Source organism: Hyperoodon ampullatus, assembly GCF_949752795.1.
Source record: "Hyperoodon ampullatus genome assembly, chromosome: 6".
Lineage (NCBI taxonomy): Eukaryota > Metazoa > Chordata > Mammalia > Artiodactyla > Ziphiidae > Hyperoodon > Hyperoodon ampullatus.
The window spans coordinates 76,065,495-76,353,852 of NC_136919.1; the positions used below are offsets into that span (position 1 = coordinate 76,065,495).

The 288,358-nt window shown below is 41.1% G+C and overlaps 2 protein-coding genes and 1 pseudogene across 3 annotated transcripts in view; all 3 read left to right on the plus strand.

Moving 5' to 3' along the window:
• Nucleotides 1-20,539: 20,539 nt before the first annotated feature.
• PIP5K1B (phosphatidylinositol-4-phosphate 5-kinase type 1 beta) lies at nucleotides 20,540-211,090 on the plus strand (the record flags this gene model as incomplete). The annotated part of the gene is made up of 14 exons (XM_079706716.1): nucleotides 20,540-20,608; nucleotides 65,176-65,217; nucleotides 66,678-66,808; nucleotides 79,005-79,122; nucleotides 88,481-88,633; nucleotides 103,377-103,676; nucleotides 126,908-127,119; nucleotides 128,748-128,831; nucleotides 128,953-129,001; nucleotides 131,787-131,871; nucleotides 143,663-143,818; nucleotides 157,170-157,314; nucleotides 210,272-210,389; nucleotides 210,980-211,090. 14 exons carry the CDS (start codon nucleotides 20,540-20,542, stop codon nucleotides 211,088-211,090), a joined length of 1,773 nt encoding a protein of 590 aa, XP_079562842.1.
• LOC307054943 (M-phase inducer phosphatase 3-like) lies at nucleotides 94,506-95,884 on the plus strand (annotated as a pseudogene). The gene has a single exon. The product of its transcript is annotated as an M-phase inducer phosphatase 3-like (transcript).
• A 58,333-nt stretch (nucleotides 211,091-269,423) lies between the features above and the next one.
• FXN (frataxin) overlaps nucleotides 269,424-288,358 on the plus strand; it is a gene marked incomplete at its 5' end in the record, with an annotated part of 21,632 nt that continues 2,697 nt past the window's right edge. The window contains 4 exons of the mRNA XM_079706431.1: nucleotides 269,424-269,591; nucleotides 276,604-276,701; nucleotides 280,232-280,352; nucleotides 286,201-286,298. Coding sequence (XP_079562557.1) covers nucleotides 269,424-269,591; nucleotides 276,604-276,701; nucleotides 280,232-280,352; nucleotides 286,201-286,298 — 485 coding nt within the window. The remainder of the gene's footprint in view (nucleotides 269,592-276,603; nucleotides 276,702-280,231; nucleotides 280,353-286,200; nucleotides 286,299-288,358) is intronic.

Consider the following 288,358-nt stretch of genomic DNA (forward strand, 5'->3'; position numbering starts at 1 on the left):
TGTCCAATATTTCTATAAGATACAAGTTGCATTTATAGTCATATTTTTTTTAAATGTTCAGAAGGAGATCCATTTGAAGAAAATGAGATGGGAGGAGGGATAAATTAGGAGTTAAGGATTAACAGATACACACGACTATATATAAAACAGATAAACAACAAGGACCTGCTGTATAACACAGGGAACTATATTCAACTTATTGTAATAACCTATAATGGAAAAGAATCTGAAAAGTAATTCAGTATATATATATATATATATATATATATATACATATATATACACACACACATACACTGAATCACTTTGCTGTACACCCAAAACTAGTACAGCATTGTAAATCAACTATACTTCAGTTGTGTGAAATAAACCTAAAACAGGGATGGAAAGAAGGAAAGAAGGAAGGGAGAGAGGGAGGGAGAAAGAGACCTCTTGTAGAAGTATTTGGGATGCAAAATCACCGTCCTAGTTTTTCATCTTGTTTCTCACTCTGAAAACTAAACATTCATTTATTATCCAATGCTAAAAAGAAGGAAGAAGAAAACATTTATGAAGCATTGACTTAACTGAAAATAAGTAAGGACTGAAAATAAGACCTCCTTTCTGTACTCAAGATAGCTTATCTAAGAAGTGTGGCAGACATTCTTATATGTACATTCATTACACTTTCAGCTTTTAAGTCCGTGTGCCAAGCACTGTGCTAGGTTCTGTGATTTACAGAGAAATACACAGAGGTTATTGCCCTGAAAGGGCTGATAGTGTAGTGGAAAGAAAAGAAATTGAAACTCATAATTACAGTATAATCAGTAAGTGTCACAATAGGGGCAGGACCAGGGCACCATGGAAGCACAGAGAGGCACTGAGCCCTGACTTGGGAGGAGGGAGCGTGGATTCATAGAAGGAAGTGATTGCCTTAGGTGCATCTTGAAGAATAAGAAACACCCAGCCGGGGAGCGGGTGGAGGAACAGTGGCATGTCAGGCTCTGGAGAGAGTGCATTGGAAGGAGGCAAGAGAGCACTATGGCTTCTGAGAACTGCAAATCATCCCACATGGCAGCAACCATGCCAGGGTGGGCAGCAAGGAGAGATGAATTGAAGAAGCCAGGTCATGAGAGGTCATGTGCTGTGCTAAAGACTTTGAGTTCCACCCTGAAGCAGTGGGAAGCTACCACAGGATTTTGAAGAAGGAGAGTGGCATAGAAAGATTTGCATTATAGAAAGATTCTTCCAGCAATAGTGTGCCCCAGCAAGGCAGACTAATTAGGAGGCTGAGGCAGGAATCTGTGCAAGAAATAAAGAAGTCTCAATTAAGATAGTAACAGGGGAAATGCCGAGAAAGAATCAAAGAACATTGAGATGGATTTAAAAGATTTTGATTGATGGGCTGTGGGATGAGGTTAAGAGAGGAGTCGGGATGACCCCTTGGTTTCTGGCTTGGACAACTAGATGGATGATGGCAGCATTCTCTGAGTGGGGAGGCGTGTGATGAACTGTAGAATTGATAGTGCCCCTAAGATGCTCTATAAGAACCCTGAAAGCAACCGAAAATATAGATCTGGAGCTCAAGAAAGAGATGTAGGCTCCAGAGTTATGGGGGACTATCCCAAGTAGGTGGCAGTTGAACCCCTGGGTAATGGAAGAGATGGTGCAGAGGGAGTGAGAGGAAGAGAATGCAGAAGACCACGAGGAACATGAATTTTAAGAGGCAGCCCAAGAAGAGGGAGCCTGCCAAGGAGACCAAGGTGTGTTCCGAGAGGTAGGGGGAAAGCCGGCTATATCAGTAAGGGAAGACCAGGTATATGTGGAATCCTGATTCAGGCCCACTCTCAAGCCTGCCATCCATGGAAGAAAGGGCAAAGAGCAAGTGACAAGTGGCAGAAGTGCCCACACCAACTGAGTTTGCCTCTAACAAGTCTCCCTGGACATAAACGTCTGCCAACATCTCATTTGTAAAACGTCTGGGAATATAAGTTTTCTGTTTGTTTAACTGGGCGTATTGCCTCCCCCAAACAAAATCAGGCTTCCGTTAGTAAAGACCACGAGGAAAGGGATTTGGGGTAGGCAAACGACAGTGTTGGCCATGCGGGGTAGCCAAGGGCGGAGGCGCTGTCAATGGAGAAAGACTGGTCCTTCATCAGTTCAACACAGATTTCAGAGCCCACCGTGTGCAGGCTACTCCAAGGTCAATGCCGTGAAGAAGTCCAGAAAGGTGACGAATGAAGCTTTGTGGGTGAAGCAACCAGTAGCCCGCTTGTGAAGTTGGGGTGCTTATGGGGGGGTGGCTGGATTGCTGCTGCATCCAGAAGTGAAGGGGGAGGGGGAGGAAGTCAAGGCAGGGAGCGTATACTAGTCTTTGGAGGATTTGGTCTTGAGCGTAAGGGGAGTGACACAAGGTTGCAACCAGAAGAGGGCGTCAGGGTGAAGAAGAGGTGTCAGGGAGGAAGGGTCTCCGGAAAGGTATCAACATGCTCATATTCCCAAGGTAAAGAGCCAGATGAGAGAAAGCGGTTGAAGATCCAGGTCGAAGGATAACTGATGGAGAGAGGGCTCCGGACTGGTGTGTGCAGGAGGGAACACAGAACATTCCTTAGGTGTGCATTAGAGAGGAGGAGAGAGCCCCAGACTAGAGAGAAGGTTGGGAATCGGTGTGTGAGAGTTCACAGGTGGGGAAGGCAGCAAATGAAGGGACCATTCATCCCTCTGTGAAGCAGGAGGCAAGGTGCAGAGATTGTCAGGCAGGGGACTTAAGGAAATAAGTGAAGTCTTAAAATAGGCAGTATTCATAGAGTGGTTAGGAGCCCTTCTTTGGAACTGGACAGTCTGTATGCTCACATCCTCGTTCTGCCACTTAACTGTGTGAATTTGGATAAGCTATTTAACCACTCTGTGCCTTAGTTTTCTCATCTGTAAAATGAGGGTAATAACAGAAGCCTGTTACTTGGAGTCGTTGAGAGAATTAAGTGGCTTGATTAACGTACTTTTTTTTTTTTTGCGGTACGCGGGCCTCTCACTGTTGTGGCCTCTCCCGTTGCGGAGCACAGGCTCCGGACGCGCAGGCTCAGCGGTCATGGCTCACGGGCCCAGCCGCTCCGCGGCACGCGGGATCTTCCCGGACCGGGGCACGAACCCGTGTCCCCTGCATCAGCAGGCGGACTCTCAACCACTGCGCCACCGGGGAAGCCCTTGATTAATGTACTTTTAACTGTGCCTGGCACAGAAAAAGTGCTCCACATGTATTATCTGTACTAATTACTATTAGCAGGACTGAGAGCAAATGCAGTCCGGGGTCACACAAACACCAAAATGCAAGCGGTTGATGGGGATTCTGCGAGCACAGCCAAGGAAGTGCTGTGTTCTTCTAGAATAGAAGGAATCAAGGAAGTCCTCAGAGACGAAGGACACTGGACTGATGCACAGGTCATGGAGAACAAACACTGGGCTTAGGCAAGAGGCTGTGGAAGAGCATATGCTCTCCTGAGACTTGAGAGGGGGCAGGTGAGGCGCAGGGCGCGGTGTGTATGTGTAAAGGCTCCTTCCACCTCCAGTGAGGCAGGCGGAGCAGAGCCGTGAGCCCGAGACTCAGCAGGGCCTTGAGTGCTGGGAGTCTGCCCTGTGGCCACGTGAAGTTTGGAAGCACAGCAGTGACAGGATCCGCTGTGGCTCACGGTGCCCCTGCTGGTGCGAGTAGCTGAGGAGGAGGAGGAGGATAATAATGCTGAATTTATGGAGTGTGTGCTCTGTGCCCGGGACACCGTGAATGCTTTACATATTGGTCACTCCTCACAGCTGCCCTGTGACAGAGATACTGTCATTTCGCCCATTTCTCAGATGAAGAGGCTATACAGCTGGTGAAGCCGGGCAGTCTGACTCCATCGCGTTTCCGTGACCACTTCGTTGTCACCACCTTGCCCATTAGGGTGTGACTCAGAGGAAAGGGTGGCAGGCGGAGGATGGGGTGAAGACCTCAGTTAAGCCTGTGGTAGCTTATTGATAGTGGATTTTCTGTCTTAGTTAAGGAGAGTTTGGCCATAAGGATTAGAACCTCCTGCAAAGAGCTCAGGGGAGGGCTTCCCTGGTGGCGCAGTGGTTGAGAGTCCGCCTGCCGATGCAGGGGACACAGGTTCGTGCCCCGGTCTGGGAGGATCTCACATGCCGCGGAGCGGCTGGGCCCGTGAGCCATGGCCGAAGAGCTCAGGGGAATGGTGGATGTGTTATGAAGATACAGAGCTCTCCCAGAAGCCAGCTCCTAGCTAGGAAGTGTGACTAGATTCCAGGGCTGGGTGTCGGCAGGCAGTAGTAATATCTCTGTCTGGAAACGCAGAGCCTTGTCTGTGCATCCTTCTATATTCTGATTAAATTGCCAGGTCCTCAGTTTCACTCTCCTGGGCTGGCTTCTGGCTCTTCCTGACCTGAGAAGTCCAAGACCAACCCCACTTGACCACTTAGTCCCTGCGTTGTGGGAAAGTTCTCGATATGGATAACGCAGTGGATCAGCCTGGGCCTAGTGTGGCCCCTCGGTTCATCCTGAGGCTGGGATGGAGGTGGGGAGGGTACCACAGGCAGGGAGACAGCAGCTCTTAGAGCTCCCATGATGGTCCACAATTAGCAAGGCTTGAAATATTAGTCACCCTGACTGGCCCCCAAATTCCCACAGGCCCTGGCAGTGCCTGGGTTCTGACCGTGTTTTCATTGTCAGCACCACTCAGGGCTCTGTCCTTTTAGTCTTGAGCTCAACCTGGCCTTCTAGGTTCTCACCACCGTGACCACTGCAGCAACTGCTGCGTTCACTCTTTCAATCCAGTCTTCTGTTCCCATTTCATCCTGTCTCCTTTTAAGCAATATTATTATTTTTAATATTACTGGCCTCCTACTCAAAAGCCTTCAGCAGGTGTTCTCTAGTTTTTCATATCTGTGGTTGGCTCCCAAGGCCATCTAGCCCGGGCCTAATCACTGTCTCCAACTTCATCCCCCACTATTAGGTCAGGGCGATCTTCCTCTCTCACCAGGAGTGGTTTTCCCAGATGCACCCACTGCTGTCACCTGACAGCTGCTCCATCCATTAGGGCTGCACTCCAGACCCTGTTGCCTCCTCTTCTCTGAACAACTCCTTTAGTCTTGATTCTCCAGTTAAATTGTTGGTTTGTTGAAAACAACTCTCTGTCAGGATGTCTCAAACCTGAACCCAGAACTTGGGAAATTTAATATTCAGGGACTAATAACTGATTTATGATCTCATGGCCTTGGGTTTTTGGGGTCAAGGTTTTTTTTTTTGTTGCTGTTGTTTTTAATTTTTAATTGCATTTTTTAGAACATTCCATGTAAGCCTTCTGACTGTGATAATTGAATACCTGTTAGAAGCAAAGCCAAGTAAAAGGTATTAGCTCCTAACCCTGTTAAAGACTTGCCCATTATTTCTGTGCTTTTGTTTTGGCTTCTCTTTTAAGCACCTTGACAACAGGGACCATGTTACTCATTGTCATTTCCCCCCCAAAGTACCTACCATAGAAGTGCTGGAATCAATGTTTGGGTAAATGAATACTCTTCTGGGTGAAAGTGTGTCATAAGTGGTCATCTCACCACTGTTTTCCCTCTATCTAGACTTTTATATTTGTGCCTCGTTTGAAACTTCTCTTATTACTTGTTGACTATTAAGGTTATTAGCCTAGAACTCTAGAAAATTTTTCTCCTGCTCAGCCTCTTCTACTCTTCAGAGCGTTTGCCATTCCCTTGAGCAGTGCGTTTCTTTTAGGGTCCTATCTACCCCCATCTCTGTCCTTTCAGATTTCCCCTCAGACACACAGCCCACAAACACTGGCAAAAAGAAAGTGCTTTGGGGTAAACTACTATCTGTCCCTTGTTTGGGGGGCATATAGGAGATCTGTGTTGCTCTGGCTTTCTTTGAAGAAGATGAAATAAGCCCAGAAATACCCTGAACACTGCTGCAGGAGCAAAACCAAATCGATTTTGGTTATTTTGTTTGGACTACTTCTTTTTACCAGTCATGACAGCATTCATTCCGATATGGTTTACACAATTATTATTAGTGGAATAATTGAATAATTTCTGAGGCATATACTCTTGGGGGGAAAAAAGGAAAATAGCTTAGAAATAAAATGTGGACAGGAAGCATAATCTGGTAAATAAAAAATGAAAAAGTTCACAGTGTAGTAAGAATATAATGTTGTGAAGTCTACCCAATGTCAAATGTCTAGTAAAACTGGGGAAAGAAAAAATGTAAGCATTATATAGAGGTAGAAAGTCCAACTATGTGCAATTCTTAGTGACTGTCCCAGATGTCTCTGGGAAGAGACAAAAAAGTGACAATGTTTGTGAAGTCTTCCTAGAGGCTTTTCCTTGTGCCAAATGGAAGCCCAGGTGTCATGACCACGTATGAATTTGCTCTCCTGACTTTCAGCCCTTTCCCCAACCCTCTTACACTACCCCAAACACACACAAACACACAGTAGGTCTTTGTGTATTTAACATGAAAACCAGGGCAGGAGAAGATTGTACAATAATGGTGTTTTCCTGAAAGGCTGTGAGTTGCACTGGTCTGGAACCAACACACCCGTCACAGTTGTTTCCATGGGCTACTTTCTTCTGTCTAATGTTTGCAGTGAAGGCTTGGTTTGAAAAGACGTATGAATTCTTTTAGCACAACCTTTGTTGGGAAAATGAGTTACGAGTGGTTCATTTTATGCTGAGCCTTTTGTCATCGCCATTTATAGCTATTCTGTTTATTCACTTGGTGAGAGCCATTCTGAGAGTTGATGAGTGTGTTTCGTGAGAGACTACAAGAGCCCTGCAATTTGTTTTGATTGGTCTCCATTTGGATTCATAGCAAGCAGGTGCCATCGTTTGGAATTGGTTTTGGCAGCAGCTTGGTTATATAAACATTAGATACATGAAACGAAACCTCATTTAAATTATTTTCATCAGTAGGAATAGGGGAGCATTACACTGAATATAAGAGCACCACGGTTCTATTTGTACAGCTTCTGAGCTTACAAATGTGTAACATACCATATGTCTGAACATATGTGTGTATAGGTGGCCTCCTTTGTGCAGATACTCAACATGCAGATCTTCTGCATTTCTTTGAGTTTATGCAAATATTCTAAAGAAAGAAATATGAGCCTATGATTTCTTAATAGAACAGAAATTTTTTCCCATTTGAAAAATATAGGTATTTCTACCTTGGAAAATCCGTCAAGGATTGTTTTCAGTTTGGTGTATTTTTGTTGCTTATATTTAAGCCTTGGAAAATAACCTATCACATTTTTAAGCCTTTGGTTTTTCCTGTCTGTTCTGTTATTGTTGTTGTTTGTTGCCAAAACCACATTAAAAGAGTATCACACCCCTTCCAAGTGCACGGGAAGGACTACAATACTTCTTACCTCCCCAGCAAAACTATTTACAAGGCTGACATTTTCCTAAGAATGACTTTCTAGGTTTTCATGAAAACCATATACATTTTGTACAAATTTAGTTTTATTTAGGCAAGGGACTGAACAGGGGTTTGTGATCATAGGTGGAATGAGCAATCTGGATGTCTGTCTGTAACCCTTTAAGTAACATCCTAAGCCTGCTTCTGGGTATATTCTTAAAATGCAAGATTCAAGATCTCAGAGAACACGCCGGAAAATGTGTTAAATATGCTTCATCGGGCTTCCCTGGTGGCGCAGTGGTTGAGAGTCCGCCTGCTAATGCAGGGGACACGGGTTCGTGCCCCGGTCTGGGAAGATCCCACATGCTGCGGAGCGGCTGGGCCCGTGAGCCATGGCCGCTGAGCCTGCGCGTCCGGAGCCTGTGCTCTGCAAAGGGAGAGGCCACAGCAGTGAGAGGCCCGCGTACCAAAAAAAAAAAAATATGCTTCATCCTGCTGGGGCTTTCTTTAAGCTGCCATGGCACCTGGCATCTTCCTCACCCTCTACCTCTCAACCTTGTGTCCCCCAGAAACTGCTCAGTTTCAATGTTCCTCATAAATGAAGCTTTCCATGGTCCCTACAGGCTGACTTGGGCAGCTCTTTCTCCAAGAACCCTAGTAAAGCACGTGGCATGTTGTATTGTACCTGTCCCCATGTCTGTCTCTCCTGCTGATGTGACTTCTTTGAGGATGAGAATCTGTTTCTGTCTTGATGGCTCCAGGGCCAAGCTCATAGCCTGACATGTACTGTTCAATGATGTTGATGAATGCATGAAAAAGTGAATTAGTTTGCTGGCAGATAAGATGAACTCAGAAGAGCATAATTTAAACAGAAATGATTAACATTAACAGGCAGACATGACCAAGGCCCAAACTGTCTTTTAATTGCTTTCTCTATTGGGAAATGATCTAGGAAATGTTACCATAGATAGCCTGAATGGCGTGAAAACATTTGAATATGGCTAACTTGTGGAAGATCAATTCCCATAGGGCAGGTTGTACTCAGGATGATCAAATGATTGTGAGTCTCCTCCTCATTCCAAAGAGGATCTGAGGGGAGGCTGTACCCAAGAAACTTGGCGATGGCACCAAACCAGAAGCGCCACGTAACAGAGTCAGCAGGATTCGTGATAGAAAAGAAGTGGATATGACCCAAGGTCATAGAGAATCAGTAGAAGAGATGGACCAAAAAGCAAGGCCTTCAGAGGTCTCTTGCACTGTTCTTCCCATTAGTCCTTGTTGCGTTGCTTCATCGGTGTTTAATGAAGAGGTTGTTTTTATGAGAAGATCAGTAAGGATTCATGGCTAGTGCCCCTCGCCTCTTGTATCTATAGGTTGGCCTACTTAGTTGGGTAATTTGGTAATTAGTCATTTCCCCCCTCATTTGGCCTTGCATGAGGAGCAGACTCATCTGTGGCAAATTAAAATACTGACTTCGATGGCCCTAGCTGGGAAATTAGAGGTTGAAAGGGTTGCATCTGACTAACTCGAATATGGCCCCCAAGTATAATATATCTAAAACCTTCGGTAACTGTAGAGTTTTTGTTTTTGTTTTTTTTTTAACACCTTTATTGGAGTATAATTGCTTTACAATGGTGTGTTAGTTTCTGCTTTATAACAAAGGGCATGAGCTATACATATACATACATCCCCATATCTCCTCCCTCTTGCATCTCCCTCCCACCCTCCCTATCCCACCCCTCTAGGTGGTCACAAAGCACCGAGCTGATCTCCCTGTGCTATGTGGCTGCTTCCCACTAGCTATCTATTTTACATTTGGTAGTGTATATATGTCCATGCCACTCCCTCGCTTTGTCCCAGCTTACCCTTCCCCCTCCCCGTGTCCTCAAGTCCATTCTTTAACTGTAGAATTTTAAAAAGCTCCCCTACCACCTTGTAAACTCAGAAATGCCCTCCAGGTTGAGACTCACTGATGTCGAACAAGTTTTACAGGAAATAATTATGTAAATTAATATTGTCAGCTAACCTCCTGATTGCATTTACAAATTGAAAAATGCAATGTAACATTTAGTAGACAGTCTTCCAACATTTTGTCAGATAACTAGGAGGGAGAGTGTGCTATGGTAGAATGAGCAGTAGATTTGAAGTCAGACAGCTCTGGATCGAGTCTCAGCCCCACCACCTCTTGACTTGACCCCAGGCAAATTGTCCCAAGTCACAGCCTCACTCCTATGCTTAATGAAGAGGCTGCAGTAGATCCTGGCTACTTTGTAGTGATCTATTTAAGCTCTTTGGAAATCCCCAGAGTCATAAAAATAGAAATGTTTGTACCAGCTCCTAGCCTGCCTCCCAATCCACATTTTCTTTGGGAACCATGTATCTTGTGCATATCATTAGCTCATATCTGCTTTCCCACATTCATATTTTTATCTCATTTTTGTGTCTCATTCTGTAGCCCATCACTGGCCTGTTTGTCCTCAAAGCCATTCCTCACTCTTCTCCTGTTCTGTGTCACAGGGCAGGCATTCCTAGAGGATACATTTCTCAGGCTCCCTGTGTCACATGGTTTTCAGTAGGCTGGCCCATGGGAGCCATAGACAGGGATTGCTGGGTAGAGGGGCTGAGGGAGAATCTAGAGTGTATCCCCCTCTCTCTGTCCTGGGTAGTGTCCGCAACAGTGACTGTCTTCACCATGTCTCCAAATATACCCCCTCCTCCTGTAGTTCCAGCCTCTTCCAGTTCACCCTCGCCATGATGTTCTGCAGAGCCCTCCAACTTTTGAGGTCTGGTAACACCCCTTCCCTTGGTGTGCCTCTAGCCCTTGGGGTGCCGATGTTAGTCTCTGCATTTCATCACCATCTTTTGCTTAGCTTTTTAACTCACCCGTCACTTTTGTAACTAATTCCATGTCTTAAATTCTCTTTCTTTAACATACCCAGAATAGGTTCTGTGTTCCCTCCTGGACCCTAACATCTCTCTTGAAGTGATAAAACATATTTATTGCCCCTACTGCTTAGAGTAGCTTAGATGAGCCCAAGCCCTTGAAGCATACTGAAAAAACAGATTCCCCAGACCCACCATGCAGAGGCAGTGATTTAGTTGTTTTGGTGCATGGCCTGAGAACCTGAATTTTCATAAAGCTCCCCAGGGGTTCTGATGCTCAGCATTGGTAAAGAGAACAGCAAACCAGGCTGAGATGGAGGGGTTTGGGAGTTGCTGTATTTATTCACCACTAAGGGCTTCACTTCTACAAACCAGCCTAACAGCGAGAGCCTCAGCAAAATTAAAAATGACTGCATCCCATGGATGTCATAGGACAGTCAGTTACGAGTGTCAGAATCACACAAGCTAAATTGAAGAATGCCAAAGGATTCGTTGCAGGATTAAATGAAATCTTTTTTGTGACAGCATCTCACACATAGTTGTTGCTCAATAAATGATAGTCTTTCCTTCCCTCAAATTGAATGAAATTTGTAGCAGGCTCTGAAATAGTATAAATTATTTATTCCTTATGCTAACAGAATCCAGATACCAAATACCAGAAAGGATACATAAGCCATCATCAACAAGTCAAAAAAAATTTCAGTGCTTGGCATGTATTATTGTTAGCTGAGCTGGTGTTTCAACAATCTAATCATATGACACTATAAATTGGCTCTGTTTAATGTCAGCAATAATTTAAGAAAATAAGTTCTAACAGGGAGTCTCGTGTCAGATTACATATTAACACATCTCCTAAGGAGACCTGAGTCTTATGATTATGTCCTTACTTGGCCATTAGAATTTCTGCATTCCAGGCTCTTGCCAGAGACTATAATTTTGAGTGCTCCCCTGTCCAGTTCTTATCAAAAGGTTGGTCATGAGAAATAATTTTCAGAGAGCACTGCCTGAAGGATATGAAGTCTGTTTATTCCTCAGCTAGAGAGCCTACATATTATTCATGGTTTAAGTCATCAGATCTCCGTGTAACAGCTTCTTGTCAGTTTCCCTTTGCTGGGCAGGATTGATGAAAAAAAACACATCTGTCCTTATGGAATTTTTGAACTATGTGTTAAAAGGGAAAACTCTCATAGGTTTCTAGACAGAGAAAACCAATAAGTTACCAAGACAGAAGCATCAGACTAGCATGAAACTACTCATCTGTAAGCCAGGAAGCAAGAAGACAGCAGTGACATATCAACAGGGAGATGAAACAAAGGGCTGGGAGCCAAGAATCCAAGAGATCTAGTTATACATGGGGACAAAGGAAAGACATTTCTGGTCATGGAATGACACAGAGCAGACCATCCATATGCCACTTCTGGGGAACTACTTGAGAAGTTGTTCCAACTGAATGAAAATTGAATCAGAACAAAGGTGTTTGGATAGGAGGAGATGAAGAGCCAAAGAAACAATTATGAGCAATGAACCTTGTAAAACTTATGGTCAAGTCTAAATAAATGATAATAATATGACTGTGAACTATAAATTGTTCATTAAGAATAGCTGTGTCGGGGCTTCCTTGGTGGCGCAGTGGTTGAGAGTCTGCCTGCTGATGCGGGGGATGCGGGTTCGTGCCCCGGTCTGGGAAGATCCCACATGGCGCGGAGCGGCTGGGCCTGTGAGCCATGGCCGTTGAGCCTGCGCATCCAGAGCCTGTGCTCCGCAACAGGAGAGGCCACAACAGTGAGAGGCCCGCGTACTGCAAAAAACAAAAACAAACAAACAAAAAAAACACATATTGAAGTCCTAACCCCCAGTACCTGTGAAACATGACTTCATTTGGAAAAAGAGTCTTTGCAGATGTAATGAAGTTAAGATGAGGTCATTGGGTAGGTCCTAATCCAATAGGACTGGTGTCCGTATAAGCAGAGGAAAATGCCATGTGAAGGCAGACAACAGAGGCAGAGACTAGAGTGATGCAGCTGCATGCACAGGAACGCTCAGGGTCAACGGCCACCACCATGCAGCTAGGAAGAGGAAAGGAAGGATGCAGTCCAGAGCCTGGGGGGAGCAGGGCCCTGCTGACACCTTGATTTTGGACTTTCAGCCTCCATAACTGTGAGAGGATGAATTTCCGTCGTTTTAAGCCACACCGTTTGGAGACTGATACAGCCTGTGAAAGGAGGAGGGGGGAAGCACGGTCAGGCAAGCAGAGGGAGAAGTCAGACTTCCATGTAGGACCCACAAAGCCGGGGCCAACTCAGTGGGGAGCTGCCCCACCATTCAGTCACAGGCTGTGTGCAGCCCCGGGGAGGCCAGGGCCTGCGAGAGGAGGCTCCCTGCAGAGGCAGACCCTGAAAGAGCTGGCAGCTGGAGGTGTCTGCTGACCACCCTCTTAGTGGTGAGCAACCTGCCCTCCTTGAGGGGAGATCTGGGTGGCACAGGTCTGCGTCTAGCACAGTAGACCAAAGGAAAAATGCCTGGGTAGTGGGATGGCATAAAGTCATTTTATTATTATTATTTTTTACTAGAAATATATAGACTCTTAATGGTTTAAAAATAGAAAGATAATTATGAGCAAAATATATGTGGAATAAAAAATTTCAATTAATGGGAAAAAAAAGAATTGTAAATTTTATTAACCCAACAAGAAAGGAATGGATAAAAATAAATGCAGGAAGCATAACTATAATTAATAGTAAACAAATATGATGGAAGTAAACCAAATATAATCTAATCACAATAGATGTAAATTTGTTAAGTCCCCTTTCAAATGACAAAGACTCTTAGATTGGTTAAAAAAAAAATCCAGTTTTAAGCTATTTGTCAGGCACACGGCTGAAACCAAATGACAATAACTAAAAAAGCTGAAGATAAAAAAATGGACAAGAAGATGCCAAGCATGTGCAAATAAAAGGAAGGAAGTGAGGATATTAGCATCAAGATGGAATCCAAGACCAAAATTATTAAATAAGAAAAAAAGATACTTTTGCAGATAAAGAGTACAATTCACAAGGACACTATTATACATATATCCTTTGTACACGGCCAGCGTAGTTATGGAAGTTTTAAGGCAAAAAATAAAAAGTAGAAATACAGGAGAATATGCTTAACCTATAACCATATCGGAGAATTTTACTGTATTTTTTCATAATTTGACAAAGTAGACAATGTTATAAGGTGGTAATAATATAGTGTTTTTCTACCCTAGAAACAGGGCACAGGCATGTTTTTCTCTTGTGTCTATGGAACATTTACAAAAAATTGTTTCTACGGCCATAGGAAAAAACTTGAATTTGAGTGGGAGGGGAAATTTTACTTATCCCATATTTTGATCCCAGTGCAATAAGCAAGACTATGACAATGAATGAAAAGATTAATAATTAAAATATAAATGCTTAACATTAAGAAACTCTCTTATAGATGATTCCTGGATCAAATTGAAAATCAAGTCCAAAATTACAAATTATTTGGAAATTAACTAAACAGAATACTTCACATCAAAATTTATGAGGAAATCATTAATATATTCAGGAATACTTTGTAGCCTAAGTGATTTTAATACTATCTTTTTAAAAGAGTGAAAATAAACTAAGTAGTGCGTATCTAAGAAATTCTTTAAATCTCAAAGAAAGAAAATATTAAAAGCTAAAATTAATGGAAATGGCCACAAAAACAAATAATAGAAAAGGGAAGTCTAACAAAAATACATATTTATAACATATATATGCAACATATAATACATATACATTTTATGTCTATACACACACACACACATATGCATACATGCACACACACACACCCCATCAGGAATAAGGAAAAAGACATTACCTGGATCCCAAAAGAATCGAAAGAATTCAGTAACAAAATATTATGTGGTAACTTTATGGTAATAAATTTAAAAATCTAAAGGAAATCGATGGCTTTCTAACAGAATATAAATTATGAAAATTTGATTCAAAGCAAGGTTATAAATTCCAAGAAATGAATAATCCCCAAAAACTAAGTGCATATAAAGAGCCATCCAATTTTATGAAAAGTATTAATTTTTTAATACCAAAGCCTGATAAAGATGGGAGAAAATATTTCAATTATGAAAATATCCTTTTAAAAAAGGTAGCAAATCAAATCCAAGTTAGGGTTTTTCTAGAAATATGTAATTTTTCATTGTGAAATTTCTCAATGTTATATTTGACACAGTAGAATAAAGGAGAACAATTATGATTATATCAACTGATGCTGAAAATGCATTTGATATAATTCAGTAGACATTCCTAATAAAAAATAAAGTAGAATATAGCAGAAAGAAGCTACTATGCTACCAAACGAACAAGAACATTATAGAGGATGGTGACTACTGTAGGATTATAATATAAATATCAAGCACTACTACTATTACTCAACTGCTATTATTCAACATTTATTTGGAAGTTCAGTGAATGTAATAGGAAAAGAAATAGAAGTAAGATGTATAAATATTGCAGGTAGTGTGATTGAGGCTCTGCCTAAAATCTTTTAAAATTCTGTAAGAGGATTTGATTAAATGACTGGGTGAAAGATAATAGATGAAACCCAATCATTTTCTTTCTATGAGTTAATAACCAGTTAGAAATGCAAATAGAAAAATCCCTATTTAAAAGCATGACAAACTAAAGTATCTGGGAATGAATTTAGGAAGACATAAGACAAAAACCAAAAATATGGTTGTAGTAAAAGTTATAAAATAACATTTGAAGAAATAGAGAACTATACCATTATTTGAATAAGAAAACTTAAAATTCCAAAGATATTAATGCTTCCCAAAGTAGTATATAAATTTAATATAATTCTAGTCAGAATTCCAACTTGGCAGGGGGCTGGTGGGGTGGGCGTGTTTTCAGGTTAAGCAATGTGATTTTCAAGTCCATATAAAAATATAAACTTGGAAGAAACATAGTGTGGGGAACTTGTAGCAGCAGCATGTTACTGCATTTAAGACAACATATTAGCTTAGAAATCAACAAGTAAGTCTTTGGAACAGAAAGCCTAGAAATATATTGAGATATATAGGAAAACTTAATATTTGCTAAAGGAGGCATGAAGGCATGCCCTTCCAGTAAGAAGAAGATAGATTATAAAGTAAATGATGTTGGGGCAGTTAGCTACCCATCTGGGAGACGATGAGGTTAGATTCCATTTGAAGCAAAGATCTAATGTTAAAAATGAACTATAAAGGTATTTGAAGAAAATACAGGAGAATACATGGAGTGTAACATCAGGCTTGGGAGAACTCTCCCAAGTAAGGCAGTAAATCCACAGTCCATCTAGGAAAAATTAGTAGATTTGACTATGTAAATATTTTCAATGTCTACCTGACAAGACACCATAAACAGAGCCAAAAGATGAACAATAGCTTGCAGCTCATATGACCGAGTTAATGTTTAATATACCAGGACATCTTACAGATTGATTATAAAAGAAAAAAGATAAACAGCACAGTATAAAAATAAGCAAAAGGAAATGAACTGAAAATGTAAATCACCAGTAAACCTGTGAAGAGGATAGGCCCCGTTAGTCGTAAGAGACCGTGAATTAAAATGACTGAGGTGTCATTCTCTGCCCATTAGATTGGCAAACATTTTAAAGATGGCGAACATCCAGTGCTGATTAGTATGTCATTAAGCAGGTACTCAGTATGCACTGTGGGACTCATTGCTTCACCCTTTTTACAGAAAAGAATGTAACAAAGGTCCTTCAAATATTTAATGCACTTATCAACTTTGGATTAATTTCCAGGATTCTTTCCCACAGAAATAAAAGTACTAGAACATTAGAGATGTTTATGTAAGTCTGTTTATTCCTTCTCTGGTTACAGTAGCCAAACCTGGAAACAGTCTGCATGTTCGTCCGGGAGGGAGTGGTTGCTTAAATGATGGTGTGTCCATTTTGTGAAATATGGTACAATTATTTTTTTTAAAGGTTACACCATAGGATTCCATTTGTAACTTTTTTTTTTTTTTTTTTGGTTGTGCCGGGTCTTAGTTGCGGCAGGCAGACTCCTGTTAGTTGTGGCTCGTGGGCTTCTTAGTTGCAGCTCGCTGACTCCTTAGTTGTGGCATGCGAACTCTTAGGTGCGGGATGCAAGCGGGATCTAGTTCCCTGATCAGGGATTGAACCCATGCCCTCTGCATTGGGAGTGCGGAGTCTTAACCACTGCGCCACCAGGGAAGTCCTGATACAGTTATTTTTAAGTGAGAGAGATATATAATATAGATTTGAAAAATATCTTTAAAGTGCTGATAGAAGTGGCTGAAATAAGTGTGTGCATGTGTGTGTGTAAGCATAGGGAAGATTTGAGAAGGATAGTCAACAAACTGTTACCACTGGTTATCTCCTTGGGGAGATACTGATGGGACCTTATTCATTTTTACTTTAAACTGTATTTTTTAAATCGGTTACCATAAGCAAGTACCTCTTTTGTATGAAAACATAATTATAGGGCAAAAAGGTTTGTTGAACTGTCTTTGAAGTTGTGTTATTGAAACAACCTTCATGAAAATCACAGTTGATTTATCACAGGAATAATATTGCAAAATTATCCACATACCACGTGGGGTCTCTTTTATGAAGACCCACAGGAGAAATTTCCACTGCAGCCTCAATCCCCAGTGTGGTTCATTTGAGCAACTGACTTGTTTTTATCTTATGAACATTGGGCATTTATGTAACTGATTATTTCTTCCTCTGCTGTGACCAATAGGAATCTCAGAGTCAAACTGGAGAGTGACCAGGGTATTCACAACTATACGGGATTACATGGCTCACATTCTGTGCACAGCCCATACTGCTGGCACCATCTTGTTCCTCACCTTTATCTTCCCTTTTTTTATACACACATTTCTTTATTTTAGTTTTAACTGATTGCATTGTGTGTATCCCTATAGCCACCTCTGATCTCTTCTGGGAGACGAAGTAGAGGTATGAATAAATGATGAATAGTGATTTCTATTTTAACAGGAACCTGAGAAGGAAAACAGTCTCAACAATGAATAGGCCACTCATCACGACCAATAACAGATGACTTGCCATTTCATTGACAAAGGTAAGGAAGTACAGTCTATATTTTTAATTAATTCCAACGGACTCATTATAAGCCCTTACTCTTTTATTTTATATTTACAAATACTCTAAATCATGTATCTAGTTCATGGCCTTTAACTTTGACATTATCAAATTGAAAACAAACAGCAAGCAAATAGAAACAGGAAATTTTGTGGACGTTGGCATGCCAAAAGGGGCAGAACCCAGGAGATGTGGTCTCTGCTATTAATTACTGTGTCTGGTTAAATATTTGACTAGCATTAGTGTTTTCCTTATTTTTAAATGTAGCAGTGCTCACTTCAGAATACTTGGAGAATATAGCAAAATATTAACATGATAAGCCAAAGCATTCACAATCCCATCATCTGTAGATAATTACCAGTACTTCTGCGAATTTCTTTCCTCCTTCCTTTATGCATATGTAGAAATATATATGATTATAATGTTTTTAAAAGCAGTGTCTTTAATCCATACTTACCTTGGCTTCCATAGTTATAAATGATGTACCTTAACGAGTGCAGAACATAGCAAGTCTAGGAAGAGACAGTAATTGTCACTGTGACCATCTTAATAGCCATTTGCAGTCGACCAGAGCATCCCCAAAGCATCTCATTTGCCTCTCCTACATGGATGTCCTGGTGAATAAGTCCGTGTGACCTTTGTTAAACATCATCCTACAGAGACAAACAAACAAAAACCTTTGAATCCAGGTAATATCTCATGGTCTGCTTTTAACATTATTATCTGCTTTGTGCTGCTTGAAGGGAATTTTTTTTTTTTTTTAATATATTAAGTTTACCCACTTTTCTACCGTCTAGTCAGGAATGATTTACAAAGTAATAAAAAAAGACTCATCATCCGTCCTTCATTCATGCCAATTTGTCAACCCCTCATTAAGACTGTATTTTCAAGCCCTTTCAGCATTGCTCTTGAAGTTTTTTGGGTTTAAAAGCTGCAAAGGCTTAGAAGTGAAATTACTGAAATGGCATTCTTTAGGGAAGTCTTCATTCTGTGGGCTCTATCAAACAGCTGAAGATTAAGGAAAATCCTACTCTTATTAGTGGTAGTACATACTAAATTGCACAAACATACTCTAATACAGAAATAGGGATCAAATATCAGATAACTCCTTATATATTCTTATAGTGATTATGTAATTTGAGCTTTCCAGGGGAATGATACAGGGTTGGGTTTGGTTTTTACCCTGAGCCTGATATTGCAAAACCTTTCCAATATTCCAATTCCACTCATATATTATTCAAAACTCATATTATGAAGTAACTAGAAAAATCAATTATTCTTTAAATAAATTAAGCAGATACAGTGTGGGAAGCAGTAGTGTATGAAACATCTGTCCTTGAAAACTTCACATTCAGATACGGACAGATTGAATGGAGACAAATGGAACTGAAAGTTTATCTAAGAGAATGCTTGGATTGGTGGGCCATCATAGGTCTGGTGAGGTTGGCTTGCCATGGTCCATTCTTTCATTTTCTTGGGTGGTTTTTAGTCACATCCAGCTCATGGCAGTCATTTAGCTCCAGTACAGAGAAATGGCTGGCAGATCCTTAGGTTTAGTGCATACTATGTTTATTGAAAGCCCAAGATTTAAAATGTGCTTCAAAGGCTTATGAGAAAGTCAGAAGTTTTCTCCTCCATGATGTATAGAATGCTCTTCATTGCAATTTAAGATAAGACCCTTAACTATCATGGCACCTTGAGTTATGTAGTTATCCTTGTTTACCACATAGGTAACTGGTTTTAAGAAATCAGATGAATTAGAAAATGTAAAAGCCTTATTATTAAAAGATGAGAGGAGCACATGTTTAAACATCTGATACCTGCCAATGAAAAATAAAGTTTTATCTAAAAGCATTGGAAGAAATCACAAAAATAGTCAATAGTTTTAAGTATGAAAAATGTAAAACTTCTCCATGTCATAATTATAAAACACACTAAAAGACAGCAGCATGGAAGATACTCATAATGTGCTTGTGAACAGATTAATAACCTTAATACATAAAAATCAATAAGGAAACCACTAATATTACTAGCCATAATAGGTCAAAAATCAATACCTAAGACCCCAATAGATCAGTGGACAAAATAATAGAAAAGTTGAAAGAAGAAATACAAAGAGCCAAAAAAAGATATGCAAACAACGTTAACCTTCGCTAATAATTTTCAAGGATGCAAATTAAAATCAGGAGGTGCTTCCTTTCGCCTGTCAAGTTAGCAAAGATCGTTAAAATGATAATAGTCATTGCTAAGCGTGTCATGAAACCAGCCCCCACTCATTGCTGATAGTGTGAATGGGTGTATTCTTCTCGGAAAGAAATTTAGCAATACGTGGTAAGAGCTTTCGATTTTTTAGTGACCTAATAATTCTAGGAAACGAGTCAAAGAAAACATGGAAGGTGGACAAAGGTAGAAGCACACAATCATTACTGTTGCATTATTTGTAGAAACAAAACCCCCGATCCACCTCAGCTGTCCTTCAGTGTTGGCATTGTTAACTAAGTATTAACGCACAGTTGTGTTCACCCAGTGGTGTCTCTTGCAACTAGAAAAAATTATTCTTACATTGAGATTTTTATAATCAAATGGGAAAATGCTTATTACATAAGTGTTCAGCGAAAAATGCTGTGTTAAGATAGTATCATAATATTTTTAGTATGAAAGTGCATGGAACAAAAGGTGGAAACAAACATACCAAAATGTGAATAGTGGAGTTGCCCAAGGGCAGTAGAGCTGGGTAATGTTTTTGTTCTGATTCATGTTTTTGGTACTTTCCAGATATTTTTACAGGAAGCATATATAACCAGAAGAATAGGGGAAAGAAATTAATTTTTTAAGGCTTTGTAGAAAGAAACTTATACACACATGATCTGGGCTTGGACTTCCACGGCCTCTTTCTTAGAGCCTACGGAGTAAAATATGCTGCCAAAATGATTTATATGTGAAGCTTTATTTTGGAAAGAATGGGGAACACAGAATTTTTTTTTAGTATTCTGAGAAATCTCTTCCTTTCTTGGAGACAACAGCATAACAACAAAAATGTAATTAACCAAAACAGGTAACAGTATTATTAGCATATTGTATTTCAGAGTAGAATATCTAAATTCAAATAGGTACATTTTTCTCTTGTAGATGTCGTCTGCTGCTGAGAATGGAGATGCAGCACCTGGGAAACAAAATGAAGAAAAAACCTATAAAAAGGTGAGTGAGTGTGTTATCTTCTTTTTTCAGCTCAAAAAGAGGAACATTTTTATTGCTTAGAATGCTAGCATTGCCATAAGCCTTTTCTTCCTCCAAAGCATTTGTATGTAAGTTACCACCTTAGTTTCCTATTTCTGTAACAAATTACCACAAAGTTAGTGGCTTAAACAACATAAATGTGTTTTCTTACGGTTCTGTAGGTCACAAGTCTGGCATGGGTCTCACTAGGTCAAGATCCAGGTGTCTACGGGGCTGCATTCTTTTCTGGAGGCTCCAGGGAAGAGTTCATTTCCTTGTCTTTTCCAGCTTCTTGAGGCTGCCTGCATTGTCTATATCATGATTTCTTTCCAACTTCAAAGCCAGCAAAGGCCAGTTGAGTCTTTATCAGGCCCTATCACTCTGACACTTTAAAGGATGCTTGTGATTACATCAAGCCCTCCTGGATAATCCAGAATAATCCCTTTATTTTAAAGTCATCTGATTAGCAACCTTAATTTCTTCTCCACCCTTACTCCTCATTGTCACATAATGTAGCATATTCACAGATTCCGAGGATTTGAACACGGACATCTTTGGGGGGCCATTTTTCTGCCCACCACAGTTACCGTGATATGGAACATTGACAGAAGGTAGTTACTTGAAAACCCTTTTTATTCCTAAGAAGAAGGCCCTTATGTGTGTGCAGTGTTCTTTGTTCACTATGTGAATCTTTTAATTGACTTGCTACTTGCCACCATAATTTTAAACATTTTCTACCTTTAAAGAAGATTTTTAGCCTGGAATTTCATCTCACCCCTTTCTAAGCCTCTCAGATTCCATGTCTTCAGCCCATTTCACAAAAATCTCTTTCTAGACTTCCCAGAGTATCTTGCCTGACCACTCTTTGACTTCGATAAATTCTTGGTCCCTAGCAACCAAGCTAATGTTCAGAAGCATTACTGGGTAATATATGTTCCCAAGCACTGCTGTTCCTGATTTTAAATGGACTGTACATTTTAGCTTTTTAGCTTTTAAAAGACCTTGCTGTCCTTCTCTCTGGGGAGTAGAAGGTTTGTGTATTGAAGCTTTAATATACCTTAACATTTCCTTTTGCCTTTTACTCTGTAATGGATAGCTAGCAAGAAGTTTTGTCATAAAGTCACATGAGCCATGTGATCTGCCCACAGATTTAGGTCATGGAACTAACATGATGTGTTTCCTGTTCCATTTCCATGTGGAATAACATGCCCTTTTTCCTGGTATATCTTTTCTCCTGACTTTTCTACTCAGCCAAACCTAGACGTATAAACAGAGAGCTTGCCATCCAAAGTGGTGATGTGTTTGGGGAAGAGTAGGTTAAAGATTCACGAGCTCACAAGTGTCATGTTACAGCTTATAAAATGTGTTAATCTGAACAGAGGCAGCAATACATTATTATTTATTTTCAGACACAGGTGGAACACGAAATCCTATCTCATTTACCCAAGACTCTTTGTAAATTCAGTCATACATGGGACCAACACAGAGATGGTCAAACTGCCAGTCTGGCATTACTTCAGAGCAGTTTCAGGCAGTTTTCTCAGTCAGCATCAAGATGCATTGTGGTTCTTGATTGTGTTCTGATGTACAGGAGCTCTTTAGTAATGCAAAAGTAATAGAAGGCATGTGACCATGCGATCTTGGAGTTTACTAAGTGTGTCTTGCTCAAGAATTAGTAAAAAAAGGTTTTCAGTAATATTATAGGTATGATTCTATGATGAATGTCCCTAACAGGGTATCTGACTCAGCAATGTTGGGAAGGTTATAAAAACTAAAAATCATATTGTATGATAGCAAATAATTCTGAAAAATAAAGAGAAGACGCAGGAAACTTAAGAGGACCAAAAAAATCAATGATTTTTTTTTTAATGTGTGATGGCATAGGGACCTTTTTGATGACCTCTGATTTTATTTATTTATTTATTTTTTTTATTTATTTTTTTTTTGTGGTACGCGGGCCTCTCACTGTTGTGGCCTCTCCCGTTGCGGAGCACAGGCCCCGGATGCGCAGGCTCAGCAGCCATGGCTCACGGGCCCAGCCGCTCCGCGGCATATGGGATCCTCCCAGACCGGGGCACGAACCCGTATCCCCTGCATCGGCAGGCGGACTCTCAACCACTGCGCCACCAGGGAGGCCCTGACCTCTGATTTTAAAAGGAAAGTTAGCAAGGGAGGAGGAGGAGGACCCTCTCTGTAAGAAAAGCACCAAGACACAGCAGAGTGCCTAGAACTTTAGCCCTCAGTTAATATGGTGTTATTATGCAAAGCAGGAAGATGGGATCACTTAGAGAAAGTGTTGCTTCGCCAACAGGTTAACAGCTCAGCTCAACTATTCCACTGAATTCTTCTCCATTAAGCAAAAGGTCTTTAAACTGGAGGTGTTAATGGTGGTGTTAGGAGTGGTGATAGTAAGAGTTACGTTAGCTACTGCAAATGTGTTTGTCTCTAGGCCCAGCTGAACCATGTCCCAGATGAAAGAACTTGAAGCTAGAATAGGGAAACCACTGAGTGTGAGCTTTGAAAAATTGGGAGAACGGAAGGCTTATTTTATCAAAAGGCAGGAGATGAGCAAATATCATCCCTATTTTCAAAAATGAGGAAAAGGTACATTCTGGAAACCAGATGTGAGACTGTTCCTCGGCATAATTTGAGCATGGGTTAGTAAACATACAGCTGTGTACATTTAGAGAAGAAACACATGTCTTTTACAAACCTGCAGAGGTTCATAAAGATAGAGTTTATGTCAAATTAACTGCATTTCCTATTATGAAAGAATCATTAAATTGGTCGCAGATACGGGAGAATTCTCAAGTTTAGTGGATCTTGATTTAAAGGTACCTGGAACATTCTTGTCTCTACTGACATGATGCGAGTTGACCCTGTGTAGCTTCATAATTTTTACCCATGATCTTCATGAAGACATCAAATTTATACTTTGCAAATGTGCAGATGACAGAAAACTGGGAATGATAACAGATTAGGTTGGTGTCATCAAGGCTTATCATTAACTATTTCATTTCATTAACTATGTATAAATATTGTCCCCTGCATTTCATTAACTATTGTCCCTTTTACAAATACTTTAAAATTAACTTTCTTTCCCAGCCCTGAAGCCCTGACCATGGGGTGTGCTCCTTTTTAATGAGGAGTTTGATGAGCAATTGGATTTTACCTGCGACTGAAGCCAATTCGGGTTAAGAACACTCTGATCTTGGGTACTGGGCGTGAGAAGGATGTCAAGGGAGTTTATAAGGAACTTACGGTTGAGTGGGAGAGCCAAGACATGAAAACAGTTTTAGAACACAGTAGTCTATAACAAAGGTTCAAAAGAGGAGAAATCAATATGGGTTAGAGTTAATGAGCGGGTTTAGGCTTTCTGTGTCAAGATTCATTGGGCAGCTGCCAGCAACACTCAGCATCATGAGTGCTGTGATGTCCACGTGTTTTTAGGGAACACTCAGAGTTCATGGAACACTGTTATGCTCTCTGAGTTTCAATTATTTGCATGTGATTATTTAGGCTGGCTGCTTTTTGTTCTTCCAGTTGACCATTTCTCGAATCCATTATCAGTTCCTGACAAGCCCAGGAAGAGTAGCTAAAATCAGTTGGGAAGGTTAATGTCTTCAGCTAATGGCTGAGATAAGAATTCTGATTTTAGCTGCTTAGAACAAACATGATGCCCATGAAGACAGGCATTAAGGGCTGCCTGGCTTCGTTACAGAGCGTAGTATTTCTGTTCTCAGTTCATTTATTGGGTGTCTTCCACAAGAATTGTAAATGCAGAGGCTTTAAGGGGCCAGGCAGGTAACAAGGGAGTAAACAAGCAGGGGGAAGGTGGTAAACAGGAGAATACACTCCTTTTATAAAGGGGACAGGTGGCCTTAAACGCTAGCTAATAGAGCTTTGCATGAGTCCTCACCCAGGGTTGCCAGATAAGTGATTTTTCAAGAAACCCAAAATGTAGATTCTGATGTAAAATCTCCTAATTGTTAAAGATTGGCAACTGATTCAAAATTGTTCAGAAATACACTCTGGAAGAAAGACTGTACATAGTGGAAAATAACAAAGACTCTGGCCCCTTCCTCAAATGATTCTCCGTTTAAAAACTTTCATGGTCTAGCAGAATGTTGCGGTTAGTTTTTGGACAGGAGTCCACCATGTCCCCAGGTGCTGGCCTCCTGAATAAAGCAACCTTTCCTGTTCTTACCAAAAAAAAAAAAAAAAAAACCACTCTGGAAAAAGCAACAAACTGTATCAATCATATCTGGTCCTCACATGGTGGCCAGTTTGCAATCTCTGCACTCTTTAGGTAGAGAAGTGAGATAGGAGAGGAAGATGCAAAAGATATGTGTGTAAGGCCTGGTCTCTGCTTCCTATATCCATACAATTTATTTAAGAGAAAAAAATAGATAGGAGGCCCATGTGAAAAAAAAAACAACGCAGAGTGGTATGAAATGCCAAGACAAGTGACATTTCACTTAATCCTCTAGCAAGTCCTGACAAGCCCAAAGTTCCTTACAGTCTTCTGGGGAAAAGTCCTTTTCTTGGACTTGTTTGTTAGCAGAACATTTTGCCTGGATAAAAAGTTCTTACATGCCTCATTGCTTTTTGTCATGGCAGAAAATGCCACTTATTCGACGACTGTGCACTGACTAACCAAGTCATCTGTCTCAATGATGGGGAATCCGATGGGCACAGGCACAGGCACAGAATCAGGGATGAATTTGTTGGAGGGACAGTAGAGTCTGACCTAGACAAAGCTACGTGTCATTGTTTGGGGGAAGCAGAGGCAATTTCAGAAGTATGGGCTGGCTCTAAGTGACAGCTAGCTTTGAGTGCTGGTTCGAGGAGTTTGGATTTCATGCTCTGAGCCAGCACTGTCCATTAGAACTCTTGACAGTGATGGAAATGTTCTATAATCTGTACTAATACAGTAGCTACAAGCTGTGTGTGGCTATTGGGCCCTTGAAATGGGACCCATGTGTCTGAGGAAGGAATTTTTAATTTTAATTTCAGTTAAATAAGCACATGTGGCTAACACCTACCATGTTGGACAGCGCAGCTCTAGGCAGTGAGGTACCATGACACTGGTTCGGAGATCAGTGACATGATGAAATGACAGTCTAAACCACAATGAAGGGTGACCTGAAAGTTTCCAATCAGAGTAACTACTAGAAATTTTCTGCCATTGATGGAACTAGAGAAGTTTGAAGAAGAGATGTTTTTTAACAAGGTGATAAGGAAGGAAGGAAGCAGAAAGCAGGACCTCAGTTCACTTTAAGAATGGTTTAAACTCGAGTTAAAATACCAATGCCAGAGGTCTGAGTTGTTTCTCTTTTGTATGTGAGGAAATTGCCCACCCCACTTCCCCCACCCTTCCAAAACAGACATGTCAGCGTAGTTCAATGGCTTATCCCAGGTCCCTTAGCAATTCTTTGTCAGGAAGATGATGAAAAGCTCCAGCCATATGGTGTCCTAATTGGTGACTTGTCCATCGGAATCGATCAGTGTTTCCCAGTCGGCTGCCCGTGGATAGGCGTGGGAAATTTTTAGGGCTGCCCTTTGCTTTCCTCCCTGTCTCACCTCTCCATCCCAAAGGGGTCATTCCAGGCTTGTCATCCTCCCTCCTCTACCCCCCCTTCCATCCTGGGCCTACCCACAACAGGTCCCCACTAGGAGATTCTGGTTTTGATGACTACCACAGGCTACTTGAGGTCTGGAGGGCCCACATTTGGCACCATCAAACACCCTGACTTCAGATGTGGTCTGAATCTTGTTAACCAATTTCCGCCAGGACGGGCACACGTGATGAGAGCACTCAGAGTGACCTAGTAGGAAACTGACCACTCTGGATACAAACAGGGTCCTTGACCCAAGTTCCCCAGGTTTTTTTTCATTTTGTTTTGTTTTTTAAGACCTAGGTTGTCATGTAAATCCACTGTCTCAGCCAGTGTTCCTCTCAGTGGAGGCAGGCAGGGACCAGGTGGGAGGACGATGCCTGCCTCTTACCACATGGCAAGGGAAGATGTCCCTTATGACTTTTTAAACATGAGTGAAGTCATGACTCAGCAATACTTTGAACTAAGAGGAAGCATTTATTTAAATACAAGCTCTTTTGTAAAACATCTCTGACAGATATGCAGGCAGCTATCAACATTGACTGCCTCTGGGGAAAAATGGGTGGTGGGAATCTTGAGTCAAGGGAAACTTTTCTGTATATACATTTGATGGCTATTTAATTTTGAACCGTATGAATGTTTTGCCTATTCAAAAATTGAATAAATAACATTTTAAGATGGGAAGAAGGGGTGGGGGAAAGGGTTAGCATGTGTCCCAAGCCCTGACTGCTCTTCCTTCCCTTCAGACTCTAGAAAGCCATGACTTCCAGAAATAAGACCCTTGCTTTCCGCCTTGGTGGAGCTACACTCTGTAGCTTAACAGAGACAGCTTTGTCTTTGCATTACGCGGCCCTTGTCATCAATAGCAACTACATTGGTCTATAGGAAGAGTGATCCTTTGGCATTCCAAGTGTTATTCCTAATTCACCTTAATCCAAAACACCCTAACCTAGTGGTTCTCAACCAGTGCCCAGGGAACATTTGGCAATGTCTGGATACATTTTGGTTGTCAAAACTGGGGGCGTGGTGCTGTTGGCATCTAGGAAGTAGAGGCCAGCAATGCTGCATCCTACAATGCCCAGGGCAGAGCCCACAACAAAGAATTATCAGAATTTTAGCAGTGACAAGGTTTTTCAGCCAAACTCAACTACCCTTTTAAGTGGAGGGTAGATGTGAGTCCAGCTCCTTTATTTTATTTATTTATTTATTTATTTATTTATTTATTTATTTAATTTTTGGCTGCGTTGGGTCTTCTTTGCTGAACGCAGGCTTTTCTCTGGTTGTAGCGAGCGGGGGCTACTCTTTGTTGTGGTACACGGGCTTCTCATTGTGGTGGCTTCTCTTGCTGCAGAGCACGGGCTCTAGGCACGCAGTCTTCAGTAGTTGTGACGCGTGAGCTCAGTAGTTGCGGTACACGGGCTTAGTTGCTCCGCGGCATGTGGGATATTCCCGGACCAGGGCTCGAACCTGTGTCTCCTGCATTGGCAGGCGGATTCTTAACCACTGCACCACCAGGGAAGCCCCAGCTCTTTTAGATACTAGTTGTATCATCGTAGGCATTTTCCTTAATTGATCTGAATCTTAATTTTTCTCATTGATGAAATGTGATTAATACTTGCTCACAGCTCTGTGAGAATCAAACAATTTAACAGATGTGAACACATCCTGGGAAAAGTGGAATGCCAAGGAGTGAAGTGACTGTCGTATTAGCAAAAGCAGAATCCCTCAGCCTCTGATTTCCAATCAGATTTTAGTTCTGTTAGAACTGAGCACGGCAGCCAGTGTGACTTCCTCCCCCAGCACTGGGCTTACGGGGAGAAGTGTCACTTAGCATCCTGAAGCTGGCTCTGGTCTGGCCTGGGCATCATAGAGTAGGCGGAGCTGGAAGAAGACAGTCTTTCCTTCCCAGCAGCAGTGGCTTCGGAAATAAGAGAGAAAGATGTGCTTCTAATGGTGGGCTGCCTCTGTGCTTTGAAAATTAGGCAGCAAGTAGGTCTGTGTCTTTATAAAGCAGAAACTAACACACCATTGTAAAGCAATTACACTCCAATAAAGATGTAAAAAAAAAAATTAGGCAGCAAGGAGATGAGCTGCACCATTCAGAGAGGGGGAATTTTTAAATAATCTCGTTCAGTTTAGAAGCACGTATAAGCATTTACCATTGCCATCCACCCCTTCGTACAGATCTTCCCTCCAAATCCCTCAGCTTCCATAGAAGATCACCCGTGCTTGTCTTCTTCCTTGAAAAGTCCTACAGCAAATGATTTCAAATTTGCCTTGATGACTTTTAAGAAAGAAGTGGCAGGTAATTAAGCAAAAACTATCAGGAGCTTCTGAATAGGAATAGAAGCTAACCCACCCCCGCCCCCAGGGTGGTTCCCTGAGCCGTTCAGTTCTCAGTGACCTCTTTTAGCATTCACTTCCAAGGGAGCATCTGTATGTTAAGCCACCCAGGTTTGCCACGCTTCTGCATCCTGGTTAACCATGGAAAGTCCCCCAAACACTGACTCCAGGGGATAACATGCCACACCCGAAACTTGCTGCACAGTTTCCTTTGGGGGCAATAAGAACCACTGCATTGTTGCATTTGGTGTTCATGACGGGCTGGGAAGCTGGGGTTTCCAGTGTTTCTGTAGCGTCTGAGCTGGAGCACCTGCTCTCAGGGCACAAGGGTGCTTTTGTTTTCACGTTAAAAGGGTTAATATCCGCGGGTGATCTGCATGCCTCCCTGCACAACTTGGCCAGCAGGTTCTGATCTGGTCAGCAGGCTCCTGTCCCAATGCTCAGGGCTTGACCATTTTTATCACTACCACCCCTCTTCCCTCGCCTGGATACTTAACAAGGATTATTAAAGGTGGCTCTTAAGATGTTGCATAAGATCATAGATATTTAAAATTCTGGAATTCTTCATTCTGGATTCCAAAAAAGATGACAGGCAATGTATATTAGATTCTCGGCTTATATCTACTTAATAGACACTAATAGGACATATGCCATGTGCTTATTCAGGACTTTTGATGTTTTATGAAGTTAGAATCATTGGTTGCTGGAAGCATCTTATTTTTCAGACTCCAGTGGGTTTATTCTAGCCAGAAATCTATTAATTCAGCAAATTAAAGTATAATTATTACCAGTTGGAAGCATTTTAAAAGCTATGCTAGTAATAAGAACTAACATTTATTAAGTGCTTAGCATGTTCTAGGTACCGTTCTAAGCACTTAGAATTATTAACTCATTTACTCTTATAAGTACCCTATGAAGTAGTACTATTATTCCCATCTTACAGATGAGAAAACTGAGGTACAGAGAGGTTAAGTTAACCTGCTTCGGGCCACACAACCAGTCAGTGGCAGAATAAAGCTGGGATTTTCACCCTGATTGTCTCTCCCTAGGGTCTGTCAGACCCTAACCAGTACACTCCCCTCAGAATACTGTGGTGCCTATGACGTTAAAATGGAAAATTCTCAATTATCCAGTAGAATAATGGGGGCCAGTGGCACAGATAAACCCAGCCATCTTTGGAAAGGGAAAAATGAATGGAAATCAACAATTTTAGAGCATGATTTCCCTAATTTAGTGGTTCGGAAGCCAACTTGTCTCCTCCAAAGTGTCTCACCTCTGAATATAGAATCTGAACTATAGCCTCAAGAATACTTTTTTCTAGAAAGTGCATAGTAATTTTGAAATGAAAAACAAATCGATCCCTTGGGCACTGAGCAGAACACTGGAAATAAAATGATGAATAAAGTCATAACTTCAAAAATTATTCTTGACCACAGAACTCAAAATTGTCAGGAAGGGATGAGATCTACTTGGAGGGGGTGACATATTCTGAACTGTCAAATCAGGAGAACATGTTTTAGAAGCTAACTATTTGGTAGACTGTCACAGAGGGGTAATAACTCACTAATAACCTATTCAGTAGCTAAAAAGACCTGATAAAGGAAGCATTGGGTCAAAGGGTGACCCAAGTTAGAAGTTATTTTCCCCTATGGGAATCACATTCCCCCAGATGGCACACCTGTCTTTTCCAGTGAGTTCAGTTCACTGCATCTGAGACTTTTGTTATGAAAGGAAGATGAGATGGCTCGCCCTCTGCATGGAAGCCATCACCCCTGAGGTGGCTGACATAGCACTAGGCAGAGAAGAAAAAGAGGTTGGTGTGGTCTCTGGGGACTGTAATATTAAGGTCCTTTGTCCTCCTGAATTGATTTTGCTCAATTCCTGAGACATATATATATATAGACACCCAGAGATATAAATCGGGTCCAATTATAAGGAATATAAGGAATTATAAGGAATTGGGTTCAATCATAGGGTCTAACTGTACTTATTTCCCAGTGGAGAGAAGATGGGACTACTGTTACTTTTATGCAAGTGCTTTCTCTTCATCCAAGATGTGCTGCCATCTGCTTTGCATTATGGATCAGGGTGCATTTGGTTATTGAGCACAGAGCTGAAATATAGGCTGTCTAGGTGACGTTCTAGTTCTCCTGAGCTAATTTTTCATATTGTGGCTTTGTCAATTTTAAGGGTGTGGTCAGTGCCTGGGCTCTAAGACATACGTCTGACTGTACATCCGTGCGTTCACTCAGTTATTTAGTTGGTGAATATTTGTTTAGCTTGGCACTGAGCTAGACCTTGGAGGTAAGACAGCGGCCAAGACAGACATAATCCTATCCCTGCTTTCATTGTTGTGGTAGAGACAGACCTGAAAAAGTAAGCATAATAAAATTATTACTACCTTTAAAAGTGTTATGAAGGGCTTCCCTGGTGGCACAGTGGTTGAGAGTCTGCCTGCCAAGGCAGGGGACGCGGGTTCGTGTCCCGGTCCGGGAAGATCCCACATGCCGCGGAGCGGCTGGGCCCGTGAGCCATGGCCGCTGAGCCTGCACGTCTGGAGCCTGTGCTCTGCAACGGGAGAGGCCACAACAGTGAGAGGCCCGCGTACCGCAAAAAAAAAAGTGTTATGAAGAAAATAAACACAGGCAGTACTGCTACCTTTTAGACGAGGTATTCAAGGCAGCCTAAGGAGGTGACACAGGTCTGGGATCACAAGCTTGAGAAAGAGCCGGCTGACAGAAGAGTGTAATTGAGAGCGTTCTTGATAGAACAGCATCTGCTGAGCCTTGGAGGCAGGAAGGAGCAAGTGGATTCAAGGACCTGAAGGAGAGCCCAGTGCGATGGAACGTCCCAAGCATGGAAGAGAGAGGCAGCCTGAGCTGAGAGCAGTGGCTTTCAACTGGGGCTGGTTTTGTCCCCCAGGGTCATTAGACAATGTTCTCACAACTGTGGGCAGGGACTGCTCCTGGTGTCTAGCAGCTAGAGCCCAGGGATGCTGCTACACGTCCTGCAATGCACAGGACAATCTCACAAAACAACTGTCTTGCCCCAAACATCAGTAGTGCTAATTGGAGAAGCCCTGGGTTAGAGAAATAGGCGGTGGCCTAAGCTAAGCTTGTAGGCTAGGAAGAGGAAGAAGGAAAGGAAACAAGTTCAAGGTATATTTCAGAGTTAGGATGGACTGGGCTGGCTCATGGTTGCATGTGGGGGTGAGGTGACAGGAATGACTGGTGAGCCCAGCATTCTAACTTGAGCACTTGGGTGGATTTTGTGGCCATTTATCAAGATGGAAAGGAATGGTGTGGGGAAAGGTTTGTGAGGGAAAATCAAGATCTCCAATTTGGACATGTCACTTTGGGGGTGCCAGTGAGCTATCGAAGGGGAGAATCAAGTAGGTAGTTGGAAGTGTGGATTTGGGACACTGGGGAGAAGTCCAGGGTTATGCTTCAGTTTGTCAAGCTGTTGATTCACAGGAATTGGTGAGACAGATGGAAAAGAGAGGCCCCCAGACTAAGGAACACCCACATTTTGATATTACCTCCTAATACCCTCTCCTCCAGAGTGTCAGATTCCTGAAATAAACAAAGCTGGCCAAGTCATTCCCTTATGATCTTCCACTGGCCTTCTGTTACCTACAGAGAAAACCCACACTCCATAGCACAGCATACGAACTCGTTTGCAGTCCTCCGCCCACTGGGTGTGTCTTAACCCATCTTCTGCCATTACCTTCAACACACACCTGACTCCAGGCACACTGAATGAGTCCATCCCTGTTCCTCTCTGCCCATGCTGATCACTGTAGAATGGCCTCATTCCGGAAACAGCTCTCTCATGGCCCTTGCCCATGCTCCCAGGTAGTGACTCTTTGTCACTGCTTCCCAGGCCTCCTGCACTTACCACTGTTACATCGTGGATGACTTTGTTTTGTAATAACCGTTGGAAATTATGTCCTGCCAACTGCTCTGGGAGCAGCTGGAGAGCAGGGGCCTTGCCCAATCCTCTTAACATCCGTAGGGCCCACACAGTGCCTGACACATAGCGTTGAAGAAATGTATCACTTTTTTCTTCTTAATTCTAAAATTGTTGTAGACTTTCCAGAGAGATATGTTCTTGAGCCTACAGTTCCAGATCTGCAGTTAGAGGTGAGATATTTTGGGGGGAGGGAGGCGGGGAAGAAGTGGGCAGAATTTGGGCTTTGAATATGCAGATCATGGGAAGAAGACTTTGAAAGAGCTCAGTTCACTTCTGGCTTTTTCTGTTCAAAGGTGATAGTGATTGTCTGTGTCATGGGTCACCATAGGGATGTTTGAAAATTGGCTGTTCATGACATGGCATCCTCAAGTCCCTTAGTCTGTGGTCCACAGACTGTTTATGATCAGGCACATAGGGAAGAGCTTCAGCAATGAATTTTAAAAGGCATTCTTCTCCCATCCCTGTCATATAAAGCTTCTTTTCTTTCTGGATGTTGGCCCCATTAAAGGCTGCCCTAGATGGAGGCCAGTAATTGTCAGGGAGATCAGGATTTGGTTGGCAGTCTGTTTCTTTAGCACAGCAGCCTAGTAAACACCCCTTTTGTGTGTGTGTGTAACTTTATGTTACAAACATAAAGTTTGTAACATAAAGCTACAAAAGTTTGGAAAGAAACAGGATCCATGATTTTTTCGGGTTTGCTATTGCAGAGGGAGGGAGAGGGAATAACAACTTAGCAGTTTTAAAAGCAGCTACATCCCTCACACAATCGTGGAGGAGTGCAGACTTTCAAGCTGCACTCAGGAACCAAAAACAGGCAGTGATGAGAGTGCCGGCCCTTGGGTCTTCCTGCCTGCTTTCCTCACCAGCCACGGATGAGAGGGGGTGTGGCCGGGCAGTCAGGCTGGCTCTGCTGTTTATGAACTCAGCCTTGTGCAAGACAATGAATGTCTGGGCCCAGGAGCACCACAGTGTGGTTTGAGCATTAGATCTGAGGATGTATGAGAAGGCACTTGGAAGATGGTAGTTGGCTGTACAAATGTTAAATCTCTACTCCTGTTGCTGGATCCCCACTCACCCACAGTGGAACTTAAGCCTCTTGAGAGCAAGGACCTGGCAGACCCGGTAGAGCTCAACTCTTAGTGAAGCAACAGCTATTAGTGCCCCCTTCTCCATACTGGGACCCTGCTCAAATTGGGAATCCCAAGTAGCTTAAGATGCTGTCCTCTCTTGATGGCAGTTCTACTGTTGACAGGTTGTTTTCGAAAAGCAGTGGGATTCAGTGGCAAAAGGAAATCTAACTTTTGTCCATTAAAGAAACCTGAAAAAAAATAAATAAAAGACTGTCTCCAGAAAGGGGAAATGTTTTCTTTGCTTTCCAGCATATTAAATAAAAATCTGAGGTCTTCTGTTGTAGCTTTACCATCACCCAGGGTCTGAAATAGTCTGAAGTAACTGTATAGTGTTTCAAGAGCCCTTTCTCCTCATCTGTCTCTGCCTTTAAGTGTTCTAGCTGCTCGTCCTGGGCCAGTGGAATTCTCCTGAGGAAATGAAAAGTCATTCTTTCCAAGGACACAGAGTGCAGTAGAATGGGGTGAAGGTGTGTCATGGAAAACAGCAGGAGGGGAGAAGTGGGGATGGGCAGGGAAGTCCAGCTTTGTGTTCCATGCATTTTCAAGAAAATCATGGAAAAACTAAGCAGCATGATCAGCACAGTCCTCCCCCAAGATCATTTCCTTATTTTTAACTTAATTATTTGAAACTTGAAAACAAATCTGTTCCACCATTCCCTCCCCTCCTCTGTTCTATGGAACATTTAATTTGGATATAACTGTAATATAAATTAGGGGTGTCTTAAAGTTGTAAATACAAAAGAGATTTTGAAGCAGTGAAGTTGCATTTGTGAACAAAATCAAAGGATGAAGTCTTCTGAAATTATGCTTGGTAAGATGAAATCCTGTTTTTCAAGGGAGTTTTACATATAAAAATGTCCTAAGTTTCCATTTCCTTTCGAAATCTGGAATATGCCTACCTAAGCCACCTTGATGTTTATCACCACACTTGTTATTCATTCATTTAATTTTTAAGCAGGCTTTTAAAAGCATATTGAATACTTCCATTGGCATATGTATTGCTATCTATCTATCTATCTATCTATCTATCTATTTATTTATTTATTTATTTGGATTACGGAGGTTCTGGAATGTTTCAGGCAAGTTTACAAATGGGTGGGAAGAAACTACACAGTATGATAAAGCTCCTGGGTGCTCTAGCCAAGGGAAAGGTATCCTGCCAGAAGACAAGCTGCACAGAGCAGCAGCAGGTGGAGCATATGCCAGTGGAGCATCCCTTGGACCTCAGAATCCTTTCAGGGACACACACAGTGCTTGGTGCCCAAGGCAGAGTCTGGCCAAATGTGAGGCACCAGGCCATAACCTTTTACCCTCAGGCTTCCAGCCCCATGAAGGAGGAATTTAGCAATCTACTCTTGAATAGCAAACATTACAACCATCCACACTCTTCCTACTTATTGACCCAGACTCATCCTCAGCAAAATCACCTTGAGTGATTTTGATTTCTAATACCCTGTGGATTAGAAACTCAAATGACCAGAGAGCACTCAGCACCCAATGGCCCAGGCAGGATAGCATCTTTGTTCTCAGCTTCCAAGGCCTTAGGATACCTATTTCCTCATGTGTTCTTACTCAGTAGATAAATCTGGGCACCTACTGGTGTTAGGCAGCAGGAATACAGCAGCGAATACAAGGGACTTGGCCCCTGACCTCATGAACCAAGTTAAACTGTCTGGACATCTTAGCACTATTACTGAATTACCTTTCAAAAAGTTATCCCACTTTAGACTACCTGTAGCTGGTCAGGCGAGGGCATATTTTCCCAGGTCCTCACCAACACTGAGCACGATTTTCAAAAATCTTTGCCAACAGGATAGGTGAAAAATGCCCTAATTTTCATTTTAATTTGCATTTATTTTTATCACTAGTAAGTTTGACCATTTTTTTCAGATGATTTTTATTCATTTGCATGTCTTCTTTTGAGGATTATCTGTTTTAAGAGCTACTTATATATGAAAGGCTTGCATTTTTGTTGCCAGTGTTTTTCTGGTTTTAGATTAGGCTTTTAATTTTCTTTAACTCAAGATTTATAAAGTCATATTTCTTGATAGTTCCCTTAAAGCTTTTGTCTTTGCTTTCATTTCTTAATTTTGTGCTAGTAATGCCTTGTTTTAATTATAATATTCATAATGTAAGACCTCCTCCCATGGTATTTTTAATTTTCAAAAATTTCCTGATTGATGTTTTTATATTTATCCCTTTAATTGAACTTTTGACTTCTAAGGTCATTTCCTCTAAAAAGATTTCTGTTGTGATATTTGTGAAACTTATTAATGAATTTAGGGAGAAGTAGCATCTTTATTCTTCCAAGAATGAAATGTCTATATATTTATTGTCTTTTCTGCTCCTCAGTAAATTTTTATTCAAAGATTTTGTACCTCTTTTTGGTTAAATATACTTCTGAGTAATTTATATGGGATTTTTTTGTTACTGTTTTGGGATTTTTTTATTCCTACTGTGAATAGGATTCTTTTTTTTTTTCCCATTGAATTTTCTAACTAGAAATGTATAAGATCTTGATTCGTGTGCATATATTTTATAAAGTGCCAACTCGATCTTTTAAAACTATTCCACTAGGTCCATGATTGATTCTTGAATATTACAGGTAATAATCATATCATCTGTGAATTATAAGTTTTCTCCTTGTAACCAGCATTTTGTATTTGGTTTTCTTGTCTTATTTTACTAGCTTGATCTTCCAGAATAGTATCAAAGAATCTTCATGATAAAAGGACAGCCTTGTCTTGTTCATGATTTTAAAGAGCAAATGGCTCTTGCACTGTTTCTCAGAGTGCATTCTTTGGCACACACACATTATTAATAGATACGTGAATGCAAATCCCTTGGTCAAATGCATTTGGGAAGTGTCACTCTAGTGCTTCCAATAGTATAATGTTGTCACGTAGCTCAATAATTGTTTTTCATATTAAGAAAGTTTCTTCCTGACTCTAGTTTTATTAAAAGTTTTTCTGTAAACTTTAATTGGATATTGACTTTTTTGTAAAATTGATTTAAGCAGACAATGAAAAGGCAGTCACTGGAAACACAATTCTCTTTTTGAGATACTCTAAGTACTTGAAAATAATAAAACCATGTTTTTCATAAAATATTGTTTAATTTAGATTTGGTATCAGTTCAGATGGACAGGATAATTGTATTATTTCCTTATAGTTTGGGACAATTTTTAGAATTTCTTCCTATAGGCCTGCTGATCTTTCCCCCATACTAGAGTAATCTGTGTGGAAATTATCCTAAGGTTTAATGCCTTCCGCGAGCTATTCTGGGGTAGGCAAGTTGTTGAAATCATTCTCAGAAATTGTGTTTTGGGGGAAAAAGGAGGGGGAACATATTTTTTCCACCTGAAATTCTTTGTTTATTGATCTCAGTTTTACTTTTGAATGTAATTTTATATTATATTTGGTCTTCTCTTTCTTCATTTGTAAAATTGAGGATGTGGATGACAACCAAATGCCCTTTAAGTTGCTCAGGTTTTTAATGTTGTTTTGTTTGTTGTTTGGTTTTGATTCTGTGATCATCCCCCGGAACAATTGCTTTATTAAGTGCATGCAGGATGCTATAGAAAAGTGAAAATGAAGAAGGTGAAAGGTGGGCAGGAGGTTACATTTTACTTCTCAACTGTTTTAAGAAAGTCTGTGCTAGTTTTCCTTTGGTGCAAAGGCGATAATATCTTGCATACTTTCCCACCCTTTCTTAAATACCCTGTGGATTAGAGACTCAAATGACTCTATGGGTTTAAAAAGATTAATCCTCTCTGGGAAAAAGTGGAGATTTCCCCCTTTTTCTATGGTCCAGGGAAAATGAGTACACCAGAAAATGATCAAAAGCCTGTCACGAGACTTACAAGACAATCTTGTAAGAAAATAAAATAAACTGAAGTGTGTGTAAGCTTAAAATAAGTGTGTATAAAGCATGGCACTGTGACCCTACCCCACTTGCTCTTCAAGCCTAGGAGAATCATGACATAACCAGAGACTAAGATATAGAAGTGGTCTCGTGGAAAGAAAAGGAGAAAGACCAGAGTGCTGTGTTCCTATTGGGTCCATCCTTGGTCATCTGTAGTCCACAGAGGTCCTGTAGAGACCGTCTCCCATCCAGAAGGCCAGATGTATACTCTTCCATGTCAAACCCGTCACCCATCTATTCATTCATTCATTCAACAAATGGTCATTTAGAGCCTGTTTTCTGCCATTCACTGGTACTGTAGAGATATAAACCCATCTCCTTAATTTTAGCCCAGTGCAAATTAGCTTTGAAGAATGCCTTGGAAATAATTTTGTAAGTATTGAGTTTAAAGAAAGAGATAGTCAGCCAACAATCAGTCCCCTTGGTCTGACTTCAGTGTGTTTAAACTTACTGTGAGCTGCCAGCATGTGACTTTTGCCTTAAAAAAAAAAAAAGATAAACCATTCCAGACAGGTCTCAGTAGAACATTTTGTTTATAAATAGATCCATCTTTTTGGGGCTGGTGGATGAAAAGGTGGGGTGCCTCAGGTAGACAGGACCTAAAAGTATTGAGAGTGTTTTAAAATTAATACATGCATTAGTTTCCCTGCTGCAATAAATTTCCACAATCTTAGTGGCTTAAAACAGCACAAATTTATTATCTTACAGTTCTGTATGGTAGATATCCAGTACCATCTCACTGAGCTCAAATCAAGGTGTCCCAAAGGGCTGCATTCCTTTCTGGAAGCTTTAGAGGAGAATCCATTTCCTTGCCTTTTCCACCTCCTAGAGGCCACTTATATTTTTTGATTTGTGGCCCCTTCCTCCATCTTCAAAGCCAGCCATGGCAGCTGAGTCCTTTTTACATCTCACTCACTCTCTCTTTTGCCTCTTCTTTTTTCACTTTTGAGGACCCATGTTTACTACATCGAGCCCATCTGCATAATTCAGGGCAATCTCCCCATCTCAAGTTCAACTGATTAGCATCCTTAATTGCATCTGCAACCTTGTAGGGTAAAATTTTGCCTTCTAAGGTAACATTCTCTTAGGTTTCATAGGTTCTAGGGGTTAGGACATGGACATATTTAGGAGTCGATCTTAATATAATTTAACAGCGTCTTTCTCTGTGTACCTAGAGCACTTTTCCATCCCTTTATCATGTCTGTCTGAGACTGTCAGTAGACCTTGGTGTAGGGGTCCTGAGGTGTAGACTATCTCCTGTCTATTTCTTTTTCCTCCTCTCTTTCCCCTCTCGCTTTTATTTAACTCCCTCCCTCCAATCAACAAGAGTAATAAACATATGTCTAGGACCTAAATCTTTCTGTAATAAATTTACATAGATAAGAGATCATTTTACAAGGTGTGAGCATGAAACTGGGCTTCTGATATTATTCCATGTGATTAAAAAGCAAATATGGCTCATGTGCTCAAAGATTTACTGTTTCATGTTACAGTAGTAACATGAGCCATATTACTTTTCAGTCTTTGAACACAGTTTTGAAAATCAAATGCTGATCTCGCTGCTGGAGATAGTACAGATGGTGTCCTTCATTTCCTGTATTATTATGCATCTCCCACAGTACCATTTGCCATGTGATTTCTTCGGTGTTTACAGAAGCAGGTCACGTTTATGAAGCATGTCTGGAAGAAGGAAATGATATATGGAAAATCTCTCCATGGGGTATAGAGTCAAGTGATCCCTAGGTTGGAATCAAGGGCTATAAATACTCTGGTGACTTCATATGCACCATGGGACTGGTATTTTCCATCTTTCAGCACACAGTTTGGGTTAACTAGAATGGACCTTTTTAGTAGTTCTTTGAAAATGGAACACTAGCTATCCACAGAGATTTAATCTTGGGCAAAAACATAGGAACAAGGTCATCACCTCCGATGACAGGATTAGTCCTTTTTCTTGAAAGTAATCGGATATCTTGTGCATTTTTGCAGTTTCTGTTGAATTGAGAATACTCATCATCACTCGAGGTGGAAATAACAGGAATGATTAATTTAGAAAGGAGAAGGATTGTGGGGTGGGTGGGAGTGACATTTGTCTGCATTATATTCTTAGAAACTTAAACTGTTAAGAGTTGGAAATGCCTCTGATAAAACTGTTCATTAACATGTAAGGAAGTAAAAGCCCAAATACTTATCTCTAGCCAAGAATGTGCTGAGTCAAGAAGCAGAGCTGGAGCTTAAGTTGCAAGTTTCTGGGTCCTCAGCCTTTCTCAGCACACTGCACTTGTTGCCAGCGCCTTTGGTGGCCACACTGGGATGAGCAGACCAAGCCATCTACCCCAGAGACACCCTTCATGTCGATTTCCACGTGGGCATTTCTCCTGAGCAGATGGCCAAAATACTTCCTGTGCCATTTACCCTGGGGACCTGGAGAGTCATCTGCTCTGGGCCACAGTAGCCCCTGTTTGTGTGTACGTGTGCAAGTAGACATGGAAGGTAGGGAGGGTGGGCAGGCTCGTCTGCACACACACACTACGCCAGCAGCATTTTTAAGGACCAGGATCATGAAAAGGTGAACAGAGTGCACTTTCCTGTCCTGCTCTATCATTGGTTTTTTGTTTATAAATCACTTCAGTAATTAGGTTTTGCACTTGGCTTGGTGCAACACAACATGAATTAAAACAACTGTGGGGCTTCCCTGGTGGCACAGTGGTTGAGAGTCCGCCTGCCGATGCAGGGGACACGGGTTCGTGCCCCGGTCCGGGAGGATCCCACGTGCCGCGGAGCAGCTGGGCCCGTGAGCCATGGCCGCTGGGCCTGCGCGTCCAGAGCCTGCGCTCCGCAGCGGGAGAGGCCACAACGTGAGAGGCCCACATAATGCAAAAAAAACCCCAAAACAAACAAACAAAAAAAACTGTGAAACTTCAAGACATTGTTCTTGATAAACCTAACATGCAAGGCATTCTTTTGACATGGACACCATATACACAGACAACAAATTAAGCATCAACACGGTACTTTCACCAGCAGATAGGAGGTGATTTATCTTCGTGTATATTATGAGAGTTTTGCACTTAGATGAAGTTGTGGTTTTCACCCAGGGCTAAGTTTGTCCCCCTCCCCTCAGGGAACTTTTGCCAATGTTTGGAGACATTTTTGATTGTCCCATTTGGAGGAAGTAGTGCTACTGGCATCTAGTGGGAAGAGGCCAGGGATGCTGCTAAACATCGTACGATGCACAGGACAGACCCCACATATGCAACAAAGAACTATCCAGTCTGAAATGTCAGCGGTGCCAAGGTTGAGAAACCCTGGCCTAAGGGAATCTATGACTTAACTGATACTTGGCTTTAGAAGGCTATGTGAAGAGTTGATTAATTTAGAAACAGCTTCGATTGTGGAATAAACATGCCAGTATAATGCATGGCTTGAGGAAGTTTCCCTAGTCCGGTTAGGTAAAGGAATAAGTTTGCCCCACAGTCCCAGAACTGCCCCTGTGCACTCTCTTTCAGGCCTCTATTCTCAGCGACTAGAATTGAAAATCAGCTTCCCTCTGCTCTTCACATCTGTGGATTCTGTGGTTGAGGATTTAGATGTATTGTTTTTGTTTGTGGGTCATGGTATAATTTAGATAACCAAACATAGTATTAAAGAAGATAATTACGATTATAAAGACTAAGGAATGCCTTACCCTTATCCATTCTTTACAAAAACAGCCCAATCAGGGAACCCTATGGCAGGTGAGGAATCAGGCCTCAGTATGGTCAAGTCTTGGCGAAGTCTACTATGACAGCAGTAGTTGAAAAGGGAGAAGGGTCCAGGGAGGGAAGAAGTGGTCAGGAGGCTGCTGGAGCCCTGGCCGTATGCTGTATGCTACTCAGGCACTGAGTGTAATAAGAATGATTTGTATTTCCTTGCTCCTTTTTGAATCTTTGAAAAAAAAAATTTCCATATTGTTTGGGTTTTTCCCCATTACCAGGTGGTTAAATTCCAACCACATTAAATCATGGGATAGAGATGCAGGTATTTCCAATCACGCTCATTTTGCAGGGCTGATGGCAGGTGGTTCCACTCCCATGAAATTAATGCTCCTTGACGATGCAAACCCATCAGTACGAGTGGCTGTGGTGCTTCGCATCAGGACCATCTGCACTTTTGTCTAGCAGCCCTGGTTGGTGGTGGTCGATCGAAGAGACTGGGACTGCTTTCCTTCCCTTCAGTTCACAGTGAGACACTGCTCCTCTTGGGAAAAGCTATTTTCTTACCCAGCCAGACTGCAGAAATTGCCCCGGAGCCACATACTCTATTTCACAAGCCAAGCCGTTTCTAAGCAACCATCCACGGAGCCGCCTAAAGCCGAGTGTCGGATACTGGTGCTGGAAGAAGGGTGCAAGGATTGTGCACAGGTCCAGGTCATATCAAAGCAGACCTGGAAGAGCAGAAGTTGGAGGTGTGGGTCAGAACACAGGTGGAGGCCATCGGAAGTCAAGACAGGGTCGGGAATCAGCCAGGCCTTTTCTACAGCAGATTGAAGGAACACGTAAGAGAACATAACACAGAAATTTCTAGACAGAAAACTGCTTCCTTATATGCATCCTGAGAGTTAGCTACTGCAGGGCCTAAAGAGGTGCTGTGGTAGATGGCAGACAGGTTAGCACAGTTGGAGAGAGAATGAGTGTAGGGTCGGAGGTCTGGGCTGCGGAAACCCACCACAGTTTCCTCTGTTACCAAGAAAGATGGAAGGAAGCAGCCCTCTACTGAGCAGTGGACTGTGGGTCAGGCACTTTCACTTTAATAGCAGGTCATCCACCAGCTGGGGCCATCAGTGATCCATCTGAGCTGGGCCACTGCAAGGCTGGTTTGTTGGGATCAAGTCAAGAGGTTCTAAGAAACTTGCTAAGAACAGTCACATCACCTGAAGGTCCAGAAAGTTACCTGAATCTGGTGGCGAGCTCCCATAGGAAGAATCCCAAACTAGGTGTTTATCTGTTGGTAACTCTGACACCAACTTTTATGACCTTAGGCAATGTCAAAATCAATTTAATAATGCTCTGAGTTCAAGAGAAAAAGACCAAACACATAAGTAGCACCTTCAGCTTTATCCAGCTGGCACTTCTGGGAATTGCTCATGGGTGAAGCAAGGTTGCTTCCTCCTGCTTCTCTTGTGAGAAAAGACTACCCTGTTCTCCTTTCTCAGTATCAGTCTTACTTACTTTAAGGATTGTAATCTAAAGTAGGCAAAATGCATTTACTTATGTTGTATTTTTTTTTTTTTTTTTTTTTAAATCTGTGCTCTGCCTGTTCATTTATTTATTTATTTATTTATTTATTTATTTATTTTGTGGTACGCGGGTCTCTCACTGTTGTGGCCTCTCCCGTTGCGGAGCACAGGCTCCGGACGCGCAGGCTCAGCGGCCATGGCTCACGGGCCCAGCCGCTCCGCGGCATGTGGGATCTTCCCGGACCGGGGCACGAACCCGTGTCCCCTGCATCGGCAGGCGGACTCTCAACCACTGCGCCACCAGGGAGCCCTATGTTGTATTTTTTAAGGAGCAACTGTAATGGGAAAAAAAAAAAGCAGAGGGAAAATGTTGGAATGCAATACGTTAAACCTTGCAAAACAAGTGGCTTCTGGTTGGTGACTGCATAGACTGAAAAATAAGTGAAATTAGAAAGTAGACTTATAGAAAGTTTAGATGGGGAAGAAATTTTGGCAATCATCTAGTCAAATGCCTTCATTTTACAGAGCAGGAAATTGAGGCCCAGTGATATCATTAACTTTCTCAGTCTCACAACCCCCACCCCCCATAGCAGAAGGGGTCCCAAACTCAGATTTTTCTGCCTATTGCTGATCGCAAATGTCTGTTCATGTTTGTTCATTAATATGGTGGGCCTTATGAAATATGAGCAGTAGTCATTGTCTGTGAATGCTTTTTCTTCTCTTTTTCTACCTTTGGTGAAAAAGCTGGTTTGGCAGAGCTAGGAACCTCCAATCAAGTGTCTTTTCACTTGTGTCTGGGCCTCGTCCTGCACCCCCAGCATCCAGCTGTAGGTGAGAGGAGACAGAGGGCCTGGGACAATAGATGGTGGCATGGTGCCATGGAAAGGATCTGGGAGAAGCTTCTCCAACGACCCGGAGCTGTGGTGAATGCAGAAACATCTTAGGCAGGCAGGACCCCACAGTAGAGCTTCTCAGGGATTCAGGGGGAGGTACTGGCCCCTGTCAGTCCATCACATTCGCCTCAGTGACCAGCAGCCCGCTGGCCAGGGACTCTTCCCTTCCATCCTAATTGCAGCCCAGGTGTCCAGCTGGGTTTTGATAGTGCTTCTATTACAGAGACCTAGGGAGCTTTTCTGGCAGAAGGGGCTGATCCTAGCTTTTGGGACCAGGAAAACCACAGTAATTTGAAAGGGCCATGATAGGAGGGATCCAGAGGCAAGGGAGAAAAAGCCATCAGACATGGATCGAAGGAGCTGCAAGCAGACGGGAAAGTCCTGAGCTCCTACAATGGCTGGGGTTTTGTTGTTGTTCAAATGTACAGGGTTCTAAGACAGAAGATTTTGGAAATGGTTCCATGATTCTAAAAGAGAAAATGTGTAGGGAGAAAATCACATCTTAAATGCAATGTAATCCTAGTTCTTGAAACATACAGGTTACATCGGCAAAGAATGCTTAATCCCTACTTGAAACTGTGCACAATGTCTCAGATTATCCCCTAACTTTAACCTGGTTATTGAGATTCTTGAAAGATTCATAAAGAACCTCTACTTCTGTCTATACATTTTAATTGCATAGTCTTTTGTGCAAAATGACCTAGAATTTATCTTTCAGATGTGCAGTGTTTCTGAATTTCAGTATTCATCCATAAGAGGAAGATCATAGGGTTATGGTGAGAAATCAATAATGCAAGTAACTTGACCTGGCCCATACATAATAAGCACTTAAAACAATTACAGCAGAATCTAAGGCAGTATTATAGAAGTATATGTGCATATTTATCTCACAAAAGCAATTATTATATTAGGGCCTTTAAATCCTTAGAACCAATCTTTTTGTATTAAGGAAACACCTAAATTCCAAATTTTAAAGCCCCATCAGATAAATACTAGCATTAACATTTCAGACCTTTTTGTTAAAAACTCTCTTGGCATTGTTTTTCTGTGGTTTATCAGAAATATGGGCAGAACTACCAAGCAAGCAGTAATAACACTGTTAACAATTACTGTTATGATCATTTAAACTAACTTAATTGTGAAAGGAGGGATAGCTTCACTCCCCATCCTTTCAGAAAAGACAGCTTGATCCTAGGAATTTAAAGAGAAGCCATTTTTTTCCATCCTTTGTCAGCATCCATCATTCCTTGGTCTGACAGCTGCCGGTTCTGTTCTATAAGGAGTGTTAGGACCTACCTATAGAAGAAGGGTCGAAGATTGGCAGGCAGCACATCTCTAGCAAATGATGCTTTTCATTGTCAATCTACAGAAATCACTGTATTTTCAGTTTGTAAAATTATTTTTGTTTTATGTATGATTCTGTCTCATTTAGCAATTATAAGCCTTCCCCTTTCTTCCCTCTAAGTCTTGGATCCTTTTTTTTTTTTTTTTAATTTATTTTTGGCTGCATTGGGTCTTCATTGCTGTGCACAGGCTTCCTCTAGTTGCGGCGAATGGGGGCTACTCTTTGTTGCGGTGCATGGGCTTCTCATTGTGGTGACTTCTCTTGTTGTGGAGCACAGGGCTAGCAACAAGCCTGTGGAGCAGGCTTCAGTAGTTGAGGCATGCTGACTCAGTAGTTGTGGCTTGTGGGCTCTAGAGCGCAGGCTCAGTAGTTGTGGCACACGGGCTTTGTTGCTCTGCAGCATGTGGGATCTTCCCAGACCAGGACTCGAACCCGTGTCCCCTGCATTGGCAGGTGGATTCTTAACCAATGCGCCACCAGGGAAGTCCCGGAAATCTTGGATCCTTGAGCTTTGCCTTTCTATTCCATAAATATTATTTATTCCTGTAAAAAAATATATATATATACATATGTATATATATTTTTCCATAAATGTTATTTATTCCTATAACATACATATGGATATGTATATATTATGGTATCATAGAGAAAAACAAATACCGTACACTAAAGCATATATATGGAATCTAAAAAATTAAAACTGGTACTGATGAACCTAGTGGCAGGGCAGGAATAAAGACATAGACATAGAGAATGGACTTGAGGACACGAGGTGGGAGGGGGAAGCTGGGGCAAAGTGAGAGTAACATGGACATATACACACTACCGAATGTAAAATAGATAGCTAGTGGGAAGCAGCCGCCTAGCACAGGGAGATCAGCTCGGTGCTTTGTGACCACCTAGAGGGGTGGGATAGGGAGGGTGGGAGGGAGAAGCAAGAGGGAGGGGATATGGGGATATATGTATGCATATGACTGGACACTTTGTTGGACAACAGAAACTAGCAGCATAGTGAAGCAATTATACTCCAATAAATTATAAAATATATACTTTATATACTTTATACTTTATTAATATATATTATAATATATTATATATATTCATAAAATATATTTAAAATATATATTTTAATATATTAAAATATTTTAATATATTATACATGAAATATTTATTATATATAATATATAATATATATTATATATAATATATATTTAAATATATATTGATAAAAGTCCCCTCTGGCCTACTTAAAGAGTTTGTCATGAAAATTAAACTAAGGGGAAAAAATTAAACTGGGACAGAAAAGAACTGGAAAGAAGAAGCAAAGCTATTTTATACTATGGTATATGTCTGCTTCTATACCATTTATTATTTTTCTCATCTATTTTTTATAGATCAAGAAACTTAGTTATTAAAAACATTGTGACTAATACAAATCGAAGCATAAATGGAAAAAAAAAAAATCCAGTGATCCCTGCCCCAGGAAGAAGTTTCATTTCTGTTTTTGTTCTCTTTATTTGAGTAAATGTATAGCAATTAAACCCACCTGTTTTATGAAGTCAGAGACCTTACCTCCTGAATAGTGACCAATGGCCCTGCCAGCAGTACTGGAGCACTGAGAGGTGCTGGGTTATTTCTCCTCCTTAACTAAAGACATTCTTTTAAAAACTGAAGAAGTCAGTGGAATGAAAAGAAAAGGTTTGCAGTCTCTTCAAGTAGGTGATAAAAGATAGAACAACAAGATCTTATATTACCACCAGTAGTTCCAGATGTATATTCAATGTCCCTGTAGGTCTTAGCCTCCCTTAAGGAGTTGTAATTATCCCCTCCCATTCCCTAAAACAGCAACAACAGCAGTGCGTGTGTGTGTGTGTGTGTGTGTGTGTGTGTGTGTGTGTCTGTCTGTCTGTCTGTCTGTCTGTCTTCATATGCAGCAAGAGCATAAGAGGTAGGGGTGTAGGTGGGCAGCGGTTAGTAACCTCTCAAAGTAAGCGGGGCTAATACAAGGCTGGGAAGGATGGATAAGAGAGTGGAGGTTCCTCGAGGGTTTCTTTTGGCGGAGAGGGGTTGGTTGTCTGTCCTACACCTGCCCTATGGAAAGCTGGTAGACAAGCCTAGGTTCTAATTCCTTTTCTAAAGATTACAAAATGCCAATATTGTAGTGAAACCTTTCTACTTTGGCCCCGTCTAGGAAGCCTTTCAATCGAGTGCCCACGTCTCCGTGTACCTAACTGGCAGAGTTCTGTGAAACTGTCTCGTGCGAACTCTAGAGGAGTGAGGCTTGGCTTGGCCCTGACCCACTTCCACACCTCTGGGCAAAGAGAGTTAACCATGAACTTGCTGGTCCATGGAGAGCACAGATAAAAAGAATAGAAGCTTGCTTGATATTGCTTGGAAATAGGCCCACACAGCCAAGAAACAAGTAGACAGACTAACCATAGAATTTAGCTGGGTGTGTACTAAGTTGAGAAGCACAGTTGGCAAAGCTGATATCTCTGTATTCCTGTGTCCAGTTATGATGTCAGATGTGTTGATTATGAGCATGGACTCAGGGTTAACAGATCTGGGGTTAAGGGCCAGCTTTGTCACTTCCTCATTGCATGGCTCTGAATAAGCTTCTTTATCTTTCTGAACTAGTTTCATCTTGGGTAAATCAGGAGTAATAGTTTTACATTCCTTATCAAGTTGTGTTGACGATAAATGCACCTAAAGGAGAAAATACCTCTAACACACTTAGGACAATGCCTAGATGACAATAAACCCTCAGAAAATGCCAGCTATATATACGTCCATGCCACTCTCTCACTTTGTCCCAGCTTACCCTTCCCCCTCCCCGTATCCTCAAGTCCATTCTCTAGTAGGTCTGCAAACGTAAAATAGATAGCTAGTGGGAAGCAGCTGCATAGCACAGGGAGATCAGCTCAGTGCTTTGTGACCACCTGGATGGGTGGGATAGGGAGGGTGGGAGGGAGGGAGATGCAAGAGGGAAGAGATATGGGGATATATGTATATGTATAGCCGATTCACTTTGTTATAAAGCAGAAACTAACACACCATTGTAAAGCAATTATACTCCAATAAAGATGTTAAAAAAATAAAAAAATAAAGATGGCTTCAGTCACGTGGGAAAAAAAGAAAATGCCAGCTAGATAGGAGAATGGCAAAATGCTCTCAATGTGCTTCATTCATTCCCCCCCTAAAAGGAATGAAGCAGAAGTATGGCAAGAAAGATACTACCAGGGCTTCCCTGGTGGCACAGTGGTTGGGAGTCCACCTGCTGATGCAGGGGACATGGGTTCGTGCCCCGGTCCGGGAGGATCCCACATGTCGCGGAGTGGCTGGGCCCATGAGCCATGGCCGCTGAGCCTGCGTGTCCGGAGCCTGTGCTCCGCAACGGGAGAGGCCACAACAGTGAGAGGCCCGAGTACCAAAAAAAAAAAAAAAAAAAAAAAAAAAGATACTACCATAATGTAAAACAATTCCAGCTAAAGAGACCTGATTGCTTCTCACCACAGGGAAGCTAATCCTAAAGGTCCTTTTCAACCCTATAGTGTAAGATTCTAAAGGGATAGGTAAACACGCACTTTTACAGTTTCACTGTATGTCTCTCTGCCCAGGTGTGTTTCTCAACCCTCCAAACACCCAGCAGGCTGTTGGTGTACATCCCTCCAAAAGAATCCCCTGTCCCTATCAGCCGATTATGGAGTGCATCTCTTATTTGTTATTGCAAAAAAAAAAAAAAAATTGTGAATATGGGTATAAATTCTTCTAAACTACTTTCAAATTTCAAAAGCTATCTAGAGAAGTGCAAATTTTTATTATAGTAAAAAGGAATAAAGAAGAACTATTTGGTAGATGATGAAGAATACCTACAGTTTCTGCCCTGTGAGAGCTTATAAGTTTAACAATAAAAACTCCTAACAGCAGGCATGGAATCTTATTCATTTTAGAGTTTCCAGGATGATTATTTTGTAAATGCAGTTTAATTGGTATAAAATATTTGAGCATGTTATTAGTGTATAAACATAAAACAGGAAAAAATTATGAAGTTAAAGGCAAATAATACAATGAACACACAAAGAGAGTCTGCTTCGCTAGTGGTCAGGAAAATGGGAACTAAAACAGCAAGATTTGCAAAAATTAACAATATCAATGGTACCAGTGTTGGTGAAGGGTTGATGACAGGTGCATTATTCTGTTCTGTTGGTGAGTGTACAAATTGATTAAATCTCTTTTGGAGAGCATTTTGGCAGTACCGGCAAAAATATAAATGTGCATATCCTTTAACTCAGCAGTTCTTTTTCTAGGAATCGATGCTGCAGAAATTTGCAGGAAAGAAGTGTGCAAAGTTATATGAGCAAGAACATTCATTACAGCATTTTTTGCTATTAAAAAGAGAGAATAAAAGGGTTTCCCTGGTGGCGCAGTGGTTAAGAATCCACCTGCCAATGAAGGGGACATGGGTTTGACCCCTGGTCCATCCAGGAAGATCCCACATGCCGCGGAGCAACTGAGCCTGTGTGCCACAACTACTGAGCCTGTGCTCTGGAGGCCGCAAACCACAGCTACTGAAGCCCACGTGCCACAGCTACTGAAGCCCGCGTGCCACAGCTACTGAAGCCCGCGCACCTAGAGCCCATGCTCCATAACAGGAGAAGCCACCGCAATGAGAAGCCCGCGCACTGCAACGAAGAGTAGCCCCCACTCAATGCAACTAGAGCGATGAAGACCCAACACAGCCAAAAATAAATAAATAATTTTTAAAAATTTAAATTAAAAAAAGAGAATAAGAACCTCAATGTCTATCAATAGGAGAGTAGTTAAAACAGTTGTTTTTACATACAAACTGTGAAAACCTGTATAACTATTAAAAATAATGAGAATCTGTACAGATAGACATGGAAGGATATTGTGTGAAAAAAACAAAGTGCAGTAGAGCATGAATAGCAGGATCCCATTTTTATATTTTTTAATGTATATACATGTGCATGTCTTTTCAGTGTGTAAAGATAACATGGAAGGATACACACTAAAGAAGGGATAGTAGTTAACCCTGAAGAGGAAGATTGAGAAAGGCACATTTGTGTTTTACTTTCTATAGCTGAGTTGTTTGACTTTTTCTCAGTGAGTGTGGGCTACAATTTAATTTTTTAAATTAAGCAATGCTATCTGTGTAGACATTTCTCTTTGAGTTTGAGATATTTTTGAGTCTGCATCACTTTTCAGGTAAAGAGCACTTGGTCATAATATCATAGGTTTATAAGGAGTTGGAATATAGGTTCAGTTACATGTAAAAGCAAGAACCTGAATAACTGAGTTAAGCCAAGTTGAAATTTGTTTCTCTCTGGCATAAGAGTCAGAGGTAATTTACTTCCTCTTCGAGTCATCAAGGGCCCAGGTTTCTATCTTGTTTTTCTGTCATCCTCAATGTACAGCTTCCAGATGAGGAGGGCTGCTGCAGCTCCGGCCATCACAGATGCAGAAGACATTCCCCTCCCTGTGAACAGTGTGACCTGGGAGTTGGACACATTTTCTCTCACATCTTGATGGTCAGAAATTAAACATGTGACTACACCTAGCTGCAAGAGAACCAAGCAAACTACCCAATTCGAGCTTCTGTTAGCGTCTAACAGGGGTTCTCAGCCTCGGCACTGTTGACATTTGGAGCTGGATAACTCTCTGCTGTGGGGGCCATCCTGTGCATTGTAGGAGCAGCATCCCTGGCCTCTGTCCAATAGATGTCAGTAGCACTACTCAGTTGTGACCACCAAAATTGTCTCCAGACACTGTTCCATGTCTCCTGGTGGACAAAATCAACCCTTATTGAGAACAACTACTAAACAAGAAGGGTGAATGGATACTGGGGACAACTAGCAACATCTGCCATAAGCATTGTGTTGTTTCCCCCAAAACAGTGCTTAGCACCAATGTAACAGTTTATCTTTAAAATTGACACCCACTTACCAGGAAATATAATACTCAAGACTGTGGTAAGGTAGGTTTTTTTGATTCTAGAAGGATGAAAATTCAATCCTTTCTTATTTTTATTTATTGAATCTACATTTGTATTTGTATCAAATAGATACTATTTTTATTCGAATATACAAACAAATGAAACTTTCTTCCCTAGTCTGTAGGGTAGCATTAAGGATATTACACTGTGCCACATTTGTGATGAATGTCTCAGTCTACACTGTAATATTTATAAAAGACTAATATAGCAGCATTCATAATACTGTTCTATCCTAAATCAAAAATTTAATCTGCGGTTGATGGCATATCTCTTTCTTTTTTTTTTTTTCTTGTATGATCATTTTAAAACTCTCATTTTGTTTTTTGTTTTTTTGTTTTTTTGTTGTTTTTTTTTAAAACATCTTTATTGGAGTATAATTGCTTTACAATGGTGTGTTAGTTTCTGCTTTATAACAAAGTGAATCAGTTATACATGTACATATGTTCCCATATCTCTTCCCTCTTGCGTCTCCCTCCCTCCCACCCTCCATATCCCACCCCTCTAGGTGGTCACAAAGCACCGAGCTGATCTCCCTGTGCTATGCAGCTGCTTCCCACTAGCTAGCTATTTTGTGTTTGGTAGTGTATATATGTCCAAACCACTCTCTCACTTTGTCACAGCTTACCCTTCCCCCTCCCCATATCCTCAAGTCCATTCTCTAGTAGGTCTGTGTCTTTATTCCCATCTTCTCTGTAGGTTCTTCATGACCTTTTTTTTCTTAGATTCCATATATATGTGTTAGCATATGGTATTTGTTTTTCTCTTTCTGACTTACTTCACTCTGTATGACAGACTCTAGGTCCATCCACCTCACTACAAATAACTCAATTTTGTTTCTTTTTATGGCCGAGTAATATTCCATTGTATATATGTGCCACATCTTCTTTATCCAGTCATCTCTTGATGGACACTTAGGTTGCTTCCATGTCCTGGCTATTGTAAATAGAGCTGCAATGAACATTTTGGTACATGACTCTTTTTGAATTATGGTTTTCTCAGGGTATATGCCCAGTAGTGGGATTGCTGGGTCATAAGGTAGTTCTATTTTTAGTTTTTTAAGGAACCTCCATACTGTTCTCCATAGTGGCTGTATCAATTTACATTCCCACCAACAGTGCAAGAGTGTCCCTTTTCTCCACACCCTATCCAGCATTTATTGTTTCTAGATTTTTTGATGATGGCCATTCTGACTGGTGTGAGATGATATCTCACTGTAGTTTTGATTTGCATTTCTCTAATGATTAATGATGTTGAGCATCCTTTCATGTGTTTGTTGGCAATCTGTATATCTTCTTTGGAGAAATGTCTGTTTAGGTCTTCTGCCCAGTTTTGGATTGGGTTGTTTGTTTTTTTGATATAGAGCTGCATGAGCTGCTTGTAAATTTTGGAGATCAATCCTTTGTCATTTGCTTCATTGGCAAATATTTTCTCCCATTCTGAGGGTTGTCTTTTGATCTTGTTTATGGTTTCCTTTGCTGTGCAAAAGCTTTTCAGTTTCATTAGGTCCCATTTGTTTATTTTTGTTTTTATTTCCATTTCTCTAGGAGATGGGTCAAAAAGGATATTGCTGTGATTTATGTCATAGAGTGTTCTGCCTATGTTTTCCTCTACTAGTTTGACAGTGTCTGGCCTTACATTTAGGTCTTGAATCCATTTTGAGTTTATTTTTGTGTATGGTGTTAGGGAGTGTTCTAATTTCATTCTTTTACATGTAGCTGTCCAGTTTTCCCAGCACCACTTATTGAAGAGGCTGTCTTTTCTCCACTGTATATTCTTGCCTCCTTTATCCAAGATAAGGTGACCATATGTGCGTGGGTTTATCTCTGGGCTTTCTGTCCTGTTCCATTGATCTGTATTTCTGTTTTTATGACAGTAACATATGTCTTGATTACTGTAGCTTTGTAGTAGAGTCTGAAGTCAGGGAGCCTGATTCCTCCAGCTCTGTTTTTCGTTCTCAAGATTGCTTTGGCTGTTCGGGGTCTTTTGTATTTCCATACAAATTGTAAAAATTTTTTGTTCTACTTCTGTGAAAAATGCCAGTGGTAGTTTGTTAGGGATTGCATTGAATCTCTAGATTGCTTTGGGTAGTATAGTGATTTTCACAGTGTTGGTTCTTCCAATCCAAGAACATGGTATATCTCTCCATCTGTTTGTATCATCTTTAATTTCTTTCATCAGTGTCTTATAATTTTCTGAATACAGGTCTTTTGTCTCCTTAGGTAGGTTTATTCCTAGATATTTTATTATTTTTGTTGCAGTGGTAAATGGGAGTGTTCATTTCACTTTCAGATTTTTCATCATTAGTGTATAGGAATACAAGAGATTTCTGTGCGTTAATTATGTATACTGCTACTTTACCAAATTCATTGATTAGCTCTAGTAGTTTTCTGGTAGCATCTTTAGGATTCTGTATGTATAGTATCATGTCATCTGCAAACAGTGACAGCTTTACTTCTTTTCTGATTTGGATTCCTTTTATTTCTTTTTCTTCTCTGATTGCTTGGCTAAAACTTCCAAAACTATGTTGAATAAGAGTGGTGAGAGTGGGCAACCTTGTCTTGTTCCTGATCTTAGAGGAAATGGTTTCAGTTTTTCACCATTGAGGATGATGTTGGCTGTGGGTTTGTCATATATGGCCTTTATTATGTTGAGGAAAGTTCCCTCTATGCCTACTTTCTGCAGGGTTTTTATCATAAATGGGTGGTGAATTTTGTCAAAAGCTTTCTGTGCATCGATTGAGATGATCATATGGTTTTTCTCCTTCAGTTTGTTAATATGGTGTATCACATTGATTGATTTGTGTATATTGAAGAATCCTTGCATTCCTGGAATAAACCCGGCATATCTCTTCTAAGGGCAATTAAGTGGGCATAATTTACCACTGCTGAATATCTTAAGAGTATAGTATTTTTATGTTAATGAGAAATGTTTGCTGAATATGTTTTTCCATTCCAATGAGAGTACGTGTTTCACTGCCAGTCATGTACATAAGGGAAAATCATTTAAAAGAGAGCACAAAACACCTTTTCTTTTTTCTGCCTTTTCCAACACATTTAGAGAATCAAATCTTCCTTCCAACAAGTGGATACACTGGGATCTTGTTATAAAGGCTGCTTAGTAGTAAGGGAAAATTAAACAGAAAGTGAACCCATCTTGGGCTTCTTCCAAGGTGGCTGAGTGCCTAATGTGTCAGAATGACCTTGTTATGAGGCAGTTTCACCACATAGAAGGTCTTTGCAGGTGCAGGGGAGGATATCATTATAGTGGTGCTCCAGTATTCTTGTTTTCAAAAATGTCAGCTGCAGAAATTGTATCAGAAAAGTAGTTTCCAGCTGTGAAAATAACAATACCCCAAAAGTATGAAACCACTCATACTGGGAGAGGGGAGTAGCCATGTCTCACTGCTGGGTGAGCAAACACTGTGTGCAGAGACTAATGGTAGAACTGGACCTGGAAGAGTCAGTGGGGAGCAAAGGAGAATGGAGACAACATTGAAGGCAGGGGGATCAGCGTGGGCAGAGACCAGGAATCACATGGCAAGTTTAAGCAGGAGAGTTTGGCGGAAGGTGTAGAATTGTGCGAAGGCAGTAGGGTCTGTTGTGTGGCCTAGACAGCAAACTGTCCACCAGAATTTGTGTTCCCTCTTCCATAGCAAAGCTGGGATTGGAAAGCAGCTGCAAAGCAAGCCCTCCTTGTGTCTTGGTGAGGCCATGTGGTTCGTCCTTGCTAATGGACCGTGAGTGGTCCACTGTCTTTAGCCTAGAGGATCTGGATGGCAAATGGATGGCAGACTCAAATTAGATCACTTGAAGAGAGTTTAAGAAAGGCACTGTTCGCAAAGATGCAGGAGTGGATAAGGAAACTACAATGGATAGTATAGTATCATGAAGCCCAACCCTACCCCGTTAGCTCTTTTAGACCTGAGAGAGAAGAGAATGGTACAGTTTCTAGGAGTTAGAATAGGAGTTATCTGGAGAGGCCCACAAGAAAGGAAAGGAGCTGTAACCCTCAGAATGACACAGCAGTCTGAGTCAAACCCGAGGTAAGGGAAGGAGGGGAGTGGACACCCTGATGTCGCTCTCCAGCCTCTCTTCAGTCTTCTGTGGAGGCGTCCTATTGGCCAAATCCAACTGGAAGCCAGAAGGATAGGAAGTACTTTAATGTAGTTGTACAGGGAATGTTCCAGGACACAGAGTAGGATGGAGAATGTCTGAGTAGCAGACCTGGGGTAAATATCCTGCACGGTGACTTCTGGCAAAGGTAGTCAAAAGTGGAAGGTGGGTGTTCCTTCCCCATTCCTGCTTCTTCTATCAGCCAGCTGGATTTGGAGGACTTCGAGACCCTAGGGGATGTCAGAGCCACAAGGATACAGGATGCCAACCAATAGAGGGAAGCGGAGCACCAATCAGGGACCACCATGGAAGACTATTCCTGATTGAGAAATCAGCGTGTATAGAATTAAGACACCAGATTTCAGGGCTGTGCTTTTTACAGAAGTTAGAATTTGGAAATTTATGTATTACTGCAGTTAGCATTAGCAGGAAGTAGATTGTAGAAAAATTTTGAAGACCAAGCAAGGAATTGAGGTTCACTTCTACAGATAGTGAAAAAACAGTGAAGGTTTTTATGCTGGGAGGTGGTGTTAAAAACAAAAAAACCAAAAACCTGAGAATGATGAGTCTGGCAGTCATGTGACAGGTGGAAAGGAACACAGAAACCAGTTGATGCCACTGACCACAGCCCCACGTTTTATCGGCAGGACCTGTGAATTAGTGAAGGACAGTGCAAGCTGAAAGGGTGCCAGTCCTCCACACGGAACTTGGGAAAGGAGGTGGTCTCAGACCAGTGCAGTGATCATCCTGGTCTGTGAAAGAGCTTGGCTGGCCCATGTGAAATGTGGAGACTGGAAAAAGAATTTTGGAGAGAGTTGTTGATGTCATGAGTTACCCCCATGAGGGGGGGCGGGGGTTAGGAGAGGGTTTGCCCGTCATCTTAAGCCTAAGGAAACGGGGCTTCAGTGAGACCACTGTGAATGTGATATGACCCCTGCAGCCTGGGGGATGCAGTGAACTGTGTAGTATTTTCTGGGAAACTGAAAGAACGAGAGAATTGTTGGTCAGCTGCTCTGATGGTGGCAAATCTAAGAGAGGGCTCTTAGGGAGGGTGGGGGATAAATGAAATGTGACCAGTTGAGGACACTAAGCTAGAGATAAAGCTGCTGTGTGGTCATCACTGAGCCTGTCCAGGTAAGGACCTGGAGGAACAACATGGACCTACCAGCCAGAAGGAGATGTGTTCTTCCCCTAAAGGGGAGATGCAACCACCATGTGGAGGGGTAACTGCCGATCCTGTGAAAGCAGCATGCAAGAGAAAGAGGTGTACATATACACCTGGTGAGCCTTGAGTGCCTGGGGCATCTTACAACTGTACCCCTGTCCTCAAGTCAGACCTTTCCTGCTCCCTCCGGCAAGCAGTCAGAAAAGAGAAAGAAGCCTCCCCAACCCTTCCCCTTCCCATAATAAAGTTCACTATGATTACACTTCATAAGAGTATAATAGTTACGTGTGTTTCTAGCGTAGAGGCCTTGACTTAAAAGAAAACGAGATTTTAAAAAATGAGCAAATCCTAAGCATGCCTTTGTCATCCTTCAAAATGTATTTATAAACATAGTAAAAGCGCTTTCATTGAAGGACGTTTCCACTCCTGCCTGGAACACAAAATTTAGAAACTCTGAGAAGTACAAGACTTGACAGTAAAAAAATCACCCAATATCCCACAACCCAGAGATAATCATACAGTTTGATGTATTTCCTTCCTGTCTTGTTTTCCTCTGTGGATGTGTATAAAACATTTGGAGTTTCTCTTTTTCAAATTTTATTATATGTATTTTGTATCCTGCTTTTTTAATGTAATTTTTGTTTTGTTTTGTTTTTTTGTTTTTTGTGGTACGCGGGCCTCTCACCACCGTGGCCTCTCCCGCCGCGGAGCCCAGGCTCTGGACGCACAGGCCCAGCGGCCATGGCCCACGGGCCCAGCTGCTCCGTGGCACGTGGGATCCTCCCGGACCGGGGCACGAACCCGCGTCCCCTGCATCGGCAGGCGGACTCCCAACCACTGCGCCACCAGGGAAGCCCTTTAATGTAATATTTTAAAAGTTATAGCACATTTTTAAAATATGGTTTAAATGAAGGCATAAGTTGACTGGAGTTTATCAAATAATTCTGTCAAATATTTTAGATCTGTACTTGGACTATGAATCAATGATATGAATGAGAAAAGAATAGAGAATTTAATGCATAGCTTTAGATATTCCAAATTGTGACATTCATATTATCAAATGAAGGAGCCACTTGTTGAGACTGTTGTCACTTCAAATTCTTCATCTGGTTTTCTCAGTTTCTCTGAAGCCATGTTTTCCTGATTTTCTTCCCACTCCTGTAATCACTCCTAAATCGCCCCCAAAGGTTCTCCTTTCTCTGTCTCCACCCTGACTCTTGACTATGCTCAAGGCCGTTCTAGAGCACTCCCCTTTCTCCCTAGGTTACTCGTCCAGCCCTTTGGTTTTCAATACCATTTATATGCTCAGAACACTCAAATTCAAATTTTCAGCCCAAACCTCTGTTCTAAGCTCCAGACTTGTATCTTGACACCTCCTTTTGGATGTCTCACTGGCATCTCAAATGGAACTCTTAATCTTCCCCCCAGAATATGTTCCTCCTTCAGTCACCCCAACTCAGTAAAGCAACCTCAGTCCTCTCAACTGCTCAAGGAAAACACCAGGAGGTGTTTCAGTACTTTTCTCTCCCTCATTTCTAGTTCATAGCAAGTTCTATTTATTTCCCTCCAAAATGTATTTCAAATTCAACTCTTCTGTCCATCGTCTTGTTCATCACCCTACTCTAAGCCATCCACATCTCAATATGAACCATGACCATTGCCTCCTGATCACTTTTCCTCATATGTTCTCTCCAATCTGTTCTCCACACAGCAGCCAGAGTGAACTTTTTCAAACTAGACAATAACCGTTCCCTTATTGAAACACATCAAACCCTTAACAGGATCTATAAGGCTCAGACCTAGATTCATCCCATCTTTGCAGCCTCCAATTCCAGTGTTCTCCCTGATGCCCACCTTAATTTACCCACAGTGATTTGCTTTCAGGTCCCTAAACTGCTACTTTTCTATGCCTGGAAATCGATTCCCCTGACCTCCTAATGTGACTCTCAATTCCTTGAGGGCAAGGACTCTGGCCAGGTCACTTCTGTATCCCCAATTTGTAGACGAGTGCCTGGCACATGGTGGGCATACAGCCAGACTCCGTTCACGTGACCTGTCAACTCACCTTTCACATCTCAGCCTGCATGTCATTCCTTCTAGAACTCTGCTAACTCCCCCATTCTAAACTGGATCCCCCAATCCCGCTTTCGGCCTCAGTCACATCACACTGTTGTTTGTATCACTGCCTATTATGAATGTGTATCTTTATTTTTTATTTTATTATTATTATTTTTAACATCTTTATTGGAGCATAATTGCTTTACAATGGTGTGTTAGTTTCTGCTTTATAACAAAGTGAATCAGCTATACATATACATATGTCCCCATACCCCCTCCCTCTTGCGTCTCCCTCCCTCCCACCCTCCCTATCCCACCTCTCTAGGTGGTCACAAAGCACCAAGCTGATCTCCCTGTGCTATGCGGCTGCTTCCCACTAGCTATCTATTTTACATTCGGTAGTGTATATATGTCCATGCCACTCTCTCACTTTGTCCCAGCTTACCCTTCCCCCTCCCCGTATCCTGAAGTCCATTCTCTAGTAGGTCTGCATCTTTATTCCCGTCTTGCCCATAGGAAAAAATGCTGGAGTCAAACCTGAAATAGAGTGTGGTGTGCAGAATCATGGGGACGCCAAAGATGGCCACAGCCTAGTCTCTAGAGCCTGTGAATATGTTACTTTACATGGCAAAAGGAACTTTGCGGAGGTGATTAAGTTGAAGATCTTGCGATGGGGAAGTGATCTTGGATTATCCAGATGGGCCCAATGTACTTACAGAGGTACTTGTAAGAGGGAGGCTAGAGAGTCAGAATCAGAGGAGGTGTGATGACAAAAGCAGAGGGGAGACAGAGAGATTAAGAGAGATTTGAAGATGCTGCTGGCTTTGAAAATGGAGGACGGGGCCACGAGGCAAGGAATATAATTGGCTTCTAGAAGCTTGAAGGGGCAAGGAACTGGATTCTCATCTACAGCCTATAGCACACAGCCCTTCCAACACCTTGATTTTAGGACCTCTGACCTCCAGAACTGTACGGTAATACGTTTGTGTTGTTTGAAGACACAGAGTTTGTGGTCATTTGTTACAGCAGCAATAGAAAACCAACACAACAAGGAGGGACTGGGGAAATGGGTTGGGGAAGCTGCAGGTGAGAGGCAGTCCCACCTCCTTTCAGAAGGCTTTAGGCTTGCCTGCTCACGAAGTATCCCATGTCCACGGTCCTACAGCCAGTTTTGTGCAAGCTATCTCTTTCTTTTTCCTTAATTCTCTCATGGGGATGAGCAAGAAATCTCTGCCCTCTTTGCTGATTTCAGGTTCAGAGACAGGAGGGAGAACCTAGAACTGGACTTGAGCTGTCAGATGAGAAAGAGGGGCCAGGGTCTCCCTGGCTGAACAAGGATTGTCTCCTCTTGCTCTTAAGAGGTGTTACGGAACCATTTTGTTTAATGGCCTTGTTTAAGGTGCTTCTCAGTAAACATCTCTGACTTAGAATTAGTCTCTCTACATCTGTGGTTTTGAGAAAATGGATGTTCTGAGATAAAGAGAAAGCATTAGACCCCCTCCTTGGAAAAAAACACACATACCAGAAAATTTCACACATAGTAGTTAGGGGTTCATGGACCTGTAAGGTCCCCTTGCTCAAAGGATAGTGTGTGTGTGTTTAGGATCTTTTTTTATGTTGGCATGCAGGAGTCAGTGGGAGGTCCGGAGGGTCTAATATCATAGATGGTTTCCGTGTCAAGCTAAGGTATTTGGAGTTAATCCTGTGGTGAGGATACTACAGACCCATTAGAAGGCTTCGAGCAAGATGGTGACAAGATTAGATCTGTGTTTTTTAAAAAAATCACTCTGGTAATGTATATATTGGCTATAATCCTGTAATTAGGTTATCAGATCACCTTAGGGAGGAAAATGCTGTTGACTTGAAATGTTTTCATACTTCCTTTTAAAGCTGGTGATATCAGATTGCATATTAAGTGATCTAATTTCATAGACAGTGTGCTGTAGAAAGCAGTTTCCTGTAACCAATGTAAGAGCATTAAAATCTTACTGTTGTCAGCATCACTGCTCCCCTAATAGTGGGTTTACATAGATGCTTAGTCTCATTGATAGTATCATCATTTAATTATCTGATGGTTCAAGTGTGTCTCGGCTTCAGTCAGATCCGTCTCCTGCAGAGAAAATTCAGGCAGGTAAAGCAGTGCACACTGGTAGAGCACTGAACTGGTACCTTCCAGACCAGAATATCACTCCTGGCTCTACCACATACTAGCCAGGGGACTTAGGTCAAGTTAATCATCCAGAGCCACAGTTTCTTTATAAAATGGGTGTTAAAACCCTACCTACCCACATAACAACTGTGACAATCAAATGCAATCATTAAAAGGTAACATTGTGGAAACCGTAACAGATTATCCAAATGCAAGCTGACATTAATTTTCTTCTTAGTATTGCCATCATTGCTGAACAAATTTGGGTTAGTAAAGAGAAGCTATGAAATTAAGTGTGTGTGGTTTGCCTTTGTGGTGTGGTCTGGTTCTTTCTCCAAGTCTCAAAGGCTTTAGAGGTGTTCCTAGTATCCACACAATATGTTGCCTCCACTTAGCCCTTGAAAAAAACCCCGAATTAAAAATAGACCCTGGGGCTTCCCTGGTGGCGCAGCGGTTGAGAGTCCGCCTGCCGATGCAGGGGACACGGGTTTGTGCCCCGGTCCGGGAAGATCCCACATGCCACGGAGCAGCTGGGCCCGTGAGCCATGGCCGCTGAGCCTGCGCGTCCGGAACCTGTGCTCCACAACGGGAGAGGCCACAGTAGTGAGAGGCCCGCGTACCGCAAAAAAAAAAAAAAAAAAAAAAAAAAAAGACTGTTTGGCTGTGTTCTGAAATCTAAACCTATATGTTTTCACAGAGGTCAAAGGGGAAATGGTCACGTCTCAGCATATTTAGAGCATATGCAAAGCCACACAGAGCAAATTGGAGGGGCTGAGTGTGTGTGTGCGAAGCTGCCAACTCATTACAGACTCACTGCTCTGTTGGTGGCATCCCCGAGGAAGGAGGAGAGGAGTTTTCCCTCAGAATGTTCAGGGAAAGAACTGCTGGTTCTAGAAGAGCACTACACACAGCAGGTTCTTTGTCATCATGATTTACTAGTCTGCTAATCAGAGACGCTCCAGCTAGCATTTCAAAGTGTTTTCGTAATTTTAAAGCACATCTTGCTCAAGAGTGATTGTGTCAGAAAATACTATGGTTTCTTCCATTCTGGCCTCCGCGCCTAATGTCCAATGGGAAAATGTCAGGTAATGGGGCCTTTACTGCTGGTGGCTCTAAAAACCACGTGCCACAGTGAATACAATCAGACGTTTCCATGAAATAGACAAGATGCTTTTTAATTATACCCAAATACACCAATGCTAAAGCATTTAATTTTACACAAAGATGGGGAGGAGGAAACCTTGAGGTAACGATCCTCCCGTGGCAGCAAAATATCTCCTTTTGTTTATACCTCCCAATGTTAGTAGTAGTGACCTTAACAATGGAGTTCATACTGGTTTACCAAGTGGTTTACAGGTTTTTCTTACACTTACCCATGGTTGAGTATGATTAGAAGCAAATAAAATATTTTATCCCTATTTTCATCAAAAGGAATGGCTCCCACAGAGCTGCTTCCTTGGCTGAGGTCAAACAGCCAGACTTAATAGAGAGCTTCCAGCTCTGATTCCAGGCTCATTTTGGAAAAAAAAAAAAAAAGAAAGAAACACTGAAGTAGCACGGGTTTTGCAGCCAGACTACCACGCGCTAACAGTGTGAGTGGGGCAAGTCAGTTAACTTTGCTGAGCCTTAGATCCCCAACGGTAAAATGGGTGTGATTGGCGCTACCCTTCAGTGTCCTTGGAAGGCTTCAGCGAGGTCAGAGATTCTAACGTGTACTTTATAAGCTGGACTCAGGAGCCATACTCCCCAGGTACGAGTCCCAGCTCCACCTCTTCACTAGCTGTGTGACCTAGTGTAAGTTACTAAACCTTCCTGAGTCAGTAAGATGGAGATAATAATAGTACCTACCTCACAGGGTCGTTGTGAAGATACAAGAGTTAATGTAACCAAAAGCACTTAGAATAGTGCCTGCCTTTTTGTAATCACTCTATTATAAGTGTGTGCTATGATTATGGTAGATTGTGATTATAATTGTTGTTATCTATATATTAAGTGCCTGGCACAAATAGTTGATCAAAAAAGATTAACTTTATTATGATTTCTTTTATATCTCTCTTCAAAGCCCTTGAATTTTAAGGAGCCTGAAAGGAAAGTAATAGTATTACAAGTCTGGTTTTTGGTTTAACTAAACAGATGTCAGCGGGGTCCTTTCCAAAATCTTATTCCTTCGGGGATTCAAAATTTAATCTTATACCACAGGACAGAGATTTTTTTAATGCTCCTTAGAGCAAGAGCAAATGCTTGAGCCTCACCGCAGACCTTCAGAATCAAAAGTTCTGGAGATGCAACCCGTAAGTCGCTTTTCTTTTTTTCAGTGCCTAATGACTTTTTCTTAAGACTTGCTTCTTAGAGTAGTTGTAGGTTAACAGCAAAATTGAGAGGAAGGTACAGAGGTTTCCCATACACCCCCCTGTACCCACACATGCACAGCCTCCCCATTATCAGCATACCCCGCCAGAGGGTTACAACCGATGAAACCACATGGACACATCGTAATCACCCAAAGTCCATAGTTTACGTTACGGTTCACTCTTGGTGTTGTACATTCTGTGGGTTTAGACAGATGCATAATTATGTGCATCCATCACAAAAGTATCATACAGAGTATTTTCCTTGCCCTGAAAATCCTCTGTGCTCCATCTCTCCTCCCCCAGCCCCTGGCAACCACTGATCTTTTCACTGTCTCTGTAGTTGTGCTTTCAGTCTGTTTTAACAAGTGTCCCAGTGAATCCCCAACTTTCTAAGGTTTGAAAATACCAGGTATATCCTCCTGCACCTTTGACCACCCTCTGTTCCTGGGAGTGTGGGAGGGGGGACGTGGTGGGTGGTTGACGAAGAATTGGGTACTCCATGTTTGATAGGTGTTCCAGTCCAAGAAGCCCTAAGCGACTGAATTAAGCAGAAATCCAGGTAGTTCTGGAAGCAAAGTCGGGGTGGGGTGTGGTGAAGGAAAAGCAGTTTGAGAGCATGTGAGTCTGTTGATAGGTCTGGAACAGAACGTTTTGGGATGTTGGGTCCTCTGGAAAATGCTGATGTCGTGTCTTGCGCCGTACTGCCCTGAATGCTGGATAGGAGAAGAGAAATTTGAATTTTTATGTGAGGTTAAAATGAGAAAAATTCATTTCAGCCTTCAGAAGTCAGAGCTATTGGTACAAAAGGTCACTGATGCCAATTGGCATTGCTGAGCTCAGAGCGGGAGTATTAAAATAGCAACTTTTTGTTTTTTAAGCACTGGTTGCGCTATTTGGGCTTGACTCTCAGTCTTTTGCCATCTTGCTGCTCTGGGATCATAAGTAAAAAGGCATGTGTAAAAAAGAAAAACACCAAGATGTTTCTCTTACCTCCTGCAGGGACAGGGATAGGTAGTTGTCCTCACACTAAGGTGATGTAATATTTGCAGTGAAGTAAGCAGAGCGATTAAATGATGACTCCATGGGAAAGTGATTGTTACTGCTTGTATAGTGGAGGTGACTGAGCGGTATGAATGATCGTGGTCATTTCAAGGGAAGTTAGCAAGTATTTATTGGGGACCTAGCCCTGTGCAAGGTGTGGTTTTTGGGGGGTTCAACCTTGGTTGACAGGATTACTGAACCTTGAGAGAGGAAACCAGTCTTGGGGGAGGTGGGGTGGAATGGTTGTAAGATAAAATTTAGTTTGGTGCCGTATATACTGTGTTTGTGATGATAGAGTAGCATCCAGGTAGGTTTCAAACGTCTGAGAGTCATATGCATAGAGCCAGTATTTGAAGCCATTAGGAATGGATTGATTGCCTGCATAATTAAAGAAATCTAAGGATCAAGGATCAATCTTTTAGGGACACTGCAATTATAACAAATAAAATATGAGAAGTTAGTGAAGACATTAGAGACTATCAGAAAAGGTGGAGGTGGGCCCAGGCCCATGTTCTATCATAGAAATCAAAAGGATACATTTTTTCAAGGAGATACGTTTTTGAATGTTAAAAGCAAGAAGAAGTAAAAAAAAAAAAAAAAAAAGCATGTGGGAAAGTGGAGATGGGTCTTGGATTTGCTAAGTGAAAATGATAACTCAAAAGGAATATATTTTTTTATAAAACAGATGATCTTTATTACATTCATTTAAGACATGGTTTCTCAACCTCAGCACTAATGATAGTTGGGGCTCGATAATTCTTTGTTATGAGCTGTCCTGTGCACTGCAGGATGTTTAGCAGCATCCCTGGCCTCTACCCACTAGATGCCAGTAGTAACACCACCACCATCACCAGTTATGACAACCGAAAAATGTCTCCAGATAATGTCAGATGTCCCTGGTTGAGAACCACTGATTTAACTATTTATTTAGCTCCTGCTGTGTACATGGTACTACATTAAACACTGCAAGGCATAAAAATATGCCACACTTTCACCCTTAAGAGGAATGCATTCTGATTTTCCTAAATTAAGTTATTCTGCTATTTCTCCTATTATGTTGGTTAAAAGTATTTATGTACACATGCACACACACACGCACACACACACACATACATGTTATTCCCCCAAGATAACATTGTCAATTTAATTATGGATTAATATTAGAAAAGTAGTAAATTGGAAATACTGGTGTTCCAATGCTATGTGTTTTATCATAGATCAGTGAAGGAAATTTTGATTATGGACCCATGGCAAAACGAGTAAGCAATTTTCAAATTAAACTTTATATATTCCATTTCATTTCTCTAATGATTAATGATGTTGAGCATTCTTTCATGTGTTTGTTGGCAATCTGTATATCTTCTTTGGAGAAATGTCTATTTAGGTCTTCTATATCACCTCACACCAGTCAGAATGACCATCATCAAAAAAATCTACAAACAATAAATGCTGGAGAGGGTGTGGAGAAAAGGGAACCCTCTTGCCCTGTTGGTGGGAATGTAAATTGATACAACCACTCTGGAGAACAGTATGGAGGTTCCTTAAAAAACTAAAAACAGAACTACCATATGACCCAGCAACCCCACTATTGGGCATATACCCTGAGAAAACCATAATTCAAAAAGAGTCATGTACCACAATGTTCATTGCAGCTCTATTTACAATAGCCAGGTCATGGAAGCAACCTAAGTGTCCTTCGACAGATGAATGGATAAAGAAGATGTGGCACATATATACAATGGAATATTACTCAGCCATAAAAAGAAAGGAAATTGAGTTATTTGTAGTGAGGTGGATGGACCTAGAGTGTGTCATACAGAGTGAAATAAGTCAGAGAGAGAAAAACAAATACCGTATGCTAACACGTATATATGGAATCTAAAAAAAAAAAAAAAAAAGGTCATGAAGAACCTAGGGGCAGGACGGGAATAAAAATGCAGACCTAGAGAATGGACTTGAGGACGCGGGGAGGGGGAAGGGTAAGCTGCGACAAAGTAAGAGAGTGGCATGGACATATATACACTACCAAACGTAAAATAGATAGCTAGTGGGAAGCAGCCGCATAGCACAGGGAGATCAGCTCGGTGCTTTGTGACCACCTAGAGGGGTGGATTAGGGAGGGTGGGAGGGAGACGCAAGAGGGAAGAGATATGGGAACATATGTATATGTATAGCTGATTCACTTTGTTATAAAGCAGAAACTAACACACCATTGTAAAGCAATTATACTCCAATAAAGATGTTTAAACATTTTTTTAATATATTTCAAAGGCTCAAATTATTTTTTGCTCTCTCATTTCTTATGAAGACAAACACTCTTCCTGATCCATAGGTATGTTACAGAACTTCTGATTTTTTAAAAACTGCAATGGTATCAATTATCCTTTGGTAGAAATTATAATTCTGTATGTTGCAAGTGTTCTACCAAGTTTCTAAGTTCTTAATAAAAGAAAGCTGGAGATTTTGGACTGTAATTTGACCTTAGGAACATTTATAGGAAAGATTACCACCAAAATAATTTCATGGCCAGAAGTGTCCTTGATGTTTGGAAAGTACTCTCCATTAAAAGAAGCAGCCTGTCATCTTTCCAAACCTAGCTTCCTCTTTGCTTAGGAACAAGAAAGGAAATCTAACCTCACTCTCCTGTTTTTGCTGCTTGTGACATTGAACAAGGCCCCAACTACTGAGGCTAACGCTGAAATCCTTGTTGTCCCTGCAGACTGCATCATCTGCCATCAGAGGTGCTATTCAGCTGGGAATAGGATACACAGTGGGTAATCTCACCTCCAAGCCAGATCGAGATGTTCTCATGCAAGACTTTTATGTGGTGGAAAGTGTGTTCCTACCCAGGTAAGAACGTTGTTACTTGTGATGATTTCCATGCTAAGGAACCTTCGTTGTGACATCCCCATATTGAAGACTTTCTACCAGTACAAGACTTTATTATCCATGCATGTGTACATCATGTACTGATGTTCATGTTAGACCTTTGGCTTGCCCAAAAGCAATCCAGTTGCATCAGGCGTCTTGCATTTGTATATGGTGATGGTAAATAGGGTTCATCCTTTGGACCAGTTGTAATTAATTAGTTGTGATAATGCCTAGAAGACCCTATGGAGAAAGACTCTGAGATTCAGTGGGAAAGAGTACAGTAATCACAGAGTAATGCCTGCATAGGTTTAGAAAAAGAGGACACCCAAGACGCAGCAGCTGGTGCCAAGTTTTTGCTAGCCCTAATTTAAAAGGTGAGTTGGGGGATGCGCATTTGGGCCTCCTATCTGAGTACACTCATGTATCTCCTCTTTTAACTTAACTTTCCTCCAGAAAACTTACGAGGATCCCCCTATTTGGATGCCGTATTTGCAAAAGCACCCAAGTTACCCATACATATCACCTCTGACTTTATTATACTGGGCAGGGGGAAATCAAACTAATAAGTCTGAGATGGATGGCAGGGATGGTTGCACAACAATACGAATGGACATAATGCCACATAACTATGCATTTTTAAATGGTTAAGATGGTAAGCTTTATATTATACATGCTTTACCAAAATAAATAAATAAATAAATAATTTAAAAGGCTGATGCTAGCTTAACATTGGAAGAGAGCTACTCGTTATTAAATTGGAAATGTCGCTACCACAAACAGGACTTTTCAAAAAAATAAAAATAAAGATATTTGATTTGGGGGCTTGGGGGCAATTATATTTTCTTCGGGGCTGTGAGGATTGACTTGTCATTTATTTTAAAATAACTGTTTCTCTCCAAAATAAGCCAATTTTATTATCAATTATTATTTGGCTTGTGTGAGAATGGTTGGACTGACACTTTGCCTCTCAGTGTTCTCATTGCCTTATTTTTTTAAAAAAAACCTTCAGGGAAATGGTACTTACATTTATTTTTATGTCCAGGTGTCAACTGCCTAGAAATAAAACCTTTAGGTGAGGGTGTCCATGTAGTCACAACAGAGCCCATAGATAAAAGAAAGTCGGCTATGAGCCCAGACAGCTTCATTTTGCTTTAAATGCTCTGGGCTGAAGAACAAAGTTGGTCTATGCAAGTTTTAAAGTTTGTTTCTCTAGGTTTCCCTAGCAGCCACAAGAACTAGTTTCCATGTAGAAAATGGACAACCCCAAGGCCTAAGATATAATCCTGTCTGCTCATGACACTGCTCTTCTTTCTATAGCTGGAAAATGTCCGTTGTGTTTGTTTTTAACAATCTATCATTCCAAAAAAGTATGTAGTAACCATTTTTTCTCTTTAAAGTCAGGAGGTTATAAGTTTATCTTAATCTTTTGGTATGTTCTGTTAGGCTCAATTTCCTGTAAATTAGGCTCAAATTCCTGTAAATGTGTTTCCAGAATATTCTAATTCTCATGGTCTTCTAGGGCCTCTACCCAAATATTCCAACCTTATTTTTTTCTTCCACTGCAAAGAACAAGAGGAGCAGAGACCTTTTGTAAGAGGCTGGTGGCAGTGAGTTCAGGATGCTGGAGCAGCTACAGCTCAAGATGGGTGTACAAAGAAGGGCAGGGTGCTCCATCCTGGCTCATCTTTTCTGCTCATAGTGTCCAATCAACAGAGCCAACCATTGATGGGAACCACAGGAAGGCATGGCCCAAGCATACGGTCCCCAGGCCAGCAGCATCAGCATCATCTGGAACTTGTTAGACATGCAGATTCTTGGGCTCCCCCCAGATCAACAAAATCAGAAACTCTGGGTCTGGGACCCAGGAATCTGTTTTAACAGTTGCTCCAGGTGATTCTAAGCACATAAAAGTTTGAGAACCACCGAGCTAGCACATTGCTTCCCATTTTAGAGTGACAGTTGTTCTAGTTGATACCAAGTTTTGTTCTTGGAGCTCATAAAACCCTAAATGAGGGGCTTCCCTGGTGGCGCAGTGGTTGAGAGTCCGCCTGCCGATGCAGGGGACACGGGTTCGTGCCCCGGTCTGGGAAGATCCCACATGCCGCAGAGCGGCTAGGCCCGTGAGCCATGGCCACTGAGCCTGTGCTCCGGAGCCTGTGCTCCGCAAGGGGAGAGGCCACAACAGTGAGAGGCCCGCCTACCGCAAAAAAAAAAAAAAAAAAAACCCTAAATGATTTTTTTTTTTTTTTTTTGCGGTACGCGGGCTTCTCACTGTTGTGGCCTCTCCCGTTGCGGAGCACAGGCTCCGGACGCGCAGGCTCAGCGGCCATGGCTCATGGGCCCAGCCGCTCTGCGGCATGTGGGATCCTCCTGGACCGGGGCACAAACCCGCATCCCCTGCATCGGCAGGCGGACTCTCAACCACTGCGCCACCGGGAAGCCCCCTAAATGATTTTTTAATATCTTAAATATCAAAATTACATCTGTTTAGCAACTGAATTATACACGACACTGTATGAGATACGTACAACAAGGAGCACATAACTGAGGTCTTCGTAGGCACTTTTTAGGCCCTTTGAGTGCCTTGATTTCTTTTGTTCACTGACAATTTATCGTAAGCATACTGCATCATTATGATTAAGACAAGAATGAGATTTTTTTTTCACCTTTTTATTCAGGAGTAAGAAACCAAAGTTGGACCTGGCTGGATTCTGTATCTTTGACCTTAACTCTATATTCCAGGATAGCAGCAGCAGCCGCTGAATGGCACACATGTCACTGGTGAGGGGAGCACCCAGCTAACTGACCCTATTTAGAGGAGTCCATTGTCACATTTAAAATAGATCATTTAAAGCATATATAGCTTTTAAATGTCAATATGACATTAAATGTTTGATTCAGGCAAAAATTTCAGCAGATACTATATTGTTTGTTTAGAGAACATCTGTGCTCCAGATGCATTTATATGAAGCAGAAGAAACTTACATTGGGTCTTGTCTCAGTTTCCTCATCTGGGATCAGTTTCTTCATTGGTTTAGCAAAGGGATTGGACCCAGTATTTCTCAATGGAGGTGCTATTGGCTTTTTTTGGATGAGATAATTCTTTGTGCAAGACTGCACATTTGTCAACCCCAGGCCATGCCAGTAACTGTAGCAATCAAAATGCCCCCCAAAGTGATGGATAAATTCAGTATCTTGATCATGGTGGTGGTTTCACTGGTATATGCATAAGTGAAGATTAATAAACTTTATACTCTATTGTATGTCATTTATAACTCAGTAAAGGGGCCAAATAATGCTCCTTCCCTACCTGCCCATATGCCTGTGGATGAGTAGAGAAAGGTGGGCAGGACTGGCCCTTGTTGAAGCAGCTGAAACATTCTGAAGTCTCTGGTGGCTTTAAAATTCAATGCATTTATCTGGGTCATAGAACTAATTGATTAGGGTACCTTGAGATGTTTTAATTTACCACTGCTAGGAAGCTGCTGGTTCTGTTTCCCTTAGCAACAAATTCATTGTTATTTTTTATTTCTTTATTTTAAAGTGGCTCAAAGTTATTTTCAGATATTATGTATTTGCACTACAGATTATTTCATTTTGTAGATGGAGAAAGCTCTGGACCTTTCTTTGAAGGTCCTTTCTGGACCATCCTTTGAAGGATGATATAATACCCTTTTCAACTATCTGGTTCCATTATCTTCAAAGATCACAAAGTAGATGAGTAAGAGAACCATGATCATATCTTAATCTTTTGACCCCCAATTCTGTGCCATGATCAGAAACTCAGGGTTGCAGATAAATGTTCCCATGTAAGTGGAGTTAGGAAGAAAGAGGACGTTTTATAATGTTTCTACCATGTAAACCTGAACCTGAACTGGCAACAGGAGGCGAAGTTTATGTGCCAACTATGGACCAAGCATAGTTTTATTAATAATATTTATATAATATACATTATTCAATTATTGTTATTACTTTCATCTTTACCATAAAAAAGCCATTTTATATATGAAGTAACTAAGGCCCTGGAATGTTAAGTGGCTTAACCCAAAGTGATAAACCAATAAATGGTAAAGCCGGGATTTGAACTCCGGGGTGGCTGGCTCCAAAGTTTTGTTTCTCCCAACGCTATGGTGATAAAGCACAGGAACAGTATTTCTGCATTTTTGAATCAAAAAAAAATCTAGAATTATGAAACTAAATCTACCTGTCTGGCCCCTTGACAACCAGCTTGAATCCATCCCTCTGCTCCCCTGCAGGAGACACCATCACTGCCTTCTCTGGAAAGCTGGCAATAAAAGTTTATATATCTTTCCATATTCAAGAATAATTATCTAACCAAAGAATTTGTAAAACTCTCCTGAATTTTCATCTCCTCACTTACGAAATGGAGTTTAGCTTGATGTGAGGACCATTGCAAAGCACAGACTGCCCTTAGATTGATGGATGCTCTTTGGGATTTATTTGAATCTCCAGGGAATACCCTCAAAGAGAGGAGAGAATTCCACAGAACTACTGTAAGGGTGAAACATTATTCTAAATGACAAGCAAACATATATGTCAAAGGTGCATATAAGTGTTGCCAGATATCAGTGCTAGACGTTATGGTTTTGACAGACTAGCCAACCACCTGCATTTCAAGTTTCACTGACATAAACTCATCCAAGAATCTATCTGTATCAGGGGTCAGCACACTACAGCTCAAGAGAAAAAGCTGGCCCCCTGCCTCTTTTTTTAAACAAAGTTTTACTTGTAACACAGCCTCATCCAGTGGTAACACAGCCTCGCCCATTCACTTACATATTGTCTATGGCTCCTTTTGCACTACGACAGCACAGCTGAGTAGTTGCAACAAGACTCTAAAAAGGTTGCCAACCCCTGATCTATACAGACATTCCATACCAGGTTTTATATAGATGTGGATAGAACACAAAGCTGCCAGAATATTTTTCTCTGGATTAAATGAGAGGTGTGACTGTCACTGGACAAGCCAATAACACAAGGTCCCTTCAATTCAAAACTTTTAAAATATTTGTTCAACATTTATGTAGCGGGGATGGGGAAAAATGATTTTCTGTCAATAAAAATTATATACCTTTTCCTTTAACTCAAAAATGAAAGATTTATTGCATGCACTGAATATTATATAACATTTTAACTTATTTGAAATTGCCTTGAAAACATAATTTCCCAGTGTGGTAATAACTACTTGAGAAGTTTAACATTTACATGATGAACAACGATATCACATGTTCCCCAGATGCATTCTTCTGGGTTCCCCAAATGACACCCCAGAATACATTCTTTGGTTTTGGAATTTAAGCTGTCTTCAGCTACTGACTTTTAAAGACTGGCTGTCAGCTGATTCACCTCAAAAGATGGTGCAGCCTCGTGTTTCACAAGGCAGCTCAGGGGTAGCCATCACAGACGTGCTCAGTAGAAGGAGGTTGGCACCAGCAGGGGGGTTGTGTCTGTTATTTTCTTATGTTTGTTTTGTTTTTCCATTCAAGAGCACTGTCTAATTTGGCAAGAGAGAGGACCAATTTCTGTTTCACAGGTTAATTAGTCATATGTGAAAACTGAGTGATCTCTACCTTGCCTGAGTTGGCAGAGGCAATTAATAATGCTTAAAGCTGCTTCTTCATACCCTGACTTACAAAGGTCCACTTTGAAGACTGGCTGCCACCACTAGTTTGTTACTGGACTGTAGTGTCACTTGTCCAATTGTATTGCACTGAAATTTTCTTTGTCTCAGCATCACCATCTGTACATTAGGACAAAGGACCCTTCACTTATCCTGCCTCATGGGAGGTGTGGTCATGTTTGCTGTGATGGTTAAATTTATGTGTCAACTTGACTGGCTAAGAGATGCCCAGATAGCTGATAAGACATTATTTCTGGGTGTGTCTGTGAGGATGTTTCTAGAAGAAATTAGCATTTGAATCAATAGACTGAGTAAAGAACATCACCTCACCAATTTGGGTGGGCATCATCCAATTCGTTGAGGGCCTGAATAGAACAAAGAGGTGGGAAAAGGGCTAATTCACTCCCTGCTTGAGCTGGGACATCCATCTTCTCTTGCCCTGGGACGTCAGCATTCCTGGTTCTTGGGCCTTCAGACTTGGATCAGGCCTTATACCATTGGCTTTCCTGGTTCTCAGACATTCGGGTTTGGACTGGAATTACACCACCAGCTCTCCTGGGCCCCCAGCTTGCATATGGCAGATCACGGGACTTTTCAGCCTCCATAATCGCATGAGCCGATCCCTCATGAAAAATCTGTCACCTAGGAGGTTGCTGACCCACTTGTTTTGCCAGGAGGCCACAAACCCACTAACTGTCGGTTACAGTTTGAAATCAAGGAAGCTCACCATATATAAAATGCTGCCTCTAAAACCTCAAAGCTCTGGGCCTCAGCTCCAAAACTGGACCCCTTAAGGGTTCTGGAGATGCTTAATCAGTTTCACCCCATTGCTTAGCACCAAATCTCTCCACCCAGTGCTGCCAAAAATAACGCTTGGCTATCAGGCTCTAAAATCACATACACAAAGCTGGGTGTTCACGGTACATACAGATGAGAACCCCAGCATGGCTAATCAGACTCAGCCTACCTGAGGCCCTCCTGGGGAAGTAATTGGGGTATTTGGGCAGGTTGTACCTGAAGCCTCTAACTGGATCCTGAAAAGGAAGACTAACCAAGGAACATTAAATTGAAGTTAAGGCAAAGCTGACTGCTTGTGACTTTTCCACTGCCCTGATGTGGATCTAATCTCCCCTCTTGTTTGTTCCTGACTAGCTTCGGTCAGTACTTTCCCTCCCTGGACTTTGATTTCCTTATCTGCTAAAGGGGAAATTCCAGATGGTGGCTAATGCTTCCTCAAGCTTCAGCGTTGTATAATCCGAAACATTTATTGCCATTAAGAAATAACGTACTTTTGGACTTAAGACGAACACTAACTTTAAATGAAATTTAGTTAAATTAAAAATTGAACACTCCTCCGAAGAGTGAATATTAGAATGCTAGAGCTGATCCATAATCAAACTTTGCTTCTTGGTGAAATAAGGGAGAAAAGGACAAGATAGAGAAAAGTACAGTTTTTTAGTCGAAGTTTCTTCCTCCTTTGGTGGAGTTAACAAACCCTTTCTTTAATAAATTGATAAGACAGTACTGTGTGTTGGCTTACTTGTTTGGGTTCTTACTTGGCCAGAGAAAGTTGGAAATCCCATGTCGGCCTCCAGATTTTTATTGGTGAAATTTTACCAGCTCTTGGGATCCAAACATGTCAAACCCCTGGTGAAAACCTCACAGCTGAAATTTCCAAAGGCTCCATTTTAGGCCAAGACAGGAAAGTGGAGTTTTTTTCCCCAATCACTACATAAATGGATTGAAGAAACATAAGTCTTAAATTGTGAAGAAGTCTGCTCTTCAGCAGAGTCCGTTTTTGCTGAGGAAGTCTAGGTGCTGGACAGTCTCCTGATGGCTACCACCCAGGCTCCGGCAAGGAAAGCCTGCAGGAGTCTTTGGTGGACCTCTTCCACTGGCCAGCAGACTAATGCTGATTGCGGTTGTGTTACTGCCTTGGCTTAGCCTTTCGTGCATGTGCAGAGCAGCCTCTGTGCTGGGCAGCAGTGGACCAGCACCCACACTGGTCCCCAGTAGGTCTGCCCGTGCTCAGCCTCAGAAAATCAGGTTAGTGTCTGCTGGCTGGTCCTCACTGCACCCGCTGTTTGGTGTTGCTCTTGTGCCCTCTACCTCCTGACAAACTCTAGCTGGAGCCCACAGCCCGTTAATTTGCATTTCCTTCAGTAGAACTTCATTCAGGCCGAGTTGGTATTTGTTACTCACTGGAGCAGCTTAATAAGCAGAAGCAAACCCAGTGTGCAGAGCTTTGTTTTGGGGTTATGGCTTTTACCCCTAACTTAAAAAGAATTTTTTTAATGTTGTAAATGGTCATACGTAGAAGGGTCAATCCTCATGATACTTTTAGAAGAAATACTGTGAAAAGTGTCCCTTTCATTCCTGTGCCTTTATTACCTGTCTAACTCTAGTGATCACTGTTACTTGGGGTCTGTTTATCCTTCAAGGATTTTTTGTGCAGATACATGCCAAAGATATATTTTTTTGCTTTTGTATGCAAATGGTGGCATGCCATACACAGTATTCTGCATCAAGCTTCTTTCACTTAATCTGTCTCAGATCTCACCACGTCAGTACATAAACTTCCTCGTTCTTTTTTAATAGCTGCATGGTATTCCAGTGTGTGGCTGAACCATAATTACGTTGACTGGTTCCCTTCTGAGAGACATCTAAGTTGCTTCCAATCCTTTGTCCTTACAAACAGTGCTATAATGAATAACCAGGTACAAACATGTCATTTTGTACAAACAGTAGTTTATCTGTACTGTAAATTATAGCCATGCATTTGCCGAATCAAGAGTTATGTACATTTGTCATTTTGACAGGAGTTGTGAAAATGTCCTCCAAAGGAATAGTATCAATTTACTTTCCCACTAATAGTGTCTCAGGGTACCAGTCTCCCTTGAGCTCTATCAAAGTTTAAAATTTTTACCCATCTGAGAGAGAAAATGATATCTCGCTGACCGTTCATTTGCATTTATTCTATTATAAATTAGGTTGAACATCTTTTTATATGCATAAGTCATTTATACTTCCATTTCTGTGAAGTGCCTGATTATACCCTTGGCTATGTTTTTTACATATATAACTTTTCAGTCTTTTTCTTTGCTGTATTTTCGAGCTCTTTGTATTGGGAGGTTAGCACTTTGTGATACGAGTTGCAAACATTTTTTCATTTTGTCACTTTCATTTTTCCTTTTTTTTTTTTTTTTAAGCCAGTTAGTCACTTCATTCTTCACGTGACGTGTCCAACCCTGGGCTGTCTCCCATCACCACACAGCCTTAATCATCCAGACGCACTGAGGGCTCCCCACTTGCCAGGTGCATGGCCTTTCACGTTTCCATCCACTTTGCCATGTTATTTCTAGAGGCTCAGTACCAGGCCTCAGAGAGCACAGCTTGTAAATGGCAGAGGTGGAACTGGAACGCAGGTCTCCCTGGACCACAGGGAGTTAGGAGCATGTTAACTCCCATACAGGGTATCCAGTATGATTTAACAGAATGCAAAGTCTTAATGTTTGTCAAAGGAAAGCAGAATTCATAAGCTAAAATCTACTAAGAGAAAAAAAATGGTGATGTTTTATTATCCACTATTAGGGAATGTTCCTCTCCATTCAGGCAAATGGAGAGGTTCAAGATTGTGTAACCTCAGCAGTTAATTATTAATATATTGTTAATTATGCTGTGAAGAAATTGCCACTTTCTATAATGCCTGTGTTAAGTATTATCCCTGCCCCCTTTTCATCATCTCCATTTATACAAATACAATTTATTGATGACCCCATACAGGCAAGCCTGCCTCACAGTTGACCCATACCATTCTCTGTATCTTAATGTGGCCCAAAGCTAGCTAGGTTCGGTGGGGTTTTTTTCTCATTTTTAGTGATGCGGTGGCTTTTAATACGAGCTGTGTCAGGGTGGATACCTAAAGAAACGAATGTTCCCTTTCTCTAACCAGAGATGTTCTCTGTGTGTGTGTGTGTGTGTGCATGCGCGCATGTGTCTACTGTCTCATTGCCAAGGAAACCTAGCACTATCCTTTTTACACCATTGCTGAATAAACCACAGTACTTAGGGCGATGTGAATCCAAGGAAAACTATTGTAATTAATACTTGCTTCAGGGAAAGGTGAACAACTCAAGAAGCTCAGAGTAACCAAAAATGAAAATGCTAATAAAAAATACTGTATCCTCAGGGGCTTCCCTGGTGGCGCAGTGGTTGAGAATCTTCCTGCTAATGCAGGGGACACGGGTTCGAGCCCTGGTCTGGGAAGATCCCACATGCTGCGGAGCACCTAGGCCCGTGAGCCACAACTACTGAGCCTGCGCGTCTGGAGCCTGTGCTCCACAACAAGAGAGGCCGCGATAGTGAGAGGCCCGTGCACCGTGATAGAGTGGCCCCCACTTGCCACAACTAGAGAAAGCCCTCGCACAGAAACGAAGACGCAACACAGCAAAAATAAGTAAATTAATTAATAAACTCCAACCCCCAACATCTCCTTAAAAAAAAAAAAGAAATACTGTATCCTCTCTAATAAAATCTTGGCCCCCCGACTGCATGGAAATAAACCCTTTAAAGAATAATTCCATGTAAGTGGAATGGGTATTTTATTTTACTCTTGAATGTTGAAGGTGATCTGCTGTAATGGAATGAATTGCTTTGCATGAGATTGAAAGGAGAAAACAGAGTGGAACAAATTAAAAAATTGGCAACACTCTTAACCCACTGAAAATAGCCTGCTTCAGAACCCAAGGCCTTGTGATTATTTTTACTTGCTTGCAACAGTGAAGAAGGATGTCAGAGGTCATTTTGAACCTCTGCTTTTACCTCCTATGTCTACATAGCGCATGTTTTCAAGTTATATTCATATAAGTTCCAAAATCATTCCTTTTGGCAATCCCATAAGAGCTGTAACGGAGTGCATGTCTCTTCATAAATCCCAAAATATGGAATGAGGAAATGTTTGAATACCATACCTGGGTGTCATACAAGCATTATGAATATTCAGCTGTACTTACTTAGGGCAACAATAGCCATTTAAGTGAGCAGGTGATATGGGGGCTGTTCCATACATGAGCTCTTCTCCCAGGCAGCCTTCGTTCCTGTGTCACTCCCCTCCTGTGTGTGCCTTGCTGCTGCCTGAGTGCAGTCCTGGCCTTTCCAGATAAGATTTATTATAAGAGGATGGCCCCTAACAACACTAGCCAACTACTTCCTCTGGAACTCACCAAAAGGAACAGTCATCTGTAACCATGCAGGGGAAAACCTGGCCGCACTGGATACATTGAACAGATCAAGGATGATCTTTGACTATGGTGATTTTGACTTTATACGTTGACTTTTGAACCTAAGCTTCACCTAAGAATCAACTTTACTGAATTAGCATTATCTTGAAAACTCATTTTTTCACTCAAAAAATACTTATAGTCTACCATGTGTTAGGTGCTGATACAAAATTCTGACTGACCTCAGCAAACTTAAATTATAATAGATTCCAAGTGCTTGTTGTATGCTAAAAGCCTTTTTATTTGCACAGTTGATTTGTTTAACATCCATGAGAATCAGCCTTCAGTGTCCCACCTAGAATATGGTAAAAAGAGATCCTGAATCTCTACATAAAAGTATATTATTCTACTACATTGTTCTAATTTCTTACAATGAAGGATTAGGTGACTTTTCTGATGTCATGTGAAATATATGTAGTCAAAGAATAAAATGAATGATAAACATCATAAACATCAAAATTCAGGGTAGTGGATGCCTCTGAGGAGAAGGAAGGGTATATGATCAGTAAAAAGTACAGAAGACAATTCAACTATATGAATAACATTCTTAAGCAGCATTTTAGGTTCATGAGTATTCACTGATTTCTTTATACCTTTTATATATCATAACTTTTGCACAAAAATTTTCAAAGGTGAACCCAGAAGAGGGAAAAAAAGATAATGATATATATGGGAATGGAAATAAGGTTTTAAAATCCCTAAAATATCTAAGGTCTTTTCCCTGTAACTACGGATGTAAGAAAGAGTTCAGATTCAGGACCCATCTATTTCCACTGTGATGGTTCTCTCTGTTGGTGAGATATTTTCTAAATTATTTTACTTATTCCTAGTTTAAAATGTTTATCCAACATTCAAAATTCATGGCCAAAAAAATGCATTTTTGACATTGCTCCAAACACTAAGCCCTGGATCTTATACCTAAAGCATTACAACAGTGGTTTCATTGGGGAAAATGGAGAGATTTTCCCAGGAAGGAGGCAGAGGGGGATGATGAATTTTCAGGTTAAAGACACACTGTGATTGAAAAGGGATGCCTGCGTGGAGTGGCCCTTGCTGCGTTAGCATCTGTTTTTACCTGATGTCCACTGGCCTTTGTGACATGAGCTTAGAGAGACCCAGTATCAAGCGATGTTTTCCTAGAAGGGAAATTGGCACAGGACTAATAGAGCTAGAATTTGAAGTCAAAATTGTCTTTGCTGATGTTCCTTCTCTCTCTCTCTTTCTTTTTTTTTTCTTTTTAACATTTTAACTGCAGTGAAGGGAGCAATCTGACCCCAGCACATCACTACCCAGACTTCAGATTTAAGACATATGCTCCACTAGCATTCCGATATTTCAGAGAACTTTTTGGTATCAAGCCTGATGATTACTTGGTAAGAACCTATCATTTTCCTTCCTTCTCCAGAAATGTGTGACGTCAACATTTTTCTCATAGCAACAGTGACAAGTGGCTTGTGTCTCTTATTTTACAAAGCTCTGGAGCATAGTAAAAGTTTCAAGTTTCATAAGGATTATAAATTTAGCTTCAGGAAATGTAGTTTGACTCTGCAGCTTTTACCTGATAGCTACAAAATGTGCTATGGTAATTGATATTTAAATAAGCAGGGTATCGGTTGCTACTTCAAATAATTATTCTAACAGATATATTATAATTAGTTATAAAGACTCCTGTGAATTTTGCTGATTGGATTCTGTATGAAAGCCTTCCTATCTTAATTGACTTATTTATACCATTCGTCTCAAACCTGCCTTGGCCCACAGCCATTTTCACCTTGACTTACAATTTGAATATGATTTTAAAGCAGCTGGATAGTTTTGTTCTCAACAGCTCTTCATGCCAGCTCTTTCTAGAGGTGTTTTTGTTTGGTACCAGAACATGTATTATCCTTAGGCCTGTCTCTTCTCCCTGTCTGCCTCCTTGCACACAGTGGGTACAAACACAGCCGCCTTATTGTGAGAATGTCTGATGTGACCTCAGAGTTTTACCTTATTCCTGTTCAAGAAGCCAGGAGCGTTCTTTCTGTTTCAAGAGAAAAAATGGTTTATCTCATAATTTGATCACTGTTAACACCCTGGGGCTCTTGAAAATTGGTTTTCAAGAAGCTTTAGGAAGGATACCATCAAATAGTTATTGTTCATCCCATTCTGAACGATCTTAATAAGACTTGAGCCAGATCCTAGAATAATCCTTTGCAGAGGAAGTACAGCAACATGTGTTACTTGTTAACAGAGAGTATTTAAACTGTATCTTGTAATTTGGGTAAGGTATAAATGATTAAATTCAGAGCTGATTCTGTTCTGGGCTGATGAAAACCCACGAATTTAGCTGGGCCCTAAGAAAATAACATGACTTCTGCCTGATGAATGAGAGAATACTGGTTCCTCAAGGCACATTCATAAGTCTTCACAGAGCCTGAGAACTGAGTAGAAAGTCCTTGGGTACCCTGCTGCCCTTAAATGTGCACTCATACAACTCAACATCAAAAATGAATAAATAAACAACCCAATTAAAAAACGGGCAGAGGATCTGAATAGACATTTTTCCAAAAAAGACATACGGATGGCCAACAGGCACATGAAAAGATGCTCAGTATCACTAATCATCAGAGAGATGCAAATCAAAACCACCATGAGCTATCACCTCACACCTGTCAGAATGGCTATGTTGACCTCTGCCTCACCACACCCCTTTGATGGAGAGACTAGGTGTCTCTACCCAGCATTACCAACCCTGCCCTCGCAACCACTCAAGTACAACACAAACACACACATTTGCAGGATTGGGGGGTGGGGTGTACCTTAGAGAAGATCCTTTAGTTTCTGGCCATTCTGTAATTACTGAGGGTCACTGTCATTCACGAAACATGTTTGGAGAACCCAGTGGGGTCTTGATATTGTGTTATTGAAAACAAGATTGATAGCTCATCTTCTGCCATATGTTACCACTTAATGGATTCTCTTCTGACTTACCTTGAGCTTCTGCCAGCCAAGGAGATGCCACTAGACTTGCATTTCCTAACACAGATTCAATCAGTGTGATGAGATGGCTGCCTACCTTGAGTAGGTCTTCCTTTAGTGTTCCTATGGCCACTGACCTGCAGGCTGGGAAGCCCATTCTTTTACTCAGTCTTTCTCACAAGATTTCTCTCCTTGGGGAAGGCCTTTTTCTGAGCAACAACTCACACAGCTTATACAGTTTCTAATGAGCCTTTAAGCTGGAAAAGTTACCTTCATAATGAGGTCAGAGTATTTACAAAGGAGCAGGGGAGACCAAGCTGATGGCCACTCAAAGCAAAAGTCCTCCTTTGTGTACCTGGCAAGAGGTGGTTAATTGATCACTGGGTACTTTGAATGCCAACTGTAACTAATATACTTTGCTAATAATTATGGAGAGATTCAAAAAATTATAAGTCATGACACTCAGAGAACTTAGAATCCAATTGGAATGATGATTTATGTGGGAAAACAACTAATTCTACCAGGCAGTAAATAAAAAGACGGAAGCAAAACAATAAATACTCCAGGATTTCAAAGGAGGGAGAGGTCTCTCTCTGTTGGATTGATGATTAGGGGGGCTTCTTATGGGCATGGCGTAGTTTAACTGTGACTTAAAAATTGCAAGGGAGTAGGTGGGAAAAAGGGAAAGATGTTGGGACAGGGTATAAGGGTGGGGAGCAGTGTTAGTACTGTCAGCCAGAGATGCAAGTGCATTAAATATTTAGAAGGACTTTGAGTGGTCCAGTATAGCAGGAGGGGAAGGTTTTGATCAGGAAGATTAAAAAGACAGGGCTAGTTAATTCAAATAACCAGTTGTATGTTTTGTGATTTTTTTTGTTTTTGTTTTTTTAATTATAGGAAATTGGTGAAATGTCAAGACTGACTAGATATTTGATTATGTTGAAGTTTTTGGGGTTTTTTGGTGGGATGATGGTATTGCGGTTGTGGTTTGTTTTTTTTTTTGCGGTACGCGGGCCTCTCCCTGTTGTGGCCTCTCCCGTTGCGGAGCACAGGCTCCGGACGCGCAGGCTCAGCGGCCATGGCTCACGGGCCCAGCCGCTCCATGGCATGTGGGATCCTCCCGGACCAGGGCACGAACCCGTGTCCCCTGCATCGGCAGGCAGACTCTCAACCACTGCGCCACCAGGGAAGCCCATGGTCGTGTTTTAAAAGAGGAATCCTTGTCTTTTAGAGACATGTACTGAAATATCTGTGGAAGAAATGATATGATGTCTGTGATTTGCTTCAAAAGAATCTGAGAGCAACAGCCAGGGCAATGGTTGAGGGTTTAAAGGAAATAAGGTGGGCCCTGAGTTGATAGCTGTTGAAGTCAGAAGATAGACACGTGTATCAATTCACACATAATGTTAATTAGTTCTCTTTACTTTTGTGTATGTTTGAAATTTTCCATAATGAAAAGTTAGGGGGGAAAAAAAGATGGGATGGGACAGATAAGTGTGCTTTTGTTTGATTGCATTTTTCACCTCCCTTATTAATTGTACACACAATTTAGTAACCGGACCCATCTCCGGGACCTGCAAGAAACAGAACAAGGGCAGTGGATCTGTAGCTAAACATGGCCGCCTGGTCCCCAATGGCTGGGGCCACCCACAGCCCAGGACCAAGGCAGCTCACCTTACTGGTCTTGGAGCTTCTGGAAGCTCACTCTAAACTACTACATCTGAGGAGCCCACCCAGTCATCTGGAGTGTGGTAGATGAGGAAGGGGTCTTTTGCCGACACAACATGCTTCAGAGAGTCAGGTGGAAACTCAAGAGACTTTTTTTTTTTAATAAATTTATTTATTTATTTTTGGCTGCATTGGGTCTTTGCTGCTGTGCATGGGCCCTCTCCAGTTGCAGCGAGCGGGGGCCACTCTTCGTTGTGGTGCGCGGGCTTCTCACAACAGTGGCCTCTCCACTGCAGAGCATGGGCTCCAGACTCCTAGGCTTCAGTAGTTATGGCTCGCGGGCCCCAGAGCGCAGGCTCAGTAGTTGTGGCACAGGGGCCCAGCTGCTCTGTGGCATGTGGGATCCCCCCGGACCAGGACTCGAACCCATGTCCCCTGCATTGGCAGGCAGATTTCCAACCACTGCGCCACCAGGGAAGCCCTCAGAGACTTTTTAACCCAACTCTTCATTGTAGATGAGGAATCTGGATCTGGTGAAGGGAGGTGCCCAAGGTTACCCACGTTGGGGAGTGGAGGCAGAGCCCAGGCCAGAACAGTGGTCTCACCTCCTTCCCTGGTGCTCTTGCCCTCCACCAGTTGGCCTCATGCTTCCCAACCACTAAGTCGCAGACCTCTTATTAGATGTGGTCTCAAGGTGACCACTCCCTAGCCATCAAACTATGAACTGTGGTTATCCATTCTGAAGAATACAGCCAAAGAGGTAAAAGACCCCTAACAAAGCACATTTTCAAAGAGTTAAGCCCAAAAATCACAGAAAAATGAAATAAAACGTCCCCTGAAAAACTGTGTGAAGAAAAAAAAAGGATACGGTGCAGATCACAAATGCATTCTGGCATCTATGAAACTGGGGTTATCTAAACCCAAGTTTGTGAAGATATACTGATCTAAATGGGAGAGGAAAGGAGAGGGTAACTTTATGTAGGGATTGGTAACCATTGGTAGATTTGATATTGGATCTCTGTGATATGTTTGTATTTCTACTTAGTCTTATGCTGTTGCATCTGGATTTCAGCCTGAATAACTCTGATTACATTCTCAGTACCATTAAAACTCACCATGTGCATGCTAATTACAAATTCATGTTGAAACGTGCATAATTTGGATATAAGACAGTGCGGTGAAGGTATGTCCACGTGCACCGCACAGCAATGCAAATGCTCCTTAGTCCTTATTTGTTCCTAAATAAATGCCTCCCAGGGGAAAGCCAAGGGACCCCAGAGCATTTTCTTCCCATTTCTGCTTGGGCAACAGGCCTTTGGTTCATTTCCTTCTTTACCAGGTGCCTGGGTATTCCCAAATCCAGGGTGATTCATATGATATTTTTCAGGCTCACCAACACCCATAAGAAAGAGAGCGGGGTGAATAGTTGACACCGTCGAGGGTAAGAAATGGCAGGAAAAATGATCTCCACCTCACTGTGCAAGTTTACAACGTTAATTTGCCTTGGCAGGGCCCAGCCGGGTTGTACTTTGCATTCTTTCCAGTGGGTGCTTAGGGAGGCCCTGCAGGAAATACAAGGCAGGGAAGGAACACATTGGAACAGCTTGCGCAGATGAGAGGGCTGGGAAGGTGCATCAACCCAGGCGTGCACACGGGCTTGTTGATCATGGCTAATTAAAATGTTCCTATAGCTCCTCTATATTTGCTCTGAAAAGGCAACATTTCAGAGAAGATTGCTTAGCAGAGAACATGGTAACCAAGTTGCAGGGTGGAAAACTATAGAATTAGAGGTGATAATGGTAAAAGTCCCAGGTATTCAGCATCATAATGCTAGTTTTTTGCAGACTGATGCTGTGCTAGGAGTGACCCCAAAATGGTTATTAAAATAGGCCAAAACAACTGATTTCCTCATTCATATTCATTTATAAATTACATAATGAAGGAGTTTTTGGCAATTAAGTAACCAATGAAATAGCCTCCAGATTGTGTTACTGCTTGTAGAAGAATTTGAGTCTTTAATTGGAAGCAGATGTTCACGTCTGAATCCGGTTTTCCCTAGACAGCTCTTCCTGGATCACCCCCTAATTTCTCTATTTGCAGCCCCTAATTTCTGCATCCTTTGCTGTTTTTGTACTTTCACAACATTTGCTCCTATCCATAAGAAGGTTCTGTGCCAGAAATTCAAACCCCATGGAACAAAAAATCAGAATCCTAAAGAGAGTCTGGGGTCTGCCTTCACTTTTTATGAGAATGGGATCCACACCTTTATTTTCCAGGGTCTCAAATTCATGATTATACAGAAGACCCAGCTTTTTTCTTTCTTTTTTTAAATTAATTTATTTTCTAGTTGAATTATAGTTAATTCACAATGTCATGTTAGTTTCAAGTATACAGCAAAGTGATTCAGTTATATGTGTGCGTGTGTGTGTGTGTGTTATAGGCATTGCAAGATATTGAGTAGAGTTCCCTGTGCTATACAGTAGGTTCTTCTTGTTTATCTGTTTTACGTATAGTAGTGTGTATATATTAATCCCAAACCCCTAACTTATCTTGTCACCCCTGGCCCATCTCTTTTCTTGCTTCACCAAGAATATCTTAGTGTACCTTTGGGTAGCCCTCTTGTCGTGGGACTTAGGCTGAAACCCTCAGTACATCCTAGGGCACTGCTGGCTCTCCAGCTGTGTGTATGATCATGTAATGAAAAATGACAACAGCAATGACTAAGTGGTCACTCTGCCAGGGGTTTCAAAAGCATTCGTTTTTAAAACTTTGAGCTGCTGTTAGGTAGATATTACCATCTTTATTTTAGAGATGAGGTTCCTAAGACTCCAAGATGCTAAGTTCCTCACTCAAGGTCACAGAACTGGCTACAGACAGAGTCATGATTTTAGAAACATCAGTCGATTCCAAGTCCCAGGCCTTTCCTTCCACGTGGACTCTGCACACAGCAGGGAAGGTGCCCTCTGCTTCTTCTTGGCTTTTATGGCATCCTGTGTGCAGTATGATGACTATTTTTGTTTTCCTCTCTTATCCTCAAGTGGTTCATAAGGGCTTAGGCTGCATTGCTGCTTAGCAATAGAGCTTCAGGAAGCAAGGCTAGAGGAAAAAGAAGGAGGTAGCAGATGGAAGTTGCCAGTGACGCTTAGGAAGGCAGCAAACACTTGCTTCATTCTTTTCCTGGTGAATTTTGTTTCCCTTACCCACAGTGCTGCCAAAGCAGGTTAATTTAAAAGGTAACATCTAGAAACTTCCTTTTAATCATTCTTCTCCCAGTTTCTCTGTTTCTTCTCCTCCCTCCTTCCTTTTGTTCCTCACTTCCTCTCAGATTTTTCTGTGATGAGGACTTAAATATTCACAAACCCAGATAAAATGCTTTGGAGGATGTTCAGTCCTGGTGTTTTCAGATGCCTCCATCCTCAAAGTACAGTTCCTTAAACCCCTGCTTTTGCCTCGCACCAGGGCTCGTCTGATCTCACACCATAGCTTCCTTACCTTTTTCTCTGCCCCTAATGTTTCTCTAGTCAATAATGGGGATTTATTAGCTAATAAACACTAAGCTCATTAACCCAAAATTGACCGTTCTGCTGGTTTGGGACACTTCTTGGTGAGACAGCCCTTCAGTTGTTGGTAAATTTCAGTCATTTATTTGACAAAAATTTATTGAGTTCCTTCTGTGTACAAGGCACAGGTCCTGAACTGTATCAGAGTATAAGATAGTCAGAGTTTCTGCCCTCATAGAGTTTTACAATCTCATGGGAACTTGGAATAACTAAATAGGCAATTAATGTATTTTGTGGTAACTTGTGTGATGAGAACATTCAGTGCCAGGAAGCAGTTGATCTGGACTCACAGAACCAGGGAGAGTTTTCCAGGGCAAGCGCTGTCCAGCAGACACTGAAGGCCAAAGTCACTGTAACAACCTCCTCACTTTGTCTTCCTTTTGTCCACCTACTGTGGGCTCTCAGCACAGCAGATGGAACGGTCCTCTGCTCCAGGTGCTGCAGTGGCTTTCAGCTCCCCTAGAGAAAGGGCCAAAGTCCATACCATGGCCTATGGCTCCCTATGTGTTGGGTCTGCCCAACCCTTCTGGCTTCTTCCCTTTCAGCTCTCCTCCCTGCTCCCTCTGCTTCAGCCATGGCCTCCTTGCTGTGCCTTGAACTCTTCAGGTCTCAAGACCTTAGCATTTGCCCTTCCCTCTGCCTGGAGTACCCTTTCCCCAAATATCCCCAGGCCTCTCCTCAAATGCCACCTTCCCAGTAATGCTTTTAGTGACCACCCAGTCCTCATCATTGCTGGTACTCCCTGCCCCCCTTTCCATGCTTCCTTTTTCTCAACAGCACTTGGCACATTCTGATGTATAAGTTATTTACTTGTTTGTTGACTGTTTCCTCCTCCTAGAATATAAGCTTCCTGAGTGCCTGGGACAGTACAGACAGATGCTCAGTAGATACTTTTTAAATGTTGAATGAACACGTGAATGATGCATTTCTGGCATACAACTAGAATCATATATGAAATTAACCAAATCATCCTGAGGGTTTTCATGAAGAATCAGCAAGCCGAGTATATGTTAAAACTGGTATGTGAAGCATATAAGGGCATACTCATTCTACCAAAAATACTCTGTTATAATATAATGCTAGTCTAGTTTCTATTCTCAAGAAAATAAGGGGGTTTTTTAGAATAAGTTTTATTCAGTGGTAGTCAACCAGGTAAAGGTAGCATGGAGGTTGTTTCCGATAGAGGAAAATGCAAAAGCCAAGAGTATGTGGCACACTTAAGAAAACGAGAAATAGTTCTCTGTGTTTACAGGTAGAGTTTGAGGAGAGAAGTGATGAGAGAGAAGGCTGGAGACAGGACTCCATCATTTATGGATTCAAATGCTCTCTTAAGAAACTTGGGTATTCTCTTGGTATTGGGTATTCTCTTCTTTGTAACCAGTGGAACCCATGTTTACATGTTGAAAGGTGTGAAGGCGTGGAAGGCTATGCAATTCAGAAAGATCTCTAGTCTCCTGGTGGAGAATGCACAGGGGGGTCAAGAATGGATAGTTGAGAACAGGTGGAGCTTGCCTTAGTAATCAAGGCATGAAACGATGAAACCACTGAACTTCGGGTATTGGAAAAAGAGATGCCATGAAGGGGGCAGATATTATCAATAGTCTGGATATGGAATGTGAAGAAATGTGAGGCATCAAAGAGGATGCCCAAGTTTCTGGTTTGGGGAGCAAAATAAAGATAATGATGCATCAAGATAATGATGCTTCCATTATCTAAGATAGAGGAAAAGGGGAGAAGATGGAGGATGGGAGAGGAGGCAGATGATCTAGAGTCACCATGTATAGTTGTACAGGGTGTGCACTGCCCAAGAACACCTGGCTAAGGTGAAGGAATGAAGACCAGAATCCATTCCTTCATCTATTCACCAACCTGTATCTGGTCCAGAGCTGCATCTGCCAGGAAAAAGAGTTCCCTCTTTCTAATTACTACAGAGTCACCACAAGGGCTAACCACAGGCCTGAGATGAACTTGCTTTTGAACTTGTTACATGTGCAGTGTTTCTGGTATAACGAAATAGAAATGTCTATTGAAAAGTTAGGCATACAGGTCTGGATCCCTAGAGAGAGATCTGAGCTGGAGATTCAGAGGTTAGAGTCATTTCCTTGTTGAAACCATGAGTGGATGACCTCCCTTGGGAGAGTAAATAATGAGAAGAGAATAGGTGTTGGTGTCAAGTGACAAATACACAGTGTGGATCACACCTTCTGTTGTTATTCTATGGGTACTTGTTGGAAACAAAGCACCTTGGTCAATACCACTGTTGGAGTTGTCTCATTGGACAAATATGGTGATTGTGATTCTGTCATACTGGGAGTGGAGGAGGGCATGTTGTTTCCCATTGTAGAATTATTAAGGTAAATGGATCAAGTAAATGTTTAGAAATCTCAAAAGAGCCTTCTTAGCATACGTGGAGTCTCCTTTTAAAGCTCTTGGAGAGGGCTTCCTATTTTAACATGGCCAAGATATGTAACACTGTGATATTTCTTCCTTGTATGCATCATACACATTAAATGTATTTTTACTATTTATTTATTTGCTCTTGTAGTATTCCATATGCAGTGAACCTCTAATAGAGCTGTCTAACCCTGGAGCCAGTGGATCCTTGTTTTTTGTGACCAGTGATGATGAATTTATCATCAAAACAGTTCAGCATAAAGAAGCAGAGTTCCTTCAGAAGCTCCTGCCAGGCTATTACATGGTAAGTAACTGCACATACTTAAAGCTTCGACTTAAGGTTTAATTACTTTCCTCCACAGTTTTCTTTTATACGTTTTTTTCAGTGGCTCTTTGGCATGTTTCCTTCTCTTTGGTGAGCTTTATTTTGCATTTAGAGTATACTATGACATTCATTGAATAGATTTTTAAAAGTAAGTAGAACTGAGTAGTAGAGCATAGCTGTTGACTGACTCAGTCCCGGGCTTACATCCCACTCAGCCATCAGCTAACTACGTGAATAAGGTAAGCTCTGAGCCTCAGTCTCCTCAGTCTTTGAAGGCTGGGAAACACCTATCTTCCATGGTTGTCGTAATAAAGAAAGGATCTAGGATGTAAGATAAAGGAACCAATGCATTGCAGAGCTCTTTGCCGCAGTACATAGCACTTATATGAGTAGTTAACATTCATTGAGGGCTAAACCCTGTGTTAAAACACAGCTGTAAGTGCTTTGCATACAGTAACTCATTTAATTCTCACAGCATCTTAGATACTTCAGTCATTGCCATTTTATAGATGAAGTAGTTGAGACAAAGATAAATGGAATCACTTGCCAAGGGTTATTTAGCTAGTGGGCTGTAGAAGTGGAGCTTGAATACAAGCAGTAGGGTTCCAGAGGCTGCATCTTTAACCCCTGCACCATGTACTGGCATACATTCCATATTAGCTATTCTTAGCCATTACACTTCAGAATTGAGGATTTCATCGGTTAAATATAACGTGGTAATCGCCTTCCATGTAATGTTTTAGAGACAAAGAAACAATAACCTAGCCCAGGTGGATTTGCTAGACATTTAGACCAGATTTTTAAGAAATAAACACTTTTCCTCAGTAGTTTTGTCATTTTCATACCGCTGGTTTCTTTGTACTTTCATAGCAGTTATTAATTTTTTGTGATTAGAATGGCTACAGGAAGAAGTTTGGATTTCAGAAGCCCCAGTTCTGCCATTCATTTGCTATGAGAGGTGATAACTGTCATCTTTGTTTCAAAACAAAATTGATGAGATATGCCACTTAGTATGTAAAAATATTATTTAGTTCCAACATCAGATAAGACAACAATTAAATGCTATAAATTAGTCCCACATATAAATATAGGAATCAAAAATCTAAACAAAAATATTAGTGGGCAGCATATACAGATTTTAAAAGGTTTTGATCCTGAACAACACTGGGAAATATTTTTTAGCACAAATTATCTACTTATGTCAGAGAAAATAGAAAATACAGAAAAGAAAAAAAAAATGCAACCAACTATATTTATTTTCTCAGAAATACATATTACTAATATTTGGTATATCTCTTTTCAAATGTATTCTAGTCATATACAGATTTTTAAATAATTTAAAATGGCAGTCAAACTGACAGCACTCTTTACTAATCTGCTAAGTGAGTAAATCTTAAACTTCTATACTTCTAAGCTTAGGTAGAGTAGTCTCTTATTATAAAACTACATTGTCCAATATCGTAGCCATTAGCCATATATGGCTATTAAATTTAAATTAATTAAAATTAAATAAAAATTTAAAATTTAGCTGAACAAGTAATTTTATCCCAATCATGTAAGCTAGTATAACAAACAATAGAATTCATCCCACTAAGAAGAAGAAATGTGAACATTATGTGGTTGTCCATATAGAGATTGAGGAGAAATTAAGGCACTCAAAGTTCAGTATCTTCTCTCAATTCTTAAAATTGGCATGGAAGTTTTTAACATAATAAGTAAATAAATGAACATATACATATTATACATTTATCAGTCTCCAAGAGTTCACATAATGTCTAATGGAGAAGAACAAAAGCTCTTTCACTGGAAGTAATAGAAAAAGTAAGGATGCCCTCCATCAATTGTCCTTTCTGACATATTTGCTAAAATTTCTATCAATAACTTTGAGTACAAAAAAAAAAGAAAAGTATAAATACTGTTCTCTGCAAATTATACAATTGAAAATGAGCAAAATTTCAAGAAAATAAGCCAGTAGTTTCTAGAGGTAATGAGAATCCAGTAGATTTTGGGGATATATGATAAATCTACAAAATCTATCATATTCCATTATGTAGATCATATAAAGTTGGAGGGTATAAGGGGGAAAAAAGAATCCCATTCATGATGGCAATAATTTATAATGATTATTATTAGAGAAAAAAATACATAAATGAAGACATACTATAATTCTGATTGGGAAAGCAGATATAACATATGAACAACAATCCAAAAAGAATTCTTGTAATAAGAACTCAAATACTTACGTCTATAAAAACAAATGAACAAGACCAATATGAAGGAAACTACAAAATGTTATTCAAGGACATAAACAAACTTCTGAAATAATGAAGAAATGTGCATCATTCTTGAGCTCAGAATTGTAAACATTTTAATTCCCCCCATACCAACTTATAAATCCAGTCAAATTCCAATCAAAAATTCCAACAGGATTTTTTTCCCTGAACTTGACAAAGCTGGCTCATTTGAAAGTGAAAAGAAATATTATTTTAAGAGCATTTTAAAAAACAAACAGTGGAAGGCAAAAGTTGACAAACTTTTGGACAAGGAATGGCAAAACATTTTCAGGAAAAAAGAAAAATGGTGGGCCTGCCGTAACATACACCAAAAATATGTAAATCTATAGTAATATTAAAGATGTAGCATTAGTACAGTTCTAGACAGAAAGATTAATGGATTCAAATAAAGAGTCCAGAAATATTTGACATTTTATTGTATGATATAGGAGGGACTTAAACACAATTGAGAGAGGACAGACTGTTCAACAAATGGTTACCCATTTCGGAAAAAAATTAAATCCCCTATTTCAGATCTTTCCCACACACAAAATTGCTTCCAGGCAAGGGAAACAAAAGCAGAAATAAACAAACAGGACTACATCAAACAAAAACACTTTTGCACAATGAAAGAAACTATCAATAAAATGAAAAATGAATGAGAAGAGATATTCAGAAGTGGTATACATGATAAGGTGTTAATATCAAAGATATACAAAGAAGGGACGGTCCAGGATCCTGACAAGTTGCGGCGGGGATAAGGGAGGAGGGGGGCGTTGGCTGCCTCTTCTAGGTGCTAAGGCATGCAGGTGGACCTGGATCCAAAGGAGCCTCTCCATATCGACCAGGCCCAGAGAACATTGCCCAGCTGGAGGACCGAGCAGAGCACAGAAGGCCGGCCACCCTGTGCCTTTAGATTGGAGAATTTAACCCATCTATATGTAAGGATCTTGGTGCTTAGGCGAGGTGTCAAGACTGAGGCTCTGAGGTGGGAGAGCCGAGTTCAGGACATTGGACCACCAGAGACCCCAAGCCCCGTGTAATCTCAATCGGCAAGAGCTCTCCCAGAGATCTCTGTCTCAAAGCTAAGACCCAGCTCCACTCAATGACCAGCAATCTCCGGTGCTGGACACCCCATGCCAAACAACTAGCAAGACAGGAACACAACCCCAACCATTAGCAGAAAGGCTGCCTAAAATCATAATAAGGTCACAGCCCCCCAAAACACACCACTGGATGCAGTCCTGCCCACCAGAAAGACAAGATCCAGCCTCATCTGCCAGAACACAGGCATCAGTCCCCTCCACCAGGAAGCCTACACAACCCACTGAACCAACCTTAGCCACCGGGGGCAGACACCAAAAACAACGGGAACTACGAACCTGCAGCCTGCAAAAAGGAGACACCAAACACAGTAAGTTAAGCAAAATGAGAAGACAGAGAAATAGGCAGCATATGAAGGAGGAAAGTAAAAACCCAGCAGACCAAACCAATGAAGAGGAAATAGGTAGTCTACCTGAAAAAGAATTCAGAGTAATGTTAGTAAAGATGATCCAAAATCTTGGATTTAGAATGGAGAAAATACAAGAAATGTTTAACAAGGGCCTAGAAGAACTAAAGAGCAAACAAACACTGATGAACAACACAATAAATGAAATCAAAAATTCTCTAAAAAGAGTCAATAGCAGCATAACTGAGGCAGAAGAACAGATAAGTGACCTGGAAGATAAAAGAGTGGAAATAACTAATGCAGAGCAGAGTAAAGAAAAAAGAATGAAAAGAATTGAGGAGAGTCTCAGAGACCTCTAGGACAACAGTAAACCCACCAACATTCAAATTATAGGGGTCCCAGAAAAAGAAGACAGAAAGGGTCTGAGAAAATATTTGAAGAGATTATACTTGAAAACTTCCCTAATATGGGAAAGGAAATAGTCAATCAAGTCCCGGAAGCACAGAGAGTCCCATACATGATAAATCCAAGGAGAAACATGCCAAGGCATATATTAATCAAACTATTAAAAATTAAATACAAAGAAAAAATATTAAAAGCAGCAAGGGAAGAGCAACAAATAACATACAAGGGAATCCCCATAAGGTTAACAGCTGAAATTTCAGCAGTAATTCTGCAAGCCAGAAGGGAGTGGCAGGACATATTTAAAATGGTGAAAGGGAAAAACCTACAACAAGATTACTCTACCCAGCACGGATCTCATTCAGATTCGATGGAAAAATTAAAACCTTTACAGACAAGAAAAAGCTAAGAGATTTCAGCACCACCAACCCAGCTTTACAACAAATGCTAAAGGAACTTCCCTAGGCAGGAAACACAGAGAAGGAAAAGACCTACAATAACAAACCCAAAACAATTAAGAAAATGGTAATAGGAACATACATATCGAGAATTACCTTAAATGTAAATGGATTAAATGCTCCAACCAAAAGACAAAGACTGGCTGAATGGATACAAAAACAAGACCCATATATATGCTGTCTACAAGAGACCCACTTCAGACCTAGGGACACATACAGACTGAAAGTGAGGGGATGGAAAAAGATATTCCATGCAAACGGAAATCAAAAGAAAGCTGGAGTAACAATTCTCATATCAGACAAAATGGACTTTAAAATAAAGACTATTACAAGAGACGAAGAAGGACACTACATAATGATCAAAGAATCAATCCAAGAAGAAGATATAACAGTTGTAAATATGTACGCATCCAATGTAGGAGCACCTCAATACACAAGGCAAATCCTCACAGCCATTAAAGGGGAAATCGACAGTAACGCAATCATAGTAGGGGACTTTGACACCTCACTTTCACCAGTGGACAGATCAACCAAAATGAAAATAAATAAGGAAACACAAGCTTTAAATGACACATTAAACAAGATGGACTTAATTGATATCTATAGGACATTCCATCCAAAAACAACAGAATACACTTTCTTCTCAAGTGCTCATGGAACATTCTCCAGGGTAGATCATTCCTTGGTTCCAAATCAAGCCTTGGTAAATTTAAGAAAATTGAAATCATATCAGGTATCTTTACTGACCACAGTGCTATGAGAGTAGATATCAATTACAGGAAAAAAACTGTAAAAAATACAAACACATGGAGCCTAAACAATGCACTACTAAATAACCAAGAGATCACTGAAGAAATCAAAGAAGAAATAAAAAATACCTAGAAACAAATGACAATAAAAACACGACGACCCAAAACCTATGGGATGCAGAAAAATCAGTTCTAAGGGAGAAGTTTATAGCAATACAATCCTACCTCAGGAAACAAGAATAATCTCAAACAACCTAACCTTACACCTAAAGCAATTAGAGAAAGAAGAACGAAAAAAAAAAAAAATTAGCAGAAGGAAAGAAATCATAAAGAACAGATCAGGACAGTCCGCTGAGAGAAGCAGAGAAGCCAGACTCCAGCCTAACTGGTCGAGAGGCATAGCTGTCGTCTGGTCGAATCGCCTCCTTTCCCCAGATTTCCTTGAATTCTGCTAGAGTCTTCACTTGTGTGTGATTCCCTGCCTATTTCTCTTCCTCCTGAAGTGAGAACTCAGAGACCATGTCTGCAGAATTCTTTTCATCTACAAGAGAGGAAGGAAGCCCTGGCTCAGGACCTAGTTTTAGGTCCAATCAGAGGAAGATATTAAACCTGCTCCTGGAGAGAGATACTTCCTTTTCCATCAGTTCAGATCTCCCTAGAACCCCAGTGGAGAAGAAACTTTTTGGTGATTCTGCAAACCTAAGCATTTTGTCTGGAGAAACCCCCAAACGTTGCCTTAATCTTTCGAATCTTAGCAGCAGGGAGATGTCTGCCACTCAGTTTACCACTTCTTCAGATCTTGATGAAACTGGTCACTTGGATTCTACAGGACCTGAGGAAATACAGTTAGCTGGGATGAATTATCACCAACACCTTGTAAAATGCAGCCCAACACAGCTGCTTTTTAGCACTCCGAATGCTTTGGACCATGGCCACAGGAAGAAAGATGCAATATGTAGCTCATCCGCAAATAAAGAGAATGAAAACAGCACTTCAAAGCCCTTGGAGTGGTGGGTACCCAGGAACCTGAGGTCTCCTCTTTTTCTACTGGACAATGGAAACTTGGTGGAAAGTGAAATGAAACATCTGGACAGTCCTATTACTACAGTTTCAAATTAGATAAAAATCCAGAGCTAGGAGAAAACCAGACAGAGGAGATTTCAGATGAATTGATGGTTTTCTCTGGAAGATCAAGAGGCCAAGGCATCTGTGAACAGGAGCTGCCTGTATCGCTCCTCTTCATTGCCACTCCTCTTCATTGCCAGACAGTTTGAACAGTCCAAGACTGAAGCAGATGGTAAAATTCAAGGACAACACAATACCAGATAAAGTAAAAAAGAAGTATTGTTCTAGCCACAAAGAGCTCAGGAAGGGCTTAGGTATAAAGAAAATGGTCTCCCTCTGTGACATTAATATGACTCAGATGCTGGAGGAAGATTCTAACCAGGGGCCTCTGATTGGTGATTTCTCCAAGGTATGTGCACTGCCGACCGTGTCAGGGAGACACCAAGATCTGAAGTACGTCAACCCAGAAACAGTGGCTGCCTTGCTTTTGGGGAAGTTCCAGGGTCTGTTAGAGAAATTTTATATCATCGATTGCCGCTATCCATATGAGTACCTGGGAGGACACATCCAGGTACCGCTCTCTGAGACAAGAGGACAGGGCTGTGAACCAGTATCCTGCACTGTACTACCCAGAGCTGTATATCCTCAGAGGGGGCTACAGAGACTTCTTTCCAGAATATATGGAGCTGTGCGAACCACAGAGCTACTGCCCTATGCATCACCAGGACCATAAGGCTGAGCTGCTGAGGTGTCGAAACCAGAGCAAAGCATGGGGAGGGGAGTGGCAGCTGCAGGAACAGATTGCCTTGCTGGTGAAGGATGTGAGCCCATGATACCAGATCACCCACTGGCTGCCTAGGACTCACCAAAAGACACTGTAGAAACCCTAAGCAGAAAGAGGCCATCTTCTATGCAGCTAAATCCAAGATGTTAAAAGATGTCAGCAAACCAACAGGCTGCCAAACTACTGAAATCCCAGGCCTGGGGACTGGTTAGGTGTCAGTAGAGCTGCTGGCTGGTGGGAAGTCCTGGAGCTGGCTCTATAACGCTGGAGCCTTGGGTTGCAGAGAGATTTGTGTTGCTTCAGGGAGCTGTTGCATTCCTCTTCCTAATAGCTCGAGTCTCCTCAGAGGTCAGCCACATCTTTTTCCCCGTGGGCTTCTGGCTATTCAAGAGAGAGTTGCCCATCTTCTTTCTCTATATTTTCCTTCTTTGTTTCCCTCTCTCACCTTTTTTTAAAATGGGAAAATAAACATTGAAGAATGAGAAAAAAAAGAAAGAAAGAACAGATCAGAAATAAATGAAAAAGGAATGAAGGAAACGAGAGCACAGATCAATAAAACCAAAAGCTGGTTCTTTGAGAAGATAAACAAAATTGATAAACCATTAGCCAGACTCATCAAGAAAAAAAGGGAAAAGACTCAAATCAACAGAATTAGAAATGAAGAAGGAGAAGTAACAACTGACACTGCAGAAATACAAAGGATCATGAGAGATTACTACAAGCAAATATATGCCAATAAAATGGACAAATTCTTAGAAAAGCACAACCTTCCGAGACTGAACCCGGAAGAAATAGAAAATATAAACAGACCAATCACAAGCACTGAAATTGAAACTGTGATTAAAAATCTTCCAACAAACAAAAACCCAGGACCAGATGGCTTCATAGGTGAATTCTATGAAACATTTAGAGAAGAGCTAACATGTACCCTTCTCAAACTCTTCCAAAATATAGCAGAGAGAGGAACACTCCCAAACTCATTCTACGAGGCCACCATCAAAACCAGACAAAGATGGCCACCTGATACCAAAACCAGACAAAGATGTCACAAAAAAAGAAAACTACAGGCCAATATCACTGATGCACATAGATGCAAAAATCCTCAACAAAATACTAGCAAACAGAATCCAACAGCACATTAGAAGGATCATACACCATGATGAAGTGGGATTTATCCCAGGGGTACAAGGATTCTTCAATATATGCAAATCAATCAATGTGATACACCATATTAACAAACTGAAGGAGAAAAACCATGATACTCTCAATGGATGCTGAAAAAGCTTTTGACAAAATTCAACACCCATTTATGATAAAAACCCCCCAGAAAGTAGGCATAGAGGGAACTTACCTCAACATAATAAAGGCCATATATGACACACCCACAGCCAACATCGTTCTCAATGGTGAAAAACTGAAACTGTTTCCACTAAGATCAGGAACATGACAAGGTTGCCCACACTCACCACTATTTTTCAACATAGTTTTGGAAGTTTTAGCTACAACAATCAGAGAAGAAACGAAATAAAAGGAATCCAAATCAGAAAAGAAGAAGTAAAACTGTCACTGTTTGCAGATGACATGATACTATACATAGAGAATCCTAAAGATGCCACCAGAAAACTATTAGGCTAATCAATGAATTTGGTAAAGAAGCAGGATACAAAATTAATGCACAGAAATCTCTTGCATTCCTATACACTAATGATGAAAATTCTGAAGGAGAAATTAAGGAAACACTCCCATTTACCATTGCAACAAAAAGAATAAAATACTGAGGAATAAACCTACCTAAGGATACAAAAGACCTGTATGCAGAAAACTATAAGACACTGAGGAAAGAAATTAAAGAGGTTACAAACAGATGGAGAGATATACCATGTTCTTGGATTGGAAGAATCAACATTATGAAAATGACTGTACTACCCAGAGCAATCCACAGATTCAATGCAATGCCTATCAAACTACCTATGGCATTTTTCACAGAACTAGAACAAAAAATTTCACAATTTGTATGGAAACACAAAAGACCCCGAATAGCCAAAGCAATCTTGAGAAATAGAAACAGAGCTGGAGGAATCAGGCTCCTAGACTTCGGACTATACTACAAAGCTACAGTAATCAAGACAGTATGGTACTAGCACAAAAACAGAAATATCGATCAAAGGAACAGGATAGAAAGTCCAGAACTAAACCCATGCACATATGGTCACCTTATCTTTGATAAAGGGGGCAAGAATATACAGTGGAGAAAAGATCACCTCTTCAATAAGTGGTGCTGGGAAAACTGGACAGCTACATGTAAAAGAAAGAAATTAGAACACGCCCCAACACCATACACAAAAATAAACAAAAAATGGATTAAAGACCTAAGTGTAAAGCCAGGCACTATAAAACTCTTAGAGGAAAACATAGGCCGAACACTCTATGACATAAATCACAGCAAGATCCTTTTTGACCTACTTCCTAGAGAAATAGAAATAAAAACAAAAGTAAACAAATGGGACCTAATGAAACTTAAAAGCTTTTGCACAGCAAAGGAAACCATAAACAAGACAAAGACAACCCTCAGAATGGGAGAAAATATTTGCAAACAGAGCAACTAACAAAGATCAATCTCTAAAATATACAAGCAGCTCATGCAGCTCAATATCAAAAAAACAAACAACCCAATCCAAAGATGGACAGAAGACCTAAATAGACATTTCTCCAAAGAAGGTATGTAGATTGGCAACAAACACATGAAAGGATGCTCAACATCACTAATCATTAGAGAAATGCAAATCAAAACTACAATGGCGTATCACCTCACACTGGTCAGAATGGCCATCATCAAAAATTCTGCAAACAGTAAATGCTGGAGAGGGTGTGGAGAAAAGGGAACCCTCTTGCACTGTTGATTGGAATGTAAATTGATATAGCCACTATGTAGAACAGTATGGACATTCCTTAAAAAACTACAAATAGAACTACCATATGACCCAGCAATCCCACTACTGGGCATATACCCTGAGAAAACCATAAATCAAAAAGAGTCATGTACCACAGTGTTCACTGTAGCACCATTTACAGTAGCCAGGACATGGAAGCAACCTAAGTGTCCATCAACAGATGAATGGATAAAGAAGATGTGGCACATATACACAGTGGAATATTACTCAGCCATAAAAAGAAACTAAATTGAGTTATTTGTAGTGAGGTGGGTGGACCTAGAGACTGTCATACAGAATGAAGTAAGTCAGAAAGAGAAAGCAAATACCGTATGCTAACATATATATGGAATCTAAAAAGAAAAGTTGGTTCTGATGAACCTAGGGGCAGGACAGGAATAAAGACACAGATGTAGTAAATGGACTTGAGGATGCGGAGAGGGGGAAGGGTAAGCTCGGATGATTTGAGAGAGTGGCATGGACATATATACGCTACCAAATGTAAAATAGTTAGCTAGTGGGAAGCAGCCGCATAGCACAGGGAGATCAGCTCTGTGCTTTGTGACCATCTGGGAGGGGATAGGGAGGGTGGGAGGGAGACGCAAGAGGGAGGGCATATGGGGATATATGTATATGTATAGCTGATTTACTTTGTTATAAAACAGAAACTAACACAACATTGTAAAGCAATTATACTCCAATAAAGATGTTAAAAAAATATATACAAAGAACTCATACAACTCAACATGAAAAATTAATAATAAACAACCCAATTTAAAAATGTTAGAAAATGGTCAGAAACGGGCACATGAAAAGGTGCTCTATATTGTTAATTATTAGAGAAATGCAAATCAAAACTATTACAATGAGGTATCACCTCAAACCAGTCAGATGGCCATCATTAAAAAGCCTATAAATAATAAATGCTGGAGAGGGTGTGCAGAAAAAGGAACCCTCCTACACCGTTGATGGGAATGTGAATTGGTGCAGCCACTACAGAGAACAGTATGACGATTCCTTAAGAAATTAAAAATAGAACTACCGTATGATTCTGCAATCCCACTCTTGGGCATATATTTGGAGAAAACTCTAATTTGAAAAGATGCAACCCAGCATTCATGTTAGCACTTTTTACAATAGCCAAAACATGGAGGCAGCCATGTGTCCCTCGACAGATGAATGGATAAAGAAGATGTGGCACATACATACATAATGGAATATTATTTAGCCATAAAAAAGTGAAAAATAATGCCATTTGCAGCAACATGGATAGACCTAGAGATTATCATACTAAGTGAAGTAAGTCAGAGAAAAAAATATCATATGGTATCACTTATATGTGGAATCTTAAAAAAGGATACAAGTGAACATTTTTACAAAACAGAAACAGACTCACATACATAGAAAACAAACTTATGGTTACCAAAGGGGGAAGGGGGTGGAGGGATAAATTAGGAGCTTGGGATTAACAGACACACACTACTTCATATAGAATAGATAAAGAACAAGGTCCTACTGTATAGCCCACGGAACTATACTCAGTACCTTCTAAGAACCTACAATGAAAAAGAATCTGAAAAAGTACATATATATATACACACACACACACACACACACACACACACACACATGCATATAAAATTGAACCACTTTGCTATACAACAGAAACTAACACAACATTGTAAATCAGTTATATTTCAATAAAAAATAAAAATCGGGGCTTCCCTGGTGGCGCAGTAGTCGAGAGTCTGCCTGCCGATGCAGGGGACACGGGTTCGTGCCCCAGTCCAGGAGGATCCCACATGCCACGGAGCGGCTGGGCCCGTGAGCCATGGCCGCTGAGCCTGCACGTCCAGAGCCTGTGCTCCGCAACGGGAGAGGCCACAACAGTGAGAGGCCCCAACAGTGAGAGGCCCGCGTACCGCAAACAAACAAACAAACAAACAAATAAATAAAAATCGGCAGAGGATCTGAATAGGCATTTTTCGAAAGAAGATATACAGATGGCACAGAAAAAGACGGTTAATATCACTAATCACCAGAGAGATGCAAATCAAAACCACAGTGAGCTATCACATCACATCCATCAGAGTGGGTATTATCAAAAAGACAATAAATAATAAGCGTTGGCAAGGATGTAGAGAAAAGGGAACTCTCATGCCCATTGGTGGGAATGTAAATTAGTGTAGCCACTATGGAAGACAGTATGGAGATTCCTCAGAAAATTAAAACTAGAACTACTGTTTGATCCAGCAATTCCACTCCTGGGATTTATCCAAGGGAAACAAAAACACTAATTTGAAAAGATATATACACCCCTGTGTTCATTGCACCATTGTTTTACGATAGCCAAGATATGGAAGCAGCTCAAGTGCCCATCAATAAATGAATGGAAAAACAAAATGTGGTATGCATATGCAATGAAATATTACTTAACCTTAAAAAGGATGAAATCTTGCCATTTGTGACAACATGGATGGACCTAGAGGGTATTATGTTAAGTGAAATGTCATACAGAGAAAGACAAATACTGTTTGATTTCACTTATATGTGGAATCTGAAAAACAAAACAAGTGACCAAACATAACAAAACAGAAACAGAGACATAGACACAGAGAACAAAGAGGTGGTTACCAGAGGGGAGAGGGGTGTGGGGGGAAAAGAAATAGGTGAGGGAGATTAAGAGGTACAAACTTCAGTTGCAAAATAAATGAGTCATGAGTATGAAATGTACAGTGTGAGGAATATAGTCAAAGATTATGTAGTATCTTTGTATGGAGACTGATCTTAACTAGACTTATTGTGGTAATCAGTTTGAAATGTACAGAGGTAGCAAATCACTATGTTGTGTAACAGGAACTAGCATAGTGATGTAGGTCAATTATACTTCAAAAACAAACTCATAGAAAAGGAGATCAGATTTGTGGTTACCAGAGGCGGGAGGTGGGGGAAGGGGGCATTAGAGGAAGGTGGTCAAAAGGTACAAACTTCCAGTTACAAGATAAATAAGCATTAGGGATGTGATGTACACCATGGTGAATATAATGACCACTGCTGCATGTTGTATAGGAAAGTTGTTAAGAGAGTAAATCCTAAGAGTTCTCATCACAAGGAAAAAATTTTTTTTCTATTTCTTTAATTTTGTATCTATATGAGATGATGGCTGTTCACTAAACTTATTGTGATACTCATTTCTTGATGTATGTAAGTCAAATCAATGCTCTATGCAAACTTTCTGGAAGAAGCAAATTAATTCCATGTAAAGTAAAAAAACCAAATGTAATCACCAAAATTATTAAAAATTTGTAAGACCGTAGAAGAAATTTATAAATTTCTTGGGGTATAAAAAGCTTTGCTAAATAAGAAGCCAAAAAAGCACAAGAAACAAGTACATAAATGTGACTACATGAAAAAGCAAAACATCTGTATAACCAAACAAAAAAAAACCCAGGTATAAAATTAACATAAGCACATAGGATATTTCTAAAATGAAAGAAAGTGGGAACAAGAGTTTCCACAAAAGTTGGGAATTGGGGGAAGGATTAGGGATAGTAGACTTTTCATTATATAAATGCCTTTTAGTAAACTATTTTTTACTTTTTGCCTACTTTTAAAGTGAAACAAAAATAGGTGTGTATTCCCTACTTTTATAGCAAAAAAGACAACATAGTGGAAGAAAATATTTACCCTGAATAGAATAGGAAACTAATAAATATCCAGAATATATCAAGAACTCCAACAATGACAAAAACGTAAAGAAAAATGAGCAAAGGATAGTAACACAAAATTATCTTTGAGGTGGCTAAAAATATGTAAAAATATTAAATTTCTCTAGTTATTAGTGGTATTCACATTTAAATTAAATTAAATTAAATTAAAATCAGGTTGTCATTTTTCACCAGCCATGCTTACAAAGATTATAAAGTTGGATAATATTCAGCACTGGTAAGAGTGGTGGGAAATATGTAATCTTACAAAGTGTGGTAAAGTGGTCTGGCCATTTTGGAAGACAGGTTCTCAGGAGCTACTAAAATTTTAAATGTTCGGGCTTCCCTGGTGGCGCAGTGGTTCAGAGTCCGCCTGCCAATGCAGGGGACGCGGGTTCGTGCCCCGGTCCGGGAGGATCCCACGTGCCGCGGAGCGGCTGGGCCCGTGAGCCATGGCCGCTGAGCCTGCGTGTCCGGAGCCTGTGCTCCGCAAGAGGAGAGGCCACAGCAGTGAGAGGCCTGTGTACCACAAAAAAAAAAAAAAAAAAATTAAAAATATTCATCCCTCATACCCCAGCAATTAATTTTCTCTTGAGCTACCTTAGAGAATAATTACACATGGCACTAATCACGTCTTTGCCTGATTTTAGTTGGAGCTAATTTGGGACATTCTGTCCATTTTCAATTCAGCCACTTTTAATGCCCTGAGATCAGAATGATAAAGTTGCTGTTCCCATAAGCCGACTTAAAAACTAGGTTAGGAACAGCAAAATTTTAACAATGGCCGTTAACAAAAATAATCACATTCCATTTTTAATTATCATTTTAGATGAAAACACGTCATAGTGGAGCATTATTTTGTAAAAGCAGAGTTGAAACATTTTTTTCCTTTTTCTTTTTTTAGAATTTAAACCAGAATCCAAGGACTCTTTTGCCCAAATTTTATGGACTGTATTGCATGCAATCAGGGGGCATTAACATCAGGATTGTGGTGATGAACAATGTCTTACCACGCTCCATGAGAATGCACTTTACATATGACTTGAAAGGCTCAACCTATAAGCGAAGAGCATCCCGAAAAGAGAGAGAGAAATCCAACCCCACGTTTAAGGACCTAGATTTCCTGCAAGACATGCACGAAGGGTTGTATTTTGATACAGAAACATACAATGCGCTCATGAAGACGCTTCAGAGAGACTGCCGGGTAAGGAAATGTCATTGCTGTGAATGCCTTTGAAAAGTCATCTGTGGTAAGGTACCTTTGTAAGAATGTCCAAAAACTCACATGGAATCCCGTCATTACCAATCCTGGTGCTGATCCATGCTTCCCTGTTGTTGAAGGAACTGGTGGATGATAAGGGAATTGTCTGGAGTCTGTTGGTTTTATTAATAAGCTAAGTCAGCTTTCTTTGATCAAATGAAGCAAGAATTTTTTTTTCTTTTCATCCTCCCCTGGGGGAAGGGTGGTTAAAGTGGAGGGAAAAGAAGTTTAGGCTTAACACAGTGATTAGCGAGAAAAGCCACATACAAGACTTGAATGAAGTAAGATTCCAACAGGGGAGAGAAGCTTAGAGAAAATGCACTTGGTGGGATTGATAAGTGGATCCCTGGAAATCCACTGTATATGCAGAACCATGAGGTGGGCCCATTTGCTGAAATTGCTTTATGTGATCTGAATAAGAGGTGATCAGGAATGAGGCTTGACAGAGCAAAGACCATTCCATGCAAAGTAGCCAGAGCGATTGTCAAAAGGAGGAGGAGTTCCCCCCAGCCAGCAATGCGTGAGAAAAAAAGAAAAAAAAAAGTAAAACCGAAGTCCAGGATAAATTTTTCTGACATGGTAAATTTACAGAAAGTATGTAAAAGCCCTTTTGGAGAAATAGATGAAAATGCAACTCTGCTAGGTTCTGAAGGATGATGATCATTTGATTAACAGATTCTCAGGAATGTTATTTCCTGGCCCAGATGAACTTAGGAGAACCATGCAGGTTCTCAGCTGAGTTGGGCATGTTGGAGATGGGCTGAAGGCGTGCTGGTGCGGGGTTGGGTCCAGGCCTGACCAGGGCTTTCTGGGGAAGAGAATAGGACTCATGGGGCCTGATCACTGGGAAATATGGGGTGTGCCTTGGCTTCCTGGGCCTTCTGTGGACTTGGTCAGATGACGCACCTTGTTACAGGAGAGGGAGGGTCCCTTCTCTGCCAGACTCGAGCTCACCTGAAGGTGAAGGAGGCAGTCTAACCACCGCATGTAATGTATAAAATGGGGAATCCTCAATGAGAAACACAGCCCCACTGTTGCTGGGTTTTTTCTTTCTGTGTGTTAAAACATCTATGGTAATGCATAAAGATGTGTCCTTGGAATTGTTTGTTTCATCGGTAGAGGATTTACTCCACAGCTCCTGTCCTTTAGATGCCATTCATTGATGCTTCAAGTTTACCAAGCTAGCCTAAGATATTTTCCTTTTGTTTTTAAATTGAAGTATAGTTAACTTACAATGTTGTGTTAGTTTCAAATGTATGGCAAAGTGATTCAGTTATACATATATGTATATATATGTATTCTTTTTCAGATTCTTTTCCATTATAGGTTATTAGAAGTTATTGAGTATAGTTCCCTGTTCTATATAGTAGGTCCTTGTTGTTTACCTGTTTTATATATAATAGTGTGTATATGTTAATCCCAAACTCCTAATTTATCCCTCCCTCCCTTTCCCCTTTGGTGACCATAAGTTTGTTTTCTGTCTGTCAGTCTATTTCTGTTTTGTAAATAAGTTCATTTGTATCATGTTTTTAGATTCCACATATAAGTGATACCCTATGATATTTGTCTTTCTCTGTTTGCCTGACTAAACTTAATAGCCTAAGATTTCTTAATGCATTATTTCTTTTAATTATCTCAGCCACCCTTTGACATCAGTACCATTCATACTCCCATTTTAATTGGTGAATAATTAGGTTCTTAAAACGGTTAACAAACCTGTCCAGCATCACCTAGCAAGTCAGTGGCAGAGCCCACTGTTTGGGGACAAAGCATGTGCTCTTAACAATTGAAATTTAAAGATTCAACGTGAGGATTTTTTTTAAACTATCTTTTCAGAAGTCATGGGAAGAACAGTGGGAACCAAGCAAACAAAAAAATATCCAGCTGATCTATTCAGATCTCTGGGTGCATATGAGTGACTCTTGTTTTTCTTTAAAAAAGAAAAAATAAAATATACACACATTTTAGGAGAAACCTTTTCCTGTGCTTTTCAACCCTGACAGGATGTGGGTGAAAAGTGACTCTCAGTTCCCCAGGGTTTCAAACAGTTTTAGATTTGCTTTCTCTTTGTGTGTGTGTGCATTTCTTGCCTCTTGAATATGGAAAGCCTTTTTTCTGCTGTTTTCTAAAGCCACAGGCTCCTATGCCAGAAAAAAAAGGAAAGGTCAAATGTAAAAAGCCATTGCACAGGATTTGTCTGTTTATTAGCATTTCCTAAGCCCAATCCTGATAGAACAAGGTCAAACATGACTCTGCGTCAGGAATGAGACCCTGGGGTTTTGCCTTTTTATGTTTTATTTTTTGAGGATTTCTTGTGCTAAGGCACATAAAGGTCAATGTGGAGGTATCCTAAGCCTAACTCCCTCTCTTTCATTGCATTTGAACTTGTCAAGGACACAGATCATGAAACTTCCTTAAATTGCACACATCGGCCTTCAGAAAGGCTTTTCTTGGGGTGGAGTTGGAGCATGGGAATGGCATGCTGCGGGGGACCCTGAGTCCCTTCTGTGATCTGCCTTGACTATATGACCAAGGCCTCTGTGATCTGGAGTCAGCAGCTGATTCTCAGATCAGAGCTACCTGGAGGAAGGCACTTTTCTGGAATGGTAGGTCTTAATATTTAATAGTCATGGGCCTCTTTGTAAAACTGATGAAAGCTGTGAACTGTCTCCCCAGAAAAATGCCCACTCACACTCCAGTTCATGAATCCCTTGCAGCCCATCGTCTCTCTACCTGCTCCCTACCCCGGGCTAACGACCCCCATCCTAGGGCCAAGCAGACTCATCTCTCTTTCTTCAGGTCATCCTCTGAAGGGCTGGAATAGGCTGTGTGGTTGGCATTGCCCACAGCATCTCTTACCCTGACATTTCCCTCACTTTGCAGAACTGAGCTTTAGCACCAGATGAGGTGCTGGGGAGACGCAGGGAGGATGTAAGTTCACCCTGGGGCTGGCACCGGCCCCAAACCATCGGAAGTCTCTGCTGTTAACAATCCTCTGAGTGAGGCAGTGCTGCTAAGGCTCTAGAAACAAGTCAGGCAGGGGACTGGATTACTGTGTCACCAGCCCAGCCAAAGAAAGGTGAGTTACACCCATATTAGGATGCATCCTTTTACTCACTCATCAGACATGTATCGCAGGCCTCCTGTGTGCCAACATGAGGTGAATGACCTCTGTTTTTATTTTTATTTTTTTGAAAATTTTTTTGAAACATCAACCAATGTGATTTATTAATATGTGATAAACATTTTCTCAGCAAGAAATTTCAATCAATTCTGATGTCAATTCATCATCTCAGCGGTAGCAAGATCTTTAAGACAGAAATAAGGTTAGGGTGGAGGGAGGGAGGGAGAAATGAAGGAAGGTCAGGTGTCTGGATGCCTGGATATTAGATCTTCCACTGATAAGCTGTATAATATTTGACAGGTCATAACCTCTCTAAACCACAATTTTTCCTTAATATATAAGCTCATCTTATGTCCCAGGAGCATTGTGATGATTAAATTAGATGGTGTAGGTGACATTATTTTATAAATGATAAAGCCAATATAATATAAATTTTTATATTTATAAATACTTACATTTATTATTATAAATTATAATTATTTATTATTTATCTTTATAAATAATATGAATTTTTGAATTTTATTTTATTTATTTTTTATACAGCAGGTTCTATTTTTAATCAATTGCCATTCAGAATATTAAGTGCAATGATAATATTCTAAAGCATTTTAGGAATCAGAGTAGGTAACATCATAGCTTGGTTCTGAAGAAGGAGAAGAGTTCTCCAGGTAGGCAAAGAAGTAGAAGCATATTTCTAGGAAGAGAAAATAATATAAGCTAAGCATGAAATGGCATAACATGTTCCAAGAACTAGAGTTGTCTGGTGTTGCAACAGTTAATAGTAAAGGAACATGTGAGGTAGGAGAGAAATGCAGTCAGGAACCAAAGAATGTCCAAAGACCCTTTCTGCTGGTGCCAGATCCTCTTAAGGGCTTAGAGGTGGTAAAGCCAGGAATCCCAGACCTTTGGACCTCAGCTTTTCTGCTGTTCCCAGATAGAAACGATAAGCCTCCTCACCTCTTGCTGCCGACTTCTTGCTTCCTGCCCCCACCTCTTTCATATTTTGGCGTGACGTCTCAGACCCCAGGACTCCATTTCCCTTGCGTGACTGCTGACCGGAAGATACCTGCCTGACTCATTGACCCAGCCTGACCTGCATGCATTGTGCCCTGCTCCCCACAGCCTACTTCCCTGACTCCCCATCAGAGCTGCTGCTTCTGGACTCTGCATCCAAAGCAGCCTGGGCCGCCTCAACCCACAGTGAGCCCTCTTGACAAATGCTATCTTCCCCTGCGCCCTTTGAGCAGCCCCCGAATCCTTTTCCCCAGCTTCCCCAGCCCAGCCTCGGGCCCTTGCCTGTAAGCCTGTCCCCCTGTGCTGGTCCATCCCTACCAACTCCTCCACATGGCACGCTGTCCACTTAGAACTCTTCTAGGGAACGGAGTGCACTTTATCCTTCAACCCTGCCGAGGCCACTTGCCCACAGGATTCAGACAAAGGGCTCTTTCCAAAAGCAGGGATCCAGATCTTGGGTTCTCCCTGGGTCCCACATTGCTGTTCCCTGTAGGCTATGTCTGGGGAAAATGGACATGGGAATAACTGGGTTCCCTTTCTGGAAGCATTTCCTCTCTTTGGCCTCACCCTCTGCCTGCTGTGACAGCCATCTACACCCATAAGAGAACTTGGCCCAGGGTAAGAGTTATGTCAGCAGAAAGTACCGCCAGGACGTCACAGGTCACTTGCCATCAAAAACAGGAAGTAGGATTTATTCAAACCATCCCCTGTGGTCCCATGTGACAAGCTGAGAGACACATCCTATGTGAAAACTGGTCTTCCCAGGTACTCCATTATCTTCCCACAGCCTGTTCCTCTGCCTGTCTTCCCTGGCCTGGGGAATATGATCAGCATGAAGCCAGTTGCCCACATCAGTACCCTGAAGCTACTCTTTCCAACCTTCGTTCTTGTTCTCTTTTCCCACACTCAGTAAATCACCGTGTCCTCTCCAGTCTGTCTCCTCAATAACTCTTGGATCTGCCCCCTCCTCTCCAGATGCACAGCCACGGCCCTTATTGAGACCCTTCCTCACCTGGAGTTTTGCAGTAGCCTCTTTACTAGTTTTCACTCTCACTGCCTTTCAGCATAGCCCTAATGCTGCTGCCAAAGTGCTCCTCAGATCAGAAGACCACCAGTTCCTGAAGATCCTCTAGTGGAGGTCCACTACTGCCTTTGGGCCAGAGCCATACTTACTTCCCAGCTTGCAACATTCAGATCCTTCCCGATCTGTTCCTTGCCACTTCTCCGGATGCTCCTTCAGCTTCCTTCTTCAGCCTTCTCTCTCCCCTCTCCCCAGAGCATCTGTACTCTCCAGCCATTCTGATCTACTGGACATGTTCTCTAAAGGTGTTGGTCTTTTAATACATGTCTCAGTCCCCTGGACCATTCTTCCCTTCTCTCCTTTACCTGTCCCCCTCCTACTCATCTCTTCCGTGAAGACCACCATGCTGCGATTCCCCAAGCCTCTGGGGCTGACCTCTTTTGTGGGATTTAACATACTATTTTATTTATTCACATGTAGATCCTTGAGCATGAGGATCAAACCTTAAAGTCTTTGTTATCTTCATTGCCTGGTGCTTAGTCAGTACTTAGTAACTGTTCATTGAAACACATATTCGAGGGACTTCTCTGGTGGTGCAGTGGTTAAGAATCCACCTGTCAATGCAGGAGACACAGGTTCAATCCCTGCTCCGGGAAGATCCCACATGCCGCAGAGCAGCTAAGCCCATGAGCCACAACTACTGAGCCTGTGCCCGTGAGCCACAACTACTGAGCCCGTGTGCCACAACTGCTGAAGCCCGCATGCCTAGAGCCCATGCTCCACAACAAGAGAAACCACTGTGATGAGAAGCCTGCACACCGCAATGAAAAGTAGCCCCCGCTCACAACTAGAGAAAGCCTGCACGCAGCAATGAAGACCAAATGCAGCCAAAAATAAATACATAAAATAAATATATTTTAAAAAGAAAAGTAAAACAGAAATACATATTCGAGCAAGGGAATAAACTATCTGATGATAGAGGGCGACAGGTTTAGTCACACTTCCAAAAAAAATCTATCTTTGGTGACTTTTGTACATCTAGCTGTTTTTTAAGTTCTGCGTATTTTGGAAGAAGTATCCAGTTTCACTGCAATGCCTGCCACATATAGCATTGAGAATTTAATAAAGCAGATGATCTCCCTTTTGAATCACTTGGGATTTTTTTTAGAAACTGTATTGATTGTCCCCATGTTAAAAGTCATTTGTGTAAAAAAAGTATTTTTATCTTTCAATTATTTTCCCATAGAAACAGTATTGTAAATAGTCATTAGACTTTATTTTATTTAATACTGATCCTTGTCTCCTTTGGGTGTATATCCAGTCTCCCTAGCTAGACTGTAAATGTCTCAAAGGCCAAAGCTCATTCCTTATACCTCTCTGCAGCTGCGTACCTGGCTTATTGTATACACTCAGTACATATTATAAGATTATGAAATTAAAGTTGACTTGAAATTTATGTATTAATTTTGGAAGAACAATTGGGAACTATTTTGTGTGCATTTTAAATTTACTATAATTATTTCTTCTCTGGCATAACTTATTTATGAGAAATCTAAAATGTCTCATATCATTTAATTAATTTGATAAATTATTACATCCTACAATATTTGTTGATAATTCTGGGGACATGACATTGATAAAGTATATTAGTGAGAACTTGTGTTTGCAATTCAAATAGTTCTTATTCCTTCATGTGGGAGTCATATCAGACAGTCTTGATAATTAATGACCTAAATGACTTATTTAACATTATTTTTTTTGTTGAGCAGCAAGTTTATTAATTTTTATGTGGTGTGGAACCAATTTTCCTTTTTCACACAAATGTCTGTCATCATAAATATTAATATTAATGAAATATTAATGAAACCGGTCTTAAGAATACTGAGACTTTTTGATGTGCAAACTGGGATTTCATCCTAACTATGTATGGCAAGCTCTAAATTTGTAGATTTGTAGATCAGATTCTTCTCAGCTATATGTTTGTATGGGTTACAATGTAGGTTATTTTCTATAATACTTAATTTAGCATAATGTTAGTGCTTACCCCATAGCTATAAATTTCTTTAGCATTAATTTTTTTGCATTTAGTTTAGACAGGTTCTTTTCTTTTTTCATATGTATTGGTTGCCTTCCAGTTATCTTTAAGGAGGAAAAAATGTTTCAGACCTAATAGAAAAAAGATGTACATCTCTTACTGATGACAGCACTTATATTTAAGCTATTTCCTTTATCAGTAAGGAATTGGAGTTTGTTTTTAGACTTCAGCTAAAACGTGGGAAGGGGACAAGGATATCATTGACTCCACATCTCTGTTCCAGACATTGAAAGATTACTTCCCAAAATAGATATAGATAAATGCACTGTTTTGCAAATTATATCTTTAAAACACTATAATCCCATGATATATTTTATTTGCTCCATTGTTTTAAGTTATGAGTTTTGCTATCTCTTATTAGTTATTTTGATAACATTGTAATACCAACATAAAGCAAAGATAAAGTTGGTGGAAAAAAATAAGTAAATAAAACCAACTTACAGAGTCCAAGATTGTTTGAGCTAGGAAGAATTATAGGACTTCCCTGGTAGCGCAGTTGTTAAGAATCTGCCTGCCAATGCAGGGGACACGGGTTTGAGCCCTGGTCGGGGAAGATCCCACAAGCTGTGGAGCAACTAAGCCCGTGCGCCACAACTACTGAGCCTGTGCTCTAGAGCCCGTGAGCCACAGCTACTGAGCCCGCGTGCCACAACTACTGAAGCCCGCACACCTAGAGCTCGTGCTCCGCAACAAGGGAAGCCACTGCAATGAGAAGCCTGCGCGCTACAACTAAGAGAAGCCCCTGCTCCCCTCAACTAGAGAAAGCCCACGCGCAGCAACAAAGACACAACGCAGCCAAAACTAAAATATAAATAAATTAATTAATTAAAAAAGAATTTTTAAAGGGCAATGAGTTTAAAAAAACAAAAAGAAAATCATGAAGTTTCTGAGAAACAGTGGAACAATGCCTTCTGTGCTCTGGTCTGAGAGGAAATGATCTTGGACATAGATGTCTGTGTCTAGCCAAGCCAGATTTCCCTGTGAGACTGGAAATGAAGGCATCACATATGCAAGGACTTTAAAAAACTTCCTACCTCTAAATCTTCTTTTATAAAAAAAAATTTATTTTGAAATAATTGTAGATTCACATGCAGTTGGAAGAAAAAAATACAGAGAGATCTCATATACTCTTCACCTAGTTTTCCCAGCAGTAATATCTTATAGGACCTTAGTACAATATTACAACTAGGAAATTGACATGGGTACAATTCAGGGATCTTTTTCAGATTTCACCAGTTTTACATGCACTCATTTGTATGTGTGCATGGGTATGTATATATATCGTTTATGCACATGTGTATTTATGTAACCACCACAGTCAAATATAGAACAGTTCTTCCACAAAGATCCCTCCTGCTCCCCTTTTATATGTGGCCACAGACACCTCCCTCCCATCCCACCCCTCCCCAGTCCCTTGCAACCACCAATCTGTTTTCCGTCTCTATAATTTTGTCGTTTCAGGAATCATATGGCGTGTAACCTCTGAGATTGGCTTTTTTCACTCAGCATAATACCCTTGTGATCCATCCAAGTTATTTTGTGTATTGGTAGCTTACCCTTTTTATTGCTGAGTTATGTTTCATGGTATGGATATACCACGGTTTAAGCATCCACCCATTGAATGACATGTGGGTTTTCTGTAGTTTTTGACTATTATAAATGAAGCTGCTATGAATATTTTCATAAGGGTTTCTGCATAAGCACAAGTTTTCATTTCTCTGGTATGAATGCCCAAGTGCAGCTTCTGTGTTGTATGGTAAGCACATGTTTAGTTTTGGAAGAAACTGCTAAACTCTTTTCCAGAGCGGCTGTGCCATTTTGCTTCCCATCAGCAATGTATGAGTGATCTAGTTGCTTTTCATCCCCACCAGTATTTGCTGTCATCACTATGTATCTATACACACACACACACACACACACACACACACACATTTTTTGGGGGGGGGCTGCATCGGGTCTTTGTTGCTGCATGCAGGCTTTCTCTAGTTGCGGTGGGCCGGGGCTACTCTTCGTTGTGGTGCGCGGGCTCAGTAGTTGTGGTTTGCGGGCTCAAGAGTGCAGGCTTCGTAGTTGTGGCACACGGGCTTAGTTGCTCTGCGGCATGTGGGATCTTCCCAGACCAGGGATCGAACCCGCGTCCCCTGCATTGGCAGGCAGATTCTTAACCACTGCACCACCAGGGAAGTCCCATGTCATCACTATACTTTTTATGTTAGCCATTCTGATAGGTGTATATTTAAGTCTGTTGTTAAAAAAATAGCTTAAGTATATACTTCACCAAAGTAAAAGATAAATCCAAAAAAGTAGTAGTTTGGGGATAAAGAGTGGTGAAAATGAAACAAAAGAGCTTACAATTAAGTCTAATGGCTGATCGTATGTCTGTGGGTCTTAATGCGATTGGTAGGGATTCCTGAGAAAGAGACACCTGAGGTATAAGACGTTAGCACTAATAATAATCATTTCTATGAGACTTTAGAAGCTCATAGCACTTGATCTAACTCTATTCTATAGCCATTGGTATTTCTATATTGTATTGTAATTACGTTGGTACACGTTTTATGTTTGCCTACTAAAATCTGCTCTCTAGGAGAACAGGAATTGTGTGATTTCATTTTCCTACCCTTCAAATCACTTAACAGAATAGCAGTTGTCTCAGTGTTAGTCTTTTGATGAAGCCTAAGAGATAACAACAACATTTTTTTTTTAATGTTTATTTATTTGGCTACGTCGGGTCTTAGTTGCAGCACGAGGGATCTTTTGTTGCGGCGTGCAGGCTTCTCTCTAGTTGTGGCGCACGGGCTTAGCTGCCCCGTGGTATGTGGGATCTTAGTTCCACGACCAGGGATCGAACCCGCATCTCCTGCATTGGAAGGAGGACTCATAACCACTGGACCACCAGGGAAGTCCCAACAACAACATTTTTGAAATTATAAATCTTACCTAATCAATAAACATAATAAGAGCAAGGTTTGTTAATAGTGTACCCATGGTTTGATACAAAATAGTACCAGAGTTAATCATCATATCAGTGTTGTGAATTGGAGGATAATGGTTTGAAGTACATTTGTATTGCTCACCTGGCCAGCATCTGTTAATGACCACTAAATTAGTCAATCGCAACTGTGCTGACCACTCAGTCCACTCAGTTATTTATTTAGGTGGTGACTGGTGTCCCCATTTAAGACTATCTGAATGACACAGCTGTTCATCAGTCCTGGAACGGGGCTGATGTTTGTCCAGCTTTGGCACTCACTGCTCTTCATCTCTCATGCAGGTGGGTGATGGGCAGGAGCTGCCACCGCAGTAACAGAAGGGACAAGTTGGTCAGTACCAGAGAATTTCAGGGTAGCTGCCAAAATCCAAATACTCTTCTATGTTGTTGTTCACGCCTGACTTTCTACTCAGCAAGAGATACCTCAATTTGAGCCAGACAAGTAATTCTCAATATATCAAAACAGCTATTCCAGTTTTGGGTAGAGGGAGCATTCTATCTTAGATATAACCTGTAGATACCAAAGTAACAGCATTTAAAACACATCATACATGGTATATAGTCATGAAATACCTATGCACAATATAGTACCCAATACATGATTTTATGGATGGTAAGGACTCATTTCCAAGGCTCAGTCCATCCATAGGTTGTTTCCTTTAACATTTGCTCTGAGCCAGGCGCACGGGCTTTAACATTTGCTCTGAGCCAGGCAGTGCTTGACATTTCAGATAGATTGTCTCACTAATCCTCACAACAGCCCTGCAGAGTGAGTGCCATGATTCCATTTTGACAGATGAAGCGGGGACCCAGGAGAGGTTCAGCTTCCCCAGGCCTGCAGAGCTTATAGTGCTGGAGCCAGGATTTCCACCCAGGTCTCTTTGGTTCTAAAACCCAGGTTCTTTCATCTGTGCACTCTCCTTAAGGGGCTTGTAGGTATAATGGAGGAAAGTCTGTGGAAATGAAAGTGTTAAGTAATAACTTGGATGGACGCAGACAGGGTGGGCTGGAAGTGCCCGATGACTGGTTTTCTAGCTGTGACACAGAGCTGGGGAGAAGGTGCTGTAGGGGTTAAGAAAGGGCTCCGTCAAAGTAGAGAACTTGGTTTGGACAAGGCAAAGAGTTAATGAAGTCTCACAACCTACTTCAAGGAAGGAGGGAGAGAGGAAAGTCGTGCCAAGTGACTGAGGAACACAAAGTAAAATTAGTAATCCAAACATTTAGTTTTGAAAGTTTAATGAAAAGCATAATCAAGCCCATTGACACTTGCCAACTGTTACCAACATGTGTGCACATGAAATCCTTTTAACTTAAAAGCAAAACTTCTTTCTGAGAAATGTGATGGTTACAGTGGAGTTGATTGTTTTTCCAATCCGGTGGAGAGGGAGATTGGGGACGCGATGTGGGCTGTTGAATCCTGTGTGAGCAGCTTTTGAGAATTCTCATTAACTCCAGAAATTGAAGGATTATCGAGCCAGTAGTTGTTTTTTTAACGCTCACTTCAAGCCAAATGGAACAATATAAAAATTTCTACCGAAAAGAATGGAAATGGGAGACTGGAAATATCTTCCTCGACTCCTTTAAAACTCCTTTATCTTTTTTCTCATAAGAAATAATGCCTAAAGATGAGAGAACTCACATATTTCCTAAGGTGTGGTGGTGGTAATGTGTCTAGTTAACTTTCATTTTAAGTAATTTGTCACATATAAATATAAATATACAATAATTCCAGTCAAAGGAAACTAAAGTCTTTGGCCTTTATGAAATAAAAATAGTATGTGAGGGTTTCCTGCTTTTGTGTGAATAGAACCTACCTGTCTTTGATTTTGTAGATGACCTTAGGTCTAGAGGTGAGGTCACTGTAGGTCCCAAATAGGAGGACTCACAGAGTATCTGAGGGCAGGGAGCAAAGGGAAGGAAATGTCCCCATGGCCATATCCTCCTCCCCTGCGGGAATCCTGGGAAACCAGAGCAAAGAGGTAGAGCAGGAAGGGGAAGTGGCCGCGGGGGACATGACAGTAGCAGCAACCCTGGCTTTGAAGATGTGTCTGGAAAGGCTGTGAGGTTGGCCGGTGTGGATCCGGTTGTGGGTGCCAGTGTAAGTCTGTCACACAGATGACCATGTGAATTAGAGCAGGGTTGTAAATACCCAAGCCCATGGGAGACAGAGGGGTGGCAGACCCCAGCAACTTACAAAACAGAGCTGAACCTCCATAGCTTAGGAGAAACTTCTGGAATCTAGTAAGAGACTGAGTTCCAGAGACTTAAGAAGTATTTGAGAGTTTCCAGGGTCTGGGAAAATGTTACAAAGTTTAGAAAATGGTTCAGAAATATGCCCTGTGGAAACACTTTTAAAGGGGGAAATCTGTTTGATCTTTATAGGGCTTTATTTTATTCATTCAACAGTGCCCATTTACTGAGTACCCACGTTATGGAGGAGTAGGGCCTACATGACTGCCTTGTGAAAGGCAAGGTACTTCTTGGGCCACGCACTGGTTCTAGTTCTTTCCAAAAAGCTCAGCACATTCTGGCTTCTGAGAGGCTTGGGCTCACGTACACAGCTCTTCATCCCTGGCCCTATCAGCAGTTTTATATGCCTCCTCTCTCCTGCAAGTGACTGTCCCTTTGATGTCACCATTGTTCTTCCTTCAGAGACATACCTTAATTTAGTTATTTCAATCCAGAAAGGATAACTACTCTCTCCTCACTTCTGTTCCTCGAAATTCTGCACTTCTATACTGTGAGGTAGAAAATCTCCACAGGAGAATTTCTACCTTCCCTCAAAAGAGTGAAATGGCCAAGGACAATCTGTTATTAGTGAATGTATATATTATATTTCAACTTTTAAAAATTTATTTATTTTTACTTTTATTTTTGGCTGCGTTGGGTCTTCGTTGCTGTGTGCGGGCTTTCTCTAGTTGCAGCGAGCTGAGGCTTCTCTTCGTTGTGGTGCGTGGGCTTCTCACCACGGTGGCTTCTCTTGTTGTGGAGCACGGGCTCTAGGTGTGCGGGCTTCAGTAGTTGTGGCACACGGCTTTCAGTAGTTGTGGCTTGCGGGCTCTAGAGCGTAGGCTCAGTAGTTGTGGCTCGCGGGCTCTAGAGCGCAGGCTCAGTAGTTGTGGCGCACGGGCTTATTTGCTCCACAGCATGTGGGATCTTCCCGGGCCAGGGCTTGAACCCACGTCCCCTGCATTGGCAGGCAGATTCTTAACCACTGCACCACCAGGGAAGCCCTAAATTTCAACTTTTTATAAACAAAAGGATACATCTGTGCACTTCTCTACATGTATACTTAAAAAAACTATTTTAAAAGGGATACACAGTCCATTGGATATATTAGTTGTCCGTAGCTATTAGAGATGCAGGGAAGTTAAAACCTAATGTTTATTTAAAATATCCTCATCCAGCCTGAGAGTGAGCCTGGCTAGAGTCCGATATTGTTGACTTCCTCTCTTCATTCCTCCACATGAAGACCTCATTTGTAAACTTTGCCCATGTTCAGTCAACTTCAGCTGTTCCAAAAACAAACCATTCTAGATACCAACTCATTGTTTACTGTGTTTTCACAAGAACCTGGTAATCTGGCTTCAGATGATAATGGACATTCTCTGGAGATAGAAATCTGCCAGACTCTGATATTCCTCTTTATGAAAGAGCTGTAGAACTTTTTCTAGATTATTAGCAATTTCAGAAAATATGTCAACAACCTATTCTCAAGGAGCAGAGAAAGCAGTGATTCTGGGTTGCAAGTTTATTCTCTCCACTCAGATGTGTAGGGAAAATTGAGTCTCTTAATTTTCCATGACTACTCTTGCTCACTAAAATCCACAGTCTTGAACTTACCAATTAATAATATTTCAGTCTTTTCGGGTTTAAATAGTCACGTCTCAATTTCAATAGTCTTCTTATTCAAAGTTGAACTCCCTCTGAGGACTGGTGTAGATTGACCCTCTTTTATCACTCCATCTTTTTAGATACACACCATTGAAAATGTAGGGTATTGATCACATCTTGACATACAGAGACTAGAACATTGCTACAGGGCCCTCCACTTACTATATTCTATTTCCACCTCAAACCATCACTCTCATGCTATGTGGGATGTGGCATTGAGCTACCATCCTATGCTTTCTTTAATTTTGACCATAATTGTTTCTTAAATAAATCAAAATACCTCAGGACCCCAAAGAATTCATTTCTAATGAAGGCTCCCACAACCTGGGTTTTCTGTCACTTCTTAAAACTTACCCCATGGGTAGGTACTTGTTCTTCGTAAATTGTAAGTTTTTCCGTACAAATGATGACTTTCCCAGACTTCAGATTGTTCCTGCCCCGTGGAACTTTTTATGATCTCAGAGCATGGTTTGGCTTGATTTTTCTGGCTTCAAACCACCACAGGAATCTTGGTTGACAAATTGTACCTTCCCTTCCTACCAAATTAATTACATGTCATTCAACAAATAGTTTAAATTCTTGCTCTGCAAAAGGCTCTGTGCTAAGTCTGTGGGAGGGATAAAAATGAATAGGATATGGCCCTCGCCTCAAAGAAGCCTAGTGTTTAAACCATAAAGCCAAACCACTGAGGTCTTATTTATTGTGGACAGATTACCCCATTCTTCTTTGCTTTCTTTGTCTATTAGAGTAAAGTGAAGAGGGGAGGGAAAGTGAAGAGGGGAGGGAAGAGGACTTTTTTCCTCTTTACCCAGAGAGGCAGTTCACCACAGCAGGTGGACTGTAGTAGACAGTGTGGAAGATTCAGGAACTGCACCTCATACATTGAAGTGGATGTGGAAACTTGTGCCACGTGTGGCCTCTGAGTCTCACTGGACAGCTGGACAGCCCCAGGCTCTCAACTGTCCCACCAGTCAAGCCACAGTGAAGCAAATTACTTATGGCAAAGCAAACCAAAAGATAAAATGGGAAGTACTTGACAATTTTAATGTGTTACTTTTAAATGTGTTTACAAATAATTTATTAAGACATATTTATGTGTAGAAATGAAGTGTCTATAAAGAAAAAGATCCATAACCCATCTAATGTAGAAGATGATGAATATATATATTATTCATTCATATATTTTTTCATAGATAGATAGATAGATAGATAGAGGTTTTAAAATAATAAATGACTATTTCTAGTGCCTCTAAGGTATACTTCTATTACTTTAAGCTTTTTAAGTGAGCAAAAAAAGCCTGTGTACAAGGTAATCAAGCACAGCTCAGAATTCTAAATCACCACGTTAGACACAGTGAAAAACACATTATTGCCATCACTAGGCTAAGGATTGAATATTTATTTCAGTCTGCTTTACCAGCCAAAATTGTATGGCTCGTCACAGCCTGTTTTTTCTCTTTATTATATTAGCAAAGAACACTCTGAGCTGTGTTGAGGAAATTAAATTAAATTATAAAACAACGTTTAGCTTTAACTGGGCTTGCACATGCGAGTAATTCTGGAGCTGTACTCCAAGGAGCCTACTTTGGGGGGAAATGGCAGACCCTTGGGTTCATTTTACCCTAAACCAATGGGTCCAAGAATGTCTATTTGTATAAAATCTTCAGGATACTGTTTTGAATTGTGTCGTATCATTGAATTAACACAAATGTTTTAGCCAGTCATTTACTCTTTTTTTTTTAATTTTTTTATTTTTGGCTGCACTGGGTCTTCGTTGAGGTGTGTGGGCTTCTCACTGAGGTGGTTTCTCTTGTTGCAGAGCACGGGCTCTAGGCGCGTGGGCTTCAGTAGTTGTGGCTCGCGGGCTCTAGAGTTCAGGCTCAGTAGTTGTGGCGCATGGGCTTAGTTGCTCTGCGGCATGTGGGATCTTCCTGGACCAGGGATCGAACCCATGTCCCCTGCATTGGCAGGCAGATTCTTATCCACTGTGCCACCAGGGAAGCCCAATCATTTACTCTTTATTCAAGGACTAGACAAAGCCAGTTGGAAAATTACTCAGGGCCCTTGATACATCTTCCTGTCAGCTCCACATCTTGTTAATTTGGTTGTTCTTTAGATCTTTCATCAAAGAATGATCAGGTGAGATGAGTGTAGAACATAGCAACTTTTCTGCTTTAATTATTTTAGTTAAGATCCCAAATAATTTTTTATTTTTATCTGTGCCATCTCTTGCCTGTCATTAGCAGAGGTAGTGGTAAGTTAACTCTAAACAGGTATATGAATACATTTCATCTAAGGATTTCAAAGCAGTATATTAAACTTTACGTTTTGAAAAATTCAAACATATGCAAAAGTGGACAGAATATTATAATGAACACCCATGTACTCTGTACCCAGCTTCAACAGTTTTCAACTTGTAGCCAATCTTGTTTCAGCCCACTTCCAACCCCCCCATAGAATTTGAAGCACATTCCAAACATCACATCATTTTGCTCAAATATATTTTAGTAAGAGTCCCTAAAAACTAAGGACTCATTTTTTTAAAGTAACTAGAACCTCTTTATCATACCTTTACAAAATTAACAATTCTTACTAGTCAGTGTCCAAATTTCTAGTTGTGTCAGAAATAAAACCTTGTTTTATAGTTTGGATCAGGATTTAAATAGGATCCATCCCCCACCCCTCGCCCTGGTCACTTATTTTTTCATTGTGGATATTCGTTGAAGAAATTGGTTTCTTTATTCCATTGTCCAGATTTTGTTGATTACATCCCTATAATTTCTTTTAATATGTGCCTCTCTCCCCCCCCACCTTTTTTTTTTCCTGTAGATTGGTTGTTGGATCTAGAGGTTTGGTCAGATTTAGGTTTGACTTTATTGTTAGTGCTCTCTCCTCCCATCTGGAGGCACATAGTGTCAGAATGCCTTTCTTTCTGTGATGTTAGAGGCATTGCTGACCACTGACTAGATCCATTAATTCATTAGGGGTTGTAAAATGGCAATGTTCTTGTTTTATCACACATTAGCTAGAATGCTCAAAGGATTTCTAAACAAGAGAGTGCTGAGCACATAACAGGTGCTCAGTAAAATATTTAATGAAAGGATTAATTTTCATAAAAGCCCCCGTGACAGGGGAAGTCATTAGAAACCTTGCCTAAGATCTGATTAAAGAGCATCTTTTTCCTCCTAGAATCACCATCCTTCTTTCTCCACTTTGCATAAAGCATTGCTTACAGATGACTTCAATTATTTTTGCCACTCTTAATATCTTCTGGTGCTGTTCTTCAACAGTCTTTTGGACTTCTCTGGTGATTTTCCTTTCTCAGTCTTATGCCAACTTAACTTCACATTCCTTACAGATTGGAAAAGCAGAGAAACGGAGGACAGGAATGCTAAGGAAACCCTAAGATGTGTTTCAGAACAGAGCCTCCATCTTAAACTCAGCACCAAGCACTCTTGGATAGTTAAAGGGTCTTTGAAGTTGACCCAGCCTGTGACATGCTCTTTTTGCAAAGCCTTCCTAAAAAGAAATGTGATGATCTTACCAGCTTCCAAGCTCAGACTAGTTTATAGCCAACAAGCTTGCCTTTTATCTGCCATTTAGTTGCGTGCCTACTGAACAGTGAATTCAGAGTCTCTAAATAACAGCTTGATTTTTGTCCCTGACACAGTGCGTATAAATACCTCTGGTGTGGGAACGTTTGAAAATACTGTAGGCTATTAGCTGTATTTTTTTCTGACAACAGACCACAGAATCACAGTAAATGCTTTCAGTGCTGAAGATTTTTCACACGCATTGTAATTGTGAAGCGGAGAATCTAAGTTCTTATATTTGATATATAAGATGTATTGCTATACATTTTTTGCTGCTGAATATTTTCTTTTTCACTTGCTTGCTCACAGGGAAAGCAGTATAACAAATGCACATTTCTGCTGTGATCAGAGTGTACAGCAGGGAGCACAAAGTAAAACAAGTCTTTGGTGAGCAGAGCAGCCTATGCGCATGATAGGAAAAGTATAGATAAACCGAGGGTCAAATTTTATTCCGTAGAGGGGCACTGATAATGTGCTTGGGTTTTCAGAGAGGAGGTGTTTTCCTAATATTTTGTGCAGATCATGAGTATAGTCTTCATGGAGCTAAGAATTGAGATAGACTTTGAAAAACCAGTGTGATTTGAATAAGGACCTTCTAGAAGAGACAACCTGAGCTGTTCATCTTACCTCTTCAGGGCACATTTTGGGGTAATTAAGGGATTTCTGTTTGACTAGCCTGGGAGGTATCTCTAGACAGGTATGAAATAACAGAGAGATGTTGGCTGGGGCCACGGTAGCAAGGACCTTCAGTGTCACTTGAACAATGGTGAGAGAATACAGCCTTTGAGGAGAGGTGTGATATCACCTGGTCAAGTAAAGGTGTCAGGAATGAATCAGAAAGGGAAAAAAGGGAAGTTGAAATCAAAGCTTTAGCAAGGAGGATCATTTTGATTATAGAAGCTGCTGGATTGGGCAACTTAATGAAAGGAAAAAGAGTCATGGAGTCTGAAATCCACATTAGAATGATTTCAGGTAAGAGAGAAAAAGTGAGAAAGAACTCCTTTTGGGGGAAAGTATACAGAAGTTTAGAAACGTGCAGAAGGCTATGGGAAATGTACAGGACTGGAGGTTAGGAGTGAGTTTGGACTAAAGGTAACATTTTAGGAATTGTCTGTAGAGCAATAATAGTTGGAATCTACCCCTAAAAGAGTCTTAAATCTATCCACGTCTCCCTTGAGCTCCCCTGCTACCACTTCATTCAAGTACCATCAACCCTCACCTACACTACTGATACCCTTCAGTCAAAAGTATGTCCCCCTTTTGTGGGGTATCTCCACAGCACCCTGATTTTTCCTTCCAGGCCTTATTCCAACCTGTGGTTCAAGCTTGTGTAATTTTGAGGATGGTGTCATTGTCTGTTTTACTTACTCCTGAAGGTCTGGCAGCTTCCAGGGTGCCTGGCACAGACTAGACACTCAACTTGTTTTTTCCAAAGAAAAAGAGTAAATGAACATCACTACCAAAAAGCAGAAAAAGAGAAGAGTTGAAGAGAGAACTCTGGTGAATATTTTTAGGGCATAGAAGAAAAAAGTGGGAAAAACAAATAGGAAGGCAAAGAACCAAGAGAAGGTGGGCCCCAGTAGCTGAGGATGAGTGGAGGTTCCAGTGGGGGGTGGCCAGCAGTGATGGATTCTACAGGTGGAAGAGAACAAGGATGACAAGTAAAAGTAGTATTTATTGGGTGCTTTCTGTATGCCATGACTATCCTAAGACTTGATGTGGATGAACTAATCTTCATACTAACTCTGTGAGGTAGGTGTCCCTGTTATTTCTGTTTTACAGATGAGGATGCCAGGCCCAGGAAGGTTACATACTCTGCTCAAGGACAAACCAATGGGGGACCCATGAGTCCAACGAGGCCACCTGGCCCCAGAGCAGTGTCTTTACTACCATGCAGCCATTCTGGCTCCTTCTAGCAGAGGGCTAAGGGCTATGGCACAGAGATGGAAAAGGAAAAAGACTGGCCACTCTTTATGATCTTTGGCTGCGAAAAGAGGATAGCAGTGCCTGTCATTCTAAGTTAGGACATCTCCCACGTTAGGTCACCAAGTCTACAGAAATCATATGTGAATGAGAGCATACCTGATGCGTTGCCAGCCATGAGAGCCTAGAGGATATGCTTTATTTCAGAAAAAGATAGTTTTTTTAACTTTTTATTTTGTATTGGAGTATAGTTGATTAACAATGTTGTATTAGTTTCAGGTATACAGCAAAGTGATTCAGTTATACATATACATGTATCTATTCTTTTTCAAATTGTTTTCCTGTTTAGGTTGTTACATAATATTGAGCAGAGTTCCCTCTGCTACACAGTAGGTCCTTGTTGGTTATCCTTTTTAAATATAGCAGTGTGTACATGTCAATCCCAAACTCCCTAACTATCCCTCCCCCCTACCCTTCCGCCCTGGTAACCTTAAGCTTGTTTTCTAAGTCTGTGAGTCTGTTTCTGTCAGAAAAAGATAGTTTTGATCACATCTTCAGGATTTTGTAGCAGCTGCTTTAACATTGACTTTTATACCACATTCCAATATTATTACTGACTTAAAAATAGTCCTTGAGAAAGAAGAGAAAAAATAATCTGGCTCTGACGATAAAAAGCATTATGGTATTTCAGCTTGCTTTCAGTTTTACATGTATCTGTGGATCTTTCCTGGAGTAAGGTCTTGCCCAAGCTAGATGGGAAAGCACCTGTATTTGCCTTGCAACTGTGTTTTGCATAGCAAATGCATAGGTACAGGATCCACCAGCAACAGTGAGGTCAGACCAACATTCTGGGAGAAAACGTGCGCCTGAGTGACTGATTAGACTGGTGTCTGTTATGTTGCACGATGTTGCACCCTCTCAATGCTCGCGCGTTAAGATTTGGCAGATGTATCGATTCCTTTCATTAAAGATCTGAGAGGATATGAATAACAGAGCTATTTTGTTCATAATTGATGCAAATCTGCAGTGCACGTAACTAAAATCTGTTCCCGGAATTTTTCATTACACAAGTTTGGGAATTTGATTTAAAATATATGTCTATATATTTATCGTTTTCTTCCTTACCATTTTTTATGGATGGTGACTTTCCCTAACCCCAAATCCAAATATCATGCTCAACTTTCCACACAATAGGAATAAAATTTATCCTTTTTTTTAAGGCTTTCACTCAGAAAGTAGAAGCCTGGCCCTCTGAGGACAATGAAGCCCCTTCAGGGTTGCTGGCAATCCAGTTTAAAAGTACAGAGGAAACTAATCTCTGTTGAAAATTTATTTGTAACTTTTTCTTAGTTCTCTAAGTTTTGGTTTGTATGTTTTTTAAATAAACCCAGACTAATATTTGACCACTTAAAACAATGAAATCATTTCTTGCCTTGTCTACTAGTTGAAGTTGGACCACAGCCTGACTTCATATTCCTTATAAAATGCACATGTTCTCTTTGGATTGTCCTTGGGCAAGAAAGGAGACTCTAAGTACAAATGGAACAGTTCATGTTGAATCATGCATTAAAAAAGTATTGTAAGAAATTATAAGAAAAAGTATTGTATAAAGAAAGCTTATTAACAAGACTATTATATGGATAGTAGATAGTGGGAAGCAGCCGCGGAGCACAGGGAGATCAGCTCGGTGCTTTGTGACCGCCTGGAGGGGTGGGATGGGGAGGGTGGGAGGGAGGGAGATGCATGAGGGAGGGGATGTGGGAACAGATGTATATGTATGACTGATTCACTTTGTTATAAAGCAGAAACTAATAAAAAAAAAAATAATATATGGATAGTTTACAGAGAAAAATGAAACAAATATGGTGTCCGCGAGTGCCTTTCAGTTTTCACTACTCTAGATGCCTGTTAGGAACATTTACAATATTGTCACAGGGACTGATTAGAATTTGCTTTTGAAACCAGTCCACTGCTTTGTGGGGGAACATTTACCATTGGGCACTTTGGGCTGTGCAGGGCACAAGGCTGTGACTTTCACCCATTGAACACAGGACTGTTCCCTCTGGCAGATCGTGAAGCCATTATTTTATAGCCCATTGACCAGAATTTCTGTGTCAGCCAACCTTTTCCTGCTGAACATCCAAGCTGTGCTCCTGGGTACCCCCAACCCAGAACTTTTAAAGGAATCGGGACACACCAAAAGGGCACTAGTAAGCAGGCTAGAAGTACAGTGATATTTTTGTTAGCTTTTTATGATTTCTGTTTTCAGAAGTATAACCCGATCAAAAGCACTTGGGCTGAGGGAGAATGAGAAGTGTAAGATATTCTGGGTACGTATTCAATCCCTGGTTAAACAATTATCTATAGACTCTGATCTTCAAAGGCGTTTCCTAGCTAGGGTACAGTGATAGATTATCTCGTTGGTTCAGAGACAGCTATTCTGCTGCGCAAACTGGTCTTTCTGGGCTGTTTTGATTTCCTGAGTAACTTTGTGTGAAAAATGCCAAGGTGTTAAAAAAACAAAACAAAACAAAACAAAAAACCTGTTGTAGGAAGAGAATCATAGACAAACTATTAGGAAAAGAGCTTTATCATAGAGGAAGACACCCCATTTTCCTGAACACTCTTCCTCACTTGAAGAGTCCTGAGTGTCAACGACTTACCCACACTCGGAAGCCATGTTGACTGCCTGTCTTGCATCTCGACCGTGTCTCCGTCATTTTCCTGTCAGAGCATTGCTATCTCCTTTGTCTGGCTGCATCCAGCTACTTTTAATTCCTTCTCTTTCCCACTGTTTGCTGAGTGGATAATTAAACAGTGAGTCCTGTTCTTTGTTGAGGCCATACATTTAAAAAAGACTCGCTGCAGGGAACCGAATGATAACTTTGAAAGACAAGCTTTGAAAAGGAGACCACTAAACTCTAGGAAGATGAAAGTTTATGAGAACAGATTTCAGACAAAAGCCCATTCCAGCTGAGTCTTCATGCTGAGGAGGGTATACAGGCTTGTAGAGACCATTGGTTGTTGGTGTCTCTCCTCTAGTACCTAAGATGCTGGAGTTGAGTGCCTGGGTTCAAATCCCAGCAGTGTGAGTTTTGAGCTGTGTGATATTGAGCAAATTATATCTCTCTCTGTGTCTCATTTTTTTCATCTGTAATACAGAGATAATAATAGCACCTAGCTCAAAGAGTTGTGAGGATTGAATCCAAATGAACCATTTAGCACCTGACACATGGAAAGTGTTCAATAAACGCTATTGGTGAAACATTAATGGAGTGCTGAGGCAAGATGTGCTTATTCTATATTTACATAAAAATATCACCTTAGAGCCATGGTGATAATCCTTACTGCACATGACCTAATCGTAACCTCAAATGTTTTTATTTTGATTTTTCCTCTATCAGCCACCCTCTGGGAGGCAAGCAAGAGCTGCATGTCTGCATATCTCTCTGATTGTGCGCAGATGAGATTTACAAGCCATTTGAGTGATGGGCCTCCTTGTTCTTTTCCTTACTCAGGTGCTGGAAAGCTTCAAGATCATGGACTATAGCCTTTTGCTGGGAATCCACATCTTGGACCATTCCCTCAAAGAGAAAGAAGAGGAAATTTCACAAAATGTGCCTGATGCTAAGCGGTCTGGGATGCAAAAGGTCCTCTACTCAACAGCAATGGAATCCATTCAGGGTCCAGGGAAATCAGGAGACGGGATCATCACAGAGAACCCGGACACGTAAGTGCAACGCCTGCCCACACATTTCCTTGATCGTGGCAGCCAGCGTCATTGGGTAATTAAATGCAAGCATGTTCCCTTCATGGTGGCTCTTTAGGAATAGATTCCTACCTGGTGCTAAAGTGGATTAAGCCAGGCTTATTTCCTTTCATCCACGGATAACTAGATGAGTGGCAGTTTTTCGAGTTACTATCATTCTTTCACCCACATGGTTTCTTTTTTCAAATGGCTCCATTTTTTAACAATGGCTAAAAATGTTTTTATCCTTATTTACTACATATTCAAAACATCCACCACAAACAGGGTGAATATTCTTTGAATTTGAATAAACATGTATTTAGGCAAATACATGCTAGAAATTATGTCCACAATTCAGAGCTTTTTATGTGCGTAAGAGGATTCTATTGTCCTAGTCCTATACCCTGGCAGATGTGATCTCTTGCTTCAACAAGATGTGATAGTAACTGCAGGATTAGTTTGCATGTGTAAAAAGTGCATATTGACTAACAGAAACAATTACAGTCAACCATTTCAGTAATTTTCTTTGGTTGTGTCACGTGTGTGTACTTAGCTGAGCAAGGAGACTGAAAGAAAGAAATCATTTTCCTTGACTGTAAGTGCCTGCCTTGTAAGATTCTTCAACAATGACTAAATCACAGGCACATTTCACTTTTATGAAGGAAATTCATACATATTAAAGATTTTTTTAATCCTTCCTATAAATTCAAATAGCTCTTCAAATAGAGCTCTTCTAAATGTCCAATAACTGATTAAACAAATTATTCTGTGTCAGTATAGTGAAGTACTATACAGCCATTAAAAGCACATTAGCACTGAATATGAAGAAATGTTCATCATTTAGCAAGTGAAAAATTCAGGTTATAAAACATGATAAATTAAATAATAGCTTTTGTGTATTAATAAATATACACACACACAGGAAAGGTGTACCAAATGTTGATAGTGTTTATCTTTGCATCCTAGGAATGGATTCTTTACATATTTTTTCTTTGTGCTGTTCTATATTTTATTTAAAAATCTCACGGTAAATATATAAAAGTGTTGCATTTTTGATGAGCAGTATTTTGAAATACTTCAAAATTCTTGCTCTTGGTTTTAAAGTAGGAATGATTTTTTGGGTTTTTTGTTTTTTTGTTTTTTTGGGTTTTTTTGTGATACGCGGGCCTCTTACCGTTGTGGCCTCTCCCGTTGCGGAGCACAGGCTCCGGACGCGCAGGCTCAGCAGCCATGGCTCACGGGCCCAGCCGCTCCGCGGCATGTGGGATCTGCCTGGACCGGGGCACGAACCCGCGTCCCCTGCATCAGCAGGCGGACTCTCAACCACTGCGCCACCAGGGAAGCCCAGGAATGATTTTTTAATTGAATTCTTCCCATCCAGCTCTTCAGAATTGACAGCTATGGTGTTATTCTCCTTCAGGGGAGGTACGTCATTCTGGATTCCCAGGAAGACTTTAGCTGAAGCAAAAAAAAAAAAAAAAAAAAAAAGATGAAGGGAGAGAGAGTCCAGGATTCTTAGAGACTGCCCATTTTCATTTACAGTCTATTTATTAGAAATGATTTTTAACTTCCTATTCATATAAATTTTTTCTCTTTTGCTCTATTCACAGAATGGGAGGCATTCCAGCTAAAAGCCATAAGGGAGAAAAGCTACTTCTATTTATGGGCATTATTGATATTCTGCAATCATATAGGTAAGAAATTTGGGGAAGTAGTCTTATTATTTCAAAATAAATCAACAAAAGGTTCTGAAAATTCAGCAAATGGGAGTGATTTTACATTCTTATTTTTATTTTTCTGTCCATTTATGTTTAGGTTAATGAAAAAGTTGGAACATTCCTGGAAAGCTCTTGTTTATGATGGGGTAAGTGATTTATCATGCTCCTTATTAAACTGTATATTTTTCTGATTTCTCAGAGACTTCAAAGTATGTCTAGGAAGCCGTGTCACTTGAAGAGGAAAGGAAACAAAGATCTTTATAAACTCAGAGTCTCAGGCTAGCAGATTGGTTCAAATCTAAGAACAAAGACAACATAAATGTGAATAGCTCTTCAAATAGAGGCCATCCAACCGATGACTAGGTAGAGGCCAGGAAAACAAAATGAGGTCTCGTTTTTATGTGCAATCTGCAGGGACCATTACGAGATGGTGAGAAAAAGGAGGAGACTTTTCATAGACACTGGGAACACCAGTAGGGCACTTGAACTCACGTTGTCCCAAGACCAAGCTTCAGAGGGATTTGAACCCTACTTTGATGGTAAACGGCCCTGGGCTTGAACTCTGCATTCAAACCACTTTACTAGCCATGTGTCCCAGACACATTGCTTGCTTGTCATCTCTTAGCCTGGTTTCCCATTTGTAGCAGAAGCCTAGTAATAGTACCTCGCTGATGTGAGGGTTAAATTAAATAATGCCCCGTAGTGTTCAACATGATGCCTAACATAATAAGGACATAGGAAGGGAAAACTTTTTCAGTTGTGTTGGACAAAGGCTGACTGACATGAGGATGTCTTTTGGACCCAGAAGTGGCATGACTGAAGAAAACCATCGGTTTTCAAAGAGCAGCCTCTGTCTCTCTATATATATACATGCACATGCGCACGCGCACGTGCGCACACACACGAGACTTCCTATCTAGATGTTAAATTTGAACTTCCTGCTGTTGACAAAACATTTATGGCCTCAGCCTCCCTCAGTTAATAACTCAAAGTGACACTTCCAGAGAATATATTGGGCAAAGATTTGCTCACACATTTTTTTAAGATGTTATCAGATGCTTTCCTTTGAAGCAAAGATAAATTATAGATGCTATTCTTCTCTTTTTTTGGAAAAGAACACCGACTTTCTCAGTTCTGTGGAAGACTGGTAATAACCTTTCAGCGTGAAAGATCTGCATTTTGTCCACAGGCTAAGGAAGGACCTTCATCAGAATGCACTTTTAAACAACAGGTTCACAAGTTTGTTTCTGAGAATCAAACTTAGGCTTATTATTCAAATCAAAGATTCTTTTTATGAAAAGGCCAAGATGGTAGGTTAATTTTTTTTCCTTCTAGCTGAGAAACGTAGCAACTACATTAATGCCTCGAACATGGAAGGGAAAGAGAGTAAACACCCTCTGTTTCATTCTCCTTCTGTTTATTGACACAATTTCAATTCTGTGTTACCAAATGAGATTTGTGCTCTGTATGGCCTAGTCCTCTATTGGTCAGATGCTTCTAAGGAGCCCTACATTTGTCTAAATAAGATATATCTTCTGTTTATATATAATCATCATCTCTGTGCTGATTATATATTTGTGTAATTATAGGCAATAATTAAGACTTATTTTTGTCTTTTTACAAAAGTGCCTTTTCTTTAAACACTGCTTCTTCATACCGAGGAGAACCACAATCTAACTTCTCTTGGAAAGCAAGAATTTTAATCATCTTGCAGCCTACATATTTTTAAATGATGGTACTTGTGAATTTGTGTCCACTTCCAACAGGAGCTGACTGAATACTGGGGAGAGTGCATGTCAAACCAGTGGGAAATTTTCCACCACATCTGCAGCATCACTGATAGTCTGGGGGACCATTTTAACTTGGCAAAGAGGGTTTCTCCATACTGTGTCCTTCGTAAATCAATCATTAGAGAATTACCTTATGCCTCATGTAACACCCAGTTTCACAGATGAAAAGACTGAGGCACTGAGATAGTGTCTTTACCCAGAACCACACAGCTTTTTAAAATTAGACGAAACACCAGAACCGAGTCTCTGGATTCTGGTCCGTGTGTGTTTTTTCTTCCAAACCCATCACAGACACTTTATAGTATCTAAACGTAAACTTTTAGAAGTTTCCCTGTTGGACGCCATGAACCTGAAATCAAAATGGAGCACTAAATAAGCAAATTTACTATTTTTAGGAATGTGTATCTTGGATAGTAAATAAATGACTACTGAATAAACATACAGAATTAGCTCCTTCATCCATCTTCTTTCCTAGACTTGTAATAAAATGCCCCCTCAGTCCTAAAGACTCCTACCAAGCATGAGAGAATTAACAATTTAATTCAATTCAACTCTATCTAATTAGTAGATAATTGAACATAACAGGGGTCATCAGTCAGCCTTGTCTCCTAGGAGTCTTCCCGGTGTCTACATACCTTATTATTGGGAAGTGAAACCAGCAAACTTTTTTTTTTTTTTTGCCCTGTATCTCACTCTTACTTTAGGGTTGTTTTGCTTCTTTATGTCCCCCGTTTTTGTTCCTGACTGAAAGTGATATGTCTTTTTTCCAGATGACACTTGAGACACTGGCTGCCTGTATGTTAAAAAATGGAATTTAAGAACCCCTCATGGCACACAGTGGAACAAGGGTCAGCTGTTTGGGTTTATGAAGCAGAGTCTTTGCTATCTCACCCCTGCCCCTCTTAATGCTCTGTTTCACCATGAGTATCTGGAATCTTTGCTCAGATTGAGCCTTGTGCTTCCTGCCCCAACCCAGCTCCTGGGCACACAGCACGTGGGCATCACTCTTTTGTGGCTCCCAACATCCACACCTTCTGGTTAAGGACATTGGCTAACAGAGAGCCAACTGCATAGAGCTTTCCTCTAACTTGAAACAAACTGTCTGAGAGGTAAACCTCTGGTACCTCATTTGTCTTTTCAGGACACTGTTTCGGTTCATAGACCAAGCTTTTATGCAGACAGATTTCTAAAGTTTATGAATTCCAGAGTTTTCAAGAAAATTCAAGGTAAGATTTTTATGAGTTTCTTTTTTTTTTACCTTTAGCACTTACTGGCTGACTTCACGTTGTAAGATTTTTATTGGAAGAGTTGGAACTATTTATCTCCCAAAAGTGGTAATCACTTAGTAATTATGGTTAAGTATCCTAGCCAGGTATTTATTGATGCTGTAATCATTAAAGTCTAATTTTGTGCTGGAAAAAATTATAAGCTGCCTAAATATCCGACCCTATAATATATTGGTTAAATATGTTATGATACAGTTAAATAATGGAATAATATGCAACAAATAAAAAATGATGTATTAAAAGTACATTTAGTCCTTATAGCTAGCTTCATTCACATATATATAGTTATTGGTCTGCATACCTAAATGCACAACAAAATTCTCATGGGATATATAAAAATGTTAACAATAGTTATTCTCATGGAGTGTTCTCCAGAATAGACCATATGTTAGTACTCAAAACACATTTCAATAGATTTTAAAATAGATTTTGAAATCATGCAAAGTGTCTTTTCCAATCACAATGGAATGAATCAGTAAAGAGTGAAAACTGGAAAATTCACAAATATGTGAAAATTAAACAACACACTCTCAAACTACCAATGGGTAAAAGAAGAAAACACAGTGAAATTAGGAAAAACTTAGAGATGAATGGAAATGAAAATACACATTCCAAAAACTTACAGGATGCAGCAAATTCAGTGCTCAGAGGGAAATTTATAACTGTAAATGCCTACATTAAAAAAGAAGAAAGATCTCAAATCAATACCCTAACTTTAAACCATAAGGACATAAAAAAAGAAGAGCAAACTAAAACCAAAGTTAACAATGGTTATTCCGAACCATGAGATCATGTGGCATTTTCTTTTTCTTTACATCAATATTTATTAAGTTTTCCACAATGGATGTGTATTATTTATGTAGAAAATTTTTTAACTATGTGAAAAGGAAAAAATAACCCTGTTGTTACTTATGTTATTTTATCATTTAGGTATTTTGTGGTCCAATTTCATAACAATTTAGCCACACGCAAAAAACTGAAAGAATGTTCATATTTTGTATTTATATAAGACAGATTTTTTTCTTATAATATTTGTTGGAGTTTTTTGTTAATGAAAGTAAAACACTTTCGTTTTTAAGGCTTTTTTTCCCCAGCTTTATTGAGATATAATTGACATATAACATTATGTACATTTAAGGTGTACAATGTGATGATTTGATGCACATATATATTGCAAAATGATTATCACAATTAGGTTACTTAACACATTCATTTTCTCGCATAATTACAAATTGTGTGTGTGTGTGTGTGTATGTGTTTGTGTGGTGAGAACATTTAAGATCTACCCTCTTAGCAACTTTCCAGTGTGTAAGACAGAATTATTAACTATAGTCTCCATGCTGTATATTAGATTTCAAGAACTTATTCATCTTATAACTGGAAGTTGGTACCCTTCGACCAATGTCTCCCCATTTCACCCACCCATCAGCCCCAAGTAACAATTCTTCTACTCTCTATGTCTATGAGTTCAATTTTTTAGCACATGTAAGTGAGATCATACAGTATTTGTCTTTCTCTTTCTGGTTTATTTCACTTAGCATAATGCTGTCACGGTCCATCTATATTGTCACAAGTGTCGGGATTTCCTTATTTTTTTCTATCCATTCATCTGTCAGTGGACACTTAGGTTGTTTCCATGTCCTGGCTGTCGTGAATAATGCCTCAGTGAACATGGAAATGCAGATATCTCTTCAAGATAGTGACTTCATTTCCTTCAGATACATACCCAGAACTGGGATTGCTAGTCATATGGTAGTTCTATTTTTAATTTTTTGAGGAAACTCCATACTGTTTTCCATAGTGGCTGCACTAATTTACATTTCCACCAAGAGTGTACTAGGACTACCTTTTCTTCACATCCTCACCAACATTTGTTATTTTTTGTCTTTTTGATAATAGCCATTCTGACAGGTATGAGGTGATATCTCATTGTGGTTTTGATTTGCATTTCCCTAATGATTAGTTATGTTAAGCATCTTTTCATGTATCTGTTGGCCATCTGTATGTCTTCTTTGAAAAATGTCCTTTGCCAATGTCAGGTCCTTTGCCCAATTTTTAATCAGATTATTTGCTTTTGTTACTATTGAGTTTTATGAGTTCTTTGTATATTGTGAATATTAACCCCTTATCTGATATATGGTTTGCAAATGTTTTCTCCCATTCTGTAGGCTGCCTCTTTATTTTATTGATTGTTTCTTTTGATATGCAGATGTTTTTTAGTTTGATGTAGTCCCACTTGTTTATTTTGCTTTTGTTGCTTGTGCTTTTGGTGTAATATCCAAAAGTTCTTTGCTAAGATCATTGTTGAGGAAATTTTCCCTATGTTTTCTTTCAGGAGTTTTACAGTTTCAGGTCTTATGTTTAAGTCTTTAATCCATGTTGAGTTAATTTTTGTGAGAGTAAAACCGTTTCGATGTAAAAATATTGGAAAATACAAAGAAAACCATAAAAATTATTTGATATCTCACAACCCAGAAATATCCACTATAAATATTTTTTTTCCAGTTTTATTGAGATATAATTGCCATACAGCACTGTATAAGTTTAAGGTGTGCAGCATAATGGTTTGACTTACATACATCATGAAATGATGAGCACAATAAGTTTAATGACAGCCATCATCTCACATAGATACAAAATTAAAGAAATAGAAAAAAGTTTTTCCTTGTGATGAGAACTCTTAGGATTTACTCTCCCAGCAGCTTTCCTTTATAACATGCAGAAGTGTTCGTTATATTCACCATGTTGTACATCACATCCCTAGTGCTTATTTATCTTATAACTGGAAGTTTGTACCTTTTGACCACCTTCGTCCAATTCCCCCTCCACCGCCCACCCCCAGCCTCTGGTAGCCACAAATCTGATCTCTTTTTCTATGAGTGTGTTTAGTTTTGAAGTATAATTGATCTACAACACTGTGTTAGTTCCTGTTATACAACAGAGTGATTTGATATTTTTATACATTTCAAACTGATCACCACGATAAGTCTACTTATGATGTGTCACCATACAAAGATATCACATAATTATTGGCTACTCCCTACACTGTACATTTCATACTCATGACTCATTTATTTTGCAACTGGAATTTTGTACCTCTTAATCTCCCTCACCTATTTCTCCCACCACCACCTGCCCAGCAGCTACCTATTTGTTCTCTGTATCTATAATTCTGTTTCTGTTTTCTTAAGTTTGTTCATTTGTTTTGTTTTTTAGATTTCACATATAAGTGAAATCATATAGTATTTATCTTTCTTTGTCTGACTTATTTCATTTAGTATAATACCCTCTAGTTCCATCCATGAGGTCACAAATGGCAAGATTTCATTCTTTTTTATGGCTGAGTAATACTCCAGTGTGTGTGTGTGTGTGTGTGTGTGTGTGTGTGAGTGTGTGAGAGAGAGATCTTCTTTATCTATTCATCTATTGATGGGTGAGCACATAGGTTGCTCACATATCTTGGCTGTTGTAAATAATGCTACAATGAACATAGGGGTGCGTGTATCTTTTCTAATTAATGTTTTGTTTCCTTTGGATAAGTATCCAGCAGTGGAATTGCTGGATCATATGGTAGCTCTATTTTTAGCTTTTTGAGGAATCTCCATACCATTTTCCATAGTGGCTGATCAATTTACCTTCCCACCAACAGTGCCTAAGGGTTCCCTTTTCTCAACATCTTCACCAACAGTTATTATTTGTCATCTTTCTGATAACAGCCATTTCTGTTGGCACCTCTATGTCATCACTGGAAAAATGTCTATTCAGATCCTCCACTACTAATATTTTCACATACTTCCTACCATCTTTATTTCTGTGCTTTGTGTATTTATATAAAAATGGTAACATAGTGGTGTACAATTTTATGTATATGTCCTCTATTTTTCACATATTATAATATGAATAGTTTCCCATATCACTGTATATTGTACAAAGAAACCATTTAAAATTACAATACAACATTAAAATTATATGGGTATGCCATAATCTATTTAAGATTCTATCATTTGGACATTTACATTATTTCTCCTTTTTCTAATGAGTATTTTTATGAACATGATTTTAGATAAATATGGTGTCCAAGCTTATGATTATTTCTTTAGGATAGATTCCAAGAAGAAGTACTAAGGGTTTAAAATGCAGATAATTGCACAGAATGATTATGCCACTCTCGACTTCCACAAGAGTCTGTATTCTTCTAGCCTTTAGCCAGAATTATTCTTTTTAAATTATGCTACTTGGATAAGTAAAAGATGTTATCTGGTTGTTTTATTTTGTATTTCTTAAATATTGGTGGAGTTCAACCATTATTCATGTTTATTGCCCATTTGTAGTTCCTTTGAGAATTGAGCTTTGTAATATTTGCTCGTTTACATTAGTATTTATTATTTTTCCAAATGATTTATATGAACTCTACACGTTAAAGATATTAATCTCTTTTTTTAACCTTATTTCATTCTAAGAAAAACTTTTGTTTCACATTTGACTATCTCAGTGGTATCTTGAAATTGGTCTCAAATTGAGACCACTACCAATTAAATTTTCTGTTTAAGGTCTTTTTTGCCTAAGATGGACCATAACATAGTATTTATTCAGCCTGCAATCCTGTGTGAATACCAACTTGGTTCAAATTTTGAAGGAAGATTTTCTGCCTCTCTTTACCCTTTGCCGTGGTTGAAAATCATGAGTTTCCTTTTGGCCCCTGGTAGGTTTATGGAGGATGTAACCCATGGGATCCCAGGTTTAGTGAGGCTCCTCCACGAGATACCCCATGTTGGAAGTTTTTGCTTTCTTAGTAGTGTATAAATTAATGGTGCAGTCAGTGGCATCCTCAATTCCATGAGATATGGTGTGAGTTGTGAACCTTTCCAGTTTGTATAGTTTATCATGTTTTTAATGTAACAAGTCTTTTACTTCTCAAGTAGTCAAATCTATTTTTTTCCCATTTTGATTTCTTAGTCTACTTTTTATAGCATCTTTATTCAGGTGTAATTCACATACCAGGAAATTCACCCTTCTAAAATGTGCAATTTGGTGATTCTTAGTATATTCACAAAGTTGTACAAACATTACCACTATCTAATTTTAGAACATATTTATTACCCTGAAAAGAAACCCCATATCCATTAGCAGTTACTCTTCATTCCTTCCTCTTCCCAGCCCCTGGCAACTACTCATTTATTTTCTGTCTCTATGGATTTGTCTATTCTGAATATGTCACATAAATGGAATTATACAGTATGTGGCCTTCTGTGTTCGGCTTTTTTCACCTAACATGATGTTTTCAAGGTTTAGCCATCTTGTAGTGCTTTATTCTTTTTATTGCTGAATAATATTCCATTGTATGGATTTAACACATTTTGTTTATCCTCTCACTGGTTGATGGATATTTGGGTTGTTTACATTTCTGGCTATTAAGAATAATGCTGCTATGAAAATTCATGCACAGGTTTCTGTGGACATAAGTTTTCATTTCTCTTGGGTACATACCCAGGTGTGGAAACACTAGGTCAGATGGTAACTCTATTTAACATTTTGAGGAACTGCCAGACTCCTTTCCAAAGCAGCTACCCAATTTTGCAATCCCAACAGCAATGTATGAGGGATCCAATTTCTCCACATCCTCACCAACGTATGTTACTATGTGTCTTTTTCATTTTAGACATCTAGTGAGTATAAAGTAGTATCTCAATGTGGTTTTGATTTATGTTTTTCTAATGATTAACGATGTTGAACATCTTTTTATGTGCTTGTTGACCATTTATGTCTTCCTTGGAGAACTGTCTATTCAAATACTTTGCGCATTTTTATTTGGATTGTCTTTCTATTGTTTAGTTGTAAGAGTTCTTTATATATTCTCAACACGTGTTTCTGTTATCAGGTGTATGATTTACAAATATTGATTTAACTTATAGTATATAGTGTGAGGTAGGGTCCAAATTCATTCTTTTGCATGTGGATATCCAGTTGTCCCAGCACCATTTCTTGAATGGTCTCTTCTTTCCCCCATTGAATTATCTGGGTTCCTTGTTGAAAATCAGTTGTCCACAAATATTAGGACTAATTTCTGGATTCCCCCAGGTTGGTCAAGAACCTGCCTCACATCCTGAGTCCGTGCCTCCCTGAAGGTCACCACAATTTACTCAGTTACCCAGACCAGACATGCAGGCATCAAGCTTTGTCTAAGCTTAACCACCCACATGCAGTCACTCACCAATATCTAGTCTCACCTGGAAATATCAAGAGTTCATCCCCTTCTTTCACAGCACCTCTCCTAATTCAGCTATTGTGATTTTTATGGTTTTGGTTTGGGCTTTTTTTTTTTTCTTTTTTTTTTTTACATAAAGTTGTGGCCGTCATGTTCCTCTCTTACCTCCAGTCATATCCCCTTCCAACCCAATCTCCCCCAACCCCAGCCAGAGGCATCAGTTTAAATTTCCTCTTGCTAATTTCCTATTTAAAACCCTTCCATGCTTAAAAAAACTTTTTTTCTTAATAAAAACCTCAGTGTATTTCCCAGTACGCAAAATCCTAACTTCGCTTCTGAGTCCCTGTGTGATGTGGCCTCTCTTTCCCTCGCCATGACTTTTCTCACACCCATTCCATGCTCTACCCTACTCTCAAGCCTCCAGCAGCTCTGAGCGCCCTGCAGTTACCCCTAACATTCCAGGCTGCCTCCACATCTGTACATGTTCTTATCCCTTTGCCTGTAGTGATCGCCATCCTTCCCCTGGTCTTCCTTCACATCTCAGCTCAGATGATGCTTCCTTCACAGCAGTTAGCATACTCTGCTATAGTAAGCTGTTGTTGTATCTCCCCCACTTGACTTTGAGTTCCTGAAAAGTAGGGGCTGTGTGTGGTTCTCATATATATATTCCCAGAAGCTAGCACATTTCCTGGCACATTGTAGGCCCTCGATCATTATTTGATGAATAATTGAATGAATGAATGGACTTTTCATCTACTACCAGCTTTTCAAAGGGTAGCCATTTAATTAGTAAAGTTGACACTTTAAAATACAACTTCCAGATCCTTTATCAACTATGATTAAGTTAAAGCCCTTGATTCCTACAGTCATACTTTCCTTTTTTTTTTTTTTTTTCTGATTGTGAAAGTAATACATGTTTATTGTAGAAAGTTCAGGGGAAAAAATACAGATTGAATTACAATAATGAAAATGCATTACCCAGAGAAAGTCACAGTTTAAACTTGGGAATATAAATTTCCAACTGTTTCACTAAGCACATACACACACATTCACACACCCCTTCTGTTGTGATTTTATTTTAAAAAATAGTTTATTACTCATGTTAGCTAAGTTTTACTGCAGCAATAAATTAACTCTGGATTCTCAGTGGCTTAATAAAACAAAGATTATTCCTTGTTCAGATTTTCCCAGCACAGGTTGGCAAGGGGCTCTGTTCTACTCAGCCATTCAACGACAGGCATACTTTCTTTGTATGTGAAAATTTCCCCTCCCCACCCCTACCCCCAAGAAAACAGTACTTGGTCTTCAAGTATCTTTTTTTTAATCAATTTTTTTAGCCTTCTTAAATCTGTTATCCCACCCCAGAATTGAGTCATGCTGTCAATGTAATAATGTTTGCAAAATCCTATAATTCTTTCTGCAAATATTAGTCACCGTAATGTTGGAACCTCACTGAAATTCTCTACCCAGATAATGTGTCTAGAGTACTAAAACTTAGTTTCCTGAAAGGAATAGAATAGTACTGATACATTAATTAGTTAAAAATCAACTGTCCTAAAATTTCAGAACAATAGTTAATTCTTTCAACCAACATTTGAGCACCTATTATGTACTTAACACTATGCTAAGCATTAATAATATAGAAAGCTTTTTTAAAAAAAAAAATTAAATTCCCTAGGTAATTTCATGGTCCATTTTGGGTCAGGGATTGGAACATGTAAAAGATTTATAATGTAATAAAGCAGCTGTTAATAGAGTTTTTGCATAGGCTACTGTAGGTACACAAAGAGAAATAAAACCAATCTTCCCAAAGAGAGCTTCACAGAGAAAAGAATATTTAAATTAAGTCCTGAAACTATAAGCCAGCATTTATTAGGAAGAGAGGCAAGAAGGGCATCTCAAGTAGAAGGAGCAGCATGTACAAAGGCCCTGGGGTAGGAATGAACATGGAGGTTCAGGGGATGGCAGATAGGTGAGCTGAAAAGCAGTCAAGGGTAGGAGCAGTGAGTAGCAGAATGTAGAGCTGGAAATGGACACACGATACCTGTCGCCATTATTTAGCCAAAGACAAATCCAAGAGTTTCTGTGGACAGAAGAAAGTAACCAGCGACCCAAACCATCCTTTGAGATTTTCCAGTCAAAACAATTCCCTGATTAGGTGCTCACCTCCTGGTGGCAGTAACTTTCCAAAGTCTCCACAGCCTAGCCAAGTCCAAACACAACAGCTCTAGGCTCTGGAGAAGAATGAGCTTGGCTCTTTGCTTGATGTTTTATATGTTCTCCAAAGACCACGCCCATTTCCTCCAAGTGATAGAGTTATCAAACCTTAGGAAAGGTATAGGTGCACATGATTAGATTTTTACAGAGTTGAAAACACACCCTGATGCCAATGATTGACGTCAAACCTTTTGAAACCTACTTAATCCAATTGCCACAACCCAATCTCTGGTATAAAAAATAAAAAGTCACAACTTGAGTTCACATTTGTAATCCATGAAATCGTTGTTTGGAAAATAAATGATCTCCCCAAATATTGAAAACAAACAAAAAAAAACAAGTCCCTGAGGTATTCAGTTTCTGCAAGATTCAAGTCCTTATCCACTGAATGAGGCTCAGATAATTCCTTTAAGGAAGATTGACCATTTAAGACAAAAGTAAAGGCTTTCTTTAGGTGCCATCTGGTCCTGGCAGGGGTTTGTTTTGGGGTCTTCTCTGCTCCTCTTTGTATGTGATGCTGAGCAAAGAGCTGTTTCTTTGGGGGGCTCTTGGCCTTGGGTCCATGATAAGCCACAACAAGTACAGACAGTCCTCTGAGCATCTTCCCCTCATTCACTCTTCCATGATGCTGCCAACATTCTTCTGATCCTAGTTGTTCCTCAGTTTAGAGAATTAGCACTGACCTAAGAGCTATGGAATTCTCAAACCTTTTGGTCTCAGCGCCACCTTACACTCTTAAAAATGACTGAGGACCCCAAAGAGCTTTTATTTATGTGGATTATAGCTGTCTATACTTAACCTATTAGAATTTTAAACTGAGGAAAATTTTAAATATTCATTCTTACAAGGTAACAATAAAAAAATTGCATGTTAACATACGTCAATATTAACAAAAAAGTAAAAAAATTCTAACAAAGTAATTATGAAAAATAATTACGTTTTCCAAAACAAATAATTGCATGGGGAAAGTGGCATTATTTTATATTTTTTCAAATCCCTAATTCTGGCTTTTGTTTGTTTGTTTGTTTTTTGTGGCACGCGGGCCTCTCACTGTTGTGGCCTCTCCCGTTGCGGAGCACAGGCTCCGGACGCGCAGGCCCAGCGGCCATGGCTCACGGGCCCAGCCGCTCCGCGGCATGTGGGATCTTCCCGGACCGGGGCACGAACCCGTGTCCCCTGCATCAGCAGGCGGACTCTCAACCACTGCGCCACCAGGGAAGCCCCCTAATTCTGGCTTAATAGAAGACATCCAGACTCTCTTGTATGCTTCTGAATTCAGTCTCTGTGGTGATACCACAGGTCATGTAGCATCTAGAAAACTCAGGAAAGAATGGGAGTGAGGAAGATAAATAATTTCTTAATATTGTTAAGAAAATAATTTTAACATCACAGACGTTCGAGGAGAATTTCAGGGATTCCTAGCAGTCCCTGAACCACATTTGAGATCCTCTGACTTAGAAATTTTAAAACACAGTTGACCCTTGAACATCATAGGGGCATTAGGAGTGCCAAAGCACGACACAATGGAAAATTCACATGTAACTTAGAGTCGGCCCTCCACATGTGTGCTTCCTCAGCATCCGAGGATTCAACCAACCCCAGATCATGTGGGACTATAGCATTTGGTATTGAAAAAAATCCATATATGAGTGGGCCCACACAGTTCAAACCTGTGTTGTTCAAGTCAACTGTACTAGATTGAAAGGTGAGAGCTGAGAGTTTATGAAAGCTAGCAGATGGAATATTAAAGCCAAAGCCAGCGTATGGATAATTACTTCACACCTGTAAAGCAAATGTGACCACTGTTTTGATGGGATGAGGAGTTTAAAAAATGACACATTGGTCCACTTATTTGCCACTAAAATCCATCTGATCAGTTTTTAAACATTCGAAGTCTCCTCCCCTCAAAGAAAAACAAACTCTAGTTTTATCTTATTCCTGCCTCACTCTAACCAGAAAATAGAATGCCAAAGAGCTAGGAAATGAACCACCAGTTAGACAACTTCAAACAAAGACACCTGGGATTTCATGGTTTCTAGCTTTGTGACCTTGAGCAGGTCACAGTTTTTCTGCTCTGTTTCTGGACCTATAAAAGGGCCTACCTCCCTCAGAAGACCATCTGGATAGTTTGAGATAAGGAATGTGGATGCTGGCTTCCAAATTCTCAAGGCTTCTAAAATGTTATTGATTACGATTATGTTATTATGGTTATAAGACTGCTCACGGGACACATAAACCTTCCCTTCTCTTTAAGTGAAAGATTGCCCTCTATTCTTTCCTCATTTGTGTGTCCCAAAGTCCTTCTCCAATTAAGTTTTTGCAAGCTGCTGATGGGATGCCCCGATGAGCAGTGTAATCTAAGCTCTGAGATTCCCAAGGCTGAACACAATCACTGTAATGCATCTGCTGTCAGGTTAGCCCTGTATGCAAACCTCCAAAGGAAGAGAGACACTGCTAACACCAAGTTCAGGGGAAAGCGTAAAGAGGTCTCAACCTCCCTCTCCCTCTACCCTCCAAGAAAATTCTCTAACAGTGTTAAGCAAGAAGAACGATTGCAGCATGGAGAAAATATACATGGGGATGGTCTGGCTGCAGCTGAAGCAGCTCCCACTGACATATCAGAAGTCAAGTTCCAGCCTTCAGTGAGCGTGATTGATGGTGAAGTACACTTGCCTTTGTTCAGGTTCCCAACACATTTCAGAAGTTATACAATGCTGTCTGGACAAAAATCAGGAGTGAATTGTACATCTGAAGTAACCGTGACCTAGAAAAGACCCAAAGGCAGGAAATTTCAGTGGAAAGTCACTGAAAGAAAAAAGCAACCAGAAGTAACTTGGCTAAATTGGGTAACATGAGTATAAGATTAAACATTGGCATGTTTAGAAATTCCCAGTCCCAAGTTAATAAAACTGGGGTCATGAGAATTCTCCTTACTTTACCATCTGCACTTATCGACGCACTCAACCTCTTCCCAGCCCTAGAAAAACATTGCTTGGAGGAGGAAATATAATTCTTCAGCAGCATTTGAATTTCACCTCAAATAAGACTATATTTCAACATCTGGAGAGATATCTCAATCCAAATTTATTCTAAGCTATTCTAATTTAAGTCAAATCATTTTGGACAAATAAAATTGCCAGAACATAATATCATCTCCCTTTCCTCATGTATATAAAACAAAGCATCTTGCATCCTACTGAAATAATGACTAAAATCTTAATAAATCATGAGTAAAATTTTAATTTAATAAATAATATATTCATGTGGTTTTACAATAACTATAATTGTCTCTCCTTTTCCTTTTTCTAGCTTTGAAGGCCTCACCTTCTAAAAAACGGTGCAACTCCATTGCCGCCCTGAAGGCAACCTCACAGGAGATTGTGTCCTCAATTAGCCAGGAATGGAAGGATGAGAAGCGTGATTTGCTGACCGAAGGGCAAAGTTTTAGCAGCCTTGATGAAGAAGGTAAAGACATGGAACTTAGAAAAAGAAAAGATAAAAGTTCTTGTGATTTCACTTGTATAAGTAATGTAAACTCACAGTAGAAAAATGAGAAAGTACTTTCTCTAGGAAACAAAGTCTCTTAACTAATTTTTAAAATGATGTTTACAGTATGACACACTTAATGTAAAATTTTTATAACACATAAACAATACTGTATATAGTTTATGGTAAAAAAAATTTAAAACAGACTAAAATATTCAGAAACAAAGATCTATAATCCCACTACCTGAAGGTAACACATCTTAAGGTTTTGGTGTTTTTACTAGTAGACCTTGGTCTGGGCTTGTATATATATATTTTTCAAACATATACATACATTATATACATAGACATACATACATACACAATGTAACAGTGAATTACCAATTTATTTAGGTCCTCTTTAATGAGTTTAATAAAAGTTTTATAATTTTCTCCTGGCATGTCATATATTCCTACCTTTTGTTAGATTTATTTCTCAAATGGTTATAGAGATAAAGACATAGATACGTATTTTCTGTCTTTTCAGGTAATGTATATATATATATATATTTTTTTTAATGACAAAAATGATTTAATGGAGTGTCTGGGTTTCTGACAAATACCAACCTAAAAGGCCAAACAAAGAGCCATTCCCAAGAGCATCAACTTTGCAGGTTACCCTCGATTAATTTCATCAACTGCCCATCAGAAATCTGTTGCAAAGGCTCTGATGGCAGATCACCATTTGGGCAGACCTTTGGAAAGAAAGCCTCCCGTTTGCTCTGGCTCAATTTCTGCCTGCATCAGGGAACTACAGAAGTTAAATCTGCACTCAGTAAGAAAGGGCGTGTCTGAATCTCAGTGATACTTGAGTGTCTGAGAGAAACTCTGTTCTCTATTTCTATTTCACAAAGGACCCATAGTGCATGAAGCTGACAAAGCAATGATTAAGGCTGAGCTTCCTATAGCCTCAAACAGTATTGCTTAAATTGGGGATTTGGGGAGGCCACCAAAATCCCACCCAAGTGTTGACCTTTGGCAGAGTTTCTCTTCAGCACCACCCTCTTCTCTTTTTCTCTGGTGCTGGGGAAGGAGTCTTGGGCTTAGAATGATCTGACATACGTTTATTGAGTGCCTACTATGTGCCAGGCACAGTTTTAGGATCTTGAAATTTGGCTTCAAATCCAAGATCCACCAGTCCTAGCTATGGACCTAGCTGTGGACCCTTAATATCTGAGCATTGCTTTCCTCATCAGTAACTGGGGCTAATTGTGCTACCTTCTTCATGGGGATATTTTGATAATTCACGTGGTTAATATACAGCATAGAACCTGTCACAAAGTAGGTGGTCGATAAGTGTTGCATTTAATAGGATCTGTTTCCAATACCCCTGGAAAACTCCTCTCACGTTGGCACCTTTCGAGACTATTCAAAGCTGCCCCATCCAGGTGCTCCATATTCTGAGACAATCCAACCACTATCAAACTTCTGCATTAAAGAACATTCTGGAAAACGAATACAATACAGCGTTAGTATTACTTAAAGAATGGCTTAATAGGGTACCTTCCCAGAAATGTTTAGGTTTAAACTCCACTCATCTTTTTTTTTTTTTAACATCTTTATTGGAGTATAATTGCTTTACAATGGTGTGTTAGTTTCTGCTTTATTACAAAGTGAATCAGCCATACATATACATATATCACCGTATGTCCTCCCTCTTGCGTATTCCTCCAACCCTCCCTATTCCACCCCTCTAGGTGGTCGCAAAGCACCAAGCTGATCTCCCTGTGCTATGTGGCTGCTTCCACTAGCTATCTATTTTACATTTGGTAGTGTATATATGTCCATGCCACTCTCTCACTTTGTCCCAGCTTACCCTTCCCCCTCCCCATGTCCTCAAGTCCATTCTCTATGTCTGCGTCTTTATTCCTGTCCTGCCCCTAGGTTCTTCTGAACCTTTTTTTTTTTTCTAGATTCCATATATATGTGCTAGCATACAGTATTTGTTTTTCTCTTTCTGACTTACTTCACTCTGTATGACAGACTCTAGGTCCATCCACCTCACTACAAATAACTAAATTTCATTTCTTTTTATGGCTGAGTAATATTCCATTGTATATATGTGCCACATCTTCTTTATCCGTTCATCTGTCGATGGACACTTAGGTTGCTTCCATGTCCTGGCTACTGTGAATGGTGCTGCAGTGAACACTGTGGTACATGACTCTTTTTGAATTATGGTTTTCTCAGGGTATATGCTCAGTAGTGGGATTGCTGGGTCATATGGTAGTTCTATTTTTAGATTTTTAAGGAATGTCCATACTGTTCTCCATAGTGGCTGTATCAAATTTACATTCCCACCAACAGTGCAAGAGGGTTCCCTTTTCTCCACGTCCTCTCCAGCATTAATTGTTTGCAGACTTTTGATGATGGCCATTCTGACTGGTGTGAGGTGATACCTCATTGTAGTTTTGATTTGCATTTCTTTAATGATTAGTGATGTTTAGCATTCTTTCATGTGTTTGTTGGCAATCAGTATATCTTCTTTGGAGAAATGTCTATTTAGGTCTTCTGCCCATTTTTGGATTGGGTTTTTTGTTTTTTTTTTTTTGATATGGAGCTACATGAGCTGCTTGTAAATTTTGGAGATTAATCCTTTGTCAGTTGCTTCATTGGCAAATTTTTTCTCCCATTCTGAGGGTTGTCTTTTTGTCTTGTTTATGGTTTCCTTTGCTGTGCAAGAGCTTTTAAGTTTCATTAGGTCCCATTTGTTTATCTTTGTTTTTATTTCCATTTCTCTAGGAGGTGGGTCAAAAAGGATCTTGCTGTGATTTATGTCATAGAGTGTTCTGCCTATGTTTTCCTTTAAGAGTTTTATAGTGTCTGGCCTTACACTTAGGTCTTTACTCCATTTTGAGTTTATTTTAGTGTATGGTGTTAGGGCGTGTTCTAATTTCATTCTTTTACATGTAGCTGTCCAGTTTTCCCAGCATCACTTATTAAAGAAGCTATCTTTTCTCCATTGTATATTCTTGCTTCCTTTATCAAAAATAAGGTGACCATATGTGCGTGGGTTTATCTCTGGGCTTTCTATCCTGTTCCATTGACCTATATTTCTGTTTTTGTGCCAGTACTGTACTGTCTTGATTACTGTAGCTTTGTAGTATAGTTGGAAGTCCAGGAGCCTGATTCCTCCAGCTCCATTTTTCTTTCTCAAGATTGCTTTGGCTATTTGGGGTCTTTTGTGTTTCCATACAAATTGTGAACTTTTTTGTTCTAGTTCTATGAAAAATGCCATTGATAGTTTGATAGGGATCACTTTGAATGTGTAGATTGCTTTGGGTAGTATAGTCATTTTCACAATGTTGATTCTTCCAATCCAAGAACATGGTGACCTCTCCATCTATTTGTATCATCTTTAATTTCTTTCATCAGTGTCTTATAATTTTCTGCATACAGGTCTTTTGTCTCCTTAGGTAGGTTTATTCCTAGGTATTTTATTCTTTTCGTTGCTATGGTAAATGGGAGTGTTTCCTTAATTTCTCCTTCAGATTTTTCATCATTAGTGTATAGGAATGCACGAGATTTCTGTGCATTAATTTTGTATCCTGCTACTTTACCAAATCCATTGATTAGCCTTAGTAGTTTTCTGGTGGCATATTTAGGATTCTCTATGTATAGTATCATGTCATCTGTAAACAGTGACAGCTTTACTTCTTCTTTTCTGATTTGGATTCCTTTTATTTCTTTCTCATCTCTGATTGCTGTGGCTAAAACTTCCAAAACTATGTTGAATAGTAGTGGTGAGAGTGGACAACCTTGTCTTGTTCCTGATCTTAGTGTAAATGCTTTCAGTTTTTCACCATTGAGTTTTTCACCATTGAGAACAATGTTAGCTGTGCATTTGTCAAATATGGCCTTTATTATGTTCAGGTAACTTCCTTCTATGCCTACTTTCTAGAGGGTTTTTATCATAAATGGGTGTTGAATTTTGTCGAAAGCTTTCTCTGCATCTATTGAGTTGATCATATGGTTTTTCTCCTTCAATTTGTTAATATGGTTTAATCACATTGATTGATTTGCATATATTGCAGAATCTTTGCATCCCTGAGATAAACCCCACTTGATCATGGTGTATGATCCTTTTAATCTGCTGTTAGATTCTGTTTGCTGGTATTTTGTTGAGGATTTTTGCATCTATGTTCATCAGGGATATTGACCTGTAGTTTTCTTTCTCTGTGACATCTTTGCCTGATTTAGCTATCAGGGTGATGGTGGCTTCGTGGAATGAGTTTGGGAGTGTTCCTCCCTCTGCTATATTTTGGAAGAGTTTGAGAAGGATAGGTGTTAGCTCTTCTCTAAATGTTTGATAGAATTCACCTATAAAGCCATCTGGTCCTGGGCTTTTGTTTGTTGGAAGATTTTTAATCACAGTCTCAATTTCAGTACTTGGTACTTGGTCTGTTTATATTTTCTATTTTTTCCTGGTTCAGTCTCAGAAGGTTGTGCCTGTCTAAGAATTTGTCCATTTCTTCCAGGTTGTCCATTTTATTGGCCTATAGTTGCTTGTAGTAATCTCTCATGATCCTTTGTATTTCTGCAGTGGCAGTTGTTACTTCTCCTTTTTCATTTCTAATTCTGTTGATTTGAGTCTTCTCCCTTTTTTTCTTGATTAGTCTGGCTAATGGTTTATCAATTTTGTTTATCTTCTCAAAGAACCAGCTTTTAGTTTTATTGATCTTTGCTATTGTTTCCTTCTTTTCTTTTCATTTATTTCTGATCTGATCATTATGATTTCTTTCCTTCTGCTAACTTTGGGGGTTTTTTATTCTTCTTTCTCTAATTGTTTAAGATCTAAGGTTAGGTTATTTATTTGAGATGTTTCTTGTTTCCTGAGGTAGGATTGTATTGCTATAAACTTCCCTCTTAGAACTGCTTTTGCTGCATCCAATAGGTTTTGGGTCATCGTGTTTTCATTCTCATTTGTTTCTAGGTATTTTTTGATTTCCTCTTTGATTTCTTCAGTGATTTCTTGGTTATTTAGTAGTATACTGTTTAGCCTCCATGTGTTTGTATTTTTTACAGATTTTTTTCCCTGTAATTGCTATCTAGTCTCATAGCGTTGTGGTCAGAAAATATTCTTGATACGATTTCAATTTTCTTAAATTTATCAATGCTTGATTTGTGACCCAAGATATGATCTATCCTGGAGAATGTTCCATGAGCACTTGAGAAGAAAGTGTATTCTGTGTAGAGAATGGACTTCGGGACACGGGGAGGAGGAAGGGTAAGCTGGGATGGAGAGAGTGGCATGGACCTATATATACTAACAAATGTAAAATAGATAGCTAGGGGGAAGCAGCTGCATAACACAAGGAGATCAGCTCGGTGCTTTGTGAGCACAGGGGTGGGATAGGGAGGGAGACTCAAGGGGGAGGAGATATGAGGATATATGTATATGTAAAGCTGATTCACTTTGTTATAAAGCAGAAACTAACACACCATTGTAAAGCAGTTATACTCCAATAAAGATGTTAAAAAGAAAAAAGTAAAAGAGTGCATTCTGTTGTTTTTGGATGGAATGTCCCATTAATATCAGTTAAGTCCATCTTGTTTAATGTGTCATTTAAAGCTTGTGTTTCCTTATTTATTTTCCTTTGGGATGATCTGTCCATTGGTGAAAATGGAGTGTTAACGTCCCCTACTATGATTGTGTTACTGTCGATTTATGCTTTTATGGCTGTTAGCATTTGCCTTGTGTATTGAGGTGCTCCTATGTTGGCTGCATAGATATTTACAATTGTTATATCTTCTTCTTGGATTGATCCCTTGATCATTATGTAGTGTCCTTTTTCGTCTCTTGTAATAGTCTTTATTTTAAAGTCTATATTGTCTGATATGAGACTTGCTACTCCAGCTTCTTTTGATTTCCATTTGCATGGAATATCTTTTTCTGTCCCCTCACTTTCAGTCTGAATGTGTCCCTACGTCTGAAGTGGGTCTCTTGCATATATACGGGTCTTGATTTTTTATCCATTCAGCCAGTCTGTGTCTTGGTTGGAGCATTTAATCCATTTACATTTAAGGTAATTATTGATATGTATGTTCCTATTACCATTTTCTGAATTGTTTTGCATTTGTTATTGTAGGTCTTTTCCTTCTCTTTCTTACCTGCCTAGAGAAGTTCCTGTAGCATTTGTGGTAAAGCTGGTTTGGTAGTGCTGAATTCTCTTAGCTTTTGCTTGTCTGTAAAGATTTTAATTTCTCCATCGAATCTGAATGAGATCCTTGCTGGGTAGAGTAATCTTGGTTGTTGGTTTTTCCCTTTCATGACTTTAAATATGCCCTTTCACTCCCTTCTGTCTTGCAGAGTTTCTGCTGAAAGATCACCTGTTACCTTATGGGGATTCCTTTGTATGTTATTTGTTGTTTTTCCCTCGCTGCTTTTTAATATTTTTTCTTTGTATTTAATTTTTGAGAGTTTGATTAATATGTGTCTTGGCATGTTTCTCCTTGGATTTATCCTGTATGGGACTCTCTGTGCTACCTGGACTTGTTTAAGTATTTCCTTTCCCATATTAGGGAAGTTTTCAACTATAATCTCTTCGAATATTTTCTCAGTCCCTTTCTTTTTCTCTTCTTCTTCTGGGACCCCTATAATTCGAATGTTGGTGTGTTTAATGTTGTCCCAGAGGTCTCTGAGACTGTCCTCAATTCTTTTTTCTTTATTCTGCTCTTCAGTAGTTATTTCCACTATTTTATCTTCCAGGTCACTTATCCATTCTTCTGCCTCAGTTATTCTGCTATTGATCCCTTCCAGAGAATTTTTAATTTCATTTATTGTGTTGTTCATCATTGTTTGTTTGCTCTTTAGCTCTTTTAGGCCCTTGTTAAACGTTTCTTATATTTTCTTTATTCTATTTCCAAGATTTTGGATCATCTTTACTATCATTATTCTGAATTGTTTTGCAGGTAGACTGCCTATTTCCTCTTCATTTGTTTGGTCTGGTGGGTTTTTACCTTGCTCCTTCATCTGCTGTGTGTTTCTCTGTCTTCTCATTTTGCTTCACTTACTTCGTTTGGGGTCTCCTTTTCACAGGCTTCAGGTTCATAGTTCCTGTTGTTTTCATGTCTGTACCCATTGACTAAGGTTGGTTCAGTGGGTTGTGTAGGCTTCCTGGTGGAGGGGACTAGTCCCTGTGTTGTGGTGGATGAGGCTGGATCTTGTCTTTCTGGTGGGTAGGACCACGTCCAGTGGTGTGTTTTGGGGTGTCTGTGACCTTATTATGATTTTAGGCAGCCTCTCTGCTAATGGGTGGGGTTGTGTTCCTGTCTTGCTAGGTTGGAATAGGGTGTCCAGCACTTTAGCTTGCTGGTCGTTGAGTGGAGCTGGGTCTTAGCGTTGAGATGGAGATCTCTGGGAGAGCTTTCGCAGCTTGATATTACGTACAGCAGGGAGGTCTCTGGTGGACCAGTGTACTGAACTTGGCTCTCCCACCTCAGAGGCACAGGCCTGACACCCGGCCAGAACACCAAGACCCTGTCAGCCACATGGCTCAGAAGAAAAGGGAGAAGAAAAGAAAGAAAGAAAAAAATAATAAAATAAAGTTATTAACATAAAAAATTTAAAAATTATTAAAAATTAAAAAATTAAACAGTAATAAAAAAAAGAAAATAAATAGAGGAGCAACCAAACCGAAAAACAAATCCACCAATGATAACAAGTGCTAAAAAGTATACTAAAAAAAAAAAAAAAAAGACAGAATCATAGGACAAGTGGTAAAAGCAAAGCTATACAGACAAAATCACAGAAAGATGCATACACATACACACTCACAAAAAGAGAAAAAGGAAAAATATATGTATATCTATATTAAGAAAAAAAAGGAAGAGAGCAGCCAAATCAATAAAAAAAATCTGCCAATGATAATAAACTCTAAATACTAAACTAAGATAAACATAAAACCAGAAACAAAGTAGTTGCAGAAAGCAAACCCCAAGTCTACAGTTGCTCCCAAAATCCACTGCCTTGATTTTGGGATGATTCGTTGTCTATTCAGGTATTCCAGTGATGCAGGGTACATCAAGTTGATTTTGGAGATTTAATCCATTGCTCCTGACACTGCTGGGGAAATTTATCTTTCTCTTCCTTCTTCGCACAGCTCCTGGGGTTCAGCTTTGGATATGGGCCCGCCTCTGCATGTAGGTTGCCTGAGGGCGTCTGTTCTTCACTCAGACAGGGCGGGGTTAAAGGAGCAGCTGTTTTGGGGGCTCTGGCTCACTCAGGCCTGGGGGGAGGGAGGGGTACAGATGCAGGGCGAGCCTGCGGCAGAAGAGGCCGGCGTGACGTTGCACCAGCCTGAGGCTCACCATGTGTTCTCCCGGGGAAGTTGTCCTTGGATCACGGGACCCTGACAGTGACGGGCTGCACAGGCTCCCAGGAGGGGAGGTGTGGATAGTGACCTGTGCTTGCACACAGGCTTCTTGGTGGCTCCAGCAGCAGCCTTAGCATGTCATGCCCGTCTCTGGGGTCCACATTGATAGCTGCAGCTCATGCCCATCTCTGGAGCTCGTTTAGGCTGTGCTCTGAATCCCCTCTCCTCGCGCACCCCGAAACAATGGTCTCTTGCCTCTTAGGCAGGTCCAGACTTTTTCCCGGACTCCCTCCCGGCTAGCCGTGGTGCACTAGCCCCCTTCAGGCTGTGTTCACGCAGCCAACTCCAGTCCTCTCCCTGCGCTCCGACCGAAGCCCGAGCCTCAGCTCCCAGCCCCGCCCGCCCCAGCGGCTGAGTAGACAAGCCTCTCGGGCTGGTGAGTGCTGGTTGGCACCGATCCTCTGTGCGGGAATCTCTCCGCTTTGCCCTCCGCACCCCTGTGGCTGTGCTCTCATCCGCGGCTCCGAAGCTTCCCCCGCCCACCCCTCATCTCCGCCAGTGAAGGGGCTTCCTAGTGTGTGGAAACCTTTCCTCCTTCACAGCTCCCTCCCACTGGTGCAAGTCCCATCCCTATTCTTTTGTCTCTGTTTTTCCTTTTTTCTTTAGCCCTATCCAGGTACGTGGGGAGTTTCTTGCCTTTGGGGAAGTCTGAGGTCTTCTGCCAGCATTCAGTAGGTGTTGTGTAGGAGTTGTTCCACATGTAGACGTATTTCTGATGTATTTGTGGGGAGGAAAGTGATCTCCATGTTTTACTCCTCCACCATCTTAAAGGTCTCTCCCCAGGTAGTATATTTTTAAGGTTTGGTTTTTCTGGCTGTTTGTTGCTACTGCATAGACCTCACATCTTTTTTTCTTTCTTACTTACTTGCTAAGTAGGACTTCTGGTAGAATGATTAACAGAAGTAGTGATTGTGGGCGGCCTTGCCTCATCCTGATTTTAAAGGGAATGCTTCTAATGTTTCACTGCTGAGAAAGAATTTTGCTGTATCTGATGCCCATAATCAAGTCAAGGAAGTTTCTTTTTATTCCTAGTTTCTAAAGTTTTTATCAGGAATGAGTGTTGCATTTTATCAAATATTTTTCTCTATCGAGTTGATCATTTGGATTTTCTCTTCTAATCCTATAAGAGGAAGTGACATTTTAGATTTTATTATCAGTATATTCTTTTGGGAATGCCAACATTTTCCAAAATTTTCTTTTATTTCCTGTAGAAGATTAGATCTCTTCTGGGATTTTCTTTTCCTCAATCTTTAGAATAGTGTGTTCATCCTTTTCCCTTCTGCAGCACTTATCCATATCTGCCATGTTGGGTTTCTTTCTCATCTTATAAACCGATTTTTATGCAGATTTAGTGATTTCAGCTAGAGTTACTGAATTGCCCTTGCTCCTCTCTCTGAGTTGATGGCTCCAGTTTCTGACAGGCATCCACCTCTTTCCCTAAACGTCCCTGCATTGGCATCTCCCTACCACACTGCCTAATTTTCTAGGATAAACTTATTTTTAAACTGTGATAGTTAAACTTTCAAATAGTGTGCTCAATATGACTTCTATCGGCTATACCTCAATAAAAATGTATGTATTGCTTCTAAAGTTTAAGCCATGAGTCCGGTTGTTAATCTTAGGGATAAGTATAATAAATACACTACACAGCATCTAGAAAATCTGGAAACATAGGAAGCAGTGCACAAATTATGCTTTTTTCAACTGAACTATTGGACCCATTGCTTTAGATCTAAAGGTACTTCACCAGAAAAAGTCTCTTAAGTTTGAAGAAAAACCTATTGAGCATATTCTTTGAAACTGTTAACGTACTATTTTTAAATGAGTTTATCTTGACAGTTCTCTGCATCTACAAAGTTTGCTGCAAGGTTCGGCCTTTCTATAATGCTCTATACTTGGGGACTTCCCCTTTCGTAATGCACCAAGTCATTACCAAATTTCCCTCCAGTTTTTAATCATTTGTTTTCTATCATTCTCAGTATGTCTGGGTTGTATTAGTTTTCTTTTGCCATGTGACAAATTACCAGAAAGTTGGTTAGCAGCTTATTATAACTTCCATTTATTAGCTCACAGTTCTATAAGTCAGAGACTAGCAAGGCTTACCTGGGTTCTCCGACACAGCTTTTCAGGGTCTCAAAAACTGGGATCAAGGTGTCAGCTGGCTGAGTTCTCATCTGGAGTTTCTGGAGAAGAATCCTCCTCCAAGCTCATCCTGTTGTTGGCAGAATTCACTTCCTTGCAGTTGTAGAGCTGAAGTCCCATGTCATTGCTGTCTAACAGCTGTGGGCCAGGCTCAGCCCCTAGAGAGCATCCTCATTCCTTGCCATGCAGTCCCCCTCCATCTTCAGATGGAGAATTTCTTGCAGGTCAATCCCCCCTTACACTTGGAATCTCTGCCAATACCATCTCTGACCTCTAGACACAAATTTAAAGGGCTCACATGACTAGTCCAGGCTCACCTGAATAATCTTCCCTTTGACTAACTCAGAGTTAACTGATTAGTAGCCTTAATTACATCTGCAAGATTCCTTTTGCCACATAAGATAAAATAATCACAGAAGTAATATCTCATCATTCTCACAGCTTCCACCCACACTCAAAGGGAGATTATACAAGGGTACAGGTCATTGAAAGTCATCCTAGGATTCTGCCCACCACACTAGTTATTTTAAAAAACTGAAGAGTATGGGCACATAAGGAAACAGTTCTCTACTTCAAAGAACTGCTCCTAAGGGTCAGCTACCCAGTGTTTGGGTGCTGTCTGACCTGGGCCCGAGTCACTGGACAGGTAGTGTTTTTCTGTATTCTGTCACTCAGCGAGCCTCTGGTTTATTAAATCAGGCTGAGGATGCCCAAGACCTGAGTCTGCATTAGTTGTTCTCAGTCTAGCTCTATCCGCCTTATATTTAGTAGTGATTCATTGGAATCTGATGTGAGGTTGTTTTTCAGATTCAGTTTTCTATGTTACTGAGAGTTTTCATATTTTTCTCTGTATTTAATGAGAAGGTGGGATCAAGTATATTGAAGATTGCTAGCCAACTGTCGTATGGAAGCCTTTCTGATTTTTGCATGTTGAGCATGTTGTCACTTGTGTTTTTATATGATTATCATCTGGTATTCATCATGGCAGTTCTTTATTTTGATCTGAATCAGATGCAGAGCTGCACCATCTCATACATTTTAGTGTGTGTCTGGATTCCTAGTCCAGAGTCCAGACCTTTTGTGCTTGCCCCCTTCTCCCTCCACGCCTCGCCCTACCTCTCCATCTATTTCCCTCCAAGTCGAAAATCCAAACCTCACACTCACATGATAGTGCCTATTAGGATCAATCTCCATTCGTTCACTTCCTGACAGTACACAATTTTGAGCCTATTGTGCCTATAAAGGAATACCAGAAACACCGTAAGGTTATATTGTATTTATTATCATCTGTTTTAGTTTAGTTTGGGGAAGTGATTGAAAAGAATCCACAGTACATGGGCTTCCCTGGTGGCGCAGTGGTTGAGAGTCCGCCTGCCGATTCAGGGGACACGGGTTCGTGCCCCATTCCGGGAAGATCCCACATGCCGCAGAGCGGCTGGGCCCGTGAGCCCTGGCCACTGAGCCTATGCGTCCGGAGCCTGTGCTCTGCAACAGGAGAGGCCACAACAGTGAGAGGCCTGCGTACTGCAAAAAAAAAAAAAAAAAAAAAAAAAAGAATCCACAGTACAGCATGGTGACACGAGCTAATAATACTGTATTGCATGTTTGAAAGTTACTAAGAGAGGAGATCTTAAAAATGCTCATCACCAGAAAAAAATGCTGTAACTGTGGTGATAGGATGTTAACTCAACTTACTGTGATGATCAGTTCACAATATATACATAAATCTAATCACTACGTTGTATACCTTAAAACTAATACATTGTTATAGGTCAGCTATAGTTCCATAAAATTATAAAATATCTCCACTGGTGAAAAATAAATCAGCTTGAGCCCAACTATAGAACTTTAAAGACAGGATTCATCCACAATGTTCCATCTCTGGGAACATGCATGTCTCTTTTTAAAGGAGCTCTGTTCTGTGTGGCTGGACCTTTCAACAAAATACTGTCTCTGACAAGCTGACCAATAATGAATGTGAATTTGTCCAAAGCTTAGGATAGGATGAGTAAAAATGATCCAGAAAAAAAAAAAAAAAGATCCAGATTCAACTCTCAAAAAAAAAAAAAATCCACATAGAGAGAGTAGGCTGGGTCACTGCTCAGCCTTGACTGTTCCACTTTCCTGATGAGGGAGGGCTCCTGCATAAGTATTTTCATAGGTACGTACATTTTAAAGAAAAATAAGAGTTTTCTCATTTTTAAAAAGGCAGCCTTGCTGTTAGAATATAATGTCAAGAAGAGCTGTGGATAATATTCAAAGATGTGTATGGGCTCAAACAGGGTTAAGGTATAGCTGGCTGTTAGTCTGTGAAGCATTTGTTTCTTGGCTCTTAACAAGTCTGAGTTCTTAGATCTGCACTGAGAATCACAGATATGGGCATAGCCTCGGGAGAGGAAAGCAAGTTCACTGTCTGTTTATACATTTGCCAGTCATCCTTTTAATCTCTGTCGAATTATCTCCTTAAGCTCCTAGGAGTTTTTATGTCATCTTTCAAAACAGTAAACCACTTTATTAGGTTTTTAAAAGAACATTCATAATGGCATTTCCATAAGCCATTTTGTAAATTAATGCAATTTCCTTTCTGTTTTACCTGTTTGCAAGAAGCTATTTTACATTTCTGCTGTAGTTCAGAAGAGCACAGTTATTTCATAATTTAATTTGCAGCCTGATATGTAGAATGAATGCCTTTGACTCATTTAAATTATTATATACACTAAAGCAGCATTTCTTACCGAGATTCATGAGTGTTTGTTTTGCTTTTTCTCACCCAGCACTGGGATCCCGACACAGGCCAGACCTGGTGCCTAGCACTCCATCGCTGTTTGAAGCTGCTTCCTTGGCGACCACAATTTCATCTTCTTCCTTGTACGTCAATGAACATTATCCACACGACAGGACTACGCTTTATTCAAGCAGGTAATACTTAGTGCAATCAAACTACCAGTGGGCTATTACCACACTAACATCACAGCTAGCCAGTATCTCTGAATGAGAACAAGTCATCCCTAACAACCAGGTTGGGACCGTCGCCTGCCCTGTAACAGAAAGAGAGAAAATGCTGGATATTTACTGTGACAGGAGGGAAAACCCTCCTGATTTTTCTTTACAGTTAATCATTATGTCCTGTAGAAACTATGTACTTCACTCTGTGGAAGAAGATGAATCTTTCATCATTTTTATTTTAATAATCGTATGAGTGGATTTTTTAAGCAAGCACTCCTGGTTAATATTTACACAAATAGTTACAAAGTATCTGAATATTTTCTTTCCGTATGAGTGACCTTAGTAACTACCGATAGATAGAATAACAGCCCCCGCAAATTGTCCACATCCTAATCCCTGGTATCTGTGACGCTGTTACCTTACATAGCAAAAGGGCCTTTTTTTTTTTTTAACATCTTTATTGAAGTATAATTGCTTTGCAATGTTGTGTTACTTTCTGCTGCATATCAAAGTGAATCAGCTGTACGTATACATATATCCCCATATCCCCTCCCTCTCGCAACTCCCTCCCTCCCACCCTCCCTATCCCACCCCTCTAGGTGGTCACAAAGCACCGAGCTGATCTCCCTGTGCTATGCAGCTGCTTCCCACTAGCTATCTATTATACGTTTGGTAGTGTATATATGTCCATGCCACTCTCTCACTTTGTCCCAGTTTACCCTTCCCCCTCCCCGTGTCCTCAAGTCCATTCTCTATGTCTGCATCTTTATTCCTGTCCTTCCCCTAGGTTCTTCAGAACCATATATATATATATATATATTTTTTTTTTTTTTAGATTCCATATATATGTGTTAACATACAGTATTTGTTTTTCTCTTTCTGACTTACTTCACTCTGTATGACAGACTCTAGGTCCATCCACCTCACTACAAATAACTCAGTTGCATTTCTTTTTATGGCTGAGTAATATTCCACTGTGTATATGTGCCACATCTTCTTTATCCATTCATCTGTTGATGGACCCTTAGGTTGTTTCCATGTCCTGGCTATTGTAAATAGAGCTGCAGTGAACATTGTGGTACATGACTCTTTTTGAATTATGGTTTTCTCAGGGTATATGCCCAGTAGTGGGATTGCTGGGTCATATGGTAGTTCTGTTTTTAGTTTTTTAAGGCACCTCCATAGTGGCTGTATCAATTTACATTCTCACCAACCATGCAATATGGTTCCCTTTTCTCCAAACCCTCTCCAGCATTTACTGTTTATAAATTTTCTGATGATGGCCATTCTGACTGGTGTGAGATGATATCTCATTGTAGTTTTGATTTGCATTTCTCTAATGATTAGTGATGTTGAGCATGCTTTCATGTGTTTTTTGGCAATCTGTATATCTTCTTGGAAGAAATGTCTATTTAGGTCTTCTGCCCATTTTTGGATTGGGTTGTTTGTTTTTTTGATATGGAGCTACATGAACTGCTTGTAAATTTTGGAGATTAATCCTTTGTCAGTTGCTTCATTGGCAAATTTTTTCTCCCATTCTGAGGGTTGTCTTTTTGTCTTGTTTATGGTTTCCTTTGCTGTGCAAAAGCTTTGAAGTTTCATTAGGTCCCATTTGTTTATTTTTGTTTTTATTTCCATTTCTCTAGGAGGTGGGTCAAAAAGGATCTTGCTGTGATTTATGTCATAGAGTGTTCTGCCTATGTTTTCCTCTGAGTTTTATAGTTTCTGGCCTTACATTTAGGTGTTTAATCCATTTTGCGTTTATTTTTGTGTATGGTGTTAGGGAGTGTTCTAATTTCATTCTTTTACATGTAGCTATCCAGTTTTCCAAGCACCACTTATTGAAGAGGCTGTCGCAAAAGGGCTTTGCCAGTATGACTGAGTTAAAGGTCTGGAGATGGGAGGAGTATCCTGAATTATGCAGATAGGCCCAATGTAATCACAGGGTCCTTGTCAGAGGAAGTCAGGAAGATTAGAGTCAGAGAAGGAGATGTGATGGCAGAAGCAGAGGTCAGAGAGAGAGAGATTTGAAGATGCTACACTGTTGGCTTTGAAGGTGGAGGATGGGGCATGAGTCAAGGAATGCAGGCAGAGTCTAAATGCCAAAACAGGCAAGGAAACAGATTCTCCCTTAGATCATCCACAAAGGAACACAGTTCTTCCAACCCCTTGAATTTTAGGACTTCTAACTGCCAGAGCTATAAAATAATAAATTGGTCTTATTTTAAGACATTAAGTTTATGACAATTTGTCACAGCAGCAACAGGAAACTAATATAGGGACTCTCAAACATTTAAAGTGAATTTGAATATTGGGGAGGGGTACTGAAGTTTCTTAGATAGCAAGTTAATTTGTTATTATTATTTTTTTTAACAAAATATTCTGAAACATTGGTTCTAGTAATAGAAAGTACCTCTACAAAGAGGTCACAACATTGTGGGATTAGCTATTTTTTCTATGTTTATATATGCACTTTTGTAACTAGCTTCAATTACAGGTCAGGGATAATTGTGTATACACATTCTCAAAAATTATCTGTTAAATGTTGAACTGGTTCTTGTCATAAGTCAGCTCTCAAGAATCAAGATCAAATTTGTGCAGGTGAAATGTTTTTTATACTGTAAGTCATTTCCCCCTCCACCCTAGCAACTTGGTTCACTTCCAGAAAGAGGACTCAATATGGTAGATTCATTTTTAATGTGTGCATGTTTATAAATTCTAGCTTGGTCTTTTGGCAAGTTAAGTTTTGGTAGTTGGAGGTTCTAGAAATTCTCTTTTTGTTGCTGTTCCCTTCTCTCTTGGCTAGATACAGGTTAGGTGGTAGCAGGTGAGACAGCCCATCTAGGTCTAGAGAAGAGGAGCAAATGACAAGGTGAATCACAAATCTTGGCTGGGCTTCCGTTTGGATAGCTCTGCTGTAGGACCAACAAATAAGGCTCCATTGTAAATTATTCAACTCACCTGAACTGTAAAAGTAATTTGGTTAGCTTCCTCAAATTAGAAGAATTTAAAGTGACTTATACCTAAAATGAATGTGTACCTTGAATGTTCAAATTTGTTATGTAAATTTGTCAAGCAACAGTTTTTCCTATCTGTACGGTACAGCTGAAGGCTGTTGTTTTGCTCTCAAATATAAATAGCAGCTCGAAAGATGGCTGGAAAGTTGCAGGAAATGCTTTGCAAGGTCAAAACCAATTCTCATGTGAAGCTGCGGTGGTTTCTTACCATTTGCTACTGTTCTCATTATCAGGGCAGATAGTTGGATATGTATAAAATTATTTACTAGAATTTTCAGCACAAAAATAAAAGGGTTTTGTTTGTTTGTTTTTGGTGGCAGTGGTTTTGATTAAGTATTCAGTCTCTTGGCCAGAGGTATTCACCTCTTGGGTATTCATAAGGTTCCTTCAGGATCTGAATCAGAGTTCCTTCTGACTCCCAATCCTTTCTGGCCGGCTTGGGAGCAAGCTACCTCTGCATGCTCCAGGGCTATGGTATAACTCTTGGTACTTTTATTTATGCTGACAGTGGTTAACATGTATATTTAGCTGAGAAAACCATCAGTGTTATCTATGATATTTCCACACACCCCCCCTTTTTTTTTGAAGAGAATTATTTGAAATAAATCTTCTGTGGCATTGTATCTCTAAATTGTGATTTGATATCTTATATTTTGCTATCCATCCCAGTTCAATTGCAAAAACAAGAAACCACTGTATCTTAAGCAGAAAGGGATTTGATACAGGGAATTCACAAAGTCTTTAAAAAGGCTCGGGGAGTGGGCTCTAGGCTGAACATCAGAAAACCATACCAGCTACACACCACTGGGCTGGCCCACCAGCAGCCTTTGTCACAATCAAGTGGGTGTCCTGCCAAAGGAATGCAAGCCAGAGAAAAGCATGTTGTGAACCTAGAATTTTTTTTTTTGGTAGAGTGCTATACAATTTATTTACTTACTTACTTATTTATTATGGTTATCTAGTTTATACATATTAGTGTATGTATATGTGAATCCCAATCTCCCAGTTCATCCACCACCACCCCCTGCCCTCTTTCCCCACTTGGTATCCATACATTTGTTCTCTACATCTGTGTCTCTGTTTCTGCCTTGCAAACCAGTTCATCTATACCATTTTTCTAGATTCCACATATATGCGTTAATATACAATATTTGTTTTTCTCTTTCTGACTTAATTCACTCTGTATGACGGTCTCTAGGTCCATCTACGTCTCTACAAATGACCCAGTTTCGTTCCTTTTTATGGATGAGTAATATTCCATTGTATATATGTACCACATCTTCTTTACCCATTTGTCTGTCGATGGCCATTTAGGTTGCTTCCATGACCTGGCTATTGTAAATAGTGCTGCAGTGAACATTGGGGTGCATGTGTCTCTTTGAATTATGGTTTTCTCTGGGTATATGCCCAGTAGTGGGATTGCTGGGTCATATGGTAATTCTATTTTTAGTTTTTTAAGGAACCCCCATACTGTTTTCCATAGTGGCTGTATGAATTTACATTCCCAACACCAACAGTGCAAGAGGGTTCCCTTTTCTCCACACCCTCTCCAGCATTTGTTGTTTGTAGATTTTGTGATGATGCCCATTCTAACTGCTGTGAGGTAATACCTCATTGTAGTTTTGATTTGCATTTCTCTAATAATTAGTGATGTTGAGCATCTTTTCATGTGCCTCTTGGCCATCTGTATGTCTTCTTTGGACAAATGTCTATTTAGGTCTTCTGCCCATTTTTTAATTTGGTTGTTTGTTTTTTTAATATTGAGCTGCCTGAGCTGTTTATATATTTTGGAGAGTAATTCTTTGTCCATTGATTCATTTGCAAATATTTTTGCCCATTCTGAGGGTTGTCTATTCGTCTTCTTTATAGTTTCCTTTGCTGTGCAAAAGCTTTTAAGTTTCATTAGGTCCCATTTATTTATTTTTATTTTTATTTCCATTACTGTAGGAAGTGGGTAGAAAAGATCTTGCTGTGATTTATGTCAAAGAGTGTTCTTCCTCTGTTTTCCTCTAAGAGTTTTATAGTGCCCTGTCTTACATTTAGATCTTTAATCCATATTGAGTTTATTTTTGTGTATGGTGTTAAGGAATGTTGTGATTTCATTCTTTTACATGTAGCTCTCCAGTTTTCCCAGGACCACTTATTGAAGAGACTGTCGTTTTCCATTTTGTATCCTTGCCTCCTTTGTCATAGATTAGTTGACCATAGGTGTGTGGGTTTATCTCTGGGCTTTCCATCCTGTTCCATTGATCTATATTTCTGTTTTTGTGCCAGTACCATATTGTCTTGATTACTGTAGCTTTGTAGTATAGTCTGAAGTCAGGGAGTCTGATTCCTCCAGTTCCATTTTTTTTCTCTCAAGATTGCTTTGGTTATTCGGGGTCTTTTGTGTCTCCATACAAATTTTAAGATTTTTTGTTCTACTTCTATAAAAAATGCCATTGGTAATTTGGTAGGGATTGCATTGAATCTGTAGATTGCTTTGGGTGGTATAGTCATTTTCACAATATTGATTCTTCCAATCCAAGAACATGGTGTATCTCTCCATCTATTTGTGTCATGTTTGATTTCTTTCATCATCAGACAAGTCTTTTGTCTCCTTAGGTATGTTTATTTCTAGATATTTTATTCTTTTTGTTGCCATGGTGAATGGGATTGTTTCCTTAATCTCTTATTCTGATCTTTCATTGTTAGTGTATAGGAATGCAAGAGATTTCTGAGCATTAATTTTGTACCTTGAAACTTTATTAAATTCATTGATTAGCTCTAGTAGTTTTCTTGTGGCATCTTTAGGATTATCTATGCATAGTAACATGTCGTCTGTGAACAGTGACAGTTTTACTTCTTCTTTTCCAATTTGCATTCCTTTTATTTCTTTTTATTCTCTGATTGCCATGGCTAGGACTTCCAAAACTATGTTGAATAATAGTGGCGAGAGTGGACATCCTTGTCTTGTTCTTGATCTAAGAGGAAATGCTTTCAGTTTTTCACCATTGAGAATGTTAGCTGTGGGTTTGTCATATATGGCCTTTAGTATGTTGAGGTAGGTTCCCTCTATGCCTACTTTCTGGAGACTGTTTATCATAAATCAGTGTTGAATTTTGTCAAAAGCTTTTTCTGTATCTATTTAAATGATCATATGATATTCATTCTTCAATTTGTTAATATGGTGTATCACATTGATTGATTTGCATATACTGAAGAATCTTTGCATCCCTGGGATAAATCCCACTTGATCATGGTGTATGATCCTTTTCATGTGTTGTTGAATTCTGTTTGCTAGTATTTTGTTGAGGATTTTTGCATGTATATTCATCAGTGATATTGGTCTATAATTTTCTTTTTTTGTAGTATCTTTGTCTGGTTTTGGTGTCAGGGTGATGCTGGCCTCATAGAATGAGGTTGGTGGTGTTCCTTCCTCTGCAATTTTTTGGAAGATTTTGAGAAGGATGGGTGTTAGCTCTTCCCTAAATGTTTGATAGACTTCACTTGTAAAGCCATCTGGTCCTGGACTTTTGTGTGTTGGAAGATTTTTGATCACAGTTTCAGTTTCATTACTTGTGATTGGTCTGTTCATATTTTCTGTTTCTTCCTGGTTCAGTCTTGGAAGCTTATACCTTTCTAAGGATTTGTCCATTTCTTCCAGGTTGTCCATTTTATTGGTATAGAGTTGCTTGTAGTAGTCTCTTAGGATGCTTTGTATTTCTGCGGTGTCCATTGTAACTTGTCATTTTTCATTTCTAATTTTATTGATTTGAGTCCTCTCCCTCTTTTTCTTGATGAGTCTGGCTAAAGGTTTGTTTGTTTGTTTGTTTGTTTGTTTGTTCTTTAATTCTTCTAGGTCTTTGTTAAACATTTCTTGCATCTTCTCGATCTTTGCCTTCATTCTTTTTCTGAGGTCCTGGATCATCTTCACTATCGTTATTCTGAATTGTTTTTCTGGAAGTTTGCCTATCTCCACTTCATTTAGTTGTTTTTCTGGTGTTTTATCTTGTTCCTTCATCTGGTACGTAGTCTTGTGCCTTTTCATTTTGTCTGTCTTTCGGTGAATGTGGTTTTCACTCCACAAGCTGCAGGATTGTAGTTCTTTTTGCTTCTGCTGTCTGCCCTCTGGAGTGAACCTAGAATGTTTTAAAAGAAACTAACATTTTAAAATCATATCGTTTCACTAAAATGGCCAGATCCTTTTGAAAAATCACTAGCTTTGGCACCACTTGGCTCCATTGCTTCCTGGCATTTATCTGCTGGAGGGGAGAAGCATGGACCCTCCAGGTCAGCAACCTCTGCTTTGTTCACCTCTGCTCTTGCCTGCCTGCTCCTGTGGGCATTTCTGCTTTTAGCCTTGATGTATAAGAGAAGCCAAAGACATGCCTTGGATCTTAATGACTGCCTTATGGAAATCATAAGGAAAAGGTGTGAAAAAGGCACAGACGTGCTAAAGAACCCTGAAGAGAAGTTATGGCAGGCAAACCCCTGGGAATCCATATCCCTACTTCCCTCCCCACCATACCCACCCCTAATTATTCAACAGGGAAACCTTACCAGCAAACTGAAAAGAAGTTGTCATATTTTGTTCCTATCATTTTTTCCTTTAGAGCCCTCCTAGTCCTACGTGGTGTCTCTTGAGGTAATACATAGACAATATTCTAAGTCTCATGTGGCCCACTAAGGTTTAAGACCTAATCCAGATAGCCTGGAAAGAAAAGTGATGTTATAATTCACATGTTAGGCTTTTCTCTTTCTTTATCTATGAATCATTTTTCTGTTAAGGCAGAGTGGTCTGTTTTCCCACTTCACATTATACTAAACATATCTGCACTTAAATACGCTGTAAATACTTCAGCTAGTGGTTGTCATTCTGTCAGTCTTTTCAGAATCCTTAAGTTTGAAAAGTGTCAGTTAGTGCCTGGATGTCTCCACACCTAAATTATATACTGCAATAGGAAGCTGCTGTCTCTTAGAATTATTCCTTTTTTTAAAGGATTATTGTTTGTGACTTCAAAAACCCCAATCGCAATTTATTCTTTTTTTTTTTTAAGCGTACTCCAAAAATTGACTAGGAAGCAAAGAAAAAATAGTATCATTTTTTAAAGTATATATTTGACCTGCTTAGTGGGGGTACATATTTTCAAGTTCTGCTCAACAGTCTTACGTTAGAGCATGCAATTCATAGGAATAAAAAGAAACTATTGTGGATTCTTGCTTCCCAGTCAAATAGCGGGATTTATATTCTGAAGTTTTTATTCTTTTTTTTTTTTTTTTTTTTTTTTTTTTTTTTTGAAGTTTTTATTCTTAAATTTTTCTTTCCTAATAATACTTCTGTCCTTTGAAAGGAGGTATAAATTGAGCACTAAGAAATGCAGAGGCAAATGTGTTTTATCTCAAAGTTAAGAACAATTTAGTTTAATGTTGTGGATATTGGTTACACACATGAATATTAATTCTTTTTTGTGATTTCCTGCACAGTTGGTAGCAAAGCTGAAGCTTTGATTATGCATAAGGATAGAAAACCCTACTGCATTCCAGTATATTTATCCTTTCCCCATCAAAGATGCCTTTTCCAACGTCACCACTCTGTCTAGTCTCATGTTTTGCTAGTGGCTATTTCTAATAGTTGACTCATCCTGAAGACATTTGGTGTATTGTGAGAAGGGCAGATAGGTCAGAGGAAAACCACTGGTCATTTGCCCATAGAGGGACGGCTGACAAAGGCTCCCTAAATGATGGGTCCAACATTCTAGACCTCAGAGGCTGACTCAGTGGTTCCAAGCAAAGTTCTGTGCCACTTTCTTCCTGCCTGTAGAGTATGGCAAACCTAGGAGAGGGTGGAACCATTGCCTCCAGCTAAAAGTACCTCCCCACAAATTGCTTACCACTCAAATTTAAAGACATACAAATAGAGCCATCCCAGAGAATATTAGAGACCCATTATCTTACAGATGTGTCTAAAAGATAAGGAAAGAGAAATGCAGAGACATGCATTATGTGACATATCCAAGGTCACATAGCCTGCTAATAGGATTTAAACTGTCACACAGTTCTCTGGGGTCCAAGCCTCATGTTCTTTCCACTGTACCGCCCCTTTCATCATGGTCTCCAAAGACTTCTGGTCTTATCCTTGATGTGTGTGTTATGCACAGATGGTCAGTGGTTGATTTTTTTCCTAACGTGAATTCTGGCCCTGTGTTTGAGCCGTTTTTTGCTGCTTAATAACTACAGTATTTCCAGTAGGCAAAGTGCTGTGCTTATGTTAGCATCTACCTATGATGTTTATTCTAGAAGTCATTGGGCTAAGTTTGCATACTAAAAACGTGGTACCTATGGGAACTTCTCTGTCATAGTACTAGTCATACTTCAAATCGCCAATAATAATCCAATAACAACTACAAAAACAGCTAATTATTGGACCTTATTAAGGGTTTGTGTTAAGTTCTTAACATGGGATCAAGTCACTCAATTCTCACAGCAACCCTATAAGGTCATCATCTTCGTTATCTCCAGTTTACAGATGGGAGTTGCTTAGCAATATTAGCTAACTTTCCTGAGGTCAAATGACTAAAAAGTAGAGCCATGATTTCCATGCACAGCATTGACAGAGACTATAAGGCACGAGCCTCGGCCATTCAACAGCTGCCCTCGTCCATATCCTCACATCTCAGACAAGATGGCTTTTAGATGATGCTTTTAATGGAAATTCAGTAACATCCACACAAGTTCTCTTCTTTCTTACCCGTTTTGCCTTTTCTTTTTCCATGTGATTTTGAGTAAAGATTTTCATTTCAAAGATGTTAGATTCTTAGTGTTCAAACACTAAAAAATGACATATTAAGTTAAATTCATAAGAAACCTAAAATAACTATTTCCTTACGTTTCTATTTTCCAACTCTACAGGTTGACTCCAAATTGTTACATGATCATTGAGAAGAGACTTATTTTTAAATTGAAATATAGTTGATTTGAAATTCTATATTAGTTTCAGGTGTACTGCATAGTGATTCAGTATTTTTATAGATTATACTCCATTCAAAGTTATTATAAAATATTAGCCAGATTGCCTGTGCTGTACAATATAACCTTGTTGCTTATTTATTTTCTACATGGTAGTTTGTATCTCTTAATCTCCTACCCCTATCTTGCCCCTTCCCCTTCCCTCTCCCCACTGGTAATCACTAGTTGGTTCTCTGTATCTGTGAATCTGTTTCTGTTTTTATTATATTCATTCATTTGTTTTATTTTTTGGATTTCACATGTAAGTGATAATATACAGTATTTGTCTTTCTCTGACTTATTTCGCTAGGCATAATACCCTCTACATAATACCCATTACATTGTTGTAAATGGCAGAACTTCATCGAGAAGAGACTTTTTTTTTTTTTGTTTTTTTGTTTTTTTGTTTTTTTTTTTTTTGCGGTACGCGGGCCTCTCACTGTTGTGGCCACTCCCGTTGCAGAGCACAGGCTCCGGACGCGCAGGCCCAGCGGCCATGGCTCACGGGCCCAGCCGCTCCGCGGCATGCGGGATCCTCCCAGACCGGGGCACGAACCCGTATCCCCTGCATCGGCAGGCGGACTCTCAACCACTGCGCCACCAGGGAAGCCCCGAGAAGAGACTTTTGTTAGGTATGTTTCTGCTTGATTTAGGAAATCCCATATCCTCTGTTGACATAGTAAGGTTAAAAGAACGCTTCATTACTTACAAAATGAAGGGAGAAGAAAGTTGGGTGCAAGAACTTGCTAGTAATTCCAGTTCTCTAACCATAACCTCCAGGGAGGGCCAGCACGTGCCTGCAGTATCTGCTGTGGCCACGGCAGCTCCCTGCCATACCCAGATGCCAGCTGGGGGCTCTGCCAGCCCCTTGGAAGGTGTCTGCAACCCTCCTGTTGATGCTGAATTTTGAATCTGACCTCTCCAAACTCTGTGCTTTTATGCTTCCTCTTCTGAATACTCCTACCTGCAGACAGACCTCCTTGACCCCTCCAGCCCCGGCCAGGTTTTTCTCTTTCACTTTCACTATTATATATCATCAGTTAGGGCATTAGTCCTCAAACTGCCACTTCTAGCTATCGAACATTGGGCAAGTCACTTTACCTTTGTGTGCCTCGGTTCTTCATTTATAAAATATGGATTATGATGCTACTGCCCCAGAGCGTTGTTACAAAGATTAAATGAAATAATAATTGGAAAGTACTTATCATGCCTCTTGGCACATAGTAGGCAGCCTCAAAATACTTGTTAAAATAATCAAGTGATTCCAGACCCTAACACCTTTCAGCTTCCCCATAAGTCCCACTGTAAGGGGCAAGATATAGTTGTTTTTGGCAAAAAGCCCTCATGGAGTACTTTATTAGTCAGAGTTCTGTCAAGGACACAGAAAACACATTTGGAACTTCAAAGAGAATTTAGGCAATGGAATTGGTTACAGAGCTGGGAGGCTGGAAGAGTGAAAGGAGGGAGTTGCAGAAACCCAGGTAAATAACTAACTGCAGGAAGCAGCTCTTAGCAGGAGCCCTACCATGTCACCAGAACCTAGACTCATGAAGGAGGGCCCCACGTGGGGACCAGATGCCCCCTTAGGAGCAGGGACAATGGAGGAGGACGTCACCTAAAGAGCTGGGATAGTGGCAGGGACACAACCGGCTCCAAAGACATCGTCCAAAGAAGGAAGGAAAAAAAATAAGAGAAGAGACCCTTCTCTCTTCCGCCCACCCCGCTTCCTGCCAGTGTCCTCAACTGTCAGAACCTGTCCAAGGAGCCTGAGGAATGTGGTTTGCCCAGCATTGCAAAGGAGACTGGAGACAGCATATAAATAACAGCCAGAGCACACAGAGCAAAAACTTAGATAGAAGTAAGTTCTTTCACAAAAAAGAATTACAGGGCTTCCCTGGTGGCGCAGTGGTTGAGAGTCCGCCTGCTGATGCAGGGGACACGGGTTCATGCCCCGGTCCGGGAAGATCCCACATGCCGTGGCATGGCTAGGCCTGTGAGCCATGGACACTGAGCCTGCGCGTCTGGAGCCTGTGCTCTGCAACGGGAGAGGCCACAACAGTGAGAGGCCCGCGTACCGCAAAAAAAAAAAAAAAAAAAAAAGAATTACAAAAATCAAAGCTTCACAAAGATGGTGTGTGCGTGCAAGAGCAAGAATTGATCTAGACTCTTACAAAAGGAATCGTAGAGTCAATTTAGTACTATGCCAAGGTAATAATGGAATGTAAGGTAGCCATAATTTTTTTCAATACTGTGTGCAATTAGAGACTCCGATATTTACCAACAAGTCTGTCTGACAGCCAATAACACTTTCCCTGGTACTGCGCTAGAGTAGATGCTGGTTATAAATACTCACAGAAATGTCATAGCTAATTCCAGGCACATGGGATAGATAAAAAGGTTCTTCAGCTCAAGAATTCCACAAAGAGGTTTGTAAGCCTGGGGAATCCAGGAGATAGAGCAGCTGATAGAATTTGGAGGCAAGATAGCCATCACTCATGCCCTATCAAAGCACTTTATTGCCAAGACCCCAGCCTACCCCATCTCATCAACTGAATAAAACTCAGTTTAGAGCAAACACACTTTTGGCTGGTGGAGAGGTGTGGTGTCACTTCCATTCTCCTTAGAGTGAAGAGAGGGATTTAGTCAACTTTTCTCTTGTGTCAGGAAACTAGGTCACCAAGAAAATGATGATACGTGTTCGGGGGAGAATAACACTCCTCAGAATCCTGAAGCAGAAGCCTGCTTTGTTACCCAGCCTCCCAAGAGAAGAATATCTCATTTTAGAAATTAGGACCTTTTTAGGCATGCTGGGATTACAGGAGAACCTAAGAGCCATGTCATATCTTTCTCCAGTTGTGACTGGGGCACCTGCAGAGAAAATTGTAGCCTGATAGCAGCTTCATTATATGCCTGTTAGTTTAGCTTCCCCTCCTCAAACCCAGGCCTTTTTTTGGGAAAAAAAAAAACAACCCAGATTTACATCATATAGTCTACACCTGGATCCTGAGTTTGATTCTCCAATACACCTAATATACACAAAGTAACAAACCTCATTTTTTCCAAGGCTAGAAGGAAGTTGATCCCCAGCACCCTGTGTTAAATCCTTCTGTTATCTGTGGAATTATCTCCACAGTAACCAGCTTTATCTCCCTGTAACTTAGATGACTTGTGCTTTGGGGTAAAGATTTCACCGTGGAAGTCCACAAATATAAACCTGCTGCTGAGGACTCATTAATTTTGGAGAAACTAACGGACCTCCTCGCCCCCCCCACTGGCTGACTAAACACGTCTACACAACCACCTTTTGCTTGAAGCTCATGATAGCCTGGGTGACAGGAGAATTAGGTAAGAGTAATGAGGGAATTAGGAGACAATGATAAAATCTCAAATCAAAATAATATTAATCCAAAATGTAATTATTTAATAACCTGCTTTCAAGGATAAAGTAATAAAGATGAAATATATAATGATGTGAAGGAGCTCATTACTTTTCTGGCCAGCCATATTAAAAATTAGTGTTTGGAAGGTCACAGAAGACCTTAAAAACTACCAGACTTGTTTTCTCAACAAAGGATTTGGATAAAATGAAAATTCATCCTGATGGCTACTGGAGAAAATATGTGTTAGTTTCTCTGTCTTTTCTTTTGTTTGTTTCTCATCACATTGGAAGAATACTTTTGAGTATTTAATCACTAATGTCTGGGAAAAGGTGTTTTATCCTTTATTTATATGTAAGTGCATCTGGGTTCATGTCCTGATAATTCTATCTGCCATTACTGGCCATTTTCTTTGTCCTCACTGAGTTGTGACAGAAGAGAAGGCAGGCAAGCCAAGGCCAAGTTCATTAGTGAATTTCCCTGCCCATCCTCCTGATACTTTTCCAATCCCAGTAGCAAAACTTGCCCTAAAAGAATCATGGAGCTTTGGCAATGGAAGGGTCCTTTTGACATCATGTCATCCAGCCCTTTTATTTTTTTATATCAAAATTCTGTGTACTGAATTTGACAGTCAAATAGTTGTATAAAGTTTATTAGGAAATAGAGAAGGTCCTTGTTCACCTCCCCATACACTTTACTGTCCCCAGCTGTGACCACCTTCAATTCTTTTAGCTGATTTGTTTGGCAGTTAATTCTGTATCTCTAAATAGCATGCTTATATTGCTGTTTCTCAATCTTTCAGGTTTAGACATTAGCTAATAACTTCCCACTATAGAAGATGAAGATTTAGCTGTCTTTTCCCCATTCCACACCCACCACATACATGTGTCCTTCCCACCCACTCTTCTAGTCTTCCAGTATAGTTATATCATGATTGTGCTTAGATCTATATCGAGTGTTTTATTATAATCATGTGAATATTATGTTTGGGTTTCCTTTTCTGTATGACTTTTTATTTTCTCTGTAATAATCATCTTGTTCTTTCGTTTGCTTAGCTTTCTATGTATTTGTATTTAATGGAAGCCTAAACTCTCCACCAGTTGTCTTAATTGCTTCCCAAACTATTTAGATGCATCATGTTCTGTTAATTTCACTGTCTTACAGAAGTTTCCCCCAAAGCCTTCTGACTTGCTCCCATCTGGATTGGATTGCCCTCTAGGGCCTGAAGTTCATATGCTATCTTGGAGTCTCCCTTCTCCACCATCCTGGGATCCTTATCAACTCTTGTCTGTGTTGGTTCCCCTGTTTAGCATATCCTGTATCTGCCTCTCTTTTGGTTTGCTCCCTCATTTTGGTGGAGCGCATCCTCCAGTATCTTCCTGAGGATTCATGGGTGGCAAAATATTCAAGGCCTTGCATGTCCAAACAAGTCTTTATTCTCACCCTAACACTTGATTGATAGATTAGCTGATATAAAACTCTACACTGTAAATCTTTTTTTTTGTTGTTTTTAACTGTGAAGGCTTTGCTCTGTTATCTTCTAGTTTCCAGTTACCATTGAGAAATGCAGTGCTGTTCTGATTCCTGATCTTCTGTATATGACCTGTGTTTTTTTCTAGAAGCTTATTATCTCTTCAGTTTCCCCCTAGTGTCTCAGTGGGTCATGATAATAGGCTTTGCTGCAGGTCTATTTTCCACCAATCTCAGAAGGCCTTTTTGATCTACAAACGCATGCTTTGGAGTTTGGGAAAATTTTTGTAACTTTTTTTATTTCCTCCCTCTACTTCCTTTCTTCTTCCTACAACTCCTTTTATGCATATAGAATCTCCTGGATTTGTCCTCCAGTTTACTTTTCTTTCTTTCTTTCCATCTGTTTGTCTTCCTATTTTACTCTCTCAGAGAATTCCTCCACTTTATCTCCTAATCCTTCCACTGAGGTTTTCATTTTTGTTGCCATATATTATGAGAATTCTTTTTTGTTTACTGAAAAAAGATTCAGTAAAAAAAAAACATCTTTTTTGTTTACTGGTCTCCTTTCTAGCAATCTTTCCTTATTTCACAGTTGAAATTTCTTCTCTTTTCTCCTGAAGAGATCAGGATTTTGTTTTTTGTTTTGCTCTGATTTTTGTCTCTTATCTTTTGGTCTCAATTTTCATGTGGGTTGCCTTTTTCTGTTCGTTTTGGTCTGCCTCTTTCATATTCAAAGTTTTCCTCAAATTTCTGGAAATCTTTGCCTGTTGCTCAACCATATGTTTGAATGGGAAATTAAAAGTCTGACTGGAAGCTTAAGCATTTGAGTTGACCAAGCTTCACTAAAGGGCATCCAGTTGGACTCTTTGATGTGGAACCAGTGTTGGTGTCCACCAGTCTTTGCTGTGACCTGATCTGATTCCCTATAGAAGATGCTTCCAGTTTCTTGCTTGGAGGGGAAAGGCCTGGCTGTCAGCCTTCTGGGACCTTTGGCAGGGAGGAGGGCTGGGTGTCTCAGCATCTAATAGGCACATGTTCAACCTCATCACTCTCTTTTCCCTCAGCTGCCTCTGGTGTCCCTGGGTCCAGATGTCCTCTGTTCTATGTCCTCATCAGAGGGGAAAAAAAGCCTTCCAGTGTGCTGCTGGAATGGGCCCGAGTATTTGCCTGGCTATGTGTCTCTCCGCTTTCCCCACTGGTGGCTTAGGATTCAGCTCTCTTGGGTTTGCAATCAGTTACTACCTGTCTACGTGGCTTCTAGGCTCCAAACTGTTGTGTCTGTTACCCTCTCCCCATCTTCTGCCCTTTTTTTAAGTTTATGTCTTTTTTTTAACCCTTTATTGTCATTTTAGAGGGGTTGGAGGTGACAGAACAATTAGATGTGTTGTATTCCATCTGCTTCTACTTCTTTGTCTATAAATTAAGAGAGGCCCAGAGAGTTGCCGACTGAGTATTCTGAAGTTGCAGCATAACTTAATAGCAGAAATGGTACTGGGACCTATACTTCCTGTCCTTGTTCAGGGCACCCTCTTTCAAAATAGACATCATCAATAATGGATTCCTCCATAACGAGTATGTGCCTGGTTCGGTGTGAATGAGTTTAAAAGTCTATTTTGCCATGAGTCCTTTGTATTTTTGCTTTGACTGGTAGCTTATCACGAGGCTGTAAATCAGGAAGCATCCCCCACTCTGTGACTTTCTCTGTGTCTCTAGCCCTAGGAATAAAGCATGAGTCCTTGGGGTTAGCCTACCACTGAACTAAACATATCATCTGATAATTAAGACGTGACTCAGTTCATCTGCTTTCTTAGATCTCCCTCAACCCTCAGCAAATAGACGTGCACTGGGCCTGCCCCACCAGCCTATCAGACAGATCTAAATCCTAAAAAAGGACATTGCCTCATCTCAGTGCCCCAGGCTGGGATCCTTACCACATCTGTTCACATCGATAATACACATTCTCACGTACTTTAATTCGATATCCCCAAACATTTGGGGAGGACCTTCTAGTCACAGGACATTATATAAGATGCTAGAGAGGATGGAAAAGATGGAAAATCTTTGCTCTTAAAAAACTCTCATATTTGAATAAATAGAATGGAAGGTGAGTGGTATTCAGTTCAATGAAAGATCTGTGCAAAGTGAGTTAGGAGAACAGAGTTAGGAAAGATGACTTGCCCGGAGCTGTCTGTGATGCCCGCAGCACCGGAAGGCACTAAATAGCAAAAACTCTATGTCCCTAATGGTAGTGTCCCTTTCTCTGGCGCAGAAAATGTTTCTTCATTATCCAAATGCAACATTTGAGGTGTATATTCTTAGTTGAACTAAGAAGGGATCCCCAAAAGGGAAATGCTGTTTTATTAAAAACTTAATTCCAGGAAGATGTATACTGATCATTTGCTTCTAGCCATATTCGTAACAATAATTAATACGTCTACCTTTTCAAGTGCAGACAGATGCCTTGAGCTTATCACTCCAGACACTGAGAGAGCAGAGTTCCCCAGTTTGCCCTTGATTGTCATTCGGTCCCATGTGTCATTCTGTGGCTGAGGCAGATTTAAAATTAATTTCTGTGCCTTAGTGACGTAAAAACAGTTCTTAACAAACAAGGGGCTCCCACATAAAATCCTCTCAGTATGTTCTCTGGAGAACTAGGGAACTGGATATTTTTGTTGAAGAACACACAGTTCTCAGACATAACCGGAGCATGGCACCTCTTTGCTAAGACAGGAAGGCAGGTCACTTGGGAGCTGGCCTGAGATTGAAATAATTACATGAATTCTGGGGGATGGTGAGTGCTTCATATTTTTATAGCACTTATCTAATAATATTTATAAAGTCTTTTACTAAATATGGAAGATTTTTGAAAATTGATGAGTTATATGGCTACCATTAATTAATGCATAATTTTTACATTTCTTGTTATGATAATAATATTAAGAACATGTATTGGATTCCTACTCTATACCATGTAGTCTACCAGGCACTCTACGGGTGTTATTTTATTTAATGCACCTGTCAACCCTGTAGGGTAAGCACTAGTGGAGGTGGTTAAAGGGACTTACTCAGAAACATACATGACAAGAATGTAGAAAAGTCAGTTATTATCAAGGCCACTGTGTACCCAAACCTAAGAATGTATTAAAAAAATGTAATAGCTTGACCCATAAAATGAATTTCTAGATACTAATGAATTTTTTTCCTCAGAAATCTATAGTTCTTCAATCATAATGACTATATTCTCAATTGCATCGTTTGAAAGCTTTCCTATTTTAAGATCTCATGAAATGTGACCTTAGTCAATTAGGAAGTGCCCCATAACTGACAAAAAAGAACACAAGTTAAATAACAAATAGTCCAGTCAGTGGAATCATGTGATGTGATTTAGGCTTAGCTCAGTGTTTCTTATATATTTATATGTTGTTAGAGAATGTATAAGATATCTTATGAAATCTTGTCACTTTGCATTAAGAAGTAGAAGTGAGCCCAGTAATAGTTAGAAATGCTTTCAGCCCAAGTAACAGAATACTGATTGGCAGGCACAGCTTAAACTAGAACTTTCCAACCTGTATGGTGAGACCCACTGGTGAGCCACAGAAAGAGGAGCAGAGATATTTATTCCCCCCTCAATCTTCAGGGTGGTGAGGGAGACCTAGGAGAGCCAAAGTCCCAAGGGCTATTCATCTCAGCAGCCAGCAGTCTCCTCCATGTTCCCTGTAGGACAGTACAAATACTATCCTGTCCTATGAATGTCATGACACTAAAAAAACATTGGGCAGTACTGGCTTAAAATATAATAAAGAAGATTTGTCATTTATTTGACATAAAGTCTGGAAGTGTGCAGTCCAGGATGGGTGCAGCTGCCCAGTGACATTCTCATGGATCCATGCTCTTTCCATATTGTTGCCCCATGGTCACAAAGTAGCTGCCACAGCCTTAGACATCTTGTCCTCACTCCAGGAAATGCATTCAAGAAGGAAACAGAAAGAACAAAGCAAAAAAAAAGGGAGGGTGTTTCATATGGTGATGGTCTGTTCTTTTATCCAATGGGTAGGGGAGCTGGGGGGAGCTTTCCCAGTCATGGCCCCAAAAGACCTCCTTAATAACTCATGGTCAGAAGTAGATTGCATGACCACTTCTTGTTGCATAGGAGTCTGGAAAGAGGCCTACCTACTCTGAGACTACTGATCTCCACCCACTACCTAAACTCAAAATTTGGGGGTTCTGTTAGCAAAGACAGGGAGCTATGCCAGTTGTATAGGCACCCGTGGTAGTACCAAACATAGCCTGTAAGGAAAAAGTCAGTATTTTTTTTTAATGAGACAGATTTTCTGCTTCTTAATTGTTCAGACTGTTTCAACTAAAATACCACCCACAGGATCACTTACTCCTGAAACTAAAAGCCTCCTCTGTGGAAGTGGGTTTCAAACAGAGCATCCTACAGATAAGAGAAAAGTTTGTGCAAATATTAGTCAAAGAACTTTAAGTTTTTTCAGTATTCATTTTCATTCAGAGACATCCAAGCAGCGTTTATGATTTTGTAGCTTTGAGTTGTAGAACTAGGTATGGTTTTTTACCTTATTTTCTCCTGTTTGATAGTTTACTAAATTTCATCGTGTATCACATTCGCAATGAAAAGGCATTAATATTTTTAATTTTTAAATCTGATGGAATCTTTGGAATGTTGTGTGAGATGTCTCCAGAGTTAGACCACAGAGCTGGTTTTATTTCATTTCTTGAACATTAAAATTAAAAGTCATTGTAATGCATATGTCTCACACCACAAATTTTTAAAGATTAACTTTATTTGAGCAGTATTAACTTTGGATATTTGGAGATATTTTTTCTCATTTCCTCAAAATTGACAGAACAATTATTTTTATCTCATTGCAAAGACTATATCTGAGACTCATGGTACTGAGTGGAGAAACTAAACATAAACACTACCTTTGATTAATTGATCATTTTTAGAAGGTTGGTTCATAATATTCCCAATACTGACTTGGAAGTAAAAAAGAGTAAGAAAAAGAGAAAACACCAGCCACCCAGAATCCTTCCTTGATAACTTGATCTTGGATTTGGAAAATAGAACTAATTCTTGACCAATTTTCGGTCCATGATAAGGAATACTCTTTTTCAGCTTTGTGAGTTCATTTTCTGATTATAACAGTTATATAAGAACTTTATAGTGTAGGGAATTTGGAAAAGAAAGCAGTTATTCTTAATCCTACCACCATAATACAATTTTTAATGCCTTTGTAAACCCCAGTCAAGCTCTTTTCAGATTTGTTATATGATTATAATCATAGCATAAATGCTACTTCATATCATGCATATTTTATGGCACTGTTCTCATGCTTTTTTCATATTTTTTTAAGCTTTTATCAAAGATATACTTTAGAGTCAAATAGTTCTTCAGTTACTACTAATGAAAACCATCAACCCATCCACTCCTCACCCCCATTTCCTCCTTCCCAAAGGCAATCACCTTCACCTTTTAATCTGATTTTTTGGCTGTTTCTCTCCATCTCTCTAAACAGACTGCTTGTGTTTCTACTTCTTGTTCTCATTTTGGAAAAGGATAATATAGCTCCCTTTTATTACCCCTACCTCCACACTAACCCTTCTCTACCCCTCTATCCCCCTAGTAGCGTTGCATCATAATTTTGGTTAGATTGTTATTTACCTTATTATGTCATAATCACTATTTACAACTGTGCCTTATAAAATCTCATTACTTTTCCTTGTATTTTTCCCAAAAATAAATGATGTTCTGTTCTTTTTTGTTTACTTAGTTGTCTAATACTTGTTACTAATTGAATCTCAAGCTATTCACCATGCATAATTGGTTCAGATGCATCAGACATTGCATCACTGTCATCACCTGAAGCATCTCTCCCTGGGACCTTCTGACCTGATTCAGTCTGCCCTCTGTGCCTGATGTACAACTGTCATCCTGAGAACTTCCTTTACCTTTGTCTCCGGTATTGGCTCCCCTGCTTCATAGTTCTCAAATCTTCCTCTTTTGGGGATTGTTCCCTTGTTTTTGTGGAGTACATCGTCCAGTATCTTTTTGAGAAAAGGACTCGTGGGGAGCAAATTTTTTGAGTTCGTGCATGTCTGAAAATGTCTTTATGCTTAGCTCACTCACATAACAGTTTGGCAGGCTGTAGGGTTTTATTTTGGAAATAGTTTTCCTTTAGGTTTTTAAAGGCATTATTCCATTGCCTCAGGCTCCCCAGGTTTTTACTGAGAAGTTCAAAGTCATTCTGCTTCCTGATCCTTTATATGTGACCTATTGTTTTCCCTATATGAAAGTTTAAAGATCTTCACTTTGTCCTAATAAAGTATGTTGGAGTGGGTCTTATTTTTATTCATTGTAAAGTATATCCAATGGACCTTTTCACTCTGCACACTCATGTCTTTCAGGTCTAGGAAATTTTCTTTGTTTCTTTTACATTTTTTGTTTTGGTTTGGTTTTTTCCTTTTTTGTTTTGTTTTGTTTTTAGATCTAGGACATTTTCTTTTTTTTAATTGAAGTATAGTTGATTTACAACATTGAGTTAGTTTCAGGTGTACAGCACAGCGATTCAGCCATATATATATATACACACACACACACACACATACACACACACATATATACATGCACACTTTCAGATTCTTTTTCAGATTCTTTTCTCAGATTCTTATATTCAATATCTTATAATAATAGGTTATAAGATATTGAATATAGTTCCCTGTGCTATACAGTAAATCCTTGAGGTATTTTATATATAGTGGTGTGAATCTATTAATACCATATTCCTAATTTATCCCTCCTGACCCCTTTCCCCTTTGGTAAACATAAGTTTGTTTTCTGTCTGTGAGTCTATTTCTATTTTGCAAATAAGTTCGTTTGTATTATTTTTTTATATTTCATGTATAACTGATATCATATGGTATTTGTCTTTCTCTGTCTGACTTACTTCTCTTAGTATGATAATCTCTAGGTCCAAACGTGTTGCCGCAAATGGCATTATTTCCTTTTTTATGGCTGAGTAATATTCCATTGTATATATGTTCTACATCTTCTTTATCCATTCATCTGTCGATGGACACTTAGGTTGCTTCCATGTCTTGGCTATTGTAAATAGTGCTGCTGTGAACACTGGGGTGCACATATCTTTTGAATTAAAGTTTTCATCTTTTCCAGATAATATGCCCAGGAGTGGGATTGCTGGATCATGTGGTAACTCTAGTTTTAGTTTTTTAAGGAACCTCCATACTGTTTGCCATCGCGGCTGCACCAATTTACATTCCCACCAACAGCGTAGGAGGATTTCGTTTCTAGGACATTTTCTTGATGATTTCCTTGCCTCTGTTTTCTCTCTTCTCTCTGTATTTCCTCATTTGAAAATCAGAACTGCTGGACTGGCCTTCTCTGTTTCTCTTGTTTTTCCCTGTCTCCCATCTCTTTGTTTCTTTGCTCTGTTTTTGTGTGTGTGAGATTTCCTCAAATTTTCATCCAGCCCTATTACTGAGTCATTTCTTTTTTTTTTTTTTTTTTTTTTTTTTTTTTTTTTTTTTGCATTACGTGGGCTTCTCACTGCTGTGGCCTCTCCCGTTGCGGAGCACAGGCTCTGGACGCGCAGGCCCAGCAGCCATGGCTCACGGGCCTAGCCGCTCCGCAGCATGTGGGATCTTCCCAGACCGGGGCACGAACCCGTGTCCCCTGCATCGGCAGGCGGACTCTCAACCACTGCGCCACCAGGGAAGCCCTTACTGAGTCATTTCTACTATTGTATTTTTATTCCCCAAGACCTCTGTCTTGTCTTTATTGTTTTTTAAGTATCATATTCTTTTGTTTCATAGTTACAGTTACTTATCTGAGGATATGAAAGATAGTTGGGATGTGGATATTTCGGCATTTTTTTCTCCATGCATAATCTCAGTTTCCCTCCAATTAGGTTTTTTTTCTGTATTTTCCATCTCTATCTTTTAAAATAGTGACTTTTCTCAGATTTATGGTAATCTTCGGTTGTCTGTTCATACTTAAAAGGGCACCACTATGAGTCTATAGAAACAGAAAGTGGATTAGTTGTCACCTAGTGCTAAGGGAATTGGGAAAATGGAGAGTTCTGCTTATAAGTACAGTTTTCTTTTGGAGGCGATGAAAATCTTCTAATATTGGTTGCAGTGATAGTTGCACAACTCTGAATATACTAAAAACATTGGATTATGTACTTTAAATGGATCAGTTGTATGGTGTGTGTATAATATCACAATAAAACCATTTCAAACAAAAAGTGGGACACTAACAAGATAATTAAAAGCTCTACGTGTGTGGCTGGGGCTTGTCATCTGTGGTTTTCACTGTACAGTGATCTGGCTGAGTTGTTTAGTTGGGGGAGCCTCTGATAATCAGTCTCTTTGTCTTCTTGGGTTGATAAGATTCCCCAGGAATGACTCTACCAATCTCTCCAGCCTGGAGGATAAAGGCTGCCTGCCAGCATTCTGGGACCTGAGTGAGGGAAGGAGGCTGCCTCTGAATGGAGCAAGCTAACACCCACCTAATCTCCTCATTTCCAGAATGATCTCTAGCCCTCCATGGTGCCTGATGGCCCCTGGTCCAGAGACCCTCTATTCTACCCACTGTAGAGAATCAGTCTCCATTTGTTTGTGTTTGAATGTGTGCCAGGATTGAGAAAGGGCAGTTGCCCCATGGTAGGGAGTGGGAGAGATGATCTGCCTGCTCCTTTTTTTTTTTTCCTGGCTGCATTGGGTCTTCATTTCTGCACACCCTTGGTCGCGGTACGCGGGCCTCTCACTGCGGCATGCTGGCTTCAGTACTTGTGGCAAGTGGGCTTAGTTGCTCCGCTGCATGTGGGATCTTCCCGGACCAGGGAACGAACCAGTGTCCCCTGCGTCGGCAGGCGGATTCTTAATCACTGAGCCACCAGGGAAGTCCCGATATGCCTGCTTCTTAAACGTACTTATCTTAGTTGCCCCCCACCACATACACACACATATACACACTTTCAGAGACCCCTGGTGCTTCTAATTCCTAAGTTTTGGGGGATTCTGTGAATCAGGTTGGTTCTAGGCTTTGTTTCTCAATTTTATGAGTTCTTATGTAGGAAGCAAAGGTGGAAATGTGTTTACACCATTTTTACCTGAACACATACACGTTTTGCCTTCTCCAATTTTTCAGGAATGTAACAATATGTAGTATTGAGATTACTTTTTTATTTAAAATTCTGATTTGGAAAAAAAAACATAGAATAAACTTTTGATTCTGGAAAAAATACTCTTGTTTTATGCAGAATCCAAAGATTTGATGATATTTCTCTGCTATCAAAGGAGGGTATATTATTTTTCATATGCAAATAGAAAAAGCAGTCCTCTCTGAATTCAGAGAACCAGTTAAGTGCATTCAAAATTATTAGGCTTGTGTTAAACTGATTTAAGATAAATAGATGAAGTAAGCTTCTCCTCAAATCATGAAGCATTTCTTTACCTTAGCAAGTGAGCAAGGTTCTCAAGTTCTGACTGCCTCATAAAGATTAGATGGATTTTATTGTTAATTTTCCATAGATAAAATTAGATGTTTAATACTTGCCTTAAATACTCTCACGTTGTTCTTTGATTTGAAGAGGATCATTCAGCCCATCTAGACTGAATCTGGAGCTCAAGGTATTAAAATTATGGAAAAGACACTGGCCAAGCTTACCATCCTCTATGATACTTGACCTTGAGGCCAGGGGCTGACTTAATTCCTCTTTGCATTTCTGGTACCTAGAATTGTACTTGGTATCTAGTTAACATTTCTTAAAACTTATCACGTGAATAAGAGAGGAAAACGTTCATAGTCAAAAGCACAACTGTGTCATATATATTGACAACTTCAAGACAATTCTAAATTGTACTCCAACTAAACATTTCAGTATAATACAACCTTGGGCCAAGTTCTGCTTGATAATAACCATGTTCTCTACTATTACCACAGTCTCTAAAACCTTACGATTCTGTTTCTCAACCAAAAATACCATCCTTTTACTTTTAAAAAGAACCTTTATCTTGCTGTATTGAAACTTATATTTAATTTAGATTATTATGCAAAACCACTTGACCTTCCCAAAGCATCACAGCCATTCAGGACGACTACATAATTTGTGGGATCTCCTGCAAAATAAAAATGTGGGCCCCTTGTTCAAAAATTATTAATAGTTTCAGGATAGCAACTACAGGGCATTAAACCAAACAAGCGGTCCCTCTAAGGATGACATGCTGACCATTTCTGGAAGGAGTATACTTCTGATGTTTCTTCCAATAAAAGTTTACTTTGGTTCAGTTGTTACAGGGCTGACACTCCCCTGCTCAGTGACCTTTCCTGTGAGAGCAGTTGGCGCATTCATTATACAGTCTTTGCCTGAAACTCTGCATTTCAGATACATGCTGGCGTTCAATCACATAGCTATTACACTTCAGACTTCAGTTCCTTAGACTGCACACTTCCCACCATGGGCATTCAGTAATTGGTGGTGATAATTTTCAGGTGCTTTCTTTGTGCTCTGACAGTAGCTTTCCATGGGTGAAATTCTTCCAGCCAAATTAAAGTAAAATGCAAGATCTGATCCCCAAGGGGAAAAGAACTTGAATAAAAATATACCTTCTATTTCTCAGCTCCTGGCAGTTGGTAGAGCTACGTATTTTCCCCCATCACACTTGTGTGTCAGCTCAGTGTGTCTGAGCACCTGCTATTCATATCAGAAGGAAATGAAACCAATAGCATTTTTCTTTCCCAGTGGCAGTCTTGAAACTTCCTTCTCTCTCTTTTTTTTTTTTTTTTTGCGGTACGCGGGCCTCTCACTGTTGTGGCCTCTCCCATTGCGGAGCACAGGCTCCGGACGCTCAGGCTCAGCGGCCATGGCTCACGGGCCTAGCCGCTCCGCGGCATGTGGGATCTTCCTGGACCGGGGCACGAACCCATGTCCCCTGCAACGGCAGGCGGACTCTCAACCACTGCGCCACCAGGGAAGCCCGAAACTTCCTTCTCTTTTGCCAGTAAGCCATCATTCTTCTTGGAGACTGCTTTTATACTCAGGCATGTCCGAGATTTCCTTGACTTGTTTGTTTTGAACCTTGAATCTGATAGACACTTAGAAATGTATGCGGTTCCACCTTCATCCATAGGGGCACTTTACATGAACCCAGTGGGCTAAATGTCTCTTAAGGGTTTACCAAAGGATGATTGTGATCCCATCAAGAGAAGTAAAGGTCCTAAGGGAAGTAAAGAGCTAATATTTATTGATGACGAGTAAACGTTCGATCTTTGCTATCTCAGAAGACGGGCATGTATTAATATGCTGACTTTGGATACATTGGCACCGCAGTTCTGTGGTTGCCTTGCTGTGAAGGATGCTCCCTTGGATCCGCCCCAAAATAAGCAGTACCTGATGCAGGGCTAACCAGACTCCCCGCACAGTCCAGGAAGCTGATGGGGCTGGCATGTGGAAGCAGGCTGAGAGCTCCTCTTCAGAAGGCAGAGAGTCAAAACCCATGCCTAGAAGTTACAGAGAGACAATTGTTCTATACAAGGAAGAGTTTCTAGTGTGGTTAGAGAAGAAATAGGCTACCTCTGAAAATGCTGAGCCTCTCACTGGAGCTGCACGACCATCTGGGAGAGCTGCTGGGGAGGAGAGGGAAACATCACGTGGCTTTCTTAGCTAGAGTGCCTTTTGGTTTCCTTGTAACCTTGCAGTTCTGGGTTTCTCTTAAGGTAACTCCCAAGAGAAGAATGCTTGATTGTAACCAATACAGAGCCTCATGGGAGGAAAGTCTAACCCATCTTTGCCCTTTCTTATGAATAGAGCGAAACCAAGCCAGCAAGCATGTGGCCTTAAATAGGCCTAAGGCTTACACTGCACCCACTTGGCACGGCATGCTTCCTTTGAGGAAACTGTAATATTATATAGCCATAATTTCCAGTCTGGAGGGGTAAGCTAGCATAGAGACTTTTGAATTAGAATGCCAACCTGCCGTTCAGCAGCTACGTGACTTAACTTCCCAGGCCTCAATCTCTTCACCTGTAATAAGAGAATAATGATATCTTCCTATAAGATTATTGTGAGGATAAGATGAGAAAATATGTATGACTGTCTAGTGCCTAGAGTGTAACATGTACTCAAATATCCAGTTTTTTAGTAAGATAGCCCTTCAGACATTCTTGTAGACACACTGCGTGCTCAGGACTATGCCCAACTAACACAATTAGAGGACACCTGAACTCCCCTGGGTCCCCAAGGATGAATGATTCCATATTCTGTCTACATTACCCCAGGACCTCCAACCAGGAAGCTGGTTCCACCAGTGATAACCAGTGGATTGCTTCTAACTGGTGATAACCAGTGGACTGGTTCCAACCAGTGACTGTGAAGATACGACTTGAAAGTACAAGGTGAAGTACAAAGGAGCAGAGAGTATCCCTGGAAAGGCTAACGTTCTAGCAGAGTTTACTTCACCGTTGCCACCTCTGATGGTGAGCCTAGTTCTGAAAGCCCTAGCCTTTCAATGTGAATTAATACCAATCATGGGCTAGGAATGGTTTAAGGAAAGTAACCCAGTTCTGAACCCCTGTACAAAGTTTGTCCAATGAATGAATGACGAAGTGAATGAGGTCAGTCTTAAACCTTTGAATTAACTGTAAAATGATGCCAGAGCTCAATATTTACTGAGGATTAGAAGAATCAACCTAGTCCCTCAGTGGTTCCATAGATAAGCCATCCAAAGATACAGATATCTATCCTTCTGTATTAAAAAAGAAAAAGTAATTGGTGTTCAAACAGCAAAACAACGGGGATATGTCAGAGGGCATGGGAGCCAACTGAAAGAATTCTCAACGGGTGAAACTGGAACAATTCGAGCAATAAAATAACATAGTATTGAATTATAAACCAAAGAATAAATAAATATACAAGTCCATACTGATATTGCTGTATGATTGAATAAATAAATAAATGGGGGAGAAGAAACAAATCTCCCATCAGAAGAATTCCAAATAATTATGTAGCTACTCTGCCCTCAAAGAGGTGGAGCGTAGGGGCTTCCCTGGTGGCGCAGTGGTTGAGAGTCCGCCTGCCGATGCAGGGCACACGGGTTCGGGCCCCGGTCCGGGAGGATCCCACATGCCGCGGAGCGGCTGGGCCCGTGAGCCATGGCCTCTGGGCCTGCACGTCCGGAGCCTGTGCTCCGCAACGGGAGAGGCTGCAGCAGTGAGAGGCCCGCGTACTGAAAAAAAAAAAAAAAAAAAAAGAGGTGGAGCATAACTCCCCATCCTTAAGTGTTAGCTCTACCTAGCAGCTTGCTTCCAAAGAACACAGCATGGCAAGGGAGGTAGGGGTAACTTTACAGTGAAGCAACCTGATAAACACCACCTTGGCCAGGTAATCAAGGTTAACATCATCAGGGATCAGTCATGTTAATACTTTATACCCTTGACATGATGTGATGAGAATGGTACTTTACCTCTGTGATCTTCCTCCCAAAAACCTATCATTACTGCCTAACCATGAGAAAGACATCCGCCAAACCCAAATCGTGGGACATTCTACAAAATACCTAATAAGTACTCCTCAAAACTGTCAAGGTCTTCAAAAGCAGGGAAAGTTTAAGAAACCGTCACAGTCTATAAGATTATAGCCCAAGGAGATATAATGACTAAATGTAGTGTGATATCCTGATGGGGTCCTGGAACAGAAAAAGAGCATTAAGTAAAACTTACAAAATCTAAATAGAGTACGGACTTTTGTTTTGTTTTGTTTTGTTTTTTAAGTGGTTGGTGTTTCTTCCCTCAAAGTGACATCACCAAAACCTACACAACAATCATGCATTATAACAGCATTTCTTATAATGTGAGTGCTGGGGATCATGTTTTAAAACTACCTGTGAGGCTTTACTTGAAATGCGGTGTACTCGGTATATGGGTTGTACACACAAGGACACAGGTAATCTGTTAAATGGTATAGGTCTTTTTGCAGCCACACTTAACTGTGATTAACGTATTATGAAGATTATATTTTAACCTGCCTTGGAACCTCAACCCATACAAGGCTGGTATGGATTCCTTTGGCTTTTATAGCTCAAATTTCCTAGTTTCCAGAATTTGGGATTGGGTCGAAGAAATTTTCCATGCATATGTGTCCGGGGTAAGGAAAAGTTTCTTGCTTATACTTAAGTGCCCATAGTTGACATACAGACAGCTGTAATTTCTTTATGTTCCAAATATAGGAAACCAGGCTGTGTCTCTCCTGAGGGAAAGGTACATGTAGTCAGACCATGTTCCATTCACTGCAGGCTTAGGAAACTTTACTCAGAGATTGTTGCCTTGGCAACACGTGTCATCGTCATCACTCTAAGGCACTCTTTTTACATCAACTCCAGCCTTTTCCACTGTCAAGGAGACGAAAATCAAAGCAAGAAAGGCGTATGATTTCTTTGATACTGGTTCTGTGCACACTATTGGTTTTTATATCTTTTTTTTTTTTTTTTTGCGGGCCACTTACCTCTCACTGTTGTGGCCTCTCCCATTGCGGAGCACAGGCTCCGGATGCTCAGGCTCAGCAGCCATGGCTCACGGGCCCAGCCGCTCTGCGGCATGTGGGATCTTCCCGGACCGGGGCACGAACCCGTGTCCCCTGCATCGGCAGGCGGACTCTCAACCACTGCGCCACCAGGGAAGCCCGGGTTTTTATATCTTGATACCGTTCCTCGAAAACAATCATCCCATCTCTTCCTGAGAAAATGTTAATATTTCCTGTGAACTCATATGCTGTTTGCATTGATTTTGTTTTTATGACTGTTCCTGGATAAACGTGTGGAAGTTGGTCCAAGTTTAGGATGAGTCAAATGCAGTGTAGAAATAAGCTACTTCCTCACATATTGTAGCTGGTCTTTTTCACAGGGACCTGTATGGCACTGGATAAATTACCTCTCTCCTATGAGATTATATAGTTCCTTGATGCCCCAATTGAAGAATTTTCTGTCAGCATCCTTATTTAGGGTGACAATAGTGGGTAAAATACATTGCTATAGGAGAATAGAATGCCACAGGGCTGTGTTTTCAAATATTATGGCACATGTAACAATTCCGGAAATAATAATCAGATAGGGTTCTTTGCTTGCAAGCAAGAGAAGCTGCCATTGCAAAAGGAATAAAAGCTGGCATTACACTGGGAAAACACCAGTTAGTTCACATAATGTAAAGAAAAGGCTAAACTGTCAAGTCAAGGGAAGAATATGAAATGTGACAGCTCAGGGGATTCATTCATTCATTGAGCAGTATTTACTGAGCATCTACAATGTCCCAGGCACTGTGTCCACGGTGAGGATATAGCAGGGAATCTGTCATGCTCTTGCTTCCACTGAGCTTGCTTTCTGAGGATGTCAAACCCACAGACAGCTTCACGTTCGCCTGCTGCTGGTGTTATTACTGAGCTCCTATAGTTTTCACCCATCATTCATCCAAGATTCAGACCCCTTAGAGTGTCCAATGAGCATAGGTTAGTCAAAGACACCCTCACGGGGTGAGGTGCTGTCATGTACATTCCCCACAGGACCACATGGAATGAGGGAAGGCTAGTTCTCCAGAGGCTGAGTGGGCTGCCCTTACCAGCAGAGGAAAGGCGTGCTGGGTGGGCAAAAAGAGAAATCCACTATAATTTAATACTACTCCTGTGAAGAAAGGAATGAGAAGGCTCAGATGTGGCTTAGAATTCTGGCTAAGGCCACTTATAACTAAATAAGTATAACCTTGTGTATGTTTTCATGACCTCTCTAAAGGTCCCTTTTTTTAATCTGTATAAAAATAATCCCTACCTCATAGAATTGTGTTTTTTGTTGCTATTTTTCTCGGATGCCCTCTCAAGGCCCTTTACAATCACTACCCACTTCCTCCTTCCCAAACCTCACCACCCTCCTGACTTCTAATACTGTTTGTTAGTTTTGCCTGATTTGGGACATTATATAAATAGAGTCATACCATGTACTCTTTTGTACCCAGCTTCTTTGCTCCATATTATGTTTGTGGGTTTCATCCATGTTGTTTGGTGTGGCTATATTTATTCATTTTCATTGCTGAATAGTATCCATTGTTTACCAATATTTGTTTATTCTATTGATAATGGACATTTGTGTTGATTCTGATTTAGGGCTACTATACAAAGCTCCTAAGGATATTCTCATACATGACTTTTGGTATCATATGCATGCATTTTTAGGGGGTGTATACCTAGGATTGGAATTGGTGGGTTGATAAGTATGCTTTTCTTCAAATAGTTTTCACTGTACACCTGCCCCCAGCAACGTAGAGCAGTTTTAGTTGCATCACAACCTTGCCAGTGCTTGGCATTATCATAGAATCATTTTGATGTTTAAATCTGGATCACATTTAGTAGCCAGTTGAGAGCTTGTTGTGATAGTTGCTTAATGAAGTTATATTTTCACACAGTTGTGAAATATACATAGCGTCTATAGATATTTTCCATGCTTTTCTAACAAATAATATTTCAGTACATTCTGCAGGTATGGTTTTCATCTTAGCATGGAAGTCCTTACTGGGTTGGATAATGTGTTGGACAGTCCTTACTGGGTTGGACCCTTTTTTGCATGTGTTGATGGTAAAGCTTTGCTTGGTAAAGTGTCACATTCACTTCAGAATGGGTATTCTATCCCAGCTCCCAGCTGTGTCTCATGAACGATGTTAATGGTGAAACTGCCAAGCACTGAATCTCTCTAAGCTGTTCTACTGCTCTCTTCCCCATTCAAAACCAAGACAGGCATCAGTCTTGCCTGGGTCGTGCTGGGGTTTTAATTTGCAGTGGCAGGTAGGGTAAGGGAGATCATACACTTACTAGCCTGCCCCACCTGGGTCTTCGGGCACAGTACTTAGCTTCTCAGGACCTCCTTTGCTTCAGGTATGAAACTGTGTTGATAATACCCACTTTGATAGGTTGGTAACATTGTAAATGAGATAATATATATAAAGTGCCAGGTTCAGTCCCTCAGTAAGGGGCAACTATTACTATTCTTAGGGGTGGTGGTTTTGTTGTTGTTTAATCTCAGGCACGATATACTGAAAACTGCAGAATTTTTTAATTGGACAGTGTTGAAAAAGACCACAGACTCAGAATTTTAAAGTAAGACTTAGCCATTTGAAGAACTACACTGCTAGAGGTAGAAGAAGAATACTCACCAGCCAAGGGGCTGGGACCACCTCACCCTGTCTCCCTAACATATCAACATTATAAGATATCTTTTGTACCTGGGCATATCCTACACCTCCCACAACAGCCCCTTCCGGGAATTGCTTTATGATCTACTAGAAAAGAGAGCTTTGTTCTCACAAGTAAACAAGCTTCAATAGGGAAAACTGAGAATACACATTTGAAAGAAGGTCAAGTGTACATTTGGAAACTAGAGGAATCACAGTGTGTGTTCACGAGAACAAAGAGGAGTGTGACATTGAAAATCTGTAGGAGGGTCTTAACGGTTGTTCAAGGGAGTTACATGGAGGATATGTTTGTTGCGTTTTAATTTTTAATTCTATCACGGGACATGAAATGCTTTTGATTATGGAGGTTGATTTCCTCATTTTAAAAAACTGGCCATTATTTAGCCCCACACTTTTACTTTAAAAATTAGGAAACTAGGGACTTCCCTGGTGGGCAGTGGTTAAGAATCCGTCTGCTGGGCTTCCCTGGTGGCGCAGTGGTTGAGAGTCCGCCTGCCGATGCAGGGGACACAGGTTCGTGCCCCGGTCCGGGAGGATCCTACATGCCGCGGAGCGGCTGGGCCCGTGAGCCATGGCCGCTGAGCCTGCGTGTCCGGAGCCTGTGCTCCGCAACGGGAGAGGCCACAACAGTGAGAGGCCCGTGTACCACAAAAAAAAAAAAAAAAAAAGAATCCGCCTGCCAATGCGGATTCGATCCCTGGTCCAGGAAGATCCCACATGCCATGGACCAACTAAGCCCGTGTGCCACAACTACTGAAGCCCATGCACCCAGAGCCCGTGCTCTGCAACAAGAGAAGCCACCGCAATGAGAAGCCCACGCACCACAGAGAATAGCCCCCACTCGCCGCAACTAGAGAAAGCCTGCACGCAGCAACGAAGACCCAATGCAGCCAAAAATAAATAAATAAATTTTTAAAAATAAATAAATAAAAATAAAAATTAGGAAACTAAGGTAAATAGAGGTGACATTACTTAAATTCAGCATCACTCGGCACACAAGATAGGTAGTAGCAGAATCTAGGTCCTTCAACTCTGAATCCAGTGACCTTTCCATTGATCCTTTCTTAAATATTATGAGGGTTGAGGCTGACTTTCTAAAATCATTGCCCGGTGAAGTCTAAATTTATTTCAAGGAGCATTTGTTTTCCCTGAAATTGTTTTTCACTGAAACTCTGTGCCATCTAGAATTATAGCCGGGGTTAATTATAGGTTGTCAAGACCAGATACTATGTCAAGTCTTTTAGATGCTTATTCATTATGTACTTGGAACAGGACCGGCCTATGCTTTCACGATTACCGCTGGTGTTTGGTTGTTCCTGGCAATTAGTAGGAAATTGTCCTACACAGGTAATATTGCATCAAGGGGATCATCTGAGATCGTCTTTCCTGCAAGGTGAAGAAAAGTGTTGGTTAAACAAAGTAGGTCATTAATACCAAGATAGATGAACTTTTGTTCATCCAAATGTTGTAGATTTTATTCCCTAAATATATAATATCTTCCCTACAAGAAGGTATACACTCTTTTCTAGCTCTCAGTTTGTAGAACTAAAAGAAGTGGGCTCTCACTCTTCAAAGTTGAAATGTTCATGCAATTGTATTTTTAATGTCTGTTGATTAAGAAATTACATATGGATGTATAGATTTGATTATTCTGGAATCCCACCAGGCTCTATTGTTCACTGACTGGTAACATTTTTTTTAACATCTTTATTGGAATATAATTGCTTTACAATGTTGTGTTAGTTTCTGCTGTATAACAAAGTGAATCAGCTATATGTATACATAGATCCCCATATCCCCTCCCTCTTGCGTCTCCCTCCCATCCTCCCTATCCCACCCCTCTAGGTGGTCACAAAGCATGACTGGTAATATTTTGCCAGCAGCCATAGTGATTCTGATGGAAGCAGCAACTCCAATAGATTGTGTCCAAAATGTCTCCTAAGGTTTTCCTTTAGCGTTTGTCTAGCAGTGTGCTGGAGCCCGCTCCTTCTGGCACTTGAGAGTCAACTGTGAAATTTTGCAAGCCAGTTGTTAAGCATAGCCGTTATTAGAAATTAAATTACATAAACTAACAACTAAATGAGTTTTATATATATATATATATATATATATATATATATATGTGTATATATATATATATATATATATATATATATAGTGTGTGTGTGTGTATGTGGTACGCGGGCCTCTCACTGTTGTGACCTCTCCCGTTGCGGAGCACAGGCTCCGGACACGCAGGCTCAGCGGCCATGGCTCACGGGCCCAGCCGCTCCACGGCATGTGGGATCCTCCTGGACCGGGGCACAAACCCATGTCCCCTGCATCGGCAGGCGGACTCTCAACCACTGCGCCACCAAGGAAGCCCAGTTATATTTTTAAAAACGTAATACTCAAAATCATCCCTTCCTAATTACTTCACTATATACCTACTGTTGTTTGCCCTTGAGGTTGTTTATGTACACTGGATCTGTATCTTGGGAATACTAGGTAGTCTTCTATGGTGCATTCCATTCCAGCTCCTCATTCAGCGACATCACGTTGGTAAACTGAAGCAGAAGTATTTATTCCACAGCAATTGTCAAGCGCTATAAGTCAGGGCTAGATTTATTGTTTTGTTAATCATCTCTTTTTAAACCTTCAAAGTGTGTCATATCTATAGCCATTGCATTGTCAATAGCATAAAATATTGAGGAAGTAATTTTCCATTATTTGAAAACTATTTTTCCGCTTATCAGAAAAGTAGCTCATACCATTGACAAGTGAGTGAAGTTCTGACAAGTGTCTTTATTGTATTTTTGTCTTATTAATGTAAAGGATAATACCAACCAACATCATGTTAGAACTACACAGTCATCTATTGCAATCATAAGTTGGCTGTGGATGCAGAAGTTCTACCAAAAATCAACAAAAGCATTCTATGACAATCAATTGGTTATATGGAATTGACAGTAAAGACTATTGCATGTTTTATTATTTTTTGTATATTGTGTGCTACACATTCTTTGCCAGTAAAATTTATAATAAGCATATATACACACAGACATTTTTTCCCAAAATTCTAGTTGTTAAACACTTCCCAGTACACCACTCCTTATATGCCACTGAAGTCCATAAAATGTCTATTAGAATTATCTTCAGTGATAATATTAATAACAGCTAAAATGTATTCAACACAAGCGACAGACTTTATAAGAGTCACCTCACTGAATCCTCGCAAATGCTGTTATATTGCTAGAGACAAGGGGACAACGAGGAGGTAAATTCAGGCACCTCCAGCTTTAGTGGAGAAGAGGACGTCCCAAGGGCAAGAAGCATGGGAGACACTTGCATATAAATTACTCACGTCAGTCTTGTGATAAACAAGGAAAGTTATCATATGGATAAAGAACAATCTCAGAGAGATGGAGTAACTGCCTAAGTGGCAGCTAAGTAACACTGGTTAGAAGGGGAAACCACGAGGGGAGAACCAAAGCTTTCAGGTGCCTCTTCCTAAATCAACTCACATGTCATATAACTACGTCATCTAAGGAAATGCTGTGGAGGCCTCTGAATGGTAAATACTTTGAGAACATTTTTGTTAATAGCCACTGAGAAATTTCACATTAATAGGATGTAGACGTGCATATGAAAGATAGGCATTATCCAAAATTAATAGCCTAAGTCAAACTCCCAAAATGGATAATTTAGACTTCTCCAGAATAGGTAGAATAAATGGGAAAGGGTATCATTTCAGTGACAACTTTTAAACATTAATATTTGTATTTACAGATTGCTAAGCACATTTACACATGTCAGAGTCAGGTATGTGAACAGTGTAAAATAATGGGTAGCCTTTTTTATGGTGTTTTACAAAGTGCCTAATCATTTATTAGATGACTTATGTGTTTTTTCTGGAAGGTAGGATTTCTTGAGCGTGACACCTGGTAAATGGCTACATATCTGACCCCAGTAAAGTCAATGGTATTCAGAGCTCCTGAACACCAGCCAGGTCCAGCCTACAGAACTGGACGCCAACCCTTCCAGGCACTCTCAACACCAGCTGCAGAGCGCAGAGCCAACATTGAACCTCGAAGGCATGGGCGAGGCCCTTCAGCAGAGACCAACATCTTCCTCATGCTTTGTCAGGCTCCCCAGGATGGGCCCTTCTGGTCCTTAGCAGATGCATACCACACCATGTCTGGACTGCATGTCCCACTGCACTGCCTTACCATTCTGTTAAGCCAATATTTCTTTTTTCTTTTTTTTTTTTTAGATTTTAGTGTTTATTTATGACAACCTGATATATTAATTTGAATGCCTATGACCATTTCTCTAAAATACTAGTTTCCCAAAAATTATATAGGAAATAATATATATGCAATTCATCAAAGTTTTATCATGCTGAATATATTTGGAACTTACTATATTTCCTGTTCTTATTTTGCATAGGTTATTACAAACTGTTCTCCCCCAGAACTCTTATTTTTACAGTGTATATTTTTAATAAAAATGGCATATGTTTAAGGTGTAAAACATGATGAGTTGCTATACATAGTGAAATGGTTACTGTAGTCAAGCTGATTAATATATCCATCTCACATAGTTACTATTTTTTTTTTTTGAGACTAGGAATTGGTTTTATTTACTCGAAGTTAGCTTGTTTCTTCACTAGGTTATGGACTCTTAAAGGTTAGGGACTATGTTTTGTGTCTGTTTTAGTTGGTTTGGTTTGATTTTGTTTGTTTTTAAGATCTACTCTCTCTCCAACTTTCAGACATACAATACAGTATTGTTAACGACAGTCACCGTGCTGTCCATTCCATCCCCAGGACTTATTTTATCTTATAACTGGAAGTGTGTGTGTGTGTGTGTGTGTGTGTGTGTGTGGTGAGAGCACCTGAAATCTCCTCATGTAATTGAGATCATGCAGTATTTTTCTTCCTGTGTCTATAAGGCAGTATTTCTTAAACTACAGGTTCTAGAACCACCTGCTTCAGAAACAGCAAGTTGGTAAAAATTCAGCTTCCTGAGCCTGTGAATTCTAGTGCATGGTTGGTATGAGAACCACTATTGAAGCTAATGGGGTGTCCTGACTTTCTAAAGCACCTAGTTTTTATTCCTTAACTTAAAAGAAGGGTTTTGGTGTATAAAAGGACCACTGCGAGAGATCATTAAAGCTGAGCCATGATTTGGAAGCCAGAACAAGTCCCAGTTCTTCTCAGAGATGCCAGTACTCTATTCACCACCCATCTCAGCCAGCCACCTCCCATCCTTGGCAAACTAGGGCTCTGTTCGATTTCTCTCTCCTTAGACTCCTTATGTTCCTAATGACTCCAGAGAGGGTGTTGACCTGTCCAGCAGAAACCAGTAGTTTCTGTGACATTTTCCGATTATTCCAGTCAGAGCTTATAATTAGTTTGGCATTGGCCTGGCCACGTGTGAGAAACCTTCATGTCATTATGCACCTCTTTGAAGCTAGCAGGCCCACTAAAAATCAGTTCTGCTAATGGTTTTCTGATAGCCCTGAACAGTGATAATTACAGTGTACATCAGTGAGAGCAAAGCTGCCTTGTAATCTGTTCTCGTATTATTTTTTTCCAGCAGCTTCTGCAGACTTGATAGTAATTTGGATTTTGAGTAAATGATGCCACTTATGTGCTGAGGTGGTCATTTCCACCCTGTGCATATTTAGCACATTGACATGAGGAGGACCTGAGTGGAGTCCGAAAGCTAAGCCACAAACACTATCTAGATATGCCTGGTAGGCTCAACAAATGTTTGGGAGATTTTACTGGAGTGCCTTACTTTTTAAAAATAGGAAATGTAGTGTTTAGCAAAGAAAAGGAATAGTACTTTTTTCAGGTACCCAAATGATAAATTTCCTGAAGGTTAAGTTTACTGGTGTTATGGGCTAAGGAAAGGAAGGGAAAGTTAGTGAGCCCCAGCCCACTGGCCAAGGCAGGGTTTTCCTTTAAGCATTTATACCACCTGTACTAGTTTGCTGGGGTGGCCATGACAAAGTACCACACACCGGGTGGCTTGTCTCGCTGTTCAGGAGGCCAGGAGTCTGAGATGTTGACAGTGCTGCTTCCTTCTGAGGACTGTGGGGATGAATCTGTTTCATGCTTGTCACCTGGCTTCTGGTGATTTCCTGGCAATCTTTGGCATTCCTTGGCTTACAGAGGCATCACCTGGTCTCTGCCTTTATTGTGACATGGCGTTCTCCCTGTGTGCATGTCTGTGTTCAAATGTCCCCTTTTCATAACAACACGAATTGTTATTGGCCCGCCCTACTCCAGTATGTCCTCATCTTAACTAATTACATCTGCAATGACCCTATTCCCAAATAAGGTCACATTCTGAGGTACTGAGGGCTAAGTTGTCAACATACAACTTTTAAGGGGATACAATTTAACCTATAGCACCATCTCTCTGAATAAGGATTTCTTTTTCTGGAATCTTTTTCCCCAATCCTGCTAGGAAGCAAGTGTAAAGAGATGGCAGAGTATCTGACTACAAACCACCATCCGTGGGAGTCATATCATTGAGGTACAGGGTAGGGGGTAAGGATGCTGTGGTTCGGAATTATTTGTTCACTTTATCTTAAACCCTTATGGTTCCATTGGCTTACACAGCATGGGCATTTCCATTTCAGCATACTGTATTCCTGATAGGCTGCTCTGACCTCAGTCTTGGTTTTCTGGGGAAGTTGAAAGAGGGCCAACTAGGCTAAGGATCAAAGCTTTTGAAAGCTGGAAGGACCTCTCCAAGTTCAAAGCCCTGATTTTTACAAAGGAGGAAACCGGGGCTCAGGGCAGTTAAACGGCTCACCCAAATACAGCACACACCACACTTAGTGCCAAGTTAGTACCAGAAGTCAGCTACCCTGCCTCTTGTTCTAGCATATTCTTCCACATACCATGGAGGCCATGGGTCCCCTGTGATTTAAAAGGTCCCAATTCCTGTTGCCTTTGTGGTGCTTTTCTCTAGCTAGAGTGCTGTTTTCAGTGCATGCCACTTATCTGAGGGTGTTTGCATTTTTATATTTGATAATAATGATATATATCTAGTCATTTTGCTCTTTTTAACATTTATCATCTCACCAACTTTTCTGAAAGCTCCTTAAGCCAGTGACTCAGCCATGTGACGACTGTTTACCAACTTATTTTTCACTTTTAGCACAGTACCTGGATGAAGTAGGCACTCAGTATACATTTGAATGGATGACTTATAGTTTTGTGAGCAGAAAAGCAGATACTGTTTTTTGATGCAGACAGTTCATTGTTGAAATATAATTTGTGTATAGTAAAATGCACACATTTTAAGTGTATAGTTTCATAAATTTTGACAAAAATGTGTATACTCCCGTAACCATTACCCAGATCGAGATAAAGAATATTCACGGGCTTCCCTGGTGGCGCAGTGGTTGAGAGTCCGCCTGCCGGTGCAGGGGACACGGGTTCGTGGCCCAGTCTGGGAGGATCCCAAATGCCACGGAGCGGCAGGGCCTGTGAGCCATGGCCGCTGGGCCTGTGTGTCCGGAGCCTGTGCTCCACAGCAGGAGAGGACGCAGCGATGAGAGGCCCGCGTACCGCAAAAAAAAAAAAAAAAAAGAGTATTCCCATCATACCAGAAGTTCCCTTCTGTCTCTTCCTAGTCATGACCCCCCAAGGTCAAGGAGACATTCCCCTTTGTTTTCTCCTGGAAGCTTAATAGTTTTAGCTTTCACATTTTGTCTGTGATCCGTCTCAAATTAATTTTTGTGTATTGGGGTATCAGAGTTCCTCTTGCTGTTCTTTAATATCTGTTCCTGCCTGTCTTAAGTCAGATAATCAAGACTTATTTATAGTAATAGATTTGTCATTTGGAAACAGATTTATATATGTCCTTTTTTCTTTTATATAATTAAACCATTGTTGCTGGGGATATCTTAGGAACATAGCAAAGGGTGAATTTTTTGCAGTGGTTGGACACTTGAGTGAATATGTGTGGCATTGCTCCAGAGTCAGGCCTGGGTTCAAATCCAATGCCACCATTTATTAACTGTGGTTAGACACGTTAGCCTTAAAACTCACATGTACAAAATAAATAGGAAGAGACCCAACCTAACAGGGCGATCTTTATTTTTTTAATTTTTATTGGAGTATAGTTGAGTTACAGTGTGGTGTTAGTTCCAGGTGTACAGCAAAGTGAATCAGTTATACATATACATATGTCCACTTTTTTTAAAGATTCTTTTCCCATATAGGCCATTACAGAGTATTGAGTAGAGTTCCCCATGCTATACAGTAGGTTATTATTATCTATTTTATATATAGTAGTGTGTATATGTCAATCCCAGTCTCCCAATTTATCCCTCTCCCAACCTTATCCCCCTGGTAACCATAAGTTTGTTTTCTACATCCAAGACTCTACTTCTGTTTTGTAAATAAGTTTATTTGTACTTTTTTTTTTAGATTCCACATATAAGTGATATCATATGACATTTGTCTTTCTCTGTCTGCCTTACCTCACTCAGTATTACAATCCATCCATGTTGCTGCAAATGGCATTATTTTGTTCTTGTTTATGGCTAATATTCCATTGTATATATGTACCACATCTTCTTTATCCATTCCTCTGTTGATGGACATTTAGGTTGCTTCCATGTCCTGGCTATTGTAAACAGTGATGCAATGAAAACTGGGGTGCATGTATCTTTTCAAAGTACGGTCTTCTCCAGGTATACGCTCAGGACTGCGATTGCTGGGTCATATGGTAGTAGTTCTAGTTTTAGTTTTTTAAGGAACCTCCATACTCTTCTCCATAGTGGCCGTACCAATTTACATTCCCACCAACAGTGCAAGAGGGTTCCCTTTTCTCTACACCCTCTCCAGCATTTATTGTTTGTAGATTTTTTGATGACGGCCATAGTGACCGGTGTGAGGTGATACCTCTTTGTAGTTTTGATTTGCATTTCTCTAATGATTAGTGATGTTGAGCATCTTTTCATGTGCTTTTTTTGGTCATCCTATCAGGGGGATCTTTGATGATTAAATGAAATAATGTCTGTAATGCAATCATCACAGTATAAACATCACCGTCAATGAGGACTGCTAGCTTTATTTTTTTTTAATATCTTTATTGGAGTATAATTGCTTTACAATGGTATGTGTTAGTTTCTGCTTTATAACAAAGTGAATCAGCTATACACACACATATATCCCCATATCTCCTCCCTCTTGCATCACCCTCCCTATCCCACCCCTCTAGGTGGTCACAAAGCACCGAGCTGATCTCCCTGTGCTATGCGGCTGCTTCCCACTAGCTGTTTTATATTTGGTAGTATATATGTCCATGCCACTCTCTCACTTCGTCCCAAATGTGTGTGGGAGGATGTTGAAAAGAAAAATAAATCTCCTAGAGATATATGGTGGAAAAGTTCCCTGAACTTGGATGGGGGTTCCTTTTTGAAAGCATTCTCCCTCCAGCCACCACCCACACACGTACACAGGTTTTCCTCAGAGGGAGGGCCCTGACCTCCTTCCTCTGCTTGCTTCTGAAGCTGCTGGTGGCAGGAGCTCAGTTGCTGCCTGCTCTCTCAGCAGCTGTGGCTTCCGGTCCCCAGAACTAATAGACCTGGCAGCACACTGCTTGCTTCTCTCTTCGCCTGCCAGTTCGAAGTGCTACTCTTTGTGCTCTGTCTACAACAGTCTTTGTGCCTCAGGTGTCACTTATGCAGGGAGAGACGAGGGTTAGACCCAAGTGTTAGACCCATAAGGCAGCCATTGCTCAATTCCAGAGAGAGCCTGCCACTCTGCTTGCCTTTTATTAGAAACAGGCAGCCTCCTTGTCTAAAAACAGCGAAAGTGGGAAAGCATGGAAGTGGCTGAAAAGGAGAGAAGACAGAAAGAAAGCATCAGATCCTTCTGAAAGCCTCCTGTCTGGCAGGGTAGGTTAGGAAGGTGGGTGGTAAAGCATTCTGGATGCAGTGACCATGGCCAAGGGCTTCCCAGTTCTCTGGGTCCATACTTTGCGGGAGGGGCGGCGGGGGTTCTTGTAGATGTGCCCGTACACTCAACCAAGGAGCTTGGCATGAAGGAGATGCTCATCCTGGCACAGGCATGAGACTTGCTGCAGGCCGACACTATCCCAGCTGCAAATAGGCACCCCAGTGCCAGGGCTTCAGAACTCCAGACCCTAGAGCAGCCTCCACCCGCAAGCCACCCCAGCCAGAGTTGAGCTTTTCCAAGAGGGGCATGTGGCCTTGCCTTGATCATCCCATCAGAAGTGCCTGAGTCATGCTGGGGTGGGCCTGCCCATATGCAGAGTGTGTCTCTAGGACTGACCAAGTATTTGTAGCCTTTAAGTGAGACTAGGCTATACTTGTCGGTTGTCTCTGCAAGTAGAGCTTTCCCGTCCACATTTGTTATCATCAGTCAGTGTTCCGGTAGCTAAACTTAGACCAGCAGAAAAAGAATTCTTTCCAAAGTGTTATGATAAATCTGTCTATGCCAGCAGACCTCCTCAAACAAACACCCCCTCCCCCCCACCCCCAGGAAACAAGCAGAGTCCCAGAGGTAGAAGTCATAGTGATACTCCAGGTAGTTTATACAGAAGAGCATTACCCTCTGTCTGCCTTTCTTTCACTTGCATGTTCTGACTTGGTCCTCTTGATGGCCCTGGGAGGTGGGCTGGACGGGGACTGCCATTCTCACTTTCAGAGGAGGAACCAGGACCCTCAGGGTCATGACTTGCCAAGCGTTGTAACTAATAATCCGAGAAGCAGGGCTTGTATTCAGGCCTCCACACTTAGTCCAGATGCTTCCTAGGTTTTACCCACATGGCATTCAGTCCATGTCTAAAGGGCAAAAACCTCCAACCGTGAAGCAGACTAAAACGTGGTAGGAATTTGAGCAAAAGTTAAAAAAAAAAAAAAAAAAACAGAGAGATTCCAGTTAACCTTGATGATGGGACCATTTTTCTTTGCATGGCCCAGCAATCATGATTTTGAATCCAGAGAGGGAAATGTAACCCTAACACACTGTTGGCCAGGCGTTAACAACATTTACATAGTCATAATAATATAAACTCTATGTATTGATTTTCTAATTTTAGAATCAATCCATGGACAAAGCAGGAAAAATTGTTTATAGCTACAAGATAAGAATAAGGTAATATAAGTATGAATAGCCAAGACAAAGTAAAGATTTTTAAAGATCTTTTTAAAGTATATCTAATACAAAATGAGAGAGGAAAGCAGGGACAAAGAGTAAATAATATGGGAAATTAAAGATATATGGTTTGTGGTTGATGGACTAGAAAAAGTTATTAAGTATATGGTTTACAGTTACACAATAAATAAAGTATAAATAGCAAATGTTGGGAGGAAGTACGAAGTAGGGGTAGGCAAACATCCTTTATATTGAATCAATAGATGCTGCCTTGGGTTGAGAATATATTTTATTCCCTGATTCATCAAAAGATATGAAGGGAACCATCAGAAGGGCTAAAAAGAGAAATGGTGAAAGGTGCCGCCTTTGGGGAGATGACTGGGGTGCAGGTGAGAGCAGGAGGTTGTTTATTTCATCATAAGTCATCTGTATTGTATGATACATTATGATATTACTTTGACAAAAAAGAAATTAAGGCAGTGAGAGGATGACTTTCGAAAGACAGAAACTGTGCTTTTAAAAGACAAAAACCATATGTTCTCTGAGCAAATACCCTCACGAGAATTACACTCATTAGGTCTGCAAACAGAAATCAGAGTGTTCCAGGCTATAAAATGACTGATGTCTGTTTTCAGCAGTCCAGCTAGGCTAATGCTCTCCAATGAAGCCAAACTAATGTTGCTGGTAACAGAAAGGAGCATTTTTGTAAATGATAGAGAAGCCTGCGTGGCATCAGAGAACCATTAATGTCAGCTCCCAGAGGGAGCTGGGAGGACATAAAATTCCCCCTCCTTGTACTGCTCTTACCTGTGACAAGTTTGTGATGTGTGCAGAGACCAGAGCACAGAGCAGCTGAAGAATATTGGCAGTTGCTCTGCTTTTACAAGGGAGGAACAGAACTAGATAGATTAACGGTTTCCTGAGCACCTTGCTGCAAATTAGGTGCAATTAGCCCTCAGACAGTCTGACTTGAGGGAACTGTGGCAAAACTTGATGGTGCAGAACCCAGGCAGCCAGCCAGACTTTTAAACCCATTCACGTAAAATTGCTTCTAGACATGGATCTTCCCAAGCTACAAGGCTGAGGAATGGCAAGCCCTCTGACTGGATCCCTGGGTTTTGAAGGCATTCTACCCAAGAGAGATGCTTACACTTATAAGTGACCCCTAAAATGGAATCTGGAAGGCTCTCAGCCAGAGAAATTAGAAATTGATTCCAAATAGGCTTGTGCCCAGGAAATCAACAGTGAGTAAGAAAACAGGGCAATGGCAAGAATATTTCCCAATGTCAGAACTGAAGAGAAATGAACATGAAATTGATCAGTGACATAAACATTTAAGTGAAAATCCCTTTTTTAAAAAAAATTTATTTATTTTTGGCTGTGTTGGGTCTTCGTTGCTGTGCGTGGGCTTTCTCTAGTTGAGGCGAGCGGGGGCTACTCTTCGTTGCGGTGCGCGGGCTTCTCATTGTGGTGGCTTCTCTTGTTGCGGAGCACGGGCTCTAGGCACGCGGGCTTCAGTAGTTGTGGCACATGGGCTCAGTAGTTGTGGCTCGTGGGCTGTAGAGCACAGGCTCAGTAGTTGTGGTGCACGGGCTTAGTTGCTCCATGGCATGTGGGATCTTCCCGGACCGGAGGTCGAACCCGTGTCCCCTGCCCTGGCAGGCGGATTCTTAACCACTGCGCCACCAGGGAAGTCCCGAAAATCCCTTTTAGAACATATCTTACCTTTCTACTTGGGGCATCTTCAAAGAAGGAGGAATTTGCTGTCGGCTAGGGATGGATTTATTTAGGTTGGATGGTTTATTCTTACATTACCTCCCTACTCTTTTGATAATTGCTCTTCATTAATTTTTTAAGTAGCAATGACATACACATTCAAAGTATAGCATAAAGGTTCTTAAAGCCCAGATAATATTTTATGTCCTTATGTGAAGCATTTTCATGTATAACCTTTACTAACCTCTTTGCTAAAAGTAACATAACGGAATGTTAAAATGAAATATTTTTACTATCAGTTTCACCAGAGACCCAAAACAAAAGCAAGGTGTGAGACTGCAGGACATGCAAAGGAAGTGGTCAAAAACCGTTAGTTGACCACCACCTCCACTCCCTAAAAGAAGTTAGAGAAGCCAAGAAGAGTTGGCAGTTTGAGTGTGATCTTTGGAGAGAGCTGTCAGGGAGTGTGGGTGCCTGTCCCAGCCCAGGGAAAGGGACTTCAGTGGGCTTCGGAGGGCTTGCTAGTGTGTCCCATGGAGTATAGGAGACCTGGGTGTGTCCCCTAGTGTCTGACTCATGCCTGAGACCCCGAAAACTCCAATGGCAGAGCCCGGAAAGTGTGCTGCTTGGAAATGGTCTATGCCACTCACTCACTTCTCTCCCTTCTGTGCTTTATTTTTCTCCTTGGTGCTTTTGACCAATGTAATATGTATTTTAAGTATTTTTCTCATTATCTGTTCTCCTCAATGCTATGTAAGTTCCATGAGGCAGAGATCTCTGTTTATTTTAATCTCTGCTGCATCCTGGCACCTAGAATACAATGTGCAACAATGGCTGTTTGTGTTGTACATTTGTTATCACTCATCACTCCAACAATCCTGCATGTTTGGTATTATTCTCATTTTACATGTGGGAAACTGGAGTTCAGAGGGGTTAAGAAACTCATCCAGTATCACACACACAGCTAAGAGGAAGAGCCAGAATTCAAAGCCAGTCATCTGATTCCAAAGTTCATGCTCTGCCTGGAATGCCTTATCTGCTCAGGTATCCGTTTCCCTAGAGTGTATTCTCATTCTTTCTTGGGCAGTAGGTAGGACCTAATCTAAGAGTTTTAGGCAAGTAAAATGCCAGTTCTGTACTCTGATCTCACTCAGTACATACTGAATAATGAAGATAACAAATATTTTTAAAAGATGAATCAATTGGTTATATAGCTTTTGCTATTTTTTAACATCTTTATTGGAGTATAATTGCTTTACAATGGTGTATTAGTTTCTGCTTTATAACAAAGTGAATCAGCTATACATATACATATGTTCCCATATCTCTTCCCTCTTGCATCTCCCTCCCTCCCACCCTCCCTATCCCACCCCTGTAGGTGGTCACAAAGCACCGAGCTGATCTCCCTGTGCCGTGCGGCTGCTTCCCACTAGCTATCCACCCTACGTTTGGTAGTGTATATATGTCCATGCCACTCTCTCACTCTGTCACAGCTTACCCTTCCCCCTCCCCATATCCTCAAGTCCATGCTCTAGTAGGTCTGTGTCTTTATTCCCGTCCTACCCCTAGGCTCTTCATGACATTTTTTTTCTTAGATTCCATATATATGTTAGCATACGGTATTTGTTTTTCTCCTTCTGACTTACTTCACTCTGTATGACAGACTCCAGGTCCATCCACCTCACTATAAATAACTCAGTTTCGTTTCTTTTTATGGCTGAGCAATATTCCATTGTATATAATGTCAGATTATTCTGAGTGCACTTAATGGGACTTTATAAATGCCTGATTATTTATATAGAGCTATATATTTATATGTCATTTTGTTTTAAGTATTAAAACATTGGAAGCTTAAATAGCTTTGTTGTTCTTGTGAACTACTAGATATTCATTATTTTTAATAATGAATGTTAATTACTTTTTTTAACTGTGGTAAAATACATGTAACTTAAACTTTACCGTCTTAACCATTTTTCAGTGTACAGTTCGACAGTGTTAGGTACATTCACATTGTTGTGCAACCAATCTCCAGAACCTTTTCATCTTGCAAAACTGAAACTCTGTACCCATGAAACAACTCCCCATTTCCTCCCTCCCCTCAGCCCCGGCAACCACCCTTCTACTTTCATATCTCTGTGAATTTGACTACTTACATGAGGAAGTAGGTGGAATGATACCACCTATAGGCTACTGTGAAAAATGCTGCTGTGAACATGGGTATATTAGTTTTAGGGTTACCATAACAAAGTACCACAGACTGAGTGGCTTGAACAACAGAAATGTATTTTCTCACAGTTCTGGAGGCTAGAGGTCTGAGATCACTGTGTCAGCAAGGTTGGTTTACTCTGAAGCCTCTCTCCTTGACCTGTAGACAGCCGTCTTCTCCCGTTATCTTCACATGGTCTTTTCTCTGTGTGTCTGTGTCCTAATCTCCTCCCCTTCTTATAAGGACACCAGTCATATTGGATTAGAGCCACCCCAATGATCTCACTTAACCTTAATCACCTCTTTAAAGAACGTATGTCCAAATACAGACACATTCTGAAGTACTGTGGGTTAAGAGTTCAAGATATAAATGGAGGGTTGGGGGAGGCACACGTTCCAGCCCATAACACTGGGGGAACAAATATCTGAGACCCTGTTTTCCGTTCTTTGGGGTGTATACCCAGAAATGAGATTGCTGGCTCATATGGTAACTCTTTTAACTTTTTGAGAAAGATAGATATGTGGCTTATAAAGCATATTTTACCTACTTAGTTTTCCTCAAACCTTTCTGGCCATGATAACTCTTCTCAAACAAAAGATCTCCACAGCTCACATCAAGCTCACAACAATCCTGCGTGTTTGGTATTATAACTCTCAGTTATTCTCAAATCCTGCATTTGTTTATTATTATTCTCAAATCTTTATTATTATTCTCAAATGTTTATTATTCTCAAATCCTGCATTTGTTTTTGCTGGTTTATATGATGATTTTCAAGCTCCTAGGTACATTGGCCTCAGCTCCCTCAATTTCTGAAGTGGCAAATTTCTAAAATTTCATCACAGATGACCATAGAAAAAGTGTTTAATTGGAAAACAAAGTTTATATCCTAGCTCTATTCAACTGCAGTGTGACCTTGGGCAAGTTACTGTGCCTCCCCGGGCCTTAGTCCCCTCATCAGCGAAGTAGGGATGTTGGGCTGACATATACACAGAGGGGCCAGGCAGAGGTGATGCAAATGGGTAGAACAGGCCAGGTGTGACACCAAAGAGAGCAGTGGGGGCCCTGGGGAACCAGAAAGGACATGCCGCAACCTCATCGCTACTCAGAAATGTGGGCTCAGAGTTGCCTGCTCTTCTCGTTTCTCATAAGAAGCTGTGGAAAACTGGGTTTGGTAGGAATTTCCTGTTTCTTAATTTAGCAATCATTCAAATTAAAAAAAATCTCCTTGGGCCCAAAACACACTTCTCCCAGCCAGACTGGCTCTGTGGGCCAGCAATTTGCATCTTCTAGGCAAAGCATCCTCCAGGATAAAGGTCCCCTTACCTCTGCTCGTACTTCAGCAGCACTGGCCCTGTGACACTGCTGATGGTCCCCAGGCTTCCCCAGCCTGCAAGCAGCATCTCTCCACCTCAGGCCTTGAAATCGCAGAGCCCAACTCTCTCATGTCAGGTCAACTAGAATTTTTTTCTCTATTAGGAAAAAGAAGATGTTTTCTGAATGACCGGCAAATAAATCGGGGGTTTATTCAATACAGATAATTCTAAAATGTATGTAACCTAAAAATATCTATTCCATCACATTTCTGATATTTCTGATACTGTGTACTGAGAGATCAAGTTTAGAATCATGACCCTTGGTGGGAATATACGTTGGTGCAGCCACTATGGAGAGCGGTATGGAGGTTCTTTAAAAAGCTAAAAATAGAGTTATGTGGTACATATGATTCAGCAGTCCCTCTCCTGGGCATATATCCAGAAAAGACAAAAACTCAATTCAAAAAGATGCATGCAACACAATGTTCATAGCGGCACTATTTACAATAGCCAGGACATGGAAGCAACCTAAATGTCCATCAACAGATGATTGGATAAAAAAGATGTGGTGTGTGTATATATGTGTAATATGTATGTATGTATGTATACACACACACACAATGCAATATTACTCAGCCATAAAAAGAATGAAATAATGCTATTTGCAGCAATATGGATGGACCTAGAGATTATCATAGTAAATGAAGTAAGTCAGACGAAGACAAATATCATATGATATCGCTTATATGTGAAATCTAAAATATGACACAAATGAACTTATCTACCAAACAGAAACAGACTCATAGACATAGAGAACAGACTTGTGGTTGCCAAGGGGGAGGTGGGGAGGGAGAGGGATGGACTGGGAGTTTGGGGTTGGTAGATGCAAACTATTACATTTAGAATGGATAAACAACAAGGTCCTAATATATAGCACAGGGAATTATATTCAATATCCTGTGATAAACCATAATGGAAAAGAATATAAAAAAGAATGTGTATATGTGTATAACTGAGTCACTTTGCTGTACAGCAGAGATTGGTACAACATTGTAAAACAACTATTCTTCAATATAAAGAAAAGAATCATGACCCTTAGGTACCTCATGAAACTTTTTAAAAACTTTATTAAGATATATTTCACATACTACAAACTTCACCCATTTAAAGTATACGGTTTTGTGGGTTTAGTATATTCACAAAGTTGTGTAACTGTTACCAGAATCTAAATTTAGAATGTTTTCAATGCTTTAAAAAGAAACCCCACACCCAATAGTAGTCACTCCCTATTGCCCCCTCACCCCTGCCCCTGGCAACCACTAACCTCCTTCTGTCTCATAGATTTGCCTCTTCTTACCCTTCACCTAAATGGAATCATACAACATGTGGTCCTTTATGACCAGCTTCTTTCACTTACCGTGTTTTCACGATTCACACATGTTGTTGCATATATCAGTGCTTTGTTATTTTTCATTGCAAAATAATATTCCACTGTATGAATTATTTATCCATTCATCAGTTGGTGGACATTTGGATTATTTCCACATGTTGGCTATTATGAGTAATGCTGCTGTGAACATTCATGTTCAAGTTTTTGTGTAGGCATATATTTTCATTTTCCTTACGTATATACCAAGGAGTGGAGTTGTTGGGTCATATGGTTTTGAAGATACACCAAACTGTTTTCCAAAGTAGCTGCATCATTTTACGTGCCCATCAGCAATGTAAGAGGGCTCACACTTCTCCACATCCACCCCAACACTTTATCATCTGTCTTTTTTATTATAGCCGGCCTAGTGGGTATGAAGTGGTATCTCATTGTGGTTTTGATTTGCATCCCCCTAATGACTAATGATGTTGAGCATCTTTCCATGGGTTTATTGGCCATTTGTATATCTTTTTTGGAGAAATGTCTATTCAGATCCTTTTCCCATTTTTAATTGGGTTACTTGCCTTTTTTTTTTTTTTACTGCAAGTGTTCTTTATATAATCTGGATATAAGTTCCTATGAGCCTCATTTTTGTCCCACAAACTTAAGGATGCTCAGGATATTCTGCTTACTAAGATAGATAGGAATTATTCTAATTCATGTGAGAAACAGTGTAAATAACAGGAGTTTTTTTTTTTTTAAATACGCTTGTTTGATTTTATCAAATTTGGCCATATGCTACTGAGGAAATCTGGTATTTTTTTCTGTAATCATATTATATCTTAGCTAAAAGAATCGATAAATGTACCTATTAAACCCCAAAGAATACTCTCATTTTTTTTCTATTTTAATTTAGTCTTAACCATGCTAGTGGCTCACTCATCGTTTCCAAGAATAAAACAAATATTAGATTGAAAAATACCTGCAAAATGGATTTACTCCTAGGGAGGTGAACTCTGTATCACAAAAGGACAAGAAAAAGAGAAGGATTACTTTTTGCCGTATTTTATACTACATGTGGTGCTATTAAAAAATTAAATTTAAAAAGAAAAAGCACTTCTAGAATATTCTTGGTTATACCCTTAATCTTAGGATGGAAATAATTAAAAATCGTAAGGAAAAACTCAGACAAAAAGAGGTAAACTTAGATTTGAACCTCATCAAATAAATTATATGTTTACAAAATAACCCAGAAGACAGTAGAGGTTTTTTTAGTTGTATCAAATGTGAACCATACATATTTTCCGACCACTTTGTTTCTTGCTCTGATGTTTAAATAGATAAAGCATTCATCTCTCTCATAAGGCTTAACCAGGCAGGGCTGTTCTGTACCCACGGGATTAGTGAGTGACATCTTAGCAGTTAAAAGGCAAAAGCCAATTAAAGCCCATCACTGCATCCTTGCTCTTGATCCAGAAGATAACCTGGGCAATGTTCATTACCACACAGTGCCTCTCCAAACAGCATCCCTTGAAAGCTGATGGTTTACTTAACCCAAGAAATCTGTGGAGGTTTACAATATAAAATCATCAGCTCAATGGAAAAGGCCACATTCACCCTGCTCTTTAAAATCAATCAAAACAGACTCTGTTTCCCACATTGTATAACCCATCTTGGGTTTTTGAAAAGCAAGAGGACTTTTTATCTGTGTCCAGAACCTAAAGAGAAAATATATCAAGCCAAGGTGAAGTGGCTTTCATCTCTGAATGTCCACATTCTCAAATATCACCAAATGGAAGACCTATGGGAGATCCCCCCTCCTCTCATTCCTCTTACTGCTAGTCTGGATTCTTACAATTTTGCATTATGTGTTATATAAATGAACCTGATTGAATAAGATCCACACAATTCTTTTGAGAAATTTTTTTAATATTGAAAACCTCAGAATTTCTATTTCATGTATCTTCAGTTAATAGGTAAATATGTTCACAAGTAGAATTATGTGTAGTCCCCAGACTAGGGGAGGGCAATAGTCCTCAATAGTCTCCTGTCCAGCTGGGAAGCTCAGACAAGAAGCTCAGAGGAAGACTTAGATGGAGTGTTTTCAACGGGGTGAGCTCAGAGCTCAGCCCCAAGGGGTGGCAGCCCTGGTGATGGGGAGTGAGTGAGGAGGCCAGTCTTCTGCACTCGGGCTCTCAGCCCTAGTGCCCGCTGCCAGGTTTGTCCCACGTGGCCGGCAGCTAGCCCCCTAGCCCACCTCTTCTAATATCAGCGTCACACTCTTCCACCATTGCTTGTAGATATTTTGTTCCTGCAAAAGCATCACGTGGAAATTTCCACAGGTTAAAAACATAACTAATTTTTATTTCAGTGGGGGAAAGATTATACATTCCTTCAATCCTTCCTTCCTTCAATCCTACAAGCCCAGGAGGTTGGGCTTTCACCAGCCCCCCATGCTCCTTTGAGAACCGTGGATGTAATTGAACCTTTCATGCCAAAAAGAAAAAGAAAAAAACAATAGAAAGAAATCATCGGGAGGAAGGGAGACGCAAGAGGGAAGAGATATGGGAACATATGTATATGTATAACTGATTCACTTTGTTATACAGCAGAAACTAACACACCATTGTAAAGCAATTATACTCCAATAAAGATGTAAAAAAAAGAAATCCTCACTGCTAATGAGGTACAAGGTTATCTTCTATAAGCTAGCGAAGCATCAGTACTGTTGAGAGAAGAATTTAAACAGCGAGAACTAACTGTTCAGAGTCAGAGATGACTGGTGGGCCTCTAAATTCCCAGCAGTCCACCCTCACAAGGCGTGGAGCCCACAGATCACCTCTCAGAAGTGTGAAGTGTCTCACGCGCTGAAGTAGACAGAGAAAAGGCACTGTCAGTAAAGCCAAATCCTTTAAACTCAAGTGAGCATCTCTCTAGGTATAACCATATTTCCTTCAAATGCCCTAAATTTGTTTTCTTGCCCCAAAGGTTTCCCACCTCAGCCACCACTTTGGAGAAGTCCTTGGATTTTGTTCTGAAGGCCACATGCTCATCATTCTTTTTTATTTTTCCAGTAAAGGGTTACCTTCCAGTTCAACATTTACCTTGGAAGAGGGGACCATCTACTTGGCTTCTGAGCCAAATGCTCTGGAAATGCAGGATGATAATGCCTCCGTGCTTGATGTCTATTTAGTAAGTAATTTCTGGTTTCTTCCCCTTCCCCTCCTGGTTTACAAATGGGCCTGGGCCATGGCTCACACAAGAACAAGTTCTGTAAGATCAGACATACTTGGGTTTTAAAAGAAATAATAGCACCCTGTCACTTCTACAAATGGTGTGTCTTTTCACAAGCCATGTCGTCCCACAGTTCCTATAGAACAGCGCACAGAAGAGTATCTAGCATAAAATCCTAAATCACTGTATGTGATGAGAACAAATCCCCTACTGTTGAAGCCAAGTGGGGCGCCTCAGTGTCATTGCCCACAGAGTTATGTCTTCTTTGACTCAACTGTATCCACTTCCGTGTGAATCTTCTTCGCCTTGGGCTTACTCCCTTGATAAATTGGTAGCCTAAGAGGCACAGAACCAGGTTATGAGAAGAACCTGAATTCAGTGCCAAATGATCTTGACTCCCTCCCTCCCTCAGTTGTCAGCAGCTGTGTGATCTGGGCAGAAACTTCTCGTTACTGAATTAAGTCATATGGACTGTGCCCAGGCCCTAGCTTGGCTAAGGCCCTCTGCCTCAGCTGGAAAACGTTCTTTTTCCATTCGGGTTCGTGTAGCCAAATAATGAAGCTGAAGCTGAGATCAATGCGGCACAAGCTTTATTCAATGGCCAAAAAATGGAGAAGCGAGAACTTAGTTCACAGATCAACTTCTCACCCACGTGGTGAAAAGGATTTTATTTTAAAGAGTAAAGACAAAGGGAGGAGGAGTGAGGCTCATGATGGGGAAGCATGTGCATTAGCCCACCTGGGAAGGGGCAGGGCTTTTCGAGGGAGTGGGGTGCCACTCTTTTTATCCTTTTTTGGTCCTTAATTTCCGGTCGTGGCCACCAGTAGGTGTATCATTTAATTCGCTAATGTAGTAAAATCAGTGTAGAGTGAGACTCAGGGTCTGTCGGAGGTCAGATTTGTCGCCATCTTGGTCCCTGCTGGTTCCGTCTGATTTTTTTGTCTGTCTCTCCCTATAACTTCCTTTCTTATCCCCAGATCCTGTGACGTAAAGATTTATGTTAACTCCTGCTAAAGGTGGGGGGTTGGCGGGTTTTGAGCGAGGACCTGGCGCAGCTCTGGCAACACTCTGTGTGTCCTTATTGGCCAAAGGAGGAAACTAACACCTGCCCTCTCTACCTCACAAGGCTGCTTGGAGGATCATGAGTGATCACGTAAGGGAACACCCTTTAGTGCGCCTCAAGTTGTCTGTGGAGGCTTAACTGAATTGTTAGGTGAGGCCTAGAAAGATACCCCGATGGTCTGGACTGCAAAAGAGGAGACTATTTTCCTTACAAAGTACATCTCACGCCCATTCTCCACGCCCTTTCCACCTGCACAAGGTCTCGTGAAACGGGGAAGTGCTGATTCAGAGTTTTCTACTTTTGAAAGCTTTGTCGAGCCTGAGCCAACACTCTCCATCACTCTCCATGTGCAGGCTCCACCATGGGCATCAGCAGCACATCTCCACGCCCCCACCCTCTGCTTCCCCGTATCCCCTAGCCTTGCACTGTATCTCCTCAAGTGTCCCCTGCAGGACATCAGTCCCAAATTGCTACTCCTCAGCCCAAAGCCTTCCAGCGTCTTCCCACCTCTCCCAGAGCAACATCCAAAGCCCTTAAGGCCCTATGCCTGTCTGGTCTCCCCGCCTCTCTAACCTCCTGCCTTGCTCTGTCCTTGCAAATGCTGTTGCGGTCACACTGGCCTCCTGGGCATTCCTCCCACAGACCAAGCACATTTCTGCCTCAGGACCTTACTGTTTCCATCTGGACACTTCTTCTCAGCTGTCCCATGCTTGCTTCCTCCCTCCCTTCAGGTCTCAGCACAAACATCTCTTTCTCAGATGAGCTTTCCTTGACCCCCTGTATAAAACAGGAACCTCCTCCCCACCAACCATTGTGAGAGGATTTTTTTTTTTTTTTTACACCGCAAATATCCCAGTTGTGGCACACAGTCTCTTTGCACTGAACAATACTCCTCCCCACACTGCCTTCACTTTTTTAAAAAAGTAGGTTATACTGCAAAATCCTTGCAGAAGAGTTGGCTCCCCTCCACAACCAAGAAGACAGGGAATTAACTAGGAAAAAATATACAGTATTTTTAAATTTTTCATCTGGAAGTAGAAATCAGGAAAGCTGAAAGACCAGGTGAAAATCTCATCTTCCTGAGCTGAGGGTTCATGCCACTTGCGTGTATCTTTACAAAAACCAGATTTGCACCAGCCGGGGGCCTGTGACACTCCTGAGTGGAATGTAAAATCACAAGGTAGTTAAATGGCATTGCTGGTGCCAGTTCCTTATCTGTTATCCCTTATTCCTTTGGTAGAAAAGTTATCTTATTCATTGTTTTGATTGTTCCTCCTTGGTACTGTCAGTTTTATTTCTAAGAATGTTGCTATTTATTTGGTTTTATTAGTGTCTAACTTTATTGGGTTTTTTAAATGTCTTTATTTGAAATTGAAAAGCAAAGCACTTTGGAAAAGGATAATGCTTCCTCAGAAGCCATAGGGAAAAGCCACAGCACTTAATTGTTGCTTGTATTGAGAGCATTTGAGGACCAATTAAAAATATCATGGGCCTTTAGAACTGAAAGAGATAGTGGTGGCGGTTAGCTGGCTGGTGTGGTCAGCTGACCAGTCTTCCTAGCACAGCGTTTGTTGTGATTCAGAAGCATTGGAGGACAGGAAAGGAGAGGGAGGTCGGGCTGTAGGAGGGTAACCAGACAGTAGAAACTTTTCTCACCAAGCTTGGAGAAAAACTAGTTTCATCTTATTTTATAGCTAATAGCAATAAGCTGTGAAATATTTTGGAGCATTTTCTTTATTTTATTTTACTGACGTATAGTTGATTTACAATATTGTGTTAATTTCTGCTGTACAGCAAAGTGATTCAGTTATACATATATACATTCTTTTTTATATTCTTTACCATTATGGTTTATCATAGGATATTGAATATAGCTCTCTGTGCTATACAGTAGGACCTTGTTGGTTATACATTCTCTATATAATAGTCTGCATCTGCTAATCCCAAGCTCCCAACCCATGCCTACCCCACCCCCCTTCCCCCTTGGCAACCACAAGTCTGTTTTCTATGTCTGAGTCTGTTTCTGTTTGGTAGATAAGTTCATTTGGGTCATATTTTAGGTTCCACATATGAGTGATATCACATGGTATTTGTCTTTGTCTGGCTTACTTTGCTTAGTATGATACTCTAGGTCCATCCATATTGCTGCAAATGGCATTATTTCATTCTTTTATATGGCTGAGTGATATTCCATTGTGTATATATACGACATCTTCTTTATCCATTCCTCTGTCAATGGACGCTTAGGTTGTTCCTGTGTCTTGGCTATTGTGAATAGTGTTGCTGTGGACATAGAGGTGCGTGTGTCTTTTTGAATTAGAGTTTTGTCCAGATATATGCCCAGGAGTGGGATTGCTGGATCATATGGCAACTGATGCAATATACTTTATATTATTTTAGCTTCAGGTAATTTGTTACTTTTATAGATTATACTCCATATATATTGATAGTTATAAATATTGGCTATATTCTCTGTGTTGTACATTACATACATCCTTGTAACTTGTTTATTTTATACCTAGTAGTGTGTACCTCTAAATTCTCTTCACCTATCTTGCCCCTCTCGCCACCCTTCTCCCCTCTGGAACCAACAATTTGTTCTCTGTATTTATGAGTCTGTTTTTGTTTTGTTTTATTCATTCCTTTATTTTTTTAGATTCCACATACAAGTGAAAACATATAGTATTTGTCTTTCTCTGTCTGATTTATGTCACTAAGCATAATACCCTCCAGGTCAGTCCATGTTGTTGAAAATTGCAAAATTCTCATTCTTTTTTATGGCTGAGTAATATTCCATTGTGTGTGTGTATGTGTCACATCTTCTTTATCCATTCGTCTATTGATGGGCATTTAGGTTGCTTCCATAACTTGGCTATTGAAAATGATGCTGTAATGAACATAGGGGTGTGTATATCTTTTTGAATTAATGTTTTCATTTTTTTCCGGATATATACCCAGGAGTGGAATTGCTGAATCATATGGTAATTCTATTTTTAATTTTTTGAGGAATCTCCATACTGTTTTCCATAGTGGCTGTACCAATTTACATTTCCACCAACAGTGTACTAGGGTTCCCTTTTCTCTACATCCTCGTAACACTCATTATTTGTTGTCTTTTTGATAATAGCCATTCTGACAGGTGTGAGGTGACATCTCATTGTGGTTTTGATTTGCATTTTAGTGATGTTGAGCATCTTTTCATGTGCCTGTTGGCCATCTGTATGTCTTCTTTGGAAAAATGTTTATTCAGGTCCTCTGCCTGTTTTTTAATCAGGTTGTTTGTATATATAATGTTGAGTTACATGAGTTCTTTATACATTTTGGATATTGACCTATTATCAGACATATCATTTGCAAATATCTTCTCCCATTCAGTAGGTTGCCTTTTTGTAGCATAGGATTTTGAACAATAATTATAATGGCCAAATGAGTACTTACCATATGCAGGCACTATCCCAGTGCTCTTCTTACGCTAGCTCTTTCATGAAGGTATGTGTTATATTTGTCTCCATTCATGCAGATAAGGAACCTGAGGCTTAACTGATCAGCTCTCAGAGCTAGTAAATGGCAGAGCCAAAATTCAAATCCAGCTCCTACCTACACCCCTATCACTGTAGTGTTAACCATGAAGCACCGTATCACTGTAGTTGTTACTGATTGATTGATGTGTCCATCTCATTGGAATCATGCTCCTCATGAAGGTGAGAGATGGATCCAAAAAAGAAGTGAGAGTAGTTTTTATAAAATTCCACTTTCATCTTGGTTTCCTTTCTATTTTTTCAAGTTTTAGTGCCACAGTTCTTAAACCTTTTCATCTCTGAATCCCTTTACATTCTAAAAATTGAGGATCCCAAATAGCTTTTTGTGTATGTGGGTTATATCTATCAATATTTTATATTTTTAAAATGAGAAAAATTTTAAATATTCATTCATTTAAAATAATAACTATTAAAATGTTAAATAAATTTTTATGAAAATAACTTTTCCAGGACAAAAATAAGCTTAGTGAGAAGAGTGCCATTATTTTACTTTTTTGCAGTCCCTATTGTCTGAAGAAGCTGGATTCTCATATCAACTTCTACCTACATTGGTCTGGCATGATCTGGCACATGACTGTATTCAACTGGGCACCCATGAGAGGGAATGGGAATGAAAGGGCAAATAACATCTTAGTATGAATAGGAAAATAGTTAGACCTCATGGACCCCCAGAAATGGTCCCCCACACCATTGTTCTAGTACTTTAACTCAGTCCCTTCAACTCTTGCAGAATCAAATAAGACAAGAATTAATTAGAAATAGGCACCAGGATACTATGCTTATCTCTGTCTCTCATTAATCACTGACCTTGAATTAATCAACCTTTTTGGTCCTCAGTTTTCTCATCTATGAAATGGATCATTAAGTCACCTCTTAAGACCCCTTCTAGGTCTGACTGGCCATGACTTATTCTAAATTACAAGGAGTTGTAGAAATAAGGTTTTTCCCAGAAGAGCTATAGCTGTTTCTTCAAATTTCACTGTTTCATCACATATTCTACCATCAACCGTCACAGTAGTTAAACTTAACTTTTGTGGCAGTGCATCTAGAAAGTTCTGCACCATTAACTTGTAATTCCAGGGTGTGTTTTCATGCTGGAGATTTTTATTTAGCATGCTCTTCCAATCTTAAAGGATACAGCTTATTGCCTTCCCTTCAATATTGTCATTTGCCTCCACACTGTGAAAGAGTGGATGGCAAAGAAAAGCATCAGAAGGGAAAACCAATCTTGCCTACACCTTTGTCTCTCCTTCCTCTTGACCTGATTAGAATCCTCTTAATCGTAGCCATCCTTACTGAAAGGGCAGTTGAAGGCTTCTGTGGTGACATTATAGTGGGTGTTATAACCAAACATAGATTTCTCTTGTAATGTTTCTTCTCCTTTAAGACTTGGTAGTTGTAACTAATCCCCTAGTGCTACTGTTTGCATACTAATGGACAATACTGTTTATATCACTGTAAAATATGATTTAAACTCAAATGATTTATGCACACCAGATAACATATGAAATTTCCTTTTTAAAGATCCACCCACATTATGTGCATGTGAATTAGGCCAGCTATCCTGCTTTTTCTGATAATTTGACATGAAATTAAAAGGACAGGTTACCTTAAAAGGCTGCTAATTGTTCCAGCACCCGTATTGAAGCATTTGGTTCAGGTTCCATGTTCCTAGTTATTGCTTGGAAAAGGCCATTCACCTTCACGCTGCAGTTCCAGGCTATCTGATTCATTTTCAAATACTCTTTCAAATCATCGTGTTTTTGAAGATGATTTTATCCAATGACCAAAGAGGTGTTTCCATTGAGTTTTGAGTTGATGACACAGATTAGGGTATTTAAAAGAATACAGCAGAGATAAGCAGGCTCTTGATTTTAAATGGGCAATCATGCCGTCTTCATAATAGGGCTAGATTCCACTTTTTGAATAGTCCGATATTCTAAGGTGCTGATCACGACAGCTTATTATTTCAGTTCCTCAGGCGACTCCTTTACCTGGTGTAGAATGCAATTTGGTGTTAATGGAAAGAGGAACAACCAACAAAGGCAATGCAGCTGAAAAATGTCATGGGTGAGCGTGTCCCTTTTTTATGACTAGCTGAGAATGGATGGGTAAGTGGGAGATAATGGAATTGCTTTTGTAAATAATATAGAAGTTTGAAAGAGGGCTGCCACAAAACGACAATTTTCTCACTTCTGTTATTTAGGTCTTGAGGTTATGCCCTTTTCTTTTTACACTGGTCCATATTAACAGCCTCTCAATAATATGTCCTTTCATCCAGATATGTGTTCCTGCAAGGTGGCTGAAGTACAAAAATAGCTGTGGGCAGAGAAACAGTTAAGCCATTTTTTTTAGCCGTGCCAGTATTGGAGATCAGTGCTCTGATGTGCAGCTGTTGGACAGCTTTGTTATTTAATGTGTCTTTACAGTGGTTAATAATACTCTTTCATCATGGGATGAAGGGTGGCAGAGAAGTGGAAATGATTGTGAATTAACAGCTTATCAGACTATTATGTATGAAAAAAGCCTGAGAAGAAAAACACTTTAAATTAGGTCACGGGGGTCCTAGGTAATTCAGTGGAACTTTTTGGCAAGAGAAACTGCCTTTCTGGACTTGACTCTGCTGGCATTGACATTAATGACTTGGATGTGAAGTATCGGGTCTCTTGAATCCCTCCTTGCATGAGCCAGCATTGGCTGCTGCAAGAGATGTTTATGTGCAACAGTGGCAATTCTGTCGCTTCTCAGCAGAGAGCTACAGTCCCCACCAACCAAAGATGCTGCTCGAGTTTTTGGCAGATTTTAGTGAGACCAAAACAGGAAGAGAAGAAGCCAAGGCTGCCTTGGGCTTGTAAGGCATTTCACCAGAATGCCATTTTCTTTCACCATATGACCACATCGTTGAGAAATGAAGAGATTTCAGAAAGAACAAAATAGGGCCCTTTTTTATCTCTAGGAAGGCTTGACCCTCTTAAGTCATTGACCAAATAATATTTCTAAGACATGTAGAAAAGCTGAAAAAATGGATCCAACTGCCTGCACCCCATGGCACCTAGAGGGATTCCTGTCCTGAAACGAGCGACGCCAGCTTCAAATTAATGAGACAACCCGCTGGGCTGGATTAGGAGGTCACTGTAGGATTTTTTTTTTTTTTTTTTAACAAACAGTATTAAACTGCTGTTTAAGGATTACCTTGGGGAATTGGAGTTATAAACACATACTGGCTTTTCAGTTGTATTAGGCCCACAGTTAACAAATGACAGCAGACAGGGCTATGGTAGATTTTTTTCTGTTCTGTCCTAGTTTCACAGTGAATCCTGGCCTCACAGGCCAGGTGATTTCCACCTTCCTCAAGGCCAGTTCTGCTCTTGCGCTTGCCTGAGTCTATTCATCCAGGCCCTCCTTGGGTGGCACCATTATTCTTCTTTCTTTACCTCCTAACACCAGCCTCTCTCTCCTTCCCCACTCCCTCCACACTTTCCCTGCTGCTTTTGTTTCTGATTTTGATCTCCATCTTCTCCATCATCATAGGAAGCCAGGCTCCTGAGCCTTCAGAAAACAAAAACCAATTCAAAAGGAACCAGACTAGGAACAAATGAGACTTTTAGGGAAAGCAAGTTTAAATCACACCTGTGGACCTTGTGAGAGCCGGGCTGGCGTCCTTCATGCCATTCGCTCTCCTGGGCCCTGAGGAGGAATGGGAAAATTGGGTAGAAGGGAGGATGCATAAGTACTGTCCACTTAGTAAAGAACAAGGCCTCCCCAAGTGTGATGGATGGTGTGCGGATGACTAGGGAGTGGAGATGAGGGCCTGGCTTCCCTTTGGTTTGGCTTTGCCTGTGCTCCTAGGGCTGCCGTGACAAAGTACCCAGGCTGGGAGGCTTAAACAACAGAAATTTGTCTCCCAGTCTGGAGGCCAGAAATCTGAGGTCAAGGTGTTGGCAGCGCCCTGGTACGTCTGAAGGCTCTAGGAGAGGATCCTTCCTGGCTTCCTCCAGCCTCTGGTGGTCCTCAGGGTTCTTTGACTTGCAGCACTCTGATCCCTGCCCCAGTTCCCACTACCTCCCTGTGACTCTGTGCCTCTGTGTCCTCTCTTCTTGCGAGAACACCTGTCACTGGATTTAGGGCCCACCGTAATCCAGGATGAACTCATCTTAACTAATTACATCTGCAAAGACCATATTTCTGAATAAAATCACATTTCAAAGGTTCCAGGTGTACGTGAGTTTTCAGGGGACACTATTCAACTACACCGCCTTACCGAGGACATGTGAAAGGGCACGCACTCTCTTTACCACGCTTGGCCCCATTTTTTCATTCACTTCCCGTCTCCCCGGCTTAGTCACTGTGAGGTTGGGTAGATGTTTCCAAATTATGGTGGATTCCTCGCAAAAAGGTGTCAGGTAAACGAATGTATTAACTGATACAGTCACCTGTTGGGGACATATTGTGTATTAGAAATAAAATCCCTGAGGGTGGACCAGGGCAATGGTATTTTTAAAAGTTCCCCACACATACAGGGCTGAGACCCAGTCAGCTTGTTGACAGGGTCCTTCAGCTCTGAGCATCCTATAATTCTTCTGTGCTAGATGAAAGGGAAATCTGTATCACTTCCCTAAGAGCCCTCCTAAGATGGCTGGTCAGTCAGCTTTGCTTTACATCAGAGGAAAAATGAACTTGATTCTAAGGTGAACCTTAATCACATTCAAGTTTATGAACTGGTCTTGGGACTGCATTCCTGCAGCAGACCCTACTGCCACCTAGTGGTAGGAAGGCGCCTCTGACCAACCAGGATAAGGAGCTGTTGAGGTCCTTGAATTGAACGCTATTAAGTGCCAGTGTGAGGCTCAGAGGGCTGTCTCCACTCCGTGTACTTTACGGTCGCCTCACACTGCTGTGCACGCACGTTTGGCAGGGGGCACATCCTTCAGACGGCAAAGGCAGCTCCCTCAAGTGGAACTAGAGGCTGCAATTACAATCAGGCACAGCAATGAAGGTGCTAATCTTCCCTAGGATCCCATCGGGCCCTTCTCATCCATTAAGGCCAGTTCCACTTGAGCCTCTTTGAAAAGGCCCTATGGCAGTTTGGGGATTCAACACAGAAAATGCTTCTTTCTGCTGCTTAGGCAGCAACTTGAATGAAGTATCAAAAAATATGGAGTGAAGAAAACCTTTTCTTCACTTTCAATCTTTGACAGGTTGTCCCTTACAGCCACTCCACCCCCCAGGTAACTGTAGCTTTGGCGGTAGCCCCCAGTGGAGGATCGGATTAAGTACAAAAAAATTCAAATATGGATCCTTATTTTTTTAAAAAACTTTCTAAATCCCAGTAATGGCTACTGTATTTGTTTCCTAGGGCTGCCATTACAAAATATCACAAACTGGGTGGCATAAACAACAGAAGTGTATTGTCTCACAGTTCTGGAAGCTAGAAGTCCAAGATCAAGGTGTTGGCAGGGTTGATTCCTTCTGAGGGTTGTAAGGGAAGGATCTGTTTCTGGCTTCCCTCCTTGGCTTGTTGATGGCCATCTTCTCCCTGTGTCTTCCTTCTGTGTGTCTGTCTCTGTGTCCAAATTTCCCCCCTTTTTGTAAGCATACCAGTCCTATTGAATCAGAGCTGACCGTAAGGACCTTATTTTAACTTCCTTACTTCTGTAAAGACTGTATCTCCAAATAAGATCCCATTCTGAAGTACTAGGGGTTAGAGCTTCAACATATGAATGTGGGGTGTCAGGGGCGGCGGAGGGGGAGGCACAATTCAATCCATGCCGGCTACTGTGTGTTTTTGTAAAGAAAAATGGTACCAAGAAAAGTGCTGAGAGGGGCATCTTGATAGGGGTGCAGCTTCTGGTTCCTACACTCTAGGCTGTGGCTGGGGGCCTCTGGCATCTCACCCTTTCCTTCTACACAGGGAGAGAGAAGCCAGTGGCCTCATCCCAAGGCAGTGCTCCTTTTCAAATGAAACCAGTACCATATTCCTCTCCCTACACTATCCAGAGTGAACTTGGTTGCAGCCCCAGGGCTGCATGATATATTAGATAACAAGGTAACCATTTGGATTTACAGTTAGCAGAAGTCACTCTCAGGTGGGAAAGTCCGCTGTAGAATTGTCAGCCCACATAAATCACTGATTTCCTCCAGCTTCTCTTAGGTCTTTGGAAAACAAATTAATCAGGCAGGGAACTGTATTAAAATACTGCTGCTGCACTAACAGTTTTGAAATGAGAGGCCATAATCCTAAATACATCCCACGAGGCATCTGAAATCAGTGCCAGTTTTTTCGTGGGTCTGTTCTCCTCTTATCAGTAATCTATCTGCTGGTTGGTGTGGAACGCTTTGATAGGGCATTTGAAGGTTGGCAGGAGGCCTGGTACTCCCATGTGCTGCCAACACCTCAGAATTCAACAAACATTCTACCAGATAGGCACAACATGGTAGTTTTCATCCAAATTGTACATACTCTTCAAGGTTGTTCCAAGTCCTACCTTCTGCCTCAAGGCTTCTTAATTAAGGCCCTGTAGTCTCTGGTTCTTGGGAAAGAATAATTTCACCACTGATTCTGAATCTAAATTTTTTTTAAGTGCAAAGGTAGGAAATTTAGACCTAAGCTTCCTTCCAGCTATAAAACCCCATAGCGCTGTGGTTGGACTCCATACATATAGACTGGGTCCTGATTTCTGTAGCACTAGTGTATGTATTTGTTCATCTCCTTAAAAAAAAATGGTGAGCTTTTGGACACCAGCAACTGTTGTTCAAAGAGAAATCCCCTATTCCAATCTATTTCCAAGTGATGGTGCCTTGTGAAGTACCCCCAATATGAGGTAGATATGAATGTGATAAAAAGTAAATATAGAGCCTTATGTTAAAAAAAAAAAAAAAAAAAAAGATTTCCAGAGAACATGGTGGCTGCTTGGTGTTTGAAGCATCTCTGGAGAGCCAAGAGCTGGCGGGGACACCAGACCCAAGTGGATGATTAGCGTGGGGCATTGTGAAGCCTTTACATGTGTTTGTGGTGATGCTGTGAGTTTAGACGAAAATGAGGGGAGTGAGGCAGGATGAGCTGGTGTGCTCTCATGGCAACAGATAGAACGTTGGCCAAAAGAACAATATGAACTAGAAAGGAAAACAGTGGGGCTGGGGAAAACGGGCTCAGTATAGGAAAAGGAAATAAGGGACTTGCCACCTACAATAGCCTGGAGAGAAATCAATATTTTCCTCAAGGGTATTTTGGCAAAGAATTTCAACTTGAATTCAAAATGAGGCTGCCCTTGGACACCAGACAGGAAAAGATCCTGCTTCTGTGGGACCCTGGAGCTGAACTCTGAGGCAGTTGTAGTTTAAAAAGAACATTGCCCCTGAGGGTCAGGAGCTCATGGAACAAGGATACCCTAGGGACTATTTAGTGTGGTCATCTTAGCCAGTCTGACTGTCCTGAAGTTCTGCTTTGTTTCAGCGCTGCCCTTAAATCCCCTCACAGCACATTCCAGATCTTGTGAAATTCTATTGGCTAAATATGTCTTTTAAACAGTCGGTTGAGGGTATATATGTGTGTGTATCTTTCAGGGAAAAGCTTGAAAAAAAGTGAGGGTAGGAAATGAGCCTAGAAATGAGACCTTGGAAGAGAAACTTCTCGTCTTTGATGCCGTCTGCACATGGCTCTAAAAAGTCAACTTAGACCCTCCAACTTAGCTCATCTTGAAGTGATCTATACTTTGGGGGTCACCGGGGCAATCTGGCTTCCAAAAAGTGCAGTCCACCCTCCCAAAGGGCTTTGTGGTTAGCAAACAAACTGCTTTTGCTTTGCTATGTTCCCTTATTTCTCTGTCTGTGTTTTAAATAATTTTATTGAAAAGGCTTTGCAGTCTTTGACCACATGTGTGCATTACTGTGTAGTTTCAATCACAGGATTAAGTACTTGAGTTTAAGTGGAAATAAAAATACAAGCCTCTCACACACCCACACACTTACTCACATATGTGGATAAACAATGCTAAGGATTAAGGCCACAGAAATACCTAAAACCTCTACTCCTTTCATGCCAACTGTTATCATACCTTTACCTTCAGGTCCCAGAATTTAAAATATATCATGCATTCTCAAAGCATCACATGCTTAGGAAGAAACACTGGCATCTGTGTGGATGTATGATTGCGTGCAGTCCGACTGGTTAAGATGACCACACTAAAGAGTCCCTGGGGTATCCTTGTTCCATGAGCTCCTGACACTCAGGGGCAATGTTCTTTTAAAACACAGCAGTTATTAGGCATAGAGGGAACTTACCTCAACATAATAACAGCCATATATGAAAAACCCACAGCCAACATCGTTCTCTATGGTGAAAAACTGAAACCATTTCCTCTAAGATCACAAACAAGACAAGGTTGTCCACTCTCACCACTATTATTCAACAAACATAGTTTTGGAAGTTTTAGCCACAGCAGTCAGAGAAGAAAAAGAAATGAGTCCAAATCGGAAAAGAAGAAGTAAAGCTGTCACTGTTTGCAGATGACATGATACTATACATAGAGAATCCGACAGATGCTACCAGAAAACTACTAGAGCTAATCAATGAATTTGGTAAAGTAGAAGGATACAAAATTAATACACAGAAATCTCTTCCATTCCTATACACTAATGATGAAAAATCTAAAAGAGAAATTAAGGAAACATGCCCACTTACCATTGCAACAAAAAGAATAAAATACCAAGGAATAAACCTACCTAGGGAGACAAAAGACCTGTATGCAGAAAACTATAAGACACTGATGAAAGAAATTAAAGATGATACAAACAGATGGAGAGATATACCATGGTCTTGGATTGGAAGAATCAACATTGTGAAAATGACTATACTACCCAAAGCAATCTACAGATTCAGTGCAATCCCTAACAAACTACCAATGGCATTTTTCACAGAACTAGAACAAAAATTTTCACAATTTGTATGAAAACACAAAAGACCCCGAATCGCCAAAGCAATCTTGAGAAAGAAAAATGGAGCTGGAGGAATCAGGCTCCCAGACTTCAGACTCTACTACAAAGCTGCAGTAATCAAGGCAGTATGGTACAGGCACAAAAACAGAAACATACATCAATGGAACAGGAGGGAAAGCCCAGAGGTAAACCCACACACCTATGGTCACCTTATTTTTGAAAAAGGACGCAAGAATATACAATGGAGAAAAGACAGCGTTTTCAATAGGTGCTGGGAAAACTGGGCACCTACATGTAAAAGAATGAAATTAGAACACTCCCTAACACCATACACAAAAATAAACTCAGAATGGATTAAAGACCTAAGTGTAAGGCCAGACGCTATAAAACTCTTAGAGGAAAAAATAGGCAGAACACTCTATGACATAAATCACAGCAAGACCCTTTTGGACCCACCTCCTAGAGAAATGGAACTAAAAACAAAAATAAACAAATGGGACCTAATAAAACCGAAAAGCTTTTGCACAGCAAAGGAAACCATAAACAAGACGAAAGGACAACCCTCAGAATGGGAGAAAAAATTTGCCAATGAAGCAACTGACAAAGGATTAATCTCCAAAATTTACATGCAGCTCATGCAGCTCCATATCAAAAAAAACCAAACAACTCAATCCAAAAATGGGCAGAAGACCTAAATAGACATTTCTCCGAAGAAGATATACTGATGGCCAACAAACACATGAAAGAATGCTCAGCATCACTAATCATTAGAGAAACGCAAATCAAAACTACAATGAGGTATCACCTCACACTGTTCAGAATGGCCATCATCAAAAATTCTGCAAACAGGGCTTCCCTGGTGGTGCAGTGGTTGAGAGTCCGCCTGCCGATGCAGAGATCGCGGGTTCATGCCCCGGTCCGGGAAGATCCCACATGCCACAGAGCGGCTGGGCCCGTGAGCCATGGCCGCTGAGCCTGCGCGTCCGGAGCCTGTGCTCCGCAACGGGAGAGGCCACAACAGTGAGAGGCCCGCGTACCACAAAAAAAAAATAATAATAATTCTGCAAACAGTAAATGCTGGAGAGAGTGTGGAGAAAAGGGAACCCTCTTGCACTGTTGGTGGGAATGTAAATTGATACAGCCACTATGGAGAACAGTATGCAGGTTCCTTAAAAAACTAAAAATAGAATTACCATACGACCCAGCAATCCCACTACTGGGCATATTCTCTGAGAAAACCATAATTCAAAAAGAGCCATGTACCAAAATGTTCATTGCAGCTCTATTTACAATAGCCAGGACACGGAAGCAACCTTCATGTACCAAAATGTTCATTGCAGCTCTATTTACAATAGCCAGGACATGGAAGCAACCTAAGTGTCCATCGACAGACGAATGGATAAAGAAGATGTGGCACATATATACAATGGAATATTACTCAGCCATAAAAAGAAATGAAATTGAGTTATTTGTAGTGAGGTGGATGGACTTAGGGTCTGTCATACAGAGTGAAGTAAGTCAGAAAGAGAAAAACAAATTCTGTATGCTAACATATATATATGGAATCTTTAAAAAAACCCAAATGGTTCTGAAGAATCTAGGGGCAGGACAGGAATAAAGACGCAGACATAGAGAATGGACTTGAGGACATGGGGAGGGGGAAGGGTAAGCTGGGACAAAGTGAGAGAGTGGCATGGACTTATATACACTACCAAACGTAAAACAGATAGCTAGTGGGAAGCAGCCGCATAGCACAGGGAGGTCAGCTCGGTGCTTTATGACCACCTAGAGGGGTGGGATAGGGAGGGTGGGAGGGAGACGCAAGAGGGAGGAGATATAGGGATATTTATATATGTATAGCTGATTCAATTTGTTATAAAGCAGAAACACACCATTGTAAAGCAGTTATACTCCAATAAAGATGTTTAAATAAATAAATAAACAAACAAACAAACAAACACAGCAGTTCAGTTGGTGATAGAACTGAACTTTTCTGCCATCCCTTACCTGAGATATGGCTAGGTTCTCTCTCCAAAGCACCAGTTCCTATTTCTGTTTCTAAATCCATCAGGTCAGGAGAGGGTTGAGTCTCAGCACCTCAGAAGAAGTTGCTGGTATTCAGGGCACTAATACCTGAAGAACCCATCTTCATGTTGGGGAGCTGGAGGGGATTCTACATGCACCATATTTTGAAGAATAAACTCAAGCTATGAGTTTCTTCCCAGGGTAGACAGACAGCTGACACTTTGTCTCTTCACTGATGGCCAATACAGGACTTGTGGATTATAATTTGAAGAAAGGAAAATTATTGCACACTTAATACTAAATAATGGATAATAAAATTGCCTTCTGGAGCCAGCTTACCATGGCCAAGTTTACAAGCAGGGAGACGCTGTGCTTTCAAGTTCCACAGAAGACTTAAAGACCTGTCAAAAAAAAGAAAAAAAAAGACCTGTCAGGCCACCTCATTTTATTAGGGTTATAAATGGACACTTTCGGGTAACCAAACATGTCACCCCAGGATTACATTACAACATGGATATAGAATTGGCAGTTCTCACCCAACTTTGACATTCTTGTACCCCGGGGGTGAGAGTGAGTGCTTAACGAAGTTTATAGAAACTTCTACAAGACCTTCAGTTTAAAAAAAACTTGATTCCAACGGGACAAGAAATAAGATGGTGGAGTAGAGGACTTGAGCTCACCTCCTCTCACAAAAACACCAAGATCACAACTAACTGCTGAACAACCATCAACGCAGAAAGACTTGAATCTACCAAAAAAGGTATTCTACACCCAGAGACAAAGAAGAAGCTACAATGAGATGGTGGGAGGGGCACATTCACAATAAAATCAAATCCCATACCAGTTGGTGACCCACAAACTGGAAAATAATTATATCACAGAGGTTCTCCCACAGGAGTGAGAGTTCTGAGCCTCATGGCAGGCTTCCCAGACTGGGGTTCTGGCATTGGGAGGAGGATCCCCCAGAGCATTTGGCTTTGAAGGCCAGCAGGGCTTGAGTGCAGGAGCTCCAACAGGACTGGGAGAAACAGACTCCACTCTTGGAAGGCATGCAGAGGTTTCACATGAACCAGGGCAAAGCAGTGACTCCATTAAGAGCCTGGGCCAGACCCACCTGTGGGTCTTGCAGGGCCTCCTGGGGATGTGGGGGTCAGCTGTGCTCACTGCAGGGGCAAGGACAATGGTGGTGCATGCCCCAGGGAATACTCATTGGCTTGAGTTCTCCTGGAGGTCACCATTTTGGCACTGAGACCTGGCCCCACCCAACAGCCTGCAGCCTCCAATGCTGGAATGCCTCAGACCAAACAACAAACAGGTTGGGAACATAGCCCCACCCATCAGCAGACAGGCTGCCTAAAGTCATCCTGAGCCAACAGCCACCTGTAAACACACCCCTTGATGTGACCCTGCCCATCAGAGGGACAAGACCCAACTCCACCAGTGGGCAGGCACCAGTCCCTCCCACCAAGAAGCCTGCACAAGCTCCTGGGCCAAATTCACACACCAGGGTGTAGACACCAGAACCGAGAAGAATTACAGTCCTGCAGCCTGAGGAACAGAGACCACAAACACAGAAAGTTAGACAAAATGAGACAGCAGAGAAATATGTGCCAGATGAAGCAACAAGATAAAACCCCAGAAGAACAACTAAGTGAAGTGGAGATAGGCAATCTACCTGAAAAAGAATTCAGAATAATGATAGTAAAAAATGACTCAAGATCTCAGAAAAAGATTGGAGGCACAGACTGAGAGGATACAAGAAATGTTTAATAAAGAGCTAGAAGTTTAAAGAACAAAACATATGAAAAATACAATAACTGAAATGAAAAATACACTAGAAGGAATCAATAGCAGAATAAATGAGGCAGAAGAATGAATAAGTGAGCTGGAAGATAGAATGGTGAAAAATCACTGCTTCAGAACAGAACAAAGAAAAAAGAATGAAAAGAAATGAGGACAGTCTCAGAGGCCTCTGGGACAACATTAAATGCACCAACATTTCTCCTTCTGGGACTCCTATAATGCAAGAGAGAGAAAGAGGGCCTGAGAAAATATTTGAAGACATAATAGCCAACAACTTCCCTAACATGGGAAAGGAAACAGCCACCCAAGTCCAGGAAGCACAAAGAGTCCCATATAGGATAAACCCAAGGAGGAACATGCCAAGACACATATTAATCAAACTGACAAAAAGACCATGAGAAAGTATTAAAACCAACAAGGTAAAAGCAACAAATAATATCCAAGGGAATCCCCATATGGTTATCAGCTGGTTTTTCAGCAGAAACTCTGCAGGCCAGAAGGGAATGGCATGATGTATTTAGAGTGACAAAAAGGAAAAACCTTCAACCAAGAATACTCTACCAACCAAGGCTCTTGTTCAGATTTGACAGAGAAATCAAAAGCTTTACAAGCAAAAGCTAAGAGAATTCAGCACCACCAAACCAGCTTTACAACAAATGCTAAAGGAACTTCTCTAGATGAAAAAGAAAAGGCCATGACTAGAAACAAGAAAATTACAAATGAAAAAGCTCACCAGTAAAGGCAATCTCATATGGTAAAGGTAGGAAATCATCCACACACAAATATTATATAAAAATCAGCAATCATGAGAAGAGAAGGGTACAAGTGTAGGATATTGGAAATGCATTTGAAAATAAGAGACCAGCAACTGAAAACAGTCTTGTGTGTGTGTGTGTGTGTGTATAGACTGCTATATCAAAACCTCATGGTAACCACAAACCTAAAATCAACAATAGATACACAAAAAAGAAAAAGGAATCCAAACACATCACTAAAGTTAGACATCAAATTACAAGAGAGGAGAACAAAAGAGGAAGGGAAGAAAAAGACCTACAAAAACAAATCCAAAACAATTACCAAGATGGCAGTAAGAACATACATATTGATAATTACCTTAAAAGTAAATGGATTAAATGCTCCAACCAAAAGACATAGACTGGCTGAATGGATACAAAAACAAGATCCATATATATGCTGTCTACAAGAGACCCACCTCAGATCTAGGGACACATATAGACTGCAAGTGAGGGGATAGAAGAAGGTATTCCATGCACATGGAAATCAAAAGAAACCTAGAGTAGCGATACTCATATCAGACAAAAGAGACTTTAAAATAAAGCCTATTACAAGAGACAAAGAAGGACACTACAGAATGATCAAGGATCAATCCAAGAAGATATAACAATTGTAAATATGTATGCACCCACCATAGAAGCACCTCAATATATAAGGCAAATACTAATAGCCATTAAAGGAGAAACAACAGTAACACAATAATAGTGGGTGACTTTAACACCCCACTTTCATCAATGGACAGATCACCCAGACAGAAAATCAATAAGGAAACACAGGCCTTAAATGACACATTAGATCAGAGGGCCTTAACCAATATTTATAGAACACTCCATCCAAAAGCAGCAGAATACACATTCTTCTCAAGTGCACATGGAAGGTTCTCCAGGATAAATCATATGCTGGGCCACAAAGCAAGTCTCAGTAAATTTAAGAAAATTGAAGTTGTATCAAGTATCTTTTCTGACCACAACACTATGAGATTAGAAATCAACTACAAGAAATAAACTAAAAAACACAAACACATGGAGCCTAAACAATATGCTGCTAAACAACCAATGGAACACTGAGGAAATCAAAAAATACCTAGAGACAAATGAAAATGAAAGCATAACAATCCAAAACCTAAGGGACGCAGCAAAAGCAGTTCTAAGAGGGAAGTTTATAGCAATACAATCTTAGGAAACAAGAAAAATCACAAACAACCTGTTCTTACACATAAAGCAACTAGAGAAAGAGGAACAAACAAAACCAAAAGGCAGTAGAAGGAAAGATATCATAAAGATCAGAGCAGAAATAAATGAAATAGAGACGAAGAAAACAACAGCAAAGACCAGTGAAACTAAAAGCTGGTTCCTGGAAAAGATAAACAAAGTTGATAAACCTTTAGCCAGACTCATCAAGAAAAAAATGGGAGCAGACTCAAATCAATAAAATTAGAAATGAAAAAAGTTACAACTGACACCACAGAAACACAAAGGATAACAGACTACTACAAGCGACCATATGCTAATAAAACAGACAACCTAGAAGAAATGGACCAATTGTTAGAAAGGTACAATCTTCCAAGACAAAACCAGGAAGAAATAGAAAATATGAACAGACCAATCACAAGTAATGAGATTGAAACTGTGATTTTAAAACTTCCAACGAACAAAAGTCCAGAACCAGCTGGCTTCATAGGTGAATTCTATCAAACATTTAGAGAAGACTTAACACCTATCCTTCTGAAACTATTCCAAAAAATTGCAGAGGAAGGAACACTCCCAAACTCAGGCCAACATCACCCTGATACCAAAACCAGTCAAAGATACAACAACAACAACAACAAAAGAAAATTACAGGCCAATATCACTGATGCACATAGACACAAAAATCCTCAACAAAATACTAGCAAACCGAATCCAACAATACATTAAAAGGACCATACACCATGATCAAGTGGGATTTATCCCAGGGATGCAAGGATTCTTCAATATATGCAGATCAATCAGTGTGATACACCACATTAACAAATTGAATAATAAAAATCATATGATCATCTAAATAGATGCAGAACAAGCTTTTGACAAAATTCAGTACCCGTTTCTGATTAAAAACTCTCCAGAAAGTGGGCATAAAGAGAACCTACCTCAACATAAGAAAAGCCATAGATGACAGACCCACAGCTAACATCATACTCAGTGGTGAAAAGCTGAAAGCATTTCCTCTAAGATCAGGAGCAAGACAAGGATGTCCACTCTCACCACTAATATTCAACATAGTTTTGGAAGTGCTAGCCACAGCAATCAGAATAGAAAAAGAAATAAAAGGAATACAAATTGGAAGAGAAGTAAAACTGCCACTGTTTGCAGATGACAGGATAGTATACATAGATAATCCTAAAAATGCTACCAGAAAACTACTAGAGCTCATCAATGAATTCGGTAAAGTGGCAGGATACAAAATTAATACACAGAAGTCTCTCGCATTCCTATACACTGGCAATGAAAGATCAGAAAGAGAAATTAAGGAAACAATCCCATTTACCTTAGCATCGAAAAGAATAAAATACCTAGGAATAAACCTACCTAAGGAGGCAAAAGACCTGTACTCTGAAAACTATAAGATGCTGATGAAAGAAATTGAAGATGATAGAAACAGCTGGAAAGATATACCATGTTTTTGGATTGGAAAAATCAATATTGTCAAAATGACTGTAATACCAAGGCAATCTACAGATTCAGTGCAATCCCTGTCAAATTACCAATGGCATTTTTCACAGAACTAGAACACAAAAATCTTAAAATATGTATGGAGACACAAGAGACCTCGAATAGCCAAAGCAATCTTGAGAAAGAAAAATGGAGCTGGAGAAATCAGGCTCCCTGACTTCAGACTTTACTACAAAGCTGTAGTCATCACAACAATATGGTGCTGGCACAAAAACAGAAATATAGATCAACAGAACAGGATAGAAAGTAACAGTGTGAACATGTTTTAGATTAATGAGAGGGAGGAGTCTCAACTATTAAACAACAAAAGTTACAACTCACAATAGGCTCAAATTACGAGATGTAATACTTTTAAACAGAATCCTCTTTGATATAGTTTCTTTCCTAATAATTTTCAGTCATTTCAAACTTTTTACTCAAGTTTTTTCAGCCTCCAAATGAATGTGTTGGGCCACACAATCTCTGTGATCCCAGCTGCAACCTTCTTAACTACTATTTTGGAGACACTAATATTGCCAGGCACTAAATGATATGTATAGAATTTGTGTATATCATGTATGTGTGTCTATTTGTACAGATACTATTTCCTCATAGAAAAGTTTATCACTTATAAAGTAGGGTTTATTACTCCCACTTAACAGGTAATTAAGGTGCAAAGATGGTTAAGTAACTTGCATAATGTCCTGTAGCTGTAATAATTAGAGAGAATCAATAGATTTAAGCCATTGTGTCTGACTGACCATGGTACCACTTCCCCGTATATATCTTCGTACAGCTGTCAGGGGTTCAATTAGCTGCTTCTGACCTTAAGTTGCTACCATTTTAGGTCCAGTATTTACTGGACATATTTTTTGCTCCCCAGCCACAGGGATAGTGTGTAAAAATGCACACAGCATTCTTGAGTTCCAGACCATGTTCAAGTTGCTCTGATTGGCTTCAGGCCTGATATACCACAGCACATACCCAAAGCCCTGTGCACTTGGAGGGCAGGAGTGTGTCTTAGCCAGCACTGTTTCCTTCAAAGTCCCTAGCACTAAGCTGTGATGTGGTAAGTGCTTGATAAATCTTGGTGTAATTTACATGTTGCAGGTCCAGGGAAGCAGATGTTCATCACTGCATAAGAATCAATTCCAGGCCTAATGCCCTCCCATTTCTACCTGCATGTTTTCCAGGCACAAGTCATTGGAAGAAAGAATGAACTTGTTTGCAATCATGAGGTGCCATTATAAATTGATGCCAAAACTTAGTCTTACATCTGCTTTCTTTTTTTCTCCCCCAGTAAGTGAAAATGGTGACCACCTAAGCAGATGGATGAGGCAGGAACACGGTTGTGAGAGAGAAGTTTCTCCACTCCACAATTTCCCAAAGGAAACTTGGCTGAGCCCCACTACACACAGAGTCATAATCAACTGGACTTGGAGTTTGCGAGATGTCAGGGGAGCCTTGGCCGAGAGGCTGATCAGCAAATGTGATGTGAAAAATACCACACTCTTCTGTCATTTGCTGTTGCTTGCTGAACTGTGAAGAACTGCATGAACTCTATTTAAGCTGCTTTCTATACCATTGCCTTTGGACTTGGAAGTGCTATTTTACTATTGACACTTGCATTATTTCATTTTGCATGCATCCAGTGATTATCCATAAGCAACATATGTAATCTGCTTATATATTTTTAAAAAATCTATCCATGCAAAATGGTAAATAAAGTCTGAATTATGCTCTTTTTCAAAGTTATAATCAGCCCATGTCATTAAAAGTTTAAATTGGTTTCATATAAAGATCAGTGTAATAGGTCTGCATATACTTTATAGAAAATTAGCTTCTATAAAGATTTTTTCACTGTTTACTAGTGAAATGAGAAAAGCAAAGCTATTTATAAAAGGCCTTATGTCGTGTACATACAGTGTCTTTGAAATATTTGTGATTTAGTTTATTGCTTGTAAAAGAGATTATATAATTTATTTAGTAAATACTATTGTAAACTATAGTTTTATTGAGAGAAATAAAATATTTTGTTCTCAATTGTGGTATTATATTAATTCTAATGGTTTATGGTCTTTACATTTCTTTCTTTTGTTAATAAAAAAGAAGTAACTTAGATACCCCTCATTTTTACATATTCTGGAATCCTAAATAAACTGACTCTCGTGATTGATAGATGAAAATGGAGAGAAAATTCCCCGGGCCCTGAGAAAAGACTCAATAGCAGATTCTGTTCAACTTGTTCAAGAGACTTTCCCAAATGTCCTGGTGTGTTAGTCAGCTTTCACTATGTTATGTTGTGGTAACAAACAATCTCCAAATCTCTGGATTGGGATCCAGAGCAACCCCTATCTAGGACATGCCACGTTTATGGCAGAAGAAAAAATGTGATAGTGGAACCATGGGAGCTCATAAAGCTTCTGCTTCAACATGGTTTACAGAACTTCTCACATTCCACTGGCCAAAGCAAATAACATTGACAAGTCTGTCGTCAAAGTGTTGGGAAGTGTACTTTTCACATAGGAATAGACTCAGCAGAGAGGGGCAATGAATATTTAAGCAGTTAATACATCTATAGTATCACATGAGTGTCCCAAGCAGCAGAAGGTTAAGAGGCTGCATAATCATACACTGCAGAAAAAATCATTAGAAAGCAAAAAGACATTCCTGATGAGTAAGATGCTCAGTGTAAAATACTTCAAGTTAAAGCAAGCTGATTCTCATAAGCAAACATAATATTAGCTTTTGTAAATACAGCTTGGCGCCTTGGTGACTCAGTATAAGTATTAATTTCATCTGCAGAGTTGGTGCTGGGAATTTATCCTGGGTTGGGCTGTCAATGGGAAATTTTACTGAAGTGGATCATGGAGGATTCTTTGCCTCTCTCTGCCTGGTATCCATATGTGCTAGCAGATGCCCGATCTTACTATAGGGGTTTACTTAGCTGCAGTCCTACTCTTCCCCCTCCCATTTGTATCCATTTATCTAAGCAGGGGTCCTTAAGCCCAGGACCCATTGATTCTTAGGAGGGTCACAGATGAATATTAATAGGGCCATGAAATAATATACACAAGTTGGGTATGCCTTTGTGTATACGGGGGCTTTTTTCATGAAGAGAAAGACAATAATTTCCATCAAATTCACAGTGACTTTGACCCAAGAACTGTTGAGAACCACTATTTTAAGACTTAACTCAAATGCTATTTCAATGCCATGAAGCTGTCCATAATGCCCAATCCTCTCTCCCCCCCACCACCATCACCCTTAGCCAGTCTGTGGTCAACTCACCTGTCTCAGAAAACCTCAACACTTTGTACCTTCTTTTAAAAATTGAGGTATAACTTACATATAATAGAGTGCACAACTATTAATTGTATGATGCAATGATTTTTTACATATATACACACACCCTTGTAAGCAGCACCTAGAACAAGAGAGAGAATATTTCCAGCTAACCTACAGGCTCCTTCATGCCCCCTCCCCATCAATACCATTGGTAGGATTGATGCCTTTCCATCAATGCCCCAAAGGTAACCATTATTATTATTTCTATCATCATGGATTAGTTTTGCCAGTTCTTGAACTTCATATAGAGTAATAGAGTATGTCCTCTTTATCTAGCTTTTTGGTGTTATTCTTGTTCAACACAGTATGAGAACCATTCATTTCACTGTATACAGTGAAAGCTCATTCTTTTTCATTGCTGAGTAGTATTCTGCTGTATGATTATCCCACAATTTTCTACTCTATTGCTGACTGACATTTGGGTAGCTTCCAATTTGGGGCCATAAGCATGCGCACTGAAAGATAAATAATGAGTCCCTAGACCTCTTCCTCCAAACAGTTCCTAGATGCAGACAGCTTGACTTCTAGCACCCATACTGGGTGTGGAAGAATTTTCTCTGAAAAAAATATCACTACCAGGAAGTAGATGACCATACGCTAATTTGCCTAAGATAGTCTGAGTTTATGCCGGACACTCAGGCATAATAACAGTATATACTTTCACTCTCAAAAATGTTCCATTTTTACCACAAATTATATAGTTACCTTACCGAGGGGGAAAGCTTAAAGGTAATAACACTGGAGATTTCCCTAACAACTGACTCAGCCAAGGCACCCTACAGTGAAGTTCCACTACACCCCCCACACCCAGTGCTCACTCACATTTTAGTCCCCACTCAATGCACAGCCAACCAAATATCACAAGACATCTAAGGAAATTCTCTAAAATGAGATGGAAATATACAAACAGAAAATTGCCGCTGGGATAAACAAGGACAGCAAGGAGTAAAGTTCAAAACAAAAATTACCATAGGTCTTCAAAGATAATAAATTATACAGCATCCATGAAGCATGATCAGGATGCTGTGACAAAAATGAACATTCTTACAGATGGCCAAAAAGCACATCAAAAGATGCTCAACATCACTAATCATTAGAGAAATGCAAATCAAAGCTGCAATGAGCTATCACCTCACACCAGTCAAAATGGCCATCATCAAAAAAATCTACAGGGCTTCCCTGGTGGTACAGTGGTTAAGAATCCTCCTGCCAATGCAGGGGACACGGGATCAAGCCCTGGTCTGGGAAGATCCCACATGCCACAGAGCAACTAAGCCCGTGCGCCACAACTACTGAGCCTGCGCTCTAGAGCCTGTGAGCCACAACTACTGAAGCCCGTGTGCCTAGAGACCGTGCTCTGCAACAAGAGAAGCCACCGCATTGAGAAGCCTGTGCACCGCAACAAAGAGTAGCCCACGCTCACCGCAACTAGAGAAAGCCCACGTGCAGCAACGAAGACCCAACACAGCCAAAAATAATTAAATAAAAAAAATTTTTTAATACTTAAAAAAAAATTTTTTTAATCTACAAACAAGAAATGCTGGAGAGGGTGTGGAGAAAAGGGAGCCCTCCTACACTGTTGGTGGGAATGTAAATTGGTACAGCCACTATGGAGAACAGAAAACTAAAAATAGAGCTACCATATGTTCCTGCAGTCCCACTCCTCAGCATATACCTGAAGAAAATCATAATTCGAAAAGATATATGCACCCCAATGTTCACTGCAGCACTATTTACAATAGCCAGGACACGGAAGCAACCTAAATGTCCATTGACAGAGGAATGGATAAAGATGTGGTATATATATACAATAGAATACTACTTATCCATAAAAAAGAACAAAATGATGCCATTTGCAGCAACATGAATGGACCTAGAGATTGTCAGACTGATTGAAGTCAGACAGAGAAAGACAAATATCATCTGATATTGCTTATATGTGGAATCTAAAAAAAAGGGTAAAAATGAACTTATTTACAAAACAGAAATAGAGTCACAGATGTAGCAAACAAACTTACAGTTCCCAGTGGGTAAGTGGGGGGAGGGATAAATTGGGAAATTGGGATTGACATATACACATTACTATACATTAAATAGATAACTAATAAGGACCTACTTTATAGCACAGGAAACTCTACTCAATACTCTGTAATGGCTTATATGGGAAAAGAATCTAAAAAAGAGTGGCTATCCTTTACATCATGTTGGAGTTAGTATTTTTGAAAACTTTGGGGACAAGAATGTGGAGGTGACACACATCAACTTAGAAAATGAAAAAAAGGAACACAGATGACCAATTCTTCCTCTCCCCATTTCTAACCTTATAAGAACCCATACTAATTTTTTATGTTCTAGCTTCTTTACATACAGTATATCATTTAATAGGCACAGTGGTCTTGAGCAAACATAATGACCTATATTATATATAAATAATAGAATGTATAAAGCACCCCCCAAAATTTGTAATTAAAAAAATTAAAAATTGGATATGTGTACATGTATGGTTGATTCACTGTGCTGTACACCTGAAACTAACAAACAGAACATTGTAAATCAACTATACTCCAATAAAAATTTTAATTAATAAATAAATAAATACAGGGAGTCTAGCCAATCTTAAGATTCCACACTTCTAACTACTATACTATATAACCTTGTATATGTAGCAACCTACATATGTATATAACCTATATATGTTATATAACCTCATATATGAAGGTTCTCTGCAGACAAAAAAATCACTGTGACAAAGGGAGAGATTTATGCAGGGAAAACGTAGGAAACAAAAAAAGATAGTTTCAGTTTATATAAGAACTTAGAGCTGTATGTGTTAAATGAGAATAAGAAGGTATGAAAACAGTAGATGTTAAAATTACAAGACTACATATTGAACTGATACATCTTGGCATGTTAATAAACCCATGGAAAAAGATCTAGAATTAACTAGGATTAGTGTAGCAGTTAAGAAAAATAAGATAGCATATCCAAATGTTTGCATAAGTAGATGGAATTAAATGCAAAAATAATCAGTAAGAATAGCATCTATGCATTGAAAACACATTCAAGGACATGTGTTATGCTTCACCAAACAAAACAAGGCATTTCCATAATGTAAACATCACAGAAGCATTTATTTAGTCTGTTAGTAAATACTTACTAACTAGGGATATCAATACTTACAGAATTTTCTTTTAATTTGTTTTATTTAAGTTAATTTTCTTATACATGAAACAAAAATTAAATTGTAACATTCAAAATTTTTGTAAAGTGCATTTGCATTGCTAAATTTTATGGACCAAAATATTCCAGAAATCATACAAATTTAACTTTCTGTTTTCAGTTTTATAACAAAGAAAATGATAATTTATAATATTCATTGTTTGGGGCAGACAGATAATGATTTCAATATATATTTTAGTTTTTAAGTGATTAAATAAATATATGGAAAAAGAATGAACATTCTGAAAACATTAAAGAGCTCTTGGAAATTAAAAGCATGATGGCAGAAATTAGGATCCAATTGAGAGAGTGATTAGGAGATAAGGTTCAAGATACATCCCAAAAAGATTAAAAATAGGTGAAACGAAATAAGAAAACTTGAAGACCATTCCACTAGATCCAATATCCAAATAATAGGACTTCCAGAAAGAGAAAATAGAGACAATGGATGTAAGAAAATCCTCAAACAAATGTCAGGAAATTTTCCCAGAGCTAAAGGATGTGAGTTTCCAGATTGAAAGGGACTCTAAGCACCCAAACAATGGATGAAAATGAACCTTACCATGCAATTTCAGACCACCAAGGATGATAAGATTCTACAAGCTTTCAGAGTAAAATTAATTTTATATAAAGGCTCAAGGCTCAAAATTGTATCAAATTTCTCAACAGCATACCGGTAGCTAGAAACCAATGGAACTATGCCTTCAAAATTCTGAGAGAAATGTATTGCTAACCTATAATTCTATACCCTGTGTATTAGTCAGTGTTCTCTAGAGAAATAGAATAGTAGAGACATAGACATGGATAACAGATTTATTTTAAGAAATTGGCTCACACAACTGTGGGGAAAGACAATTCTGATATTCACAGGGCAGGCTGTCAGGCTGGAAACTCAGGCATGGGTTAATAGAGCAATCCTGAGGCAGAATTTCTTCTTTCCGAGGACACTTCAGTTTTTGCTATAAGGCCTTCACTTGATTGGATCAGGCCCACACATGTTATTGAGGGTAATCTCCTTTACTTAAAGTCAACTGATTAAAGATCTCAATTACATCTATAAAATATTTTCACAGCAATACCTATATTAGTTTTTGATTAAATGACTGGGTGCTCTACCCTAGCCAAGTTGATACATAAAATTAATCATCACACCCTGGAAAACCAATTAAAAGTGAGGGTAGAATAAAATTATCTATGAAAAAATCATTTCCATCTTCCCTTTATCTAGAAACTCCCAAAAGATGTGTTTAACCAAAATGAGATAGTAAACCAAGAAAAAGAAAGCCATGAAATAGAAAACCATTGGATCCAGAAATCAAGAGATCCAACCCAAGAGGAAGGTGAAAGGAATGCCCAGGATGAACATAAAGGGAAATCCCAACACGGCAACAATGGAGGAGATCTATAAATAAATCACTCCAGATTGGAGTGGGTCAGATGGCTCTAGACACAACTTCTCCAAGAAGGTAAAGATACCCAAAAGACTTATAAAATAAGGACAGAAAATTAACTCTAGGTATACTGGATCTGAGCCTGGAGCAGGGGGAAAAGGGGTAGAGGTGGGGAAGGTTATTAACAGAACAACAACAACAAAAAAAAACTGGTGAAACCTGAATAAAGTCTGAAATTTAGTTAATAGTATTGTACAAAAGACAACACTGAGTTTGGAAAATAATATTAGCATCTTATGTAAGTATGACTCAAGAGAAACTGGTTAAATGGTATATAGAAACTCTGTTCTAGGGAATGCCCTGGCAGTTCAGTGGTTAGGACTCAGTGTTTTCACTGCCACGGCCTGGGATTGATCCCTGGTTGGAGAACTAAGATCCTACAAGCCATGTGTGGTGCTGGGAAAACTGGACAGCTACATGTAAAAGAATGAAATTAGAACACTCCCTAACACTATACACAAAAGTAAACTCAAAATGGATTAAAGACCTAAATGTAAGACCGGACACTATAAAACTCTTAGAGGAAAACATAGGAAGAACACTCTTTGACATAAACCACAGCAAGATCCTTTTTGATCCACCTCCTAGAGAAATGGAAATAAAAGAAAAAATAAACAAATGGGATCTAATGAAACTTAAAAGCTTTTGCACAGCAAAGGAGACCATAAACAAGACGAAAAGACAACCCTCAGCATGGGAGAAAATATTGGCAAACGAATCAACAGACAAAGGATTAATCTCCAAAATATACAAACAGCTCATGCAGCTCAATATCAAAAAAAAAAAAAAAAAAACCCAATCCAAAAATGGGCAGAAGACCTAAATAGACTTTTCTCCAAAGAAGACATACAGATGGCCAAGAGGCACATGAAAAGATGCTCAACATCAATAACTACTAGAGAAATGCAAATCAAAAATACTATGAGGTATCACCTCACACTGGTTAGACAGGGCATCATCAGAAAATATACAAACAATAAATGCTGGAGAGGGTATGGAGAAAATGGAACGCTCTTGCACTGTTCGTGGGAATGTAGACTGATACAGCCACTATGGAGAACAGTATGGAGGTTCCTTAAAAAACTAAAAATAGAATTACCATATGACCCAGCAATCCCACTACTGGGCAGATACCCAGATAAAACCATAATTCAAAAAGACACATTCACCCCAATATTCATTGCAGCACTATTTACAATAGCCAGGTCATGGAAGCAACCTAAATGTCCATTGACAGACGAATGGATAAAGATGTGGAATATATATACAATGAAATATTACTCAGCCATAAAAAGGAACAAAATTAGGTCATTTGTAGAGAGGTGGATGGACCTAGAGACTGTCATACAGAGTGAAACAAGTCAGAAAGAGAAAAACAAATATCGTTTATTAACGCATATATGTGGAATCTAGAAAAATGGTACAGGTGAACCAGTTTGCAAGGAAGAAATAGACACACAGATGTAGAGAACAAATGTATGGACACCAAGGGGGGAAAGTGGGAGTGGGATGAATTGGGAGATTGGGATTGACATATATACACTAATATGTATAAAATAGATAACTAATGAGAACCTGCTGTATAACACAGGGAATTCTACTTCATTTCACTGTACAGTAGAAACTAACACAGCATTGTAAAACAACTATGCCCCAATTAAGAAAAAGAAGAAGAAATTCTGTCTGTCTTTGCAAATTTTCTGTAAATCTGATATTATTTTCAAAGAAGTTTATTAAAACTGAAAAAGAAATGAGCAAAAGATTTAAACAGACACTTCAAAGAAAATATATGGTTGGCAAATAAGAACAAGAAAAGATACTCAACATCATCAGTCATTAGGGAAATGCAAATTAAAACTATAATGACATGCTAATACACATATATTAAGATGGCTAAATTTTTGTAATTCAAAATACCAAGTGCTGATGAGAATGCAAGGCAATTCTTACGGCCATACTTTGCTGTTGGGAATGCAAAATGGTACAGCCACTAGGGAAAAATGTGTCAGTTTCTAATAAAGTTAAACATACCCTTATCATGTGACTCAGCAATTCAACTCCTGGTATTTAACTTAGAAAATTGAAAACTTACATTTGCATAAACACTTGTACATGGATGCTTATAACAGCTTTATTAACAATCACCAAAAACTGAAAACAACCCAAATGTCCCACAATGGGTGAATGGATAAACAAACTGTGGCTCATTCACACAATGAAATGATACACAGCAATAAAAAGAACTATTGAGGGCTTCCCTGGTGGCGCAGTGGTTGAGAGTCCGCCTGCCGATGCAGGGGACACGGGTTCGTGCCCTGGTCCGGGAAGATCCCACGTGCCGCGGAGCGGCTAGGCCCGTGAGCCATGGCCGCTGAGCCTGCGCGTCCGGAGCCCGTGCTCCGCAACGGGAGAGACCACAACAGTGAGAGGCCCGCATACCGCAAAAAAAAAAAAAAAAAAAGAACTATTGACACACTCAAAAATATGGATGAATCTAAAAGGCATTATGCTGAGTGAAAGAAGCTAGACTCTACAGATCACTTACTGTATGAATTCATTTATATGACATCCTAGAAAAGGCAAATGATGGGGTTAGAGAACAGGTCAGTGATTGCCAACTAAAATAGGGGCAGTATGAGGCAATTTGGGGGTCAAAGGAACTGTTCTCTATCTTGATTATGGTTGTGGTTACACAAAATTACATATGTGTTAAAACTCATAGAATTGTTCACCAAAAGAAAAAATTGAATTTTACTGCATGTAATTTTTTAAAAATTTTAACCAGTTAAGTTTAAAACACGTAAAATAGACTATTAAAACTCTTAGATGTTTTATGTAAGTCTCATGGTAACTACAAAGCAAAAACCTACAGTAGATACACAAATAATAAAGAGAAAGGAATCTAAGTATACCACTTAGAAAATCATTAAATCACAAAAGAAGAGAGCAAAAGAAAGAAACAAAGGAAATATAAAACAGCCAGAAAACAATTTTTAAATGGCAATAAGTCTGTATCTATCAACAGTTACTTTAAATGTAAATGACCTAATTTCTCCAGTCAAAAGAGGTAGTATGGTTGAATGGATTAAAAAATGATAATAAAGCCCAACTATATGCTGCCTTTAAGAGACTCACTTCAACTCTAAGCATACACAGACTGAAAGTGAAAGATGAAAAGAAAAATATTCCATGCAAATGGAAACTGAAAGAAAGCTGGGGTAGCTATACTTATATCAGAAAAAAACATAGACTTTAAGATAAAGATTGTAATAAGAGACAAAGAAGTTTATCATGTGATGATAAAGGGGTCAATCTAACAAGAGGATACAACATTTGTAACTATTTATGGACCCAACATAGGACTACCTAAATATATAAAGTAAATATTAACACATTATTGACTGGGGGATCTTTGCAGAAACAAACGCCTGTGGCTGTAATACGTCTCCAGCAAAAATGTGTTAACAGACCTAAAGGGAGAAATAGACAGCAATACAATAATAGAAGAGCACTTCAACACCTCAGTTTTATCGATGGGTAGATCATAAAGACAGAAAATCTATAAAGAAACACTGGACTTAAACTACATATAAGACCAGACAGACTTGACATTTTCAGATCATTCTATCCAAAAGCAGCAGAATACACATTCTTCTCAAGTGTACAGGGAACATTCTCCAAGATATGTCATATGTTAGGCCACAAAACAAGTCAATAATTTTAAGAAGATTGAAAAAAGTCATGCATCTTTTCTGACCACAATGGTATGAAAGTAGAAATCAATGACAAGAAGAAAATTGGAAAATTCTCAAATACATGGAGATTAAACAACATGCTCCTGAACAACCAATGGGTCAAAGAAGAAATGAAGAGATCAAAAAAATATCTAGGGGCTTCCCTGGTGGCGCAGTGGTTGAGAGTCCGCCTGCTAATGCAGGGGACGCAGGTTCGTGCCCTGGTCCGGGAAGATCCCACATGCTGCGGAGCGGCTGGGCCCATGGGCCATGGCCGCTGAGCCTGCGCGTCCGGAGCCTGTGCTCCGCAATGGCAGAGGCCACAACAGTGAGAGGCCCGCGTACCGCATAAAAAAAAAAAAAAAAAAAAAAAAAAATATCTAGAGACAAATGAAAATGGAAATACAACATATCAAATCTTATGGCATGCAGCAAAAGCGGTTCTAAGAGAGAAATTCATAGTGATAAATGCTTACATTAAGAAACAAGAAAGGGGGCTTCCCTGGTGGCACAGTGGTTGAGAGTCCGCCTGCCGATGCAGGGGACGCAGGTTCGTGCCCCGGTCCAGGAAGACCCCACATGCCGCGGAGCGGCTGGGCCCGTGAGCCATGGCCGCTGAGCCTGCGCGTCCGGAGCCTGTGCTCCGCAACGGGAGAGGCCACAGCAGTGAGAGGCCCGCATGCCGCAAAAAAAAAAAAAAAAAAAGAAAAAGAAGCAAGAAAGGGCTTCCCCCATGGCGCAGTGGTTGAGAATCTGCCTGCCAATGCATGGGACATGGGTTCGAACCCTGGTTTGGGAAGATCCCACATGCCGCAGAGCAACTAGGCCCGTGAGCCACAACTACTGAGCCTGCGCGTCTGAAGCCTGTGCTCCACAACAAGAGAGGCCATGATGGTGAGAGGTCCACGCACCGCGATGAAGAGCAGCCCCCGCTTGCCACAACTAGAGAAAGCCCTCGCACAGAAACGAAGACCCGACACAGCCAAAAATAATTAAATAATTAATTAATTAATTTTAAAAAGAAACAAGAAAGAGGGACTTCCCTGGTTGCACAGTGGTTAAGAATCTGCCTGCCAATGCAGGGGACACAGGTTCAAGCCCTGGTCCAGGAAGATCCCACAGGGTGCAGAGCAACTAAGCCTGTGTGCCACAACTACTGAGCCTGCACTCTAGAGTCCGTGAGCCACAACTACTGAGCCTACGTACCACAACTACTGAAGCCTGTGCACCTAGAGCCCATGCTCTGCAACAAGAGAAGCCACCGCAATGAGAACCCTGCAAACTGCAACGAAGAGTAGCCCCCACTTAGTGCAACTAGAGAAAGCCCGTGCACAGCAATGAAGACTCAGCACAGCCAAAAATAAATAGAAAAATAAATAAATTTATTTTAAAAAAAGAAACAAGAAAGACCTTAAACAACCTAACTATACATCTTAAGGAACTAGAAAATTAAAACTAAGCCCAAGTTAGTAGTAGAAAGGCAATAACAAAGATCGGGGGGAAAAATGAATGAAATAGAGACAAGGAAGACAATAGAAAAGATCAATGAAAGCAAAAGCTGGTTTTCTGAAACAATAAACAAAGTAGACAAACCTTTAGTTCAACTTTCTAAGAAAAAAGAGGAGTCAAAAAAATAGATAAAATAGGAAATGAAAGGTATTACAACTGATACCACAGAAACACAAAGGATCATAAGAGACTAGTATGAACAATTGTATGCCAACAAATTCGACAACCTAGAAGAAATGGATAAATTGCTAGAAACCTACAACCCACCAAGACTGAATCATTAAGAAATAGAAAATATGAACAGACCAATTACTAAGGAGATTCAATCAGTATCCAAAAACTGCCCAACTAAAGTCCAGGCTTTCATTCGCTGGCTTCACTGGTGAATTTGACCAAACAGTTAAAGAATTGATACCAATCCTTCCCAAACTTGCCAAATGCTAGCAAGGATGTGAAGAAAAGGGAACCCTTGAACACTGTTGGTGGGAATGTAAATTGGTGCAGCCACTATGGAAAACAGTATGGAGGTTCATCAGAAAACTAAAAATAGAATTACCATATGATCCAGCAATTGCAATCCCAGTTATATATTCAGAAAAATCAAAAACACTAATTCAGGGCTTCCCTGGTGGCACAGTGGTTGAGAGTCCGCCTGCCGATGCAGGGGACACGGGTTCGTGCCCCGGTCCAGGAAGACCCCACATGCCGCGGAGCGGCTGGGCCCGTGAGCCATGGCCGCTGAGCCTGCGTGTCCAGAGCCTGTGCTTCGCAACAGGAGAGGCCACAACAGTGAGAGGCCTGCATACCGCAAAAAAAAAAAAAAAAGAAAAAAGAAAAGCTAACTCAAAATGGATCAAACACTTAGGTATAATACCATAAAACTCCAAGGAAAAAAAAACAGGGAAGAGGCTCATTGACACTGGTCTTGGCAATCATTTTCTGGATATGACACCAAAAGGACAAATAATAAAAGCAAAAAATCAACAAATGGGACTATATCAAACTTAAAAGCTTCTGCACAGCAAAAGAGATACATAAAAAGATAACCTACAGAATGGGAAAAATATTTGCTAATCATATATCAAATAAGGGGTTATTATCCAAAATCTATCAACAATTTGTAAAACTCAATAACAAAAAACAATCTACTTTTAAAATGGGCAGAGGAACTAAATTTCTTCCAAAGAAGATATCCAAATGCCCAACAGGTACATGAAAAGATTCTCAACATAACTAATTTTCAGGGAAATACAAACCCAAACCACTATGAGATATCACCTCAACTGTTAGAATGGCTATTATCAAGAAGACAAGAGATAAGGAGTGTTGGTAAGGATGTGGAGAAAAGGGAACCCTTGTACACTGTTGTAGGAATGTAAATTGGTGCAGCCACTATGGGAAAACAGTATGGAGATTCCTTTAAAAACTTTTTAAAAAACACCATATGAGGGCTTCCCAGGTGGCGCAGTGGTTGAGAGTCCGCCTGCCGATGCAGGGGACATGGGTTCGTGCCCCGGTCTGGGAAGATCCCACATGCCGCGGAGCGGCTGGGCCCATGAGCCATGGCCGCTGAGCCTGCGTGTCCGGAGCCTGTGCTCCGCAGCGGGAGAGGCCACAACAGTGAGAGGCCCGCGTACTGCAAAAAAAAAAAAACAAAAAAAAAAACACCATATGATTCAACGATCCCACTTCTGGGCATATATCCAGAGGAAATGAATACAGGATATCAAGGAGATATATGAACTCCCATGTTTATTGCAGCATTATTCACAATAGCCAAGGTAAGGAAACAACCTAAGATCCATCGATGGATGAACGGATTAAGAAGATGTGGTACATATATACAACGGAATATTGTTCAGCCGTGAGAAAGAAAGAAATCCTGCCATTAGTGACAATAGGAATTTGCCTCAAGGACATTATGCTAAATGAAATAAGTCAGAGAAAGATAAACACTGTATGATATCACTAGCATGCGGAATCTAAAAAAGTCAAACTTGTAAAAACAGAGCATAAAATGACGGCTACCAGAGGCTGGGGGTGGGGGGGATTGGGAACAGTAGAAATGTTGTTTAGATGTACAAACTTGCAACTAGTAGATAAATAAATCCTGGGGATCTAATGTGCAATATAGTGATTAAACATAAAAATATTGTATTGTAGATAAACTTGATAAGAGACTAGATCTTAAGTATACCCACCACAAAAAAAAAAGATAATTATGTGACATGATAAAGGTGTTAGCTAATGTTACACTTATATATTGAGGTACGATTACCATTGTATCAAGTCAACATGTTGTATACCTGAAATTTACATAATCTCAATTACATCTCAATTAAAACAGTAAAAATTAAGAGCTTCTGTACAGCAAAGAAAACCATTAATAAAATGAAAAGGCAACCTACAGAATGGGAGAACATATTTGTAAATCATTTATCCGTTAAGAGATTAATATCCAAAATACATAAGGAACTCATACAACTGAATAACCAAAAAAATCTGATTTTAAAAATGGGCAGAGGGGGCTTCCCTGGTGGTGCAGTGGTTGAGAGTCCGCCTGCCAATGCAGGGGACACGGGTTTGTGCCCTGGTCCGGGAGGATCCCACATGCCGCGGAGCGGCTGGGCCGTGAGCCATGGCCACTGAGCCTGAGCGTCTGGAGCCTGTGCTCCGCAACGGGAGGGGCCGCGACAGTGAGAGGCCCACGTACCGCAAAAAAAAAAAAAAAAAAAAAAAAAAAATGGGCAGAGGAACTGAATAGATATCTTCCAAATATACACAAAAGGCCATCAGGTACATGAAAAGTTGCTCAACATCATTAATCATCAGGAAAATGAAAATGAAACTACAATGAGATACCACCTCATACATGTTAGAATAACTATTCTAAAAATACAAGTGATAACAAATGCTGGCGAGGATGTATGGAAAAGGGAACCCATGTTCATGGATCAGCAGAATTAATATTGTTTAAATAGCCATACTACCCAAAGCCATCTACAGATCCAACACAATCCCCATCAAAATAACAAAGGCATTCTTCACAGACATAGAAGAAACCATGCTAAATTTTGTGTGGAACAACAAAAGACCTTGAATAGCCAAAGCAATGCTGAGAAAAAAGAACAAAACCAGATGTATCACACTCTCTGATTTCAAAGTACATTGCAAAGCCATAGTAATAAAACTGTATAATATACACTGGCACAAAAATTGACATATAGACCCGTGGAAAAGAATAGAGAGCTCAGAATTCAATCCTGGCATATATGGTCAACTAATATTCAACAAGGGAGCCAAGAATACCCTATGGGGGAAAGGATAGTCTCTTCAACAAATGGTGCTAGAAAAACTGGAGAAATACATGCAGAACAATGAAACTGAACCCCTATCTCACCTCAGTCACAAAAATTAACTCAAAATGGATCAAAGATTTAAACATAAGACTAGATACCATAAAATTCCTGAAGAAAACATAGGGAAGAAGCTCATCGATGTTGGTCTTGACAAGGATTTTTTGAACATAACACCAAAAGCACAAACATCAAAAGCAAAAATTAACACATCGGACCACACCAAACACAAACCTTCTGCATAGCCAAGACACGACTAACAAAATGAAAAGGCAGCCTTCAGAATGGAAGAAAATTTTTGCAAGTCATATATTGGGTAAGGGATAATATCCAAAATATATAAAGAACTAACACAACTTAATAACAACAACAAAAAAAAGCTTTTATTTAAAAATGGGCAGAAGGGGCTTCCCTGGTGGTGCAGTGGTTGAGAGTCCGCCTGCTGATGCAGGGGATGCGGGTTCGTGCCCCGGTCTGGGAAGATCCCACATGCCGCGGAGCGGCTGGGCCCGTGAGCCATGGCCGCTGAGCCTGCGCATCCGGAGCCTGTGCTCCGCGACAGGAGAGGCCACAACAGTGAGAGGCCCGTGTACTGCCAAAAAAAAAAAAAAAAAAGGGCAGAAGAACTAAATAGTCATTTCTCCAAAGAGGATGTCAAAATGGCCAACAGGCACATGAGAAGGTGCTCAACATCACTAATCATCAAAAAATGCAATTCAAAACAACTATAAGAGGGACGTCCCTAGCAGTGGTTAGGTGCAGTGGTTAAGACTCTGCACTTCCAATGCAGGAGGTGTGGGTTCGATCCCTGGTGGGGGAACTAAGATCCCACATGCTGCACGGTGTGGACAAAAAAAAAAAAAAAAAAGGATCCGTTAACAAAACAACTCACCTCACACCTGTTAGAATGGCTATCATGAAGAAGACAAGTGACCACAGGTGCTGAAGAGGATGTGGTGAAAAGGAAACTCTTATACACTGTTGATGGGAATGTAAATTGGTCCAACCACTGTGGAAAACAATATGGAAGTTCCTCAAAAAATTAAAAATAGACCTACCACACAATCCAGCAATTCCAATACTTCTGGGAATATACCCAAAGGAAATGAAAACCCAAAGATGTGATATATACACAATGTAGTATTATTTAGCCATGAGAAAGGAGGATATCCTGCTTTCTTGTGACAACATGGATGGACCTTAAGCACATTTTGCTAAGTGAGATAAGCCAGACAGAGAAAGACAAGTACATGTTACATAACATCACTTATATGTGGAATGTAAAAAAAAAAAAAAAAAAAAAAAAGGTAAAACAGTGGTTAACAGGGGATGGGGGGATACGGGGATAAGATTTAGGATGTTTAAGAGCACAAACTTGTAACGAGTACTAACATAGCCATAGATATTTAATGTAAAGTTTATTAAACATAGACAGTAATATTGTACTATAAGTATGTACTGTGAAATGGGCGGAGGGGATCAAAAGGTATAAACTTCCAGTTGTAAGATAAATACAATCTGGGGATGTAATGTACAGCATGGTGACAAATATACTACAGTCAAATATACAATACTATATTGTATATTTGAAAGTTGCAAGGAAATAGCATTTAAAAGTTCTGTCAAAAGGGAAAAAAATGGTAACTGTGAGGTGATCGATATTAACTTATAGTGGTAATTATTTCAAAATATATATCAAACTATGTTGCACACCTAAAACTAAAATGTTACATGTCAGTTACGTCTCAATAAAAAATTTTAAATGTATATTATTTCCTTTCTTCTGCTTGCTTTGGGTTTAATGTGCTCTTCTTTTGGCTTCTTAAGATAGAAACTAAGGTCACTGATCTGAAATCTTTTCTAATACAGACCTTTAGTGCTGTAAATTTTTTTCTAGGTATTGTTTTAGTAGCATCTCATAAATTTTGATATGGGGTGATTTCTTTTTAATTCAGTTTGAAATATTTCCTGTTCCCTTTTGATTTCTTCTCTGATCCATAGGCTACTTTTAAATGTATTATTTAGTTTGCAAATACTTGGGGACTTTAAGAATTTTCCTGTTGTTGAGTTCTAATTTAATTCCATTGTGATCAGAGAATATACTCTGTATGACATAATTCTTTCAAATTTATTGGGACTTATTTCATGGCCCAGAATATGGTCCATCTTGGTAGATGTTCCTTGAACACTTCAGAAGAATGTTTATTCTGCTGTTATTGGGTAGAATGTTCTATAAATGTCAATTAGGTCTGGTTGTTTGATAGTATTATTCAGGTATTCTATATTCTTATTGATTTTCTGTCTATTCTATGAATTATTAAAAACATACCATAGGAATTCACGAGAAGACAGAGTGTATAAGTGCTGGGCCCTTCATCACTCCCTCAGGCCACCATGTCAGAACACCCACTAGAAGAGACCCTGGACTGCCCTCCCCTGTCAATTCTATACAATAGATTGTATCCCCCATTGCAAATGCCTAGCTAACAGACATATCCATTTATCATCTCATTTTCTCTTCAACCTGCCCTTTAAGTTTGACAGTTCTGCGTACCTGCAGTTCTGATTACACACCTGGGCTACATCAGTTTTAGCTATGCTTTCACCCGGCCCTGCAGGCTGGAATGAAAAAAAATAAAGAGGAACTCCCAGTTGCTTGACTCCAATTAGAAGGTTTCTACTGTAACTGTGAATTCTTTCCAGTTAACTCAGCAAGTGTTGGTTAAGCAAGTGTATATACTGCGTGCAATACCTGGTTCTGAGCTTAGGTTTTAATCTTGGACCAATAAACGGGGATTGACTACATATTCAGAGAGGGTCTGATCGGAGGGGAGGTGAAGGAGGAAAGAAGTAGTGTTGATAGAAAGAGGAGCCCAACTTCCACAAAAGGGAAACCCACATTCCCTCAAGAAGAGCATAGCAGCAGGGGAACATTGCCCCTCCGCATTTTGGATCAAGGGAGTGCCTTGGCAGATGGGACTTCTTAGAATAATCTTAGAGACCCCCTCTTTGCTTTCAACACAAGCAATTGAATAAAATTCTGCCCATTTCTGATAATAATTACCTCCAGATTATTCAATAGAATTGATACACAAAGAACAATTACTACTAAGTTGTCTTCTTAGCAGTAGTCCCATGCTTTGGAGGTGGGACAGTTGGTTGAGAAGCAGCCATGTGCCATTCAATGACAAGTTTATATGGCATTCGTCTCTGAAGTTCAATTAGAAAAATTGAACAGAGTCTAGAATGAGCACAGGCTGCGTACAAGAAACAGCTCCATACTTTGTTTACAGGTCAGAACATCAAGTATTTAGCTGTCCCAGAGCCAGCACAGAATAATTACACTCTACATCTTTCCACTTCTGCTTTTCCTCATGGTCTTGGGGAGCAGGGGAGTCCTTAGCATGTGCAGGGGAATGGGGATCCCTCTGCATTCATATAAATTCTTTCATTTGATGGGAAAAAATCAGAGAAGCAGGCCACGGTGCATCCACAATGTCCTGCTTGGAGCCCAATGAAGAGGGAAGAGACAGCCCTGCTTTGTGTGACCATCTGAAGACAATCAAGATAACCTTTCGCCCCCAAAATTGCTTAGTGGGAACACACCAGCTGACGTCCCTCTTTGCTGCTTACGTAGCTGTTTCCAAATGGCCAGTAGTATAAGAAGGCTTGTATCAGTCAATTCTAACTTCCTCTCTATCTGTAAAATATTTTATAAGAAAAGTATTCCCCCAGACTTCAAACAAGAAAAAAAACTGGGGGCTTCCCTGGTGGCGCAGTGGCTGAGAATCTGCCTGCCAATGCAGGGGACATGGGTTCGAGCCCTGGTCTGGGAAGATCCCACATGCCACGGAGCAACTAGGCCCATGAGCTACAACTACTGAGCCTGCGCGTCTGGAGCTTGTACTCCACAACAAGAGAGGCCGCGACAGTGAGAGGCCCGTGCACCGCGATGAAGAGTGGCTCCTGCTCGCCGCCACTAGAGAAAGCCCACGCACAGAAACAAGAGGCAACACAGCCAAAAATAAATAAATAAATAAATAGAATTTAAAAAAAAAAAAAAAGAAAAAAAACTGCAAATATCTATCTCCCCCAAAATTACTTATGTAATACTGCATTTTCTGGTCCAGAGAGAGATACTTAACTGGATTTTGACAAACCAGCTTCTAGTTTGTTTCCTTCCTATTAGCAGAAAAATGTAGAAGATTTTTGAACACCAGTTTCTATATCAGATTTATAAACAGCAAGAATATCTATAAAATGTTGATTTTAAAAGTGGCATGGCCTCTGTTATATGAAAAAATATATATTTGGGGAGTCAGGAAGTTTAGAAGATGGAGAAAGTTTACTGACAGTAACTTAACAAGTACTACATTTCTTAACAAAAATCTTGGCAATCATCCATCCATCAATACTATTTTTTTTTTTTTTCCGTTACGCAGGCCTCTCACTGTTGTGGCCTCTCCCGTTGCGGAGCACAGGCTCTGGACACGCAGGCTCAGCGGCCATGGCTCACGGGCCCAGCCGCTCCGTGGCATGTGGGATCTTCCCAGACCGGGGCATGAACCCGTGTCCCCTGCATCGGCAGGCGGACTCTCAACCACTGCACCACCAGGGAAGCCCTCCATTGATACTATTGATTTTGCTCTATTTATGGAAATGGGCTGAAAAACATGATAATCAGCACTGTAATATTGTTGGGATAAAGAAAGGGAGCGGTCCTAGAAATAAGCCCTACTTGTTTACCTTAAAGTATTTCTTCTGATACAAAAGAAACTTAACAGTGGTTACCTCTGGGAAACAGCACTAGGAATTTAGGAAAATGTGGATTAGAAGGAGGGAAATTTTTACTTTTCATTTTATAAACTTCTGAACTGCTTAAATTAATGTTGACCATGAATTACTTTACTTGCAAAAATAGAAATGAGGTAGAGCTGGTGGGTTTCCAACCACAGGCTCCACCCACCTGAGTTAAAGTCAGGGGTGAGCACATGACCCAAGATAGGCCAACCAGCTCATCTCGCTCAGGAATTTGAATCTTGAGCAGAAACACATGGGGACTGGAGGTACTTGTAAATGAGTCGTCCAAAGATAGCGTCTTAAAAGGCTACCCATGTGTATCTGAGGCTCTGTGAATCAACAAGTTTCCTGGGCTCCTATCCTCCTTACTTCTGGTTTATCAGTTCTTCATTTGTGTGTCCTTTCAGTAAATTCCTTAAAAAAAAAAAAAAAAAGCAAAAAACAAAGCAAATGGAGAGAGAGTAACAAATTTATTGAAAATAATAATAAATTCAGGATTTATTATTTAACCATTGAGTCCATGGTTCCTATAAGACATTCAGGTGGAAATGTCTAATAGACTGTTGGAAATATGGGCTTGGAACTCAGCAGACAATAAGAATTCTCGGCAGAGATTTAAGAGGTATGAGTGTGCAAGCCAAAGTAAGTGATCCAAGAGAGACAAGACAGCAGAGTCAAGGATGGGATTGTGGGAAATACCTCCACCTGAGGAGGGGGGAAGGACTATCAGAGCTGCCATTTGCCCACCATGGTTAATACCACCATAATACCATGGTCTCTGGTGAGGCCCGCCATACTCAGTCCTGAGACCTTGAAGATGATTTTTTGTGCATACCTACCCACTGGGCATTGTCACATGGTTGCGATGTGACTGCACGTGCATGACATCTAGTCATTATCGTATAACATATAGACAGTATACCCAGGTGACTGAATAAGAAATTGTACACAGGACAAGATGTTAAATCAGATAGTGTGGACCATGAAAAGAGGCTTTGCACCCATTTAAGGTCAGACAACATATGAGTTTCTCAGGGACCTCTTCTGCCATCACCATAAAACCCCACATTTCATGACAAAGAGTTGGGGCCCTCAAGAGAAATAGAACAGGAGAGCATTTAATGTTTTCCTTTGGAGGTCCCATCCAGGGCACCTGACATCTGGTGATCTAGCATCCCTGCCAATGAACACTAGAAAAGGCCCAGGTGGCTCAGAGCACTCATAACAGCCTCCTGCCAAAACAGGCCCTTAGAAATGAGGTCACAAACTGATGGTCATCAAGCCCAGTAGTTCTGAACCTTAACTGCACTTTGGAATCACCTGGGACATTTTGAAAAATACTGATGACTCATCCTGCCTCTCAGATTCTGACTTAATTGGCTGGGGGTGTGATTTGGTATCAGCGCTTCTAAAAGCTCACCAGGTGGCCCTAACCTGCAGCCAAGGTTTAGAACCCCGAATGAGCCCATAAATGTTTTGTTTGACTTGCATTATACTGACCTATACAGTATTTTAAAATTATTTTTCAAAAATTAAAAATTAGTCAATTTTCATAGAAAACAAACTTATGGTTACCAAAGGGGAAAGAGTGGGGGGATAAATTAGGAGTATGGGATTAACAGATACATGCTACTATACATAAACAACAAGGATTTACTGTATAACACAGGGAACTATATTCAATATCTTATAATAACCTATAATGGAAAATAATCTGAAAAAAATATATATATATAATTGAATCACTTTGCTTTACACCTGAAACTAACACAATATTCTAAATCAACTACACTTCAACTAAAAAAAGAAAAAAAGGGGCTTCCCTGGTGGCGCAGTGGTTGAGAGCCCACCTGCCAATGCAGGCGACGCGGGTTCGTGCCCCGGTCCAGGAAGATCCCACATACCGCGGAGCGGCTGGGCCCGTGAGCTATGGCCACTGAGCCTGTGCGTCCGGAGCCTGTGCTCCGCAACGGGAGAGGCCACAACAGTGAGAGGCCTGCGTACAGCAAAAAAAAAAAAAAAAAAAAAAAATTTAGTCAATTTTATATACCCAAATCACCCAAGATGGCGGTCTTCTGTAGGAATATCTGTACACAGTTGGCCTGCATTCCCATGGGATGCTATTCAGCTGCCCTGAGTTGCAGCCACACCTTATATAAACATTTTCTCTGCGTTCCACAGTCCTCCCCAGCCCACCCCACTATCACCACAGCACACAGCCCATGACAGTTGCTGCTTATCATCCTGCTTGTGCTGTGGGGTTTTCACATCAATGTTAAGAGAGGTGAAATAGTGCTTATCCCCGTGTCTCCAGCAGAACAGGAAATAGAAGGGCACTCCAAGAGGGCCATGTGTTCCACAGGGCCTGCTGCTCATTTCCAGTAACTGCCTGGCCCCTACAGCATTTGGGTGTGTGCCCTAGATTGAAATCTCTCTGTTTTCCCAGCAGGAGCACCAACGTGCCTCATAGCCTGTGGAGCAGAAACCTGAGAAGTGAGAGATCGCACCTCTCATTATCTTAATAATTAGATACCTCTCTGATACAAAAGGAAGCTACATAAAAGCAGTAAGAAAGGAGGAGCATGCAATGGCACCAGAAAGCAAGTTCCAGAATTAAGGAAATGCAGGAAGTTTATATCCTTCATAGGGGACAAAGAGGGCTGGAGCCAAAGCTGACCTGTGAGGGGCGAATGGGGAGCTGCTATTTAACAGGTATAAGTGTCCCTGACGCAAGATAAGTTCTAGAGACCTGCTGTGCCTATAGTTAACAATACTGTATCGTGGGACTTCCCTGGTGGTCCAGTGGTTAAGACTCCGCGCTCCCAATGCAGAGGGCATGGGTTCAATCCCTGGTCAGGGAACTAAGATCACGCATGCCACACAGCACGGCCAAAACTAAATATATATATATATATATATCGTGCACTTAAACTTTGTCAAGAGGGTAGATCTCTGGTTAAATGTTCTTACAAGATTCCAGGAACTATGAACCTGGGGTGGGATAGACCATCATCTTCGTGAATACTGGAGCCACCCTTTGACACTCCAGAGGTGAAATAGAGGGAAGACTGGCCCGGGGACCAGAGGGCTCAATAAATGTCAATATTTAGGAATGATTTGGAGGACAAGAGATAAAACAAGGAAGGGAAAAGGGCATTAGTGTTACATCACAAGCCTGGTCTGAAAAGAGCAAAGGAGAGGTGGAATATCATGAGAGCTTAAAGACCAAGTGTGAGGCTTCCCTGGTGGCGCAGTGATTGATAGTCCGCCTGCTGATGCAGGCGACACGGGTTCGTGCCCCAGGAGAGGCCGTGGCGGTGAGAGGCCCGCGTACCGCAAAAAAAGAAAAAAAAAGACCCAAGTGTGAGTCCCAGCTCAGACACTTCCTAGCTGGAGGATTTGGGCATATGAATTAGCCTCTGAGCCTTGGTCTGTAAAATGGAGATAATAATAGTACACTCAGTATGGCTGTTAGGAGAATTAGGTGAGATAGTAGACATAAACTACTTAGCACAGGGCCTAGTGATGGTAGCCATGCAGAAAGTACATTCAGACTACATTCTCAACTCTAAAGCACTGAGGAAAAGGCTTCCTCCGAGCTCTGGTCCAGGGTCTCATGTGAAGTTGTAGTCTGTTGGCAAACCCCTTTCCTCACTGGCTTTTGACTGGGTACCTCAGCTCCTGGCCATGTAGGCCTCTTTGTATGCTGCCTGACGGTCCTCACAGTAGGGCCACCAGTTTCCCCTAGAGTGAGTGATCACAGAGTGAGCCCAAGAAGCAAGTCACAGTCTTCTAAGACCTAATCTCAGACATGACATTCCATCACTTCTGCCACATTCTATTGCTCACACAGACTAACCCTGGTACAATGTGGTACAACGTGGAAGGAACCACCCAAGAGTGTGAATACCAGGGAGGGATCCTTGGAGGGCCATCTGGAGCTGGCCACTACACTTCCTCTCCCTCTTCCTTGCTTTATTTTTCTCCATACCACCTATCACCAACTGACACATTATTTAACTTATTTGGTTTATCGTCAGTCTCTCCCCAATATAATACAAGACGGAAGAGATTTTTGCCTGTTTTGCTCACCGTTGTATCATCAGCCCCTAGAACAGTGCCGGCACACAGTGGGGCTTCATTAAACATTTGTTAAATGGTGAATAGTGGGCCACCCAGCTGCACCACTTCTACAAGAAATGAGCCTGAGTTCCCACCCAGAACATCACTGCTCATAGGTCCTACCCCCAGTTCTTAAAAAAATTCTAGTATGTGATTCTCACAATTTTATTCGTGAGGCAATTGAAATCCAGGGAGATTAAGGGTCTTCTTGCCCAGGGTCAGCAAATGGTGCCGTGGATCTAGGACCAGTTGCCTTGCCCTTGACCTGAGCACTCCCCGTCTCCCAGGGCCTACCTACAGCCCGGCGCAGCATATGACCTTACTGACAAGTCATGACTCACACAGGTTGGTTCACTAATATGATAATTCAGAGTGCTTCCTATAATTAATAGCTTATGTATATTAGTTCGTATGGCTTCCACTCAGGTAGCGAGGTACTGCGGGAATGAGAAGCGGAGCTGAAGAGCTTGGAGAGAAGGCACTCACCAGATACTCTGACTCAGTTCTCCTTTTCCCTGGAGGTAGCGTCATTTCACTCCAGAGAGAGCCTTAAGCCCAGGCTGCACCTGTCAGTGTTCTATACTCAGGGAATGGGGAGCAGTTGTCCCCACAGATGGGAGAGGGTTCTATCACCTCAGGATGAACCAGTTCTGAACTACCCCCTGCAAAAAAAAAAAAATTACCACACATTTAGCAGCTTAAAAAAAAGAAAAGAAAAAGAAGACAGAAACCCTAACATAACCGCTTCCCCAGTCCCAGGGCCCCATGCACACGGGCCCCTTTGCTGGACAATGGAGTCCCGGGGGTGTCCCATGGAGGGAGCTGGGCTAGTCTGAGAGTGGCTTCCTAGGTAATCCCTTGTCTCTTCCTTCAGGGAGGGGGCCTGGGACCACAAAAGCCCCTTTCCCCTCAAATCGTGCCAAAGTATAAAAATATGCTAACAGTACACACATATGGTGGGGAGGGATAAATTGGAAGATTGGGACTGACACATACACACTACTATATATAAAATAGATAACTAATAAGGACCTACTCTATAAGTATGGGGAACTCTTTTCAATACTCTGTAATGGTCTAAATGGGAAAAGAATCTAAAAAAGAGTGGATATATGTATATGTATAACTGATTCACTTTGCTGTACATCTGAAACTAACACAACATTGTGAATCAACTACACTCCAATAAAAATTAAAACAAAACAAAACACACACACACATAAATTCAATTCAGTTGATCAACAAGCTCACCTCTGAAAACCAGAAGTGCAAGGATAGCAACGAAGATGCCAGTTACACTTCCATATGGAATTCCTGCCCCCTTCTGTGGTACCCTTGATTGCCTAAGCCAGAGGAGAGAGAGGAACAGGCAGGGCCAGAGTCCTCGCAGAAAGCAATGGAGGGGTTGACAACAGCATCAGGTTAGGGGGAGGAGAGAGGGCAACACGATGATGGCCAAGGGTAAAGAAGGGTGGGTAGCCAGCCACTCCCCGTTCCTCACCTAAGTCTTGTCAAGACAACCCACACTCCTCTGCCCCACCTGCAGTGGTGAGGAGAGGTGCCCAGATCAGCTGCCGGGCCATGGCTTCTCAGTGATCCGAACGGGCCTGCCATCTCCTGAAGTGGGGACTGGATATCTGTGCTCCACCAGCTAAAGTGGTCCCAGGGGAGCTCTCGGCCCTCTGGGGCCACAGGTGTGTGGACATGGCCAGTCATGGGCCTAGTGCATGACAAGGGTTAGATGATGTCTTTGTTTTGCACATACAGTTTCACTTAATCACACAAAACTCTGAGGTAAAGGTGTGTTGCTTGGTTTTACAGCTAAAGAAACAGAAACTCAGAGAGGTTAAAAAACAGACCAAAGTCATACCAATAGGGAGGGGCAGAAATATGAATACTGTTAATGACATTTATCTAAAACTTGGAAGTCAGGCAAAAAGATGGCTTTGGGCCTTTGATTCAAAGTTATACTAGGACAGTGGTTCTCAACTAGGGACAGTTTTGCCCACCTACCACCAAGGAACATTTGGCAAGAAGCATTTTGTCTAGAAGCATTTTGATTGTCACAAGTGGATGGGGGAGCACATACTACCACCATCTACCGGGTAGAGGTCAGGGATGCTGCTAAACATCTCATAAGGCACAGGATGGCCCACAAAACATAGAATCGTCCAGTCCAAAATGGCAATAGTTCCACTGATGACAAACTCTGCTCTAGGACAATGTGACAAAGTCTGACTTGTTACTTGGAATTTATTAGATCTCACGAATGTCAACTTGTAGAAGACTGATAAGATGCAAATGGTTCTTGGGACTTCCCTGGTGGTCCAGTGGCTAAGACTCCGCGCTCCCAATGCAGGGGGCCTGGGTTCGATCCCTGGTCAGGGAACTAGATCCCACAAGCCGCAACTAAGAGTTCGCATGCCGCAAGTAAAGAAAAAAGATCCCAGATGCCACAACAAAGGTCCTACATGCCGCCACTAATCTAAGACCTGGCACAGCCAAATAAATAAATATTAAAAAAAAAAAAAAGATGCAAATGATTCTTGTCTAGGAAGGTACCCTGAAGGTTCTAGTTTTACAGACCTGAAGGACACTCACCAGTCATGGATCTAACTTAGCAATCTCACTCCAGCACTCTTATTATCACTGTCCATGTAGCTCAGTCTCTTCCTTCCTCTTTGAAACCACCTTTGCCTTCCTGCTGATTCTCTCTTGTACTTCTTGAGGGCTTCCATAACAGAATACCACAGACTGGGTGGCTTGAATGACAGAAATTTATTTTCCCACAGTTCTGGAGCCTAGAAGTCCATGATCAAGGTGCCAGATGGGTGGCTTCCTCTGAGGCACCCCCCTCCCTGGCTGGTAGACGGCTGCCTTCTTGCTGCCTCACATGGTCTTTCTCTGTTCCTGTGCAACCCAGGTGTTCCTTCCTCTTCTTATAAAGACAACAGTTATATTGGATTAGGGCCCCACCTTTGTGACCCCATTTAACCTTAATTATCTCTTTAAAAGTTCTATCTCCAGGGCTTCCCTGGTGGCGCAGTGGTTGGGGGTCCGCCTGTCGATGCAGGGGACACGGGTTCGTGCCCCGGTCCGGGAGGATCCCGCGTACCATGGAGCGGCTGGGCCCGTGAGCCGTGGCCGCTGAGCCTGCGCGTCCGGAGCCTGTGCTCCACAGCGGGAGAGGCCACAGCATTGAGAGGCCCGCGTACCGCCAATAAAAAAAAAAAAAAAAAAGTTCTATCTCCAAATATAGTTACATTCTAAAGGACTGGAGGTTAGGATTTCATCATATGAATTTGGGGGGAATGCAATTTAGTCCATAACACCTCTCTACTTAATCTTTGACACATGCTCAGTATATATTTGTATGAGAATTATGTTTTTAACTTTTTAAAAAATTATTCTTTGCAAATATATCTAAGTCCACAAAGTCTACATGTTTCTGCCATGCCAGTTTGAGGGCTATTGTTACATTAACACAAATTCAACAAGACTAACTCTCCCAAAGTGATATTTCAGATACATCATATGCTTCTCTCTTCAGGTCCTCTCAACAAGACTCCATTAAGAGTTTTTTGTACAGCGAGAGTCCTTTGCCTGAAGCTTTCCTAATCTGTCAGATCAAGGATCAAACACTATGACACATGTCCCCAAGGGATCCTGCAGGGACTCTTTCTCAGCAAATAAATCCAAACCTCCTTTTTTTCTGTCCACTGAAAGTTTCCATATTTAGCATATTATTTAAATAATTCACGTTTCTGTTTATTATCAAAAACATTTTAGAATTATTGATCGATTAATTTGTTGAATAGCTTATGAACTTAATCTACATTAAATGCAAGGTCATGTATCAAATTGCATTCCAGAGCTGGGATTCAGATTCTGGCCCCATAATCAGTCTCCTGGGACATACTGCTAGTTCTCATTCCTCCTTATAGAAAAATTTGCCCCTGGCAAATGTCAGAAAAGAACATCCTTGGTAATTTCTCTTATCAATCGATCCAAGCAAACACAATGGGCTTGCTTCTCCCCAGAGCTGAAGTCACCTCCTGGCAGGAAGTTAAGTGTTAGGCTCTGAGTCAGGGCATTGAGCTGAAGCTGAAAGCCAAGCAAGAATGAGTGAGATTTGGAGACGAAAGTTTTTATCATCTGTGGTGGACTGGGAGAGCACCCATTTTTGGCACCCTGGAAAGCTTTCCCATCTGCCTTCATCTGGCAATATGCCCACACCCCCTGGCCTGACCAGTCATGTCACCCCATCCCCTTAGCAACAGTGATTGCTCCAAGGGGTAGGTACATGACCCCAGCAGAACCAATCAGAGCCCTTCCCTGGGACTGATACAGGCACACCTTGGGATATTACAGGTTCGGTTCCAGACCACCTCAATAAAGTGAATATCCTAATAAAGAGAGTCACACAAATTTTTTGGTTTCCCAGTGCATATAAAAGTTGTGTTTGCACTATACTATAGTCTATTAAGTGTGTAATTGCATTACATGTTAAAAAAAAACAATGTACATACCTTAATTAAAAATACTTTACTGCTAAAAAATGCTATCATCTGAGCCCTCATCGAGTTGTAATCTTCTTGTGGTAGTAACGCAAAAGATCGCTGATCACAGTCAACATAACAAATATAATAAGAATAATAAAAGTTTGAAATATTTCAAGAATTACCAAAATGTGACACAGGGACACGAAGTGAGCAAATGCTGTTGGAAAAATGGCTCCGGGAAACTTGCTCAACACAGGGCTGCCACAAACCTTCTCTTTGTAAAAAATGCAATATTTGTGAAGTATTGTACAATAAAGCGAAGTGCAATAAAATGAGGTCTGCCTGTATATGGAAACTAGGAAACTATTGTTGTCTAAGATTGTAGGGTCGGAGCACTGAGCCAGAAATCCAGAGGCCTGGGTTCTAGTCCCATTTCAATCATGGGCACATCACTTAAATTCTCTGGGCCTCCATTTCTTCATCTGAAAATTAGGGGCAAGTCAGAGAAGACCATATTAGCACCTACCACACACACACACCTATGAACACAGCACTTTCCTTTGGCCCAAGAAGAGTGCATTTCTATAAGAAATCTGGTTTTCTTTTCCAGCAAGAAGGATCAGAAAGGTTTGCTGTGGGAAATCAGAAGAAATGTTATCCCAAGGCAGGTGGGGCCCCTTGGCTGTTTTCACCACCTGGGCTGCTCTCTTCCCCCCAACCCATCTCAAGACCCTCTGGGCAGAAGGCTTTGCTGGCAGTCAGCCGACTCCTTGAATTCTGATGTGCTCTCAGCTCATTAGACGTTGCACCATATCAAGCAAACGCACTTTCAAACAGGCACAGAGGAGACCTGCCACATCGTCAGACAAGGCCAGTCCTCATCCCCTCCTCCAATCAAAACTCAGTCAGATGATTCCAATTCCTAAGTGACCCAGAATATCAGAGAAAGTATCTAGGCCATCAGACATCTTGGAATGTAAGTTCCATGACAGCAAGAATTTTTGTTTATTTTGTTTATCACCGTATCTCCAGCACTAGAACAGTGTGCAGGCACTCAATAAATACCTGACTGAATAAATTCTGACAGCCCAAGAAGTTCTGTGATTAGCTCAGGTTTGCCCTAGCAGGGTCAGAGTTGGGCCTAGAATTCAGGGCCAGAGAAATAAAAGAGAATAATAACTGTCAAGGTCTAACTATATGCAGATAATCATTTTTTAAAAATGTATTCCTTATTTCATTTAAATTCTTCCTACACTATGTGGTGGATACCACTATCAGCCTCATTCTACAGATAAAGCTTAGCCAGCAGGTCACAGAGCAGCACTGTTCATCCATTCATTCATTGGGCAAATAGTCACTGAGCACCTGCTGTTTACCTGGCACCACATCCAGCAGGAGGATACGACAGTGAACAGGACAGACACGGAGCTGATATTCTAGTGTGGGAGACATCCAGTGAGCAAGCAAGACACACACAATATATTCCAGTTAGGATACGTGCTACAAAAGAAATCAATGGAGGGAGGTGACGGAGAGAGACAGGAGTAGAGGGAGAGGTCTCCGTTAGGTACATTGTTCAGAGCAGGGCTCCTTAAGGAGGGAACATGCAGACTGAGGCTTGAAAGAGGAGAAGGGTCCCCCTGGGATGAGCTGGAGAAAGAGCGTCCAGCACGAAGAGCAAGTGCAAAGGCCTGAGGGACAGAAGGGCATGGCAAGTGGAAGCACTAGAAAGGCGAGCAGAGGGAATGGTGAGGAGGGGGTCCAGGATGAGCTCCAGGGGTGAGCAGAGGTCAGATCTCTTTCCCCAGGAAAACGTAGAGAATCTGTCCTTCTCCAAACACTTTCTTAGAATGTTTCTGGAGCTTGTTCTCCATCCAAACAAGGAAGTAACTCCAGAAAAGGGAAGGCATGGAATTCAGATGGGGAGTTCCAGGATGGAATTGTGCCCTGAGCCTAAAGAATATCATTCCAGGTTGGAGCAGGAGGGAGGAGCCTCCCAAGAGAGGGGTTTCTGCAGGACAGGACATTCCAGGGATTTCACACAGTCCTGGGGAAGCTGAGGAATGTAAGAATACAGTCAAGGCAGACAACACAAGTCGGGGGAAGGCAATTAAAACTCCATGAAAAACACCTAGCTGTCCATGAAAGGAAATGTATCAAATATAAATATTGGTTGTGCCATAGATAGTATTTGCATAGTAATAATTTATTTATTCAACAAATATTGAATATTTATTGAGGACCTTCTATATGCCAGGCCCTTATCTGGCTCTGGGGACATATCAGGGAACAAAAACAGACAAGCTGCTTCCTCTCATGTAACTTGTATTCTCGTTGGGTAGACTCATGTAGTTAAAAAAGAATGAGGGACTTCCCTGGTGGCACAGTGGTTAAGAATCTGCCTGCCAATGCAGGGGACATGGGCTCGATCCCTGGTCTGGGAAGATCCCACATGCCATGCAGCACCTAAGCCTGTGCACCACAACGACTGAGCCTGTGCTCTAGAGCTCGCATGACGCAACTACTGAGCCCATGCACTGCAACTACTGAAGCCCACGCACTCTAGGGCCCTCATGCTGCAACTACTGAGCCTGCGTGCTGCAACTACTAAAGGCTGTGCACCCACAGACTGTGCTCCACTACAAGAGAAGCCACCACAATGAGAAGCCCACACACCACAACGAAGAGTAACCCCCCGCTCACCGCAACTAGAGAGAGCCTGTGCACAGCAACGAAGACCCAACGCAGCCAATACATAAGTAAAAAATATTTAAAAATTAAAAAGAATAAGATTGGTTTTGCCTTGCATCCTTGTTCAACAGATCAAATATGTACACCTACTGCATTGTGTGGAAGAGTGTTCACTAAACATTTACCGTAGAAAACATATTCCAAGGGGGTGATTTCTTGCTCTCTTTGTGTACGTTTCTTCAAATCTCCTAACTTTTTATAAAACATAGATCATTTGTGCAAAACACTGAATTATTGCTTTGGGAAAAAAAGAATGCCTTAAGAAAGGCATTCTTACACTGCCTTCCGTGTGAAGAAACAGCTGGCTGGGGTGGGAGGTGAAAGACCAGGTATGAGGCCATTGCAGTTATCCAAGCAAGAGAATGGTTTTAAACAGGGACCAAAAAAAAAAGAAAAAGAAAAGAAAAGAAACTGGGCAGATTTGGCATACATTTTGGAGGTAGAATTGACAGAACTCATTGAGGGGTTGAGTGTGGGGAGTGAGGGAAAGGAAGGTGGAGGTGGGAGGGTGACAACCCAGGTTACTGCCAAGAACCATTCAGTGTCTGAAGATAGTATTTATTGAGATGGTATAGACTGGAGAACTTTCAGATTCGGGGTAAGACTATTTATTTATTTACTTACTTATTTATTTATTTTCGGGGGTAAGATTTTAAAAATCCATTCACTGGGTCTTAAAAGTTTTGAGACTCCAAGTAAAATACAAATAACATCTCGAGGATGACATTACTCTGTAAATCTCTACTGGCCAGTATCAGTTAATTCCATACTATTCCTTGGCAGTGAGACCCAAGATAATAAAGGCATTCCTAGAGGAATAAGAGGCCAACAAAGAAGAACATCATTCACTTTTTCTTTCATTCATTCACTCACCAATAGAGTGTCTTATTTAGCTAAATAAGGAAACACTAGCTAAATAAGGAAAGTCACAATGACATCACAGCCTGTGGAAACACAGAGGAGGGTGCCTAAGACACGCTTGTGAGAACAGAGAGGTTGGTTTCAGAAAAGACTGTGGAAAGGGTCACATCTGACATCTCAGTTGAATCCTAGAGGAAGAGAAGGAGATAGCCACATGTTCTAGTTATCATGGCTGTTGAACAAATTACCCTGAAACATACTGGCTTAAACCCATGCCTGTATCTTTTATGCTCATAGATGCTGTGGGTCTGGGATTCAGACAAGGCACAGTGAGGATACCTTGTTTCTGTTCCATGGTGTCTGGGGCCTCGGCTGGAAGGCTCTAAGGCTGGGGCTGGCATCATCTGAAAGCTGGTTCACTCACTTGTCTAGTGGTTGATGCTGGCTGTTGACTGGGGGCCTCAGTTCCTCTCTATGTGGTCTCTGCTTGGGCTAGTTTGGATTTCCTCAAAATATGATGGCTGGTCCCCTGAGCAAGAATTCCAAAACGATGGAGTTAGGAGAAACCTATATTCTTTTTATGACCTAATCTTGGAAGTCACACAGCATCACTTCTGAGGAGTGTCAAAGACTTTGGAGTCCATGTGAGATGAAATAAATATTTGTGTGGTGCTCTTTGAGAAATCCAATCTTCCACACCAGGCAAAGAGATGGAAAACTAAGGAACAACATGAGGGATGACCCAGAAGGGAAAGAAAGCATCGCTGGTTCTGGGAATTGTGAGTCGTGTGCGAAGGCAAAGATGTCTAGCTGCCTCCTCATATCCATTCACCCCACCCCCGAATTTTTTTGGTAGTTCCCTGACCAGGAATCAAACCCACGCTCCCTGCATTGGGAGCACAGAGTCTTAACCACCGGACCATCAGGGAAGTCCCATCCCCTTTTTTTAAATTTTATTTTTTTATTGAAGTATAGATGATTTACAATGCTGTGTTAATTTCTGCTGTACAGCAAAGTGACTCAGTTATACACATATACACATTCTTTTTTATATTCTTTTCCATTATGGTTTATCCCAGGATATTGAATATAGTTCCCTGTGCTATACAGTAGGACCTTGTTGTCCATCCATTCTATGTAATAGTTTACATCTGATAACCCCAAACTCCCAGTCCATCCCTCCCCCATTCTCACCTTTTTTTTAATAACAGGATTTCCAAATTTTAGTTGGGACACATTGGCTGCTCAGCTAAATGACTCCATTTCCTGGCCTCCCTTGCAGCTAAGTAAGGTCACATGATTAATTTCTAGCCTATGAGATGCAAGTGAAAGTATTAGGTGAAAATTCCAGAATGTGTCTTTTGAAGGGAGAGGATGCCTTTCCCTCCACCCTGCTGCCTAGAATACACGTGTGATGGCTGATATACTGGCAACTATTCTGGACTGTGAGGACAAGGGCCACACCCCAGATAATAGATTGGAGAGCTGGAAGGACTCCTAATAACGTTGTTGAGCTGCCCAAGAAAACTGGATGCCAGTTTCTCAACATCTTTGGATGTGAAAGAGAAATAAACTTCTAAATTGTTTAAAACACTATTTTCTTGTTCTCTGATATACTCAGCAAAATCTAACCCTAATTGGTATACTCAGATTACCCGGAGAGTAGGGTACACAAAAGCTAGTGGAAAGAGCACTTATCTTGATGGTGGTGAAAGGGAACTAACAGTAGCTCTATGCTTAGATTAACATTTTAGATTTAGAAAGATAACCTCATGACACCAGCTTAATTCACAATTTTGCCCAAGATGTACCCTACTGCAGTGGTTCTCAAACCTCAAGGTACTTCAGATTTCCCTGGAGGGCTTATTAAATCACAGATTGCTGGGCCCTACTCGTAGAGTCCCGTAGGTCTGAATAGGACTTGAGAATTTGCCTTTCTAACAAGTTCTCAGGTGCTGCCGAAGCTGCTGCTCCGCACATTTTGCAAATCACTGTCCGAGAATACATCTCATCAAAGTACCCTAAGGTAAGCTGTGACAAAGCGAGGGAGTGGCATGGACATATATACACTACCAAACGTAAAATAGATAGCTAGTGGGAAGCAGCCGCATAGCACAGGGAGATCAGCTCGGTGCTTTGTGACCACCTAGAGTGGTGGGATAGGGAGGGTGGGAGGGAGGGAGATGCAAGAGGGAAGAGATATGGGAACATATGTATATGTATAACTGATTCACTTTGTTATAAAGCAGAAACGAACACACCATTGTAAAGCTATTATACTCCAATAAAGTGGTTAAAAAAAAAAAAAAGTACCCTAAGGGCCGACAATGTGAGTTCCAGGGAAATTCTCCCCCGCCCTCAACCAGACAGGCATTGGGGTTGCCACACACCACCTCCTAGCACCTGCCTGTAGGGGGAGGCAACCTAGAGAGCAGGGGAAAGGCACTGGTACCTACAGGGTCCCTCCACATCTATGCACATCCATGGCGGGGGGCAGCCTCTTACCAGGTGTGTCCAATTGCCTTTGATCACCTCCCCGAATCTGGAGAAGAACAGATTCTTGGGAGACCTTAATATTCTCTGCTCTGCTATTCCAAGCCTGTTTCCTTGGCTGAAAAGACAGGGCAGTGATACCAACTTTGCAGGCAGTTGGAGCAGGTACTGGGGTGCTTTCTATGCCAGAATACGTTAAGCATGCTGGTTAATAGTAATTCAACTCTCTAAGTAATGATGTTCTGAGTGTGTGAGGAAGGGCCTCACTGTTAGTGCCACGGGTCTGGGGCAGAGGCCAACAACCAACACACTTCTCTTTGCCTCCAGTGGATTCTACCAGTGTGGCTTTAGTGAGTGCTTCTCAGACTTGGCACCATTGACGTTTTGGACTAGATAATTCTGTGTTGTGGGTGTCCTTCCTGTTCATGGCAGGATGTCTAACAGCATCCCTGGGCTCTACCTACTAGATGCCAATAGCGCACATACACCCTACCCCGGCCTAGTTGTGACAAGCAAAAGTATCTCCAGGACTTCCCTGATGGCTCAGTGGTTAAGAATCCGCCTGCCAATGCAGGGGACACGGGTTCGAGCCCTGGTCCGGGAACATCCCACATGCTGTGGAGCAAATAAGCCCGTGTGCCACAACTACTGAGCCTGCCCTCTGGAGCCCGCGAGCCACAACTGCTGAGGCCCGCGTGCCTAGAGCCTGTACTCCGCAACAAGAGAAGCCACTGCAATGAGAAGCCCGTGCACTGCCATGAAGAGTAGCCCCCGCTCACTGCAACTAGAGAAAGCCCATGCCCAGCAACGAAGACCCAACAGTCATAAATAAATAAATAAATAAATAAAATTTATATTAAAAAAAAAGTATCTCCAGACACTTTACAAGAAGAAATGGTTTCTCCATGCCTAACATCTACATAACAGGTGCTCAATAAACTGCTGTTTAGAATTACCTGAATGAAGGAAAATGTCTCCCAACCAAAAGAATGCCCTGTCAGAGAGCCAGTCAGATTCCACCTCCTTTACCCTGTTTTTCAAGGCCCTGAACAAATGCCCCTTCCTCCGTGAAGACTTCCCTGACTGCCCCCACCCCTAGTTGTATATACTCTCCCATGCAACGCTGACACCCATTTAACACTTGTCACTGTCCTAAGTACTTATGTGTGTCTTATCTACTCTATTCACAAAGTACCAAGGTGGCTTTGGTAGAATTTTAACACTTTCTATCTCCTCTTCCCACTATCTTACCCATAAAGATGATATTCTCTAGTACACATATTTGACATTTTCTAAAGCACATATAAAATACAAAAGAACTTTCACAGTTCATATTCCTTTGCACTACACTACCTAAGTAAAATTTTATTTTAAAATGTATTAACAACTTAGTATTTATTGTGGACTTAACAGGATCCAGGTCCTGTCCAAGAAAACTTCACATAGATTAACTCATTTTATCCTTATAACAACCCTATGAAGTAGAAACTTGTATACCCCATTTTACAGATGAGACACAGAGAGGTTAATTAACTTGCCCACCGGCCACACAGGTAGGAAGTGGGCAGGGGACATATTTAAATCAGGCAGTCAGTCTCCTGTCCGCAATCTCCTAACTGCTGTAACCTATACTGGCGGCCAAGCAGCTTCAGGACCCCAACCCGTTCACAGCAAAACTACAGCTCCCAAAGCCTTTTGTATAAAATTCGTCAGCAGCGGGTCTAAGCTGAAGTCTCCGAGGTCAGGGACCTTGGTTACGCATTCACTATGTTGCCCAAAGGGTAAGCCCCCTGCTTTGCACGAAACAGGTTCTCTATCTATTTTTGTTAAATGCATAAATAGAGCAACGCAGGGAAGCTCTTCCTGAAGTCTAACTTCTGCTCGTTTCCAAGCCTGCAGAAAAGGGAAGCTTGCGACTGCAGCTGCAACCCGTGACCACCAGGTGGCGCACGGAGTTCCCGGAGCAGGAGGCGGAGCGGCCGCAGATCGCGAGGAGCATGTGGACGCTTGGGCGCCGAGCGGCTGCCAGCCTCTTGCCCCGCTCGGCGCCCCCGGGCTCTGCCCAGGCCCGCGCCGGGGCCCCGCGGCCAACGAAGGATTCCCGGCTCTACGGCTGCCGGGGCCTGCGCACCGGGACCGCCGCGGCCTGCACACCGAGCCAACCCGTGAGTATCCGCACGGGAAGCCGCCCGGGCCGCACGCCGGCGTAGCGAGGCCGCGCACACCGGGCACGCGCACCCGCTCGCTCCAGCTCCCGCGGGGCCGCGCTTAGGCGGGGGAAGGGCGGCGGCGGCCGCCGTGCATTCCCCAGTCTCCGTTTTTCCCGGTTACAGTTGCACTGGCTTCCGCTTTCTGGTGAGAAGACAGAGATTGTAGCCTGCAGTGCAGCTGCGGGAACCGCGCCGGCAAAGGCAGGGAAGGCGGGCGGGCATCGGCTCTTAGGGACCTGTGGTGGCTCTAAGCTTGTCACTTCTCTTTGCGAGAACTTTAATAATATATGCCAGGTACTATAATATACATAATATGTATATTATCTATATATTAGCATGCTGTAAATATAGAACTACTTCAGTAAAATAGTATATATCAATATAATATTGACAGTATATAAATATGAGTAGCCATACTGTCAGATTGATGTTTTCAAGCATGGGCTTTTATGAACGAAACGCTTTCAGCGAGCGAGGTAAAGATGTCAAAGTTGTGGAGCACAGTAGCTAGAGCAGCAGAGCTTTTGGATCGGACCTGGGTTCCAAAGTCTGGCCCCTGGACTCAGCAGAGCTCGGGGACGTCGGGGGATCCCAGAACCTCTCTGAGGCCTGCCTTCTTTTTCTGTGAAGGGAAGAGTACCCATTTTGCCGAGCTGGCCTGCAGTTTAATTAACATATGTAAAGTCCTCAGCACTTAATTGCACTTATCTTCCTTCGCGGGGATACAAAGAAATACCTGACCCGGTTACTCCACGACTTGAAAGGAGGAAGCCCAAAGAAAGGCTGTGGGGTTGAGAAGGTTACACCGGAGGATGGAGGTGATGCTTAATCAGGGTCTGAAGACGGCAGGGGGCGGTGAGGGGCTCTCAGAGGAGAGAACGGCGTGGATAAAGGCCAGGAAAGCGGGCGACGATCAGCTCTGAGTGGCTGGTTCGCTGGATGGATGGTGGATGGTGGATGGTGAAGGAGGCAGGTGAAATCCAACCCAAATTGTTCACGGAGCTCCGGAATTTGGACTTTAGGCCTACACCTCCCGCTGACGTGTGTTATTTGACCCTGTTTGAAGAAACACTGGGATAGGTTGTCAACACTCAAAGCTGGAATCACAGATTTCCCCCTCTTCTCAGGAAAACTGGGTAGTTATGGGCATGCTGGTCCCATGATCCCCTTCTGCAGAACGCCCCCGTTTATTATTCTGCTCCTTCTGTGCTGCTGTCACCTGGAGCCGCCCTGGCGTGCCCTTCCACTCCTGCCTGTGTCCTCGGCAGTTTTTAATTTAGGCGAGTGACAAGATATGGCGTGGTCTTTTGGACGGTACCTAGTGGCTGTTAAGGGCTGTTGATTCAGAGGCGCACCCGGGAGGTGGGCACTTGGCACATACTGGGATTTGGGCCACTGGGAGGTTGCTAGGTGGTTAACAACCTAGGCTACCCATTGGGCCCCTTTTTCCATAGTTAGGTTGGTTTAACCTGTCTATTCCGCAGTTCCCTTGCACATCTTCAGTACTTGTGGAGTTGGGTGGATGACAGTGGCAACTGGGATCACGATCCTGTTTAATTTTTTTAAGGCCTTAACTGTCCTCAGGTTGATCCCTAAAGTCCCTTGGACTCCATGTGGGTCCTGATGACTTCTGACCCAAGATCGTTTGGGGAGTTCATTTGGGGACCCTTTTCTCCGGCTTTATTTTCTCTACCCGCTGCTTCTACTTCCACAGCAGAAATAGAATGGGAGCCACCTGTGCAATAAGTTTTCTAGTAGTTATATTGGGAAGGTAAAAAGAAACAGGTGAAATTAATTTCAACAATACATTTACGTAACCTAGTATAGCCAAAATGTTACCATGTCAACAGGTAATCAAGACTGAAAGATCATTACTGAGATATTTCACATTCCCTCTTTGTATTCATTCTTCCAAATCCAGTATGGATTTCATACTTCCATCCCTTGTCCATCAGATGTTAAACTGAGTTTATTGTGGAAATACTTGATCTATATTTAGATTTTTATAAAATTCACAACTGAAAAAGTAAAATCACAGACTTGGGTTGTCCCAAACATATTTAAAATTTTCCAGTAACCTTATTGAGTATCATTTTTAAACTAAAATTAAGTGAAGTTTAAAATCCAGTTCCTCGGTCACACCAGCCATGTTTCAAGTGCTCAGTGGCCACGTGTGTCTGGCGGCTACTGTGTGCACAGCTTTGGAGGTGAGCAGATTTAGCTTCTGTTGTCAGTTCTCAGTTCCAGCTGCTCAGCAGAACCCAGAATCCACAGAAATGCCTTGTAAGCCTGCAGCTCACAGCCCTCCACTGCCTGCCTTATTCACCCCGAGGCTTGGAGAAGACCCTGCTTCCAGCAGGCAGCCTCCGACCCTAATCATAAGAGAGTGTGACAGTGACAGGGTCTCTAACCTTTCCCCTTTAATGCTGGAGGCAGCTCCAAGGAGGAGATACCTAGGTGCCACTGCTCTTAAACAACTTCAGAAGCTCCTGCTGCAGCCACATCTGCATACCTCGGAAGGCATTTAAGCATCTATTAATTTTTCTAGAGGGCACGATCATCACTTATGACCCCATGGCCTTTGCCTGGGTGGGTTATGCCCTACTTCACTCTAAATTCATTGCTATTGTCTTCCACAGACAGTATACATGACTCTATATGTAGAGTCTATACACAAAAGTGTATTTAAAATATCCGTGGGCTTCCCTGGTGGTGCAGTGGTTAAGAATCCGCCTGCCGATGCAGGGGGCACGGGTTCGAGCCCTGGTCCGAGAAGATCCCACATGCCGCGGAGCAACAAAGCCCGTGTGCCACAACTACTGAGCCTGAGCTCTAGAGCCTGTGAGCCACAACTACTGAGCCCTCGTGCCACAACTACTGAAGCCCGCACACCTAGAGCCCGTGCTCCGCAGCAAGAGAAGCCACTGCAATGAGAAGCCCGCGCACCGCAACAAAGAGTAGCCCCTGCTCGCCGCAACTAGAGAGAGCCTGCGCGCAGCAACGAAGACCCAGTGCAGCCAAAAATAAATAATAAATAAAATAAATATTTTTAAAAAATATATCCGTATTGTTTAAAGATTAATAACAAACTCCCACGTTCCCACGACTAGGTTAAGAAATTGAATATGGAGTGTTCGAGGGACTTCCCTGGTGGTCCAGTGGTTAAGAATCCACCTTCCAATGCAGGGGATGTGGGTTCGATCCCTGGTCGGGGAACTAAGATCCCACATGCCTCGGGGCAACTAAGCCCGTGCGCCGCAACTACTGAGCTGGCGTGCCGCAACTACTGAGTCTGCACGCTCTGGAGCCCGCACACAACTAGAGAAGCCTCTGCGCTGCAACGAAGAGCCCTAGTGCTGCAATGAAAGATCCAGTGTGCTGGGCTTCCCTGGTGGCGCAGTGGTTGAGAGTCCGCCTGCCGATGCAGGGGACACGGGTTCGTGCCCCGGTCTGGGAAGATCCCACATGCCGTGGAGCGGCTGGGCCCGTGAGCCATGGCCGCTGAGCCATGGCCGCTGAGCCTGCGCGTCCGGAGCCTGTGCTCCGCAACGGGAGAGGCCACAACAGTGAGAGGCCCGCGTACTGCAAAAAAAAAAAAAAAAAAAAAAAAATCCAGTGTGCTGCAACGAAGAGCCTGCGAGCCACAACTAAGACCCGACACAGCCAAATAAATAAATAAATATTTTTTTAAAAAATACAATATTGAGTGTTCCACGAAGGCCTGGTGCTCTTTCCGGTACAGCCCGGTCCTCCCTGAGAGCAATCTGCTATCCTGAATTCTGTCAGGCACCCCCTTCTCAGAGTTTCACCTCCTGTGTATGTCTCCCTAGAGCATGCAGCATTCGTTTAAAGAAACCATTTTGCTGTATTTATTCTGCTGTGCTGTACTCCTGGTGATCAATGTTTGAGACTCAGCGACAGTGATGCACACAGTTGTCATTTATTTGCTTGTCTGCTGGATAGCAGCCGTTGGGTGAGTCTGTCACACCTTGTCCAGGCTCCTCCTGTCACATCCGGTTGAGTCCAGTGAGCTGCTCTTACAGGGGTGCTGCACTGGGCGTGTCCGTGCGTGGACAGGACCTCCTCTTGGGTGAAGTCCTCAGACTGGCATTGCTGAGCGAGGGGCCAGCAGATATCCCCCTCACTAGATGCCAAGAGTGGTCGTGCCAGTTTGTCCTCCCCAGCAGCGGATGAGAGCTGATTCTGTCTTCAGGCTTGTGGTTTGACAGGGCCCAGGAGACCGAGGGGACCCTGGGGTGAAGGCTGGCCTCCCTGCCGACCACCAGGCCAGGCCTTAGTTGAGTCGTGTGGTTCCAGGGCCTGAACTTGAGCCTGTGGGCCCAAGAACTATCTAGTATTTCCTCCAATGTCTCCCATGAGCCTCTGTGCTGCGCTCACCGAGTCACTGAACCCTGGAGACTCGAGTAAGCAGACCCGCACAAGACACATAGTCCGATGGCTCCAGGTGATGTGGCCGCAGGAGGGGTGGCCCTGGGTGGCTCCCCACCGTGAAATCCATCTGCCCTCCCTTGGGCAAAGGCCGGATTTTGCCTCTCTGACCTCCTACCTCTTCACACTTCCGTTGACATGCTTCAAAATGGAAACTGATGGAACCCTCAGGCCCCGTGTTTGGGATATTTATATCCTCTTGTTGGATCCTCATAACCAGACTGCAAGGCCGGTACCATGATCCCTACCTTCAGAGGAGGAAGCAGAGCTTGGGAGGGTTAAGCTGTTACCCAGGGAATGTTAGATGGGGAAAGCAGGTGAGAGACAAGGCAGGGAGTCTTTGGCAACTGTTCCTCTTGTGATTGTTGAATCAACACAGCTGAATGAAGTCTTCTACTCTGGCTGTGAATGAGTACCTTGCTTTTAGACCAGCCCTCCCACCAGACCATGGAAGATGTAAAATTAAAAGACAAAAACAGCTGTGTGAAGGTAGCAGAGAGACTGAGACAGCTAGGATCTGAGGGGCCAGGATCCTGGAGAGAAGGGAAATTGACTGAGGTGAGCCCTGCATTCTCAAACACCTCCCCTCCGTGTCTGGAGTCCTGTATCATTCCCAGGATGTGATTCTTTCCTTTGGGGCCCAGACCTTGGGTCCAGACAGCGTGGGTTCCAATCCCAGCTCCCCCACTTTGTGTGTGTGTGACTCTGGGCAAGTTACCCTTCCGTGCCTCAGTTTCCTCATCTGTAAAATACAGATACAGTTGACCCTCCTTATTCCTGCATCCTCTACTTGTGAATTCACCTACTCACTAAAATGTATTTCTATCCCCAAAATTGATACTCAGGGCACTTCTGTGGTCATTCTCGGACGTGCACAGAGCAGCAAAAACTGTGAGTCACCTCCACTCACATGTCCCTGGCTGAGGTCAGACAAAGTGCCACTCTGTCCACTTCTCAGCTCCCACACTGGAAACAAGGGTCCTGTCCGCTGTCTATCTGGTGGCGCGTTTTTCACATTTTCGTGACTTTCGTTTATAATTTCACCGTTTAAAGTGACCCGCAAGCATCGTGAAGTGCTGTCTAGTGTTGCTCTGTGCAAGAAGGCTGTGATGGGCCTTAGGGAGAAAATACTTGGGTCGGATAAGCTCTGTCCAAAGTGTGAGTTCTAGCACTGTTGGCTGTGAGTTCAGTGTCAAGGAATCAACAATATATTAAACAAGGCACCTTAGAACAGGAACACATGTAAAACAAGGTTATGCATTGATCATTTGGTGAACATGTGACCTGAGGCTTGCAGGAACCTCTCCATATTTCCCTTAGTAACTTGCTAATCCAGTGTTTGTGGCAACTTTATAGGACATCACTGTCGTGAATAATGACTGTGAATAGTACTTCCCTCATTGAAATGTAATAAGGACTAACTGAGTGCCTTTGTCTAAAGTCTGAGGACGCTACCCCGCTGATGGTGAACACTCTAGAATGTGCTGTGGCGATACTGTGCTTATCACGGCCGCTCTCTCACTTCTCCCTTCTGAGCCAACGTTTGTAAACGGCCATCTGCGTTCTGCACCCCCCTTTCCTCCGCTCACTTCTCAGACTCCTCCTTTCTCAGCCTGCCCAGGGCCCTGATGGCTCAAGAGAGTAACCACAGCCTCTGCCCCCTTCTCTTAGTGGCAACCACATGCTCTTTGGAGAAGGTGAGCCTTGCCACCAACCTCAGGAAGCACCTCGGTGCCTTCCTGGGATGAAGTCCAGCAGCCCACCTCTCCATCACTCCCCTGCCGTCTCCGCTCGGCTGTACCACCTCTCCCTCCGTCCAGACCTCTGTCCCCTCCACCATCTCTCTAGCTGGTCCGCCTGCCTGGCAGTCATCAGCTCAGACCCTAGTCCTCAGAGCCGGGCTCCAGGACGCTCAGCAGTTACGTATTGCAAGAAATCAGTGGGTCACGGTGTCCCCTGCAGATCGTGTTAGTGAGATCTGTCACATAGCACTGGAGGCACGGCCTGTCTTCTGGACACCTGCTATCTGTTGTTGCTCACTTGAGTCACATTCTAAGAACTTGGCTGACACTTCCCATCGCACCCCCCAACCCCCCTCCGCCCCCCCACCATGCTAACTGCCCCATCCCCGTCCGGAGCAGTGCCGCCAGCAGCGCCTCCCGTGGTGGTGGGTGTGTCCTGTCTGTGCCACGAGCCACATGATGCCACAGGACACCCGAAACATGGCCAATGGGACCGAGGAACTGACTTCTAAATTTTTATATTATTCAATAAATTTACATTTAAATAGCTGCCTGTGGCTTGTGGCTACTGAGTTGGACAGCACAGGCTTAGAGAGAGCCCGGGAGAGCACAGTTTGATGCACTAAAAGAAGGCGAAAAAATTTCCTGAGAAAGATATACCCTGAAAAACTTTAACCTCATCACTCTCGAATGGAGAAGTAGGGACATTGAAACTGTGCATTAATGGACTGTATGTTGTAAAAAATGGTAACGTTCTTCTTCACTTTGGCTTTTAGAGTCTGAGCCTCTGCTGCCTCAACCAGATCCTGAATGTCAAAAAGCAGTGGGTCTGTTGGATGAATTTGAGGACAACGGGAACTTTGGGTGACTCTGGGTGAGATAAAACACCTTCCACATCAGAGATCTCTTCCTCCCTCTCCCTCTCTCTCAATATACACATACGCACACATACACATGCTTTTTTTTTCCTTTTCTCTTACCTTTTTTAACAACGACAACAACAAAAAAAATCAAAGAAAACCAAAACCGTCCCATAGCAACCCATCCCATCTGCTTTCTCCCTAAGCAGCAGCATTCATAAGCATCTTTCCACATCACTACTTACCCACCGCATTATTTTTAATGAAATAGTATTAAGTTTTATGGACGTACCATAATTCATTTAACCCATCCCCTATTACTGGACATTTAGGTTGTTTCCAGAGTTTTGTTGTTATTCTCTTTGACATCTTAGTAGTTAGGGCAGGCCAAGCGTCTGTAACAAGTAGACCCAAAACTGCAATGGCTCCAACCAGGAGTGGTTCGTGTCCCCGCTCTCTGTCGGTGGGGGGTGGCCAGGCCTCTGTGAAATGATTCAGGGAGCCGGGCTCCTTCCACCTTCCTATCGCCTATCAGCCACTTACTGTCCTCTGCAGGTCGAGGCCAGGTCACCCTTTCCAGCTTCCACTCCACAGAAAGGGACAAGAGCATGGAAGGTCTGGAGGTGACATCTGTCCCTCACTCACATTTTAGCAGGAAGGACTTAGTCCGGGGGCCCCAGCTAACAGCTGGGGAGGCCAGGAAATGTAGCCTAGCGGGTGCCTGGAGGGAGGACGCAATGGGTTCTGGGGAAAAGCTGCAGCCTCCCGCCCTGCGCCTGTATCTGCAGGGACTCTCCTTCCATACACACCCCCAGGCTGCAACCACAGGACCATGCAGTCACTCATCCACCTCGAAGGCCGAGGTGTCCAGCGGCACTGGGACAGCCTCTGCCCTGGCTCTGGGGGACTTCCCTCTATGAAACCCTGGTTGGAGACTCCTCCTTGTCTGTCACTCCCCATGGCTGCAGGGGAGGCGGGCGGTGGGACCTGTGACCTCCTCGGGCAGACTCTCTGCTACTGTCTCCCAGTCCCTCCAGGCAGTCCTCTGAGGTTGGGTGGGACCTTTGCAGGAAGCCCCAAGTCCAGCTTCCTTCTTCAGGGTCTACTTCTGGCCTCTGGGAAGCACACCTTCGTCCTGCCATGCTAAGGACAGCCCACTTCTGCCATGGCCCCCCTGTCATCGACAGGTAGCACCTGTCAAGCTCTTGACTTTGGACTTTATGCCTGAGTCATGGGTGCCTTTATGTTCCCCAAGCTCCTCCAGGCACATGTCAACCTCTCCTGGTTCTCTCCAGATCCCCCCTCCATCGGCTGTAGCCGAGGAGAGGGAGAGGGAAACGTCCAGCACAGCCCCACCACAGGCCCCCCACTCGCCATGTCCTGATCAGCCCTGTAGCCTTCCCCACATTGTGCCCTTGAGGTGGGTGATGGGCTGGGTGGGGGAGGGGCCATACTGCAAACCTCTGTCTTGCACTGACTGACTGGCAGCCACTGGTGTCTTCCTGGGGCCACTTAGAAACTCTCAGATGATGGAGCTGTCCGAGACACCTTCTGTAACCTACAGACATGTCCTCACCCGGGCACAGAAGCTCATACAGGGATGTTTATAGCAATTTTCTTTGTCATAGTTTACACACCATAAACGCCACCATTTTAAAATATACCATTCCGTGGTTTTTAGTGTCCTCAGAAGGTTGTGCAACTTTCACCACTGTCTAATTCCAGAACATTTTCATCACGCCAAAAAGAGACCCCATAACCATTCGTAATCACTCCCCATTCCTCCCTCCCCCAGCCCCTGGCAACCACCAATCTACTTTCTGTCTCTATGGATTTATAGCAATTTAAAAAAATGAAAACATAGTATCTATACAGGAATGTCTCCAAGTTATAAGTATACAGCTTGATAAATTTTCAAAAACTGAATATACCATGTAACTCAAGAAATGCTTCGAGAAATAGAATGTTACCAGCCCCTTGAAAGCAAGCCTTCTGCTCACTTCTAGTTATTAACCCCTCCCTGCCCCAGAGTAGCACCATTCTGATTTCCAATAGCATGGATTAGTTTTGCCTGTTTTTTTTTTTTTTTTTTTTTGCTGTACGCGGGCCTCTCACTGTTGTGGCCTCTCCCGTTGCGGAGCACAGGCTCCGGACGCACAGGCTCAGCGGCCATGGCTCACGGGCCCAGCCGCTCCGCGGCACATGGGATCCTCCCGGATCGGGGCACGAACCCGTATCCCCTGCATCGGCAGGCGGACTTTCAACCACTGCGCCACCAGGGAGGCCCAGTTTTGCCTGTTTTTTAACTTTATATAAATGATATCATCAAATGTAAATATATCTGTATGTGGCTTCTTTCAATCACCATCAAAAGAAGTGTTTCGTCCATATTGTTATATTTATAGACAATTCTGTTTTGCACTGTAGTATTCCATTTTATGAATATATCACAATTTATTTATCTATGGTATTTCCTATGGATACTTGGGCAGTCTCCAGTTTGGGCTGTTGGATAGTTCTGCTATGAACATTCTAGCATGGTGCATGTCTCTTGGTGAACTTGGGTATGCATTTCTTTTTTTTTTTAGAGCAATTACAATATTTATTAAGTATCAAACTGTATTATACAACTCTATATTTCTGTCATCTGAATTTTTTTCAAATCGAAATTGGTTTTGGTCTTTTCACTGCTAAGGAAATTTATATTTGGGTATGCGTTTCTGTTACATAAATGCCCAAGAGTGGAATTGATGGGTCATAGGATATGAATATATTCAATTTTAGTAGAAGTATCAACAGTTTTCCAAAGCAATTGTCCAATTTACTTGCCCATCAGCAGTATCTGAAAGCTCTGGTTACTGCACTTCCTGGCCAACTCTTCATATTATCTGTCTCTTTCATTTTAACCATTCTGGTAGTATCTCAATGTGATTTTTTACTTTGCATTTTCCTGAAGATTAACAAAGTTGAGCCCCTTTTCATATGTTCATTGGCCATTTGGATATCTTTTTTTTTAACGAAATCTGTTCAAGTATTTTGCCCATTTTTCTATTGGATTTTCTTGTTGATTTCTAAGAGTTCTTTACATGTTCTAGATACGTCCTTTTTCAGATATATAGAATAAAGATATTTTCTCCCACTTTGTGGTTTGCCCAACAAATTTTAACAACAATGGAAGCAACCTCAGTGTCCTGCTGAAGGGGACAAACTGAATGAATAACATAAGATAAAATACTATGAAAACTGTATGTGCTAATATGGAACAATTTCCAAGACATATGAAAGGAAAACTGCAAGGTGCTTCATTTATATATTTAAAAGATTGCTCATCATAGCTGACTCTGGAATGGGGGCTGCCTATTTGGGAAGAAAGGCTTACTTCTCTGTAAACCCTTTGATGCTGTTTCAATTTTTACTCAGTATACGTTAGATATTTTCCATCAATTTAAAAAATTTAAGTAAAAAATAAATGTGTCCATTAATGTTAATAAAACGGAGCGGTTTGGTGATTGCATGATCGGGGTTGTTTCTGTTCCCCTCACAGCCCTCTGGACGATACCACCTATGAAAGACTGGCCGAGGAGACGCTGGACTCCTTAGCAGAGTTTTTTGAAGACCTTGCAGACAAACCTTACACATTTGAAGACTATGATGTCTCCTTTGGGGTACCCATTTGCTTCTTTTCATTCTTCTGTATCCTCCTTAAGAATTTTAGCTCACTAAGATAAAGAATTCCTCTCCAGCAGTATGCGGTTATGGATGGGACCAAAAGACTGGGGTTCTGGTGTCAGCCCTGCATCACCAGGCTTGTGACCTTGGGCAAGTCACTCAGCCTCTCTGAGCCTCACGTTTGCCTAAAAATACAGATTCTCAAGCTTCACTCTATACCTGTGAAGATAAATCAGGAAGGGACCCAGGCATGTGTTTGTGTAGCAAGACGCCTCTCATCATGCAGGCAGGCTAGTTCCTAAGCAGGGTGAGAGATTGCCCAAGATGTATTCAGACTAGACATGGGCCCCACTCCTGGAAATTCTCATACAGTGGTCAGGGTACAGTCCTAGGAAGCATGTTTTTGAAAAGCTCACCTGAGATTCTACTGAGCATCCCTGGGTCTCATCCCTAGAGATGTTTATTAATCAAATAAAAATCGGTCTAGAGTGTGGCCCAGGCCAGGCTTTGGAGTTTTAAAAGTTTTTAGAGTAACTCCTCAGAGGATTCTAATGCAGCTGGGCGAGAACCCCAGGGCTGGATGAAACTTAAGCCCCAAATCCTAGAAGCCAGGGCAGTGCTGGTGTGTATCGACTGGCCACCAGGTGGCAGACTTGAGCAAGGGTCTGCCTTTGGGTTTAGAATTATTGATTAGGCCTTAGGGAGCAGCTCTTTTTTGCCAGTGGGGGCACATCCCCTGCAGAGGTCAACCCTCTTGACAGCAATTAATTAATACCAGAAAATGTCATGAAGAGTGCATTTGGGATTAAATCATGGAATTATCTAGGACAACCAGCTGTCAGGCTAAAGTGATAGAAATGGTATTGGATATTGCTGTTGGGGGCACTGGATAGAAAAGGACTCCATCAGATGGGCAGGTGTCAAGCTTAGTTGTAAGGACAGTAAGGGACTTCGTGGTAACGAGGCAAGATACTATCAAATGCCTTCCAGGTGGATTCGTTGGTCGCTGTCAGCAGCAGAAATGTCCTGGCAGGGCTGTAGACATGCTTATGCAGGCAGACTCAGAAGGCAGAGCTACTTGGGAACCATTACAAACTGGCCTCTGGAACTTGACCATCTGTGGGATGATTAGAGCTGGGGAAGTTACAGGTCTCCTCTACCCCAGCCTCCTTACCAGGCTCTGTAACTATGGGGAAACCAAGGCTCAGGCTAAACTCTGCCACACATGCAAACCTTTAGGAACATGCCACAGAAGTAGTCACACCACCTGTTCTTACAGGATTAATGAAGCCCCTGCTTGACTCAAACACTTTGCCTGAATGTTTCATTAGAAGCAAAGGTGCCAGTATTCTAGCGGCTGGATTCTGCTTACCTCACTAAGGCAGGCAACAAAAGCTTCTGCTCAGTGGTGGGTCAGGATCTTACCTACCTTCAGAGTGTCTCTCTGAAGAGTGATTCAGCTGCTGCACTTTCCAGAGTCTAAAACCCATTCTTGCAAGGGAAGAGGCACCTGAGTTTTTCTAGCCAATCCATACCATTCTACTCACTAGGGAAGAAGTATTTCTAGGAAATCATTTTCCAAGTAGGAAAATCTCTAGTGTAGGTGTAGGTTAATGGCATATAGTAGCTCCCTCTGTAGTTTGGACTTCTGAGTACTTTGAAATGCTGTCTACCCTCAGGTGTGAATTCCTGATTAGAGTCCTTCAGATGCTAGCAAACTATGTATTTCACATATAAATCAGTTGAAATTACATTATAGACAGTAGAACACCTGTAACACCATTACTTGAGCTTGGTTGGAGTGCAGTCTTTCCGTGCCCTCAGGGTCCAGTTGGATGTCACCTCCTCTCTGCAGCCCTCCTAGATGCTCCAGGCAGACACCACCCTGCCCTCCTTGCCCAGCACTCCGAGGACGATCACCCTGTGTTGTAACTGTCTCTTTACACATCAGTGCCCAAGGCTACACTGAGCTTGACAGCTGGAACACTGCCCATTCCTGGTCTCCCAATGCCTGGAACATTGCTAAGTACTTAGCGGGGACTTAACGAATGTTGATTCACTGTGTAAATGAAATGAGGCCCACCTCCTTTTCCAGAACATGCTTTCATTGATGCCACTCAGCACTTACTGCTGTTTTATCCACTTGCTACTGGCCAAATAGGCAAATGAAAGGAATACTCCAGATACACCCAGGCCACGTTTCTTCAGTTTCCTCCTGTGGACTGGGAGACGTGAGCAGCTTCTTGGCTACTGTGTTGTCCATCAAGTGGGGCGGGTCGCGGTGGATGTCAGTGTCTGGGTTCAGGCCTCACTCCTCACTGGTAATGGATAGCAGAGAGAGAACTGCCTACCAGAGCCCAAGCCCCTCCCGTCACTAGGCAACCACGGAGTCTGCTACACTTGACACTGAAGACCATGAGAAGCACCACACTATTTAGAGAGTTACCTCCAAACTGCCTTCTTTTTTTTTCCCAGGCAGAGCCCTGGCCTCTTAGACACTTTAATGAGAATTTGCTTGCCGCCATGTCCTTCGTTCACTGAGTTGTCTGCATATTATTGCCATAGAGCAGAGGTTCCTTAACCATTTGGCGACCAGGACACCCTGTGAGAATCTGCTCTCCCAAGAAAAACATCCCTGCATACCTATGAGTACATATCAGCTTCCAGAGCTCTATGCAGACCCCTGAAGACCACCTCTGGGTCCTAGGTCACACACCCCTGCTCAGACTTAGCACTTTATTGGATATGGTGACAGAGGGCCTGGCCTAGCATCCTGCATTTGTATTTTCTTTCCGAGAGCGCTTCAGTGAATTATCTGTGAGGGCAGGTCCTTCAGCTGTAAAGGAGTGGTGACAGTAACCTCTACTTCCCCGGGTGTATCTTAGGATTCATTGAAACTGTGTAGGTAAAAGTGCTTTATATTCATTATTCTTATTCCTTAAGGGGAAGTCAGCATCTGTTTTAGGAGTGTGGGAAGCCACATGCACACATGTGAAATCCCCTGACTCAACGTGCCATTCCCATATGTGCCTGTTTCTGCAACTGAGCTGGTGACAACAGAGCCTGAGCCTTGGTATTTTTGCTTCCACTGATACTGCCTGTCGGGAATCAAGCCTCACCAGCTGTGGCCAGGGTCTGTTCCAACTGGTCAGTGCCTGGGTCTCAGCAGCTGCTAAGTATTGCCTCTCTCTCCTGCACTGCCCTGCATTAAAGTCTACCCACTCTCTCAAAGTAGACACTCAGATTGCCCCTTAAGGAATAACACTAATGGACAAAAAACTCTCTTTATTTGTCTACTTGAAGACAGTTGCAAAAGCTTTAAGAACTCCTGGGGAACCAGTAAGACAGCTAGTTTCCCTTCTCTTGCCACTTGCCTTTGGAAACAGCTTCTGGCTCTGTGGGGAAAAACGTCTAATGACACACCACGAACAAGAGGGGGCGTGGTTGAGTGTTGCCTTGCATAACCTTGCCCTTCATGTGGTATGTGTGTGTTATCACAGTGCCTGGTTATCAGCCACTCTGTTCACTCATCCACAATTTTTTTTTAAATTCAGTGATATTTTGTACAAATACTGAAAATGCTAGGATGAAAAGACAGATCTGCTCGCAAGGTGCTTATAGTAGTGGAGCGAAGGGGCAGGTGACCGGCAAACAACCTAGCAGCTCAGACGCAGTGAGGAAAGCACAGAAGCTGTGGGGACATGCACGGGTCATGGTCCCAGCTGAGGGGCGTCAGGGTAACCTTCCCAGAAGCACCTCAGCTCACCCATCGGCCCCTCGCCCTCGCACTGTCTCTGAAGGAGGCAGAGCAGATATTGTCCCAAGGAGACGACATAGCTGATGGGGCTTAACGCACATCCCTAGACCTGGCCCCCTGCCTTTTCCGCTGCATCACGCACCTCCCAGGTATAGGGTCAATGCACATTGGAGCATTTAAGGGCCACAAATAGGTCAGATTAGAAGAAATTATGTCTTGATTCTCTGGGCCTCATATCATATGGAAAAATAAGCCATAAACTATATATGGAGGGGGGAAGAAGTGACTGCTGATAGGTACAGGGTTTCTTTTGGGGGTGACGGAAATAGTCTGGCATTAGACAGTGGGGATGTTTGCACACTTTCTGAAAATACTTTGTGGAATGCTAAAAACTACTAAATTATACAGTTGTAAGAAATTTTGAAATAAATGAAAGGTAGTCCTAACAAAATAGTACACGTGGGTTTCAAGAAAAAATGTTTTAAAAAGCAAACTGATGTATACTGTGATCCTAGCCCTGCATTTAAAAACTGGCAGCCAATACCTGAGAGTGAACAGCTCATGTCGCTGATTAATGGGATGGAGAGAGCGCTTCGTGTTATGGAAACAGCAGCATCTTATGGACCCGAGCAGACCTGAATTTAAGATCAGCCCTGCCCGTTACTAAGTTTTCTTTATTACCCTGTCCCTCTGTTGTCCTCATCTATAAATTGGGTAATGATTCCAACTCCGATGGTTATGGTCACGGAGGAAGCAGTTGTACACAAAGCGCAAAGCACAGTGCCTGGCACAGAGTAGGTACTGGAAAATAGTAGATGCTATTTTTATTGATGTTTGCATTTTATTTATACCACCTGTATTCCCAATGCCTCTAATTTTGCTACGTTTCTTTTTTAATCAGAAAAAAAATTATTTAAAAAATAACCCAGTAGTGTCCTCCCCATCCCATGCCTATCAGTTATATTATTGGCACTTTCTCCACCATGTTTTGTTTGTTTGTTGTTTATTTTTTTCCATACCGCTTGTGGGATCCTAGTTCCCCGAACGGCGAGCGATCGAACCTGAGCGACCGGCAGTGGAAGCACGGAGTCCTAACCATTGGACCACCAGGGAATTCCCTCCACCTTTTCAACAGCTCTTTGTGTTTGCAAACCAACCACAAAACTTTTTCTAAGAACCACTGGGGGGCCCCTTGGTGGGCAGGGGCTCTGAGAGGCACAGAGACAGGCTGCCTGTCTGCGGGCTGCGCAGGGGATGGGGGGCAGCGAGGCTCCCCGTTCACCAGCTCAGCCGTGTAGCTGTTTCTTTAATATCCTGCCCATTCTAGAGAGACCTCGGGCCTTGGGAGGAAAGGGCTCCTTTGTTGAAAGAGGGTTTTCACATTTAAATGAGCATTTATTGGGCAAAGGTGGACCAGCCAGTCTTTTGACGAACTCAAGGCTCCTGTAGAGGAAACTAAAGCTGGAGAGGGGTATCTGAGAAGCTTGTGAGCTTGGGAAGGGTCTGGGAATAAGAACCCTAGTGTGGACTGTCAGCCTTCTGCTGGCAGAGCCCAGGCTACTGCTCTTCTGAGACCAGCAAAGCAGGTGGTTTGATTATTTCCTTCTCTCTTGCCTTTTTTCCTTTCTTCGGTCATGAACTTGGCCTGCCCGATGTTTGTGCTGACTGGGACGTCGGTAGAGTTGGTGTCTCCATTTTTTAATGTCTCTAGTATGTTCTGGCCGGTATTTGAGGAACCAAGGCAGCAATAAGGATGCGGATCCTTTCGTTTGCCAGATGCAATACCTCTGACTAGTCACTTAACTAGGGATATTCTCACCTTGCCCACCTCATAGGAAACGAGGAAAAGCAGTGTGAGATTTTGTAAGTGTTATTGTGGTTAATCATAGTCTGATTCTGAGAGCAGGGCTCTTTCTGCATTACTTCCTAATTCCAAACACTAAATTAAAGACAGTTCTTTATGGTGTGTGTTGTGTACCTGTATAAATGCAAAGTGTTGAGATATAACAAAATAGGAGGCAATTATGACACAGTGATAACTTTGTCTTGTTTTATTTTCTTCATGCTTTTTCCATCTGATGCACCAGGGTGGTGTTTTAACAATCAAACTGGGTGGAGATCTAGGAACGTACGTGATCAACAAGCAGACCCCAAACAAGCAAATCTGGTTGTCTTCACCATCCAGGTACGTTCAGAAGTCAAAATCTCTCATTGTTTAGCTTGTTCGAAACAAGACTTTGTGGACCGTATAAGAAGTGTCACCCTCATGTGTTAGCAGCAGTGTAAGTGAACCTTCTCTGATGTTTTACAGCGTGTCTCATGCTCAGTAGGAAAGCTTACTGTGGTTCTGTCACTTCTGTCTGGTGATCATGTGGCTCTCAAAGCAGATACTGGGACGTCAACAAGATGCAAAGTGAAAAATTTTCGGAGCCCACCTTGACGGTTTTTCTCTACTAAATCACTGCCGTGCCTTTGAAAAAGCCACTTTTGCTTTTACAGCATCTGAACAAGTTGCCCTTTGTCTTCAAAGTTTGGCCTCTGGTTCATTTTGAGCATCTCAGTTAAAGGTCAGTTTAATTCCATTTGCAGAATAGGGCTGTGTACTCTGTGGAGGTGGGAAGGTGTTTTGAACAGCCCTTCTAGGGCTTTTCATCCCCCCTGCCTTGTCCATTGATGTGCTTTCAATCTAGCGGAATACAAGATTGTATTGGAGACAGTCTGTACTGCGTCTCAAGGCCTGAGAACATGCAGGGAGAGGGGGTCCCTCATCCCTCTGGCTGCTGTTGAAGTGGGTGTAAGACAGTAAAAGAGACGCCCACAAAAAGCTCTCAGACCAGCCTTCCTGGTCACTCATTAGCACTTCCAAAGAGAACGCGCTGTGAATTGGGAAAGGCCCAGATATAACCAGCATGGAAGTCTTTGAAAGCCTAACGCTTTTTGCATTTAAAAAAAAAGAGTATTTAACTCTTCTCCTGCCCCAGAGTTGACAGCACTTTTAGGCAGTTAATATTATACTGTTTATGGTGCTGTAATGTGTGATTTTTCATTCAAAATAAATAAAGCATTAGGCCTCCTTCATCCCAGCCTCGTCTAGGAAGTATGTTATAATTCAAGAAAAACAACTCCAAGGAATCACTTGTCATTTCTAGTGAGGCCCTTATTCACAGATGGTCTTGCTTTTAGATCCAGGTAGTTTACTTGAAGTTTGGCCGGGGTTAGGGGGTTACCCTGGGAGGGCCAATTAGCCTGCTCTCTTTGGCCTCAAACAGTTGCCCTGACCCTAACTGTGGCCATGCACAAGGGCTGCAGTCTTGTCCTTCATCTCAGAGGAACCAGTATGAGAGAAACTGGCTGGATCAGCTCAAATCCAGCCATCAGCTTTGGGAATCAGTGGCTTTGTAAATAGCAGGCAGGGCACCAGAACCAGCTGTGATGGCTCCACTAACAGAATGCCCTCGTGCTGTATCTTGAGACAGAAAAAGTCCTTATGGCATTTGGACACACCTACCAGCAATGGGATCCTACCGCAGGCATGTTTAGAAAAATCGACTTCTGGATAATAAGAAATTCCGAGAAATTCCAAGTTTTGTTTTTTTTTAAAATCTGTAATTCATGATGGGAATCTGGAAAGAAAATCTGCCGAGCAGCCATTTACTGTCATGGATACTATGTTCCTCAAAAAAAAAAAAGAAATTATTTTCCACTCCATTTTTCATGTTGGTCCAAAATAATCCTTCCTAGGGCTGCATTTCTGATATTTGGGAGGCTTTTTAATTGACAGCGTTTCAGGTCAGAGCAAACAGTGGCCTTACCCCATCACCTTGCTTGAGGAGATTGTAGGGTGGAATCAAGGAGAGGTCTGGGTGGACAGCTGGACGTCCGAGGCAGCGTGGAGGGGCCTGGAGGTTCTCACGCTTGCCTGGCATCCCGGCAGCAAATCGGAGTCCAGAGCCAAGGGAACGTTCTCTGGATCTGGTCCAGGTTATTATGCCTTTACGTGTTCAGCTATTTGTGCATATTAAACAAAAGTCCAGTGCTTTTGGTTTATCCCCATTGTTAAGGAAGCGTTCAAACCCCAGCCTTTGGCTGATAATCCAGAAATCCTTGATGTTTTCCTAATCCCCCAAAGATGCTTCCCTTCTAAGCTTTCCTCGTCCCTGGCAAACCCGTCCCAGTCTTGGACTTCAGAAAAGCTCCCCTGAGTGTGCAGGTGGACTCGGGCTCTTCTCCCAACTGTCCTGCTAT